General features: G+C 49.1%; 11 protein-coding genes and 1 long non-coding RNA gene across 20 annotated transcripts; 4 read left to right on the forward strand and 8 right to left on the reverse strand.

Annotated features, from left to right (window-relative positions):
• Positions 1 to 307: 307 nt before the first annotated feature.
• CLRN1 (clarin 1) lies at positions 308 to 4,673 on the reverse strand. The gene is made up of 3 exons (XM_027731086.2): positions 4,421 to 4,673; positions 1,668 to 1,847; positions 308 to 573 (listed from the first exon to the last, which is right to left on the reverse strand). The coding sequence occupies exons 1-3, from the start codon at positions 4,671 to 4,673 to the stop codon at positions 308 to 310; spliced, it is 699 nt and encodes a 232-aa protein (XP_027586887.1).
• A 2,245-nt stretch (positions 4,674 to 6,918) lies between these two features.
• On the forward strand, positions 6,919 to 107,894 carry MED12L (mediator complex subunit 12L). Of its 2 annotated transcripts, XM_039389954.1 has the most exons (45): positions 6,919 to 7,026; positions 11,638 to 11,742; positions 13,547 to 13,738; positions 14,316 to 14,475; positions 16,604 to 16,773; positions 17,452 to 17,562; positions 17,975 to 18,244; positions 19,219 to 19,368; positions 19,888 to 19,987; positions 20,162 to 20,298; positions 27,801 to 27,932; positions 28,996 to 29,122; positions 30,741 to 30,955; positions 31,278 to 31,382; positions 32,327 to 32,503; positions 77,987 to 78,134; positions 78,644 to 78,762; positions 79,586 to 79,729; positions 80,269 to 80,432; positions 80,853 to 80,984; positions 83,374 to 83,601; positions 85,053 to 85,194; positions 86,003 to 86,123; positions 87,083 to 87,184; positions 88,584 to 88,697; positions 90,326 to 90,525; positions 91,071 to 91,259; positions 92,132 to 92,206; positions 92,329 to 92,519; positions 92,844 to 93,005; positions 93,931 to 94,042; positions 95,203 to 95,292; positions 95,510 to 95,619; positions 96,090 to 96,225; positions 96,723 to 96,884; positions 97,839 to 98,201; positions 99,053 to 99,203; positions 100,618 to 100,835; positions 101,031 to 101,123; positions 102,029 to 102,118; positions 102,770 to 102,984; positions 104,474 to 104,612; positions 105,141 to 105,200; positions 106,638 to 106,719; positions 107,087 to 107,894. In XM_039389954.1, the coding sequence occupies exons 1-45, from the start codon at positions 6,928 to 6,930 to the stop codon at positions 107,155 to 107,157; spliced, it is 6,573 nt and encodes a 2,190-aa protein (XP_039245888.1). In that variant the 5' UTR covers positions 6,919 to 6,927; the 3' UTR covers positions 107,158 to 107,894. The 2 variants fall into 2 exon arrangements, with proteins under 2 accessions (XP_039245888.1, XP_039245890.1); XM_039389956.1 differs by lacking the exons at positions 100,618 to 100,835; positions 101,031 to 101,123; positions 102,029 to 102,118; ... (3 more) ...; positions 106,638 to 106,719; positions 107,087 to 107,894 and having other exon boundaries at positions 98,812 to 99,105.
• On the reverse strand, positions 33,971 to 37,003 carry GPR171 (G protein-coupled receptor 171). Its single transcript, XM_027731009.2, has 2 exons — positions 36,941 to 37,003; positions 33,971 to 35,598 (listed from the first exon to the last, which is right to left on the reverse strand). The coding sequence occupies exon 2, from the start codon at positions 35,548 to 35,550 to the stop codon at positions 34,345 to 34,347; it is 1,206 nt and encodes a 401-aa protein (XP_027586810.1). The 5' UTR covers positions 35,551 to 35,598; positions 36,941 to 37,003; the 3' UTR covers positions 33,971 to 34,344.
• P2RY14 (purinergic receptor P2Y14) lies at positions 39,755 to 46,859 on the reverse strand. Its single transcript, XM_027731064.2, has 3 exons — positions 46,500 to 46,859; positions 42,726 to 42,814; positions 39,755 to 41,923 (listed from the first exon to the last, which is right to left on the reverse strand). Exon 3 carries the CDS (start codon positions 41,911 to 41,913, stop codon positions 40,900 to 40,902), a length of 1,014 nt encoding a protein of 337 aa, XP_027586865.1. The 5' UTR covers positions 41,914 to 41,923; positions 42,726 to 42,814; positions 46,500 to 46,859; the 3' UTR covers positions 39,755 to 40,899.
• LOC113993133 (G-protein coupled receptor 87) lies at positions 55,566 to 57,159 on the reverse strand. The gene is made up of 2 exons (XM_027731040.2): positions 57,119 to 57,159; positions 55,566 to 56,596 (listed from the first exon to the last, which is right to left on the reverse strand). Exons 1-2 carry the CDS (start codon positions 57,150 to 57,152, stop codon positions 55,566 to 55,568), a joined length of 1,065 nt encoding a protein of 354 aa, XP_027586841.1. The 5' UTR covers positions 57,153 to 57,159.
• Positions 71,377 to 74,702, reverse strand: LOC113993111 (P2Y purinoceptor 13). Its single transcript, XM_027730997.2, has 3 exons — positions 73,820 to 74,702; positions 72,872 to 72,951; positions 71,377 to 72,563 (listed from the first exon to the last, which is right to left on the reverse strand). The coding sequence occupies exons 1-3, from the start codon at positions 74,168 to 74,170 to the stop codon at positions 71,519 to 71,521; spliced, it is 1,476 nt and encodes a 491-aa protein (XP_027586798.2). The 5' UTR covers positions 74,171 to 74,702; the 3' UTR covers positions 71,377 to 71,518.
• Positions 74,769 to 82,092, reverse strand: P2RY12 (purinergic receptor P2Y12). The gene is given in 4 exon segments (XM_027731053.2): positions 74,769 to 76,224; positions 76,227 to 76,521; positions 76,910 to 77,180; positions 81,977 to 82,092. Coding segments are annotated over 2 exon segments (1,014 nt in total). The 5' UTR covers positions 76,498 to 76,521; positions 76,910 to 77,180; positions 81,977 to 82,092; the 3' UTR covers positions 74,769 to 75,481.
• Positions 107,895 to 109,356: 1,462 nt separating the features above from the next.
• IGSF10 (immunoglobulin superfamily member 10) lies at positions 109,357 to 120,709 on the reverse strand. Its single transcript, XM_039389953.1, has 7 exons — positions 120,615 to 120,709; positions 120,130 to 120,376; positions 119,044 to 119,173; positions 118,375 to 118,765; positions 113,877 to 117,857; positions 112,388 to 113,288; positions 109,357 to 111,735 (listed from the first exon to the last, which is right to left on the reverse strand). Exons 2-7 carry the CDS (start codon positions 120,321 to 120,323, stop codon positions 109,827 to 109,829), a joined length of 7,506 nt encoding a protein of 2,501 aa, XP_039245887.1. The 5' UTR covers positions 120,324 to 120,376; positions 120,615 to 120,709; the 3' UTR covers positions 109,357 to 109,826.
• Positions 120,710 to 141,609: 20,900 nt separating this feature from the next.
• AADAC (arylacetamide deacetylase) lies at positions 141,610 to 149,644 on the forward strand. Its single transcript, XM_027731273.2, has 5 exons — positions 141,610 to 141,756; positions 145,758 to 145,980; positions 146,224 to 146,293; positions 146,631 to 146,802; positions 147,889 to 149,644. The coding sequence occupies exons 1-5, from the start codon at positions 141,619 to 141,621 to the stop codon at positions 148,495 to 148,497; spliced, it is 1,212 nt and encodes a 403-aa protein (XP_027587074.1). The 5' UTR covers positions 141,610 to 141,618; the 3' UTR covers positions 148,498 to 149,644.
• A 4,449-nt stretch (positions 149,645 to 154,093) lies between these two features.
• On the forward strand, positions 154,094 to 155,158 carry SUCNR1 (succinate receptor 1). Its single transcript, XM_027731300.2, has one exon. The coding sequence runs from the start codon at positions 154,094 to 154,096 to the stop codon at positions 155,156 to 155,158; it is 1,065 nt and encodes a 354-aa protein (XP_027587101.2).
• A 19,683-nt stretch (positions 155,159 to 174,841) lies between these two features.
• On the forward strand, positions 174,842 to 246,712 carry MBNL1 (muscleblind like splicing regulator 1). Of its 8 annotated transcripts, XM_027730894.2 has the most exons (11): positions 174,985 to 175,079; positions 190,264 to 191,139; positions 221,929 to 222,099; positions 224,052 to 224,252; positions 230,931 to 231,188; positions 232,186 to 232,239; positions 233,011 to 233,164; positions 238,402 to 238,437; positions 239,125 to 239,219; positions 242,243 to 242,317; positions 243,441 to 246,712. In XM_027730894.2, exons 2-10 carry the CDS (start codon positions 190,966 to 190,968, stop codon positions 242,297 to 242,299), a joined length of 1,200 nt encoding a protein of 399 aa, XP_027586695.1. In that variant the 5' UTR covers positions 174,985 to 175,079; positions 190,264 to 190,965; the 3' UTR covers positions 242,300 to 242,317; positions 243,441 to 246,712. The 8 variants fall into 8 exon arrangements, with proteins under 8 accessions (XP_027586686.1, XP_027586677.1, XP_039245858.1 ...); XM_027730900.2 differs by lacking the exon at positions 238,402 to 238,437; XM_027730908.2 differs by lacking the exon at positions 232,186 to 232,239.
• LOC113993089 lies at positions 186,941 to 189,759 on the reverse strand. Its single transcript, XR_003542503.2, has 2 exons — positions 188,582 to 189,759; positions 186,941 to 187,994 (listed from the first exon to the last, which is right to left on the reverse strand). It is a non-coding gene; the product is annotated as an uncharacterized LOC113993089 (long non-coding RNA).
• Positions 246,713 to 246,992: the final 280 nt, after the last annotated feature.

Genomic DNA, 246,992 nt, shown 5'->3' on the forward strand with positions numbered 1-246,992 from the left:
CTAGAGTGCCTGACTCTCACCTCTGCGACCCGGGTTCGATTCCCGGCCCCCTGGGCAGGTGGAGCTCGTCAGCCTTGATAGGCAATCCACCTAAGAGAAGGTCACTCTAAAACAAACCTACATCCTGGGGACCTCACTGCCACTGTCCAAGCTTTGCTCGGCCCCGGCAGATGAACCTCAGGACTAAAGGGTGGGCTCAGTTCAGCGCACGCTGTGTCTCACCTAAAAATCCACTGCGCAGGCTGGAAGGGTTAATGACCTTTCCCAAAAAAAATCTTCGCTCGCGAAGACTGGCCATTATTTATTATTAATACATCAGGTCAACTGCTCCTGTGATCCTCCCTGAATCTTTTGATTTTGAAAAGGGAAATTCAAACCCAGCAAATCGGATTAGCAGGGCATTGAGGAAGTGCACCAGGGAGCAAACCAGGATGGTCCAGAAGGAATTTGCAAACTGTTCACTGTGAGTCTTGAATGTAAAGGTTCTCTCCTTGAAATTAGCAATCTTCTCTGAAAGGTGATGGATCTTCACCTCCGAGGAGAAGAGAATCATGATGAGGCAACCACAGGAACCTGAAAGGGAGGGGAACATGCTCGTCACCTTGGCAACCCCTCAGTCATGCTCTGTGTGTGTGTGTCTGTGTGCCACAGCCAAAGACCACATGCAGAGTGTTCTTATGGCCACTGTAACTTAGCTTTAACAGGGATTATTTTTGGAATCCAAGCCAATGGCTATTGAAATTGGTAAGCTTTTCTAATTGAATTAGGCTCAGGACCAGCAATATTGAACAGGGCTGCTTTAGTGCCCCAAGCCAGCAAAATATCTGTGCTCGTGTTCAGCTTTAAGCCACTCATTGTCCTGTTGAGCATAACGGAGCTGTCTGCATGTCTAAAGATAAAGACATACCCAAGTCCTTTATTAAGTTATGATTGCAACATATAATACCTTGTAAAGTCAGGGTAAACCTACTTGTCAGCCAAGCCAGCAGCCTGGAGAGTGGGTGTTCCCCTCCCTGTGTGGCAGAGGGACAGGGATGCTCTGTTATCCCTGTGTGGCAGAGGGACAGGGATGCTCTGTTATCCCTGTGTGGCAGAGGGACAGGGATGCTCTGTTATCCCTGTGTGGCAGAGGGACAGGGATGCTCTGTTATCCCTGGTGGCAGTGGCTCTCAGAGACCACCCTCACAGCAAGCTGCTGCCAGCCCATCCCTCTCTGCTGCTCAGCCCTTCAGTCCTTGGCAAGGCCGTGCTGCTCTAAGGGGTGACCTCACTTACACTGTCAGGAACCCTCCTGTTGTGGGAGCAGTTGCACCACTGACATCTTTTGGTTGTTTTTCACCTGGTTCCTGGTTATGACTGTGTGTTGTGTCGGTGATGTAGCACCATCTCTGTGTCCTTGGGGCTTGTGCACCTTTCTGCAGCAGCTTGACTGTCCCCATCCTGCCACCTGCCCTTGGGGGGGTTTCCCCATTGTAGCTCTTAACTCTAATTTAGAGAACATGTGATTTTACACAGCAGAGTCCCTCGCCTTCCTGCCTGCCTTGACTTTGCTGGTTTAGAGTCAATGCAGCCACAGTCCTTAACCCTCCTATGTCAACAGATGGGTCACTGTGAGTAGCAAATTCAGAGCAGAGTCAGCCTGGCAGGACAGGGCTGCTGATACTCACAGGCAATGAAGCTCCAGAGGTACAGCCCGACAGGACCATGCAGTGTTTCGTAGGGGCTGCCAAAAGCATTGAACATGAAGAACCCTGCTCCCACCAGAGCAAAGATGATCAGTACTGTACAGAAGAGAATGACACTAACATGGATACTTGCAGGGATAATTTTGAGCAAATCTGGAAAAACTGGAAACAAAACAACAACATTATTATGTACATTAGACAAAGTTGTCTCTGAAATCAGGCTGGGGGGGTTCCTGCTGGTTTGTGGTAGTTGTTTTAATCCTGCTCTTCTAAATGCAACCAAAGAAGTTATTAACTAGAAACGGGTTTTCATGGATGTGTTGAGGCAGAAATATTCTGTGAAACTCAGAAGCAGAGACTGGTCAGGAAAGAAAGATCCAGGGGAAGCCTCTCCTCCCCTTCCTGGAGGTGGTATTTTGTCCTTAATGTGAACAGGATATTTTGGGGAAAAAGAGTGGGAATCCATATCTGTGGAGGCAGGTCTGCCTTGTGAGGTGGCCTGAAGGGCTCTCACTCCCCAGTATTATGGGCTTGGCCACCACCTCCTCTTTGGGGATGGGACAAAATAAATCCAGAAACAAACATCCCGTTTTCATTTATGCTTACAATGTCCCACGGAAGGATGTGACATTGGAAATGAATTTTTACTGTGATTATGAATGTACAAGTTCAGGAATAATTTATTTTAAATATTTTTATGCAGCTTTTTAGCTACTATTTCAAACTGTGATCCTGCTTGGCTAGGGCATAGGGGGATAGTCAGTCAGAGAGCACGAGAGAATGATTTTTAATCATTCCTGTTTGTTTGGCAACAAGTATTGTAGAAGGAACAGTGAAATACACTTTACTGCTCCTGATCCATGGAGGTAATAATGCCTCACATCAATTACTTCTCCTTGTAAAGCCTTTACCAGCAAACTGTTCCACAGCCGGAACCCCTCTGCTCTGGAGCCAGGCTGGGAGAGCTGGGGGGGTTCACCTGGAGAAGGCTCCAGGGAGACCTGAGAGCCCCTTCCGGGGCCTTCCTGTGCAGGTTTCCTACAAGGAATAGCATTAGTTCTGTGATACTACTGATGTTTGGGGAAAACACGCAGAACTGTGGATTTAATAATACAATTTTGTATTGTTTATTTTAAGAAAACAATTTATGGCATGGTATGGAATCCTTCCCATGGCACCTGCATGTAGAGCTGTTTGTCATTGAAATTTTATATGTGACATACCAGGAAAAATTAATTCTAGCAGCAATGTTGTCTTGAAAGGAAAACACTGTATGAACCTGTGTGTGGCAGCAACCTTTAGAAAATGAACTGCTGACCCAGAAACTGATGGGAATGAGCAGGAACAAATGGAGCAGAAGCTTTCCCCATCTGAACTGGGTTTGCTGGCAGAGCAAATTCATATTATAATTAAAAGAGATACAGTGGTCAGAGGGGAGCATTTAATGGGAACAAGCATGGAACTAAATCATTTAGCCTATTTTCTGATCTCCTCAGACATGCTTAAGTGCAGTGAGTGCATTTAGCTATGGCTATGTATTGTGTATGTTTGTCCTGCTTCCTGGAGTGCTCCTGCCGAGCTCCCGGAGCACTGATGCGATGGGATGGGGCTGCTCCAGCCCCAGGGAGTGGGATCAGCCTGTTGCACTGAGTGTTCTCTGAGGTGAAGGCTCCTGCCTCGGCTGCAGGTTGTCCCCTTCCAGCTGTCACTGAGTGAGCCCTGATGAGTGTCAGCTCCCGTGCTGCTGGTGGCTGGGCCAGCCCTGGGTCACAGCAGTCCCCCAATCCCTTGGGATTGGATAAACCTCTTTGAAAATTCACTCAGGGTGAAATGTCTGCATGCAGTGATGGCACACAAAGCGATTGAGGAGGAACTTCAGCTGTGTGAGCAGAGTAGTGATGGAATTTAGAGACAGCAAATCTTAACATAATATAAAATTAACTTGGTCACTGCTTTGGGAAACTGTTACGTAGTAAATAATTTCTGGTACCTAATCTGGTAGCCTTCCCTTGCATTCAATCACTGGCGTGAGCAATTTGCCAGTGCTGTTGTGGCAGAAGCTCATAAGCTGTCTGCTGTAGTAACTTCGGCTGACACATTGTGCACACAGCAATGGGCTGTTCCTTACCGCTTGTTCCACGTGCTGCTGGATACAAATGTCTCACTTGATCATTTTATTGATCTTATCCTTGAAGACAAATAGATTTTGAATGTAAAGCAAAGCCATTGCTAATGCTTTGACATTCTGCGTGTCAGGTACCCAGTCAGCCAGCCTCCCCCAGCCCTTCCAATTAGTGCCGCAGATTGAGAACTTCTGGGCTGCTTTGTTTCTCGAGAGCAGCCGGTGCCCCAGCTCGTTCATTAGATCCCTGCTGGTTTAGTTCATTCTTCTTGACAACACAGAGGGTGTAATGTTGACGCAGAAAAAGATGGCAGAGGTTAATTAAAACCCCAAAATATTCTTTCTTTCTAAAGTAACAGTATAAAATATTTTGAAATGTGGATATCTGTGTAACTGCAATGTAGATTCTTGAAGACATTAGCCAGGCTTTACTAGCATCAGAAAATAAGTTACTTGATTCTGAGGACCAGAGCACTGTAAGGGCAGCGTTGCTCTGGCACGTCCCGTGTTGCTGGGCTCGGTGTCCGAGCGAGGGGCCGTGCGGGGCAGCCCCGTCCCACCGCCCCGCTGTCAGCAGCGCGCTGTAAATAACCCAAACGCCATCGCTACTCACATGAGAACTGAAAGGGTCTCCCCCCGAGCCCGCACTGCCGCACACGCTGCCCGGAGAAGAGCCCGTACTGGATCTCGCCGATGAACTTGTGCAGCTCGGGGCCGGTGGCGTTGACGAGCAGCGCTCCCGTGGTGCAGAGGGTCGTGCCCCTCACCCAGAGCTGGGTGCCCACGGCCGCCGCCGTGCCCAGCGCGCAGGCGAGGCTCAGCACCCCGGCCGTGCAGAAGATCAGCCTCTTCTGCGGGGCTGGCATGGTGGCACCGGGCACCGCGGGGACGCGCCTGTGGCCGAGGCGGTGCCGAGCTCCTCAGCCGCGGTGCTGCAGAGCCCCGGGCACCCGGCCAGCCCTGCCCCGAGGGAGCCCCCGCGCCCGGCCAGCCCTGCCCTGAGAGCTGCAGCCTCCCCGGAGCCCCAGAGCCCAGCCACAGGCAGGCACTGACTGGAGAACGCTGTAAAGATTCTTTTTCCCCGTCCCCTTCCGTACAGCTTCGCGGAGAGTTTCAGTGCATCTCCTGTCACTTGATAGCGAGGGTTTAGGATGACTGATCTCTGTAATTTGATGAGTGCTCTGCTTGTCGCAGCCCCCGCGGGAGCGGGGGCTTCAGAGACAACTTCCCTGGTGCATCTGATTATCTGCTCTCCATAATGGAAGTTCTCAAAAGGTTTATTTTTCCAGGTTTTTTTCTAAAGCCAACTGTGCTGTTTTTTTTTTTGTGTGTGTTTTTTTTTTTTTTTTCTTCCCCCTCCTCTTTTGGGTATATTTCTCTTTTGCTGTTCCTGATGTATTACCCAGCCAGGAGGCCCCTCTGTAGTATCTGGTTGCTCTTCACACAAGCTAAATCATAGCATAACATAACCCATCCCTTGAAGTGTGGCTAACTTGGAGGCTTAGTGAGGGCCAGAGGCACTGTCTGCATCCATCTACTGACTGCCAGGGACTTCAGCAAACACAGGGTTTGGTTTTTTCTCAACCAGATCAACTTAGTGCTTTGTGTTTTTTGTTTTGTTCTTTTTTTTTTTTTTTTTAAGCTAATGCCTATTTAGAGGAATCAGACTTGTTAGTCCTTGCCTTTGCAAACACAGCTGCATGTGTGAAAGTAATTCAGTAACCAAAGATGTAGTAGAAGATGTGTTAACAAATATGAGACAGTGTAGGCCAGTACCATACTGGTATTGTATGACTATTGGTATTGTCTAGTTCAACCTCGGCTTTTAAAACGTGTGGTTTGCCTGTTCTTGTCTGTACTACATAAGCTCATTTGGAGAGTATGACTGTTAATTTTATTTAGACTTATTTGCAACCCACTGTCTAATCTTGTATTTCCAAAGAACCTTGTGTTTGTACTGTTTGGGAGATGTAGCACAAAGGGAGGATCTGGCACAAATACTAGGTAGAAAGGGGTAAAGTTCTCGTGCTTTCTTACTGTAAAGCTGATAGAGCAATGCACCCACCGCTCCAGCACCTGCGGAGAGGACAGCTCTGCTGAGCGGCGGGAAGGTGTTCTATGGAGCAGGGTCGGTCGCAGGCTGTAGTCGCGGCTGCAGCCCCGCCGGGAAGGTGGGCAGGTGTGGGACGTCCACTGACGCTGGAAAAGGGTGCCCTGACGCTTTCATGTTGTATTGCTTGTGTTTTGAAGATTCATTAATCAGAAACTGCACTTCTGTTGACATCGCGTCTCCTGCCCTGCTTGCCCCATCCGCTGGGATCAGTGGATCCACTCGGGTGGTACAGATGGGCCCCTGGGAGCATCCTTCGGGATGAGCAGCGTGCCCAGTGGCAGCTGGAAGGCCGGGGCCGGAGGGACTCAGCCAGGGCCAGCCGAGGCTGCAGCCCCCGGGGATGAGGTCACTGCTGCCGGAGCAGCACCGCGCGTCCCCACAGCCCTTCGGTAGCTCCGGGAGCGGGTCGGGATCCCTCAGCCCCCGGAACAGAGGGAGAATGCCCTAGCTCCTCCGCTCGGCCTCAGGGCGCTGAGGCTTCACCCGGGAAGTGGGGTCTCTGCTGCTCCCCCTCCCCGGCCGGGAGCTGCGGAGGGCGGCTCGGACTGGGACCGGGACCGGGCGCTGCTGCCGGGAGCCAGCGGCGGAACGTGCCCCCGGAGCGCGGGGACTGTGCGGGGCGGTGTGACGGGCGGGCGGTCGCCGCCTCGAGGAATGGGTTTCTCCGCTACAACGAAGATGCTAAAGATGGGGGAGGCGACAGGGTGCGGATGCCGCGTCCCTGCGGCTGCTCGGCCGCCCCGCTCCGCTCCCCGGGCGCTGCCCCAGCGCCTCGGCCCCGCCGGCCCGGGGGCAGCCGGGGGTCCCCCCGCAGCCGCCGAGCCCAGCCCAGCCCAGCCCCGGGGCGGTGGGGAGCGGCCCGGCCGGCACTTGGCGCGGGAGATGCGGAGCGGGTGGGCCGAGCCGCGCCGCCCCCGCCCGGCCCCGCAGCCCGCCCCCGGCGCGGGGTGAGCCGGGGGGCCGCCCACGCTGCTCCTGGCGCTCGGGGCCCGCGAACATGAGCGGTGATGGCCGCCTTCGGGCTCCTCAGCTATGAGCATCGCCCGCTCAAGCGCCCGCGCCTCGGGCCGCCCGACGTTTACCCGCAGGACCCGCGCCAGAAGGAGGTGAGACCGGCGGGACCCCCGGCCCGGCGCCTCCCCCCAAACTTTTGAGCGGCGCCTGCGGCCGCCGAGCCGCCGCTGACTTGCATTTTCTGCGGCGAGGCGGGGGCGGCCGCCCCGCTCACCGCCCCCGGTCCCCGCTCACCGCCCCCGGTCCCCGCTCACCGCCCCCGGTCCCCGCTCACCGCCCCCGGTCCCCGCATCGCTGCCGCGGCACCGGGCTCGCCTCTGGGGCGGCGGGGAGGGTGTCGGAGCCGTGGCAGTGAGGGGCACCTCTGGCCCGTGAGGGGTACCGGCATCTGCATGGGAGGCACCCTCTGCCCGTGAAGGGCATCCCTGGCCCGGAGGGAGGGGGGTGCTGGTGGCCAGAGCGAGCGTGGTCCTGCTGAGCTGCCCACCATGTGTCTGACCTAACAGCAGTGACCCACCGTCAGAGGAATAAAAGGGCTGGAGGGTGTTGGAGGTCGGGAAATGCATCTGAAAACAGGGTGGAGGTGAGTGGGGCTGTAGGTTGTCCTCTTCCATGAGGCTGTGGCTGTCCTGCTCATGGGTACCACAGCCAAACCCACGGAGACCTGCTGTCACTGGAGCTGGGGCAAGCGTGTAGCTCAGGTGGGTGCTGTGATGTGGCTTGCTGATCCAGCAAAGCCCCACAGGGCACTGTTCTCAGCTTGGCTTCCCAGTCTTGCTTCCCAGCCGCTTACCCTCCACAGGGGGGTGGAAGGAGCCTCTGGGAAGGTTTTGTGAGTGGGATGTCTCCCAGTAAAGTCAGTGGGTCTCTCTGAGATCGGCCTTGCGTGTTGTGTTGTGGCTTGTACGCAAAGCTGCGTGTGCAGGTACCCCTGACCTCTGGAGTCTCCTGTGCTGGTGTTCCTGGCTGCCTCGTCTCCCAGTGCATTTGGTACTCGTGGAAGTCGTTAGGCTGGCAGTGAGGATGAGCTCTGGTTAAATGGAGCAAGTACAGCAGGGCAGCCATGCAGCCCTCTTTGTGCTCCGCTCTCTCCCTGGTCTGTTGTCGTGTTGATGAAGCTTCCAGCATGGAGGCTAATTAGCGTAATTTGTTAGCGGTTTATGAGCATCATCATCTGGTTTACATAGGCTGGAGAGCGCTCATCAAAGCCACACTGTTGGTCAGGGCTGGCTGAGAGGGGCTTGGACAACAGGCAGTAGAAGATGTGGATTCAAGTCTGTTGCTGATCCTTGGAGACATACCTCAGTGTTTGTGACCTCTGGCACCTTTCTGTCTCATCACTCTTGTGCCACCATGCATCATACTTACAACCTTGATGGTAATAGTAACTGGAAATATTCCTCTAAGTGTAATTTCCTTGCGTGATCCTGGCCAGGCTTGCAGAACTGCATCTGGACTCAGCTATGACAATGTCTGGAGGTGAATTTTTAGCTCTGAACTGTTGAATATTTTTTGTCAGGTGGTGGATTGATTCTTGCAGACACGTTAATAAATATGCAGCCCATTACAATAAGAATGGAAGTGGCAAGTGCCCAAATGGTTAATATTTAAAATAGGTTTCATGGGTGCATTAATAAGCAGAAAATAACTGCAGTAGGCTTACTGTTGTTGGCCATGGTGGGATTGATTGAGATGTAGCTTGGGGGAAAGTCTTCATTGCACCTGTGTTGTTGAGTTCAATGTGGACTTCTTTTACTGTTCTATTCTGAAAGAATATTTTTGAGGTTGGGAAGAAAAGGCACATCTGTCAGAGATTCAGGTAGTGGTGGTATAACTCTGCACATTGTCTGTTTGCGCAGCTCAGATGTCAGAATGAACTGGCCAGTTCCCAGTTTTTCAGAACCTTGACACATCCTCAGCTCCCTGCCTTTATCTCAGTGGCCTGGTGCTGCAGTGAGCAAGTGTTACTGCAGACATGGGGAAGCAGGAGAATACTTCAGTTGAAAGAGCTTGTTCGTATTAATTAAAAGCAAATGAATATGGAATTATACAATCCAGAACACCCAACAATAACACCATGGTGCTCTGTTCTAACACTGTGCCCATTTCTTCTCATGTGGATCTGAGTGCACTGATGCAGCTGGCTGGGTAAGTGCCACAGGTGACCTCCTTGTAAGTGCCATAGGTGTCCTGCTCAGAGCTAAGGACCACGAGCAGGCTGCCATCAGGGTCTGCTGCTTGTGGAGCTGGCACTGCTCAGCTCCTGGGAACTTTGTCCTGAGCTTGTCGGGCTGCCCTTCTCTACAGATCCCATCTGTACGTGTTGTGTTCACACCAGGCTGTGTGTGGGGCTTGCATATCCCCCATAAAACAAGTAAAATTCTTTCTGAAAAAATTAATGCAAGTTGGGCCTGAATGTTCACTTGGCTGTTGAAAATTGCAGAAGGGTTTTAAGCCTTGACTGGGGGCACCTGGGGCCCTGCTTGACATTTGTAAAGGCAGCTCCTGGTCCGTGCAGGAGCCCGAGGAAGCAGTGTGTGTGACAGCAGCGTGTGGTGCTGCTGTGCCTCTGCTTAGCACAGGGCCAAGTCAAGTGTGCTTGACCCTCGTAGGATCAGTGTGTACAGCTGAGCTGTGCCAGTGTTCCTGCTGCTGTGCCAGGAGCTTCCCCTCTGCCATGAAACAGCCGTGGTCTGCAGAATGATCCTGAGCTGATACTGGAGCTGGTGCGAGTGAGATGTAACGAGAGCTCCTGCGAACACCCATTTTATCATTAATTTCTTTGTAAAGGTGTCTCTGTGCCTTGTGTTCGAAGGGGACTTGTCTTCATTTTCAGGTGATGCTTGGTTACACAGCTGTGCCATGCCCCAAGTTCTGCTGCTGAAGCAGTAGGGGAAACCTGAGCTGGTGACTGAGCCAGACAAACCAAACACTGATGTGTTTGTGTTGTCAACCCCTCACAACTTGTTCCCACAGTGGTGGTAGATGCAGCAGCACAACAGACTGTTCTTGGTTATTTTCAGCATAATGCTATCTAGACAGCTTGTTTGAAAGAGGAAGTTTAAAGATAACAGAATGAGGGTCAGCCCTGGAAATGGCACTAATAGTAACATATGTCTCCATCTGTTTGCCATTTACCTTTTATTTATTTGCTTATAATCTCTTTGATCACTTTCAGCTCTCCCTGAGTCTGTGTTTTCAGGGCTGGCTGGGGGATAGTGTGGGTGGAGGAGCGTTCCAGCAATTCTGGTTGATTTCATTTAAATTTAAGATGAGGTTTGCTAAGTTCAAAAATCCTGGAGAGCTTAGAGTTCTTCTAAATATGTTTCAATCTACTGTGTTGCTCTCAAACTTTGGAAAAATACTGAAAAGCATAATGCATGGCAAAGCATAAGAGAAGAAACCAAATGGAAGCTTCTGGGTCACTGTTTTTGGGGAGACATGTTGCCCAAAACTAGGAATAAAATCTTCTAGTAAAATGGTGATATTCTTAACTTTATTTTCTGTTCTTTGCTTGGTCTCAGCACAGTCAGTCTTTGCTTTTGTAGGTTATTTCACAGCCATCTCATGGGTTGTTCCAATAGCTCACTATTGGTGGAGCACCTGAGCTTGTGTAGGGTTCCTGTGGTTACTGCCTGTGGTGACAGGTAACTGCTTCCTTGGGGAGATCTGTGTCTTCTCTTCAGGGGGAGATCAAGAAAATCCAACAAGTTCCCATTCATCTGGTGTAGGAAAACCTCTGTCTGACAGGCAGGTAATCCTGAATTATTGAATAAATGGCACAGCCTCCATGGAAAAATATTAACTTTGGTGGAGGTATAGAGTGAAGACAGGGAAGGATGGGGCTCCCCGAGGAAGTCTGTGAAGACTTGGGTGTGTGTTTGTGCCTAATGCTGCTGATCCTACACCTGCCTGTTCTGTGTCCCTGCTGTGAACAGACCCAGCCAAGCCTGCTGAAGCATCAATCAGCAGCAAAACAAAGGGGAGTTGATAGTGTGGTAGGAGACTAGTAATGCTTCCACTGCAGAAGTAGCTCCAGAAGAAAAGGGTTTAGTTGCAGCAGGGGTGGATGTTCAGCTGACATTGCTTTAGCTACAGGTGATCTCGTTCCTATTTCAGTAGATGTTTTCAAATGGGGGTTATGGGTCCGCAAACCAGAATAGTAATGTTTTAAACATCAACAAAACAATGATACAAACCTGTTTTTGTGCTGGGGAATGGACTTGTGGATTCTGGGTGAAAGAAGGGGCACACAGCAGCGTTCTGCTGTGGAGTGACACAGCTGCTTCCCAGGGTATCTCAGGAGAGAAAGGTGTGCTGCTCTCCCACTGCTGCTCAGGGGGCTGTGGACTGGCACCACTTCCATGAGGAAGATTTCAGGCTGGATGCTGGGGGCTGCTCCAGGTTTTACAGAGGCTGCCAAGGTCTTGTTTCCTGGGCCCTTCTCCTGGGCAGAAATCTGTCAGCAAAACCAGCAGCACCCATGAAGTGATGGCCTCAAGCCTCACCTCAAGTGAGGTGAACACCCAAGGGGGACAGTGTGGCAGCAGTGGCATCACGTTCTCTTCACCAAAACCCTGGGAGTGTGCAGAGCATGATGTACCAGCAAATGCAAAACATTTCCTTATAAAAACATGCTTTTCAGAATAATGAGACTTCTTAAATTGTCGTTTCATCTTTTGCACTTCCACCACTCTTTGCAGGATGAGCTCACGGCAGTGAACGTAAAGCAAGGCTTCAGCAACCAGCCCACCTTCCCTGGAGATGAGCATGGGTCTGCCAGGAATATTGCCATCAACGCCTCAAAGGTAAGACAGGGCTTTGCAGTCTGGGGGCACTTGCTGAAACTGGAGCCAAGCTGGCAGTGGTGGTACCTGGGTCTTGAATGCTTGGCTTTCTAGTCAGAAATCTTGATATGAAAGTTAATTACACAATGAATATCAGAATGCTGAGCTGTGCTTCTGCTGCCTGCTGCCATCAGTCTTCACAGGAAAACATGGATGCCAAGGACAAAATGTAATAAGCACATTTCAATGCACAAGAGACATTAATTTTTGCTCTTATTCTTTTATTTGCTTGGCTTACAGAGACAGTAGTGACTCCTTCCCTGGAAGTCTCTGACAATTACACACCTTTAGCTCTGTCTTGTATCTGTTTCACAAGACTGTTTTCTGCCAGGAGAAACTGGTCACTGTGTTCCAGGTCTCTTGGAAATATAGACTAGAATTGTTTAGTGAAATTTAGCTTAGTTCTTTTTGAGAGTCAAAGAAGTGTGAGATACACAAGAGCAATAAAAATCACTAAAATATTAGTTACTATACTCCAAACTGAAAATAATAGCTGTTTAGAAAGAAACCGTCCCGTATTTCCTCTAGAGATCTGTCCAGATTTATGTACTTTTTTTTTTTTTTTTTCCCTTTTGGGAAAGCAGGAAGAAAGGGTTTGGAGGGAGAATGTAATCAAGAAACTTGTTTTCAGACAAAGTAATTTTCTGGTATTTGATTCTGAAAAATCTCTTAACTTTTTACAGCTTATTGGAAAACATGAAATTATGTATTTAGTGATGCTCTTTTAGTAGAAGAAGAGATGCAAGTAAATGACAGGGTTGCTGGCTTTGAAATTTTTAAGGTTTTCCTGTTACATTCTTCAGAGTCTTTTTTTTTTTTTTCCCTCAAATATTTACCTGCTGGCATTTTCTATCTTCTATATTAATTATTTTTGGTTTTACTATCAAATAGAACTGTTTGAAAAGTAGAACAGAAATTCACAAGAAAGTGCTTATAGGTCCTTGGATATTTAAGTGTACAATTACCAAAACAAGTTCAGTATCTCCCAGAAGCTTCCTGTATATTTTAAAATTACCCAGGTATGAATATATTTATTAGAAAATCAAGCATTTTATTCTGACTGACAGGCCTAAACATTCATTCATATTGTAGTCATTCTGAAAGTGAATAAGCTTACAATGGGAGTAAAACCTCTGGGTTTTTTTTCATGCTGTTTTGTGATTGAGAGTACTGGGAAAGCAAACCTTGCAAAGCTTTTCCTTGTGGAGGTGCTGAGTGGCAGTGGAGGTCTTTGGATAAAAGTTGGACACTTCTGAGCTTCCCTGAGTCTCTGAAGCTTTGCCTGCTGTAGCTGGTGATGGACAGACAGTGGATGTGGTTCCTGTGACAGTGTGGTTTGATCTAAATAGAAGTGAAAAGTGTGCATTTACCCACTTTGTGCTCTGGTAAAGGGCAGAAGGGCAGAAACGTGCTCTGAGAGTCCACTGACCCGGGGCCTGGATCCCAGGCACGTGTTGGCTGGAGGCACGTGGCTCTGGGCACGCAGGGACTGTCCCAAGGGGCAGCTCAGCCCTGGTGTCACTGAGCCCTGGGCCCTTTGGCTGGTTTTCTGACCTGCAGCCTCTCCAGTGACAATGCAGTTGTGTGCTTTGATCTCCTGAACCTGCCTTTGCTCCCTGCAGGGAGGCAAAGCGTGATCCCATCAGACTGCTGGCCTGCCCTGGAGTGAGCACTGCATCCCTTCAGCTGGAAATCCTCCTGCATTAATGTACAGTAGATACTTAATTACTGCCTTGTCACCTGTTTTGCTTTCCCACACCCCCAGATCGGCGCTGACTTCAGCAGCATCCTCGCAGAAAAGCTCAAACTGAACACTTTGCAGGACACGGGGAAGAAGAAACCCCAAGTAAATGCCAAAGACAACTACTGGCTGGTGACTGCTCGGTCCCAGAGTGCCATTCACAGCTGGTTCACAGATTTGGCAGGAAGCAAGCCCCTGACTCTCTTAGGAAAAAAGGTATCAGAATACTCCTTCCTCTGTTTCTTGGATATTAGATTGTGCTGAATTGGGCTGTAAGAACAGGGCAGTATTTTGGAATGTGCTGGAGGAGCTGCTGCTGTGCAGCATTTCCCCTCTCTGCAAGGAGGGGACCTGGGCAAGGGGAACTTCTGATCTAGCTGACATAAACTTCCTTTGAATAACTATTTCATCTCAGGCATGTTTATCTTACTGAACCCTTACACAAAGCCTTGCTATAGCTCTGTTCCTCAGAGGTTCTGAGGATCAGCTCACAGGATGGTTCCTGCACTTTGGATGTCAATGGCTCTCAGAGGTTTGCTTGTGGCCCTGTAGGCATCTCTGAGCAGGGGGAGGGTGCTCCTGATGAAGCCTGGGGTACTGTGGGGCAGTGTCTCTTTTTTGTGAATCCCTTAGTTGCCATGTGCCTGGACAGTGGGTGTTGTTGGTGCAGCGGGTTCCTGGGCTGAGGAGGTTTGCTGTTCTGGCTGTGCAGGGTTGAGCAGAGGAGGCCTGGGCTGATCTGCCAGCTGCTGTTGGACTGTGTGCTGTAACTTGCTGCCTGTTTTCCCTCCAGGTTCCTATTCTCAGTAAAAAAGAAGATGTTTTTGCTTACTTAGCAAAATACTCTGTGCCACTGCTGCGAGCAGCATGGCTGATCAAAATGACATGTGCCTACTATGCTGCTATTTCTGAAGCTAAAATCAAGAAACGCCAGGCCACTGACCCAAATATTGGTAAATAAACTTCTTTAATGTCTCCATGCATGATAACAGCTCCTCTTGTTTGTAGCTTTGGTATTACTGGGTGTCCAGAGAGGAATGTTTGTGGTGGGAACTGAAATAAAAATGCTTTTAAATCAGTTTCATTTAGAAATGTGTGTCAGAGTACAAAGAGCCATGGAGCATAACTACAGCTGTGTTGGCTGCTTCTGCTTCCAGCTGTTTGCTCCCAAAATGTCCAGGTGCAGCACCTGAGGAGCGTTAGCTGTGCTGTATTTCAGCACCCACACTGGTCACTGTGGGGCTGGCAGGAGTGGCACAGGCTGTGCAAGATAAATGTTGCCTGGGAAGGAACAGAACTGCTCATTTAGAAAGCCTGTAATGAAATGTGAATTTCAAAGCTTATTTATTAGAACACAGCTGGCAATGTATTTATTTTAAGTACCACCCTTAAGGGACACTGTCTGGCACCAAACCAGTGGGCCAGGCAGTGACCACCTTTAAGGTGTTCAGAGGTACTTCAACTATTATCAGAGTTGTAGTTTTACTCTCACAATTTGCACGCAATACCTACAACTCCTCTGCTGACGCGAATGAACATTTTCCTTCTTTGTCCTTGAAACGACTGTGTTTGGAACTGACCCTGTCAGTGCTGTTTAGCTGCATCTCTGCACTGCTGGGAGGAATGTCTGCTTCTTCCTGCTGACTCCTGATGGGAGGGGGGTAAGGACCAGGTGGGGGAAGCAAAGGCTGTCCATTCTGTTGTGATAAATCAATCTATACCTATTTAGCTCTGGTGGGAACAGCAGCTCTCTAAAGGGAATTTGTTTCCCGGGGAGGTTCCAGGTGGCTGTGTGTGTGTGTCTGGGGTTGGCAGCTGCTCCTGCCCTGGCACCTCCTCACAGCCAGCGGGGCCAGGAGGTGTCTGTGGGCTCAGGGGCTTTCCCAGCCTGTGTCCATCCTCTGTCCAAATTCCCTGTTCTGCAAAGGTTGTTGAGAACTTTGTGGGAAGTAGTTTGCTGTGTGTTACTGAGCAGCCTTTGGCAGTTCCCAGAGTATTTTATATCTGTGCCTCTGGTACCAGAAAGGTGGTTGCATTGTTTCCAACTCAGTGGCACAGAGACACTGGTAATTGCTTTTTGTATTTCAAATGAAATACATTTGAAGTAGTGGATTTGATTTTTTTTTTTCCTAGAAGCAAGTGAATGTTTAATGGAAATGTAGTTAAACTGCTCTGTGAAAACACTGAACCCCACTAGCTTTATCCAGAAATTCCAGTGGATTTGGGTAGAAAAGCTTCCAATGTATAGTCTGTATATGTTGACAGAGCTGCCAATTACAAATGTAAAAGGAAAAAAAAAGGAATGCACTAGCCAGAGTCTGAGGTGAGCAGTGAACAGTGAAAACAGTTGTGTTTGAGAGTGGTGGTTCCTGTTACTGACAGTCACCAGCCCCAGTTGTCAAAGCAACTGTGTTATGGAGGCAGAAAAGAGGCTGCTCTTGTGTAACCTTCTGCTCCTGATACACACAGCTCTGCCAGGGGGTTGTCTCTGAGATGTTCACAGATACCTTGGGTTGTTCCAGTTGCTGCTGAGAGAATTCCTTTGTTACGAGTCCTCTTTTCCTTTCTCACTGTGCTGTGCAGACCTGCTCTGTCCTGCTGCAGAAACTGCTTCTGAGTTGCTGCAGCCCCATCAGAGTGAAAACCTGGAAGAGTTGGCAGTTTGGTTATAGAAGGAATAGCTTTATATTCCACTGCTTGTGCAAAATCCCATTGAGTTTTATGTTGGCTCTATTTGGAGGGGAAGAGGGAGGGCAGTGAAGTTCCAGATGGAAGTAGTGCAGTATATTTGTTTCATCTATTTCCAGGCTGTTTTGTGGCTGAATGCTGAAACCTGATGAGACTGACAGGTGGTTCCCCAAAGGCCCCCCTGTGTCATGCAGGCTGCTTGCACACCTGAGAGCACCTGTGCTCTGAGGGCAGGGGCTCAGGGAGACAGCCTTGAATTCACCACAGGTGCAGCACTATGCACCTCGGGGGGAACATTTGTGATGACAAAGAGAGTGCAACTTTGCTTTGGGTCCCACTGTGAAAGGAACCTTTTATCACTTGGAGTGTTCTAATTGCAAGCTTATTTTGTAGAATGGACTCAAATTGTAACCAAATACCTCCGAGAGCAGCTGGCAAAGGTTGCTGAGTTCTATCATGGGACTTTGAGCCAAGGCAACGGCTCTGTTGTGATGCCTCCAGAGATGGAACAAGCCCTGAAGCACTGGGAATACAATGAAAAATTGTCATTTTATATGTTTCAGGTAATACTTTTAGGAGTGCGTGGATTTTTTTTTTTTTAAGGTTACTATTCTTGGAAAGTTCAATTTTAGGACTCAGTGGTAGCTTTTGTCATGAGTCTTGCATAAATTGTAAATGCTAATTCCTTTTAGAGATTTGCTGGTTGAAAAAGCTCTGATTTTTCTCAGTGTGCCTGATTGCAATTGCAGTAGTGCACTCAGTTATTCCCTCTTCTGTATTATCCCATCTTTTTAAGGGTGTTTTTAGTGGTTGTGGATCAGGCTGAGGCCGCTGTGGCACGAGGCCTTGGGTCTTGGAGTGGTGTCTGTCTGTGGGTTCCACGCAGTTCCAGCCCAGCAGAACTCTCTGGTTGTTTCTGCCCCAGCACAGAAGATGCAGGAGGGTTGCTGGGAGGGGGTTACCTGTTGGGGTTACCTGTTGGGGTTACCTGTCGGGGTTACCTGTCAGCTGCCTGCTGAGCTGGGGCTGTGCAGAGCAGGGGGCTGTACCCAGGTGCTGCCCTGCCTGTGGCACTGCCATGGGGGTGGTTGGCTCCGGGGCTGTAGCAGGTTGAGGGAATTGGTGTCTCTGTGCTGACAGGGGTAACGAGGGCTAAACCACAGTGAAATAAACTGTGGGATTACACCCCTGTGTGTTGAGTGCTCCCAGCTAACGTGATGTGTTATTGGAAATCCTTTAAGGAAGGAATGCTCGAGAGACACGAGTATTTGACGTGGATACTGGATGTTTTAGAAAAAGTCAGGCCCACGGATGATGATCTTCTGAAGCTGTTGTTGCCGCTGATGTTGCAGGTACATGCGTGTTTTAAAGCCAAAATCAATGTCAGCGTGATTCATACCTGTTCAATGGTTTTTAAATTTGTGGTGGTAAAATCTACTTAAACATTTTTACTTAGGACATTTGACAAAATATATTGAATGGTGCATGTTTGGAGTTTATAAACACCTTTAAGATGTTCGTGCTTTATAATCCTTGACTCGATTTGGCAGAAGGATTCTCTTACTGTGACTGGTCCTGGAGGGCAGATGGAATTTTTAAGAGACAGAAGTACAAATTTGCACATGACCTGCTCTTTTCTTTTATAACTTTTGGCGTCCTAAATATTGGAGGTGTTTCTTTCCAGTTTGTGCATGTCCACTGTTAGATTGTTAAGGAAAATGGATATATGGAGTGTAATAAACTGTGCATTTTTTTAAATTTCAGTATTCAGAAGAGTTTGTTCAGTCAGCTTACCTGTCCCGTCGCCTGGCTTATTTCTGTGCCAGACGCCTGTCCTTGTTGCTCAGTGATGGGCCCAGCCCTGTAGCTGCCCACTCCCCTCATCTGATCCCTGGACCAAGTACCCCTGCCCTGGCCGTGCCCAGCCCGAGCACCCCTGGCCCCGGGGTGGGGCTGGCACAGCTGCCCTGCTCCGACCTCCTGGCCTGCCCCCAGCACCGTGCCCTGGTGTATGGGCTCAGCTGTGTGCTGCAGGTAGGACAGTGCTCTGCTGCTCTTTGCTTTCAGGGGTGTAACCATTTTGCTTGTTGGAGAACACTGGGGTTTGAGTGGGACAAGGTGTGCTTGCTGTGGTTTGAAGTGTGCCTGTGCCCACTGAGGGGTGTGGGGGCAGCGGGATGGGGGGACTCTCTGCTGAGGTCCGATGGAGGAACCACCTGGAGAAGCTCGTGGAGCCAAATGTGTGTCTGCACCTCTGCTGAGGGAAGGAGCTGCTCCCCTGCCGGGGATGGCCAGGCCTTCCCTCTGGGATGGAGGGTTTCTGCTCTGTGCATCTCATCCTGTTCTTGTCACCTGTGAACCCACGTGGTCCTGCCACCCCCTGTGCCTGCTGAGCGTGGCTGGGCAGAGGCAGCACTGACTCCTGTGAGCTCTGACCTACGAGGAGGTCAGAGCTGCTTTCAGCCCGTCCCTTGGTGCCACTGCAGGCCACCGTGGCTGCAATGCCAAAGTAGTCTGTCTGGTAGTTCCAGGGTTTCTGTGTCAGCATTTCCACACACTGGAATCTGGACATTTCAATGACTCCTTCGTGCTTTAATTAAAATCAACTCTTAGTCAAGACTTTAATCTCTTAAATTTTAATTTTTCATTTAATTTTCTAGCTTCTTTCTGTAAGGTGAAGACCAAATGACTTATTTTTTTGTGAAGTCCCTTCATATTCCACAGAGAGGATCTGGCTGAAACTAACCTTTGTTGATGTTCTTTGATGGTGTTATGAAAGCAATACAAATGGGAATTGAACATGTGTATAATTAAGTAATTTTTTTAATAACAAAGGAGGAAAATAAAACAGTAGTTGAATTTCCTCAAATGTAGTTGTGCATAAGCCTGTCTTGTTTCTTTCACTGTAGCAGTTGGACCAAAAAGGATTCTGGACTCTTATTGTTGTTTTTGTCTATTACATGTGTTTAGAAAAAGGAATTACTTCTGTTTTGTACTATTGCTTGCAGACTGTAACTCTTTGTTGCCCAAGTGCCTTGGTGTGGAATTATTCCACAAATGAAAATAAGAACGTTAATCCAGGCTCACCTCTGGATTTACTTCAAGTCGCTCCATCCAGTTTACCTATGCCAGGTGGAAATTCGGCATTTAATCAGCAGGTAAGCTCTTTTTCTTGCCAGATTATTAAGGTCTGGTTTATATCCCAGCAATGATTTGTAGTCATTAGGACTGCAGCCAAGTTTGGATATTTCCATAGGCCTATTGTCAAGGCAAGTGCTGTGCTGATGTTTGATCTTCATTCTGGGACTGATTTTGGGAAAGTGTCAGGACTTTTATTTATGTTCCAATGTTTTCTGTTATTAAACTGAAATTATTTTAAGATGTAATATGAAAAATAAGAGAAAGCTTGATGTATTTTTTGGGAGATGTGACTTGAGACATGTTGAAAGTTAAGTTTTGCTGGGTGGAATGGAAGGAAGAGATGTTTTATTGTACAAGATGATTCTTAGCAGACAAGACGATTTGAAAAGAACCTTCTTCAGTTTGTTGTTCCCAAATGTAGGGGGTGTTGTGGGACACCGTAGGGTCCCTTGCCCCTGCTGAGAAGGCTGGCACAGGCATGACATGAACGTTGACCCTTCCCCCCAGCAGCTGATGAGGAGCTCTACTCATTGCAGGTTCGGGCAAAGGTTTATGAAGTGGAACAGCAGATAAAGCAGAGAGGCCGTGCTGTGGAGGTGAGGTGGTCGTTTGACAAGTGCCAAGAGTCAACTGCAGGTGAGAGAACTCCAAACAAGCGCTGGGAGCTTTAGGGTTTACGGATGTTCTTCCTTGGGTCTAATCCTGTTGCACTGTGATTAATCCCAGCAATAGATTGGCAGGTGAATGTAATGCCGTGTCTTCTAATGTGAACCTTTTTGTTTTCCCCTCCTCTCTGACTCCTGTCTCCAGGGGTGACCATCAGCCGGGTCCTGCACACCTTGGAAGTGTTGGATCGGCATTGTTTTGACAGGTCAGATTCCAGCAATTCCATGGAGACACTTTATCATAAGATCTTCTGGGCAAATCAGAGTAAGGATAACCAAGAGGTAATGGCTGCAATCTTCTCTCAGTTTGTAATCTATAAACCATTTTTATTTATGTGAATTGTGTGTGTGTATTTGATAGATATTTTGTTGGTATATTTTTTTTCTTTACAGCTGACAGTTGGTTTATTAGGAGACAACAGCTCTTTGCTGTTGTAATTGTATTCTTCAGTGTACTGCAAACCTCATTCAGGAGAAATGATCTAGACAGGTTTGTTTTTTTGGGTGATGCCAAGTAAAATTGCAGATCGCTTGATGACAACTTTTGCATATATTGTAGCAAGTGCTAACTTACTAGGTTATTAATATAGAAAAATATTCTAAAACTACATATTCTTGGGATTTTTGATATTTTTGCCCGTGCTCCTAAAACCATTTCCAGCGATCATGAAATTTAATCAGAAATCTTTAGCATTTTTAAATCCTTTTTGTGTGTGCACAGTGCAGATGATAATATTACTGGGTCTATGTATAATGTCAAACTCCTGAATTTCCTTGGGAAATGTTTTGGAAAAAGAAGAAATATCTGACTTCAATAATACACTGTTGGAGTAAAATTTGAAAGTGGGAAATACAAGTGGATCTGTCATAGCTGCTTATGTTAATACTTTAAAAATTTGAGTGCAGAGTGGCTTGTTTTGTGGCTCCACCTGTGTTTTGTTGGTGGCTGTGAGCTCAGCCATTGATGGTCAGGGTTCAGGACCCTCTTTGCACAGACATTCTGTGTCATAACTGCCAATCAGCACTTTAATGGCTTTACATTAAACAAACAGAATGTAGTGCTGGGGGAATGACAGCGCTGGAAGCATCTCCAGAGAGACACACCTGGCAACAAACTGGGGCTCAGAGCAGGTAGGAAGGAGTAGAACAGTTGCCAGAGTTTTCTTTGTGTTTCCAATACACTTTTCTGGTATTGAGAGAGAAATGGAGGAAGGAGAACTGTAACAGCAGGCAGGACAAGTCCCTAAAAGTTCTTAACCCTCGAATGCCCAGGTGCCATCAGGAGTTCAGCACACAGGTGTGCTGTGTTTTTGAACAGGTAGGGTGTGATATTCTCTATCCTTTGGGTGCTGGCTTTTTGTATTCATTTGCTTTTGGAGTTGAATGATGTGGTTCTGTGCTGTTGCAGGTGTATTTGTATCTTTTTTTTCATTCTTCCTGTCTGTATTCCAGAAGTTTTCCTGACTTCCAGCTACAATTGTAGTAATAGACTTTCTTAGTGTTTCAAAAGGCAGTGTTGATAGGGAGACTTCTGAAAGTTATTATTCTGTTCTCACTGCAGGTTGTCTGCCATTATTGCCTTTGTTTTATGGTACCTCATGATTTGAAGTTGGGTTGCCTTGAAAACATGCTGCTTTGGTTGCTAGAGAGCTCTTCAAGCCGTGCTCCCCAGTTTGGAGTACCAGACATTTTTATGAAGGTCTGTCCGGTTCATTTGCAGGGCATCCTCTGACTGCATCTTTATCACACTTTGCCCTGAGGGGAAGAATGCCGGGTGGGAATAAAGCACTGTTGGAGGTGAGGTCAGTGTTTGCACAGCAGGCACAAGAGATATAAGAGAGGGCAGAAGCAAAGAAGCTGCTGACTTCTTTCTGAGAGAAAACTTAGCTTTGAAAGTTTCAGCCTTACCTTACTGCGTTTGGAGCTGATAAGAAATTAGCCGTGCCCGTCCCGGCCCGGGGGCCGTGCCCGTCCCGGCCCGGGGGCCGTGCCCGTCCCGGCCCGGGGGCCGTGCCCGTCCCGGCCCGGGGGCCGTGCCCGTCCCGGCCCGGGGGCCGCCTGCCCGTCCCGCCCGGCCGCGCCCGTCCCGGCCCGGGGGCCGCGCCCGTCCCGGCCCGGGGGCCGCGCCCGTCCCGGCCCGGGGGCCGCGCCCGTCCCGGCCCGGGGGCCGCGCCCGTCCCGGACCGGGGGCCGCGCCCGTCCCGGACCGGGGGCCGCGCCCGTCCCGGACCGGGGGCCGCGCCCGTCCCGGACCGGGGGCCGTGCCCGTCCCGGACCGGGGGCCGTGCCCGTCCCGGACCGGGGGCCGTGCCCAGGCTGCCGAGCCGCTCCGTGGCCGCTGGATGTCGACGCTCGCCCGCACCCACCGCGCTCCGGTCTCGGCACTGCGGGGATGTCACCACGTGCAACGCTGTTTGTCTTTTTTTGCCTCTTTTTCCTTCCCAGTTAATAAGCTCCTGCTTTTCCTTGGCAGAAGAGGCCATAAGTCACGAAGCTGTGTACACTGTGTTTAGCTGGCACATCATGTAAGCCTAGAAGAATTTTGATTTTGTAAATAGCATGTCCATCACTAGGATGTCTGCCTACTGACATAATTGTTTAAAGCACAATGTTTTTTGAAGGACAGCTATCTGCTGCTCATGCTTTGCTGTGAACCCAGCCGGAACTTGTTTGGAACCTGTTTCCTGTCCATTTTTCCTGTTGGAGTGCAAAACCTTGTCCTGAAGGCTGCAAATGATGCCAGAGGCAACTGGCATCAGTGTATGAGGCTGGCACTCCAAGGCACTGGCACGTGCTGGAAGGGAGAGAAGGTGGCTTCTGCTACAAAATACTTGGGTTCTGACAGAGACTGAAAAAAGACACATGTTCTCTGGATGCTGTTTGCATACACAGTACTGATTCCTTTGAAATTGTTTTAATATAGAACTCGTGACTTCCAAGCCTCAGAGCAAAAGTAGGACTTGGGGGAAGGGGCTGAAATGAGGGAGGGTGGGTGGGTAGACAGGGTAGCTGCAAGGCCAGTTGTCCTGGGCCTGCAGGGGCAGGAGCTGCTTTTCATCCCATGGCAAGATGCAGAGGAATGGTGCTGAAGGCTGGAATCTGATAACATTAGTGAGAGAACATGAGAGAGCAGGACAGAAAAAAATGTGGAGTGAGGGGCTGAGCTGTGGCCATATGTTGGGTTTTGGTAGGACTGTAGGGCAGGTGGGTGGCAGGCATGGAACAGAGCTCAGGTTTTGGGCATGATGTGGCATGTGACAGAGGTGACACAGTGAAAGCTGTGTGAGAAAGTGGAGTGCTAAGCCCACGCTTTGAGCAGACCTGAAACAAACCCTCCATCCTTGACTTAGAGAGAGACCATGGAAGTGGGAGGAGAATCCAATGCTTTTCCAGTAACTTGAAGAGACTCAGCATGGAGGAGCACTGACTGCATTATTAAATGCTACATTACTCAGCAGTCTGTAAACAGGAGATAGGAATTGTGCTGCTGTTTCTCACTGACTGTCCCTGTGTCTCAGGAGTGATGGTTCCTGTGTAGTCCCATAGGAATATCTTCATCTGAGCCCTAATCATGGATCACACGTGGTTTAGTGGTGGACCTGGCAGTGCTGGGTTAATGGTTTAACCTGAGGATCTTAAAGGTCTTTCCCAACCTGAATGACTCTGTGTTTCTCTCCCAGCCTGGCTCTTGTGTGGCAGGTTTCTGTACAGGCACGGGGCTCTCATCACATTGTGTGCAACCCAAAACCCAGCACTTAGTGCAGCTGACAGATGCTCAGCTCTCTATCCATGAAGTTCCAAGTCATAATAGCAGTTTTTGTGTTGTTCTGGTGGGAAAGTCTGATGGCCCATAAAGATGTCACATCACAATGATTATGGGAAGAGTGGTGCTGCCTGGTGAGCGTGGCCATGTGCAGTGAGCAACGAAAGGACCTCTCATCTCTACTTCTCTTTGCTGACTTGTTTAGAATCTACGATGTGACATAAACCAGTAAATTCACTTTCATTTGAGATGGGATTGCAGAGAAAACTACTGACCTTTTTTCTGACCACAGGTATTTTCCATCTGACATTTCCTTGACTCAGCTCATCTCTTGTGCACAGCTGCAGAATGATTTTCACTGTGGTGGTTATTGTGGAGGTGTAAATGCAGTAAACAGTCTGTATTGCTACTATACAGCTTTAAATTGGAGTAAAAGTGTATTACACTTATCCAGACTTGGAGCACCCGGGAATCCTCTGCAGCCCCTCTGAGAGATGAGTCCCCTGAGGGCAGGAGTTGATTTGGGCAGAAACAAAATCTTTGGCAGGGTGAGCTGGAGGATGCAATAGTGACCTTGTGATGTCTGTGACAACTCGTCTGTGAGTCACTTACCTTCCTGGGGTTTAAACCCAGTCAACTTTCACCTGACATTTGAACTACCTGAATTTTATTATCTGTCATTGTCTGTCACAGATACCACTAAGGAAGGGAACTGAGAAAGGATTGGTTTTTTCACCTCCTTATTTGTTTTAGTTTGGAATGGTTGGTAAGACTTTTTAATTTGTCAGTCTCCTGTGTAGCAAAATACAATTTGTTTAGGTATAACTTGCAATACACCTCAACAGTTGGGGGCATACTTGGTAAATGCAACTTGGTACCAGGATTTTCTAGCCAGTGTGCAGTAGTGAATGGAGGGAAGGAGTGAGTGCTTGATTTTTAAGGCCTAATGTTGAATTTCTTGAAATCACTATGTAGAATCCTGAAACTCTATGGATATTTTTGCACTTGGGTTGCTTTTAAAGTTTAGGGCTCTATAGTTGTATTTAGGTCTTGCTTCTCATGTTGTCTTTGAAGTTCAGCTGAATTCTTATGATGCCAAGAGATGCTTTTCATTTTAGAATGAAAAACTCCTGTTTTGAATGCGGTTCTCACGAATGGAGCTTGTGACAAATGCAGAGAGTTGATATTTGTCTTTCTGAGATCACTTTGCTGGAAATGAAACAAACAAAATCCCCCACCCCGCTGTGGGAAAGAAGCTCTGGCAGGCCCTGGAGTCCCAGAGCTTGGATTTAACATTTGTGACTATGTGAGGGACCCAAATCTGAATGTGTTGGGCTGCACGACAGGAAAGAGAGACAAGATGAGCAAAATAATATCTGCAGAATGAGAGTTTGTTTTCCCAAGCACTGAGAAAATAGAGCACATTCTGAGTGGTCTTGTAATAGTTTTAATAACGAAATTAGCATTGGTTCAGTTGCTCGAATTGCTTAGTTACCTGTGTGGGTATTTTCATCCTTTATTATTTCAGTAGAGCCAACAACAGATTCTTGCTCATCTTAGTGTCTAAGGGAGTTAAAGTACAAAATCTCTCTGGAAGGGAAAAACTTATTCTGTGACCGAAATAACTGATGGGGTCCTTAAGAGGAACACAGCTTGCCTTTTGTGTTTATATGGGACCATTTCAAAGCAGGGGTTAATGTTTTGTTGAACATGGTCTCATCCTTGAGAGAAATGTGGAAGTTGTGCTCCAGTACCAGGGTTTCTCTTTGGGCTGGTGTCAGGGCTCCTCTGTACGTGCCTCTGTACTTGCCCACCTGCCTGATGCCCTGGGCCCTCCTGGGCTGCAGTCAGGGGTGGTTCATATCCCCTCTTTCACTCTGCACTGCTTGGGGCAGTGTGTTTAGTTGATTTTAAACCCCCAAACACTTGAGAACAGTTTATCCATAAGCAGTACACACTGAGAGCTCCGGTGTGGTGGGGATACGCAGATGTGTTTCCAAAGGGAATGAGCTGGCCTATCTCCAAACCCATCAGGAGCAGAAATGTTTAATACCATCCTTTTAATACTTTCTTTTGTTATTGTATAGCTTTTTTTAAAACATCCAAACCAAGGCTTTTCTATGTCACCCATCTTCTCCTCCAGTTATAAGCTGGTAGAAATGAGGCCTTTGGTTTTCTCTAAAAGGCTCTGACTGGGGCTTTCAAAAGCTTATGGCTATTTTGGATCATGGCTAAATGGCAAACGTTGGGAGTGAGTTATCTAAACTTCAAGTCTTACTTCAAAGGTGTGTGTGCTGCATGCTGTAGATAACTTCTCCCATTTGATGCCACCTCAAAGTGTTTTTGTCACATTCTACTTGTGGAAGGTTTGAGAATCTTGAGGAACAGTCTTGTCTGTGGGAGAGTTTCCTGCCACCCCAGAGCTGCAGTTCCTGTCTGCCCACACCTGCTCCAGCACCTTGTGTACTGGCTTTCCTACAAAATGTACTCATTAAGTAACATGTGAACTGATCTTTTTGTTTTCTTGCCCCTGAAATTTTTGGGGTAGAAATATGACCTTACTATGTGTCAAACCCAGAGCCTGGTTGCTCGATGCACTCTGTGTGACTGAGCACAGTGTCGGGAGGGAGGAGGCCCTGAGGTGCAGCTGTTGGGGCACAGGAAGCTGTGTGGGTCCACATTTTGTTAGTTCAAAAGCAAAATAACATATTTGATGGTCAGACCCCTCAGCTTTACCTGTCTCAGCTGCTGCAGGACCCTGTGCTCCAAGAGTCCAGTGTGTGGGAATGACTCTGGGGATGCCAACTTGCCCAACAAAAGTCTGCATCAGCTTAGATCAGACTCTTGGGTGTTCTGCATTGTCTTCAGAAATCTGTAGCACCTCCAGTTCTGTGGGTAGTTGAGTGCATCTCACCACAGCAGAGGTGACGTCACTGTGTTTCTGCATTTGGGTAAGAGAAAAGCCTTTCCCTCCTCCCTCTGCTCCCCCCCAGTCGGGTAGAATTTCTTGCTCGCCATTGAAACGTATTTACAGGAAACCTCTCTGACGTGTGTACACAGCAGAGCAGCCTTGTTCCACACACCCTTGTGTTCTGGTTTCCTGAGGACAGCTGGGACAGCTTTGAAGAAGGAACTTTACTTGTGGGTCTGTAATTCCCAATCACTTTGAGAAAAGTGTTCATTTTTTGAGGGTGCTGTGCTTGGCTCTGGCCCTCGTGATGGTCACTGCTCAGTGTAGCTTCCACTGACCCTGAGAGAAGAAGAAAAATCACAACTCTTTAATTTGCAGGTTGGTATGTTGAAGTGTTCAGAGATGGTGACCAGCTTGGGAGGGATGGGCAAGTTCAGCAGAGCCATCTCAGGAGCACACAAGGCAAAAATACTTCCAAAGTGTGGGTGGTTAGTGAGAACAGAGATGGGATGAGCACTCACACTGCATCCCATTGTCCTGAACAGATGGGATTCAAAAGACATATGCTGTTTCTTAAAAATGTCAGAAAGAAACAGAGCTTTTTGGGAATTTTTTGACCTTGGTTATCTGACAGATAACGCCTTTAGACGTGGGAGGATGTTTTGTTTTGTTTGTTGTAATGTGTCAGTGGGATGCAAGTCACAATCTGGAAACAGATGGAGGAGGTCTGGAGGAATTAAAATAAGGAGCACGTAAATCCCTTGTGGTTAGTGGGCTGGGAGGCTCTGTGGGTGCACTGCTCCTGTTCCTCTTGCTCACACAGCACATCACCCTTCTCTGGTTTTGTGAACTTGATGATAAAGTGAAATTTTGATTTGAGTATCAGCAGTGTGAAAACTGGGATTTCCTTATGTGTCATGTGAAAACACTGTGAGTGAAGCAAATGTGTGCAAATGACAGCAAGTGTGTGCCTCTGTCAGTAGGGAAGACCAAGCTGCAGCTCGTTTGGGTTTTCCTGCTGCAGAGCTCTGGCTGTGCAGGCTGTTTGCTCCGAGCTCAGCCTGGGGGCTGCGTGGGTGAGCTGCTTTCTGTCTGTTCTGCCCTGCACAGGTTGCCCCAAACGACGAGGCCGTGGTGATGCTGCTCTGTGAGTGGGCTGTGAGCTGTAAGAGGTCCGGGAAGCACAGGGCCATGGCTGTGGCCAAGCTTCTGGAGAAGAGGCAAGCAGAGATTGAGGGAGAAGTAAGTTGTTTCTACTTGTAGCGTAGTGTGACAGTTTGCTTAAAGAGTAAGGTGTTTCTGAGGAAACCTCACTTTAATCTCATCTTGTTACAAAAGGAGTGAGTTTGGAGCACTGTTAATCTCTTCATCAATTAATATTTTTAAAATTCTAGACAAATTTAGAATTAAAAAGCCTTCTATTTAAAGTAAGTAACTTCAGCCTGATTCAGAATGGTCTATGGTAGCTGACTTATGTCTCTTTGAAGTCTCTCACTTCTGTGAACTACTTGTCTGACTAAAGGGGTGCCACAGGAACTGGAGTCCCCTTTTAGAGGGCTGTGGGTCTGGCAGGTGGGACAAGGCCATCAGCTGGAGCAGGGCAGTGTGTCCCTGTGGTGTGTCCCTGTGCACACAGCTCTACGTCCCTGGCACTGCTGGGAGCCGCTGCCTTGGCCTCAGGGCAGGGCCAGCTGGGTCTGCACCACACGGGGAGATTTTCCTGGCAAAAAGGGTCCCCAGCAGTGGTGTGTGATTGTGGTGTGTGTGACTGTCAGCCGGGTGTGGGGGGAGCGCTGGCAGCTGCTGAGGACACACGGACAGGATGTGCAGAGAGACTTTCCCTTTGCAGAACCTCTTTGCTTTGTCTGCTCTCATCACAAACCAGAGACTGGGGGAAGGGACCTGCATTGTTCCTGCCTCACTGCACCCAAATCCACCTCAAGCAGAGGGGTTTGCTCTGCTCATTGTTCAGTTTGGAATTTACACAGGGGAGAACTTTCCTTTTGTGTTCACAGTGTCCTGGAAGTTCTGTATCTTGAATTTTTGGTTTTCTGTGACAGTCGTTGCAGCTGATGGAATATGTCTCAGGCGTTCCTTTCCACTCAGTAAATACAAAGTGATTAAATAAAACACCTTAGAAATAACCAAACTGGGTAATGAGAAAAGCCTGTTGTTCTAGAGCGAGTCTGGAGTTTGTGCCGAGGTAGGAAACAGGCACACGTGTGGTGGCCTCAGATGCAAATGGGGGGAATATTGTGTGCATTTGGGTGCAGAGACATGCTTTTCTGTTTATTTAACTGTGCAGAGATGTGGTGAATCTGAAGTCCTAGATGAAAAGGAATCTCTGTCTTCAGCCTCCTTGACAAGTTCCAGTCTTCCTGTTTTCCAGAATGTCCTGCTAAGGTTTTTGGATACACAAGCTCCCTCGTTATGTGAGTATGAACTAATTTATATTCCAAAGTAGGTCAGAAGCAACTGCTCTTCTGCCTGGCTGCTGAAGTTACTGGTTTACTGTAGGGGGTGTCTCAGTTTCTGTGATTATCAGCTCATGTGCACACTTTTTAAATCTCTTATCTTGTTTCTTTTAAATCTCCTTGATCCTTGTTATAGGATCCTTCTATGATTTTTGATTTATTTTTTTTTCCCCAAAAAGGAAAATTAACAGAAACTGTGTTTATTTCTGTTTAAGCTGTTTGAGATTTGGGGAAATTACTTGCACTCTGTGCATATTTAACACCAAACACTTGTCTCTTTCTGACACATCCATGCTCTAAGTGACTGACTTAGAAATGACACTCAAGTGTTGCAGCTGAAAGCTGTTGGCTGACAGATAGTGGATTGAAAAAAGGGTCTTTGTTCATTGAGGGCTGCTCCATGACATGTCTTGGTCTGATAAAACTGATAGCATAGCTTGTGTTTCTGGCACCTCCAGTACTGCTGGTTAGGCAGATTTTAAGAGGTTTGAAACACAGCACTGAAAACTCTCAATGTCCGAAAAAGGAGAAATTTCTTAAAATGTGTTTCAGACTCAGAGATATTGGCAGTGCTCTGCTTTCATGCCAGTGATGACCCTGGTTTTAATAAACCAACCAACTATTTGTGTTACTAAGCCTTGTGTTTCTGCTGTGCTTCCTTCAGATGTGGTATTGTTCTCCTTGGCCCAGGGAGCTCTGAAAGGCAGGGGAAGGAGCTGGGGATGTTTCCTGTGTTTGAAATGTCCTTTGGTGTTTTGGAACACTGGACAAGTTTTGTGTTGTGTTGGTTTTGCAGTGGTTGAGCTCCCGAGTCTCCAAAAACGAAAAGCACATACCGGTATATTTTGAGGAGGGCAGCTCACCTGGGCTCAGGTGTGTGTTTTGGGATGCTCCACCAGCCCCACGCCTCATTCCTGAGGGGTGTTGGGGGGAGCAGGACCTGGGGCTGCAGGGGGGGGTCAGACCCCACTGCTCCTGGGCACACTGACAGCTGCTGTGCTGCAGCCCAGTGAGGGTGGCTGAACACACTGTTACATGCTGGGCTAATTTGAACTCCAGAGCATAATTTGCTTTTAAATAAATGGTGATAATTCAGGTTTGGTAGTTCTTTTGCTGCCCAATAGATTTGGCATGATATAAAGCTATTTTCTGTAAACCACACTGTTGCAAACCTTTCTGTGATAAAGAACAAGTCAAATTAAACAGAGCTGTGACAAATGAAAACTTAGTGACAACATTTTATATGTTGTACTTCTCTAGGCTTTGCTTAGTCCTGACAAAATAACATGCATTTATTTTAATTATTGTTTTCCTGACGTGCATGAGCATCTCTAATAGATAAACTACACTACACTGTCAAGCTTTAATGAAAATACTGCCTTTATATCTTGGAGGCCTGGCATGCAGATCCCGAGTTCTCTGCAAATATTTTATAGGATTTTCTGCTATAAATGCAAAAGTGCTGTAGGTAAGACAGCACTTGGGAGGAAAGGCCAGCTGTTTGAACAGTTCAAACCCAAAGACTTATAAGCTGAAACTACAGTTTAACTTCTGTTTTTTTTTCTTGTTTGTGTAGCTGACCCAAGCAGTGACCATGAGAAGACAGAGTTTGTGAATTTGGTGCTGCTTTTCTCGGAATTCACTCGGCATGATGTTTTCTCCCACGATGCCTACATGTGCACTTTAATATCTCGTGGGGACCTGTCCATCACTGCAGCTCCCAGACCACGCTCCCCTAATGGGGAAGCTGTAGATGAACATTATTCAAAGGATCATGATGTGAAACTGGAGGTAATGCTTTGTGCTGTTCCCATGTTTGTTATTGTGTTTCATTAAATGTGGGTTCTCAGCGAAGCATTAGTATTTCAGGTGTGAGATACTGGGGGTCTTTGTGTCTCCTTGTCTCTTCCTCTTTGAGAAAGCTGAAAAGGATCCCTTAACTTCATTGCTGTGTGTAACTGTAAATATTGCTGATTTGGTGCAGATGTATCAAACTAGCAGCTGTCTGATGATCTGAATAACTTGGGACAAACTGAAAGACACAGTTCTTAAAGAGGCACAGTGCTTGAGTTTGCTGTGACTTATACTTGTGTTTCTCCCTGGCAATTATTAGGGTCATGGTATTGTGGAACATACGGGCATTGACTCAGGAACCACTGGTATTTTTGATGATGTAGAAAAGAGTGACTTTAAGGCAGATTTCGGTTCAGAATTTCCAGTAGGTTTGCCTTTGATTTTCTGCATGCCTGCGATGCCTTTGCTGCCCGTGGCTGCTGTTGTGTTGCCACTGAACATCCCTCCATGCCCCAGCACCACCCTGCTCCTTCCCTCGGCAGCTGATGGCCTTTGGCATTGTCTCTGTGTCTGTCAGTGCCTCACCTCTGTTCTCTGCATTCTGCTGCTGCTGCCCTGTGCTGCCCTGCTCGTCCTCCTGCAGGCACAGACACCCCTGCTCTCCCCCCTGCCCCATCCCCAGTGTGCTGAGCACTGTGTGTTACAGTGAGGATGAAGAAATGTGCAGAGCTCCCCACTTGTTTGACATCAAGGACCCTCACTGATGCCATCTGCTTCTCCAAGGATGGTTCTATGTTTTGGCTCTGTTTTCAAATCTGTTTCCCCCTCATTTTCCTTTCTGTTCTGCATGACTCTCGAATCTCCTGTTTCTTCCTTTGGATTTCCCCTTGTTTTGCATGGACTGCCTAGACTTATCACTTGCAGGATATTGGGACCCTGTTTCTGCCTGATAATTGTCATGTTGGTGGTTTCAAGCACATCCATGCCTACCTACAGTGTCTTGTCACCTCCCACTTCCCCTGTCCCATTATTTTCCCTCAGTTGTTGGAACAGCTCATTGTGGTTTCTGTGTCACAGCAACATGAGGAGTGTGCAGATTGCTCCAGATCAGAATGCTTTTTCCCTGACTGAATATCTCTAGGTTAAAACTTGTCTAATAACCACAGAGATGTGCACAGGGATATAATATGTACGTTTATCTTAAATCTCAGGCTTGAATGCAACTGCCTTGCTTTGTCTGTCTTTGAAAAACCTCAGATATTTGACAAGTAGCTGCAAGCAAGAGCAAATCCTGTCTTTGTCTGCAGCTGCTGGATTTCAGAAGCTGGAGGTTACACTTACCTTACACCTTTGCTTTACATGTCTCAGATCTCTTCTCCGATGCCTGGGGAGTCTCGTCAGAGTGTGACCCCTTCCTTCGAGGGAAGGATCTCAGTCCCGAGCGACAAGTCAGCCAAGAGGGAGAGGCTGAGAGAGCTGATTGTGCCATCCAACTATCACCTCCTTCGGCACCTGCAGTACGCCACACACTTCCCCATCCCCCTGGTGAGTGACCAGTGACCTTCCCCATGCCCCTGGTGAGTGACCAGTGACCTTCCCCATCCCCTGGTGAGTGACCAGTGACCTTCCCCATCCCCCTGGTGAGTGACCAGTGACCTTCCCCATGCCCCTGGTGAGTGACCAGTGACCTTCCCCATGCCCCTGGTGAGTGACCAGTGACCTTCCCCATCCCCCTGGTGAGTGACCAGTGACCTTCCCCATCCCCCTGGTGAGTGACCAGTGACCTTCCCCATCCCCCTGGTGAGTGACCAGTGACCTTCCCCATCCCCCTGGTGAGTGACCAGTGACCTTCCCCATCCCCTGGTGAGTGACCAGTGACCTTCCCCATCCCCTGGTGAGTGACCAGTGACCTTCCCCATCCCCCGGTGAGTCACCTGTGCTCGTGTGTCGTGGTGCTGCCTGATGGGACGGCAGAGCATTTCCAGGGAGGGAGTGTGGTGGTCACTGGGGTGCAGGGACAGGCACCACAGTAGCCCACCATGACCCGGGCTCTAACAAAAGCTTGCTAAATAGAATGTTTTGGGCTGGAGTTGGGCAGATGGATGAACACCGAAATATCTGAAAGAAGTAGCTCTGAACTGTGTGACAGGAGATGTCTCTTCTTCCTGCCCACTTGGTGCTGCTTCCAGCGTGGATTTTTGGTTGCTGCTGCTGTGCTTGTCTGTAGGCTCATGAGAACTGGAGGAAGCCCCATGAGTAACACTCTAGATCCCAGCCCTCATGCAGATGGGTTCTCATGTTTTCCCCTGTGCTGGAAAAAGGCCCCAGACACTGAACAGGCCTCAAACTGGACTGTACCTACTTAAGAGTTATTATTATATTTAAACAATGACAACTTTTTAACAATATCAAGTCCTTTCAGTCCATGAAGCTTCATGTGAGAGTATCATGTGATAATTCCAGTTTTCTTTCCTTTAAATTTCTTAGCCCATAAAGTTTGGGTTGTGATTTATTGCAGGAGAATTGTTATGAAAATACTGAATGAACCATTTTGAATGCTTGCTTTGAGCAAAATACGAATCATGGGTTTTTTTGCTCAAGGATTAGGAAAAAGATAACTTGGTTTTGTTTCTGAAATAGTTTTGATTTGCAGATGGAGCTAATCTAAGTAGCTGGATTTTGCCAGTGCAAATTGATTTTTAAATTTTGATTATTGATTATTGTGCATATGCATAAGTTTTGGAAGTAAATATATATCAGAATATTAATAAACTTAGCTGCTGTTTTATAAATTTTTATGAACTGAAAACAAGCAAAAAGAACAAGCTGGATACTTATACTCTATCTTTGTTTTAAAACTTGCTAGAATTTTCTATAATAACATGTTAGGTTTTTTCCTATTCACTGAAGCAGCAGCAAGGAGAGGCAATGGAACTTGTTAAGAATAAGAAATTTATGTATAAAAACTGCAGGTATGATATAGGCAGATACAATAATTTTTAATCAGTGCAGTTTAAAATCCCTGTCTGGAGTAAATAATGCCCTCTGAAATGCTTTTGGGTTAATCATGTGTGTGAAAAAAACTTTGCAGCTGAAGAACTTCCGTTCAGTAATTTCTTCACTTTATTGCACCAAGTCATTTAATATAGTAAATACACAATATTTAACTTAGAAAAGGTGAGTTCAGGTGTTTGCCATAAATAATTCTGAAGTATGTTTGAGTCTGAACACGTATTGTTACACGTTGCTGATCCCTGGTGGGTCACCACTGCTCACTGAGCAGAGTGGAAGGCATCGCTGAAGGCTCTGTGAGCTCAGACCCCCTGTGTGAGTGTGGAACACAGCCATGGGCATTTATTGATCAAGTATTTTCCTTCTGCTCGGGCTCACGAATCGTCAGGAGCGTCGTTACCCGCGGTGTCTGCGCGCACAGTCACCCAACAGCTGTCACTGCTGCAGGTGGGCTCACTCTGTGCCCGTGTTTGAGAGCTGGGGAGGTGTACCTGCTGTTCACTGCTGCAGGTGGGCTCACTCTGTGCCCGTGTTTGAGAGCTGGGAAGGTGTACCTGCTGTTCACTGCTGCAGGTGGGCTCACTCTGTGCCCGTGTTTGAGAGCTGGGGAGGTGTACCTGCTGTTCACTGCTGTGCTGCAGCTCCACGTCTGTGAGCGCCTTTGTTTGCTTGGGGGCTGCAAACGCCTCTGTGAACTTCAGCCGGAAGGATTTGGAAAGGTGGTAATAGAGAATGGGGTCAAAGCAGAGGTTTGAGACTGCAAACAGCAGGGTGGACTCCTTGGCTTTGAAGAGGGCCCGCCTGAGGGGGCAGCTGGCCGTGGTGTCCCTCTGGCTCAGCGTGTAGGGGATGCGCACGGCGTGGTAGGGCACGAAGCAGAGCAGGTACCCGGCCGTCACCAGCAGGATGTGGGTCAGTGCCTTCCTCACGCTGCCGTAGCTCTCGCTGTACTTGTGGCGGTACAGTTGTCTGACGACGAGGAAATTGGAGATCAGGATCACGGCTGAGAAATTCAGGAATATCGCTGTGCATATGAAATTAGTGAACACGTGCCAGTCTCTCCCAAACTTCGTTTTGAAGTCGATGCATCCTGCGCCGGGTCTTTCCTCGATGTGTTGTATGGGAATAGCCATGTTAGGCACGGTTATGAGGAGAATCATGAGCCACACGACCACGGACAGCGTCTTGGCAAACCCCGGCTCCTGGATGCGGTAGATCTTAGAGCTGTGCATCAGCTGCAGGCAGCGATCCATGCTCACAAATCCCAAAAATATGATTGATAAATACATGTTCAGATAGATGAAACAGGCTGTAACTTGGCAGTGGAATATTCTCAGATTCCAGGATGCAATTCCTAGGTCAACAATAATCTTCATTGGCAAAGTCAAAGTTAACAGGAAATCTGCAGTGAGGAGGTTGATTAAGTAGATGCTCATAGGCTTGTGTTTCTGATGCTTCTGTGTGAATGCCCACAGTGCAAAAAAGCTTCCAATAATTCCCATAAGAAAAATCAAGTAGTAAAAATAGGTAAAAGGTTCCATGTCTTCATAGATATGGCATTCTGAAATATTGCTTGACATTGTAAACTCCTGTGTGAGTTGGCTTTGCTGACTCGAGGTATCAAGGACCTACGAAAAGAACCGAGAGGACATCAATGACATCTGCCTTTCCTAAGAGACAGTTGTCATTCTCTTAGAATTTTGCTTGATTAATTTCAAGGAAAAATGCAATTAGGAAGAAATATTTTTCTCGCTCTTCATGCTGCTTCCCAGATACTCAGGAGGGCTTTGTTCTCATGTTGGAAGACTTAGGAATATATTAGGATTTGTTCCTGAGCCTTCTGAGCAGCTTTTCCACTAGAGCAGCCTTTCTGGGAAGGTTTGGTTCGACACTTGCCCTCAGCCAAGGTGCCAGAGAAAAAGGTTTGAATCTATTTAAGCATCTAGTTAATAATGCTAAAACTTCATAACTTTTTTTTTTTAAGGATTGAAACTATGCCTATAAAAAAGTAATCTTTGTACCAGCCTTGTTCTATAAAAATGTGTTGGGAGTTCTGAGTGAGTGCACTGGCAGACCAATATGGGTATGTCTAATGGGTGAGCAAACGGTTCTGATCAGTCCTGAGGTTTGCACACTGCTCTCTCTTCCCACTTGAACAAATTAATTGTATGTTTTTATGAAACTTTTAGGAAAAGCACATTTTGAAAGAAGCAGATAATAAGTAATGTTGCTCACTACCTTTGTAGGCTTCACTAGAAATTAAAGGGAAGAAAAGGAAAAAATATTGGTCCTATTTCAACTAAATATATGACTCCATGACTGAGGGGCTTGTTTGATTGCTCCACTGCAGGCTGCTGCACAGAATGGCTGTGGGAAAAGCTGTTCCTTCGAATTTCTTGGAATGAAAACCAATACATTTATGTCTTGAGTAGCATCAGAATGCAACAATTCTATTTCTTTATATTGTTTCTAATTTTAATACACAATATAAGAGAGCTACTGCAACTGCACGTATGATTTCTGCTGTAAAATATGTATGCAAAATTTGTAAAGCAAAATGACTGCAGATACTCCAGTGGTTTGAAAGGGGGAGGAAGCAGTTTACTCCTTGCAGTTGGCTTTCTGCAGGCCTCTGCTGTGCTGAGCGCAGGTACCCGGGTGGGACGGAGCGTGGGGTGTGGTGAGGTGAGGGCAGGCGGTGCTGGGCTCGCTGCTCCCCGGGCACTGGAGGTCCTGCCCTGCCCTCGGTGCAGCCCGGCTCGTCCCGTCCCGTGCGGGGCGAGGAGCCCCGCGGGGCTGCTGGAGCGGAGCCCCCGCGGGCACAGCGCGGCTCTGCCCGGGGACGCTGGCACCGCAGCCGGGCTGGTTCGCTGAGCCCGAGCCCGACCCCCGCGCGTGTGGCACAGCCGGCTCTCTGACTGTACATCCACGGCATCGAGACAGGCTGAAACAGAGAGCGAACCCACGTACCTGTCCCTGTGGCCTGGGCTCTCCTGGGCATCGGTCTGCGAAGGTCTGATGTGTCGCAGCGACTGCTCCCCCAGCCCGCTGGTGTGACCTTCTCCTCCGGCTGCCTCTGCGGGGATCTGAAACGTGGCTGTGGTTTTTAAATGAGGCGACTGACGCAGTTAACCCCAGAGTTCAAATGGCTAAATCACGTGGAAGTTACCGAAGGAGTGGGACAGAAAGACGTAAGTGCTCACGAACAGCCCAGGGCCCTCTCTTTCCTGTTGCTGGGGAGGGGCAGGCGAGGGCTGTGCCCGACACCCACCCTGCTGCCCACGGGCACTGAGGGGTGGGAATGCCGGCTCAGGCGTGGTGCTGGGCCAGATTCACAGGTCTGTGTGATTCCCATTAAGCTTTTGTGGAGGGCAGATGGTCAGAGGTGTTTGATCTGTAGGTGCCAGGGACGGGAGCTGTCCGGGCTGGAGGCTGGAGCTGTGACCTGGCTGACCCCTGTGGGCACTGCCCTGTGCAGTGTGTCCTGCTGCTTTCAGGCCTGAAGGTTTAAATGTTTATCATGTGTTTACATATGAAAGGGTCATGAGACGTGTGGTTAGGTCACCCTCAGTGTGTGGACTTTCTTGTGTGGTTCCCAAAAGTTCATCTGCTCAGTCCCAGATCCCTGACCTGGGGCTGTGAGTGTGTGACATCAGTGGCTGTTTCTTTGCTTTTGTTTTTATAAATCTGAAACCCTGTTGCACCTTGCCCCCCTTCCCCCATATATTTTACATTTAAAATCTATCTGGAATCAGGATTTTGCAATGTAGTCGGTCCTTGCTCATTGTGATATACCTGCATGAAATTCCAGGTTTTGGGAATCTCACAAGCGTTTGCTTTAGAGTTCCACTCTAATTTCTGGATTTTAAGGCATGTAGGGATTCTGCTGATCTCAATTAACATTCTAAACCTTTGGACATTTACCAAGCACCATTAAAAATAAAAATGACACATTAGGGAAATAGGGGAAATATTTTTATTTATTTTTGGTATGCCATGGGAAAAGGTCTGACACCATGCTGGGGGTGAGGGACTGACAGCGACACTGAAACTCTAACTGGTGGCACTTGGTTGTGGTTGAGAATCCACAGGAATTTACAGACCCCGTACCAGAGCTTTGGGAAGGAACAGATGAAGAATGTCTGGTTTTATGTTTAGTCATAAGCTGAAAGTTCAGACCATATTTGTCAAAATGTTTGCAAAACGTCGTGATCCGGCATGATCCCATGTCCAGTTGTGAGCAAACATGGGCTCATTTTATGGTGTTCTGCTTATGCAAAGCTGATCTCGCCATACTTGTAGGGTTTTTTTTAAACCCAAACTGCAGCACTGTCAGTTGTTTCTGTCTCTGTGTCTTTGTTGTTCTCCCCTTTTCAGCAGTCAGTTTACAACTCAGGAAACTTCCAGGTCTAAACAGACGAAGTATGTGATAGTTGGGTAAACGTTTAGAGTGAAATGGTCTGCCCTTTCTGCAGAGGTGTTTTAGGAGGAGAACAGATGTGAATATGAGTTACTTGGGTGTGTGAGGAGCTGGCTTGGGGTGTCTGAGGCATGATGTGCTGGGAAAGATGTGAAAGGATTAATTTACCCAGTGCTGAAAAAAATTGGCTTCAGTTCATCCAGCGAAGTGAGGAGCAAGGCTGGGGAGATGGAGCAGGGGCTTGGTTTGACACTGGTGTTATTTGGGACTTGTCACTCACAGGGTGGGTTTGTAGCAGGAGCAGGGGCACAGGAGCATTTCTTGACTAGTGAAGCTCTTGGAGGAGGAGTTTTTCAGAGTGAATTATATGTAGCATTCCTTTGAACAAGGGTGTTGATCACCACCCTTTCCCTGGTGCCTGCATGTAGGTTCTTGTTGTTCTAATATCAGTGATCTGCTGGGGTGAGGAAGCAATATAAATAATGTTTTCAAAGCTTGCAAAGCAATTAAAAAGTTATTCAAATATATATTGGGGAAGAGTTTTCATCTGCCTATGCCAGTGATCTTTCGCAGCCACAATTATGTAGATTTACGTAGGCAAATAAATACCAAGCCCTGCCATGCAGGGAACTGAATGTTTTTGCCATAAATGACAAAAGATCTTCCACAAAGCACCAGATTCCCTTTCCCAGCAGGTTGGCTCCCTTGTTTAGAGGGCAGAGCCTTCAGAGTCTGTTTAATGGAGTTGGGGAGCTCTGAAAGAACCACATAAATAATCTTTTATGTGTTTTCTTAACAAACACAACCAGAACACAGCCTTGTCCTGTAGTCCCTGTGGGCAGGTTTGGGCTGGGGACCCCCAGCCCCTACAGTCCAGTGAACACCCAGGGTGCTGGTCCTCCCTGGGACAGCTGGGACTGCTCTCCAGGCAAGTGAGAAACACGTGGAGGTGGATTTGCTTCACAAAGGTGTGTGTGAACCCAGCAGAGGTGTCCAGACCTTTAGCTGGAATACAGTCCTGTGGGATGGTGGAATCCTGCTGCTGCAGACCAGTGGTCTCGGGCCAAGAGAAGTTACCCCTGGTCTTGGAGAAGGTGCAAGGACCAGATGTTTGAAAATTTTTCACTCTTATCTGTTAGGACTAAAATGAAACAGTGACAGAAGGGTGAAGCACATGTTATTTCTCTTCCTGTAGTTTCTTTGTTAAGTAAAATGAAAGCATTCAGCCTCCAGAGCTGCTGCCTGAAAGCTTTAGTGGAGACTTTATGCCCTGGTGGGTTTTCCCTGTACGATGATAAAATCAATTAAAAAAAAAAAAAGCCGCACTGAAAAATACAATTATAAAAGATATTATATTTGTACAGAGCAGATTGGTGGCTTTCAGCTGTTACCTTGGTACAGACAGAAATGCTTTATCACTGTGTCAAAAGCATGGGAAAACCAACAAACCATTCTTTCTGGATTTAAATGCACCTGGATTTTCTAGACAGCGGTACCTGTGTGTTCACAGACAGCTCTGTGATGTTCTTGCCTCTTCCTGCACCAGCAGAGTTTCTGCAGTTTGGTGTGGATGTGTTTGTGTTCATGTTAGTTCAGGGAAGTCCTGAGGAAGACCGTGCAGTGTAACTGTGCTCCTTACTTTATAGAAGGATCCTCTTGAAACCCTTGCTTAGATTGAACATCACATCTTATAGAAATATTCTGACATTTTTTGCCCAAGGGTGACAAATAGTTATGTTTAGTTCTTAATTTTATAGAATATGTCCCTTAAGAAAACTTCTATATGTTTATATGTGTATATATATAACCAAAGATATTTCAGGCTTTGTATGTATCTGTGAGGATTTGCTGTGTGGTTTTTTGATTTTTCTTTTTAAATTTATTTTTTTATTTGTTATCTTCCCCCCCCCACAGTTGTTGGCATAGAATCCTTCCTTAAGCTGTGCATTGCCACCAACCCTTTGCTCTGTGACCCAGGAGATACACGAGTGAGATTCCCAGCACAGTCTGGGTCCCCTTGGTTGGGCTGGTGGAGGCCAAGTCTGAGAGACTCGTGCTGACCATCCTCGTGCTGCCTCCGAGGGCTCTGCCTGCTCGAGGGGGAGTGTTGGGTGTTCCCAGGGCTGTCAGGCTGCTCTGGTGGTTGTCGTGTGTCGTGCCTGGCTTTGTGAGAAACAGCAGAAAATTGGTTTGGTTTTGGGTCTTTTGGATGATCATTTCAGAGACCTATGGCCTGGAGCTCCAGAACATGCCATTCCAGGTGCTCCTCTCTCTGTTTTGAAGATCCGGGTGGGTTGTGTCAGATCCTAATGCAATCACAGCGTCAGTGAAACAGCACATAGTCAATACATTGGTACATGCAATAATGGTTATATACAGAGAAAGAGCACTTGGTGTTTTGTGTTGAAACCTCTTTTGTTTGTTGCTGGTTCTCATCTGTTGTGTTTCTTTGGGACATTTGCATTCGTGAATGACTTCCTGAAACGTGCACGGTTGTACAGACCTGAAACTACAAGATGTTTATACTTTCCCGGAGTGTATTTGATCTTCTGGATTTAGAAATTTCAACCTCACTCGAAGCTTTCAGCTTGAGATGCAGTTTTTGATACAGCTTTTCTTTAAAGGGGAGGCAGAGGAAGAAATAAATAATGGGGTCAAGGCAGATGTTCGCAGCAGACAGCACCAGAGTGAACTCCTTGGCATAGTACAGTGATTTTTGGGACTGGCAGGTGAACTGGGAGCTGGTCTGGCTCAGGGTGTATGGGGTCCTGCAGAGGTGGTAGGGCACAAAGCAAATGACAAACACAAACATGATGCTGAATATATTCCGGCTGGTTTTTCTCTTGGCCGTGTCTGAGCTCCTTCGGAATTTTTTGTAAGAGCTGTATATTTTTTTGGATATAGCAGTGTAAAATATGATTAGCAGAATAAAAACAACCCAGAAAATCCCTGTGCAAATATAAGTTGTTGCTGTGTGCCACTGTCTGCCAAGCTCACTTTTAAGACCTATACATTTTCTGGAATAATTGTCTTTAGTGATTTCATTAGTTAAAATCATATTTGGAAATGATATAAGCATTAACGACAGCCATATGATTATAGAGACCACCTTGCTGTAGTTCACTGTGTGAACAAAGGAGGTGAACAAAGGTTTTACAATTTTGTAGTATCTGTCAAAGCCTATGAGGCCGAAAAAGGTGATCCCAATGTACATGTTCATGTAGAACACGACTGCAGAGTATCTGCACACAAACAGGTTGAGCTCCGGAGGTGCAATCTCTGAATCAGCCAGGATTTTGAAAGGAAATGTCAGGCTCATGAGGAGATCAGCCACGGCGATGTTTTTGAGATAGACAATAAAACTCTTTGTGCTGGAAACGTGCAGGAAGACCCAGCCTGCCAGGGCGTTCAGCGAGAGCCCCGTGAGGAAGATGAAGGAGTAGAGCAGTGGAATGACTGTCGTAGTCACTGCTGTGCGGGGGCTGCAGTTGTTTCCCGAGGAGTTTGTGCTGGTGTTGAACATCCTACAGTTCCTAGAAGCAGAGAAACAGTATCTCAGTAGGACAGAGTGATGCTGAGCTTTCTGTTAGTTACTGTAAGTTTTCTACTCTTGCTTCCAAACAAACGTGGCCTGCCTCTCAGAAATGACCACGTTCCCACACCACGGCTCCCAGCAGTGGGGCAGAGTATTTTTCCAAGTGGTGCCATTTCACCCACTGTCTGGTGATGTTCAAGGGCATGCATGCTGCTTTGAACAGAGGGTCCATTTGCTTCTCTGTTTGACTTTAACCCATTGCCTTCCAGCCCTGGGCTGCCTCTTTCCTGGGCATGAGTCCAATTTGGGATGATACTGCTGAAATTAGAAGGACCTCCTGAAAAGGCACCAATAGCAAATGGCACTTTTTATTTAAATAGTAACACACTGTGTTTAAAAATTATTCTTTCTGCTGTGTCCCTGTTCTTTTCCTCTTGCCAGACTGTCTCAGCAGGATCCTCTCTCTGCATGTGGTGTGTTTAGAACTTGTTCCTGCTCTGTAGGGTTTTCTAAAGTGAGGAACCCACAGGTGGGTCTTTCTGTGCTTGGATTTGGAAGCAGATACTTAATGAACTTCCTAAGCCATTTAATATGTTTTGTGCTGAGATTATTTCAGAACCGTGTCATTAGAGATGTGGATATGAAGTCTTTGTAAAGTCTGTTGTGTCTGTGCAGCATGGAGGACACCCCAGGCAAATTTAACATTTGATACCAGCACATTTAGCAATGTCTGTTGTTGAGAGGCAGCCACAGTCCCAGCCAGACTCTGCGCATCTTTCCGTATCATTGCAAGTCCTTACCTTTTCTGCCTTGCCTGCTGTGGAGCTTTGCTAAGGGTCTAGAGCACTGTCCATTCTTGGGCACGGGGCCTCTGCTCTCGCTGTGAGTCCTGTAGGAGAGACAGGAAGATAGTCTTTTATTGTGACACAGGACAGTGTGACCCCACGGTGCTGAGGGGCTCCTGCAGTGCAACACTTGCTTAGACCACCTCAGAATCAGCACTCAGCCAAGGCTTCAGACCTGTCAGGACGTGGGAACTGTTGGGGGCAGAGCCATGGAGCTCATGAGGTTGAGGTCATGCCCAACCTCAGCCCTCACTGCATGGGTAAGGCTGGAGGCCCCTGTGGCCCCTGCTGTGCATTGCAACAGTTAGGTTCATGATCAGTGTTACCTGCTCTCTTTGTCACCTCGTCACACACTTGGCTCTTTCTGGAAGGCCTTGTGCTGCTGCTGTGAGTGGTTCAGGGGGGCAGGGAGCACTCTCCCATCACTGGCCTGTCCCCGTTAGCCCACAGGGTGGCTCCTGTGGCTGCTGCTGGTGTGAGGCAGAGGGCACACATTAATGCCAGCTTTTGGGACGGGTGTCACAAACAGCCTTTTGTACTCGAGCAGCAGTTCTTGGCCCAGAACACCTGGGCCAGCATGAAGTGTATTGATTTGTGTAAATAATGTCGACTCGTTGTGCGAACCAGCAAACTTGATTCACTGGATGAACAAGATTGATTTGGTAAAATATAGAAAAGCTTTGAACTTCCTCAGCTTGCAAATGGTGTTGTCTTGGCAAAACACACAAAAAGGGAAGTCGCATAAACCATTAGAAGTGCTCAGTCCCCTCTGAGGTCAGACTCTTGCACTGTCCCCTGACTGTCCCCAGTAGCATTAAGGCAATTCTTGAACTTGGCTGTCAATTTTCAAAGTTCATGGCTGATTTACTGAATGTGAGAATAATCTTTACAAGTCGTGTTTCTTTTATTTTCCCTGAATTTACCAAAGATTCTGTAGTACCAAGTGCACATCTGAGCTATTTATGGAAATGAATGCAGCTGCTTGATAAATAAATAAGCAATACAATTACTGGGTCAGGAACTGGTGACAGTGGTGAATGTCACCAGAAATCTTTTTTGAACTGCGAAATGGAGTTAATCAGGGCAGATGATCGTGCCTGATGGTACCTCTGAAGTTAGGAGGAAGCTAGAGATGGAGGAAGCACAACACACACCGCAGCTATTGCAAATTGTGCTGAGTGTGCTAAAAGAAGAACCTTGGTTTAAGATTTTCTCTCTAGTGTGGTGGGAATGTCGGTACTGGGCAAACTTGCAGTGCTGGCCATGCTGGTGCAATCCAGTGAGAAAGCTGCTGTGGGTCTCCCTGGGGGTCTCAGAAGGGGCAAGGCTCAGGAGCACAGGCAGGGCCAGGGAGCTGTGCTGTGGGTGCTGTGCCCGCTCCCACGTGCCTGGCTGGGTGTCTGGGGCTGGCTGAGGGGAACCCTCTCCCCCAGGCACTGGGACACTTCTCAGTCTGTGCTTGCTCAGGGCTGCTCTGACCCTTCTCTGCATCCCCACAGAGGAGCCCTGCCTGGCAGCCTGTGGGGCGGGTGCCAGGTGGAGCCGCTCAGTTTGTCACAGAATGTAGTGGAGGGAAATGAGATGAAGAGTGGAATTAGGATGACGAAGGATGAATTAGGATGAAGAAATAAAGTCATGTTCCCACTGCAGGAAGCAGTAAGGCAGTAACTACACTGGCACCAGACGTGGTGCTGGTGCTCCCTTTCTGCATGGCTCTGGGGAGGGGGGTCAGTCAGTGCAGTGTAACCTCTGCAGTGTCTCAGTTCCTCACTGCTGTGCCTTCCAGACCCCTCGGGGCTGGTGTGTAAGGACAGAGGGCCGAGCGAGCCGTGTCTCTCCTCAGCTGCTCCTCGGGGTGCTGGTGAGGACCGTGTCCCCTCTGACAGCAGCTGAGAATGGATGTGTGTCCTGGGAATGTCACTGTGGCTGTGGCCCTGCGAGCCTGGTGACACTGTGGGTGTGTCCTGTCTGCAGCTGCAGTTAGTAAGGGGAAGAGCAGAAGTGTGAACAACTCTATACACATTAACAGATCACTTTGAATCCAAAAAGGCAAAATCCAGGATGCTGTAGTGAGGAGGCAGCAGTCGGTGACCATTGGCTGGATCATAGGGGATGTTCTCCTGGCATGTGTTCTGAAGGACGTGGCAGGAGAGCCAGCAGGTGCACAGAGCAGATCAGCAGGTGCACAGAGCAGTGTGTGCAGGTACAAGGAGCAGTGTGTACAGGTGCACGGAGCAGTGCAGATCTACAGGTGCACAGAGCAGTGTGTGCAGGTAGATGCAGCAGTGCAGATCTACAGGTAGATGCAGCAGTGTGTGCAGGTACATGCAGCAGTGCAGATCTACAGGTACATGCAGCAGTGTGTGCAGGTACATGCAGCAGTGTGTGCAGGTACATGCAGCAGTGTGTCCAGCTGCGCAGAGCAGTGCAGATAAGGGGGTGTATTTCCTGTTAAAGCTCTCAAGGGCAGCGCGGGCTCCTTTGGCCACAGCGTCTGGACACCTCAAGGGCAGAGTTGTATTTCTGTCTTGCAAAACCCACCAGTAATTGTTTCATTTCTCCTTACTGTCTAGCAGTCCCTGTGCTCTCTTGAAATCTGAAATTCAACAGCTTCATTTTTCTGATAAGCTAAATTTTTCATTCCCTTTTTGTTTCTGATTTTTAGACGAGGGTCTGCATTATTCTGACCCCATAAGCTTTTAGCATTAAAAGGTTACACTGTGAAGTCTCTGTGCAAACCCTGATACTCACATGGAAACTCGGACAATGCTTTGAGCTCTTTGCATATAGTATCATTTTCAGATCTAGCTTAAATATTAATTTTTTTTTTAATTAAGCCTCAAAATTTCCCCACGGAGATCCTTCCCATCTCCAAATTACCATGTCGGAGTGGTGGATACGAGGGGAAATGTTAGGATCAGATAAAAACAGTTGAAGAACTGAAATATAATGACAAAAAGATTGCAATGAAAAGAAGAATAATAACCAAGAGAGATAACCAATAATAACCAAGAAAAACAAGTGGTGGGTCAGCTGTCCTGGCAGTGCCCACCCCAGCTCCTTATGCCCCTCTGTGCTGGCAGGGCATGAGAAGCAGGAAAGTCCTTGACTTGGTGCAAGCCCTGCTCAGCAACAGCTAAACCATCAGGATTGTTCTCATCCCAAACCCAAACACGGCTGTGTACCAGCTACTGGGAGAAAATTCACTCTTCCCTAGCTAAAATCAGGGCGCTAGGTCAATAAAACATTTTAATAATCAGTAATTTTGTTGTCCTAAAACTAGATTTTTAAAAGTAGTAAAATGTGTTTCAGATAAAGAAATTGTTCCCTTTAATATTCTATTTTAATGGTAAAATTTGTCATTTAAATATTTTACTTTAAATTCTATTTCTGATGTTTTAAACTATGAGTTTTATATAGTTACATTTCCTCAGTCGTAAATTAAAACAAAAGTAGTTGCTAAGAAAAGATATTTTTCTTAAGACAGAGAAGAGGAATCCTTGCCTGTGTGTCCTCCATCTGTGCTGGCTCAGCCTCACAGGTGTGGAGCAGTTTCTGTATAGGTTTCTGTAGTTAGTTACAGCTGCTGCTTTGTGCTCTGAGTTGTGAGTGGTTTGCAGAAAGTATGGATGTTCACCTTATTTGCCAATGTAAAAGATAAAATCTCAGTGGCAGTTAACTGAGAACGTTGGCGGGGGCAGGAGCAGGTGATGGAAGGCAGCGTCTCACCTGGACAGAAGTGCGGGATGGCGCCTGTGGTTCCTCCTCAGCTGCGACACACGGACAGACGGACAGGACGAGCCCTTCGCAGCTGCCCCGGCAGGAAGAAGGGCCGGGAAGCTGCAGCCTGGGAATGTCAGGTCCCGGTCCCGGTCCCGGTCCCGGCCCCGTGCGCGCTCCCGGCGGAGGCTGTGCCGGGATCGGCGCTCCCGCCGCGGGGGGATTTGGGGCAGATCGGCGCTCCTCGCCCGGGCGGGGGATTTCGGAGCAGGAAGGGGAAGGGCTGGGGGGCCGTGCCCTGCCCTGCCCAGCTGGTGCCGGGCTCCGGGAGCTGCCGCTGCCCGGGCCGGTCCGGGACAGGGACGCTGAGCGGCGGCCGGGAGGGACACGAGTGCAGCTGGCACAGACAGCAGTGAGCGTCCCAACTGCACGGCTGCAGTTTGCTTTTCCTAAACTGTTCCCAGGGCTGGCTGCGACCTTTCCTGTGACGCATCCTGCCCCGGCACTGCTGCTCCGTGCATGGGAGGGCTCTGAACTGGAGCCACGGGCTTGCGTGGTGCCTGCCCAGGGCGTGCTCAGACTGGGAGATGGATTCTGGGGATACCTGATGGGTCTTTGGTGTTTGGCTGCTTTTTTTCCTCTTCTTCTTTTTTTTTTTTTTTTTTTTTTTTTTGGTCCTGTTCTTTTCTTTTAATCCTACTCACCTGCCTGGCTTCCTCCTTTTCTATTCCTCCCATAGGTTTACTGGCAGGCTTTGAAATCAAGCACAGAATTAGTGAAAATGCGTGGTAATAGAAAAGCTAATATCTTTGTGGATGTGGGAAAGGAGTATATTCTGAGAGGGAGCTGAGGTTGGGGGAGAGAAATTGAAATTTAACTGTTTATTTTAAAATAAATGAAATATGTAAATTGTGTATCTTAGAGCTGATAAACATCTAGTGCATGACTTGAGCTCTGCTTGACAGTGTGTTACCCAAACCCTCCAGTAAATATACAATTCCTCATGGGCATTCCTTTTGTGAGGATTTATCTGTATACAAGGAGGGCCCAAAGGCACAAAGAAATGAATGTACCTTCTGTGACGTGCTGATGTCGTGTGAAGTCCTTTCCTCGGGGCCAGTGCGTGTCAGCCTGAGCCTCCAGTTCCTTCCTTCCCCCCAATTTCATTGAATCTCTCTCAGTGCAATAGGGGATATCTTGAGAGGTAAAACTGTCTGTATATTTTTGTGAGCACTCTTGCCCCTCTCTCATTTCTGAGACTCCTAACTCGAGCTGTAGTGGTCGGTTCATGGCTTTGGGGTGATGGATTTGGTTGTTGGTTTATGGATCAGGCAGGACAGTGCACGAGGCTTCTCAGGTCTTCCCCAGAAGGCACCAATCAGCCAAATTTTCCATCTCTTTCTGTCCACCCCATGGTCATTTCTTGAAGTGAGGACAGGAGGAATAGGTCAGATAAGGCTTTGGCTTTAAAAACCTTTGGCCCTCTGAGACAGAGTTTGTAACTAATTCTAAAAAAACCCAAAACTTTGACTTTTTTTTTTTTTTTTTTCATTTCTGTGCTTCCTCTCCCCAGAAGCAGCAGCAGAAGCCTCAATATCCCTTTTGGGACCAGGGTCAGCTTTGAGAGTGTGACCTACAACAAACTTTTTCCAACAGCTCCCTCATCTAAGCCTAAAATTAAAATAAGCAATGTTCCATTTGTGTCCAGATGGAATCCTTGCAGGAGAGGAAGAGAAGTGCAGTTTGGCCAAGACAACTGAGTTTGAAAGAGGAATATGAAATAAAGGGTAAGAGGAACTTCTGGCAAAGCAGAATTGTCCCCCAACCTTGATGGAATCTCTCCCTCCCATGGGCACTTCTGTTGAAGGAGGTCATTGTTCAGAGATTAAGTGAAAGAGAAATTTGGAGAAAATAACTGAAACATTCAGAAGTTCTTCCCATTATTTCAAGTGTTTGAGAATTTAGCAAAGAGCTGAATATGCTTTTTTGCTGATTCATCAGAAAAATCATGACTTGACCCTGCAGCCAACACTTTGGGTCAAACTGCCAACCTCTGTGTGATGGAAGTGGCCTTTGCTATGGTCTAATATGGTAAATGTGTCACTGCAGGGCTGGCCTCTGCTGGGGTGACGTCCATGTGTGGTACATCTTTGGGGTTTGATTGCCTGTTTATTGTTCCCTGTTTGAAAAACTGGATTTGAATGGGAAGTCTGACTCGGAAAATTCCACCTGGCTTAAAAGAGGTTCTCAGTGGTCTCTGATACCCAGTTCCTTTCCCGGGGTTTTAGATCAGATTCTGAGTTGCTCTTGTGCCACCTAGAAATGGGACTGGGAAGTTGTAAAGTAGATAAATCAGTTTGGATCGTAGCGGTTTGGATGTTTTCTATGCCTCCCCCTGCTGCACTCTCTGCCCAGGAAACACCAGAGAATGCTCCGAGACAGAAAGTGTGGCCTCTTGTTCTTGTCAGCCCTGGTAACCTGTGTGGCTGGGCTGGCTGCTCCTCTGAGCCGAGCGTGGGACAGCTCGGGCACATCCCTGCTGCCTCTGCTTGGCTTTGTGCTGGAGCCCTGGCAGTGAGCACTGCCGGGGGTGAGCGCTCCCGGGGCTGCTGGATGGGAGCCCTGCTGGGGCTGGGGGTGTGGGAATGTTTAACAAACTGTCCCATTGTGCTGACTTTGTTCCTCTGAGGAAAACACCACCAGTGCCGTATTTATGGCTTCTTTAGAATGTGATGTCACTCATTTACACTGAGTAACTTGGATCGATGTCAGCATGTGCTGCAGTGGATTTCCAGCAGTTGCTTTCCAGGGGCTCAGGTTTGTGCTGGGAAGGCTGGCTGGCTTTCCAGGGGCTCAGGTTTGTGCTGGGAAGGCTGGCTGGCTTTCCAGGGGCGCAGCAAACACCAGAGCCGACGCTCCAGGGAAATCTCACACCCCTTCTCCGCGCGCCTTCCTGTCAGTCCTGGTTGCTGTGCCTGGTCCCGTGACTTCCAGAACAATTCCCACTGATGTTTTGTGAGATGTTTTTAGAACAATTTTTGTTTGGCTCTGCTTATGTAATGGTGTTGCCTGCCCAGGATGAAGGGTCGGGGCAGCTGCTGGGCACAGCCTGCCCCTGAGCAGAAGGGTACGTTCCTTCTTCCTAGAGGGGAAATTTCTTTAGGTTAAAGTCAGAAGTTGGTATTTAGTTCTGGCACAGTCCAGCATTGTTTTCTGTGCTTTGCAAAACATTTTTGGAGTGTGGAACCCAGACTATTTTGAAATAAATGGAGTTGGGGTCTCTGAATGGGCCATGGGACCCTGCTGATTAGGCTTGCAGCAACTCTTTAACTCACCAACTTCATTGCCCAGGAGGAAATACAGATAATGGTGTTTGCTTTGAATGGTGTGTGAAGAACACAACTTTGCGTGTGTTAATGCATTGAGGTAGAGGAGGAAAAGCTTGAAATGCACCTTTCCATGTTAAATGTCCGGGGCTGTAAACAGCCATCCCTTGCCCGGCCTGATGGGGATGTTGCCTGTCTCCCTCACGCTGTGCTTTCATCTGACATATTATTTTTCAATTTTTGTTATAGCTTGGTTTTTCTCATGACAATCCTTTTACTTGAAACACAACCCAAATACAAATGAAACAAAACACTTCATGTATTCTCAAACTGGATACCTGATTTCAACAGCGCATGGTCTGGACAGACTGTTGGCAGTGGAGTTGATCAAAAGTTGCGTGTGTGTGAGTAGTTTATACTTTAGATGTTCATCCTTTATATTTTGAAATTCTGTTGTTGTAGGATTTCCTATAGTATGGCTGTGCTTTTTGGTTTAAAATGGCATTCTTGGTTGAAACTTTTTCAGAATTGTTGAACTAAACCCAAGTGTGTCAGAGTGCTGCCTGCAGTGAGGAAGGGAAGCGTGCACTCTGAGCAGCGTGGGGAGCCCCAGAGGAAGGGGCAGTGCAGCGTTTGCCAGTGTAAGCTGCTGTCCTGTGATGGATTAAACATTGCAGCACAGATAATTTTTTGCAGTGAGAAATAAGCAGTTGTCCAGGGCAGAGGATTAAGAGCTTAAGGGGCGGGTGGGGCTCCTCAGCTCTGTGTACAGCTTCACCCTGCTGGAATGGCTCTGGCCACCAGGGCAAACCGTGGGCTCGCTCTGTTATACAAACATGGGTTTTTTCCAAAATGCCAGCCAAACTGAGTGTTTAAGGATCTAAAGATACTGCTGCTGTTTCTAAAGGTTTAGAAAGCAAGCAGTGAGGGGGGTTGCCAGAAGACCCTGTTCTGTACCATGTACTTTTGGTGGCTTAAGAACAAACTGATAACACATTTTACCTTCAGCCATACAAGTCTGCTTCTTCCTCCAAAATCCAAAATTCCCTTCTGCTGGTTGTTTTAGTAAGAGAAGCTTTTTAATGCTTTGTCTGAGCTCAGGGCCTATGAAACAAATCCTTTTGTATGGTCCTGCTGCTGGACTGCTGTCCCAGAGCCTGAGAGGGAGAACACTGCCAGTGTGTCAGAGCATGTCTGGTGACAAAAGGGTTGGGGGTGATGTGGTTCTTCACACGTGGGGTGGCAGCTCTGCAGCCTTTGCTGGCAGGAGTGGGGCTGACAGGTTCTGGCACAGCCAGGTGTGAGTGATACCTGTGCCCGGGGGTGTTACCTGGGCCGTTGGCAGACCTGCTAACAGAGCTGGCAGTGCTTCCAGCCCTGCTGAACGGGAAATCACACAGATCCTATTGGGTTGGTGGCCAAGCTTTGGGAAAAGCAGGATGAACAAGGCAAATATTTTACTAGGATAATCCCCCTAGAAGGCTGGCTAATTACAAAAGTATTGCAGGACTTCTGGTTGGGGTTTTTACCCTGCCAAACCTGCCAGCAAAGCTTTTCTGCTCAGTTTTGTTTGGCTGATGAGTGGATGTCTGTGCATCCTTGTGGAACAGCCTTCTGGTGCCTTACAAGGATCTGTCTGGAACTCACTCACCAGGCCTGTATCTGTGTTCAGATGGCACCGCTGCCGCTCCTGGCGCAGACGTTCTGCCGTATGGGGGCATGAGGTGCAGCAGGGTGCTGAGGGATGAGGCTGTGCTGGCCTGGGTTAGAGAGTGCTTCATGTGGGATTTGATCAAGTAATTTACCTAGCCTTTCCTGCAGCTGTTCCTCTTGTCTTTCAGCCACAGACAGTAGTATTTCTAGTCGCTCATTTTGATTTAGAAGAATATCTATATAATTTTTCAATTTCTCCCATGTCTCTTTCTTGAAAGGCAATGATGTTTTAACTACCTCATTTGTGACTTCAGAGTCTGATATTCTACATCTGTAACCTTTTCAGGAAATGGAGAACTTCTGATTTCCTTTTACTCACAAGATAAACAAGCTCCCAAAACTGCACAGATAACTCCTTTATGTTTTCTTCTTTCTATTTTCAGCTGATTTATACACTGTTCTATTTGCTCTAATATATTTGTTCTCATCCTTCCAACATTTCTGGACCTGTTTTATCCCTTCCTGGGTCGGTGCACACTTGTATCTCTGCAATAATTTATCCATGGCAATCCTGCAACTGTCAGTTTAATGCTGCAAGAACAAAACTAGGTGTGACACCAGGTGGATGAATGGTCTGTGAACTGCAGGTCTGGTCACATTCAAAAGAGCCACTCGAGGTCACCAATAGCACAGGTTACTGAATGCAACATATACAGTTCTTTTACATTGCTGGTGATAAATACATTAACTGCAGAGTAGCTCTGTAGAACACTATCAACACAATTGCAATCACAAGTTTAATAGCACAGGTTTAATATCTGGCAGCACTTACTGAGCAGTGTCTCTCCTGGGGAGGGTGAGGAGGACAGACTCAGAGAACTGTCCCAGCAATTTCCTGTCCAATTCTCATCCCCCAGTCAGGTGCAAAACTGGGGTTCTTTTTGTACCTTATTAACTACTACTGTGCAAAGTGCTGTGGGTGGGATTGTGGTCCAATCTTCTGTTCCTTGTGGGTGCATTGTACAGAATATATTTAGGTGAGCGGTGGACTCAGTTTGTACAGAGCATTTCTGGGTAACACAAGCCACAAGACCTCCATCCTGTTGTCATGTTTGCACCATGGGCTCTGTCACATATTGAGTTCTGCACTGGCTTCCCTGTTTGATGCTTCCAACACCAGTGCCTGGCTGGGTGAGCCTGTTGTGCCCACGCTGGTTATGGTTCCCTCTGCTTGATCCATCAGGAGAGCCTGGTCAGCACCACTGTTTTTTTTTAGAACTTTGGGTGGGTTTAATTTCCTTTTTTAGGATTCCTGTGAAGCTGCACTGGTGGAAAGCCACAGGAAATGTCATTGCTAGAGAAACCTCAGAAGTAGAGGGTATAATGTATGTAGTGACAAAAGTCCTGCACCAATTGAGGAGAGGAGCTGGCTCTGAGTACGAGTTCAAATCACACTTCTACCACAATAACCCCCTGACATGGAGAGTTCTGCCTGGGCTATTCAATCAGTGTATGCGAAATATAATTAAATTTGATTTACAAACACTGTAATGCCAAGTTTACCGAATGAAAAAATCCCAAGTGTCCATGAATTGCTTAGTTGTTCAAGAATTGCTCTTTACATTCTTATGTCAGATCTGCTGTTGTGCTTCCAGCCAGAAAACTGTGTTTCCTGTTAAAAATGGTACTCTGGGACTGCACAGCCACAGTTCACATCTGTGTCTGCCCTGATGTGGCTCTGAAATGACAGTGTAGGCTGGGGCCCGAGACTTTCCCTACAAGCTTCCTTGTACCTTTTTCTTTCAAGATGGACTTTTAAGGACCAAAATTCCATGTCAAATCTGGACAAATTAAATATAGTTATCTGGTATTTGGGGATTGGGATGTTGTTGCATAATTCATTTTTAGCCCTGGGAAAATATTTCACAAACCGCATCTTCAAAGAGCTGTTGTGTGTGTGAGTGTGTGCACAAACCAGTGATGGGGGATTATCACAGATACACCACGTCCAGATAAAGTAAACTGCTTTTGGGGTGATTTTACAGTGAAGGGTTGTCTGCATACAAGTTGTCAGGCTGCAGAGCCCAGGCTGGTCCTGGCTGGCCTGTGTGCTGGGAGCGTGTGGCCGAGTCTTCCCTTCCCAGATTTCATATGGATGCCCCACTCCTGGGACCACACTTCCCAGAAACTACCCATTGCTTTATCCCTTTAGTCCCCTGGAAAGGGGGGACCGTTCTTCAGGCTGTTCTTTGAAGGGCATGGCCCCAACACCCGAGTGTGGTTGCTTTGTGTAATAGATTTTTTTGGTGCAAAGTTCTTATGAGGAATCAGCAGTACTGTCTCTCCTAGGAGGAAATCCTGTGTAAATCCATCCTTTAGCTAAAAAAATCAGTGTGTAGTGGGAAAGGTGGTGTGTGTGCATCCTGTCAGGAGGGTACACAGCCGCTGGAGGGATGTGGGTGCCCATCTGGTGGTGTTTTTGCAGCCATCCCTGCGCTGCACCATCAGCTCCACGCTGTGCCAGGGTGGATCCTGGACCCTGCATGCCTGTTCTCCACCTCCTCACCTGCCCTTAGTGTCCCTGGCGAGGGACACACAGGGATTTTTCTGCTGAAGTGGCTCTTTGGGCTTTGCTGGTATTGTGTGGGAATTCCACCATCGACCTGGGAAAAGGTCACTGTGAATTTAACACAGGAATTATCAGGCACAGCTTAACAAACCATAAACCCTTGGTGCTTTACAGCTGTAAAAGGGAGACCAGAAGAACTTGGTCTTGATTTACTTTAACCATATAAGACCTAAGAGGAAAGTCTTTGGTTAGGAATGTCTGTGTACAGACATTCAGTATCATTCCATTCAATTTGGTGCTTGCGAGAATTTAAACTATGAAACCCAGTCCCCAGAATGGTTCTCTTAATATGTTTGTATGTGCATGGACCCCTTAGGGTACTAAATGGCAGATTTGGTCCCAGAACTAGTCTTTGAGGGTGTGTGTGAACAGTTTTCTGCAGAGCTGATTAGGAAACAGGGTTTATCTGTGGTATTTTAGCCATTTAAAGTATTTTTATTTAAAGTAGGATAAATATCCAAAATATCCTGTCTTCCTTTCCAGAAATGTTCTCCCCTGGACAATGTAAGTAGTTTTATAATACTTTCATTAATCCAAATATTATCATACTTACATTTCAGCTTTTTAATTATTCATAAAACAAAATCTAAACCTAAACTAGCATTGTAAAAAAAAAAAAAAAAAAAAAAAAAGGAAGAAAGAATCCTTGTTTCAGCAGAAAACTTCATCAAAGATGTTCTCGTGCAGAATTTAATCTTGTTATTTGAGTGCTTCATTTTCAGGGTTTTCTTGTCAAACACTTTTTTCCTGTATTGAAGGAAAGTCCTTATCTGTGTAAGGCACTGGCTGATGGACTGTTGCCATCTCCTGCCTGTGCAGCTGCACTACAGCCCAGGGCTGGCTGTGAGCATGGATTGCTCAGGGCACCTGCCTGTTCCTGCCAACCTGCCTTTTTTAAGTTGGTTATTTTTTGTCTGATCAGCTTTTGATCTAAAGAAGTCTGATTAGTCCCCGATGAGTCCAGGACAAAATGATGTGTGTGAATGTTGTTGGGTTCAGAGGGTTCACACCCTGGGTGAGGTGCTGCCACGCTGCTGTTTGGGCAGCCTGAGCCTCACCCTGTGCCAGGCACAGCGAGGGACCCCCAGGGCCTGTGCCACCTCCTCCCCTCCCCTTCACCTGCCACCATCCACCGGACCCTGGGGGTGCTGACCCCTCCTGTTGGATCCTGCTCTGAGGCCAGAGTGTGTCCATCCTGGCTGGAGCCTCCTGCAGCTCTGGGTTATTTTCTAAGCTGAGGCAGCCTTAGGTTGGCCTTTAAACCAACCAACCAACCTACCAAAACAGCCCCAAACCTTCCTGGAGTGAGCCTGATCCCTGTGGGGATGGGATTTGAGATGGATGTTGGTGAGCTGAACATGTCTGCACATTCCTTAATGAGCTTCCATGGTCAGATACTCAAAGAGACATTTTATTTACACGATGTACAAACAATCTCACAAGTGAGCAGAGTCTCTGTGGGTGCCCTCAGACATCAGTGTATTCGTGGTAGATGCGCACCTCTGATCTCCTGACGCTCTGCAGGGACCTGATGCTCTCGCTCCTGGTTCTCATGTTGGATTTCCTGAACAGCCTTCGTGAGAACGACCGGCACATGAAAAAGTAAATGATTGGATCCAGACAGACATTGCATGCGGACAGGAACAGTGTCATTTCCTTACAATAATACAAAATTTTATGGGCAGAGTCATCTAAAATTTTGTCCAGGTGACTAAAAGTAAAGGGTATTCGGCACAAATGATAGGGCAGAAAGCAGGTGAAAAACACAGCCACGACAACCCTTATGCTCTGGTTGTGCTTCCGCTTTCGGCTGGACGAGCTGATGAACTGCTTGCTGGATTTGTAAATGTACCTGGATATGGCAATGTAACACCCTATCAGCACTATCAGCACCACCACGAACATGCAGGTGTTGATGTAGATGACAGCCGAGTGCCACTTGACCCCCAGGGGAGACTTCAGCTTCAGGCAGTCGTCGATGTTCCTCCTGGTGGGGTAGCCGTTGGTGAGGATGAGGTTGGGCAGTGCCAGGAAGGCCATCACCACCCACACGCAGGCCGACAGGATCTTGGTGAAGGTGATGCTGTACATCCTGGAGTCTCCAAAGGGCTTCACCACCTTCAGGTAGCGGTCGATGCTGATGAGCCCCAGGAAGACGATGGTGGTGTACATGTTGGCGTAGAACAGCACCGTGGTGTAGCGGCACAGGAAGGAGTTGAAGTGCCACGGTCCCAGCTGCGAGTCCTGGATGATCTTGAACGGGAACGTCAGTGTCATGAGCAGGTCTGCAACCACGATGTTTTTGAGGTAAAATATAAAACTGGTTTTATTTCTGATGTGGAAGAAGATCCACACTGCTAGGCCGTTCAGCAGGAGGCTGGCCAGGAAGATGACAAGGTAGAGCACGGGCAGGACGATGGTGGTGAACTCGTCGTGTGTGGAGTTCCCAGGGGAGCTGGTGTTGGGCGAGGTGCTGTTGTCTGGGCTGAGGTGATCGTCTGGGGGAAGGAGGGAAAACAAGTTTAAAGCTTTTTCTGGTGCTTTACAAACAGGGCCGTTTTAAAACCGTCCTCTTTAAAACGGGCTCTCTCTGGGCAGTCCGGAGGCTGCTCGGGTGAACCATGAATCAAAACTGCAGGTTGTCAGCTCTTGGCTTTCCTGACAGCATGCAACTTGTGAGCTGAGATGATGTTTGTCAGGAGACAGGGCTCTGGAAAGACTCCTCAGGTTTATCAAAATGCTCATTTAAAACTTAGTTTACTTAAATGTATTTAAAAATCACAGTCTCTGGGGGATTCTAATATTTCTTGTGTAAATGTTTGAGAAAAATTTCAGACTTACAAACTCTGTCATAAAATGACAGTACATTTTGTTTCATGTTGTTTATGCTCTGACCTTGTCTGGTGAGGCAAACCAGGCTGGCCCGTGCTGAAATGACTTATTTCTTTCAAATGTTGGTAGGAACTGACAGTAACAGGGTAAACACTTCTCAATCACTTATATTTCCATCGTTATTTTACCTGGCAGTTTTCCATAGGACAAATTGTACCCCATCCTTTGTGCTGCTGTAGGTTTTCAGCGGAAATGCTCTTCAGGAGTCCCACTGGCAGCTGTGGATCCAGGATGCGGCAGGGCCTGTGCCAGGATGATGTTCTGGGGAAAAAAAATTCAAATTAAAACAGAAGAGCCCACCTTCCCCTCCCTGGCAGGGAGAGGAACTTTCTGAAAGGAGCTTCCTCTGGAATTCCCAGTGAGGAGCTGAGGCACGTTGAGGGCCAATCTCTAGGTACTGCACAGGGTTCTGCTGTCAGGGTCTTGATCGCCCCATCCCCACTCATTTCAGTGATGAATGCCAAAGAGTGGAATTCTTTTTAAATTTATCATCTCTCGATTCTTGAAGGAAAAAGCTGCACCCATAATTATGAGATAAATGTGTATAACTTCCTAATGTATCCCCCAGGTTGGGGTGGAAATGGCAAGTTGCTGTTCCTTTCTCATGATTTGAATAAAGCACATCAGAACCCAGCACATGGGAGACACTCAAACCTGCAGAACCTCACCTATGCCATGATGGCATCACAGTGTTTGACATTGTTCAAAGGGATTTTGCCAATACCTGTTTGTAAGGCTGTGCTCCAGACTGGGCTTTCTTTTACCAGTATGCAAATGCAGTAATTTTTCTGTGCTTCACTTTCTGCTTACAAGTTTTGATAGGAAAACTGGCAAAACAGTTCAGATCTCAGCAATTCCACCAGACCTGACTGCTCCCTTGGGAATGTGGAGATGATAGGATTCCTGCAGCCCTCTTGCAGATCTGAACCTGTTTTTAGGTGCCATCCCCACGCAGAACCTTGCTGTGTGTCACTAGATGGCACCAAAGCAAGTCACTGAGTATGGAAGCATCAGTAAAAACTTTAATTCCGATATTTTAACCTTTTTATCAGTCTGGCTTCTTGCCTGGCACTGTTGGCTCTGACAGTAACGCTACTTGTCAGGGGTGTTGTAGGTATTTTGTTTTCTGCGGGTCTGAGCAGCAGTTACCCGTCATGTTTTGCTGTTGTTGAGGATTTGCAGCTCTCCTTTCTGCCCAGGAGGCAGAGATCAAAAGAATACATGATTTTGTGAGAAGATGCATATCTAACTCCTTATGCAAATAAGGTACTTACTTCCCTGCTTTTCAGAGTTCCTTTTAAGTCTGCATAATTCCTGGTCCCTGGAAAACTCCTTGTTCTCAGGCTCTTCAGGCAAGTGCTATCCTAAATCCTCAGTCCAGAGAGGTCAGTGAAGCCTTGGATGAGTTGCCTGGGATTGAGGGAGAGCAAGTGGTGGCTCCTGTGTCCCCCGTGCTGCAATCCTGGGAAATGCTCCAGGATTCGATGGAGCTGCGTATGGATCTGTGTGGAATGGACTGCTCATCTTCTGGTGTTATCTGGTCCCAAAGGGTTTTGCTCTAAATCCTATTAAAAAGGGCTCCTTTTTTTTTTTCCACCTTTGCATCTGTTCTTGTAGGTGGATGTTGTCACTGAGACTGTAAAAATCCAACATCAGGTGGTATCAGTGGATGCCTCTTCCTGCACAGGCAGCCCTGACACTCTCCAGAAGTTCTGTCTCTTGTTTTACATGAGAAAACAGGTGACTGTGTTCTGGTGCTGGTGGAAAGCTCCCTGCTGCAGAGATCTCTGCAGAGAGGCAGCCCCTGCAGCCCCCTGCCCTCGTGGCACCCGTGATGCTGCTGCAGTTTGGAGCTTTAAAGGCTTCCCCAAACAGGTCTGTGCAGAGCTGCAGGGCAGCACTGGCACCGTGCTCCTGCTGCACAGACCGGTCGTGTGACAGAAGGGGGGATGCACAGTGATGATCCTGCTCAGACTCACCTGTCCAAAGGTGTTTCCATAGTTTCCTGTCTCAGTCTGTGGGGCTGGGGTTGCTGTGGTGGGCAGAGCACTGGGAGCAGTGTGGCTTTGTTACAGACGTGCTGGGGTAGGTCAGCAAGGCTTGTCTGAGTCAGAGCTGGTGTATCCCTGTCCTTGGGTTCTTTCTGGTGAATACCACTACATTGCAGACTCCAGGAGAGGAACAAAGTTATCCTATATAGAGAATTCCCTGTTTTTCATATATTCTCTTGCAACAGGAGTTGAAGACTGTCTTGTCTTTAAAGAGCATTGTAGGTATTTTGTAATTGCTCACTGACTGTGTATTCTGATAGTGGATTTTTTTACTTTTTGGAATGTGGTATTTCCATGTTCGACAGGGCTGGCTTTCCTCTCCTCGTCCGGTTCTCTGGATACTTTTCTCACCAATTTCACCTGAAGCAGCTGTCTCAGTCTGCTATACAAATGTATTCTGCTTGGATGGCTTTGAAGATGCACTAGAAGCTGCTCCTTTTCTCAAGTAGCTTTGTAAACCAGCATATATTTTACTTCTTGTAACTCCTGCACTTGGTTGGTGGTTGATGAGGTCATCTCTTGCTGCTGATGTGAACAGACTGGTTTATGTACATGACTGTAACCTCAGAGGAGAAATGAAATAACAGGCTGCATAGCAGACTTCAGTGTCAGGTGGGCAGGGAATGACTATAAAGTTTTTCTAGTGACTAAGGCTTGAAGTTGCCTCCCTGTTTAAAGAAATTGTATATCCTCAAATCTAATTGCTCATTCTTCATCTTATTTACAACTATTTAAAATCAGAAAACTCTCTTTACAACCTAGACCAGCTATTCTAGGTCATGGAGCTGCAGAGTCTTAAGTGATGGTTTTTATTTGAACACATAACTTGTTGATATGTGGCTTCTCGCCAGTCCCTCTGCATTCATCACCATAAGGTTGGGTAAATGACAGGGTTAATGCAGCACAGACATGTGAGGCAGATATTAAATCTGCTGTTGGCTGGCTGCAGTCACGTTCTTTTCTGTTGCCTGTCAGAAACAAATCATGGAGTTACTTGTAAAGATTTAGGGGAAAAAAGCATCGGTGCAGCTGCAGGGTAAGAGCCCATGTCCATGAAGCTGCTGCAGGGAGAGACACGGAGCCTGTGTCACTGCTCTCTGTGTCAGCCTGCTCCTGTCCTACATCCCCTGAGCCCACTCCTGTCCTGCATCCCCTGATCAAGCCTTCATGCTGTGTTTTCCTTTGCCTGTGTCTGCTCACCCTCCTCAGTGCTTTCCCTTGTTCACTACAAGCCCAGTAACTAGGGCACTGCCACCTTTCCCTTCCTCGGAGGCCTCTGTCAGAAATGGTCCATCTCCTTTTTGGTAAAGGTGTATGTTAATGTGCTGGTAATGCACGGTGGAATAACCTGAAATTCCTGTTGGAATTGCTACTTACATCAGTGAGTTACACCTCTTGCTCTCTCATGCTTTGCACACTGCATTGGTTTTGGCATTTTTGCAGCCAGCACATCCCGGTCCTTGGCTCTGCCTGGGATGGGGTGGGAGCTCCTGGGTGCCCACTGAGTGCCCACTCCTGTGTGCCCACTGCTCCTGGCTGAGCCCTGGGGTGCCCAACCCCGTGTGCCAGACCCAGCTGGCTGGACCTGTCCCTGCTCCCTTCTGCTGTGGACAGGGTGCCACAGCCCTGAGGGCTTTGTGCCCTTGGCCCTGCTGTCCCAGTCCCTGGGGCAAGGCAGGGGGGTGTGCAGCTGGCATGGGCTGGATCCCTGGGCCAGGAATGCTGCTGTGCTCAATGGCTGCATTGCAGAGGCTGAGAGGAAAGGACTGGTGTGTAGCTGTCTCCTGCTGTGCCTTACGGTGCCCATCTGCTCAGTCATAGCCAGAAACAGGAACCTGCCTCTGCTTAGAAAGCTGCTCGTCTGCTCCAGCATCTGGCATAAAACCCCCTTCTGGGCTTTCAGGTTCCTCCTTAAACTTCCCCTAATTTCCAGCCTCCTCTCACGTCTCAGAGCAGCACAGTGTCCTGCCCTGGCCCGGCTGCAGTGCTACTGGCTTCCCTCTGCTGGAGCAGTTTCCTGTGTCTCCAGGATCCCATCCTGTGCCTGCCCTGTCCCATCCATTTGTCTTCAGAAGGAGATAGGTGAGGCTTCAGGTGGTGGTCAGGCTGCTCCCTGAACCCTGAGCTGACATCCGTGTTGGAATGCACGTGGGAGCACTGTCCCTCTGCTCCCCCACACTGGGACATGCTGCTGATGGGACACCATCCCCACGCTCACTGTGCCCAAGAGAAGGGTCACTGGAACCTGCAGAGCCCCCAGATACGGGCTCTGACTGACGGGGGGGTCGGTGTTCCTCGCTCCTCTGGCTGTGACAGCTGCAGTGCCCCGGGAGGCTCCGGTGCCTGGGCTGGCTGTACCTGCTGTCAGAGCAAAGAGCTGACTGTGCTCACTCCTGCTGTGCCTCAGTGTCCTCCCGTGCTGTACTGGAATCTCACAGCCTGTTTGTGCCTGTGACTCGTTGTGCAGGTGCAGGAATGGCTGCACTGGGGGAGCACAACTTGAGCTGCACTCCATAATACCATCTAATGTGCAAAATTCTCATTTTGGGGGAATGTGCACTTACGGTAATATGATTTCCTCACTTTAAAAAAAATAATTTAGACAAATCTAATTTTCTCAAAGCCAATTTTGGAATACCTTATCCAAATGTAACCATCAATTTTTTTCTCATTTCAACTGCATCATTACAGCCTATATTATCCCCTCTGTTGGGGATACTGCCTGAGCTATCAAGTTCTTACTTTCTTCTGTCTTTTGAACACATCAAAAGTTCAAGGATTGTATTACATTGAATCAGATTTTCTATGCAGAGGTTACAAAATCTAGTAACTGTTGTTAATTGTTACCATAAGACTGTTCTTTAAGCTTCTTGCAGACCCTAAAGCTGCATGAATTCCCCTTCCTCTGGCACAGGCACCGTGGTTCCCAGATGATGCTGCAGGAATGCTCCCCAGTCCCTTGCTGCATTAATGACCAGCCCATGCACTGTTTGTGGCCCCAAAGCAGCAGGGACCATCAGCAGTGCCCTGGGTCAGCTCAGGTGTGCTGGCCCTTTGCTGGCCAAGGTCCTGTGGCAGGAGGGGCTCTGAGGGGGCCCAGCCCCTCACTGCCACCGCTGAAGGGCTGTGGAAGGAGTGCTGTAGTGCCAAAGCACAGCTCCACAGCTCCCATGGGCTGCAGTGGCTTTTGCATGAGGAGTTAGGAGAGATCTGCCAACAGAAGTGGTGTCACCGGGGCAGCAGGTGAGTGGATGCTCTCAGTGCAAGAGGAGCTGGGTTGCAATTGCTGGCTGCTCTTTTTGCTCTTTTTCTTTAAAAAAAAAAAGAGAACACAAAGCAGTGGTTGGCAGAGCTGGGATAATGAATGTTTTCTCAGTAAGGCAGTCTCTAATTAGCAAGGAGGAAAGGATTATCTCTGGAATGTTTCCTTCGCTTCTTTCTAGAAGATGCTGCTGCCATTTTTTTCTGGTTGCACAAAACCTGCTGGCAGTGGGAGCTGTGCTGTAGCCCTGTACAGATGTGCTGTAGCCCTGTACAGCTGTGCTGCAGGGAGGCTTTCCTTGAACCCCCATCAAGAATGTGCCACGTGAGATGCAGTTCCTGTGTGCGCCCTCAGTGGGGTCAGGTATAGGTGGGGGTCCCAAAGCTCCTGTGCAGGTGAGCAGGTGGGTCCTTGGTGGTGCCAACTGCCAGTGCCACGTGCCACTCCTGCTTCACTCTGCAGCCCACCAGCAGGGCCATGGCTCACTGGGGTGCCAGGCTCGATTTGTTGGAGCTTTTTGCTGAAAATATCAGCTTTTAGGTTTGATTATTGGTATTATGCAATGAAAAACATTAAGTGAAAAATCTCACAATGACACTTTTAAAAGAGTCAAGATGTTGTCTGAGGCACAAAGACAGAAATGCAGGTGTGTGATTGGTAGCATTGCACCTTCATCCTTTGGAGCTCTGGCTGTTGTGCATTGATCAGGTCCCTCAGGGGACCCTGTGAGAAAGTATCTCGGGAAATCATAATAACTGTTGGTATGTGCATGTAGCCAGTGCCATTTAAACCTTTCAGTAATTCCAGTCTCACTTTAAGGCATTTTACTTGGCATTGAAGCAATTGTTTTTTATATGCAATCCTAATTCACATCACAGAAGGACCAAAAAATCCCGATCTGCTGTTGTCAGCCTTTTACTTGTGCTCGGGTATATCCTGCTGTGGCACAATCGACTGTGTGAGCTACTTGCAGCAGCACCACTGCTTGAAAGAGGAAGGAAAAGGACATGGGGATTTTGGGGTACATCTGGGAGAAGTTCTGCCTGGTGCAACCCTGGTTTTTCATGCATAGCCCAGAGAGTTCCTCCACTCTGCTGTTCTCGGAATGAACAGGCTGCCAGTCCCAGGCAGGGCATCGGGTCCTGGCAGTGAGAGCTGCTGCTCCTCCTCCCACCCAGCTCTGGCTGCTCTTGGCTCCTTGTACAGCAGCAGTGGCTGCTGCAGTGAAGTGATAGAAGTCCAATTTGTATTGCTCAGCATCAGTTGTCCCTTTGGTATGTCACTGACATTTCCCTGAGGAAAATCCAGATGCAGTGGTTGCTGCAGAACCTTGTGAGAGATTCATTGTTGGTCAGGTGCGGAACTCAGCTCCTGATAATCGACAGCATGATGTTTTAATTTTATTTTTTTTAAGATGTTATGGTGTTTTTTATTTTGGAAAGGTCTGAGACCAATGAAAAGCAGGAATTAATCTTGCCTCCTTCCTCTAATGCTTTCCTGGCAGCCCTGGGTTTGGTGTCTGCTGCAGCCTGGGTTCCTGCAGAGCTGACAGCTCTTGACGTGTGTCAGGTGCACATTCACTTAGTTCCAAACTGTTAGTAAATACTGCACAGTTCAAGTTTAAGGCTACAGTCGTATGGCAGGGACCTCAGCTGGCATCTCCTGGTGCTCAGGAGGTTCTTTGTGAACTTTGCTGTCTGAAGGTGAGCAAGGGACTTGTCATAAAATGAGAAGGAGTGTCCTCCATCAGTGGTTCCCGGTCTGTCCCATGCAGGGCTCTGTGCTGAGGGCAGTGGGAAGGAGCACGTGGCCTCTGAAGGGCTGTTTGGTGTCAGATGTGCTCTGGAGGGTGCCTTGCCGCCCCTGTCCCGCTGCTCAATCCCTGTCTGGTCTCCCTGGCTCAGCCATGGATCCAGGGGACTCCCGACGCCCCAGTGCCCCGGAGCTCTGGAGCTGCTGGCACGGGTGTGTGCTGGTGCAGGATGGGCTGTGGGGTGCAGGTGCTGGGCGAGCTGGTCTCCCTGCTCCCTCCCTGCCCTGGAGGGGCCCCGGCAGCCTGGGAGGGAGCAGAGGGTGAGACACTGGGCTGAGCTGGGACGAGCAGCCCTCGGTGGGGAGGGAGGAGGGACTGATGGCTGATGCTGCTGAAAATTTGCTGCCTTTTTCTCCCACCTCCCTAATGCAAACAGATGGTTTCTGTATCTGAGGTCCCCACACACCCTTTGGCCTCTCTCCTCTCTCCTCCCTCCTGCAAGAGCTGGGGTTGTCCCAGGTTCTTCCAGCCCCCTCCCCGTGGAGTGGGGAGGCACGAGAGGGTCTGTGAGGTGCCCCAGGGCTGTGGCCCACCCACAGAGGGAGGTGAGGAGAAGGTTCTCATAACTGGAGAAGCACTGCCGGCTTCCGTGTGTCTGGGGCTGGTGCCTGAGACTGAATTAGTAACACCAGCCAGAGGTTACCTGAGTTTCCTGGTTTCCCTTTTTAAAGATTGCAGAATCTACTTTAAAAAGATGGAAAAAAGTGTGAAATGCTCCCAGTTTACAGATGGAGCACACGTAAGGACAGGGCAGGTGGCTGCAGGCCCTGTAAGTGCACATACAACTCATTTTTTAACACAAACCCTCAAGTTGTGCTGCTCTGTAACCAAGAACAACCTTTTCAATCTGAACTCTCCTTAAAAGACAAAGGTTTTTGCAAGCACCTTAGATATTTCCCAAGCTGCGAGACTCACCAGATCTATAGTCTGTAAGTTGCTCATTCGGAGCTATGTGGTTTTTCCAGTGAACCTGACAAGTTTTAACATGACCTGAGCAAACTATGAAGGAAGAGAACCCTTATTCTGTTAATATAGTGAAAAGAACTCAAGTTTGCTTTCCTGTACTGCAAGAGGTGAAAAGGAATATGGTACAAACCCTTTTATAGCAAATTCAGATCTTGTAGTTACTTAATCTTACTTTATGTGAGTTAAGCTCTGCCAGGAAGCGAGTTACTGAAACCATGGACCCGCCTCACTTTGAGTCGTATCTTAGAAGGAAAGATTTAGTAGAACCCCATTTTTTTGCCACTGGGAATAAGGTAACAAGTACCATGTACAGAATGAATAAAAGGTTGATAAAGTCGTGCTATTTTGAGAACTTTTCATACTTTTAATTGATCCGATATTCAGTATATGGTTCCAAGTCTGGTTTTCAGCAACTGCATCTTAATTCCTGTTGTCTTTTCACTCAAGGGTGGTTAAGAGCAAGTAGAGTCACTGAACAATTTATCGAACGCTTTCCGACGGTCAGAGCTCACTTACCTGTCACCATCATTGCCTTTGGCTTGTCTGGGAGCTGCATCCCGAAAACGCCTCAGATTCCTCCAAAACGCATCTCGAAACTACAGCAGGCAGGAGAGTATTTCCCGGGAGAAGGTAGCTGAACAAACCATGTCTGGCAGTAAGATTTTTGGCTTCCGATGGCGCTTTTTTGTGATACCTGATCAGAGAGTCAAAATTCCCCTGGCCAGGAGCAACTGGAGCGACTGGCTTTCTCATTCCCGGGAATGACTCACATGCCAGGGTAGGAGAGCGCGCTCCCGCTCACTTCCTGGCTCCAGAGCAGCTGGGGCGCCCGGGACACAGACGGTGATTCACCTGGAGGTGGGTTCGTGCTGGGAAGGCAGAGCCCGGGCGCGGGAGACGCCGGGAGCCTGCAGTGGTGTTCTGTGCTGCCCGGGCTGCCCTGCCTCTGCCCTCCGGGGCAGGCAGGGGCTGCGGGGGGAGTGGATTGAACGTGATCCTGAAAAATCTGGGGCTGGATAGATGCAAATATTTGCTAATCGAGATTATCATATCAGTTATTAATTTGACTGTATTTAGACATCTTTGTGCTCTGAACAGATCCTCTCTTCTAAACAGCGTGTAGATCAAAGCAGAATGCTACGCCTGTCACTCAGTGTTGCAGCTGAAATGACTGGAGTGTGTTTCCTGCTGTGATGATCCTCAGGACTGACCAAGCCCACTGCCTCTCACAGCACTGCCTTCAGTGGTCCTGGCTCTACACACGATCAGGCTATTTAGTGCCTTAAGAGCATTGAAACAATCATGGGACAAAATTGGGGCAGTTCTGTTGGGACACAATTCTGCTTTGTGTCAGTGGAGGATCAAGTGGGTAATTTTGTATTTCTGTCACCTTCTTTAAAAGAAAGCAAATACCTATCTCCCTTGTTAAAAATTATGAGAAAACAAAAAATAATATCAGTGCTCTGAGAGCAGTGGCTGCCGAGGCCCTCTTCTGTGTGTCTTGTCTGCACTTCTCCAGACACATTTCTCTTATTTCCCCCCCGAAGATCTGAGGGACTGAGCCCCCAGCCCCTCTCTGCTGACACTGGACACCCCTCGGTGCCCCATCACTGCACGGAGCCTGCGAGGGGCCGAGTGAGCAGGACCTCCCCTGCAGTGGTGAGCAGCTTCCTCTGGCCTGTGTCCAGGGAACCCTGTGCTAAATCCCAGGTTTCTACAGTGGGCAGACTGTAACATTCCCTCTTGCCTCAGCACCTCTCCCTTGAATCAGGCACAGTCACTGATCACAGGAGGCTTCTGGCACAGCTTGCCTTTGCAGACTGGCTTTTGCAAGGCAAAGCAGACCATGCAGATGAAGTTGTAGGAACACGGGTCCACTCTGTTATGTTTTCAGCTTTATTACCACAAGCTGCCAAACTCATCCCAGGAGCTGGATATTCTGACATTAGGGGATGGTCCCTGTTGCAGGCATCCCCTGAGGATGGAGGAGGCTTCCTCTGTGGTCAGGAAGAGGAGACTTTTCCTCTCTCAGACCTTGCATGTGACTGTGTAGGACCGTGTGTGCCAGCTTCCATTTCAGCTGCTTTTGGCTGTCCCTTGTGCTTCAGGGTTTGGCAGGTGCTTCTATTTTGTTCCCCTTCCAGCTGCTTGTTGGAGATACGGGAGCAAAAGTCAGAGGGTATGTAGGGGGTTTGTACCCTCCTGGAACAACCTGCTACACACTTGCCTTGTGCTGTGCGTGAGACCGTGTGCTCTGGAGCGAGCGCTGGGCTGTGGAGCACAATTCCTGCATCCTGGTGGGGGGCACAGTTTGGCCTTGGTGTGGTGTGGCTGCTCCTGTGTCCTGAGGCCTGTGAGCTGTGATCCAGACACAGCACAACAGCACATGATGGCTACATTCATGTTGTCGTTCTTCAGGCACTTGCCGGTGCTGGTGGTCCCTCAGGCTGGGCTCTAAGAACCAGCACAGCAGGATGTGCTATGGAGGAGGGAAGAAGTTGGAAGTGAGAACTGAAAGGTTTAAAAAATATAACTTAATCTCTTACAGAGACCGAGTGTTTATGAGCCAGCACTCTGGGAATGAAGTGCACACACCAAAGCTGGTGTGTGAGTAGTGGTCAAATAACAAATAAAATCTACACCAGAATGGGGTTTTGGCTTGTTTGATTTTTGAATGTTGTGCAATGACACATTAATTTGTCTTTAAAATCCCTGTATTTTGGTGCCTCAGCAAAACTCGATGGGTTAGAACCCAGTGCCCTGGCATCCCCAGGCAGGCTCCAGCGCAGACGTGTTGTTGGCTGCTCCCAGGCTGGAGCAGGTCAGGACGAGCTGACACACGAAACGGGGGGAGTTTGTCGTAAAAACGGCGCGGGAGAAACGCGAAGCTCTGATGTAAAGAAAAGCTGAAGGTAACCTGTAACTTCACTATTGTTCACATTATTTAAAGGCTGGATGTCCCTTGTTGTGTTCTGGTGATTAGAGAGCAACTCTCAGATTTCATAAGAACCTGAACAACGTTATTACAACAATTACTGTGTTGCTTCATTCTAAAACTCCTTCACTGCCATATTTAGCAATACAAACTGCAGGGTTATGTTAAAGCAGATTCACCACCTGGGTAATGCACAGGACAGGCTGTTTCTGTTTTTTAAGCAGAAAAGTGGCAGCAGGGCCAGAGCTTGCGACACGGGGAGGATTCTCCAGCATTACACGTGCAGATGTGAAGGTGCTTTTGTCAGGGGAAGTGTCCTGGAAGAGCTGATACTTCTCCTTTCCTGTAGTGGATTACTGCAGTCACTGTGTGATGACTGTCACTAACAGGGAAGGAAGGAGGAAAGGAGCTAATTCAGAACTGACTTTAAAAGCTCAGTCCTTTTTCTCTCGCTCCTCAAGTTCCTCACAGCCTGAAGTTCCCAGCCTTGGCTGTCTGATTCCAGCTGTAGGCTCAAGCCTGTCCCGGTGCCTTCGGTCCTCCCGTGCTGGCTCTGTGCATGTGCTTTCAGATGGGTCATGCCTTGACTGCTCAGCTTGGCTTCCCAGCTCTGATTCAGGATGCAAATTGTTTGTTTGCATTTCTAATTAAAGCACTGCTGTGTGCTATGAGAGCTTTCTCAGTACTCAGGTTGTAGGCTGGGGGGATATGTATTGCTGTGCTGAGGGTCAGGACACGGATGAAGAGCTGAGTTTGTCTTTGGGCACTCAGGAATTACTGTGCTGTCCCATCGAGGAGAGGCGGGCTGAGGCCTCGATGGTGTGTGTGTTAGGCAAGGGTATAAAATACTTCCCTTATGTGAAACACAAGTAAAGTGCAAAATACAAAGAAATTTATGTAAGCCCTTGTGTACCCAAATAAGTGATTTCCTACCAAACTTGACTTCTGAGTGCCCTGTAGCTTTCCTTTCAGCACCTGAATGACCTGTAGAGGTGTTAAGGATAAGTGTCAGTAGTTTCTGTGTGAATCCTGGCCCATGGGAGCCTGGGACAAGGGTCATCTCTCCGAACAGGTTGAAGGCCTGGTGCCAGTTTCCAGTTTCTAGGTTGTCTGGAGTGAGGGCAAGCCATGCAAGGGAACATTTGGCTGTGGGAAGGGCGAGCCCTGCTGCTGCCTCCTGGTGTGATGGGCTGGAGTGAGCACAGGTACGGTGGGAATGGTGTGTTTGCTGTCCTGTACAGCTGCTGTATCACTGAACACAAGGGTTTCTCTTGGGTCAGCTCCAGCCTCTTCTAGTTGGGTTGGGAGAAAAATCAGATTTGGAGAAATGGTGACTGTTGTATTGAGTACACTGGTAAACTTTGCTGAATTCTATAAATCTCTTGGCTGCACTGAAGGAATCTGGGGAGCCCAATGAAGCAGTTCTGTGGCATGCTGCTGTACTCCCTCCCTGTGCTCTGGGGCTCCTGGTTCCAAGGGAGGTCTGTTCTCTAAACATGTCTCCCTTTGGATCAGGTGTAAAACATAAAAACATAAAACTGAGTATTTCTTTGAGCCTTAAAAAGCAGAGACCTAAACTGTGAGGCATTTTAACTGTTGTGATTTTTACTCCATCTGGAGGCAGGGATCTAAAAATTTGCAGAAAAACATGCAAAATCCCAAGTCTTAGAATTCAGGGCCTTTTCCCCCCCTAAGTAGATCAACAGGTGTCCTGTCCTTGCAGTCACCTTCTATTCTCTGCTACAGTTTGGTAACTTTGGCTCCCTTTTACCTACCTAAGAAACAGCAGCTGAAAAACAGATGATTAAGACTCCTCAGAAACCTTTGGCACACCCCTTATTTACGGAGCAACTCAGCCCATTTTGAGGTCACACCCACCCCGCTCACAGGCTCTCAGCACAGAGCTGGGGGAGCTGCCAGTGTGTGTGTGCACGGCATTAGATGGGCATCAATCACAAGCAGTAGAAATCAGAAAATAAAAGAAATTTCCACACTGGAATAAGTTTTCTTACTTCACCATTTTCTTCTTTTCTCCCTGCCACACTGCTCGGTTTTCCACTGTAAATGCAGAGCTGGATGTCAGTGCTGGGAGTGCTGGGGACCTGTGTGTTGCCTGTGCCAGTGGGATTCAGGGGGAAGAAGGAGGACTGAGCTGCAGAGGTTTGTCCTGGCTTCTCCCCTCACACATCCAAGGTTCAGGAGCACAGATGTCAGTGGGCACCTGCCTGGTGGAAGGTCACATCTGTTTTACAGACCCCTTCTCCCGGTGTTTAGCCCCTCTGTTCATTTCCACACTGTGTCGATAGGCCGAGAGGAACATCTCCGGCCTCCTGTATATTCCTTTAAGCAGTTGCTAAAGTGATGACTATTTCAGCAGCTAAGAATTCAATGTATTTACTTTTCCTAAAGGAGCAAAGTTAGTTCTGTTAACACTGTATGTGTGTGGGGAGAGAGGAATTAATTCCTGAATAGCATTTAATCCCAAGAGCAAGACAATGGCTGAGATAACACTGATTTATGGGGAAATTCATAACCAACTGGAAGCTGACTGGGGATTAGTTCAGTTTCCAGCTATAAAAGGGTGTTACAGCTGTGGATGGTATGTAACACGCCTGGTAGAGGAGATGTAGTGGGTAGAAGTTGCTAAATAAGACATACATCTCCCTGTGTGGCAGAGGCTGGGGAACCCCAAAGGCAGATGTAATTAATGCACAGTAATCTAAAACAGCTTTGAAAAAAGCAGGCTGTATGGAGCAACCTGCTGGATTGGATTAGGCTGCTGTAAATAATGAATTTCTAAAAATAGCAGTGAAGTGGTGATCAAAGTGTCTGGCACGTGTGAGAGAGCACAAAGCTGTCAGGAGAGCTGGAGGAGAAGGGGTGATTGGGGATAAGTGACATGGCTGCTCTGCTTTGGAGAGTTGGAACCAGTAAGTGGTTGGTGTATATTTCATGTCTTAAAATAGTGCCATAAGTTCCAGGATTTTGGGTTAGAAAGTAGTTTCTCTCCAGTCACAGCCTGTGTGGGATAGCCAAGGAGGAGCTCTGTGAGTGGTGCAGTGAGCCGGGTGGAGAGGGTCAGGCAGTGTTCCTTGCTCCCTTCTCTTGCTCTGTTGTTGGGACTGGGAAGGGTAAATGTGCCACCAAGGGGGACATCTCTGAGTGTTCCCCTCTGGTGAGTGGTAGGGTGGGGGTGAGCACCAGCAGCTCTGGGGTGCCCTTTGTGGGGATGCAGTCCTGGGTGCTCTACTGGCCTGGATGAGGAGTGTGCCCTGGGTGTTGCCAACACTGTCCTCCACCACAGTGCTGCTGGGAGCAGAGGGAAGAGCTTTTTGCCCACTGAGGCTGACCAGTGAGTGTACATAGAAAACCCATTTTGCTGTTTTTATTAAGTATTAATATTACAGTGCAGCCACCCTTTTGTTTTCTCCAGCAGAGGTAAACCAAAACTATTTTCCAAGTTCTCTATGAGCACGCAGAGTAGAGTGTGCAGCTTCAGAATCAAGACTCGGTAGGAGACACTTGTGTGTCCAGTTCAGTTTTTGGGTTTCTATAAAATGCTCTCCGACGGGTCTTTACTCTCCTGCATAACACCTTCTCCACGAAGGGCTTGCACAGGACCATGTAGATCAGGGGGTCCATGCAGACGTTGGTGGCCGCCAGCCACAGTGTGCTCTCTTTGGCCACGAAGAGCTGCTTCTGCAGGGCACAGTCCACGTGGGCAGTTGTTTGGCTCAGAGTGTAGGGGACCCTGCTGAAGTGGAAGGGGGCAAAGCACAAGAAGAACACGGTAAAAATGATGAATACTTTCCCCTTGATCCGTTTTTCCCTTTTGTTGTCTTTCTTCTGCGTTTTTATGTATGACTCATATACCTTTTTGGTGATAATTATATAAAATAGCAACATGAGGATGAGGACAGTCCAGAAGATGAACTGACAGATATAGCTGACGGCTTCATGCCACTTGAGTCCGAGGTAGCTCTTCAAGGAGGCACACTTCCTCACGGACTGGGGCGTCGCTGTCTTGTTGGATAAGATTGTGTTGGGCAGAGAGAGAACAAGGAAGAAGAGCCAGACCAGACCTGTGAGGATCTTTGCTGAGGTCGGGTTTTGCACCCAGAACTTCCCAAAAGGTCTCACAATCTTGAGAAATCTGTCAAAAGCAATGAGCCCGAGTAGCACTATGCTAATGTACATGGTGTCATAGAACACGACGGCTGAGAAGCGACAGACAAAGGCTTTGAGCTGCCACGGTCCCAGGCCAGAGTCTGTCAGGATCTTCAGAGGAAGCATCAGGGTCATTATAAGATCTGAAACTAAGATATTTTTCAAGTAGACGATGAAGGTTGATGTGCTTGGAATGTGGCAGAAAGCCCAGCAAGCCAGGCTGTTCAGTGTGAGTCCCAGGAGGAAGACGAGCGTGTACAGCGCTGGGAAGAGCAGGCGGGTGACGCTGGTGTCGCGCTGGCACGGGGGGGAGGAGGGAGCTCCGCTGGTGTAACCCACAGTGCTCGTGTTGGCAGGGTCTCCCATCGCTGGAAATAGACTTGATGAAAAGGAGAGAGAAAGCACAAAACATAACTTTCTGCGTTTAATGTTACGTGCTCCTTACGGGGATGGCAGGTTTGCACGAACAAACAAAAAACCCGAGCGTGCGTTACACAGACTGGCCAATTTCTCCTGTGGTTCATAGAAAATCTGAATCTTTGCCCAAGTTTAGGTTGTTTACAAACTAACATCCACTGAAAAGTTAAAATGGTACATACTCATAGCATTTCCGAGGTCAGATGCACACTGGTGGTTATCAGCCCCGAGCACCCCATCACGCCCCGAATGCTCCGGCCGTGCCGGTACCTGAGCAAACCTGCAGCAGCTGTTGCAGAGGCCTCCGTGGCTGTCCCCGGATCATCCACTGTTCCTCCGCCAACAGAAGCCTTGAGCAAAGTATTAAAAAAGGGGAAATGAGTAGAAAGAAGAGATCTTTTTCTGGTGGTGTGGTGTGTGGTTTCCTTCCTCATTTTCATGTGTCACCAAGTTAGTTAATCATGCTTTCTCTCTTCCCTTTGCTCTGCATGAGAAAGCACACTGCCTTCTCCTAAACTGGTAAAGGAAGCGTGACTCCATCCCTCAAGACAGACACATTTCTGGGTTTGTGTGTATGCAGGACAGACCTGCTGCTCCTGCTCTGGGTATTCTGATTTGGCTCCTTTAGAGATGTGGGATGAACAAACGCAGAGTATTTCCTGACAGTTTTCCAGGATAATCCTCAAATGTAGCTCCAAGTTGTTGTTTGTGTGTGTGTTCTGGATGGCACTGGTTGTTGTTAATGCGTGACCAGAGTCTGCTCAGAGCCACTTTACAGTGGGTACTCTGTAAATAAACCAGTAAAACTGGTTTATTTTGGTCTGTGTAGCCAGATGATGCCTATGCTGGTTACAGCCACTTTCTGGTCCTGGCAGGAGGTACTGCTGCATGCAAGGCTGTGGATTGATGATGTGTTTGTTAGGTGTAATGCTGGAGTTTGGTGCATTTCTCTGTGAACAGAGCTGTTTGTGCAAGTCTGTTCCTGCCCACTGATGTGACAGCTCTGGCTCTGTGCTCGCTGCAGTGTGGGAAGTGCCTCATGGTCAAGCTGTCCCTTTGGGGCAGGCATGGATGGATTCACCAGATGCTTGGGCTCCAGCTGTGACAGGGAGTCTGTGCATCAGTACCTGATACACTTTGGCTAATGTGGGGGCTGGTGTCAGTGTTAAATGGCTGGGGAGGCTGAAGAGCCTTGAGGATGGCTGGGATGAAGCTCACCCTTGCCACTGCCATCAGTGTGATGTGTCCCTGGCTGCCCAGCCCACCTCCTGTTTGCCCATCAGTGACGGTGTGAAGGTGACACAGTCCACTGCAATGCTCCAGGACTGATGTCCAGTGCAGTGCCTTCTGTGTTTTCTTCCAAAGTGAGCTCTTGATGCTGTTCCCAGCTGTCAAAGGCAGCAGGTACCAGGTACCTCTGTGTGGGTCACAGTGTCTGTGGTGTCTGTTCTCTGAACAGCTCATCAGACCAGGGGAGGCAGCTGCCAGGTAATTGCCACTCTGCCCCTGGGTGTAGGTACAGTAAATATGTGCAATGAGTGCTGGGTGGGAGTGGGGCTTCTGGCACATCCCTCCTGGGCACTAGTGGGAACTGGTTGGCCTGGGGGCCTGGGGGCTGCTGTGGGAGCACATTCCAGGGTGACTGAGCACTGTTTCCAGGGAAATCCTGGTGCTCTGTGCCCTGCAGTGGAACCCAGTTACTGATATTGTGTCAGCTGGGGCAGGGACCAGCATCAGCAGGGCACAAAAGGGTTGGTGGAAGGTTTAACTCATCCTGAGGTTATTAGAGATGCTCAGTGTGGCAGTGAGTGAGCTGCCTTTTAACTTTGGAAATTGGGGTTCAGTGGCAGAAGTGCCCTGGCAGGCAGGGACACGTCCTGGGAAGGGTGGACAGGCGATGGCTTGGGCAGGCCTGAGCTCTGGTGTGGTGGTGACACACTGATTAATTACAGCTGTTTGCAGTGCTGATAAATGAACCACAATTTATTCCAATAGCCCACGGGCTATTTCATGTGTGGTTGTTGTGATACCTGCAGATGTCATGTACCTGAAAATACTTCCCTGGGTTTTTTTCCAAGTTTTCCAATTGCAAAAGGGGAAATGGTTTAATATTTTGTATAGTGCAAAAAGTCTTTGCATATTTTCTAATATAATATATCATTCTCTGTAAAAGTGTACAGTTTTGTTTATTTATGTAGTAAGGGGAAGAATTTGAGGATATAAGTCATATTAAGATAAGCCTGATTATGAAATAATTTCCTCTGACATACAACTATTACAACTATTGGTTATTGGTCAATGGATTAGGAATTGCAAGCACAGAATGAGAAAAGCACAGTGTTATTCTGTTACCAAAAACCTGCACAGACAAATGGCCCCTCTACATCTGGCCTAGGTTTGTTTGTCCGCCAGTTGTGTACCAGGTGACAGCTCCCTGTATTGAAAAATTACATTTAGTGTGGATTTTAGCTGCATTTCCCAGATCTTGTGTTGTCATGGACTTTGCTCTGACCCAAATTTATCTATTTCTGCAAAATCTTGGCAGTTTGTGATCTCATCTGTAGCATTTCATGATTCTCTTTGAAGTTTTCCTCACAGTTCTACCTTTAAGTTCAAGCTACTTCCCTACAGTTCTGACAGGCATGGTGATTGGGGTCACAGGAGGTCCTTTTTGGCAAGGATGGAGGTTGGGGAGACTCCTCTGTTATTCAAGCTTTCTGTTTCTGCAGCCAGTGGTGGTGGTCCCGGGGTGCTCCCGCTTCATCTGCAGGACAATTTCTAAAGAGGTCAGTGAAGCTCTAGATACTCTCCACAGGACTTGTGCTCCTTCCCCCCCCGATGAGGTGGAAGGCCAGGAAGGGGCGTGGGGACCCCTGAGCTCTAGACGGGCGTCTCGTCCGTGTCGTCCCCTTCGTTCTGCTCCTGGGTCCGTGTCCCGAGCCCCGGCAGCGCCGTGTGCCTGCGCAGAGTGCCCAGCAAGGACTTCCTGAAGGACTTGCAAAGGAAAAAGTATATGAATGGGTCCAGGCAGGCATTGAGGGATGTCAGCCACAGCGTGGTCTCCTTCAGGTAGAACAGGGTGTTCTGAGCAGAGCAGTTAAACACGTCTCTTGTTTGGCTCAAGGTGTAGGGGATTCTGGTGAAGTGGAATGGCACAAAACAAATAAAGAACACAGCGATGATGATGAAAACCTTCAGATTGACAGTCTTTTTGGATGCCTTCCCTGTGCATCTTGTCCTTTTATAGGATTTGTAGAGTTCCTTGCTGATGAGGATGTAGCATACCACTATGACTGCTAAATTAACCCAGAAGATGAGCTGGCAAATGTAGTTTACACTTTCGTGCCAGATTAAGCCAAACTCAGATTTGAGGAGAGCACACTTCCTCACGTTCTTGGGTGTTCTCTTCTTGTTAGTTAAAATCATGTTGGGTAACGAAAGAGCAAACATAGATACCCAGATTGCTGTGGAAAGGACCTTGGCAGCCAAAAGGCTCCGTGGAGTTGATGTTCTGAATGGTGAAGTGGCTTTCTGATAGCGATCAATAGTTATCAGACCAAGAAATAAAATGCTGATGTACATGGTGAAGTAGAACACAACCTGGGTGACCTGGCACACGAACCCAGGACCCACGACACCAGCTTTGCATCACTGAGGATTTTGAATGGAAAAGTCAAGATCATGAGAAAGTCAGAAATGACAGTGTTCTTGAGGAAGATGATGAAATTGGATTTACTGGATATTTTGAAGAAGATCCACATTGCCAGGCCGTTCATGGTGATGCCCACCAGGAATAGAAATGTGTACAGCAAAGGGAAGATGACTTGGCTGATCCTGCTGTCGCTGGTACAGTTGCTGTAGTTCCTGGGGGAGCTGAAGTGGGTTGTGGCTTTCATTTGCACTCTGATGTCCCCCCTTCCCTGGAGAAACAAACAGAAAAGAGTGAAATTGTGAACCTCGTCAGTCTGCTTCTAATTTTGTGTTGGGAACAAGTGCATGCAGCCAGTGGGGCCCGAGCTGGGCTGGGGTGACTCTCAGGTGTAGTGATGCAGTTATTTACATGACTATTGTTGTCTGAGCTCTGCCTGTGTAAAACAGGCACTGGAGGAGTTGATGTGCTGTCAGCTCATGCTCAAATCCCTGACATCTGTCTTACAGAGCCACAAAGTTTTATTTCTCCCTCTAAGATAGAAAAAACTGGCTTTTGCTCTGAAGCATGTAACAGGTTCAGCTGCCAAGTGCAATCCCAACAGAACAAGTACTCCCTGAGCATGGACATGTTCTCCCCCCAGAGCCAAGGGAAGTTACCGTGGGCCAAGGGAAGTTCCAGAAGTGGTGGAATTCAGGTGTTCCCTGCCGTGGAAACTGTAAGGGAGGGTCCTTGGCAGTCCTTCCAGCTCTTCAGCGTGGGAGTGGGCAGCAGTGTTCCTGTGGGATCCCTCGGAGCTGGGAGAGGCAGGAGGAGCAGCTGAGCATCCCAATCCTGAGGCTTAGGCTTTCCTCTGGCTGTGAACTGGTTTCTCAGCCAGTGACAATGGCAGATTCCAACAGGTGCACTCAGAGCTTCTGCTTCTGCTTTCTATAGAAGAGAAAGAGAAATAAATAGAAATTTAAAAAATAATTAGTGATTTACTTCCTGCCTTTGTCTGGCTTCCAGAGACTATTTATAAAGAGAGTGGGTATTTGTCAGATTGTGCAACTTTTCTGAGCATAGAGCTGCACTCCTGTCTGCCCCTTTCAGCCTTGTGATTCTTTAGAGTTACTTTTGTACACAGCCTTGTTTTTTAAAACCTTTGAAGTATTTGAAAGAAGTAGTGATTGATTGCTTTGGAAGAGGTTATCACCAAAGGAAATATTTATATCTTATGTAACTTGCAGAGCAGTGCTTCGAGTTTGCAAGTTACATACAGTAACATCAACATTATATGATATATACATTTTGTTGAAAGGCCACTAACAACGAAATAAACTAGACATATTTCAATTTCTTTGGGATGTGCAAGACAGAATTTTAGGACTTGGACTGCATTTTTTTTCTCAGTGGATTTGTACATAGTAAGTGTCACACAATTTCTAAACGTCTGTCTTCCATTTACTGATCTGCTGTGGAATATTGATCCAGGGGACAGTGTGGAGGGTCATCCCCTGGTTCTGTCCTTGTAGATACACACAGAATTCATAACGTCCGATTGAAGTTCCCCCTCTGTGTTTTTACCCCACTCTTCAGTGATCCCTTCTGGCACTGTTTGTCCCTCCTGACAGCCACAGGAGATGTGTTTGTGTTGGAGTCAGTTGTTGTTTCCTGCAGCCTGGGCCGCCCAGGCCGATGACAGGGATGCAGGTGATGGCAGGGACAGGCAGAGAGCCTTCACTTGCTCTTTTCAGGATGAGTCCTCCAGCCACGAGTGTAACCAGCGCATGATTCTCCTCTATGGCGTGGGTAAGGAGCGGGATGACGCGAGGCACCAGCTGAAGAAGATCACCAAAGACATCCTCAAAATCCTGAACAAGAAGAGCACTACAGAAATGGGTGGTAAATGCTCTAAGGCTGCTGTTCAGTCGCCTGTAGTGACCATTGTCTGGAGACATGCACGTTATCCCGTAATTTGGCTTCCCTCCCCTTGGCAGTCCCTGGGGGGTGCTGAGCAGAGCCCCATGGCCCCACAGTGCTTTGGGATGACCAAGGGCTGCCACCACTAGAAATCCCTGTTTTCCATTGTAGCAATTGGCTGCAAACACTTGTGTTGGGCTAAAGCCTGGAATGTGAGTGATCCATGTTCTCACCCTCCTGGTAACAGCGTGTGGCTGTTTTCAGCTTCTCTGGGGTGTCACCTCTGTGCACTGGGATAACCCCGTGGCAGCTCTGACACTGTTTTGTGCTGTTGTGGATCATTATAATGGAAAACTGGAGCTAATAGGGTTTGTATAGTCATGAGTAAAACTTATTAAGGGTTTTATTGTCTTTTAAATCAGTACCAATGGAAAACTGCCAGGGCTCCATTAAATATAAAATGACTGAAATAACCTTTTATATCTGTTCAGTGGGGGACGAAGGGCAGAAGGCCCGGAAGACCAAACCAGAGGCGTTTCCAACCCTGGAGACTGTGTTCACAAAACTACAGCAGCTGTCCTATTTTGATCAACATCAGGTGACATCCCAGGTACTTCCCTTGTGTCAAATTGTGACCTTTTAGCTCTGCTGCAGGGATGTCAAATGGGAAAGAAATCCTGGTTTTTATGAGCATTTTGTATGTATACAAAATAACCTGGTCTAGTGGAAGGTGTCCCTGCCCGTGGCAGAGAGGTGGAATGAGTTGAGCTTTATGGTCCCTTTCAACCCAAATCATTCTGTGATGATGTGATAATTTGTTCTGAAGGACAAGCTTGGTTTTCCTGCTTTGTGTTAGGACTCATAAGTGTGCAAGTGTGTCAGCACAGTTTCATCATTTTGTATGTGTTACTGGTTTTAAGTATGTTCTAATACCAGAGGCTAATATGTGAAACAAATAAAAGAGGTAAATGTTTGACACTTAATTTATAAGACATCTTTTGGTCTGGTCTTTTGAATAAATTTATTACAAGTTTGGTTTATGTGTTTCATTAATGAACTGAAAACCAGTTGAATATTTCAATCAGCTGAAATAAATCACAGTGCAGCAAGATGCGAAGAAAAAGGATTTTTCTGCTTCTTTGAAGCAAACTGCCTCCAGAACAGAAATCAGTGCTGTAGCTGTTGGGAACAGTTTGAGACCCAGCTGTGAAGCAGCAGAACAACCTTTTGTGTGCTGTGAGGTTTGGAAAGGAAGGGCACTGTGCCTGGCTCAGGGACAGGGAGTGACAGGGGTGCTTGTGCCCGGTGTGTGAGTGCTTTTACCTGCACAGTGCTGGCACTCACTGTTGCCACTTGCACAGCAGGATTTTCGGAGTGCTGGTGTACCTGAGGAGCCCTCAGTCACATCTGACTTCCAGAGTTCCCTTTCCCAGATCTCCAGCAATGTCCTCGAGCAGATCACCAGCTTTGCCTCGGGAACGTCGTACCACCTGCCCTTGGCTCACCACATCCAGCTCATCTTCGACCTCATGGAGCCAGCACTGAACATCAACGGACTGATAGACTTCGCGGTGCAGGTGAGCAGAGTTCATCTGGGGAGGTCCTGGGAGGACAAAGCTGTGGTCCATGCTCTGGGAAGCCAGAAAACCCCCAAGAGCTGGACTGCAAATTCCCTCCGTGTGCTCGTGGCTGTTCCAGTTTCCTGCCCTCTCAGAGTGCCGGACACTTCTCCTTCTGCTGTGCTGTGACCGTTGTGGAGAATCAATGGATGCATTTTATTTTTAAATCTTTCAAAATTAACAAAATTCTGGATTGTTTTAGAACAAAGGATTTTAGGATGGGCTTTGCTGTTTCGGACTAAACCACTGTGTCACCCAGTAACGCACCGGGGTGCCTGAAATGCCGTGGATTTCCAAAGAGCTCTTCTGAGGGATGTTTTTTATACTTCAAGCATTTATTTTGCTCCCTCTTCCCCTTGTTCTGTAGTGAGTAAAGAACTGCATTTTTGTTCACCTCACAGTTTTTCCTTAATGTATTTTTTTTTTTTTTTTGCTCCTGTTTTACGTGTTTAACTGGGAAATTACTTTCAGTTTGCTGCTCTTGTGTGTGTTCCCAGCTGCTGAACGAGCTGAGCGTGGTGGAGGCCGAGCTGCTGCTGAAGTCGTCCAGCCTGGCCGGGAGCTACACGCCGGGGCTGTGTGTGTGCATCGTGGCCGTGCTGCGGCGGCACCACGCCTGCCTCCTCCTCAGCTCCGAGCAGACCGCCCAGGTCTTCGAAGGGTCGGTGGCACACACGCCTTCTCAAAGAGGGATTTTGTTCTCTCTTAAGCAAGGAAAGCATTTTGGTTTGGGTGGTTGGAGCAGGTGTTGCAGTGCTGCTGAAGGGCCGTGGGTGAGCTCAGGTGAGCGGGGTGGAGGGCTCAGCTCTGCAGCCTGCACCCACTGCCAGGGGCTGCTGGGATCCTCAGCCCTTGTAGCCTTGGACAAGGGGGTTGTGCCTTCTGATTTCCTGCCCATTTGCCCCGCTCTGCCCTGGGCTCCACAAGTGCCTCTGCCACAGGTGACACCAAATGTCACACGAGCCCCATCGGGCTGTAGATGAAGGTCTGTCGTGTCCCCAGCTGACAGTGGGGTTTATCTGATCTGTGACACATTTGTCAGGTGTGTTGGAACAAACTTGGGATGCTTTTGCGTTTGCAGGTTGTGTGGGGTAGTAAAGCACGTCGTGAATCCCTCTGAGTGTTCCTCCCCAGAACGGTGCATTTTAGCTTACCTGTACGACCTGTACGTGTCCTGCAGCCACCTGAGAAGCAAGTTTGGAGACCTGTTCAGGTGGGTGGTGAAGGGATTGTTCTCACCCCTGCCCACAGACTGATGTGGGCTGCTGTGGTTTCCCTCTGCTTTCCATCCCCTGGAAATCGCCGCTGCCTTTGCAGCTTTAGCTTCACTGATGCAGGTCCTGTGTCCGTGTTTGAGTTTGTGGAGTTTCATGCTTGAATGTTCAGTTTCTTGATTTTTAAATTTAAAAAACATTAGGTTTCCATAAACTGTGTTTTTGGCTTTTACTTTTTAAAGGGGGAGTGGAAACCTTTCAGATGTAAATCCACATCTTGTGAGACTCACAAACCACCTCAGCTGCTGTTTCCCCTCCTGGTTTGTGTACCTGGTTTGGGTTTGCAGAGTTCAGATTTGTGGTTTCATTTCATAGGGAGCAGGAAAGGTGTTCTCAGTAATAATCTTAATATTTTAATAGGTTTACAGATACGTGGGAACAGTAGCATTTAATATGAGAAACGTAATGAAAAAGAAATAAGAAATATAGAAGAACTACAGAAATATCTTAGCTAGCTCTATGTTCATTTTCCCACTTAAAACCTGAAGTTTTAGTAACACAATAAAATTAGCATTTCTATTCATACTAACCTACAGTAGCAAATCAAAATAGCATCTAGCAATATATAGATATACAAGGTATTAAATCATATATTAAATATGTGATACACAGCGCTTGTTTTGAAACACCCTTTTTTGGACAAATGGACTTAGAAATTCCTGAAAACTGTTAATAGAATTTATGTATACGTTTTTAAACAGCTGTGTGTAAGGTAATAGCATTACATTAATTTGATTATTGATTTCCTTGCTTCAGTTGAAACACCCAACTCAGCTGGATGTTCACAGTAACATTTTAAGCTCCTTTTTCACCTGCTGTAAGCCCAGCTCACTCAGGCAATTTGAAGCAATGATAAATTACAATTCAGAATTATGATAAATTACAATTCACATTCACAATGATAAATTACAGTTCACATTTAGAGACTCACCCCCTGTGCATTGCTGTGCTCTGGTCTCCTCTTCAGTGTCTCCTGAGTGGGTGTCAGTGAGGGCACAGCATGTTTGGTTTTGTGTGCTTGGAACAGTTACTAATCTTCCCTAAACTTCCTTTTTTTTAAGTATTCTTTTAACTTTTTTTTTTTTTTTTAAATCTTATCTCCTGACCACTCCCCCAGCACTGCCTGTGGTGCAAGTGCTGTCTCAGAGGCTGCTTTGCTCTGGTGCTCAGTGCTGGTTGGGTTTGGGCCTCCCTTTCTGTGGCCATGGGGTGGCTGTAGGGGAGTGTTGGGGTGTCAGGGCCAGCCCTGTGCCCGTTAGCACCTGGTGGCTTTGGTGGCAGCTGTTTGTGTTCCACGCACTGGATTTCTGTCTCTGCTGCTGTGCTGGCTGTCAGAGCAGAGGGTTAATGTCAGGCACTGCCCTTCTTCTAATTAATTACCCCACTAATGGCCTCGGGCAGGCAGTGACAGGGTCCCAGGGCAGCGACAGGGGGTCCCAGGGCTGCAGGGGCTGCACAGTCACAGGGTGCTGCCCTCCCAGCCCCTGGCCAGACACACTGGTGCTGCTCCCTCAGCTCCCAGCTGCCTTCCAGGCTGCCCAGTGTTTCCTCTCTCTTTTCATCCTGGGGCTGGTGGAGTCCTAAAAAACTCCAAAATTTTCTCGTATTTTAAGTTAATTTAAATTAAGAGATTCTTTTCAGTAATGGGCTAATCTTCCCAGTTGGGCTAATTAGTGAAGTTTGTCCATGTGGTATAAAACCCCATCCTGGAGAGAAACACTCCTTAGAACGTTTTGGGTGTGAAATTTGCATTCCTCACTGACACATTTTTTCCCCTGAAGAAAACTGCTTCACATAGAGGTGTTCATGGCCTGGAACAGTTCTTGCCCTTTTGTCTAATTATTAATGTCAAAATATGACCTCTAATATCTTTTCTCTATTTACTGGTTTCCAAATGCTGTCTGTTATGTCACATTATTATCAAATGTAGTTTTTAACTGAGATAAATGTTCTCATTTTGCCTTAATGAATTTCCCCTGCCCCACTGCACCTCCCATGGGAATGGGAGAGCGATGTTGGGAGGTGTGGTTATACTCCCTGTAGGGCCATCTGATGCCCCAGGAAGAAGCTGCTGGGGAGGAGGACATTGGGCCTTACCCAGCTGCTCACAGTGTCCAAGAAGGGATTTGGAAACTCAGGACTTTATTTGTAGGAAAACTTGAATGAAATTTATGTATCAGCCTTGTTATCTGGTAGATGCTCCTTATCCAAAATGAGTTTGCAAATGTGCCTGGAGTGGTAACCCAGCCAGGACTTTCTCATCCCACGTGGTGTGTCCAGCACACTCCTGCAAGGTGCCTTTGGCACCTCTCTGTTTTTGGTCCTCAGTAGTGCCTGTTCCAAGGTGAAGCAGACGATCTACAGCAACATCCAGCCCTCAAACTCCAACTTGCTGTGGGACCCAGAGTTCATGCTGGATTTCCTTGAGAATCCCTCTGCTCTCAGCATTAACTACTCGATGCTGGGCAAGATCCTGAGCGACAACGCAGGGAACCGCTACAGCTTCGTGTGCAACGCGCTGCTGAGCGTCTGCATGGGCCACCAGGACCCAGGCAGGTGAGGCCATGGGCCACCAGGACCCGGGCAGGTGAGGCCATGGGCCACCAGGACCCGGGCAGGTGAGGCCATGGGCCACCAGGACCCGGGCAGGTGAGGCCATGGGCCACCAGGACCCGGGCAGGTGAGGCCATGGGCCACCAGGACCTGGCCAGTTGAGGCCATGGGCCACCAGGACCCGGGCAGGTGAGGCTGTGCTGGGGCGGGACACAGCCAGCTCACAGAGTGGGGATGAGGTTTCCTTTCCTTTCACCTTTTTGCTTGGTGTCTTTTTTTTTTTTTTTCCCAGTTGTTTTCATTTTCATTCCTGTTGCTGAAAATGTGTTGTGTAATTTCCTCCGAGTTCCTTGGTTCAATCAGTCTGCATAGTTTAGCAGAAGGGAGGAAGGAGCAGCAGGCACTCGCTGTCAGACAGTCAGGGAGGGTTTTGTACCAGCAGTTGAGCTGTTCCAGAATGAACAGGTCAGCACAATCTCTGCTCACTAGAAGTCTGCATTAGGTCGTTGCCTCCTTCTGGTACAATTGGTGTTTCATTTATTAAGTGTGTAATTCATAAATTATGGATTTTGTCTTCATAGGCAAGACATAGGTTTTTGAAAGGTCTGTTTTTTAAGTATTAAGAGTTTTATTGGGAGAATGGCTTCAAACTGCCAAAGAGTAAGTTTATATTGGATGTGAGGAAGAAATTGTTCCCTGTGAGGGTGGGGAGGCCCTGGCACAGGTTGCCCAGAGAAACTGTGGCTGCCCCATCCCTGGGAGTGTCCAAGGCCAGGTTGGACAGGGCTTGGAGCAACCTGGGATAGTGGAAGGTGTCCCTGCCCATGGCAGGGGGTGGGACTCGGTGATTTTTAAGGTCTCTTCCAACCCAAAGCAGTCTGTGATTCTCTGGAGTGTGGGCCATCCTTGGCAGGGCAGAGCAGCTGAGAGGAAGCAGTTTTGTAAGAGCACGAAAGGGAACATCTAAATGCGGCCAAACAAGTTTCACTGTGGAACAGAGAGAAAATAACTTGCACTGGGATGAGTCAACTCTTCTGTGTTTCTTAAGCTGTTACATAACCCTGAATCATGCCCCAAATCCCATGTTACACAGTATGGGATCTGTGAAGTAAAATTCATTGGTGCCAGTTGATTTTGTGACTTGTTTCCCTGCTGATGGTGGTGCTGCCTGGCAGGGGGGAGAGCTCCTGCAGTGACCTGTCACGGTGACCTGGGGCTGGGGAGAGGTGCCCCACACACCCCTGTCCCTGACACTGCTGCAGGAGAGGTTTCTGCCAGGCTGGCCAGCACAGGGTAACCCTGGGGTGTATGTACAGTAGCCTAATCACATCAGGACATAAATCCCCACCTGAAGTAAGGAAACAGCAGTTCTGCCAAGCACTGCTCTGCTTTGACCCAAGTATTTGCTGTGTACAAAATCCGTGGGCTCTGTGTGAGTGTTTCCCTCCTTCCAGGATCAATGACATAGGGAACCTGTGTGCAGAGCTGACGTCGTGCTGCACCCTGCTCAGCTCGGAGTGGCTGGGGGTGCTGAAGGCTCTGTGCTGCTCCTCAAACCATGTCTGGGGCTTCAACGATCTGCTCTGCAGCGTGGATGTAAGTTCGGTATCTTCTGAATGCCTGTGACACCCATTTACCCCCCGTTTCCTTAGAGGGGTGGTGAGGCTTTGGTTCCACACAAAATGCAGAGAACAAATTCAATCTTGTATCCATTTGACTTTTCAAGGCTTTTCATGAGGTTTCTGACTGATTTTTATTCCTTCCTGCATCTTCAGAGTTAACGTAAATTCGAGCAGTGCTTAGAGTTTTGTCTTTGTAAGTGTGTTCTGTTCTCTATGGGGGATGATGCAGAGTGCCAGAGTGACTCCCCAGCAGGAGCAGGCGTGGCCATGTGCTTTTCCTAAGATGCTGATGGATGTGGAAATAACTGTCTCTGTTTTAAGGACCCTGTTTTGGTGTTGGCTCCTTGATTGTAGAATGGGTGATACTGCTATGGTCAGCAGGATTACAGTGACTGATGTGATCCAGTACTTGATTCCATATATTTACCCTCAGTTTGGGGGCATTTGCCTTTGGGAGCATGCTAAAGCTGTGTCCATAGGGACCTTCCTCTCTTGAAGCCAAGGAAGGAGTCTTGATGTTACCTAGTTTTATTGAGTGCTAAAATTTTCTCCAATTTTTATAAGACTAGAGTTTTTTATTTCAGAATTTTGATATTTTAGTATTTGATATTGGTGTTTGTTAAAATTCAGTTAAAAGCCATATTTGCCCTAAGATGTTTGGGAAATGCATTAAAAATGCTCCTGTATAACCACTTTATGTTTATTGTATGAATGAATCCCTCAGTACTCGTGGCAGGGGTGTGTGCCCTGCTGTGTGAGGCCTGGCAGTGTTTCCCTGGCAGGTGAGTGACCTGTCGTTCCACGACTCCCTGGCCACGTTCGTGTCCATCCTGATCGCCCGGCAGTGCCTCTCCCTGGAGGATGTCATCCAGCACGTTGCACTGCCTTCCCTCCTGGCAGCTGGTAAGGGAACACCAAGAGAAGAATTTAAGGTGAAAACCTTGAGACTTCCTAAGCAGTCTGCAGGGGTGGGACGAGCAGCGTGCTGTGCCTGCAGTGCCAGTGCCATGTCCTGCAGTGCCAGTGCTGTGTCCTGTGGTGCCAGTGCCATGTCCTGCAGTGCCAGTGCCATGTCCTGCAGTGCCAGTGCTGTGTCCTGTGGTGCCAGTGCCATGTCCTGCAGTGCCCAGTGCTGTGTCCTGCAGTGCCCAGTGCTGTGTCCTGCAGTGCCAGTGCTGTGTCCTGTGGTGCCAGTGCTGTGTCCTGTGGTGCCAGTGCCATGTCCTGCAGTGCCAGTGCTGTGTCCTGTGGTGCCAGTGCTGTGTCCTGCAGTGCCCAGTGCTGTGCCTGCAGTGCCAGTGCTGTGTCCTGTGGTGCCAGTGCCATGTCCTGCAGTGCCCAGTGCTGTGTCCTGCAGTGCCCAGTGCTGTGCCTGCAGTGCCAGTGCTGTGTCCTGTGGCTCCCAGGGAGCGGTGCCAGTGGAGGGCAGAGGCTGGGAGGGCGAGGTCAGAGCTGCTGGCAGGGCACTGCCCCCCTGTCCCAGTGTGTGCAGCCTCACCTGCTCCTTGCTGCTCCACACTGTGCTCCAGGTCCTGCCACACCTGTGCTGTACCTGGGGTCTTCTTTGTTGGCCATTTCAGACATTTCTTTTCACTTTCTCCTTGGATTTGTGTTTCTTCTTGCTGCTTTAACTGTCAAAAGCCATTACAACCATATATTCTTTTCTGCCATTAATTATGTCTCTTGCTTACAAAAATTCCTGCCATTCTTTCCTGATTTTTAATGACTCAAGACCATAAATGCTTATTCCTGTTGATGAAATCATTGTATTTCCATCTAAAATGATGGAACATTCCCAGACCTGCTGCTGGGACTTGTGAGGTCCTGGGCAGATCCTCATGTCCATGTCCCATCTTCCACAGCCTGTGGGGATCTGGATGCTGAGCCTGGGGCCAGGATGACCTGCCGGCTGCTCCTGCACCTCTTCAGGACACCCCAGGTGTGCCTCTTTGCCCAGGAGACAGGTGAGTTGTCTGCTGCTTGGTCCTTCCATTGCAGAGTGAACCCAGAATTGGTTTTTGATGGCTGCAGATTTTGTGGGTGAAAATATCCATAGTGGAAGTTCAAAATTGCACATTTCACTGGTGAGGAGTCGATAGCAACAGTTCTTACTGGTTTGGGAAATGGTTTGGATGCAGGTAAAACTATAGGATTTTGCTGAAACTTATTCATTATCAACACCTGGCAGTGGTGAAGAATGGCAGTGACAGAGGTACTAATGGGGATACACATTGTGCTGTTTGGGAGCTTAGCGTGGAAATAGCAAGTAAATATGATTTCAAATGGGGTATAATAAAGCATCTTGTCCAACAGAAGGTACACGAGAAAATTAGTTCTCAGGATATGTGAAGGTGGTTCTCTTTTCTTTTTAAATGTGACTATTTTCAGGTCTGATGTGTGTGTGTTTGCCACAGAGCAAAAGAGGAAGGAAAAAGGCAAGGAAAAAGCACCTAACAATTAAATGCATATGAGCCTGGTGATAACCTGTGTTATATATGCATGACTTCTAATATTTGGGCAAATTTGATAACAAGATTTGATAACAATTATATCCATGGGAAAAAGAAATTGAAAGAAAAGTCAGCTCTTAAACGGTGTCAAATTCTTCCATCTAAAAGTAATAGTAATTTCTTTTCTGACATAAATTAATGAGCTTTTTTGCATATTTGAGAAAAACAGGCAAGAGCTGTGAGAAATACTGACTGGGAACAGACAGACGTGGCTTCCCTAGAAATAGAAGTAGATTTGAATGGATAGGAATAATCATGACTGAACCATAGGAAGTAACACAAAGAGACCACGTTACAGACCGTCCTTACACCTGGCTCAGTTAACTGCCTCACAGAGGTGATGGATTCATCCTTCCCCTCATCCCTCCCTGCCTTGCAGTCTGTGCCTCTCCTCCTTCAGGTTGCACAAAGCACTCACTGACTTCTGCAGGCTGCAGAGCTGCAGAGTTGAGTGTAACTGCAACAGGCATGGACAGCACTGAATTCTGCCTCATTTGTCACACAGATGAGGTGAGGGAAGTAATTTCCTAAATCTGTGAAGTCAAAACCAAAATAGGCTTCAGTGTCTCATTGTGGTTAAATTCACTGTTCCCATGGACACAGTGAACCAGCAGGCTTCTTTTTCTGTTTCAATGCCCATAGCTTATTTTGATATGAATCCATCGTAACCACATATCCCAGCTGAATTAATGACTTACCTGCTGGGCTGCACTTTCAATTTCAGAAGATTTCAGTTCTTCATTCAGTTCTTGTACTTCTGTAGCTGTTCTAGCTGAGGAGGATTTCACACAAAGGAAATGTTAGTTAGTAAATAACACCCATTTTCTACAAAAATCTGCTCTTCTCTCCGTAGGGAAATTATTTCCTGGAATTCGCTCTTCCTGTGACCGTCACCTCTTGGCCGCTGCTCACAACAGCATCGAAGTGGGAGCTGTGTTTGCAGTTTTGAAAGCAATTCTGATGCTTGGTAAGAGTGTGCAGTCCTGTGTGATGTGTTTGTGCCAGTGTTTGGGTGGAAAACAGCTTGTGCTAGTTCCCTTCCCTGGGAATGCTCCTGGGGAGGGAAAACCCTGAGGACAAGGGAAGAATGTGGCTGCTGCTCCTGCTCCTGCAGCATGTGGGGAGTGCAGACTCCAGGTTAAAGGCAGATTTTTCCCTGGTGAGTCAGCCCCAGCAGAGAGGCTTTGAGCAGATGTGACTATTTCAGATGTTTACCCCGACCTCTGCCACTGAGTCCCAGGACATTCAAACTCAGGAGAGTCCCTCTCACATATAGAGAGGAAAAAGGATCTCAGATAAGTTTTCCCACATTTTTCTGTGTTTTACCACAAATCCCATGTGTCTGCCATTGTGGAAGTTGTAAAAGCATCACCCTGAGCAGCTCTCCATGAAGGGTGAGTGTTGTTTTCCAGACAAGTATCTACCTCAGAACTTTGGTTTGGCTCCAGTTCAGCTGAAGTTCCTGTGACCTCTGGGGAGATGTATTTTTGGAGCTCAGTAAATGTCTGGTTAAACAAGCAAGATGTTCCAGCCGTGGCTGTGCCCACAGGGTGTCCCTCCAGCCAGAGTGCCACTGTGACAGTCTGTTGGCCAGTGTCTCAGAACCTTCAAACCCCCTGTGACCCCTAATAATGTGACTGTACTGGGGAAGGATGTTACAGGCAGAGCTAGCTGGGATAGACTGGTGGATTGGAGAGAGAGATTGAAAAATGTTTATGGCCATTATCTATGTACTCTTGCTGTTTATTCAGAGTGCTGAGATTTAGGATTTTTCTTCATTAACTGTGTGTGGTATGAACACTTGTGGTTTTGTCTCTGCAGAGACATGGTTTGGTTTGGTGCAAGGGAGTACAAGGGAAGGTTTAGGTACATTGTGCATTTACTGCAGCACTTCTCCTCCTATAGACTCAAACTATTCTATTTGGAGAGGTCTGTTGTTGGCACCCTGCATTAATAAATTAAAAATTGTACTTGCTTTGTTGAGGAAAAACATCAGATAAATGGTAGCTGTTGCAGTTCTGTGCTGAGGAAGCTGTTCCAGTTTTATCAGAGCTTTCTGGGATGGCTTTAGCTTCATGTGACCTTGGTTCCACTCTCTTTACTGTATTATTTGCCTGCCAGATTCTTCCCTCTCATCCTTCCTGAATAGAGATGTGGGCTCATGGAAAGGTTGAGGGGTCACTCAATGGCTGAGGGGCCCTGGGTCAGACTTGTCTCTTGATCTACAGAATATTAATAAATCAAAATAAGAGATAGGACTTGGAAAAGGGGCATCTGAGAAGACCTAATAACTCAACTCTTCCTTACCTGCCAAAGCAATTCCTTTCACTCACCTTTTCCTTTCGAGCACATGGTGGCTACAGTTGTGTTTGATTTGTATAAATCCTTTCCTACTTCCAAAATACCCATTAAAAAGATGCTTTGCAACATGAAGCCAGAGGACAGTACTTTGGTGATGTTCAGAGTCAGCCAGTGCTGCCCTTTTGGATGTGATGGCCTCACTGCTGCTCAGCTCCCGGTGCCCCAAAGGCCTCTGTCCCTGGGGTGAGGGTGTGGGGCTGGGGCGGGAGTTCACCCTGTGCTTCTGCTGGACAGGTGATGCAGAAATTGGGAACAACAATGTCAGCTCCTTGAAGAGTGAAGAGTTTCATGTGAGAGGCTTCTTAGATGAGCTCAATGAGGAGGAAATCTGGGGTTCCTCTCAAGCTTTGAAATCCTGCAGAAAAACTGTTTCCATGGAAACTGCCAGTCTGAGCGAGTACGCGAGATACGTGCTCAGAACCATCTGCCAGCAGGTAAAGCCCCAAAACTGCTCCTCCATCCTCATTTGGGGAAAGAGCTTTGTTTATTTGAAAAGTGTAACATCTATTTTGGTGCAAAATTAGTGTTGGAGTATGTCAGCATTTGTGTTCTGTTGGAGTTTCCTGATGTGGACAATTTATGCGTGGAGTAGTGAGTTACTTGGGTTAAAAAATGCTTTAGTTAGTTGCTAACATCCCCCTGCACTCTCAGAACTGAGGCGTTTTTCCTACCTCGATCTCAAGTACTTTGGGAAGACAGAAGGACCGCTCTATCAACCTTCTGCTTAAAGGGCTTTTACAGTAGCATTTGTGTTATTGCAAAGTTGCTCTCAAAGTACAGAAGAAATTAATTTTGGAAAACCTGTTAACAGTCTTAGACGGGTGGTTCTGAGTGACAGAAGACATTGCTAATCTCACATGTGGCATGAGCCATAGTTCAGTGCAAGTTTTGCATATGAAACAATCACTTTTCTGTTCAGCTTACCAAAAGTTAGTATTGCCTTGAAACTCTGCTGAATCTGTCCTTTGACTCCTTACAGGAGTGGGTCGGAGAGCACTGTTTGAAAGAACCTGAGAGGCTGTGCACTGACAAAGATCTTATTTTGGATCCCGTTCTCTCAAACAGACAAGCACAGAAACTCCTTCAGCTTATCTGTTATCCTCATGGCATTAAGGAGTGCCCCGAGGGTGACAACCCTCAGCGGCAGCACATCAAGCGCATCCTTCAGGTGAGGGGCTGGGGCAGTGCCAGCAGCACCACCCAGGGACACTCATTTGCAGCTGCTGGTGCAGCCAAGTATTAGATTATTCTTTAAAGGTTCTGGGTGCTCAGGACCTGCAGTCTCTGTAGGGAAGGTTTGTGGTGTGACTCAGGGTGTCTCGTTCCCTCTGATCCCGAGTCAGGCAGGAGCAGCACACCCGTCACCGCCGCTCCAGGACTTGGGAGCCGCTCTCAGGGCTGCTCAGGAGGAGGTTCCTGCTGTCCCAGGGGGGCTCTGGGACAGTACTGGCCTGACAGTCACTCCTGCTCCATTGGAAAGGCTCAAGCTGACCATGTCTTCACATTCAGCTGCATTAGGGACAATTCATTTCCTAAACTGCAAAATGGATTTTCTGTGAATAGCCCTGTGAAAAATCAAGTCTGCAATATCTGGACCAGGACAAATAAGGGTCAATGTCCTCCAAAAAAAAATCATGTCTAGATGGCCTCATGCTAAATTCAGACCTATCCACTTGGATGGCAATGCCAAGGATTGGTGGAATTACCAATGAAAGAGAGAACTACGTTTTCTGTATTTACATTTAACTAAATTCAGATTTTGCAGAGAATGAGATTCTTATTCAGAAAGGCTGTGAGGGTAAAAGTACTGAGGAATGGTGTTAGCTGAAAGGTGTGGAAGTGCATGTTCTTTAATGCTCTGATGTTTTGGTGTGTCATTAGAGTATTAGAAAGATCAGTGATTGTGATGATCTGCCTATAAGATGAGACTTCTGCACGTGATGTGTTCGAGTATGAGATTCATTCCTTCAGACCTGTAAAATGTTGACTTTATGTTAATATTATTAACAATTAGCATGTGTGATGTTAATTCTCCCCTAGAACTTAGACCAGTGGACGCTGCGGCAGTCGTGGCTGGAGCTGCAGCTGATGATCAAACAGTGCACGAAGGAGCCCGTGAGTATTGGTTTTCAAACTTCCTTATCTAAATATTTAATGCAAAAAAGTATGTTAAATTTTAAGGTAGTCCATGAGCGAACATGCCATGAATGTGCTAGTGTACTTGTGTTTCACTGTAGGGTTCTGGGGCTGTGGCTGAAATGAACAGCTTGTTGGATAATATCGCAAAGGCCACAATAGAGGTGTTTCAGCAATCCGCTGAGCTAAACAATAACTCTTCTAACTCTGGTATAGGCCTCTTCAGTCCAAACTCTGTTGGAAATGCTGACACGAGTAATACAAGACAGAATGGTAAAAAGACATTCCTAAGGTATTTTTTGTAGCACCTTTTTAATTCTTCTAGCCAACATGATGCTTAACTGTGTGTAGATTGCCTAGACTGTGTTGTACTTGAACCAGGAATGCACAGAAACAGTTGTCTGAAGGTTCCTTCTATTTACTTTTGTTTGACAATAAATGTAGTTTCTATTCTTGAAATTTCTGCACACCAGAAATTGTGACTGCTCAGTCCTCACTAGTTACCCCAGATGTACCGTGCCACTGCTTTATTGAAGCAGTTCAGTCTTGTAACAGTTCATAGTGGCTGCAAAACTGCCTGCATATTTTGACTGAAATAAGTTTGTTCTGCTCCTAGTTCCTCTGAGAGGCGAGGAGTGTGGCTGGTGGCTCCCCTGATTGCCAAACTGCCCACCTCGGTTCAAGGTAGGGTCTTGAAAGCTGCAGGAGAGGAGCTGGAGAAAGGGCAGCATTTGGGGTCATCTTCTAAGAAGGAAAGAGATAGACAGAAACAAAAAAGGTATGACCTTGGGGAACCCCTGCAGACAGAGCTAAACCGTGTTTGTGAGGGAGGAGTTTACTGGGGACTCAAAATTTTGTCAACTCCAAGGGTTCAGGCGTCAGTTGGGCTGAAGGAATACCATTGGTTCCAAAAGAGGACATGTAGAAGCTTTGTAACCCATCTGCCAGGGGCTGTGCTGCAGCTCAGTGATGGGAAATGTTAGGGATGTAAAGCAACAGGTAGAGCACTTGTTGTCTCTTCCCTCATGTGGCATTAGGCCTCTTTGCTTGCATTAAGATCACACCATTGTCACTTCACTTGCTTCCTGTTGGGAATTGAGCTTAAGCTCATCTCTAACTTGCCAAAACATGTGAGAATTTTGACTAAATGGTTATTGATTTTCCTTCAGTAAAACATTCTTCCATGGTGCCTGTAATGTTTTTGCACTTCCTTGAAGTTATGCTACAAGTTCCACTGAATTAAGCCCACATTGGAATTTTAGACCAATTCAGGCAGCTCTTGTTCTAATCAGAGCTCCTAGGGGAAACTTCCTCGGGGTTCACTTCAGACCAGTAGCATGGATTAGAAACTTTCGCTGCCTTATCTCTGTTAAAATGTTGTCCCTGGTTAATCAGAGTAGTCTTAAATAACCTGCCCTGTTCTTGAGTCAGGCCTTCAGGTGTGTGGGCAGTTCTTGGTCACTCAGGGCCCCCTGAGCCGGGGGTCTCAGTAACAACATGTGTATCTGGGCTGGCTGGGGCTCTGCCTTCCTGGGGCATGCTCTTTAGTTCCTCTGGCAAGACTTTATTGACTAAAATAGAAGCAGACATAGATGCAGCAGTGCCACTTCAGGGAAGAAAGCGTAGACAAAACAGGAAGGGAGCGAGATGGGAAGTATCAAAATAACTTCACTAATGCAGTGCTGTGTTTGCTTCTCCTAAAGCATGTCCCTGCTGAGCCAGCAGCCTTTCCTGTCACTGGTACTCACTTGCCTTAAGGGACAGGATGAGCAACGGGAAGGGCTTCTCACATCCCTGCAGAATCAAGTTACTCAGGTAAAACAAGCACAGAACCATGAGCACCTTTGTTAGGGGTGTGTGTGTCAGCAGTTTTATGTGTATATGATGGTGTAAAACTGGGAAAATTATAGTGCAGTGGTGTGCCAAAAGGAGCAGTCCAAGGAGGGGAGAGTGGGGAGGTGTTTGTTACTTTTTTGAATGTGAATACATCTTTTTTTTTTCTAAATTTATTACAGAGAAATACAATGAACTGGAGTCTGATTTCAGTTCTTTCCAGGAAAAACAATAAAGGAGTTAGTCCTGAGAGGAACAATCTTCCCAGTCCCTATCTTGATCCTAAAGAGTTTTTATAAGTTTGAAGGTGTCCTTTTTGGGAAAACCCGTCACCTTCTCCAGCTGATACAGACTGAGCTTTCATAGTTTAAAAAACACTGTTCCTGGTCCCAGCCTGGCCACTGCCTGCAGCTCTGCTTTGGGTTTCTTGTGCTTACTCACAGCCTCTGCTCATCCTGCTCCAGAGTTCCTGCTTCCACCCAGCTCACACTCCAGCCTCCAGCAGCAACTTCAGGCTGCCTTTGACCTGAACATGTCCCGTGCCCAGAGCAGTGGGTCACATCTCCTTTCTCTGACTTCAGTTTCTGTGACCTGCTGTGACAGTGAGAATTGGTACCTGTATGACTTTTTTTCCCATATTGCCCCTTGGCTCAGGTCAGGCTACAACACAGGTCCACATCCTGGGGAAATTCATTCCTTTGATGGTTTTTCCCCCTCAGTTTCTGCTGCTTGGGCTTTCCTTTCACTGTGAGGGTTCTCCTCTGAAATGCAGCTGGTCCTTGGGCTTCTGGTTGTTTCTCATCCAGAGATCCCACTGAGAAGCTGCATCCAGTGCAAGAGATCTCTTGACTTACCTGTGGTGAAATAGGCTGTTTCAAACAATATTGTTAAAAAATGCATATCAAAGCTGATTTTTTTTTTTTTGCTGCAACAGGAAGATGCTGTCACACCACTGACAGCAGATCATCAGCTCCTTTACAAATTAACTTTTTCCTCCCACCACTTTGTTAAATCTGCTCAAAGCCTTAAACAGGCAAGAGGATAAAAAGGTCTTTTATGATTCCTGATGGATAATGGTCACAAATACTTAAAGGGAGAACATTACAGGAGGAAAGCAACCTTAATCCAATCCTTTTTCTTAGATCCTCAGTAACTGGAGGGAGGAGCGGTACCAGGACGATGTCAAAGCCAGGCAGATGATGCACGAAGCCCTGCAGCTGCGCCTCAACCTGGTAACAAAAACTCCTGGTTATCCTGATGTTATGAAAAGATGCAGCAGCTACTCTGGAGGAGGTGGTAAGGAGCAAGGAGCTCCAGAGTATCCAGCATCCGGGGGGATGAGGCAGCTGTTTATTCCTAAGGGATCCGTGCACCAGAGGAAGCCAAGGGAGCCAGGGGGAGCTGCTCTGAGCCATGCAGAGCCTTGCTGCCTGCTCTGTTGTTTTGCAGGTGGGTGGCATGTTTGACACAGTGCAGAGGAGCACCCAGTGGACCACAGACTGGGCCCTTCTGCTCCTCCAGATCATCACCTCAGGGACTGTGGATCTGCAGACCAACAAGTATGTCTGCACTGTTCAAACAGCTAATTTGTGTCCTTAGGCCTTTAAGTTTAGGTTGCATGTGGGTTATTGTTACAGTTTTTTATCCTGTTACTGCTTGAGTGGGATTTAGGGCTCTGTGCTGGCCTGGGGTAGGGGTACCTCCATTTGGGAAAGCCTTGGAGGTGCCATTCACACCCTTCCTTACCTATCCCATGCCTGAGTGCTCCCCTGAGTCTGTAATTCCTGATGCCTCTGTTGGCAGTCTGTGCTGTCTGTGGCTCTGAGCTGGGGTTTAGGATGAGATTTGTGTCCACCTCATGTGTACAGTGGGGCTCAGGAATGTGAGCTCAAGGGTGTGTGTGTATACAGAAAGCCCTGAGAAACCCAGCCTGGCCAAGAGCTTCCTCTGCGGCCTCTGCCATGAATATCTGTGCCTGGATCTCCTGGCAGTTGTGGTTCCTCAGGGTAACACTTGCTTTTGCTCCCAGGGAATTGTTCACGACTGTGCTGGACATGCTGGGGGTCCTCATCAATGGGACACTCGCCTTGGACCTGTCCAGTGCCTCCCAAGGAGGGCCTGAGGAGAACAAAAGGGCTTACATGAATTTAGTGAAGAAATTAAAAGTAAGGGTCATGTCTCATTTTCAACATTTCCTTTGAACTGCTTTCTGCCCTCATCTTTTAATCATGTCATTTCTAGTGTCTGGAAAGGCCTCTTGGAAACACAGGAGAGACTAAAACATACCTAGTCATAAAAAGGAGAAAAAAAAGAAAATACAAATACAGGAGTGTGGAGGTGGGAAGATACTTCTAGGATTTTCTTCATATTCAATTAAAATTGGGGACTCTGCAAGACACTCAGTTGCTTTTATTTACGTTTGAGATACTAATTTTGTTTTATGTATTTTCTACACTGTGTTTAAACAAGAGATGAAAAGAAAACTTACATTCTTTAAACAAAGAGAAAACCCAAAAAAAACCCCTTGCAAAGCCACTTGCTTAAATTTAATAAAAGTACAAGGAAATGATTCATGCAGAAACTGGACATTTGTAATAGTGAAAGCAGTGCCACGTTCTCTGCTGTCCCCTGTGTCTGGCTGACGGGTGTGTTTGTTCCCCAGAAGGAGCTGGGGGACAGGAGGTCCGAGAGCATCGACAGGGTCCGGCAGCTGCTGCCGCTGCCCCGGCTGACGTGTGACATCGTGGCCTGTGAGCCCACGGGGTCCCTCATCGACACCAAGGGCAACAAGGTCGCGGGCTTTGACTCCATTGACAAGAAACAGGCAAGAGCAAACGTTGGTCTCGGCCTCCCTTTCCCTGGGTTCGGAAGCGCAGGAATTCCGCGGAGCAGGCACAGCCTGTGCAGTGCGGGTGTTCCTGGGCAGGGTGGTGAAGGCTGGGAGACACCCTCCCAGTCCCCCAGCAGTGTGGGCCCTTACACAGATGGGCTTTCCGTGGGCAGTGCTGCCAGCACTGAGGAACACTGGGCTTGTCAAATAACCCCTTTGAAAAGAGTTGCAGGTGACAGGGTGTTCGGTATCAGATGCAATTCTGTTCCAGATATTTCAGCCTGGAGAAGAGAAGGCTCCAGGAAGACCTTACAGCCCCTTCCAGTGCCTAAAGGAGCTCCAAGAGGGTGGGAGAGGGACTTTGGACAGGGGCCTGGAGTTGCCAGGACAAGGGGGAACGGTTTCCCACTGACAGGGAGATAGATAGGATATTGGGAAGGAATTCTTCCCTGTGAGAGTGATGAGGCATTGGCACAGGTTGACCAGAGAAGCTGTGGGTGACATGTCCATGGATAATTTTTTTAAAGTGAATTTATGTAAAAGAGAAGGATAGAGCTTAGGATAGAGCTCTTAATTCTACAGACTTGGCAGGCAGGTTTTGGTGACATAGTGCTTAGGCTTCCTGCCCTTATTCAAATATGTAAACTTTTAGCAAGAGTATTCTCAGATCAGCAGATTTTTGATAGATATTTGACTTTTCCTCCAAAATATCATAGATGGAACTTGAGATTTTTAGCATGGCTATAAGCAAATGCTCCTATAAAAATATAATTGCTTTCCTCTAATGGCAGCCTTGGACAGAGGTTAAAATCCCACTCATGTGCATTTGGTGCATTTTGTGGAGGGAAAACATCCTTACTGGATTTTTCTGACTCAATCAATCATGTACGAAAGCAAGTCTATTGTTCAATTTTCTCAAATCTTGATTTCCCTTTGCTTCTGAAACAGGGGCTTCAGGTGTCATCCAAACAAAAGGTGTCCCCTTGGGATTTATTTGAAGGTCACAAAAACCCTGCCCCTCTCTCCTGGGCATGGTTTGGGACTGTTCATGTGGACAGGAAGGTGATCAAATACGAGGAGCAGCAGCACCTGCTGCTGTACCACACACACCCCAAACCCAAACCACGCAGCTACTACCTCGAGCCCTTGCCCCTTCCTCCAGAGGAGGAGGAGGAAGAGCCCACCACACCTGCATCTCAGGAACCAGAAAGAAAGCTGGGAGAGCTCTTGGACCAGGGAAAACACGCCACGGATGACGAGAAGAGGGCAAAGGGCAGGAAGCGGAAGTCAAAGTTGAGCTCCAGGGCTGAGGTGAGTGGTTGGTGCCACACAGAACCTGAAACGCCTCCCCAGAGCAGCTGGTGTGGTGTGGTTCTGCCTTTGGAAATGGTTCTGCACCCGGAGGAGTCAGTCCCAGTGAAGGGAGGGAATGGAGATGGCCAGGAGGAGATCAAACTTGTTGGTTTAAACCCAGGTCCTGCTCAAATGGAAACCAATTTGGAAAAGGCTCTTTCACACAGATAAACTGTTCTACTGTGCAGTTTGGTCTGGTTTCTGAGATACTTTCCTTTTTATTGTACTGGGGTTTGAGTAGTGAGTTCCTAAGCTGAAGAACCACTTAGAACAAGGGTTTGAAAACATGTCTGGCACCACCTGAATGATAATAATTAATAATAACAATAATAATAATAATGATGATGATGATGATGATGTATGTTTCCAGCAGCAGAGTTCTGTGTGGTTGCAGCCTCTCCACACTGCTGCCAGTGTGGCCATCCCTGGTGTGGATGTGCTGGTATTCCCTCAGCATCCAGCTGGTTTGTCCAAGTGTTGTGGTTTGAGTAGCTGTAATTTCAAGATAATTTTCTGGCCTTTTTGATGTTTCAGTGAAGTTCTTGCTGTTACTTATATCCTGGTACAGTGAGCTGTCCTTGTGCTCCACCTGACCATAGCCTGCAGAAGGTACCTGCTAATCAGCACCCCTGGCTGGGGTGTGCCTGGAGCTGTCCGTGGGAATCACCAGACTTCATCTTGTTTTGACATCACTGCCCATGACAAAGGAACTGTCTCTGTCCTTCAATAATTCAGTAGGAAAATCAGCATTATTTATGAGTTAGTAAGGGGTGAGTGTCAGTAACATTGCCCTTTGTGTGTGTTTTAAGGACTGTCCCCAGCCCAGCCTGTACAGAGTGCCTCCCTCCTGCTCCCTGCCGCCGATGGCTCACGCAGCCCCCCCGGCCCTGTGGGGGTACAGCCTGGGGGGGCCCCCCCTGCAGCCCGGCTCCTTCCTGCAGGGCCAGCCCCTGGCTCCAGGTATGGGCGGCTCCGAGGGCACAGCCCTGCGGGTGGCCTGGGACAAACCCCGCTTGGGGCACGTTCTGCTTCTCCCTCTCTCCGGTTCTCCCTCTCTCTGGTTCTCCCTCTCTCCGGTTCTCCCTCTCTCTGGTTCTCCCTCTCTCCGGTTCTCCCTCTCTCCGGTTCTCCCTCTCTCTGGTTCTCCCTCTCTCCGGTTCTCCCGCTGTCTGGTTCTCCCTCTGTCTGGTTCTCCCTCTCTCTGGTTCTCCCTCTCTCTGGTTCTCCCTCTCTCTGGTTCTCCCTCTGTCTGGTTCTCCCTCTCTCCGGTTCTCCCTCTCTCCGGTTCTCCCGCTGTCTGGTTCTCCCTCTGTCTGGTTCTCCCTCTCTCCGGTTCTCCCTCTCTCCGGTTCTCCCTCTCTCTGGCACGGGCTGTGCCGCCGGTGCCGTTTGGGTGATTCCTTCAGCAACTGAGGTTCTCGAAGGGCTTTGCTGCCCTCAGTTGTAGCTCTGTCTCTGTGAAGGTGTTGAACTTCCCGGGCACATGAGCCACAAGGAGTTCCTGTGGGGGCAGTGTAAGAGAGCTGGTGGGGTGACACAAGAGAGGGACGGCTGAAAGGACAAAAGTCCTGTGGGTTATTTTCTTTTTTGATTAATACCAAGAGCCGTGGTGGCTAATTTACCATCTGCTAGATATGGGCTCACATTTTTTTCCAGCATTTCTGATATGTGCTTAATTTTGCATAGGATTGTCTTGTTTCTTCCAGTTAGAGTTACAGTTTTATAAGGATTTACTGGCTCCAGAGGGCAGCAGTTTGTTATGATTTGAGAAACACTATCAAGACTTCTCCAAAATTATGCAGGAGAAGTTAACAATTTTTTTTTCCAGTTATAAATGTTAAATATTTTTTTTCTGAAGCTCCAAATACAACTACTCTGTATTTTAACTGTTTAAAAGTCTTCAGAATATACCAGAAAGTGGCTAAAAAGTTTAAGGAAATGCTGCTTTTGAGAACAAATGTGTAAGATCACCTTTGTAAGTCTGATGGAAAGATACATGATTTTTATCAAATAGCAGAGAGTGCATAAATTGCTACCATCTCATTATAAAATTAGCTTGACATATTAAGCTGTTCATATCATGCTTTGGATCTGACATGCAACTTTTGTTCAGTGGTAATAGTGAGATGTTTTGTGTGGCATAGAACATACAGCAGCCCATAGGCTTTGTACTTTTCATTCTCATTTGCAAGTGACAGTCTTCAATTACTTTTCCCATTAAATTTTCAGGCCAGAAATGTGGTTTGGTCCAGACTTTGCCTTTGCAGAGATGTGTTTATCATGGCTGTGTAGAGCTGCTGGATTAGCAGTGCTCTGTACCAGCGATGCTCTTAGGGAAGGCAGAGGATACAGTCGTGTTTTGGGTGGTTTTCAGGTGGTTCCGGGGTGGACTCAACAGGCTCCTTTATACCAGTGAACACGAAGCAAGCTCTGTCCAACATGCTGCAGTGGCGCTCGGGCTCCGGGATGCAGCCGCCCTCGGTCCCTGGGATCCCACCCCAGCAGCAGCTGCTCCAGAGGAAACTCCTGCAGGGAGAGCAGCAGCAGCAGCAGCTCCTGTGGCAGCAGGTGCAGGCACGGGCTCTCCAGCAGGTTTGTCCAAGCCCTCGGTCTGAGGAGCAGCACACTGGGTTTGCCCCTGTTGGGCTGTGTGCCCTGCCTGGCTTACAGGGGGGAGCCAGCTCACGGTTACAGCAGTTCCCCAAATATTAGTCTAGCAGGGCCAACTGCTTTAAATGTCATTTGATGTCTTAGTCCCTTTATTTTTCCTGTGTTCCATAAACTCAGGGTTTGCTCCTGCCCCTTGATGCTGCCCTTGTTCCCTGTTGTGTCACCGAGGCTCTCAGAGGATCACAGGCACCAGGTGCCACCAAGCTGCCAGTGAGTGCACAGTGAGTGCCCAGGGAGCCCAGCAGAGCTGTGCCTGTCCCTGTGTGCACACAGGTGCCTGTGTTGCCCAGGAATATCTGTATTGCTGCAGGGTACAGGGGCTGGGTGCCAGACCACACACAGCTCTTGTGCAGTGCCCCTGGGAGCCTGAGCTGGTTCTCACTGTGGTTACAGACAGGCTGATTTGAGACTGATGGTGTAAGCACAGGCAGTTGGGGTTTGGATCCTAAAGAACCAGCACTGTGTGTGCAGTAGCTGGTGGTAAATCCAATAACTTTGTCTTTACTCCCAAGCCTTTCTGTATCCTTTCTTACCCCACTGCAGTATATAGTACCTTGCCCTTTTGCTGTCTTGCCTCCAAACTCTGTGCCGTGCCCTCTTTGCTCAAAATAGTTCATAATTTCAGCAATATCCTTGTCATTCTGCCAGCTGTCTCTGTTTTGTTACAGCTTCTCATTATCCTTCTCATCTCTCTCTGATTTCCTGCTGTGATCCATGCAAAGGCCTCTGAAGTGCTTAAATTGCAGCTGAGTGACAATAGTTTTATTGGAAAAATTACTGCCAGCTTGAAATCCCTGGCAGCGGTGGGGACAGTTCTGTAGAATCCATCTAGAGGGACTCTGCTCTTTAGACCTGTACTCTTGGAAACGAATAGTTGTGGTGCGAGGTCTTCGACAATATGACTTGTTAAAAATCGTTGAGTATTCTGTATAGAATGAGTGGTGTCTGTGCAGGGTGAGGGGTCCTCTCCACATTTAGAGTTCTTGCACTGAGCAGCGGTGCTGTCCTGAAGGAAATGGTCGTCACTCCATGATTCTTTAGGGCACAACTTGGTGGGGTTTGTGTCCAGAGCCAGACTTGTTCAAGGGGTTGTATCTGGTGGTTGTGTCTTGCAGGGGCAGCCGATGGACCAAGCTGCAGTTTTCGCTCCGCAGGCTCGACCCCCGTCCCAGCTCCCGCAGTACCCGGGGCTGCAACAGGCACAGGTACTGCCTCATCCCGGGAGCCCCTGCATGGGAATGCTGATAAACAGGGCACCCTTCCCCAGCCTGCTCCCTGTGCCTGGGGTGTGCCTCTGCCTGTGGCTGGGGGCACCAGCGAGGCCTCCTCCTGGGATGCTCATGGCCTCCACGTCTGGTAGCTCATGAACGTTTTTGGCGTGACCACTTCCCAGTTTTTCCTGATGTTGTTGCTGGGAATAAGCATATTTCAGTGTTAAGCTGGAAATCTGGCCAGTTTTTGGTGAGATGATAGCAGTAACTCTATTATGTCATGGTTATTCTGGTACTTGGGATTTTGGGGGGATATGAGGAAAATAGAGATGGAGTTTTGGAGCAGAGCCCTGTTCCTGCTCAGCACCTCTTGGGAAGGCAGCACAGTGGGGGTTCCAACCTGCACATATGGCCGTGTGTGACAGTGAGTGACCACGTGTGGCCGCGTGTCAGCTGCCTGAACCCGCAGACAGAGGGGGGTCCCACCAGCGTGGGGGACAGGTGGGTCGGTGTGTGGGGACAGCACTGCAGCTCTCGCTGAGTTGCCTCTGGATCTCCGGGCTCCGGCTCCTCGGCGAGGCCGCCTCTCCTGCAGCTGGGCCGTTCCCCCCGGCCCGGTGCAGTCACTCGTGTCGTTCTCTGCAGAGCCTTCCCCACGGATACACCCTGTTCGGCAGCGCGGTGCCGGCGCAGCAGCAGCAGCAGCAGCAGCCCGCTGTGGGGCTGTCCCCCGCTGTGGGGCTGTCCCCCGCTGTGGGGCTGTCCCCCGGCTGCCCCGCGCCGATGGAGCTGCGGCAGGACCAGCACCCCGCGTACCTCCCGCAGCAGCCGCGCACCCACGGCCCCGCTGGAGCCCCGCGGTGAGCGGGAACCCGGGAACAGGGTGGGGAGAGCCGGGGTTAGAGTAAAGTCTGTTAATAACAGAATCATAGAATGGGTTGGGTTGGAAGGGACCTTAAAGACCATCCAGTTCCAATCCCTGCAGTGGCAGGGATGCCTTCCACTACACCAGGTTCCTCAGGTTGCTCATTGACCAAAATGAGGTTAACACCACATCTAATTAGCAATACAGATGCCTTTCTCTCCAATTTCCCTGTGATTTTCCCTCATTTAACTTTGATTTCAAGTTGATCTTGGCACATCTTTTAGTCCAGCTGTCCTGTGTGGTTGTAGAATATAGAAATTCATTTAAAAACGGCTGTTGGATGCTATTTCCCTACACACACAGATCTGGAATCCATATTATGCAAACACGTATATGGTATTAAAAAATCAATATTCTAGGTTTGCCAAAGAGTCTGTAGTCAAGAAAGCACAAGACCAACCTGGTAATTCAACTAGAAAGAGGCAAATGAATTTTGCTAAGCCTGAGTAGATGGGATTGCCTTCAGTTGAGAAGCACAGCTGAGTGGCAGTGCCTATGAGAAACAGGAAAAATTCATTGGTAAAGAAATGTGACCAAACAGAAGGCAAGTGAAGCAGGAAAGAAATCTGTCAAAGGGAGTGTCATGGAGCTGGCAGAGTGGAGAACTGGAGTTTCCAATGACAGCCTTGATTCAGATTTCTTTTCTAACAGCCTGGTGCAGTCCAACTAACAGTCCAGCTATGTTGTCATAAGCAGAATATGGATTTGTCCTGTATGGAGCTGTGCAATTCTCCCTCAACCCCTGGTTTAGTTTAATGAAATCAATGTTTCAGGAGCTGTGAACCTTATTGTATATTCTGCAATAATCACTGATTCCTTAACTTCTTCTAAATTCTTGCAAGTTTAAGAGTATTCCCAGCTTTGAGCATGCTTGCATGTCTTCAAAAAGTTTGGCCTTGGCTCAGTTGACAGCCTTGTGTGCAAACCTCCAGGGTGCCTTGTGTTAGGAATGAAGCTGCTGGCCTGGATTGCCTTGTCTGTGCTGAGCTAACCAGCTAAGCTAAATTGATCACATAGTTAACATCTTTCAGTATTCTAGAAAAGGACTATTAATTTCAGGGTTTTCCAGTATTTTAGAAAGTAAAAAGTGCACTTGTGATAGCTCATTTTCAATTATGGTGATGGAACACTGAGATGTTTTGGGCTGGAAAATATTTTAGTCTTTATGTGGAATTGCTTGGGATGTAGAAACTCATCACTGTTCCTAGACAAGCAAGAGCTGAATGCTTGGGTCTGTTCCTGTTCAGGGGAAGGTGTTATTGCCTCTGTCAGTTACTGGGCAATAGTATGGCACGGTTTATTGTGCAATGTATAATGGAACGGCTTTGAAATCCATGGAAGTCTGATGTCGCAGCTACAGTCGAGTTCTCCCAGACCATTGTGCTCTGTAAATGAAGTTTAATCTGTCATTTTTTCCCCACCAGACTGAACCATCAGCCTTTGCAAACGGGTTCCCTGGTTGGAGGGGGACTGGACGGTGCCTCGGCCGTGGGGCCACACCCTGGGCTGGGCACGGGGCAGCCGCTGGAGCCGGGCAGGCAGAGGCAGCAGCGGCTCTTCCAGGTGAGGGCTGGGCTGTGCTGAGGCTGGGGCTGTGACAGAGCAGGGGCTGTGACAGAGCAGGGGCTGTGACAGAGCAGGGGCTGTGACAGAGTAGAGGGTGTGAGCATCACTGTGTCAGTCAGAGCGTTACACACTCACTCGCACAGGTCTTCGAGTCTGAAACTCCAGAGCCTGGTGCTACAAACCCCACCTGCCTTTCCCTGAGTGCAGTCATTCATTGTTTACTTTTGGGACTTCCCGAAGGGAGCTCTGGACATACGTGTAAACCTCTGTACTTGGATTTTCTGGATTAGGGAATACCCCTGGAGAAGGTAGCTTTGAGAATGGCCTGGCTGGATGTGCTGGGCAGAGGTGGTGGTTGTGCACTCCCTGTCTGGCCTTACAATGTCACTGGTGTTAAACCAAAGGGCCTCTCGCAGGTCTGGCCCATCTCCTCTGTTCTGGTTTGGTGATATTTTTTAATTTGGAGGCGAGTCCCCGAGGCAGTGTGGGCCATGTCCCCGTTGTTCAGTGCCCACCTTCTCTCAGGTGCAGCAGCAGCAGCAGCTGGCTATTGGACTCCAGCCCCTGCAGGCACAGCAGCCGCTGGTGAGCAGAGTGTTCGGGGTGTTTGGGGGGGTGTGGGGAGGGACAGGGTGGGCTCTGTCACTTGTGCACGAGGAAGCCTTCCCTTGGCCACGTGAGGTGCTGATGGTTGGCACTGCCCCTCGTGCTCGTGCCGTGTTTGTGGAGCAGCCCCGTGCCCTGGCAGCTCCACCACGGCTGAGCTCCGGCCCCTGCCATGTCCCATCACAGGTGCCTGTTCCCACCTTGGATTTTTGGGATGTACTGCTAACAGGCTAGGGGAAAAATGGGGTTTATTTTTTGAAGATACTTTTAAATTATATAGTTAGTCATAAACCAGAGCTGCATGAAGACAGCTGAACAAACTGAATTACTTTTGAGACACAACTTTCTGCTTGATTGGAGCCCTTGATAGTTTAGGGAATGATTTGACCCAATCACCATCACTACCAAGTAATTTTTCTGGACACATCCACTGAATTTACAATCTCATTATGCTTGTTCCCTTTATTTCCACAGTTTTTCCAAACATATTTAAGGTAGGTGAGGATAACTAGAAAAGTAGAAAAAATACAGTAATGGTGAAATTGCAGCCTCCAAGTTTAAAAGCATTAATCTTAGATAATTTTCATCCATTTTTGAGTTTTTCTTAGTAGGTTTTATATCTTGAACAAACTGCTGGGAGAGTGTCACAGCAATGGGCACCTGCTCAGCACAGGCTCCTCTGCCAACATCTGCACAGCAGAAGGTGCTGTGGGTTGGGTTTGTGTTCCCAAAAACCTCAGTGTGGTGGCTAATACCTTTGACTAACCTAGCACTTACTATGGCCTGGTAGCCAGGAGATTACACAACATATTTTAAGTGAAGGATTTGGTTTCAGAAAAGGAAAAGATGCTGAAGTCTTGTAAAATGCTGAAACTGCCTTCAGTAAGCACAAGGTTTTGCTGAGCAAAGCTCGGGCGGTTTCTGCAGCGCCCACAGAGTTATTAAGGTATGGGATTACTCAAATTTTATTCAGCACCTCAGGTTTCCAAACTGCATCATGTATCCCTGTGCAGAAGAATCACTTAATTAAAATTAGAAGCGTGTGCATTTGCACTAGACCTAATGAGAAAAACAAAAATTGGGATTTCAGAGGCAGACCTGTTGAGCTGAGAGACCTGAGGGTGAGTCAGAGATGGGTGATAGAGGCTGGGTTTGGGGTGCTCATCACATTGTGCCTAATGCCATGGCCACGGCCAGTGAGGGCTCCCCAAAACCTTCTCTTCCCCAGGCTGAACAGTGTGAGATTTCAGGGCAGGCAGAGAACAGATGTTCTGTGAGCTCTGAGGTGCTCCCCGTGTCCTTGCTGTGCTGTTAAACCCCAGCCAGCACACCCACCTGACCAGCCCAGCACCCTGTGGTTCCTGCCGTGGCAGGGGCACCGTGTGGGTCCCTTCACCTTGGCTGTTCCCGTTGCAGTTCCCGAGGCCGGGCCTGCAGCAGACCCCGCAGCAGCAGCAGACGGCGGCGCTGGTCCGGCAGCTGCAGAAGCAGCTCTGCAGTAAGTGTGTGCACAGACTGTGGAAATGTGTGTTTGAACACAAAATTGTCTTTCTGGAGATCTCCTGCCTATTTACCTGCTGCCAGATGTACACGGAGGTCGTTCACCCGCTGGCAGTGGGTACCTGTGCCCGTCCTGGCGTGACACCAAAGCCCTGGGTTTGGGGCAGCCCATGGGGTGGTCCTGTCACCCCCAGCACAGGACTGGGGCTGGGCCCCTCACCCTCCGCAGGAAAGGTCCCTGGGGCAGTGAGTGCCTCTGGCCTCAGGGGAGGAGGGGTGTGCAGCCTGTTTTTTGCCACCGCTGCAGCAAATACAGGTGTTTTTCCGTATTTTGGTACAGTCACCCCCTTTGCTTCCTCCACCAGGTAACCAGCCACAGCAAGGTTACCCCACTTCTGACCGTGGTTGGGGGGGACCCAGGGGACCTTTGCACTGAGGAACAGGACTCTGGAAATTCAATGTGCTGCTTGTGGTTAGACAGCAGACTTGAGCTCTCTTCTTATCTCCATTATTATTTTTTGTGCTGCAGCTGATGTGAATATGTAACAAGGTGGGTTTGGGGTTATTTTTGCATTTAACTAGATTTCAATGTATGGACTTGTGGGCCTATTTGAAGAATGTTATCGCAGATTTTATGAATTTGGTGCTTTTTAGGTCCTGTTACTTTTAAAGAGGACAAAGAATGCTGGATTTATTTATTTATTTGTGGGGAAAACCTTTTTTTCTTGCAAAAAAAAAAAAAAAAAAAGAACTGCACTGGACCAAACTACTGAACTGAAAGGCACTTCAGATTTTGGCATAGAAGTTAATTTGTTCATTAAAATGTTCACCTCTTTCTTTTTTGGTAGAACAAGCATCAGTTCAAATCGTGTTTATTTGACTGTGATTTTCACATGCACTTTATAAAGTTCTTTGTTTAAAGTACCAATTCCTCTTGCTCTTATTGTGGTAAGAAGGTGCTGAAGTGGGTTTATTGCTTGTATTAGAACTTCTTAAAGTTTATATTAAAAGCCACAATGTCACATTAATAAACCTTCTGGAAGTTACTGTTCTCATCTGGGGTCTGTCATCCGAAGCTCTCAGGGGACGGTCCCAGGGGTGACGGGGACTGAGTGCTCCAGGGGGGCTTTGCTCCATTCCTGTGAGTCCTGGTGGGGCCTGGTGGGAGGTGACCCCCCGTGTCTCCCCCATGCCAGCAGGGACTGGTCCCATCCCAGCCCTCCCAGTGTGAGTGTGGCAGAGCCCCCGAGTCCTTCCTGCAGGTTCAGCTGCCCTGGAGCCAACAGCCTTTGGATGATCCTCCTTTCCCTGGAGGAGTTGTTCTGTCACCTGTGTCAGTACCAGCGGGGCACGGCAGGAATTCCCAACCCCAGGTGGGAATCGATGGCTGGCACGAGGCATTGCATCATCGGTGAGTACAAATGCACAGGCAAATTATCAACCAAAATCACCACAAACAAATCATTGTTATTCAAACCTGTGCAAACAGATCATAACTTTGCCCATACTGGAGGTGAAAGACCAGAATAAATTTATTATTACTTTATGTCATTTAGGAACTATTCTATATGATTGGGTTTTTTTAATGCATTCGTTTTGAAAGTGGAACTTGAAGGGCATTTAAAATACTCTGGGAATATTTTTTCCCTATTTTTCACTAACTCAGTTTGCTTAACTGACCATACAAGGAGGCTATGGATGGTGTCATAGCCAGGTGTTGTGTGGGGAGGGGGAAGGCTGCACCTCACACGCTTCAGAGGGCCTGGGCCAGCACAGCCAGCTAATGATGCATAGTATATCTATATCTATATCTTGTATACATCATATATATGTAATATAAGAATAACTCACTACACGGAAATCTGTAGGTTTTGATTGGCTTTTACAACAGTTGAGTCTCATTCATGTAGAAGTTACTTCTGTCCATTTTTTTAAAGGATATTTACTGCTCTTTTTAGTAGCTTAAGCTATTACAGAGATTAACTGTTGAGATTCACGTCATCCAACCCCTCTGTGGCCACCAATCCATCAGTGCTGTGGAAGGAGGGAACAAGGGAATACTGACTCTGTGTGGCTGATGTCAGGGATGGATTCACTGAACCCTTTGTGCCCTGACCACACATAGATTCCCAAATTTAAGAGGGGAATCTGTGTGTGTATTTTGAGCCCTCTGTCCTGCATTAATGTATTTCTTAGGAAGAAAATAAGAAACTCTGAGCCTTAGTTACAGGCTTAAATATTTTAAAAATTGATTTGAGCAGTCCACTCTGTGATTGGTCAGTGTGAAATGGGCAGGTAACCATTTCCTACCATCACAAAGGGATTTTCCCATCAGGTACAGAAGTTCCTTTTTAGGCCTATGTGGCTGCTGAACTGAGGAATCACAATTCTAAACTGAGTCACAAATTCAAGCAATTGTTTTCTAGTGAGAAACTTTAAAAAAACGCTTTTGTGGCAATAAGAAAATGATGACGAGCTGCAGTGGTTCTACACCTAGTCTGTGTGCAATGGCTTAGCAGTGCTGAGCAGAGCTCCCTCTCTTGTTCCACACTGAGTGCAAAGCTGGCCTGTGTCATACCACAGCTCTGCAGAAAAGACTGTGGCAAGCAGAGCTATCCTGTTAAAAATACTTCACTATTTGTTTCACCATGAAATATTTATTTAAAAAATATACTAAATATTAAAACACATTAAGAAGGTAATCTGCATCCCAATAAACCTGCTCTTTAGTTCCCAGATGTTCTTGCTCTCTATGATCTGTGCTTATGACAATTATACCGGGTGGGCAGTACTGAAAAAGTCTGTCCATACAGGAGCTCTCTGTGTACATTTCCAGAAAGTAAATTGTGTTTGATAGTCTATGTTTGCTGGCAGAGTTTGCTTTAATTTAAATCCCTTGAACATGGAGAGAAGCAATGCTAGCTAACAATGCTAGAGCTAATTTTCCCCTTCCTCTCTCCTTTTGCCCAGTCACTGCAGACTGAACACTGTAAATGTTTTCCAGGCACTCGGTGCCTCTGGATGCCTTTGATTAAACTCATTCCAAGGATGACCTCAGTCCAGCTGCAGCCCGTGTTCACCATCATTCCTGCTGCACGTCTGACTTCAGATGACGTGGACGTATGTTACTGCGAAGTCACTGCCAAGGGGGTTCCTGGCCGTGCACTTGTACATGCCGGAATTGGAGGGTCGGGGATTCTGGAGGAACAAAGTCCCCGTGGGGTGCAGCAGCTCACCCCCAGCCCCTCGGCCCTGGTGAGCTGTGGAGAGCGTGGAGCGGTCAGGTAACTCCCAGGTGATGTCCGGTTTGGGTATCCCCAGGGCGGTGCAGTGGAGCTGCAGGGCCGCCCCCGGCACGGTGTGCAGGGCGGGCGGGGGCCTGCCCGTGATGCGCGGGGCGTGGGCGGCCACGGCCACGGCCACGCTCACGGAGGAGTCGCCGGCGTCGTTGCGGGCCCTGCACACGTAAGTGCCCCCGTCGTGGGCGCCGGCCGCCCGGATGACCAGGGTGCCGTTCTCCAGCAGCAGGAACCTCCCGCTGACCTGCGGCCGGTCCAGCACGCGGCCCCCCGGCAGCGTCCACATGGTGCTGGGCCTGGGGCTCCCCTCGGCCAGGCAGTGAAGGGACAGCGGCTCCCCGCTGACGCCCTTCACCAGCCCCACCGGGTGGGTGAGGATATTGGGCTTCTGGGCAACCTCCAGGACGATCAGCTTTTCAATATAGCCAACCTGGTTCCGGGCAGCACAGCGGTACCGCCCGGCTTGGTCTCTCCTGGGACTGTAGATGGTCAGGGTCCCATTGCTTCCTGTGAGAAACTGGGACGTGCTGATGCTGCTGGAAAACCATGTGCCATTGGGCAGCATCCAGCTTATGTCTGGGGGAGGGTTTCCATCCACAGAACAGTTCAGTGTGATAGTTTTCCCAGGTTTTGCTATTATTTTTTCGTTGAATGGGTTTTTGAACACTGGTCGCCGTAGCATTTCTGTGACCTCCAGCTGCACCACCAGCACACTCTCTCCCGCGTCGTTACGTGCCACACAGATAAAATCCCCCGTGTCCGAAGGCCTGATATTCCGAATCTCAAGTGTCCCATTTTTGTGCACCACGATCCTGCTCCCATAATACGGGGCTGTTAGGAAAATGTTGTCAGGCATGACCCACATAATCTGAGGGGCAGGTGTCCCCTCTGCCCGGCAGTCAATGTGTTTCTTTGAGTGCCTCACTGCTGTTACCTTCATGATTGTTTTGTTCCTGTATAAGCCGTTTATGATGGGGGGTTTACCAGCCACATCCAGCTTATACAGTTTGGTGTCATCCCCACCAGGGTTCCGAGCCACACACATGTACTCCCCAGCATCCAGCAGTTTGACGTGGCTGATGGAGAGAGAGCCGTTGGTGTGCAGGGAGTGTCTGCCTGTGGATGAGGAGATCATCTCACTGGAAGGCAGCAACCAGAATATCTGTGGCCTGGGATCTCCAGCAGCTTCACAGTCCAGCAGTGCTGTGTGTCCAGCTGACACTGTAACATATGTCTTGTAATTGTGCTTTATCTGAGGGGCTGCCACGATGACTGTGACACGGATCTTCATCTCATCCCTCCCCAGAGTGTTTTGGGCATAGCAGGTGTAATCTCCTCCTTCTGTCACCCCAGCTTTGTTGAGGTACAGAGTCCCATTGTCAAAGAGGACGTACCTGCGGGACCTGTGCCCGCTGTCATCCGCCAGCATCGCATTGTTGACCAACGTTCCATCTGGCAGACCCCAAGATATTTCTGGCGTGGGCGACCCTGAGGCCTTGCAGTCCACTCTGAAATCCTTGCCGTATGGCACCAGTTTCTTGAAGTGCTGCTTGTGGTCAATCTTGGCAGGTTTCATTGTGATGCTGACTTTCATCAGGATCAGATCATCCCCAAGTCTGTTTCTTGCGACACACAGATAATCACCTGCATCCTTTTCAGTGACTGCTTCAATAGCCAGGGATCCGTTGGGGTAGACATGGATCCGACTTCCCATTCTGTTGTGGGGGGAGAGAGAGGAAAAGAATTATGGAACCAAGTGCTGGGGGTGAATACTGAGCACTGGAAGGGATTGAAGGTGTCAACAGCACAATAGGACACAGAGGTTCTCTCCAAAGGCACTGTGCCCACACCACCTGCCTGCCCACTGGGTCCTAACGTGATGTCATTGTCACTTCTGGTGTTACATGGATTTTTGCATGTTAACTCTGCTGGGAACACCCTGAGCTGGGACTGTCTCCCAAAGCAAAGGTGAAGTGTTACTGTGGGAGGGGGTGGGGGGAGACCCCCAAAGGTAGACTTATCAGAGGCTACAGAAGCCTCTTCCTCCTGAGCCCTACTTTGCAAATCTGGTACATAAAACTTCTCCTCTAAACTGGCAACAGTCAGCCAGGGCATGATAACAGCAGTTCCCTTAATTCAAATATGACTTATATTTGATTTGGGGAGACCTCACCCACTTATGGCAATTGATACGATCTGTTACTAGACATATAACAACAAGCCATTAGCACAGATATTTTCACCGCTGCTGGATGTTTGAAAATTAATTTAGTTCACAGTGCTTTAGTGCTGCAACACACTCTTACATGACCACCAGAGGAGACAGTATTTGAAGTTCCAAAGAGGTGGGAAAAAAAAGACTCGTACCTGTGCCACTGGTCCACCACAGCCTTGGAGGGCAACCTCCACATGATCCTGGGCTTGGGCTCCCCGGTTGCTGTGCAGTTCAGAAGCAACTTATCTCCATAATTCAAGTGAGTCAGTTCTTGAGAGGTGATGGCTATCTTTGGAAGCGTGTCCCTGTGCTCCACCACGAGGCTGACCACCCTCCTGTCCGAGCCGCTGGAGCTCGTGGCTATGCACTCGTAGTTCCCGCCGTCGGAAGGGCCGATGCTGCCGAGGTGGAGGGTGCCATTGGAGAACAGGAACAGCCTCGTGTGTACCAACTGCAGAGGCTTCACTGCTGTGCCATCAGGGAGGACCCAGTGGACAGTGGGCTGAGGGTTCCCTTGCACTGTGCAAGGGAATTTCAGGCTTTCCCCCATCTTTCCTTCCATGCTTTGTCTCTTCTCCTCCAGAATGGTGGGAGGGGCCACAACGACCTGCAGCCTCAGAGCCAGCGTGTCGGTGCCCGCGGGGTTTTTGGCCAGGCAGGTGTAGAGGCCCCTGTCGTACACGGTGACTTCCCGGATGACCAAAGTGCCGTCTGCTTCCACGTGAGCTTTGTCATGTCCTGCGGAGGAGCTGGAGAGGTGGGTGTTATTCGCCAGCACCCAGGAGATGGTGGGAGGGGGCCTGCCCTCGGCCTTGCACGACACCGTCACGGTGTTGCCGGCGTGCGCGGTGAGGAGCCGGTGGCGGGTGCCGGCGATGCGGGGCGGGTAGGCCACCACCGACAGGGTGAGCAGGAGCCGTGCCGTGCCCAGCGCGTTGGCCGCGGTGCACAGGTACTGCCCGCGGTCCCCCAGGCCCACCTGGGGGATGGACAGCGTCCCGTTGGCAAACACCACCCACCTGCCGGCACCGCCGCGCCCCGGAGCGTCGGGCCCTGCAGAAAAGGGGACAGTGGTGACGTGTCAGAACCTTCCTCTAGTTTAATCTTCTAGTTTAATTCAGTCCATGAATACCTGTTCCCTGCCCTGGTCTGCATTGCCCTAATAACCAAGACAATAGTGATAAGACAGAGAAAATCAGAGTATTTTGCATATGGAGTGACAAAGCTGAGTCCCCAGCAGAGACAAAGTTTGGATAAAAGAGATGGGGCTTTGCGATCCAAACCCGGCACAGCTGTAACTGGATTTGAGGGTTTGTTACCACAGATTTTTCTTTTCATTTGTCTCACTGTTCTGGAATAGCAGGTAACACACAACAAATATTGAAATCTTACCACAACAAGCACAGAATTCTAGTTAAATATAGATTATTTTTTTTATCCTTTCCCTAGAGAATTATTCCAGAATCAGCACTCAGACACTCCAGCAAGTGTTGGATCTCTGTCACTGTTTCCAAGTTCGCTGTTCACTGGTATTCTATAGTGCTTTAAAATGAAACAGTGTTTGAGTTTGGCACACAGAACAGCTGTCAAATTTTAGGACTCTAGTGGAATGTAAATTCTATAGAGGTTTATCGAGCTCACCTGACGATATCTTGGTCCAGTGTATTGCTGGGCGGGGGTTCCCAGTAGCTTCACAAGGAATAAAAGCGTCAGAATTGGCCAGCACAGTGAAAGCAGCCAATTTCCCTCCAACTATTCTGGGCTTTGCAAAATGGTTTGTGCTTGCAGAGCCCAAGACGATGGGACTGGGGGTGGTGGTGGTGGTTTCTTGATCTTGTCTCCATTCAGACCAGCCTCTGGCAGAGCTGTCCTTGTCCCTTCCCCACGGAGCTACTGTCTGTGATGACTTTGGTGTGGTCAGTGTCCCGACAGTCAGCGTGTTGCCCCTCTCTGTGCCTTTGGTACGTGGCTTGGGCCAGAACTGGACATGCTCCCATGGAGGCAGGTGGGCTCTCACAGTAGGTGCAGGTGGCACAGCTGCCATCGGGGCTGGCAGAGGGGTGGGATGCTGAGTGCTGGGAATGATGATGTCTGTGAGTGCAGCAGGAGCACTTGACACAGTTCTTGCTGGGAATGTGGGCTGTGCTGCCTGGTTTTCCTGGCTAACTGTCTCCTCCATTTTCAGGTGGAATTCTCCTCCTGCCATGGCAGTGGCTCTGATGTGCTGAGCAGGTGCTGCCCCTGATGTGGCACTGGCTGCAGCAGGTTGGGCACTTGCAGCACCAGGAGGCTCATCCAGCCATGGTGGGGTTTGGAGAGCTGTGGTGGAGGTGTGGGCAGGGCTGACGGGTGGTGCTGTGGCCAGCTGGGTGTTCCTTGTTGTGACTGGTGTGGTTTGGAGTGCCGTGGTGGGGCTGTGAGCAGTCGGACTGGTGGGCAGTGACGTGGCCAGCTGGGAGTTCCTCTGTGTGACCGGGGTCACCAGGGTCTGTGTGGCTGCTGTGGGTACGTGCTGAGGTGGCTCTGGGGTGTCAGAGATCCACAGTGCTGGTGTTTCGGTTACAGCGACGGCGCTGACGCTCCCAGGGAGAGGTTTTGCAGGTGTAAGACTCGGAGACACAGCTGGTGATGTACCTGCTGTCACCACGGGGGTGGCTGTGCTCACGGGGGGGGTGGCTGCAGTGCTGTGGGCTGCAGCCACACGCTGCAGGGCAGATGTTTTAGGGGGCTTCTTCCTCCTCTGACCTCTCCTTCCTCCCACTCTGAATATTTTACTTTTGGTGACTCTAGTGTCAGATCGAGGAGTAATAACAGATGTGACTGTTGGCTTCAAACCCAACAGTTTGGTAGGGTTGCAAGTAGTAGCAGTGCCCTTTGTAGTGACAGACATGGCTGTGGTAGCAGCTTTTTGCCTTGCACTATGTTCGTTTTCCTCTTCCTTGAGGAACAATGTGTTTTGAGGGGTACCCATTTGCTCCAATGGCAAATTCATGGTGGAGGGGGAGGACAGGGGGGCTTCTGGGCTAAATGAGTTGATGGAGCTGCTTAAATTATTTAAGGTTGGTACATTTGATACATATTTCATATTCAGTTGAACACCTGCAGCCACAGCTGTATTTCCTCTGGCAGACCCTGCCCTCCCAAAATTGTATCGGTGCTCTTTCATGCTTGGGATACGTCCTGGTCTCACAATCTGTCTCCGACCAGAAATTTTCCTTCGTCTTCCATACTGCTGCTGGAGCTGGGGTGTGTGAGTTGGAACGTCCTGGATAACCCAAGTTGGCTGATGAGTAGTGATAGTTGAGGCCACTGCTGGCCTAGGGGTTCCTCCTTTCTGAGCAGCATGAGAATAAATGGGACCAAGCTCAGGGCTTGGTGCACTGACTGTCACCACAGGGACCCGGTGGTCTGTTTTGGTGGAAACCTTTTCAATAGACTGAGTAAAAACATGTATCTTGTCAATTGTGTTTTGGGGAACTACAGCCTTACTGGTGTCTGTAGCTTCTGTCGTGGGTGCAGATTTTAGATGCTGGTTATTACCCTGCCCAGAATACACCAGCCTTTGCCCAGCAGGGAAGACTGTGGATGTTCCACTTGCTCCACTTGATACGGTTGATTGTTTCACACCATTTGCTGATATTTGACTCAAATCAGATCTTTCCCATGAGTCTGTAGGTTTTGGATATGTTTGTGGCCTTCTGCTGCCAGGTGACACAGACTGTGGAAGAGGAGAAGGTAGAGGAGTTACTGCCTCTGTGACCAGGAGGGAGGTTTTCCTGGCAGGAGTGTGACTCACAGTGCCCCCAGGCCCTGCAGTGATCACACGTTCCATTGGTCTCCCCAGAGCAGGTACTGGGGCTCTCTCTGTTACTGGCATCATGAATTCTTCTTCTGGAGATCCGAGATCACCAGAGGTCTCCTCCTCATCCCCAGGTACCTCTGAGAACTTTTGGACTTGAATGGGTGGTTCTGTTGCAACTTCTCCTCGTTTGTCTGTCAGTGTTGAGTTTCTCTTAGTTTTCTCCCACAAGGCTGCCCAGCGCTGTGGATCAACTCTCCTGCCTGAGGAAACAAACTGTCTCCTGTGCCCTCTGAGCCGCCTGAGCCTGCCTGTTCTGTCCCTGTAGGGCCTGTGAGGCATTTTCCCGTGGCTGTTCCTTTGACGTGCGCTCTGTGTGCCCCGGCTGCCGGATGGTGATGCAGCGGATTTCGGATGAGCTGTCAGGGTGGTTGGAGTGGCTGAGGGATGTGTCTGTGCTGCAGCAGAGCCCAGCAGTGCATTGCCAGAGCCGTCACCCTCTTCCCACTCTCCCACAGCTCCAAGCCTTTTCTTTGGAGCGGTTTCATCCCGTTTCACTAGCACTTGGAAAACCAGAAGGTCGACACCGTACTGGTTGGCTGCAATGCATCGGAAGTACCCTCCATCTCGCTCTGTCACCCCTTGTACTCTCAAGGTGCCATTGCCGAAAATATGTTTGTTTCCTACAGACTGACGAAGAACTGTGAGCTCAGGCAACACCCAGGTAATGGCAGCGTCGGGAGCAGCCGTGGCTGTGCAGGGCAGGTGCAGTGTGCTGCCCACAGCTGCCAACAGCTGGGCTCCGTTTACGCTGTCGTGTTCCACGTGAGGATCCACCACCGTGATTCTGAACGTCAGAGCATCGGCATCGTTGCTGTTGGAGCCGATGCAGTGGTAGAGCCCCGTGTCAAACACGTCAGCCGTGCGCAAGGTCAGTGTTCCGGCCCTGAGGACGATGATTCTCCCGTCCTCGCTGATGTGAGGAGCTCGCACTCTGCTCCCATCGGCCAATATCCACTCCACGGCAGGAGCTGGCTCCCCAGCTGCCTGGCACCCCAGTTCCACGGTCCCCCCGACGAGCACAGTGTGCTCTCTTTGGGTGCTGTTGTCCCTGTAGATGATGGCCCAGTTGTTGCTGCCCTGGTTGCTGTCAGCACTGGGCACACTGACCCGGGCACGGGTGGAGTAGTGGATGTGCAGCGTGCTGAGCGTGGTCGCTGTCCTGTCCAGCTGCAGTGCCACCACGCTCTGCATCAGCCAGGCTGGCTCAGCTCTCAGGTCAGCCTCAATACTGGTGAAAAGTTCATCTTTTTCAGTGTAGACCTGTTTATATTTGTAACTAATAAAAGGCACATCAGTTGCCCGGACAGTCCGCTCCAATGTCAAGGGAGAATTGCTGTACAGTGCCAGGATGCTCCACAGCTGCTGGATGTGTCCGTGATCGATGCCACACACCAGGAATGCCGAGAACGAGGTTCGGAGCACTGTGCTGCTGCCATCTTGGTCAAATGAGATGGGAGACATTTCTTTAGGTTTTTGGACATTGCAGACCACGTTGCCTCGATTTCCTGCTTGGTCAGTCATGTTCAAAACCACGGATCCTATTGGAGCTATGAAGTCCTTGGGAGACACGGAACCGAAATCCCCATCGTCTGGCACTGTGAGGTTTCTGGATTTCAGGGAGTCGTGTATGACTGGCTTATTGCAGGTGACAGATGCAGAAGGAAGATCCATTAAGCTCTTCCCATTATGATTTCTGGGACTAGCACAGACTGGGCATTGCTGGGCACCAGAACTTCTGTCTTTTCTACACTTTATAACATCTGAAGAGAAGAAAAGTGGAGTCAGCTTCTGTGCTACAAGTTTTAGTATTAAAAATTACATACAGGTACTAACAAGTGGTTCTTTTGAATAAAATAAAAGCAAATCTTAAAGTAACATATGAATGGCAGCAGCAGAGATAGTCCTCGAGTCCCTTGAATTCCTTATCTCCTTTTTGAAGAATTAAGTGCAAAGTGGCACTTGTTCTTGCCAGTTCCATAAAAGTTAGCTTCATTGTTCCCTGTGGATTCTCCTGGTGCACAGAATCTTTGGACTGTCCAAGGAGAGCATTCCATTAAGGAAAGCTGCACTTGGGAATTTGTTAAGGCCACTAGATACATTTAATCTGGGAAGCTGAGTGGTATTTATCTCTTTATTCTGATTACACACACCTACAAAAATCCTGTCTTCCAGTCTTTTCTGGTAGCATAAATAAATTAATAAAAGACAAATACTTGTATCAGCAAGAAAAAGAGGCTACAGCAGGATTAAGGAGCATAAACAAGGCCTTGAGCTCACCTGGTCTCTCCTGTGCCCACTCTGTGAAGCCCTGCAGGCTGCAATCACAGGACCAGGGGTTTCCATGCAGGTAAATGCTCTCGAGCTCGGACATGTAGGAAAACATTTCTTGTGGAAGTGAAGTCAGCATATTGTCAGACAAAGAGATGTGCTTCAGGAAGGATATTTTGAATATTTGGCTATAGTGGAAGGTGACAAAAGTGTCTGGATGCAACTGCTGAAGTAAATTTCCATCCAGGTGGACCAACCTCAGGGAAGTGAGTCCATAGAAAACATTGGGATTTACAAATTCAATTTGGTTGTGGTCCATATGCAGCCGTGCCAAGCTCTTCAGGCCATAAAACACACCCTGCTGAAGCACCCTGACCTTGTTGTAACTCATTTTTAAGACCTGTTGATGCAAAAGTAGAAAATGCATAATATTAAACCATGTTATAAGAACTCTAACAAATGCTGCTGATCTTTACACTGTACCTGAGTGCCCACCTGGGAAGGAAAGACCTTTCCCATTAGGTTACTGGATCTTGAAGGCCCTCAACTTTCATATGGACAGGATAAGAAACAGGAAAAGGAAATGCTGCAGCCAGTTACTGTGGGGTTGTTTACCTCTATCTCTGAAAGTTGTTTTAAGTGGTAACAAAATTTAACGTTGGCTCATTTAGTTCTCACCTGTAGTGACCGTAAATCACTGAACACCCTCTCAGGGATCACACTGATCTCATTGCTGTGCAGCATCAGTAACTCCAGTTTCTCCAGGCCAGCGAAGTCTGTAGGGCTCAGTTTTCTCAGGCTGTTGTAGCTGTAACAGATGGCTTTAGTCAGCCACACTTCACACCTTTTAAAAGCAACCAACCCGAAAGAAAAGAACCACTCTTTGGGAACGGCTGAAGGTAGGCAGCACTTCTGCTTGCCAAGACAAAATTCTAAGTCATGCCTTCGTGTTGGCACAAAACATGGTCACTTTTCCAGGGCAGCATTCTGACGCCTGAATTCCCATGGACGGGGAGAGTAACAGCGAGCACGAAACACATCTGTTTGTCTGACAGCGTGTTGACTTCCCTACTACCTCCGTGAAAAATTCCTTTTAGATTTTCTGCAGACACATCTGGATGATTCAGACATTATGTGTATTAAGAGGGATACCCGGACCAGTCAAATATTGCTGATGGGTCTCATCGTTTGATTTATGACAGAGGACACTTGCTGGAAACTGCAGGAAGGGACTGGATGAGCCTGGGCATGTTCCATCCCCTGCTCCTTTAACCATGCATGGAACAGAACCCTCGTGGAGGCTGACATGGCCAGACAAGTGCGACTTCCCACGAACCCAGGAGATGAAAGCACAGACACTAACGTTGTGGGACATTCTCAACTCACAGCACAGTCTCTGCTGAAGATTTTAATACATGTACTCTTTTTTACCGAATTCTCTCTGTTTCAGACTCCTCGGTTCCACATTACAGATGCAATTTTTTCAGGTAATACAAAGGAATTCATTTAAGTTGAAAACTTTCTGAAGTTCTCACCTTCCCTGTGCTAGATCCCCCGAATTTCCCCTTAGTGTGGGTGGTCTCAGGCTTCGCTAGCTGTGACTGCAGCCACTGCTGAGTGCTGCAGACAGAACATTAAGCTCTACAGACTTATTTATTGCTTTGGTTAATTTTTAGCTCTAAATCTGGAAACTCTTAATTATTGCTCCGCAAAGTGTTGAAAGCTAACCGGTCAGAACGGTAAAAGCCCCGCTGTCCCACCTACCCCAGGTTGATGCGCTGCACGTCCGGGGGGATGCGCGGGGGGACGGCGCTGAAGTAGCGGAAGGTGCAGTGGAGCTCGGCGGGGCCGTGGCAGGCGCAGGGCCGGGGACAGGCGCTGATGACGGGCAGGGTGGCCAGGCAGGCGGCCAGCAGGGTCCCCAGCCAGCGGGCCCGTTCCCTGCGCGGGGCCTCCATCCCGAGGGGATCCTACGCTGTCATCCCCAACAGCAGCGGCGGGCGCGCGGTTCCTGCAGGGGAACAGAACACAAAGGCATTTATAGCGACGGCCGAGCGAGCTGCTCGGGTTTACGCCATAAGCACAAGCTTTAACTTTTAACTTTTAACTTGAAAGAAAAAACGACCCACGACGCAGCCCCCCAAACTCTCGGGTTTCCCCTCAGCGATGTCACGACCCAAAGCGTTGTCATTTGACAGCTGCCCCACGGTGCCCCCGTCCGGCGCCGTGTGCCGGTAGTTGCCGCTCACAGGGAAAGCTGGAATTCCGCGGGGATTTGCAGGAGCTGCCGCCGGTGCCCGCGGTGCGTCCCAGCTGCGCGCCCCGTCCCGCCTGTGCGGAGCGTTCCCGGCTCCGCCGGCGGCTCATCCCCAGGAGGCGTCTCCACACGTCAGCTCCTTCCCTGCCAGGAACCGTTCCAAGCAAAATTAACTCCCTTCGCAGCCCCCGCCCAACCCCGCGCCGCTTCCCCGGGGCCGGGACCGGCCGTGCCCCCCGCGCCGGGAGCGCCCGCCTGGACCGCGGCTGCTGCGGGCAGGGGACACCCCCGCCACCCGCTCCCCCTGCCGGGGGGCTCTGCCTGCCTGCCCGGGCCCCCGCAGCCCGCCCCGCCCGCCGTGACCCGCTCCCCCCGCCCCGGTACGGCCGCTCCGCCGGGGGCTCTCGGGTGCCTCGGCGACAGCGACCCGCAGCCCCGCCAGCCCTCGCAGACAACGAGCGTTTGCCGTCGGGGGAACTTCGTGCGTGACCCCTCCAAAAAGCGGCCGATGACACCCTCAGTTCGCTTTTGGAGGGACAATTTCTCTCCCCTTGCAGACCGAGTCCGTCAGCACCTCAGCTCCTGTTCGGCTGAACGGTGCCTGTAACAGCCTCGACTGACGGCGTGTTTCTGCTGAAATGTGTCATTGTAGGGCAAACCAAATCTGTTCGACTCGAGATGTCATGGTAAGATAAAACTTCAAAGATAAGATAAAGCCTCAAATATATCTTTTAAAAGTTCTAAAACTGTTCAGACAAACCCAAAATCAAAGGCAAGCTGTGGGAGTTCAGGAAGCTGGCGGGAATGGGATGTTCTGTGTAAGCCAGCTAGAACTTTACTCATGGTGTTCGCTGGCTGATGTTTGTTATCATCTCAGGAGTTGGCTCTGTGCAACACGGATCATCTCACTTTGATTCAGCATGGGAGCTTGTGCCAAAAAACACTCACCTGCTTGTGCAACTGGCACTTTGGGTCTCAGAAAAAACACCACCACCTCAACTGAGCCCTGCACTAAATCCCAAGGTGGCATTTTTAGGTGCTACCCTGAGATCAGGGAGCTCACTCTGAATTTTGTTCCCCTGAGTGATAGAAAGGGCGGGCAGGTCAATCCTTAGGTGCATTTTCTCCATCCTAATTACAGTCTGAAAGGCAAAGCATCAAGTGCTTTCGTTTTTTTCTACTGGAAAGGCTTAATGATTTGTACTAGCCTCAATAATTTGTGGTAGAAACAGGACTGAAGTTTCTTCTGAGGATGTTTTACAAAAACACATACCTGAAAATCTGCATTAAAGTTAAAAAATATTTTAAAATATTTTAAATGTACAATGGACCTTGCCAATGTTTTAAGAACAGAGAACGAAGGGAGCTTTTTGTTAAGTAGAACTATACTTTGGCAAGAAAGCGTGACTGAGTGTGAGCTCAGAAGTGCTGTGAAGAGGAAAGCTGAGTGAAGGAAGTGCTCGTGAAGTGGATCTGCACAGCAAAGTGTACATACCAAAACTGGGGCACAAGTTCAGGTCATTTTTCAAGTTTCTAACGTACCTCTCTGCGGTATGACCTGGCTTTGTCCGAGCCAGGAGGGAGGGCAGCCAGTGCTCCACAGCTCATCCCTGTGGTCTGTGAGCTCCTGGAAGCACGTGCAGGTCACAGGGGGCAGGTCAGTAGGAGCCTGTGCAGGAGAGCATCAACACCTGAGGCAGCACCAGGGAACAACCCGGCTCTGCCCAGCCTTGGATCAGGGTGTCACTGTGACACTGGTTTCAAATTCAGTACTGAGATCCATTATCCAGATCCTTTATCCAGGCAAAGCTCCCCAGGCCCCAGCACTGAGCACTGTCCGTGTGTCACATCCTCCAACATCCCCCACAGCTCGGGGCTGTTCCCTCAGGAACACCACAGCTCAGGTCCCCCAGACTTCCCAAGCACACACTAACCTGCCTGTCAGAGCCCTCACGGGGGCTCTTGGTTTAATTTGCAGTTTCTTTGTTTGCTTTTAATGAGTGTTTTCTTTTTTCCTTCCTCAGCATGAACAAATCAGTGGAAAATGACTCGAACTTCAGGGAATAAAGTCACAGAAAGCAAATGATGTATGGGAGGAACGGTTCCTTATTTTTTCTTGGAAAATAGGAATAGCCTCACTTTTCAGGCAGGGATTCTGCATCTCTAATGGGCAGCCCTGTTCATTATTCTGGTATTAATAATGATGGTGGTACTCCTGGGGCAGCAGCAGAGCCCAGCACAGGGAATCTGGATGTGGTTCGTGCCCATCAGGGGCTGTTGTGGGAGGCTCTGGATCTTCAGGTGTGTTACCAGTTTCCTTCAAGTAAATTGTGGTAGGGCTGATCCACAGAGTTGGAATCTTGAAAGAAATATCCTTTATTTAGAGTAGTCAATAGAAATGTCATTAATGGAGCAGAACACAACTTTGGAGAACACCACCCTGATGCGTTTCATGCATCAGTGTCAGCGAAAAGGGTTTTTTACACAATGCTAATCTGAATTAGGTACCTGAATAATGTACCTGGGTTTTGTTGGATGACTTGCTTTTTAGTTTCTTCTTCCATTGCAGACATTGCCTTTTCCCTCCCAAATCACACTGTTCCCTTGTCAGACTGATCCAACTCTTTCCCAGACCAGCACTGCAGGTGCCTCTGTTCCTGCCACACAGCATTCCCACTCTCCTCATGCTCTCTCTTCTCTGTGTTGTGCCAGTTCTCCTTAAAGGCCCTTTGCAAAATGTTTTCATGTTTTTCTTTTCCTTCACAGCTTCTTGCTGGTCAAATTCTTTCAATGCCTCGGTGGGTTGCTGGACGCCTTGAAAAGGATGACATGACCCTCCAAGTGCCTTATTGGGAATTTTCAAAATAACACACTTAGGTACAACTCTCCTGTGGCTCAAGGTCACAGCCAGACACTTTAGTTCCATTGTAATGAGCTGGACAAGCTCCCAGCAAAGCAGTGATCGACCCTGGAATCATGGTCAGTATTTGGAGCTGCCAATGAATTTGGGCAAATACTCATCTGGGGACGGTCAGCCCTGCCTGTGTGCACAGTGCAGTGAATGCCACACTCCGGGAAACCAAGCAGTACCTCAGAGGAATACACGTGAAGAGGACTGGGCCATGGCTGCCTTCTGTCCCCTCCTGTCCTCTCCTGTCCCCAGCAGTGCCTGCAGCCACAGAGCTCTGTGCTTCGGATTCCTTCTGTCCTCCCAGGACTCCCACTGACTGATGGGAACCTCAGCTGGGCTGGAGGCAATCCATCTTTCCTGGGTGGGATGGGCTGCTGTTCATGTCCACGCTGGGTTGGGAGGGCCAGGAACCCCCACTGGCTGCTGCTTTTGAACTCCATCCAGCCCAGATGACCTGGGACACTGTAAATCAGCACAGCATGGGCAGCCACAGCAAGAGCTCCTGCTTGGTGCGTTTCACACAGCCATGCAGACCACAGACTATTTACATGAGAAAGGTCTGTATTTTCTTTCTTGGAAAGCTGTGATACTGCTGATTTTTCTTTCACCTGGGCAGTTGTTAGAGGTAGACATGAAGGGAGGGGTTGTCTGGCACTCCAGTTTAGAGGACAAGCCCGTTTAACACTCGGTGTGCCTGGGGAAGATCTGCTCTCCTCATTACTGGAGCAGATCCTCAACCAGAGTAATTCTGTGTTTGATCTGCAGTGCCATGCCCCGTCAGTGGTCCCTGTGCTCTCAGTAAGATCTGTGCTCTGCTGTCAGACCCCCTCCCAGGCAGAGACAGTCACCTGCAAATCCACTCCAGCAGCAGCTGAACCGGAACACAGACACTGCTGCTAAAGCACTTGTGCAGGTGCAGGCTGGGGGTTTTCATCTTAAACATCAGCTGGAGTGTTTTCTCATGGTTGGAATTGCAAAAGCAGCACCAAACCAGATTTTGTAAGTCTTTGTCTTGCTCTCTGTAGGTGTATTGTGAGGATTCTTAATTGGGCACACCCGTGTTTCTTGATGGCCACTACACACCACGGATTTACATCCATAGGGTACAGGCAGCAAGTTTACAGACCTATTGTCCCCATAACCTACAGGTTTGGTGCAGTGGTTAGAGGGAAGTGTTCTGCAGTTCGTTAACAAGAACCTGAACACCTCCCAGCCAGCTGAAAACAAACCAAAGCATGATCCTTGCCATGGATAATTTTTGTTTGTGATGGAATAAGAATTTTTCATTTCCTGAAGGTGGCCCTGCACACTGGCCTTTAATTGAGCTTTTAAGTAGTTGAAAAAAACAAACAAACAGAACCCCCCACCGAAACAACCAACCCCTACCCTCACCCAAAGAAGCCAACAGATAGCTCTGGGTAAGGAAAAAAAGGCATGGCTGTTTATTCCCAAGCTATGGGTGAGAGTGTATTTCTGAATTACATTTTATTTCCTAATTACAATTAAATAAACCATTTTTAATCAGAGTGGTTTAGCTTTGCAGATCTCAGCTACAGCCTCTCCCCTGCCCACCTGACTGGTGCTGCTCTTCAGCCCCTCTGATCAGCCAGAGACCTGCACTGTTGTCAGGTGTGAGAAGGGCAAGGCTGATGCCAGGACACAAACCCCAGGGACTATTTAAGGCAGAGAGAGGGGCAGACCTTGTTTGGCAAGGCCAGGTGTTCTCTGCTCTGTCCCACTCCCTGTTTTGAGGCTCGTGACTGAAGACTGGCAGTTACAGGATGTGAGAAGCCTCATGAAGGCAGGAATTCCTATATGAGTTCAGGTATAGGAATTCCTATAAGTCAAAGGTCAAGACTGAAAAATGAGAGGTTTTCTGGGTTGAAATGTCGGGAGGAGCCTGTTCTGCAGGTAAGGAAGCCTGAATGCTGCTCTGGGATGTTCTTGTTCACAGCAGAGGGAGTAAGAACCTTTTTAGCTGTTACACATTATTTTACTTGCTGACCTTGCCAGGTGGGTCACATAAAATCAGAACTATGTTTTCCTGTGTAAATTTAACTTGCATTAAAAGGCTTTTCTGCTATAGTTGTGCCAGAGAACATGTAAAAAATGTGGATTCTGGGGCTATGTGTGTGAAATGAAAAGATGCTGGGTTTGTGGAGAGCTGGCATCAGTAAGGTGATGAAGGCAGAGGGGGTGGTCACGTGCTGGGACCTTTTAAAACCTTTGGCTCTAAACGATGGAATAATTTCCCTCTGAAATAGCATGTGAAGAGTTGTTTGGGAGGAGAAGGCATGTGAAAGTGTGGTATGGATTAAAAAGTGAAAAGTGAAGAGCCTAAACTTGTATTGTCTCCTTTTTCTCCATTTGTTTGTTCAGCAGAGTAATTCTCAACCTCCTTCAAGTGTAGAATACCTAATTAAAACTACTTTTAAAAATTCTAATTCTCCTACTTGAGATCATTATGTTATAGCTGGGTAATGATCTCCCAGTGTCTCATCTGCTACTTTTGTCTCAATAACACTGTCTTGTGGCTTCTTTGATGGCTCACAGGGACTGCTGTGTGGCTGTTGGCTTTCAGAAGCCACGGTCATGGCTGTGTGCTGAGAAAAAATTAAATGCTCACTGACTGCCCTGCTTTGAGCTCTGATGTGGATGTGGTGTGGTTTGACATTTAAAACATGTTGTGGTGTCATTTAATAGATTTAATGTGTTTATTGTGTGTTCTGATTTAAAGTGCATCACCCCAGGGAAAATCAAGGTCTCATCCAAACATCCCCAGATGAGGTTTCTGAAGTCTGTGTTGGTTAATTATGTTCCAGCATTGAGTAATAGTGTGCAGTTTCTTTCTCTGTGTCCTACAAACTAGTTGTCCAGGTCATGTTTAACCTCATACTTGTGCAGGAAAGTATTTGAACTCTTATACAAAGCAACGTGGCTCTGCAATTAAAAAAAAATGATGGTTTTGTTTTTAACTGTAATGGTAAAAATGTCTGAAGTCTGACGAAGTGTTTAAAGAAGTTCAGTGTAACACTGTGACACAATTTGAATACCTCATGTCTTGGGGAGCAGTGACCTGGGTAACATGAAGGGGGATGTACAGGAGCATCTGCTACTGAACTAGAATGACCATCTCTGGAATTCCCAGTAAACCCAGCAAAGGTGCTGGGTAAAGGTCTGTGCTATTGACTTGCTGATTACAAGGAAAGTGGAAATTTTGAATTAATTATGTGACTAAAAGTATTTCTAGAACACTTTGAGCTTTATCTTGGGGTGGCTCTGAGCTATGGATGTATGGGCAACAGCACAGGTCCAGCTCCCTTGGCCCAGAAGCTCCTACAAACTTGTTTTTACCAGTGAAGTGAATTCTCCTCCAATTCTGTGACTCCAAAGTCCAATCTGACACATCCAATCAAGTTTACAGACTTATATTTGTAGTAGCATTTCTTTACCTGGGCAGCCCTTTGGTGGTGGTTGCTGCTCTAAGGCAGGGGTGGAGCAGGGCCTGGCCCCACACGGGGGGTTAGTCTGTCAGCTCTAACCCTGCTGGGGCTCTGGGGGCTGGCACCACGGCTGGGGGATTACTGGGATACGAGGGAGAGGGGAAGGAAATGCCATCACTGCACCAGCTGTTCTGGCATAACCTGCTGGTCCTGAGCTGGATGGATGGGGCCAGGCACTCGTCAGCACTGCTGGGTGGACAAAAGATTTCTGTGTGGGGTACATGTAAGGCAAGAAGGGGCTGGTGGAGAGCAGAGTGTTTCCTTTCTGGTTCCCTAAGGGACTGCTCTCGTGTTCTGTTTGGTTTGGAATGTGCTGTGTGTTTCAGACCTCACTGTTGGTCTGTGTGGGACATCAGTTGGTTTGAAAATGTCCTTTCCATTACTGAACGTAACAGACTCTCCAAGGCTAAATGCTGCAAACTACTCCAAAACACCATTTTCATCCATAAAACCTCCTATAGAATATCCAACTGCTGTGCTGAAAGGCAAGAAATCTGATGCTTTCGTACAGACCAAAATACAATAAACCTCCCTTTATTTTCTCCACGTCTTACTCCAGTTTCTCGTCTCCCTGCTGCTATTGGCATAACCCTTAATGCAAATTCCATCCTTTTGGGGGCACGGGGGAGGGCACTGTGCTGGGACAGACCCTGATGCCCCGCTGGGGGAGCCCCTTGCTCCTCACCTGCAGCCCCTGCCCGGCATTTCCAGGGCAGGAGGTGCTGCAGGGTCCCCTGGGACACCTGGGCAAGCAGGGATCCTCTGCTTGCAGTCAGGCACTGGGATTCGGCATTCCTTGCATTCAGCCCAGCATAATCTGGTTTTATTTATTCATTTTCTGTGAGGGATGTGGGATAGAGAGGGAACTTGGAAGCAACTCGACAGCCACTAAAATAAATGTTCTTTTCTGTTTATTCCTTGGCTTCCATCTGGAAATTAAATGTGCTGCGTTAGGAATCTCAAACTTTGACTGTCTTACTGAGTCCTTAATTGAATACAGGTCAAAACCAAAAGCATGACTAACTTTTGTTGTTGCATTGGGCAAAACCACTGACTTTAGAGAGGCTATAGGTAAATACATCACTGCTGTACAAATAACCTTTACTTTGGTTAGGACATTGGCAATGGCTCTGGTTTTGAATGGCTGAAACAAGTACCTGGAAATAATCAGATCAATAAAGATTTTAATGTTGGTCTTGGGTAAAACTACAGTAGGTTGTAAATGCAGGCTGAGAGCTTTCTACTTAAACCTGGTAAGTCTCTGCTAAAAGCTGGTAATTCTTTTCCCTTACCACAAAAGTTAGCTTAATGCTGCAATTTTTATATGAAGAAAATTGTTGAATCAAGCTGAAAGGAATGCGTCCTTAATTCTTTCAGCAGTTCTTGAGCTCCATGCTCAGCAGCTCTGTTCACAAACCCCAGTGATGTTGTTCTTATTTCTGCAACAACCTTTGCCTTATTTTCCTGCTTTCCAGCATTTTTGGGGATAAAGAGAAAATGCCTCTTTTCTCAATGCTGTCTCAGGGCTGATGGTACTTGTCTAAAATATGTGCACAAATGATTTCCTGAGGAAGCTCAGCTCTGTAACACGATGTAACCTGGGCTTGTGCTGTAGTTATGAGCTGGAAACCTGTGGCCAAAAGCTGGTCTTGATCAAAGTCCAGCTGCTGGTTTGTCCTGCCGAGCTGTCCCTGCAGCCCTGAGCCAGAGGGGACTTGTGAAATTAAATAGCTTTTAAAGCTCTGCCAACATATTAATAAAACCTTGTTTATGTACAAAGCACTTGGAAAAATAACTCTGTAAACACTGGATTTATTTGGAGTAAATGTTGTACTTAATCACAGAAGATTTTCATCTGAATTTGTGAACATTTTGCACATTTTTTCCTTTGTTTCATAGCAGAGAATCAGGCGCTGGTTACCCCATTGGAAGGAATGAGTGGGGGGTTTTAAAGCAGCTCCATGTCACTCCTCCTCTTTTCTCTGTGCTCTAACTTGCACTTACATGCAGGTTGTACACAGTGGTGCATCCTTGTAGCAGCCTCAAAGCAGTGCTGACCTTTTTTCTCCTTCAGGGAGAGGAGGCTGTGTCCCTCAGAGCAGCCCAGGAAGGGAATTTTCCTAGTCAGTGTTTATAGATGAATAACTCAAAGCTGTACCCAGGGAAAGTGATTGGTTTTCCAGCATTTGAACTAAAGTAGCCTTTCCTTTTCTTGAAAATACCTTCAGAATTCCTTTTTCGCTGAAAGGAAAGAATGAAAAAGAACAACTTGGCTTCCTTCCTTTTTTAAAAGACTCAGTTATTCTGAATCCTTCCTGGAAAAACATTTTCTGATGCTGACATTAGCCAAGATCAGAGAGTCACTGTCTGTGAGTACTTAGCAGTAAATTCACATGCTCTTGGCTCCTGGTTGGTTTTATCTCCTGTGTGTGTAACAGAAAGCCTCTGGCTTTGTTCTGGTTTTGCTGACAACGTGAGGTCCGAAGTGACTTCACCAAAAGGATGTTATAGTCGTGGGATTAAAATGTGTGTTGGGCAAAACTGGCAGCTTCTGTGCACCACTGACCCTGTGCTGGCACGATGCATAACTGAAAATAACATTTTATTCCAGTGTGGGTCCTGTGTCAGTCCTGGAGAGGTAGCAAGTGTCTGTGGGGTTCCCACTGGGAGTTGCAGTGCCGGGGTTGCCCTGTGGGTCCTGGAGCAGCTGCTGCTGCCTTGGGTGAGCTTTGCCCATGGAGTGCCAGCCCCGAGGGGATGGTGGGTCCCTTTCCCGTGTCTGTGTGTGCTCGTGGTGGCTGCATGTTTGAACATCCCACCAGTGTCTTACCAGGAACATCTCTGGGCTGCTGGTGCTGCTTTCCAAGCAATGGAAACACCTCCTGGGGCAGTGAATGAAGCACTGACTGTGGTGGAAACCTGCAGCAACCCATGACTGACAGTGCCTGTGCCAGGCTCTGAGCCCCGGCTGCCTCCAGGGCAGGCAGGTTCTGCATGGGCTGCTCTGACCCAGGAGGGGCACCCTCTTCACTCTGATCCCTCTCTGATATTAAAAGAATAAGAAACATCTGACAGAGAGGCCATGTAGCTCAAATCTTTTAAACGCAGGTCCTTTGGAGCGAGTGGTGTACAAACAGAGATCTGGAGTTTTCCTGTTGAAACCTCTGACACTTGCCTTGTGCTGAGCCTCTGCTCCACCTGGCATTCTTCTATGGGTGGTCTCATGTTGGCTTTTCCCTTCCCCCTTCTAATATTGGTTCAACTCTAAACCAAAGTAGTAGTGCCACAGGGCTTCCTCTGCTCCTGCTGGAGAGTTTCCCCTTGTGACTACATGTAGGAAATACCTGGTTGGTTGTGTATGAGCTGGATTTAATTTCTAGGTCATGGTGAGCAGGGATGAGGGACCAAATTTTGATCCAGTGATGACATGGGTAAACTCCCACTGATTTCCAAGGATTGAATTGGCTGTAGAGGGCGGAATCTTGCAAGTCCAAGTGCCTCTGACAAACACATTTGGCTCACTCTCTGCCAGCACTCCATTATTTTTTTCCCCAATTCAGATGTTTATGTGAGTGCTTGTTGGCTTGAGAGGCTGAATGTGTCTGGGTATATTTGAGGGTATAAATGACATTGAACATATCTAGAAAATGCCATCAGCTCTACTCAGCTGGAAGAGCCTTATAAAGATCTTGTACCCTTGTCTCAGAGTTCTGCTCCTCTGGTTTCCCCTGGCTGGGAGGATGCAGGTTTCTTGTATGAGTTCCCACAGTTGCCACCTCACAGCCCCCAAGGGCTTAACCCTACTGACCTCACATCCCAGGTGAGCCTGAAATGGCAGTGGGTTTTTTTTTTTTCATGGCACTTAAATTTATGGTGGGCAGAAATGCTCTGAGACTAAACCTCCTGTTATGTCATATGGATGAATGATTTTTTGAAGCAAGAGGAGTACAAATATTAGTGGCACATGTCTGTAATAAGCAGTGCAACCCAAATTTGGGGACAGAACCACCCCTGAAGGTCCTGCAGTGCAGTACTGAGACAGTGGGATTTGTTTATCCTGATACTGAGAAAAGCAGCTGTTGTGGTTTAAGCCCCGGCCAAAACCAGCACAGCAGTGTGTGTGCAACAGTTTTTACAATTTTATTCCATGTATTAAAAAGACAATAAAATATTTCTGTGCAGCTCTGAGAGGAGCACCCACCTCAGGGAAACGTGCTTTCAGCAGCAGGAGTATAGGAATGACACATGGTGGAAAACATAAAACCAAACATAAACACCTTCCATAGACCAGGGAGCTCAAGGAACTGCCTGAACGTGCAAATGTCTGGTGTTGTGTGTGACTGCCAGAACAGCCTCTGAAACGGGACACACAAATACAAGGGGGTTTGCATTGAAAGCTCCACAAGTCTCTTTCTGCAGATCATGTGTGGTCAGCAATGCTGGTGCCCTGCAGAGGGAGTTTTACCTTCATTATGGGAACGTTTAACCTGCATTTCCTCTCTGACGTGGCTCAACAAGGGGATGTGGAAGTTTCTGCTGTTGTTCTGGATGGACACACTGTTCTTTGCTATTTTCCTATTCACCAGTGTTATGAGCTGTAGTTGTGTTAACACCAAAACACTGCATGGAAGCAGAAGCCAGCGGGGAGTGCAGGAACACTGGACGTGACGTGCTCTCACACTTGTCAAGCCACTGCACTGAGCAGTGGGACCTCAGTGAGGCTTCCTCCTCTCTGCTTTCCCAGACATCTAATGCTATCCTGTTTCTCAGGGTCTTTTCCAGCCTGAAGGATTCCATGTGCATGTGGTGGAAGCCCCTTGACCATGACCACGGGCGTGTTACTGGCCCAGTGCTGGCACCGGAGCAAGTGTGAGGCACGAGCTGAGGAGGGGATGGTGGGGATGAGCATCAGGTGTCCTCTGCATGGGGATCTCTGAGGGGTCTGTCCACATCCCACTGCCCTCTCCTTGCACTGCAGAGAAGGACAGCCCACAACATCCCATGATGTTTTCCCTCCTGAGCTGGTGGAAAGGAACAGAAGGAGGGAGCCTCATCCACCTGCACAGACAGGTTGTGTTTAAATTGTTTGTGGGTGCCATTAGGAGGCTGTGTTACATTTCTGGCTGTAGTTTTTGAAATAACTCTTATTGCAAGACCAAGACAAGCCAGGGAGCCTGAGTGACATGTCAGCTGATGGGCTCGTTCCCAGAGATGTAGTTTCCCTGGCTTGGATGGCTGACTGGGAGCTCGCTCTCAGTTCTGATTTCTGCTGAAAATCTGGCAAAGGGCAGTGCTGACCTTGCAGAAGCATTCAGTCCTGCAGGGGATAAGCAAAGGGTCAGACACCCAGGACCTGGCTCCCTTGGTCTGAGGAAGAAGCTGAGACCATTTTCCTCCCCCTGTGGGACCCAGGGACCGTGCCGGGTCCCTGTCTGGGGGGAGGTGAGGCTCCTCTCCCAGAGAAACCCCCTGCCCTGGCTCAGGTCCCCTCCTGGACACCAGGAGGCTGCTGTGGGTGGGCAGTGGGGCCAGGCTGTGCCCGGGGCCGCTGTGCTGAGGGGCCACTCAGCTCCTGGACGTGCTGCCAGAGCTCTGTGGGCTCCTCGTCAGCTCTGGCTTGTGAGGACCACTGGGATAAACCGGCTCCAACAGCTAAAGCTGGAATTTGTTTCTAGCCAGAAAGAATTCAGTCCATGGAAAAACCGTAAAAGTTTCTGGTTGTGGCAGGATTACAGCAGGGCTGACAGTGAAAGTTCCTGTTTGGAGCAGGATTACAGCAGAAATGAAGTTTCTCAGGAACTCAGATTTTCCACTCAAATACACGCTGATAATTATATATTTGCCTCTTTGTGGCTTGAAGTCAGACTCCTCCTGAAGTTGATTTTTCTGTTTTGTAGAAGCTAAATCTTCTGTAATTTATAATTTTATCATTTTAAAGACATACTTTTCCTTGTAAAATTGCATTTTATTAGAGCTCACAGAACAGCAGACCAAGGTATTTTTACTTCAGAATTTGGTGTATTGTCTGTGTCACTCAGAATTACTCTGTTTGATTCAAACCTGGCAGCTGTGTGTCACTGCCAAGGGGTGAGCCTCCTCCTCTCCATGAACTGTGGCACAGGTACATGGTTCACCCTGGGGACGTGTTTGCTGGCTGCTGTGGAAGCTGGATGAGGTCCCAGACTAACACACTTAGTGCAGGCCTCCCAGAATCCCTTTTTTCCCAGGATCTAGCAGCTGCCTGTCTTCCCTGTGCCCTGCTGCCTGGGTGGTCACAAGCTCCTGCTCCCTCAGCATCCCGGGAGCACAGGGGGGCAGTTGTGGTTGTGGCTTCATTACATGTCCCGAGGAGCTTCCTGAGGCCACCAGCCTGTGATGGGCTGGGGCAAGAAACCCTGGTTGCTGGTCACTGGCATTACTTAAGTAGGGTCTGTGTTTTTTTAACCTGACACCATTTGTGCTCTGAGACTGTTTCTGTGAAGTTTTTGGTAAAACCTTTTGTCCAGTCCTTGGTGAAATCCCAGCAGAAATCTGTCTTGTTAATAATCTGATTGTCCTCCTCAGCTCTGTTGGTTATTGGCAAATGCTGTGGATTCTCTTGCAGCTTTTTAATGTTTTTACGCATGAGAAAACGGTGGGATGCACTTCCCAAAGTGCTTTCATAAGTGATAGGGCCACAAGGTGAGACCTGCCAGGGAATCTGCAGGCACTGACACTCAGGTTTGCCTTTGTCACTCGGTCTGTGCAAAGCAATGAGTCAGTTCCCAGCCCTTCCTTCACGTTCCCACAGGCAAAACCCAGTCTTGGAAATGATTTAATATTTAGAGAAGTAGTTTGAGAGTTATTTGCTTAGCTTGCACTACTATTATTAAAGTCAGAGGTTTTGAAAGGTTTTAGTGAGTTATAATTACAGATGGTTTTCACTTCTAAACACCTGAGGGGAGCACAGGGACTGGCTCTGTGCAATGGGGAGACCTCAGCCACAGCAGGGAGGAGCCTTGGGGACTTGGGTGCTTTGCAATTGCAAATCCCCTGCAGTGGCTTCAGAATCACAGAATCAATCCCTGAGGTTGGAAAAGCCCCCCCAGACCATCAAGTCCACCTCGTGCCCCATCCCCACCTTGTCCCCCAGCCCAGAGCACTGAGTGCCACAGCCAGGCCTTCCTTGGGCACCTCCAGGGGTGGGGACTCCAAACCTCCCTGGGCAGCCCCTTCCAGTGTCTAACAACCCATCCAGTGAGGAAATTCTTCCTGATGTCCAACCTGAACCTCCCTGGCACAGCTGGAGGCCATTTCCTCTGGTCCTGTTGCCGGTAGTCTGGGAGAAGAGGATGACCCTCACCTTGTGACACCCTCCTGTCAGGCAGAAATTTCAGCTTCAACTTGAAAAAATTGAGTCTTGCTGGAGGCTTAGCAGGATCCTGCAGCAGCACTGCAACCTGCTGGGCACTGCAGGTGCTTTAAAGCTTGATAAAAGTCTCTGTAATGAACCTTCAGTTAATAAACACTAACAATCAGTTACTGCAAATCCATGTCCTTAATGCTTATTAAAAGTATTTGGCACTGCAACACTTCTCAGAATTACTGTGAGGCCAAACCCCATGTATCCATTCTAAGCACTCACTGAGAGCAAGGAACAAAGTGCCCACTGAACACAGGTGTATCACTCACCTGTCTCTGGTGGGCAGTGTGTATTGACATGACTCTGCTTTCACAAAGGGTTTTCCCCCAGTAGTGTCTACTGAGGTCACACATTTTCTGCTTTGGTTTTAAATGGTTTGAATTTTAACATCAACTAAATACTTTCTGCAATGTTTTCTTCTAGTTTTCATACAGCTTTGGTGGATTGATAGATGGAGCTACTGTAAATGGTCCTGCCTTGAATCCTCACTCTTAGACCTTCTGTGGTGAGATTGTTCTGGGAGAGATTTCTGTTGGCTCAGCTCTGAGCAGTCAGAAGTGATCTACAATCCCAAATGCCTCACAGGGTGTTTTGAGAAAACACATGGGTGGTATCTGGTATGACCATAGACGCTGAGCTCTGCTGAGGAGCTGTTCAGAACCATTCTGTGTCCCCTCATCCATTAACGTTCCTTGCTCATCTCAGGGTGATGAGTGACCATCAGATGGTTGATTTGAGCAGCCAATATTCTGTGGTGATTGCAGCTTACTCAAACCTCTGTGGCCTGGACTTTCCTGAGATTTCCAGTGCTCCTCAGCTCCAGCCTGGCTGCACATGCTGGTTCAGGATGTCTGGGTCTGGCTGAGAATGGATGTGAGAAACAGATGGGGGAGGGCAGAATATGTCCCCAAATTAGGACATTGGGAGTTCAAGTTTTCAGTTTTGTGCTTCATTTTAGCTGAATGACCGATTTTATTTGTCATAACTAGAATGTTAGTGTGAGGTTTGCTTTAAAATCGCTTTTATTGGGAAATAAACTTTCACTACGATGATCTTTGGAAACAAGATGAAACCTCCAAGTTTGCCAGTTCTGTGACTACGTCACACATGTGAGACCTGTGGGACATGCAACTACTGCTCAAACTCTGGTGCTTTTGAGTGTAACTGTGACTGAAGGTTGGCAGCAGCCAGCAGTGACAGCTCCATAGCACTGAGCTGGTGCTAAACCAGCCCCCACGGGCAGGGAAACATCCCGGGATCCCCCAGGGCCGCTCCACCATCCTATAATGGTGATGTTATTTCTGAGCATTAGCACAGAATGGACCTTGTGTTGGCACAAATGGGATGTGACCCATGTTTCTTCAGAATATGAAGATCTTCCAGAGATTATTAAGATGATTTTACCCCCTTTTGAGTGGCATAACTTACCCTGGCTGAGTCCCCACTCTTCCAGTGGAAACAGAGAGTTTAAATCCCTCCATCCAGCACTGCTGGAGGGATGGCTCCAGGGGATGGATAATTGGGAGCACAATGTTTTTAGCTTGCTTTAACCTCTCTATTACAAATACAAATGCCGAGCATTTGTGGCACTTTGGCCAAACCTTCTCTTGCATAAAGAAATGTCTCTGGGGTCTTTTGTGTTGGTGTTTCCAGCAGCTGGTGAGAATTTACCCCTGGTTGTTTTCCCTTCCCTCTCCTATTCACAAAAGGAACAAATTAAGAAAGTCGAGATTTTCTGCTTACAAAATGAAAGAAAAAACTTTATAGACATGAGGTCTGGGCAGCAGTTTGGGCTTTGTTTTGTGCAGCAGGACTTGCTTATGCAAGGGACAGCCTTTGGCAGGGCCCTGTGGAGAGGTGGGCACAGGGCACCTCCTGCAGCACTGGGAGAAACAGCTTTGGGGAGAAATGGGATTAAAAATACATGGGGGGGAAACATGAATTACACCTTCATGAGAGGCAAATTGTTTCCCAAAAATCCACACCTTACCTAAGACACTGGACTTGTTCAGCACAAGTCATGTAATGAATTTTAGGCTGAGAAATACTATCTAACAAAGTAATATCTGCAAAAGATATTTTTAAAACATTTTCTTTGCTGGTCTCTTCAATTTAACAGTTCCCAGCCTGATCTGAAGTGCAGTTAGCTGTGATCAGGGTAGGCAACATGTGACAAAGCTGACAAACACTGGGGTCAGATCTGTGGTATTGCAAAATGTGCTGCCTACAAACATTCTTGTGAAGATAAAATGGGAAATAAAAAATGGGCAGTAAAATGGGGAAAAGGATGTCCAGAGCCAAGGCTCAGGAACTGATGCTTTCAACGTGTATTGTTTATGTTCCATTTTATTTAATGTCTTTGTTTATGAATCAAGTTGTAATTTGAAGAACAGACCCTGTGCTTTCTCTTGGTCCCTGTGCAGTACTCCAGCTCAGCTGGAGAAGCTGTGAGCCTCTGGTTTGGATAACATCTCTCCTGTTCCTCATCCTTTACAAACCCAGTGACTCTGCAATCCCAAAGCATTGCTGATTTCAGAATTAAGCTTTACACGTGTTTCTGCTGCATACATGTGTACATTCACAAAGTCAGAGGCATGTTTGAGTAAACAAATCCAAACCCTCTCATGCTGCAAACATTTCCCAAATGTCTCTTCCTCCTCATGGTCTCTCAGGCGGTCAATCCCCTTCCCAGGTGGCTGCCTTGGGCTTCCATTTTATCAGAATTGCTTCAATTTTGTGTAAGATTCCTGCTGATTGTCTACAAGGTCCCTTCTCTGCCAGTCTCTGTTCCCCTGGGACGGCAAATCTAACTCCAGCAATCTGCTGCTGGATCCTGAATTCAGGAATTGTGCTTATTGTAAAAATGGGAAACTGTGTGAGAACTAGAACTGCGTGAACATTGAGAAGCTGGGAATGAGAGGTGTGAGCTGGATGGAATTCTCGTTATAAGTCTGGGTTTCTTAAATTATTTTGACCTCTGAAACTTAAGGTAGGACAGGAATCAGTGGAGGTGGTTGGGAGCGTGGGTAGATCCTGATTCTCTGTGTGCTCAGTGAGGGGGTTTCTGTCCTGATCTGCCTCCAGAGCAGTCGCTGTGTTGGTTCAGAGTGAGAGGCTCTGGTGCACCCAGCAAGCAGCTCTGCTCCTCTGAGCCTGTTGCTTCACTTGGGAGAGGAACAGTAAAGAGCAAAACTGTTGCTGCCTTCCTGCCAAACAGTAGAAAGTCGTATGTTTTGAAAGCATCAAGGCAGAACACTGACTTATTTCACATCTCCTCTTATCCTGATGATAATGTGCTATTCAGACTGAGTTGGGAGATGTTTTATTGCCTACTTTAATGCCTTCATGAAACCATCTTGTTTCTGGAGCTGCTGCTTTGTCACGTGTTCAGAAATACTGCATGTGCTAAACTTCAGCTTATTTAAGCTTCAGAGAATTGCTTTTCTCTGTTCAGGGTATGAATGTATTGTCAAATAAGACATTTGTTTCCATTTATACAACTTGCAATTTGGTAATAAGCAACAGATGGAAAAGAAGTATCCAAATTCTCTTGTATAAAATGTCTTATGGATTTCGTTTTGTAAAAGCAGGCCAGTTCCAAGTCCTGCAAATGCCATTAAAAAGTACACACAGTAATAATGAAGAAAGAGAACAGAAATACCTGAAACTTAGTGAAGTGATATGAAATGTAGTACTGGCTTCTGAATATCAACCCAAAAGCTGTTTCAGGGTTCAAGGGGTGTTCTCAGCTGGTCTGACTGTACTGACCAGTCGGTGGGTGTTCATCAGAGGGCAGAATAAGTAATTTTTGCTTTTTACTACAAAGTTGTAACTTGACTGACCAAAGGCAAATGTGGACAACATTCAGTGGCAGCAGTGCTGTGCTGTGGCCTTTCCTCTGTTCTTGAGGTGACAGTCACAGCCTGTCCCTGTCCTCCCTGGAGGGAAGGACGGACAGAACTGGTGTTCCTGTTCCTCATGAGGTTTTGAGGGCCCTCGGGTACCCTGGTTTGGTGGAATGGAAACCGTCTGCAGGGCTGCACTGCCTCCCTGTGGCTTCTCCCTTCATTCCCAAAATACTGTATTGGAATGAAATCGTGCCTATGGAGTGAGGCCACCCTGGCAGCCCGGGGGGGCTGTCACTGCCAGGGGCAGCCCGGGGGGGCTGTCACTGCCAGGGGTCTGGGGGCTTTTCCTACCTGAATGATTCTGTGACAGACAAGGCAAGGGCTGGGAATGCTGTGATATTACAGCAAGTGGAACTGCAATAGAGGTGTAAGAGAGCTGCAGAGGGATTGTTGATACAAACAGATGTAAATTGTAAACCCTGATTAGTGTCACAACCAAGATGTAAGGTTATAAGCTCACATATTTCTCCTTTCCAAACCACACCTTGAAAACTCAATCTGATATTTTTAGCCCAGCTGACTTATTCAGGTGGCAGGTCAGCACTTGAGCAAGTCCCTGCCAATGTCTCCATGGCTGAGCACTATGTGGTGACAGGCAATCCCAGCCCTGACTGTCCTGACATGGAGCACAGGGCTCAGGAGGTGCTGGCTCTGGGCAGGGTGACGTGCTGGCCGCTCTTCTTCCCATTGCAGTTTTAAACTTGGCTTTAGTCTGCTTAACTTTGCGTTAATTTTTTTCTGAAATGCCAGTAGCTTGGAATAGATGGAAATGCAGAAGTTGGCAAGGAGGGCATGCTGCATGGCTCTTGGTATGCTGTGAGGAGGAAGAGCAGAAAAATGGGGTTTCATCATCATCATATAATCATAGAATGGTTTGGGCTGGAGGGGATCGTAGAGATTATTTCATTCCAACCCCCTGCTATGGGCAGGGACAACTTCTGCTAGACCAGGTTGCTCCAAGCCCTGTTCAACCTTATTTAACAAAATTAAATAAAGAGGGAAAAGACTAAACCAAGTGTTTGTTTGCTTTAGAAAGTTCTGAGCAGTGGGATAGTAGATGCTATGCAGCAAACCAGCAGTGGTGGGTGCTGGTGCTGGCTCTGGAGAGCGCTGGCAGTGTGGAGGCTGGTGCTGGGTGTGGCACTGAGGGTGATCTCTGCATGGCACTGAGCTGGAGTTTAATGATCACGTGTTTCATTTGACACCCCATCCCTTGTCTGAGGGGGGTCTTGTGCTGTCCCAGCTGGCCCCTTTGACTGAAAGAGATCTAATAAAATTGGCATCAGGGCATTCCCATATTACATGTGATGCTTTAGGGTTCCCTTGGGTAAATGGTGAGTTTAGTTTATGATTCCCTTTATCTGGGAGTGCTGTGGGTTAGGGAAGGCTGCTGGGGCAGTTCACTGGAGGGCAGAGGGCTGGATCTACCAGCAGATGAGATGTTGGTCTCTGAAGGCTAAGCACTGTGAGCTCCTGCCTAAGCTGAAGGTGACCTCAGGGCAGGGACAGAGCAGAGCCCAGGCTGCCACTGCACAGCTGTGCTTCTAGCTTGAGACCAGCATGGAAAGAGAGGGGGAACCTTCCTTAAGTGCAACAAAATAAAGCACCAGTTTTGTGGTGGTTCCAGGTCTGGCCATGTCTTCCCCTGCCCTGTTTTCCCATGCCAGAGCAGTGGTCACACAGAGCAGCTGTCCCGGGAGCTCCTGCCACTGCTGGTGAGGGGCAGGGCAGGAGAGGGCTTTGTCCTCCATTCCCCATCACCAAGCTGTGCCTTCTCTTCCTGTGTGACCTGAAATCTGGTTCCTTTACCTGCGTTTTACCTCAGAGCCCCCGAGAAAAGGTCTGAGCTGTGCAAAAAAGGAGATGGGTTTGCTGGTCTGTGTCCAGCCCTGCGTGTACACAGGAGTCTGCTGCTGGAACCCAGGCACTGTGCCAGGCTGGGCTCACCTGTCCCTCTCCCCAGCACCTGGTGTGGCCTCCAGGGCAGGTGAAGTGACCACAGAGCCATGTTCTCTTGGTTTTGCTGGAGTGGGTCAAGAACATTGTGTTTAACCAGCTGCTGTGCTGCAGAAGGACTGAGGAGGGAGCACAGGGTGTCTTGTCCTGACTGAGGAGGAGAGCACAGATGGAGTTTAAAAACACTTGAATAGTTTGGAGGTACCCAGAGCTTAAAGCAAATGTCTGAAAGTTTGACTAAGGTCTGCTTCTCCTCTGTGTTTGGGCTGGTGGCACATGGTTCATCTTGAAGCCTTCTGTGATGTTTTGTGCTCTGCTCCCCCAGTGGATGCTCCAGCCCCACGGGCTGCTCAGTGTGAGGGCACGGGGATGTGGTGCTTCACTGTTGGTAGAACTTCAGCAAAAGAAATAACTCAAATTTTAAACTGAAAAGGTAAACCCCCTCAATTATCTCTAAAGCAGGGTTCCTGGGGCTGCAGCTGTTCTGTTCACCCCCCTCGTGCGTGTGCCTGCAGTTGTGGTGTTTCCTTGGTGAAATTATTACCTGTTTGAATTGACTCCTCCCCATCCACCCTCTGCAGAAGTGGCGGCCTCTGGGAGATGCGTAGAAATCTCTTAATGCTGAGAACAGTGGCAATTAAATCTGATCTGTCAAATATTAGCCAGAAGCCCTGCCCTGTAAAAGATTGTTTTATCTGCCAACCCTACTATTGCACAAGGGGCTGGTGTGTTGTGTGTGCCAAAGGTGCCTTTGCCAGGGCAGGAGGTGCCGGCTCCTGCCTGAGGAGTGGCAGTGGGTCAGCTGCTGCCATGGGCTGATCCCACCAGGCATCCCTGTGAGCCGGGCTCTTGGCGAGCCGCTGCCCCGGGGGGCATAGCTGTGCCCGGGGCTCTGGTTGAGCTGCTGCCCTCCAGAGTGGCTCCTGAATGTCCAAGCCATGTGTTTAGATCTGTGTGTCACCGTGTGCAGCTCACAGCCACATCCTGCTCCTCGTTTCTCACAGCTCTCCCCTGCAGAGTCCTGGGGCTGGCCGCTGCCGCCAAGGGCAGGGACGGGTGCTGAGTGTGCAGCCTCGCTGCTTAATCCGGGCTGGGCACGCCAGCTCGGTCACTCGCAGGGCTGCACGCCTGGCTGGGGAAACATGTTTTCTTGGGAGCCACAAAGGGGAGTAACCTCTGCCCCGTGTGATCCGACGAGAAATCACTCCCTGGCCGGGACTCAAACAAAACACGGGATTAACTTTGCCCTGCGCTGACTCGTGGCCGCTCGCAGTCGGTGAGAGCTGCTCTCCCCAGCCCCAGCGGTGCCCGCAGCCATGGGGGCCAAGCTGCTCTGCCTCTGCCTCCTGCCAGCCCTGCTCGCCTACTACATCTACATCCCCCTGCCCGCGGAGCTGGCACAGCCCTGGAGAGTGATGGTCCTCTGTGCCCCCTTCAGGGCCGTGGGGCACCTGGTGAGTGGGGAGGGCTGGGGAGCAGGGGGGGTTCTCGTGGAGACACGGCAGTACATAGGTGCCATACTGCATATGTTGAATGGCTATGGTGGTATACTCAGTGAAGGACTGCATTAAACTTACTGCAACTATGATAGACCTAAGAATAGAAAAGATTTAATTGTGCAATCTTGAGAAAAGGCCATTTGGAGTAACTGGAATATGATGTTGGGTGTGACCACAGCCTGACAAGCACAGATGAGTTTCTTTTGCTTCACAGTCCTGTGTGGCTGAAGCACTACTGCTCGAATCATTCTGCTTCTCAGCCCCTGTGTACTGAGATCCCTCAGCAGTGTTGGGTGTCAGGGGAGGGAAAACTAGAGCTGCTCCTAAATACTATTGATTTTTGTGGTTTCATGGAAATCTACTGACAGAATGAGCCTAAAAACTACACCAAAGTAATTATAGGGGAGATAGTGCTAGAGCATGTAGAGATTAAGCCATGTGTACATAAAAATAAAACTTCTTTTAATACCACTGTGATCTTGCCTATGTAAAAATGGTCTCTAGCTCCTGAGTGCAGAGCTGTGTGTTACAGCCTTTCACAGGTGCTGGTGTTACAGCCTGGCTGCAGTTCTAGGCCAGTATTTACTGCCAGCATGGTCTGTGTGTCCCTCTGTGCTATTTTAACATGTACGACATCCCTGGTTTCTGCTTCACTTCAGGCACGTTACAGACCCTTCCAGCACGTGGAAGTGGTCTGTGAAGCTGCACATCGTGTGTAAATAACGGTGCTGGAGCTCCCACCTCTGAGGTGCAGTAACTGGGAGCTGGTTTGAACCCAGGCTGTCCTTGCTGTACAATGTGGCTGCAGCAGCGTGACTGAAACCTAAAAACAAGGTCAAAGATGAAGGTTTGGGGGGAGGAAGAGGGCTGAATGTTGCAAACATCTTCCTGGGTGGCTACAAATGTTGTGAGGCTGCTTTTCTTTTTGCACAATAAAATCTGTTAAAAGAGGGGTCTAAGGAGCCAGGAGAGAAGCTGCTGGGTTTGCTGGGGGGATGCTGCTGGAAGGCTGGGCTGCTGCAGCCACCAGCACCCGGGCTGTTGGCTCCAAAGGGCACTAGTTTGGTTTTGCCTTTTCTGTCACTCCAGTTGCAATATAGTGGGTGTGATTCTCAGAAGTCCTTGAGAGACACTGCATTTAGGATTTTCTAGTGGAGACAAGGGTACACAGCTTTTTGGGATGTCTCCTAAACATCACTCTGGAGTGTACCTAAAAGCCACTGATGTCCAGAGCTGTGAGGCAGCCCTTGTCAGCAGGGGAGACTTTATTAGGGTTGTCCAGCCAGCAGGGGTGAGGGATGAGGGGTTTTTTGGTGTGTATCATGGACTCTTTGCTGCCCTCTCTCTTTTTTTCTTTTTTTTTTTTTTTTTTTTTTTGGGGGGGGGGGTGAGGTGGTGGGAGATTTAAAAGGGTGGGAAAGAATCTGTAGTCTGCACTGTTGACGTGCTGTGTTGCTGCTTCCTCTCCCAAATCTCCTGCTGGAGGGGGCCTGCAAGGAGGGTCCGTGCCTAGGGAGCTCATTGCCTGTGCACCCCAGGCCCGCTGGCTGGGTCAGACTGTCACCCTTGGCACAGCAGTGCCAGTGCAGTGCTGTCTGTGTGCTGGTGGATCAGGTGTTGTCACTGGCACACGGAGCTGGCGTCTCTGGAGCTGCTGTCCCAGCTGCCTGGGAAGCCTGAGCCCGTTCCCCACAGTGCTTACAGGGCAGTGACTCGTGGTCACTCGTGGTAGGTCTGCAGAGGGGACCCTGCTTTAGTCTTTGAGTTTGAACACAGGGAGCAAACTGCTGCCCTCGAGCACTCCTGAGCAGCAGAGTCCTCTCTGAGCTCACAAAAGGATGTGTCAAGAGCACCACGAAGTGGCAAATCTCCCTCCCCTGTGCTGTGGTGGGTTCTGGGGAGCCCCCAGCCCAGCAGCCCCGCCGGGGTGTGCCCAGCCCGCCCCTCTGTGCCGGTCCCACTGCAGCAGGGAGGCTGGGAATGGCTCCCATTGCCTGTCCACGTCCCATGGCCCTGTGCTGCCGAGCTGGGGGACAGCCTCCAACAATGCACCAACCACTTGCTTTGGTGCTTGAGCAGAAAATGCTTCAGGTGTTTTAGGAAGTGCTCCATGGCCTCGGTTGAAACGTGAAGAAAGTATAAAGTGCAACTCAATGTCTTTGCTGTGGTTCTGTGACGTCCTCCCAAAGCTCCCTCCTTCCTTGGCCCCACTCCTCAGAAGCACTGAAACCCAGACTCAAGCCTTTTCCAGCCCCACTCACAAACTGCTTGTGTCCCTGCAGGCTGATGGGGAGCTTCTCTGGAGAGTGTCCCATCTAGAGCATCACCCCTTGGGATAACTGAACTGCTGAAAGTCGTGAGGGTGCTCCACCTGCCCAGGCACAGTCAGGCTCCCCTCCTCCTCCTCCATATATTTGGGAGTTTTGTTCTTTCTGCCCTGCTCCTTTATGGAAGAGGGAGGAAGTGACTGTGGAAAATGCATGAGGATCCCAAACCCCAAAGTGGTTGGTTTTGCTGTTAACCTGTGACACCCTGTAATCTCACACTGGGACAATGAGGATTTTCATATGACAGCATGATTTCCTTTCATTTCCATAGGATAATGGCCTGGAAACCACAGGCAGCAGCTCAGTGGTTTTCTACAATGCAAATTGTCCAGTTGTGGAAAACACAACTGCTAGTGCTGAAAATCCTCAGTGCTGGGGCTCAGGGAATTCCTTTCACCATGGGGGTTTCACAAGCTCAGTGGAATCACAGCAGGGCTCACTTTGACAGATAGATTTGTTTTTTCAAGACACTAATCCTGGGGGAAAAGGCAACAGTTGAGAAATATTTACATAAACTATGTAAATGTTGTGGCTAAAACTGCAGTTCTGGCACACACGTGTTTGTTTTTGTGGAGCTGAAGGCAAGGACCTGTGTTTCCCTTTGTGGTGTGCCAGGGACTGCCCACTCATCTCCATCCCAATTCCAACTCACTGGGATTGGCAGGGCTCCTCCTGGCACCACCTGCTCTCTCCTTCAGAGAGAGGTGACTGGTAAAATGTGGTGACAATGGCTGTCACGTACTGTAAGGGCTGAGCTCTGTGCTCTTGGAAAAAAAATACAGCAAGCAAACCAAAGACTGTCTGACTTACACCATCAAAGTCTGAATGCTAGAGCTTACACCTGTCAGCAGGTGATCTCGTACAGTGGGGGGGCTTCACATTCTTCCTGAGGAGAATAAAGCATCTCTTGGAAGACAAAAATCCAACAGTCTGCACCAGGCTCGGCTGTTTTATTTCTTTTTAAACTCAAACCTGCTCTGAGTTTCATCTGTTTCCACCTTCAGATAACGTGTAAAAACTTGGCTTTGTTACTTAACTGTTTCTGTTGTGATGTGATGAGGCAGGGAGGAGGCTGGGGTGGAAAGTGAGTCGTGTCATGTCACCTGGGGCAGTGGTGGAGGAGCCGGGCTACTGGTTCTGACAGTGGCACAGTGGCCGTGGGTGGCTCTGTGCAGTGTGATCCCTGTGCCACTCCCACGCCATGCTGGTGCCAGTAGTGCCATTCCCACGCCATGCTGGTGCCTGTGGCAGGCACAGGAGCTGTGGGTGGCTGTTGGTGGCTCTCTGTGGCACGATCCCTGTGCTGGTGGGTCTCTGAGCTGGTCAGTGTGCTGTGGAGGTGACCCACATAAACACTGAGCACGAGTCTGAGGGCAGGTACAAAGCAGCAGCCCCGGTGCCAGCGCTGGGCTCTGCCCCAGCTGGGCAGCAGTGACACAGAGTGAGCGACCGGCACCGAGTGCTCCTTTCAGTGCCAAGCTCCCATCAGAGGGACACACCCGGGCCTGTTGTTGTCGTGACCTACACAGCAACTTCACGGGCTTGCACAGGGCATCGAGTGCCTTCATGGAGAGTTAATCTGCGAGTAACTGAGGCTGCACTGAAAGCACTGTTTGCCCTTGTCTTTAGTCCGCGGTGCTGGATCTGCTGGGGCTGATGCACTACATGGAGGGCATGAGGCTGATCACAGCTATGGAGACCGTCATGGTCGCATCCGATGAAAACGTCACTGTGACAGACACCGAGTTCAACAACGTCCCCGTCCTCCTGTACCTGCCCAAGAGGGCACCTGACGGGCTGAGGAGGGCCATGGTCTACTTCCACGGTGGGGGGTGGTGCCTGGGAGACGCAGGTAAGTGCTTTTCCCTTGGTGCCAGGGGTCTGTGGAAGATCTCAACAGCCCGTGTCAAGCGCTGCCTTTTGTTTTTTGGGACTTACCACAGGGGAGGGTCAGGGAACTGGTGTGTCAAGAGTTAAAAGCAGGTGGAGGTTTGGGAAAGTCACCTGAAAGCTTCTGCCAAGAGGAGCATCAGGCTGTGTGTGTGCCCGTTCTCACAAGTACTGGGGTGTATTCCAGTGACTTGTTTCATTTCAGGCATGAAATCCTACGATCACATCTCACGGCGAACTTCAAACGAGCTGGATGCTGTCGTGGTGTCAGTCAAGTAAGAGAGTCTCCTTCCAGATGGGATGAGGGTTTGGAATAAATTAATTTGTTTCAATTAATATAATTTTGCAATACCTCTGTCTTTGGTCATGTGTCTTCCTGCTGGCTATAAGCACTTGTGAACCGAGGCCACCAGGGTGGCAGTGGTGAACTGTGGTTGGTGGCTCTTTTGGCTTTATGAAGACGGGGGGTACTGGAATACTGGACTGTCCTGAATAGACTGTTCCCACTTCTCTGGGCGCAGAAATAACAAACGTGCCCCAGCTCAGGCAGACATCAGTGAGCCCTTCCCTTTGTTAACAGCGGGGACTGACGCACCTCTCTTGCCTCCACAGCTACAGGCTGGCCCCTGAGCACCGTTTCCCAGTGCCCTTTGACGACGTGTACTCAGCGACCAAGTTCTTCCTGCAGAGCAGTGTCCTGGCCCAGTACGGGGTGGACCCTGCGCGGGTCTGTGTCGCAGGGGACAGCGCTGGGGGCAACCTGGCTGCGGCTGTGGCACAACAGGTACGACTAAAGCCTGGGCTGCAAGCTCAGAATAGTTATTTTTGTCATTTCACGGCCGCTAACAAGCACCTCAGCTCAAAGCACGTGCAGCTCTCGTGGTCTGTGCACACAGGACGTCCCACAGCCCACGGGAGCCAATGTGCCTGAGCCACTCAAGGGCAGCAGAGGAGCTTTGGTGTCATCCAGACCTTTATACCCTAAATAAGGCTCTCTGCCCTCTAATTGGGGCATACATCATGCTAACCTTAAGCACATATTGACTGGTCTAGGTATGGTGTTTGAAAAGGGAATTTTAACAATTTGGCTCATAAAGATGTAAATAGCAGGGTAAAAAATCTCAACCAAACAAAAAACCAGCACTAAGTGTTCCAGTGTCTGATCACACAGTTCAGTGCCTTTTGCACTTCTCACTCAAGATTATTAAAAAAAAGCCAACATCATGTTGTTGCTCTCTTGAGAACTTGTTTGGATTGTAATGGATCTCACTGGGAACACTGGTGAATTTGCTGTGGATGCTGAAGGCAGAAGATGAGGGAGAAAATGGAAGATTTATTAGTGAAGAGGGGAAAAGAATGACATATAAGAAATGTTAGTGTTCAATTCATCACATTTTATTTGTCACATCTCTAAAATGCACAGAATTGCAGTTGCTTGAGTTGTAACACCTCAGGGCTGAAAACCAACCAGTGGATAAGCTCCAAATTGTGGGAAATTATTAAAGGAGATTCAGAAATGTGAAATTTTCATGATATAAGAACAGAAAATTTCTGCAGTTATAGAAAAAACATTGGTTACTACTTCAGAAAGCATTAAAGCCTCCAAAAGAGTATTTCCCAAATATCGTTATCCTTCAACATAAGAAATAAAATGAAATTGTATTTGATGTTTGTGAATTTTTAGCACAGCACATTGTTTTAGGTGACCCACCTATGGATTCAGAATTTCTTTACTCTATCCTGGTTTTATCGATTTTATTTTGCTCATGTTGTGAAATGAGTGTCTTATTTCCTTACTTCAGATCTTTTGTCAGTGTGGGAGAGCCAGCGCTTTCACTGACTCTTTGAAATTATCTGTTTTCTTCTACAGCTGTTGGAGGACCCTGAAGTCAAAACAAAGCTCAAAGCCCAAGTTTTGCTCTACCCTGCCCTGCAGGCCCTGGACCTGGATCTGCCGTCCTACCGAGACAACGCCAACAAGCCCCTCCTGTCCAGGTCGCTCATGATCAGGTTCTGGAGCGAGTATTTCACGTCAGACCCCTCTCTGAGGGAGGCGATGGCCTCCAACAGGCACGTCCCCGCTGAGGCGGGACACCTGCTGCAGTTTGTGAACTGGAGCCGGCTGCTGCCCGCGGGGATGCGCCAGGGGCACGCGTACGCGGCCCCCACGCCGGGCAGCGCGGCGCTGGCACGGCGGTACCCCGGCTTCCTGGACCCGCGGGCGGCCCCGCTGCTGGGCAGCGATGCCCGGCTGCGCCAGCTGCCCCCCACCTACATCCTGACGTGCGAGCACGACGTGCTGCGGGACGATGGTGCCATGTACGCGCAGCGGCTCCGCAACGCCGGCGTCAGCGTCACCCACGACCACGCGCGGGACGCCTTCCACGGGGCCCTCCTGTTCATCTCCTGGCCCTACGAGCTGGCCGTGGGGCACCGGCTCTTCGACAGATACGTGCAGTGGTTGAAGGAGAACCTCTGAGCCCCCCACGTCTGCCCGGCGTGGCCGAGGGCACGGGGCTGTGCCAGCTCTCGGCCCTGTGAGCCACGGCCAAGGTGCTCTGCAATGCTCTGCAGTGCTGGGACCGGAGCGTTTCCGTCGTCTCTGACAGGAAATCAGTCTGATTCTGATCTGAGCATTCTTCCAGTGCTGTCTGAGCCTCAAACCTGCCGGGACTGCCCTGGGCTTCCCCTCCTGGCCCTGCAGCCTCTGGCACTTGGTGTCTTGTCTCTGTTGCCGCTTCTTTCTTCCTATCACAACACCTTCATACCACAGGCATGTGCCAGTGGGCCAGGTCACTGTGGGCACATGGGAGGCACTTGGTGGCTGCTTTCTCCCTGTCCCTCACGGCTCTTCTTTCCCATGGGATGTGCCAGCAAGGCCCTGCTGCTGCCAGGGGTGATGGGATGAATGGGGGCACCAGGGCCAGGTGCCAGGCAGCTGGTGGGACCCACCCATCGCAGGCAGTGGCTGGGCTGGGGCTGCTGTCCCTACCCAGCAAGGCTCCAGGGAAACCCAGTGGGATGGCCAAAAAATTGTGCAAGTGTTTTGGGGTATGGGGGGGAGATTGTTAAATTTTTTTTTAAAAAGCACCTGTCTTGCTCATACTCACTTTCTTTAATCCTTGAACTAGCAGGAAATAGTGCAACAAACCAGCACTGGATTTTCATCAGGAAAAGGGAAGCTGTGAAGGTCCCAGCCTTACAATAGCACTGCTGCATGGTCCATGCTCTCCTTATCTGATAGGTCATGTACTATGTGTTCTAATTGTCCTTAAACTTGTTTGGTAGTTTTTACATATGATTTTTTTAAAGTAAAATTAGCTTAGTAGCTTTATAGGTTTGAAAGAGTTCAGCTTTCTGTGTGGAACAAATAACCTGTGTGTAAATGTTTTGTGTGCTAAATATAAACCTTAAAACTTTGAAACATGAATACGGGGGTTGGCTGTTGGTTTAAGATAATCAAACCATGGCCATGTACTTTGTGTATCCTGCTTTTCTTTTGCATAAAAGATACTGAATCTTCAGTGATTCTGGGTTATTTTTCCTGAGTGTGTGCTGCCTGTTCAGTTGGAATGTGGATGGGATGACTGCTGTGCTTTTCATCTTTTTTAAGCTGAGTATAAAAATTAAACTAGTCTTTGATTACAATGCAATGTGCTTTGTCACTCAAGTGTCCCATTTATCAGGAAGCAATAGCAGGTGTGCTGGAGCCAAAGGGTGGCTGCTGCAGAGAGCCCAGGGCAAACTCTGGGAGATGTTTTATTTCTGCTGCTACTGTTAATGTGAGTATTGGTGATGTTGGGGTGGGGCTGTTGAGGAGGGAAGCAGCAGGGGTTGAGTAGGTCTCCCTTTGCACACCCTCTGGACGTGCTCGTGCTCGTGTGCTCACTCCCAGTGTGTTTGGAAGGTATTTCTTGGGTGTCTCTGCAGCACTGCCAGCACATCCCACGCTCATCCATGGAATGGGCTCCTGCCTGCTGGCAGCAGGAATCTCCACTGGAGCTCTATTTCTCTCACACTTGAAAACAATTAACAGCCTCTTAGTATTCCTGAGGAAGTCTGGCTGTGGGGTTTTGCTAAGTAACACCTTTGGTCTGACTTTCTATACAGTGTTAGGGTCATGTCCACAAGAATATTGCCTGGGGTGGGCATTTCTGGGATGTAAATGCTAATGGGATGGGCCCAGTTGGGGTTTCCAGATATATGGCAGACAAAGCCTTGCTTGAGAGACTGTTTAGAGAAGATGTTTGTGTTGGAGGAGACATGCCCATGAGGCATCCCTCAGCAGGCTGCTCTGCTGTCTCCCAGACTGCCTTGGGTAAGTTGGCTTTGCCTCCCTCCAGGGGTGCTGGACCCGCCTGTGCAGCCCAGCTGGAGCAGACCTGGGGTGCCCTCCCTGGCCACGCTGTTCCCTCTGTTGTGCTCAGGCAGTGGCTGCATCAGGGACACGGGAGCACTCAATGCCCGCCTGTGAGGCAGAAGGAAAATTTATGTTCTAAACAACAATGCCAGCCAAAAATTGCCAACCTCCCGCTCCGTGTTTTTTATAGGACTGTCTTGGAACCAGAGGTAAATGTCTTTTAAGTATCAGCACCTAACTATGGACTCATGATTGATTGGACTGTATGTGGGTTTTTTAGATTCCTAAAATAGACTTTTGGGGCTGGAGCTGCCTGGTGTGGCACAAAATGAGACAGTGAAAACTGCACCATCGGCATCACTGGCAGGAGAGGCTGGAGCTGCAGTAAGCAACTCATTTATCTACACCAGAAAACAGGACAAATCACCCCAAGGGAAGGCTTTGGTCTGTCTCCCAGCAGAGGCTGAGGTGGGATTTGGTGTTTGACAGTCAGGGACTAAGCTCAGCCTTGCCATCCTCTGTGAGCTCACAGCCCCACACAGAGCTCACAGAGGAGCAGACCCACTCTCAGAGATCAAACCCTCCAAGGATGCCCAAGCACAGGCAGGCTGGTCACAGAGTCTCCAGCTCCCCTGTCACCTGTACAAAACATGGTGCAGGGGCAGGTGTATGAAGAGAATGAATTCACACTCGTGAGTGGAAGAAAAAATAAATCATTCCCAAAGCACCTGCAGCAGTCAGGGCTTCATCAGTATCCATTGCTTAAGAGCCCTTAACTTTTTTAAGTACTACACTGGTTTAAAAACAGACAAACAAACCAACCAACAACCGCCGAGAAACAGAACCTGACAGTCCTTTTGGTCTTCAGTGTTTTTGGAGCTGCTGGTTGGGTTGTTCCCTGTGGGGAAATGCAGGGAACTCCTGCTGGTGTGCTCAGCCCGGCCGCTGGGCCCGTTAAGGGGCCCCAGTGCTGCCGTTACAAGTTACCCCATTGAGCTGTTGGGTTCTGTTCTGGTTCCTCATGCTGAGGTTGGCTCAGCCCCCGCTGAACCCTTCCCAGCAGGACAGCACATTTGCAGCCTGCTGTGCCAGGAGCAGTGCCTGGAGCTGCCAGCATGGCCCATGGCACCAGGTAGGGAGCACTGGGCACAGACCTCTCTGGCAACCTCTGCTGAGACCCCCAGACCGGGTGTTCCTTAGGGACAGGGCTGTCTGAAGGCAATGGAATTAGAGGTGCCAGCTCATGTGACTGGGAGAGCCTCAGAATAACCAAGGGTTAGAAACCTGTGCTCAGAAACACAGTGAGCCGATGCAACAGCCACAGAGCTGTAAATCTGGCACAAATGTAACCCTATGGAAAGGACATTAAGGAGCATTTCTCGCTCCCCGCCAGTTCTCTGAGGTGTTACTGCAGTGAGAAGGAAGAAACGCTCCATTTATTCAGCCCCACTTTATCCTTCAGTGCAACAGCAGTTGCCTGAATGGACAATATATTTAAAAGCTGGTAAATTAGAAGCCAGGGTTGGCTTTTTAAATTGGAATTTTAAATCAGCTTTAAATCAGTGTTGGGATTTTAAATGAGCTTCTGTAATGCTTAAATATGAGCTGATCTGTTGGCCTTATCTGCATAGAAAATATCTCCTAATAGGGTTAATGTTTGCTAACAGTGAAATACATCACAATAAAGGGGAAGGGGGAAAAAAGGGTAGAGAAGCTGTGGCTTCCCCATCCCTGGAGGTGTTCAAGGCTAGGTTGGATGGGGCTTGGAGCAACCTGGTTTAGTAGGAGGTGTCCCTGCCTGTGGTAGGGAGTGGAACGAGATAGTTCAGGAGCATCAATCACCATGGAGCTGGGTCATTCTGCACTATCAGTATTTATTATATTTTCATCTTTACCAATAATTTCTATCTCACAATGCTGAATGAAGCAGCGAGCTTTGGAGTGGTGATGTGTTGCTGTATGAAAACTAAGTGCTCTTCTTTAGTGTTGTAATAGAATTAAATGTATTGTTTAATTGGTTTGCGAGCTGTGGGAAGTCGCTGAGCTGCGGCAGCTGCTGTGTCGGTCTCTGGGTGCAGTAGGAGAGGCTGCTCCAGGGCTGAAGGTGACTGCGTGTGAGCAGGAACGAGCCGCCAGCTCTGCCCTCCTGCAGCCCCCGGGCACTCCCAGGGCAGGGGGTGGGGAGCAGTGCCCTCTCCCTCCGCACGCCTCCATCCGCCCCGGGCAGTTTCCCAGCGGATCCCTGTGAGGTGGAAGTGCTATTTGCAGCTCCCTCGGCGCACATCGAGCAGCCCCACCCTCCCAGTGCCCCCTGTGCTGCTCAGCCACACAGCTCCTGCCTCCGCCTTGACTCATTAATGATTAAATCCTGCTCGCACTCGGCGGGACGGCAGCGGGGCTGCACCCCTGGATCCTGGAGCCCGGCGGGGAGGCAGCACCCACAGCCCTGGCGATGGTAAGGGTCTGGTGCTGGGGAGCCTCTTCTGTTCCTCTGAGCGAACCTTTAACTGCCTTACCTGCTTACCTTAACATTGATCCGTCAGCCTTTTCCTAACAACTGCCTAAATCGATGTATCTGTCAATACAGGAACTTGTAAATTAGTATTGATATTTGGAGTGCTCATGTCCGTGCTGTGCTTTCCAGATTTAAAACCTCACTCAGGTATTGAGTTTCTCCTCAGGAGCGGAGCAGCCAGGGCTCGGTGGGTGCTGCAGCTGAGGTGACTGAGCAGAGTGAGCACTCCGTAGCATTTCTGTCCCCTGCGGGGCACAGAGGAAGTGTAGAGACTTGCTGGAGGTAACTTTATTAAGTTTTGGGTATGCTGTGCTTTGTTCTGCCTCATGATCTACCTTTAAAATAAAATATGGTGCTTTGAGGGCAGAGACCTTTGAACAGGTTGTGGACACCAGAACACCTTTGAAAATGCTTAACCTTAGCTTGAGTTCAGTTTTGATCTATATCCCGGTTTCTAGCATTTTGTTTTCCCTGCTTTCTAATTGTTTGCTGACACTTTACTTTCAGCTTTCACTGAAAGCTGTGTCCTGCAGCTCCCTGCAGTGCGGGCTTTGCTGAGGAGGAAGCGGGGTGAGCACTTGAGATCCTGCTCTCTTTCCTTCCCTGTCCTGAAAGGATTTTTTTAACCAACCTTTAGAAAGAAAGCAAGCAAAATTTGTCATCAGGCAAGCTCATGCATGGTGCAGCTCCTAGAAAGCTTTGGCAGAGTGCACAGGAGAGACACTCCATCCTCCGTGCCTTTCTGGTACCCAGTTACCAGCAAAACTGTGCAAAGCACACGACTAATGGTTCTGTTAATTTAATAAACACATCTCTCCTGGCTTCCTTATGAATTCCGAGTAGTGTTGTCAGTGTGTCTGCACTGCTGCTAATGAGCTCATCCTTCATAAGCCTTGACAGAGAACTTCTGCTTTGGTGATGAGTGAGGGCTCATGGGGCCGGCGTTGGGTAATGGGGGCAGAGGACTTCCAGCAAGGGCACTGACAGGGCACTGACAGGCTGGCTTCACTTTCCTGGCTGCTGGCTTTGGCCGAGCAGCAGCTGGCACGTCGTGGCAGGTGCCTTCAGGTGCTGCTCTTACTTCAAACTCCTCACACAGATCTTTGCTCAGGCAAGTTTTTATCTTGCTCCATAACACTGGTCAGTGGCTGAAAGTGTAAATTCCATGTGTGAGAGACATTCTTTCAGGTCAAATAACCCATGAAGGCTGGAATGAAACTGGAGGATGTATTCACCAATTACAGCAACAATATAAACATGGAAATGTTCTTTTATTCATTTTTTTGTGGTTTTTTTTTCCTTTTAACTTTCCAGGCTGTGAATGAGACCAGTGACTGCTTGCTGACAAACAGAGTCCTAGAAAAGTATTATCTCTCCACCATGTATACCCTTGAGTTCATTTTAGGCTTCATTGGAAACACCATTGTGGTGTTTGGCTATATCTTCTGCCTGAAAAAATGGAAAAGTGGCAACATCTACCTGTTCAATTTATCCCTATCAGATTTGTTATTTCTCTGTACTCTGCCAGTATTGGTGAACAGCTACTCCCACGATCAGTGGGCAAAGCAGGACATCCTGTGCCACAGCAACAGATTCCTGCTGCATGCCAACCTGTACAGCAGCATCCTCTTCCTCACTGCTGTCAGCGTTGACCGGTACATGCTCATAAAACACCCCTTCAGGGACCACGTCCTTCAGCAGAGGAGAACGGCTGTCCTGGTGTCCATTGCCATCTGGGTTGGGGTGATCCTGGAGCTGCTGCCACTGGTGCATTTCCTGGAGCCTCTGACACCTGCCAATAATTACAAGTGTCTTGATTATGCGAGCTCTGGAGACCCCGCAGAAAACCTCATCTATAGCATGTTCCTGACTGTCTTCGGGTTCCTCATCCCTCTCTTGATCATGTGCTGCTTCTACGTGAAGATGGTTCGGTTTCTTAAAAACAGGAGTGAGCAACTCAGCTCTCCCCTGACCCTCGAGAAGCCTCTCACCCTCGTGGTCCTCACCGTGGTGATCTTCTCCCTGCTCTTCACTCCCTACCACGTCATGCGCAACGTCCGCCTCGCTTCCCGAATCCCGGCCCTGAACGTCCCCGAGTGCACGCAGGGCATCATCAGCACCATTTACGTCATCACGAGACCCCTTGCCTTTCTGAATAGTGCCATTAATCCTGTTTTCTATTTCCTCATGGGTGACCACTTCAGAGAGATGCTGATGGCCAAAACAAGGCAGCTCTTGCACAGGCTGACGGTCACCAGGTGGTGAGTAAGGAAGGAGAGCCCCTGGTAGTGGGAGACGGCAGGGAGGGAACTCCCTAGGGAGAACAATCAGTCATGTGCCATTTTTTTTAGATAACCTTATTTATGCTATAGAATAAGTGTGAGCTGATTGTGTTCCTGGAAATGCACCTGTTACCTTATTGTACAGGAGACCTGCTGCTGAGCTGCCTCCAGCAGACCAGGAGAGGTGCTCACTCCCAGCAGTACAGGAGGACCCTGCTCTCAGAGCACAATACCCCCCAGCACATCAATATTGTAAACAAAAGACCATCAAGTCAGCTCTTGGAGGGAAAAACACACTGCTCTCAAATAACTGCTTTGTGAGCCATGATGTGATGCTGGGCTGGAGCGAGGATGGGCTAAAACGAATGTGTCTTTGTACTCAGCAGGACAGCCAGGCAAGCTCACAGGGCCATTCTCACAGTCACTCAGCAGAGTATGGAGCTACCTAACTTTAATGTAGTTGTCTATAAGTGCCAGCAGAATGTATGGCCTGAGGCAGAATTTGGACCTTAGAGTTCCGACTTCATTAGCAGTTCTGCTAATGAACCAGGAGCTAACAAGGAGCCAGTCCCTGCCTGACATCCCTGTGGGATCGATTGGCAGCACAGCTTATTCTCCAATGGACTGTCCCACGTTCAGATGGAAAGGGGGAAGAGATCAATGGAATAATGACCCTGTAGGAGTTTGGGCTGGAGAAGGAGCTGCCTGGAGGGAGTGGGGACAGGGTGTAGGCAGCCCCCTTCCCTGCCTGCATCCCTGCAGGAGATGAGGAGCCCCCAGCCCTGCCTGGGGACTCGCTGCTCCACAGCACAGGGAACAGGACACCCGCTGGGTCCCATCCAGGTCACCCTGGGTTCAGCTCTCTCTGCTGTGTCGATCATCTTCAACTGCTTCACTGTGCCAGAGATAGCAGCCCCAGATAATAAACCCTGCATCCTGCTTAAAAAAATAGAAAAAGTCTCCTTTGTGTTGTTTCACTTTATTTGCTGATCTCTGGAGTGTCCCTGAAGCCTCACCCTCTGCCTTGGTCCATGTCACACGGTCCTGTGCCTCGGCACGGTCCTGTCACAGCGTCACCAGAGCAGGGGCTGGTTCCCAGCAGCAGTGCTGTGCCTGCCAGGGGGGTCACTCTGGGCTCTTGGCAGCAATCCAGAAGAAACAGTTTTGCTTTTGGTTCTTTTTGCACAGAAACAGCCATGCAGAAGCTCAAGTTACTTTGTCAGTTTAGTCATCCCGCTCGAGGCTGGGTTTGCTGGAACAGGAGGCACTACCAGCCCAACAGCATCCAGGTGTCACTGCCCTGGCCTTGCCTGGGTCCTGCTCTGCTGTCCTGCCCAACGAGTCTAGTCCAAGCCCTGAGGCAGGGGCTGGAGCCACGGGCACACTGGCTGCCACTGCCCTCTCCAGAGATGTGTCTGTACAGCACGTGGCATCCCATGCCTGGGTATCTATGGCCAGGAGGTGATTTCTCTTCATAAACAATGTGTAGTGACAGTTCTGGTGCATTAATATGCTCAATTAGTTGTTTTGCTGTGTCCACAGAGGTGAGCAGAGTCATCTGCTCCGAGTGGCTGAGTCACTAAGGATACCTGCCTGTGTACACACCAGCGTGGCATGTACCCACACAGCTGTTCCCCGTTGGCTGGGTACCCACAGATAATCATCTCCAAATATATGCTCCTTCTGTCAACATATACCAAAGATCCATCATCAGAAAGGTGCAAAGTCAGGCCTGGTGCCTGTGCCCCTGGGAGCCCAGCACTGCTGAGCAGAGCTCCCAGCACTCCATCACCTGGTTCCCTGACAGAGATGCTGTTATTGCCCCAGCACCTGCATGAGTCACATCACAGCACCTTCTCTTTAGCTGGGGAGCTCCAGAGAGACCTGCTGGCCTCTGATCTCTCCCCCTCTGAGGCAGCCCTGCTTTGTACCTTTGGTTTAGTGGCAGTCTCTAAAGTCTCCATGACCTCCATTTCCCCAAACTTATGGGTGAAATTTCTGGTCATTACACAGTTTACTGTGGCTTTGCTGGTCTTGCAATTAAAAATGTGATCAAATAGAATAAAAAACTCTATGTTGAGTTCCACATGCATGCTCCTGTCTGATTAATTCTTCTATTCCTGAGTAGTACACGAAAGAATTTGAATTAAGAAAGCCCCAAAACACAATCTGTTTCACCTGAGCTAAGCTAAGCAGGTCTGAGCTGGGTGCAGGTGTGGGTGTGGGTGATGGGCTGTGGGTGCAGGTCTCCCCTGGGCAGAGCCGTGCTTGGACTCTGGACACCAGCACAGCTGGACACGTGCTCTGGGCTTTGGTTCGGGGCCAGCCAGGATTTTTTTGGTTTCATTTTGTTTTGTCTTCCCTTATTTTGGGTGGGGACTGGAAATGCCTCCAGAACAGGAATTCAGCTGTGAGTCAGCCTGAAAATAGTCCAAGTATGTTTTAGTGGCAGTAAGTGATCTAAAAATAACTGTTCCTGGGACGAGCCGTGGGGAGGGCGAGGGGCCGCTCTGCCCTCGGCTCTGCCCTCGGCTCTGCCCGGCCCAGCAGCCACTTTCCTGGGAAACACAGGGCCAGGACACTGGGCTGCTTTCAGCCATCGCTTTGGGCTCCTGACAAGTCAGTCTGAGAGGGAGATATGTTCTCCAGCAGATGCCTGGTCGGAGGGGATGGAGCTGCGGGAACCTGCCTTTGGAGGGAAATGGCAACGAGCGCCACACCCACTGGGAAACACATGGATCTGCTTTTTTATTCATTCCAAACCCAGGAAAACCTCAGCTCGTCTGCAGCTCGGAATGTGTAAAACGTCCTGCAGGGTTTTTCCTGACATTTAGAGGGTATTTCCAGGATTTGCCTTTGTTCCCATCCCCTCTTGCCCTGCCGCTGCCTCGGTGGTGCTGCTCTGGGCACAGGCTCCTTGGCCCCCAGCTCTCCACAGTGCTCTGTGCCACAGCAGCTCCCGCTCTGCATTATTTTAAAAATGATGTCTAAGATCTCTCCAGCAGAGCAGGAGTGCCCACAGGGCCGTGGGTTCAGCACTGTGCTGTGCCAGGACTGGCTGCCTGTTCAGCCCTGGACATCTGGGGTGAGCTGACACCCTCTGAGTCCCACTGGTGTGTCCGACCGTGTCACTGGCACGTGGCAATTCAAAGTGTAACTGCTGATGTTGGCAGCAATGGAGACATTAATTTAGCTAACTTCTGCTTGGTTTCAATTTGGGTTCTACTTCCTAAAATTATTTAAGCTCAATAATCTTCCTGGAACCCAGGAGGAACTTTACACTCTGGGAAGTCTCTGTGCCAGCCCAACACTCCCCTTTGGCTGGTGAAGTGTTGTCACCCAAGCAGCCCCCCAAGGTCTGTGGGCAGCACCTGAGGTGGGCAGCACCACACACTTCAACAAATGTACTTTTACATGTCTGTTCAACGCAGCTTTTGGATCAGCAGCGTCAGGGTCTGAGCTGAGCACAGGAACACCTGAGGGCAGGGCATTGCAGGTGACTGATTGCAGGGCAAGGTGCCTGTTAGACTCATCTCCCTCTCAGCTTTCCATGTCTTACCATGATGTTGACCTGCATAAAAGTGGAACATTTAACTCCTGCTCTGTCCGTTCCTGTGCTCTTGCCTCACTTCCTGACATAGTCACATAAAAATCCCAGGATGAAAGGTCTCATGAATAACCTTTCAGCTGAAATAATTGAGTAATTTGATAAATAAAGCAATCTAACAGCTTGCCTGCTGACTTCTGAAATAAACTGTGTGCTCTCAGCTGCTGCAAGGCTCAGTCTTAGCAATTCTGTCTCCTTCCCAGAGAGCTGCTCTGTTTGGTGAGTGCTGTTCAGGAACAGACACAGCCCACCTGTTGTTGGCTTGATTCCTTCTTTCTGATGGGAAAGGTGAGGACTGAACCTGGCACAGCCCAGCTTTCCAAACCCCCCGAGGAAACCTCCCGAGGGAGCTGCTGACCTGCCCAGCTGGGTGATGCAGTGCTGGGCAGGGCTGAGGGGCTGGGGCAGCTGGCAGTGCTGATGAGCCAGAGGAGGGGATGGATACCACCTGCCCCAGGAGCTCCATCAGAGAGGGTGTGAGACCCAGAGGGGCTAAACAGGAGCCGTGGTACTGTTTCCTTACCTGCACAAGGATCCCAGTCCTGTGCTGCCTGCAGGATGTGGGTGGGAGCACCCACAGTGCTGTGCCACAGGGGCATGAGGAAGGACCCAACCCAACAGGTAAGAATGAGCTGACAGTTCTCAAATGTCTTTTTTCTACCTAAATAAATTACAGCAGAAGAAATTACTGCTGAACGTGGCATTTCTTGGGAAAGCCTGTTTAGATTATTTGCTGGAGACAGAGCTCGTGTGAGCGCTGTGTGGGTGTTGGGCTGTGGTGGGACAGTCAGATGGAATCAGGAGTTACTGTAGAGAAACAAAGTGACCCAGTTTGGTTTATCTGGCAGCGGAAATGTGTGTTTAGTGTTTGTGCAGCAACGTGAGGGGGAACTGGTCTATGCTGAGGCTCTCTGTGACACGAGCAGGAGGGCTGTGGAACGTGGCACATGGAAGCAGGGTTGGCACACGGGGCCTGTGGCTTCTGTGGATGGAGCAGAGGGGCAACGTGCAAAAACCAGAAATATCCCCTGCAAATGGAAGTTCAAAGAGCAGATGTAAGCCAAGGCATCAGCCAGGAGCTGCACACGAGGGCTCTGCAGGGATACACATGTCCTTGGCTGGTCTGGGAAATGGCTCGGGATGTGTGAATCATTCCAACGTGCTCTCTCCATCCTTGGAATGGTAGCTTTAGAAATCATTTGGACTTCCTCTTCTTCCTTTAAACAAACAGTCCCCAAGTCTCCTTTCCCCTGGTCAGCCCATGGAGAGTCTTAAAATGAATGTAGCTTTACCTAATAGACCTTGGGCTGCTCACGTCTGCTTTGTTATTGAGCAGCTCCCGGCACTTGAGTTTGCCATTCTCCTAATGAAATACAGCTCCTGGGATGCCTGGTTGTGTTTCCCTGGCAGGTTTACTAGCGGAAATCCTTCTCCTGCAGGAGCACAATGGCTGGGGGCTCTCCAGGGCGAGCAGCAGCCAGGGAAAACAAATATGGTCCTGCTAGAGCACATTTCTACAGAGGCCTGAATTTAAAAACTTTGTATATGAGGTTCAATTACTAGAGTTTTATATCTAGCAATATATTTTTGAGTGAAGAGAAAGTACTTTATCATCCTAACATTATTTTTCTTTATGGTGTGTGGAGAAATTCTGTTTTCTCTGTACTTCAACCCAATATTTCTGCAGGGAATGGTTTAGCTATCAACTGCCCTAAGCAACACTGGCTTGTCTGAGGTTTGTGTGTATAGTTCTGTCACAGGTAAATAACCTTTTCCTGACCTGGGAGCAATTTATTTTCAGTTCCTATTTGCTTTTCAGCGTTTTTATCTTATTTCCTTTTAATTAGTTGTTCTGCATTTCGGGGCAGTCATTATGAAATGGTGGTGCTTCATGCTGCTTGTTTTGCTTCACGTAGAGAAGTGTCACAAGATGCTTTAGATGGCTTGATTTCCATAAAATCCCTTTGGGTCCAGGGTTTGGTTGTGTTTCAGGATGAGTGCTGTGACCCCCCAGGTGCCAGCCCCTGTCCTTGCCCTCCCCCAGGACCAGTGCCCTCCTTCATCCTCCTCTGGAGCAGGGAGCTGCAGCTCCTGGGCAGATGCTCTCTGCTCTGCTTTGATCTCTGTTGTTTCCTAGAGGGATTTCAGTAGTATCCTCAAAGGAGCCTGAAATGACTTTTCCTGTTCCCATCAGAGGTTAATTCAGCCTTTGTTTTCTCCTGCCTGCAACACCTTTGGGCTGAGTGTTTGCTACAACTTGGCAAGGGAAGAAATAACATCAGAATTGACCTTTCACCAAAATAAATAGAGAGGAATTAATGTTTAGTTACAATTATCCTGTTCTCATTAACAGTTCCTCTGCTCACTGTGACATATGAGGTTCCAAGGGGCTTGGTGTGACTTTTGATATATTTGTGAAAGCAGCTTTTCAGGCTCTGCTGCCTGTGTGAGGAAGAACAAGCCTGCTCACCTCCTAAAATGCTTTTCAGACTGCTCTGTGTAACACCCAGTATTGCTCTACACAAGACAAAAATAAAAATAATCAGACTGAAATGCTTCCTCTTAGCTACTTTATTCCTATTTTGAATTATATCAGAGAAATCAGCTTTTTTTCCTGAAAGCTGCTGCCTGTCATTACAGTGATTCTGTTGTACTAATATCATCAAACAGAAGTTTCTCCAACGATATTTCTTAGCATGAAGGGCTTAATTTTGATTCCTTGGGCTGCTTAAATCTTATTTTAAAGAAGGTTTCTTCTTCATGCCTGTAACAGGCAGCCTATAAATCTGTTTAATGCACTCACTGTCTGGATGTGCCACTACTTATTTATTTTTCTGTCCTGTAGTAGTATCTTTAATATTTTTCCTTATATCCATTTCAAAAACAGGCAGTACATAGGACAGTGCCTCTTTCCCTAAAAAAAAAACAATTAAAATATGACCTAATAACCAATTCCCAGCAATCTGATTTTTATGACGTGCAGCTATTGTCATTACTTAACTATAAAGAGAACAACTTTAAATATTGAGTTAGAGAACCCAGCTGCTGTTTAGGGAATGAGCTGATCGTTAACCTTGGCTCTGGGGGTATTGCCCTGTGCCCCAGTATGCCCTTTGCTCCAACTGGTCTGTACTGGGCGAGCACTGCTCTGATCTTCTCTCAGTGGCATGGCAGGATGTGGAAGGGCTGTGCTCTCCTGGAATACAGCCAGGGGTCTGGATGAACAGGATGGATGCTTCTGTGAACAGTTGAGTTGTAGAAAAGCAGATCGTGGAACTCAGTTTGTGTCAGGGTGAAGTGGGTGGTGTGTTCTGTCTGTCCCCCGTCTGTCCCCCGTCTGTCCCCCGTCTGTCCCCCGTCTGTCCCCCGTCTGTCCCCCGTCTGTCCCCTGGGTTTGTGCTCGTTGCTGCACTTGGGTTACCTGATGGGGTCTGTCAGCCTGTTTGTGACTACAGAAAAACCTCTGAAATTGTCTTTTTTTGGCATGGTCTTGGTGAGAGCAAGACAGAACCAGTACTTTTGTTGTCTTCCACTTTTTTTTAATCTGATAACTTTTACTTTGTGTGTGAAAGGATGATGGGGCTGATGCATCTGGACGGGGGCTGTTGACCAGAGAAGTTGTTCTAATGAAGTAATGTGGCCTCTCATGTTGTGAACCCAATGCCCCCCCCCAAATACTTTGTCTGTTTTGGTTAATTCCTCAGGCTGGGAAAATATGTGCTATAAAAATGCTTATTTGAAGGATGTCTCACAGCAGATGAAAGTAGGTCTCAACTAGACCCATGGGAATTAGCAGTATCTTGTAAAGAAATTGAGGACTGTGGTTTGCTGAAGAGACTGAAGGATATATTGGTTTGAGTGTTCCAATTTGCAAGGTTGGAGGAAAACTTTAGGTATCACTTCAACAAAGTGATAAAAAAGTGATGTCCTCTCCCAGGCAGGGCCCTGAAGGGTCTCAGCTGTCCCACGCTGCCTTTGGCACCACAAGGATTGCACTTTGCTGTTGGAAACAGCCCAAGGGACCGACTGGCAGGGCTGTGCCCACGCAGCCGGCTGGGACCAGTGGTGGGACAGCCCGGGGGTCCCGCTCCCTGTCCCCGTGCAGGGCTGAGCAGGGACAGGGACACTGGGCAGGGCGTTCGCTGCTGCACTCGGCCGGCAGCGGGAGGATTTATGGCTCTGGTCGCTGCTGGAGAGGCTTGGTGGTGTTGTGGCAGAGCCACTGGCTGTCCTTTGCCCCGACGCCTCTTCCTGCCGTGCTCCCACTGCCCCCGCGTGTCCCCGCTCCGTCAGGGCCCAGCCCTGGCACTGCCCCCTCCCAGCGGGGCCGGCCCGCAGCCGCCTTAGAAGGACTGGAACAGCCTTTCCCTCTTGGCACACGGGGCTGGCGCTCTGAGAGGGGAGCGGCAGAAGGGCTGTGACACCAACACCGGTGTGCAGAAATGTAGGATGCTGTCAGGCTGGAGCTGGGCACTGCTGGCGCCAGAGCTCTCTAAAACATGGGGGAAAACAGCGTTCCTGGCATTTGGCTAAAAATGCGGGGGCACAGAAAGTCATGTCTGCCCTGTTCCTTATACTGTAGTATTGCAGTGTATGTGTAAGCCAAGCTGCAACAACCCTCCGTGGTCACATCCAAATGAAATCAGACATTGAAATGCAATTTTAACGTCCCTCATTGGCAGGAGGGAACTGCTGCTCCCTGTACCTGCCTGTCCATCTGTGGCAGTGCTGGCCGTGTGACTGTGTTGTACAGTGTGGGACTGTAGGGAAGGCTGTGCATTATTTCACCATACAGGGGAGGCTGTGCTTTGTTTCAGAGCTGCTCTGCCTCTCCCAGTGCTGAAGCCAACCAGCAGCATGAACAGCTCTCAGCATTTCAGCAGGACTCCAGCTTATACTGCTCTGCCAGACCATGTTGATCAGCTGATGCTGCTGTAACAAATGTCAGACAAAAATGATTGTTGTCCTTTAGAGCATGATCCTTTATAAACATGTCCATGCCTGGAATTGCTGTGTTCTGTATGAAGGCAGACTCGCCTTCTGCTTCCACTTGTGCCCCTTGGCAGTTCTGCAGCAGAATTCCTTGAAACATGGCTGCTTTGGATCAGATACACAAAACCTCCAGAAGCAAAGGGAATACTTTGATAAAACACCAAAACTCCAGAGCTTTCACCCAGAGCAGCGTTTCTGGCTCCTGTGCACACAGCAGCAGCTGTGCTTTCAGTTAAATATTGAGAGTAACTAATAAGTAGTTGGCTATGGTCTTTCCATGAAGAATTCCTTTGTTTCCAAATGTGGCTGTGAACTCTTTGATGCCTCTGTCATATGGGCAATGCCCCTCACAGACCCCACAGCTCAGATTTGAAATAATAGATTTGGAGATGAAGTCCTAGTGCCTGAGGTTCTGGCTGTAGGGGATGGTTGGATCTGATGCCCGTGTGCTGAGGGTGGCAGGAGATGTGGGTCCAGCACCCACTGGCACTCCTGCTCCGGGAGGGGAACTCCTTCCTCCGCCAGCTGCTGCCAGCATCGCAGGCACTGCGGTACCGGCGAGCTCCAGAGCCTGGGGAGCCTCACCCAGGAGATATGGGAGAGAAATGAGCACCATTTCCAGGAGTTAATATTTAATTTGGCTGCCTTGGTGCAGGCAGGAATGTGGCATTTCTTTGTGGAAGCCGAGGGAGGCTGTGAAGGGCAGGGAAGGAGCTGAGTTCTACTGGCTCTTTGCTGGGCACTGGGATGATAACAGGGAGGACTGAAAAAGAAAATTAAAGTCCTAGGCCTGAAAATCTGCAAACTTCTTAAAAATATCTTTTATACCTGGATACACTTAGTAAAAAAAAGAGACACAAAGAATACAGCAGGAAAGGCCTTTCAAAGCATCAGTTGTTTGGCATCTACCTTCTGAAGGGGAAAACCAAAAAGCAAGTATCAGTTGTTTTACCTGGTGCATTTTGCATTCACACATGGCTTTCACTTTTGGGAATTACATGTTTTACTTCTTTGAGCCAGCTCCCTCCTCCTTTATGTTTGGACTTTTCCAACCTAAGTAATCCTGTATGGGATGGAGCTCAGGGATGCTGTGATGCTCCCACTCCTGCCCAGTGCCAGCTGGGCCAGTGTGCCCATAGGAGAGGCGTGCCTGCAGTTACACAGTCCCTCACAGGAAATAGGAAAGATGCCTAAACAACACAGGAAGGGACAAAAGGGTCTTTTGCAATCCCAGTTTGTTATTACAAATCACACTGGGGTTTAATGTAAAAGCATGAGGATCCTGGTCCTGGTCCCATATCAGGGAAGAGACTTTTTTCCAACCTGGATCTTTGATATCCAGCAGAAAGGCAAAGCTATTATCTCCAACACTGGGATGAAAATAAAGAGTGAGGACACTTTATCTCTTAATGAGGGAGAGATTGCCCATGTTTCCCACATTTCCTCTAATTCAGATAATTTTTTACAGGTTAATCAAAGGCTCCTCAATCTTTGCAAACCAAATGAAATGCTGCTGCCCCTGAAAACTTTTACAGTCATCATTTTTCAAAACAGAGACAAAGATATGACCAAAATTTGGAAAAATAATGAAAAACACAGAGCCAGGTGATCAGTCAGACACTGCCACCTTTAAGGAGAAAGTCTTAAAGCCACTGATACACCCCGAACAGAAACCCCTTCACTAGCACTGGCACTGCCCTGCTGCTCCAGTGGCACGAGCCCTGGTGCAGAGCCCTGCCCTCGGGCTGGCAGAGCCGGCAGCAGACACGAGCACAGTCCTCTGCAGAGATCTCCCCGCAGGGTCCCGGCGCTGCTCACACTCGCAGGGAGAGGAAGCCCTTTGCTCAGCGCTCTCGGTGTTTGTGCTGTGCCATCTCCACCGCAGCCGGTCCCACGCGGGCTGTGAGCTCAGCCCGGGGACATTCCAGCGCGGGCGGGAGGGGCAGGCGGGGACACTGCCCCGTCCCGGCTGCCCTCCTCCCACCCGGCCCCCGGGGGACGGCATTTGGGCTGAGAGAGGAAAGCCTTTCCCAAGGAACTCATTATTTTAATAACTGCAGCCTGAGAAAGACCTGAGGCTTTGGGCAACTCTTCAGGAGTGAAAACAATTAAAAAGGAAAAAAGCCAGACAGAGTGTTGTCATGTGTTCCACCACCACGACTTGCCCTGCGCAGGCTGGGACTGACACTTCAGCTCCATGCAGAACCAACACAGCAAAGCAAACTATGGCCTGAGCAAAACTGTGCCAACAAGTTTGTCTGTGATCAGTAATTAATGAGCAGTTTTACTCATTCATGGGAGCGTGAAGACTTCCCCAGCTGAGTGTCTGACAGCACAGGGAAGGCACACGGGCCCTGCTCTCAGCATTATAGATGTGTATTCATGCCACATGAAAGGGGGTGTTTGCTCTGGTGCTGTGCCCAGCAGTGCCAGGGCTGTACCACACAGGAGAAAGTCTCTGTCATTTCAGCTGTGATTTTCAGACCAGACCAGGACCCTTCTCCAGGGGTGCCTCTGTTCTGACTGAGCCCTTGAGGGACGTGGGGTTCCTGCACGGGGGGGCTGACACCCGTGGGAACTCTTATCTGTTGTATCTCTGTGGGTGAAATTTCTATATTCTATAGAATATATTCTATACTAGAAATGGATATTTCTTAGGACCTTGTTCCAAAGTCCCAGTAAAATTAAGTCAGTGTATATAATTTACACTCTGCAATTGATTTTGTTATTTATTAGTGATTGAAATGAGAACTCAAGGTTTGTTGTCTTCACCACAGGGCAGTTTTTGCAGTGGCCTTGGTGAGGGAGCCATGCAGACAGAGACCTGCTCCCGCCACTTTGGTGCTGGTGCTGTGGCTGGGCTGGGGCTGTGCCAGGCCAGGGTTGGCTGGTATGTGCCACGAGACAGGCAGAGGCTCATGGAAGTTCCCTTAACTCCTGCAATATCCTGCAGAGTGGGATGGTGAACCCACCAGTGCTCTGATGCAAGGCAGGAGTGGAGGAGGACACTGGTGGAGAGGCAGAAAGACGTGACAGGAAATCCTGTCCATGGCCACACTGGCTCTGCCTGCAGAGTCTCCCGGCAGTGCTTCCAGGCTGCCTTTCCCGTGTGTTGCACCTCCAGCACACCCTGGGCAGTGCAGGGACCAGCTCCCGAGAGGCAGCTCCATGCCCTGCAGGAACCAGCCCTCCTGCTCCGGAGCGGGAGCCAGACAGCATTGCTGCAGAGGGAGCCAGATACATTGCTGCTGCAGCAGTGCCAGGGCTCCCCTGCCACCCACGCAGCCCTGCCCTGGGCCATGCCCACCACGGGCACTGCCAGGCTCGAGCTGCTCCTCAGGTTTTGCCAAGGCTGGCATGACCAATGAAGCTGAGGGGCCACAGCTTTCCCCCTGTGTTGGGTGAGAGATGTTTGCAGTCAGCTCTGAGCACAGCACAGCTTGGGGTGGAAGGGCTGCTGGCCCTGGAAGCCTGGAGATGACGGCACCATGGCAGAAATAGCAAAACTGGGTCTGAAAGGGCCTGGCTGGGGAGGCTGGCCGTGCTGTGGGTGCCGTTATCTGTGGCTCACAGCAGGAAGGAGCCCCGGGGGCACCTCCCCAGCCATTGCCCCATTTCCAGGGACTGCAGGCAATGGCCGTGTCAGCGGCCTGAACCTGTTTCTCCCACCAGATGCCAGCGGGCAGATTAATGGGTTGCAGCAGAGATGTCTTCAACCGGGGCGTTCCAAACCTCATGTCTGTGCCCCAGCCGTGAGCTCAGGCACTGAGCTGTGCTGTGGCTCCGTGAGCTCAGGCACTGAGCTGTGCTGTGGCTCCGTGAGCTCAGGCACTGAGCTGTGCTGTGGCTCCAGCCGTGGCTGCCATGCAAAAGCACTTCCTCTGGCACGTCCTTTCCTATTCGCTGAAAGTAAATTTTTGCCTCTTTAAGAAACTGTATATGCAAACCCCAGCCCGTGGCCATGGTTACCACCGTACGTAGGGCTCACTCACCCTTGGCCCTACAGGTTTGGTGTCGTTCTCTGGTCTGTCACCGCTTCCCCCTCGCCAGGCCGCCGTCCCATGGTCGCAGCGAGCGGCACGTTGTAATTGGCCCCGTGGCACCGGGAGGCGGTGGCTGTGCCGGCAGCGCTGCCGGCGCCCCACGCACTGCACAGGAGCCCCAGGTGGGGACTGAGCCTCTGGCCCAGCGCGTGGCCCTCGCCAGCCCCGCAGATCACAGCGGCACAGGGTGGCTGTCGCTGGGTGACGGTGAGTTGTTTGCAGAGTTGGGTGGTTTTATTGCCGTGTTTCGTTGCGCTGCCTTCGCATGTGGGTCTCGCTATCCTGAGCTACGGAAGTTTAAATAATATGTTGGAGAAATTGATACTAAATATAAGATTTTGCCAGGCAAAGTTTGAGTAAGAAAACTCCGCCGTTTGAAATAGCGCTAAAGGAGTCGCAGTCAGACCCTACCAGAGACCTTTGGTGGCACATGCCGGGGGTGCAGAGAGACCCCCGTGGTGTGGAGCTGCACCCTGAGTGAGCACTAACGGCTCTCAGGGACACATGGGGACAAACATGGCGCGGGAGCCGCTGCCATGGCGCCGGCGGGTGCATCTTCTCTTTTCTGCTGCTTTGGGTACAGTTTTGTCAGTTGATCTCCTGCGGGGCTTACTGTGCTGGGAAACCAGAGAGAAAGGTTTTCACGTGCTCAGAGGAGCCCCGTGAGCTGGTTTAACATCTGTTCTTTTCTCTTGGTGGAGACAGGGCTGGCTGAGGCGCTGCCCCGCTTTGGGTGCGTTTCCCAATGGGGTCGAGTGCCGCTCCGCTCCTCCGCAGGGTCCCACCAGCCCTGGGCAAGGCGGGTGGGTGCCCATCCCTGCAGCATCGTTCCTCAGCCCCGCTGCACTCCCTGGGGGGTTGTTGGTTAAGCCCATGGGAAATTAAAACGACATTAATCCTCTGAGAGTGAACTCTTGGCTCCCTACCGTGAAATCCACTGCTGCCAGAGTTCCTTGACTAAACACAATGTGGGCTCACACACAGCAGCCACCAGGAGCAGCCACACGGAGCAGTGGGGGCTGGGGGGCTCCAGCATGACCTGCAGAGCAGGAAAGGAATTGCCTTTGCAGAAAGTGCAAAAGCCATAATGCATACCATATTTGTTGGGAATTTGCTGTGTGGATTTTGCTCATTTAGGTCCTTGTGGACTAGGAGAGATTATAAGCATTTTATTACTTTTAACCAAAACGTTATCACCTAATAGTTGCAGGAGGCTTTAAAATGAAAGGAGAACACAGTGGAAGGGGCCCAGTCAGAAATTCGTGCGTTATCTTTACAAAAATGCACATGCAGATGATATCAGTCAAACAGAGAAAAAATGTCCTCTGTCCCCGTGGGGAGCGCTGGCCGTGTGTGCCGGCAGCAGCCACGGAAGCGGGTCCGGAAGGAGCAGGGAGGCAGCACTGGAGCTCGTGTCAGACCTTTTTGGGGAACTTGAGCTTCACCAGTGCTGCACAAATAAGGGCATCAGGAAGCAAGCAGCTTCTCCAGGGTGTTCAGCCTGGGTTCAAAGTAATGCATGTGTCTGCCTTTAATAAAAGCTGGGGGGAGGAAAATCAGAGTCCAGGTTTATTTTGTGACTGTTTTATGGCAGCTATTTGGTGAGATAAAATGAAGACACAGGACATACTTGGTGCTTGGTGGATTTGCACTGTGGTTTCTGTCTGTGTGTGTGAGAGGCCAGGTACAGAGCAGCTCATGCCCCTTGTGGGTGGGAGTTCTGCAGTGAGGAAGCACTTTTACTGCCCCTGAGGTACAGCTGTGAAGAGGATGCCCACAGCCATCGTCTCGTTGGACTTGGGGCACATTGGTGTCCCACTGCTGTGCCATGGGGCCCTGCCAGCCCAGGCTGGGTCACTGCTGGCCCTGCTGCTGCCTCGCTGGGTTCAGAGGGAAGGGCCGGCACCTTGGCACCATTTTTGGAGTCAGGCTCTTGCCACACTTGCACCAGGGCTGTGCTGGCTCAGCCAGGAGAGTTCCTCTTTCTCGCTCCAGTTGCAATAGCGCACGGGGACTCTAAACCATAAAATGTCTCTCAAAAGACTTTCTCTGCACACAATGTTTCTCTTTGCCCTTGAGTCCTGATTTACACCTTTTGGTTTGAGTGACGCACAAGTGTGCAATGACAAGTTTCTTTATCTTTCTCTGCTGTAAGATAACTATTCTGTCGTGGTGTTTGATTGTTGTTGGTATTGTATGATGATCTGGGAGACTCCTGGATCTGAGATTTCCTTAAGGTTTCCTCTTTACCCTGCCCTGCCCAGACATCTTGTTATGACAGAGTTCGTGCTTAACATCCGCGCCCTAGGGTTTGAACCCCTGTAACCTGCACAAACCGATGTGAATGGAATGCATTGACTTCTCAGGATATAGTGAGAAATGCCTTCCCAGGTGCCCAGGAGATAAACCCAGCACTAAGGCAGACTGGAGCTGTGCCTTGTCTCAGAGGGGGATGTCTGAGTGGGGATCCCAGCAGGCACCAGCTCTCAAGGCAGTGCTGGCAGCAGCAGCTCCCTGTGGAGTTGGCAGGGTCATTGGCAGGGCTGTCCCACTGCAGCACCCAACCCAATGGGAGGTCATTCCCACGGGAAAATGAAATTAAATAAACCTAATTAGCAGTGCAACCAAACGCTGGCCATGGAGCTCGGCCCTGTGAGCAGGGGTGGAGGGTGTGGTGGGAGCTGCCCTTCCAGCCGTGCCAGCGGGGCACCCACACCGGCCACGCTGCCGATGCCAGGCAGGACCAGGGGCACGCTTTAGGTACTGGCTGTTTTTTTAGCTCTGTGTATAGGAAAGATCACTTGTGCAGATGGTGACGTGCTATTAACTGCCCTGTGGACATTATTTAAGAAGAGTTTGGGCAGTATGGAGTTTTTACAGAAACTTTGTGACTGCAACAAGTGCTTTGAAAATGCCCAGGGCTCGCGGAGGAAACAGCCTCGAGAGTTCTTTGTGCTCCAACAGGAACAGGAAGGGCACGAATGGCTCAGTACAATATTCAGTCCCAGAGCCCATCGGGGCTGTGCAGCCAGGGCTGCATTATCTGAGGGCGCATCTGCACTGCCTGCACAGTGCACAAGCCAGGAGAGGCAGGCAAATAGCAAAATATGATGGGATGCCAGTTGTCATGGATTTTGTTCTGATCTGGATTAAACTTAATTGAAACACAGGTGTAAGACCATGGCATTTCTCTGAAAGAAAACCAAATGTTTCTTTGTCCTTTCAGTCTCCAGTTTCTTGAAAAAAAAAGCCAGTAAAGCTAACCAGCAGGTATCAGACAGTTCTCGGGGTCAGTGAGGTGCCTGCATTCCCTCGGGCATGCGGCACACCGGATGCTCCAGAGGCTCTGAGGAGGGATGCCCATTTAACCCATTTTGTTTCCAAAGTGGTGCCTGCTCTGTTGCAGGGGGGATTAGAGCACACAAAAAGCAAAGTTAATTATATCTACACCAGGCTGTGTAATAGAACAAAAAGCCTCACGAGGAAGCAGCTGGAGTTCAGATCTCTAGAGCAGGTAACATCATTTAGCTCCCAAATGGAGTGAGGAATTATTCATTATCACTTCATCTCACAAAACGTAACCCCCACTATGGATCGGGGAAAAGGCAAATTTAAAAGCAGATTTCTTCCAGTCTCCATGCCTAATAGATTTCAAAGCAAACAGCAAAGTGGTTTGGTTTAATCTGTAATGGATTGAAGGATGTGGCAGATGTAATTCTGAGTGATCATTTGACATTTCAGAAGGCAACAAAAGCTCAGTACCTACATATGAATAAAAGCAGCATTCAGTTGGAGTAGAGATGCCACTTTAGTTCTGATTTTTTTTCATTTGTGAGGTAAAAATAAACATATTCTGGAGCAACTGGGTATGGGCAATAAGGAATGCTCAGACTTGTAAACACAAATTACAAGATTTGGGGTGGGGAAAAAGACAAGCATGAGAGGGAAAAGATGGAAAGACAAAGTTTTCACAGGCCTACAACCCCCAGAGGTTTTTGGTAGAAATAGTTGGAACAAGGTGTCTGTGTTGATGGACATGTTTAACACAACCTGATACTGGAGATAAACCCTTTGTCTTTTTCCTTGTCTTTTTCCTTGTCTTCTCTGACGTTGATGTGCCTTGTGGTTTACTCGGAGCCTCCTGTTCCTGTTGGCTGGGGACGGAACAGCCCAGTTTAAAAAAACAAGTAGCATGAGAGCCCCAGTCTGTAGCAACAGAGGGAGGCTGGAATTCAACCGCAGCTGAAAATGGGGACCTGTCTGGGGGAAGGAGGGAGGGAGGGAGGGAGTCTGTGTGTTTATTTTCTGGCAACAGGGCACCACTGCACGACCACAGCCTGTCACAGCATCCAGCCCCAAGGGCTGCCATGGCCACTGTGTTCCTGGGGAGAGACGGTGCTGTGCTATTAACACTGAAACAGTAAAGGAGAGAGGCATGGGAATTCAGAGTAACCTCACCAAGGAGTGTCAGGTGTTATGGACAGAGGTGTTTGTTGTGTCTGGTGTTTCCCCACAGGAGAGAGCAGTGGGGCACACACATGGAGCATGGCATCAGCCCCTCGGTGAAGTGCCCATGCTGGGCTGGGACACTGGCCTGAGCTGTGAAAGGGAAATCAGACCAAATTTGAAAACTTAACAATGGAAAAGCCTTTTATAGTTTTTGTGCTTTGATTTCTAAGGTGTGTGGTACCCACGGTACCCAGCTCTTTGCAGCAGCCCTCAAAGCCCTTCCCTCGCCATGCACCGCAGTCCCTGTCTGTGGAGGGCTGATGTGAAACAGCTGCAGGACTTATGGACAAAAGCAACCCCTTACAGACATTATGATGTTGTTTTGCATGCTGTAGGTTATGCTGGCAGCGAGCTTGTGTGGAACATTTGATGGCTCTTAATTTTCATGACCAAAGTGAGGAGAACGTTCTTTGGAGGTGGAGCTCTAAGTGTGTGACGTGTGTTTTATAATGCTTCCCAAACCCCAGAGCAGTTCAAGCCTCTGTGGAAGCTCCCTGTGGTACCTGTCATTCCTGCAGAGGGGCAGCAACGCTGGTCAGCTGGGAACCTGCTGCTGAGAGACCCGCAGGGAGGGGGCTGAGCACCCACCTGGGTTTTGATGCCCGCCAAGCTGCTTGGGCAGAGCCTGTGCCCAGGGCAGGAAGGGTTTTCCCTGTCTTGGCTAACTGGGACCGTTAAATTTAGCAACCAGGAGGAACAGAAACTGCTGGAACGCTTGCCATGAGGCAACAGTGCTCCGAACTGCTCCCTCCAGAAGAAAACAGAAATCGAAACTAAAACCTTAAGGGAAAAGAGAATAATTGAGGGTTTTTTGAAAGCACATGTGTATATGCAGTTAGACGTACCCAGTTGTTCATACAATATAATCCTCTGGAAGAAAATATTAAGCGAAATGTCTCCTGGAATCATCACAAATATTTGTAGGGTTTGGGTGTCGGTTTGGCTCAGGCCTGACTGCCACTTTGATAGCAAGGCACAAAGTCAGAGAATCCTGTTGTGGACTTTATTAAAATGGTAACGTAGAGAGAACTGAAAAACACAGTTTTCAAAGGCATAGAACACTTTTATGGCAAATGGCACAAAAATAAAAGAAAAAGGATGAACAATGTAGTAGGTTATTGTGAGCCTGGGGAGGGACTAGGCTGCTGCTGTAACAGAGAAGTGAGATCAGAGTAAACCTGGCAGGGCCAGGGGAACAAAGATCTGAAAGAGGGACAACAGAAGATCACTTCATCTGTTCCCTTGCCCCAGGCAGGGTTGAGTGTACCTGAATGCTCCTCCAGACAAGTGCCTGACCTTGATTTAGTACCTTGTCATCCTTTTCCCCCCCTCTCAGTCCAGCCTGACTCTCTCTCCCTGCAGTTTAAGACCATCTCCCTCACTGACATAAATTCAGGGATGGTCGTTCCCTGCTCTTTATAGTGCCCTTAAATCTCGGATCATCATTGGTCTGCTTCCTTCACTCTTGGCACTGCTTCCAGCTCTTTCCATGCTTTCATTCCCACCACTCTCCCTGGAGCTCTTGTCCCACATCCCGGTGGGCTGACAGTGGTGGGACCAGACTCCGCATGTCCCCCCATGCCCCCACACATCCCCCTGCCTGGCAGCCTGCCTGCCCCTCTGCGTGTTTAGGTGTGTGTACCTCTCTTTTTTTGTCCTGTAGGTGCAGAGAACAATATATAACTGTCAAGATTATAATCACTTTTTATAGGAAGTGAAATCAGGCAGATTCTTCCTTGGTCTTCTCCATTAGTTCCTTTCACCTTGGTAAGTCACGCTTTCAAATCTCACGTTATTTTTTGCCCTCCCTTGGGATACTTCCAGTTTATGTCTTTCCTGTGGTGTGGTTTGGTGAGCTTCCTTCACAGGTGGCCCTGGGTGTGAGTGTCCTGTCGGGGACACATCCACACGTGTCTGGCTCATCTGTACTATTGTGGCTCCTCTCTTGCACTCTGCCATCGGTGTCACCGGCACGGCAGGACCGACACCCGCCCCGTGACCCCGGGCAGAGCCGACCTGCGGCCTGGGTGATGGGCCCGCTGCTCTCCGACGGACAGGGTCCCACCGGAGCCCGGGGGGGCTCAGAGCAGCCTCGGGGCGGGTGTGGGGTGTCCGGGGAGCCCCATCCCGGGCCCCGCAGCAGCCGGGCCGGGCTCCTGGGACACACCGGCAAACCCGACCGCTCTGCAATGGGCTCGACTCGCCAAGATGAAGGAAGGGCGGAGGCGGGAGGAAAGCACGGCGCTCCTGCCGGCCCCGGGAAGCAGATCCCAGGAGGATCGCCTCCCCAGGGACGGCGTTCGGGGGGCGATGGGTGTCGTGCGGGCCCCGCCGGGCCCGGGCAGCGCCGCGGGCCGCCCCTGCCGCCGCTGTGCCGGCCGGAGGCGGCGGGGCCGGGCACGTGTGCGGGCCCGGGCGCGGTGACTCATGAGGCGCCGGCCGCCCGCCGCGGGGAGGATGAGGGAGGGCGGCCCCGGGGGAGGGCAGCCCGCCGCGCCGCCGCCCCGCTCCGCGCCCTGCCCTCGCCGCCGGAGCGCGGAGCCGCCGCGGCACCAGGTGAGCGGGGCCGGGCCGCGCTCCCCGGGCCCGGGGCCGGGCGGCGCTTCCGGGCGGGGCGGGGGCGGCGGCGGAAGCGGGGCCGGGGCCGGCGCGGGGAGCCCGGGCCGCTGCTCCGCCCGCCGCGCCGGCGGCACCGTCAGCATGAGCCGCTGAGCCGGGCGGGCCGCGCCGGCAGGGCCCGCCGGCAGGCCCGGGTGAGTGCGGGGCGGGGGCGCGGCCGCGGCGGGCCCGGGGCGGGCGGCGGCTCGCGGGGAACGGGGGGTGCCCCTCTCGGCGGCCCGGGGGCCGGGACCCACCTCCGCCGGGGGCCCGGGGCGCGGCCCCGCCGCCCTTCCCCGGGGACAGACCCGGCGGGGCTCCCCCCGCGTGTCCCCGCCGGGGCCCGGCCCCTCCGGCCGCGGGGCGAGCGGCGGTGCCGCCGCGCTCGGGAGCGCCGGGCCGGGCCCGGGGGCTCGGCGGGGCTCGGCCGGGGTCGGGGCTGCCGCAAACCGCCCGATGCCGAGGCGTCTCCAGCAGGCGGGGGCCGAGGGGCCGCGGTGCGGGCGCAGCTCTCGGGCATCGCCCTGTGCGCGCTCCCCGCACGGCCCGGCCCGGGAGCGGCCGCAGGGTCGGGCCGCGGGGCACGGAGCGCTTCGCTTTCTGCTCGGGGAAGTTCTTGAATCCAGAACTTTGTTTTGCAGCTGCGAGCAAGTCGGTATGTTAAGACGTTGGTATAGCGGAAGAGAAAAACGCAGGGATGTCTGTGTAAAATGGTTGTCTTGGGAAAATATGTGATTGTTTCTTTTAGGAAGGAGTGATTTCTATTGGTGATTTTTTGAGGCGGGGAATATATACCCCAAAGCACAGCAGCAGCAGCAGCAGGAGACGGGTAACGGAGACTGTGAACCACAGGAGAGCAGGTTTAGGGAAGGGTTGTAACAAGGAAGAGAGGAATGGGAGTAATGAATAGTAACAGAGAATAACTAACTGGGTACGTTGCCTTGAAAAAGAGATCTAATGAAACGACAACACATTCCAAAGTGACAAGGAAATGATTTGCATGATGAATAATTAACCGATGGCACTTGTTGCTGCTGGGGAAGTTTGGGGCGAGAGCCTGAGGACGGATTGCAGGCTCCTGCCAAGCTGCCTCTGTGTGGCACTGACCCTGGGCAGGCCTGCTGGCATAAAACAGTATTATGACAATGTAAAGTAGCTAAAAGAGGAAGAAATTAAAGGCTTGCCTCCCTCCCCCCCCTCCCCGGCTGGCTGCAGTGACGACAGGATTGCTGTATGTGGAAGCTGAGCTCGACGGTTGCACCATGTGCTTTTGGGATTGAAATTTTGTGAGGCCTGTGTCTCTCTGCTTTCCCCAGCTCATGCTCGATCAGGTGCAGACTGGAACACTGTAAAATGGAGTTGGACTGCCCTGGGTTTAAAGGCCTGGATTTAAAAACTCAGGGCTGCTGAGCTGGAAAACTGCTCCAGACTTAGTTAAAGGCTGTTTAGTAAAAGGCTGTTTAAATGGAAAAGCAGTGGTGATGACTGAACAGTTCAAGTTTCACAGTCTCCAGAGGTGAGAAAATTTGGAAAACGTATTGCTCTGTATGTTGTATGTCTGAATTAAAGGCAGTTGTAGAGTCTGCCTGGTTTGTGTGACTCGTAAAAGTTCGGGATAGTGCAGTTGTTAGTTACTCAGGCTACTGAGGAAAGATATACAGGAGCAGAATTCTTGGACTGATACATGAGAGCGAAAGTGCCGAGGTGTGTCTGCTGTCTTGTTTCCTTAAAGCCATCATTGGATTAAATTTGTTCTGAATGGCAGCAAAGGGCCGGGTCCAGGGATGCTTTGTGGTACTGTGGGGCACTTGAATCAGTGGATGAAATTGGGGCATTATGTGAGCAACCTCTGTAATTCAGTCAGCAGCTGTGCCAAGGCTGCCTTCCCTGCCTTTGTGATTTCTGTTCATTTTCCCACTGAATCCTCCTCTGTGCTCACTGTCTCAGGAGTGTTGGGAAGCACAGCTGTGCCACATGCCACACAAGCACAAGCTCCATGTTTTTTGGGCTGAAAGCTGTGCTGTAAACATGGGAAATGGCCAGTTTGGATGGATCCCACAGTTGCCTCCAGCTTGGTCCTGCCTGGGCAGGTGCCTGACCATCTCCACCCTCGGGGCAGGAGGTGTTAGAGGTTTAGATCTGGTGGATTAGCAAGGTAATGGATAGTGTCTGTCTGTAGGAGTATCAGTGAAGCAGTTTAATTAGTGGAAACGGAGAATTTTAATTTAAAATTTGTCTGGTATATTATTATCTAATAGTGGGAGTAATCATAATTGAGAAGTCTTTACTGAAAGGGTTTTCTGTTGGCAGTCAGGCCAGGGAGTTGTTCTTTGGCTTCCTTGCTGTGGTTGGTGTGCAGAGGCCGGGGGTTGGGGGAGGCTCCGTGAGGGGCTCTGTGGTGTGCTGGGGGGGCACGTGAAAAATTCCAGGGTTTTGGCTGATGTTACTATAGACTGGAAATGCTCTTGGTTCATTTTGCTTTGGGAAGTTCAACAGTATAATCAGAAATAAATGTGTGAATGAAGTTGCTTCAAGCCTTAAATGTAGACATTCCTCTTCAGTTTTGGAGCAAGGTTGATTTTGTCCTGTATTGCTCCACCTCCTGAATTGTACTTCTCTGTTGCTTTACTCAGTCTCAGGTGCTATTCATCATCTTCTGGTGTTACTAGGTAATAATTCCTGAGTTATCTATATTCCGCTTCCTATAGCGAGGCCAAGGATTGAATAAACTAACATTTTTAGGCACTTCTGTGACAAATACCACACGTGGATGAGCATTTGAAAGTAGCAGGTGCTGCAGTTGCTTTCTTTTAAAGCCTGTTTTGCATGGAGGTTTCTGGTTTTTGTCCAGTTTGTGTGTCTTGGGAGCACTGGGAATGCTGCTTTCCAAAACTTTATCAGCAGGGAGGATCTTACTGAGGAGAATCTGTAATGCACTCACTGCAGTCTGTGTCTGAGGGGTCCGTGGAGGGCAGTAAATGCCCCATTCCGTGGTCCTGGTGCGATGTCCCAGCTCTGTTGTGCTGCATCCCTGCATCAGGTGCTGCTTTGACTTCCCTGACCTTGGAGGCTGTGTGTGTTGGAAACCTGGACTATAACCGTGCAGTACTGGAGGTGGTGATGGATCCCAGCAGGTAGCTGAGGCACACCTTGGCAGCTGGGAGGGCTTGGCTGCCCGGAGAGGACACACCAGGGAAGCCACGGGGTTTCGGCCTCACTGGCCAGGAGGGCTTCTGTGGCCACAGGAAAGTTCTTACACGTGCGGTGGAGATGGAGATCTCATGGCCAGTTCAGGTTAAAGCATAGGCTTCCCACTCTGTTTTTATTTCTTTTAGGTACTTGTTTTATTCTGCTGCTTCACCCTCCATGGGGAGGTGGTAGTGACACAGGGATGCCTGTAATTAGGGGGATGAGCCTTAGCACCTCTGGATGCCCAAACAGGGGATGATTCCTGCTCAGGAACCAGTGGATAATCCTTGCCTTATGCAAATTTTCCATGGGACTGCTGTAAGGTGATTTTGCTGTTAGCAAAGACCAGCTTGCTAAGGTGAAACTGCAGAAAATGTTCTGTTCCCTTTTGTTGTCGTATTTTTATTATTTATGTCCATGCCAAGGATGACTTCTGCAACTATGAGTATTTATCAACAAATTCCTGCTACTACTCCTGTCCAGAAGGAGGGGAGAGGGCAGGATCTGACAGGGTTGGATTGCTTCCCTGGGGACTCCTACGCTTCAGTCTGCCCTGCTGTGCCCAGTCCCGTGCAGGCAGAGGCTCCAGGGCTGTCCTTCCCCTGCATGAGTGGTGGTCTGTTTGTGTGCCTTAGGGATTAGAGCAGTTGCCTATGATTATTATTTTTTAATTTTGTTTTATTTACAATTATATACTGTAAACTTAGTTTCCCAAGTAAGGCAGCAAAGTAAACAACATTTTCTTCCTCCTACCCCGTGGTTATTTACCAAGAGGATAAACATGTGAGTGTGTTTGATTGCTGCCCTCAGTTACATTTGGAGCCCACCCTGTCATGAATATGTACAATTGTCATTCCATTAGTGTCAATTAGCAAGGAAAGAGAAGGGACCGTTAAAACCTTGTCACAGTTGTGATGAAACATCCCAAGATAAGAAAATACAAAGTTAATTTGCAGAGGTGAGAGGTGAAGGCTTTGCATATGTCATTCCATAGCAGGGTGTGGTTCCTGTCAGGATGCTGGAGCCCACTCTTCCTTCAGCAGTCTGTGTAGGGGGAATGGGAATATCTTAGTGCTTTGCTCGAAGAATAAAACCAGTGACAGGTATTGGTTTACCCTGATCTGTGCATTCAGAACCAGCAGTAAGTTCTTCTGTTCTCTCTCTCTAAGCCAGGTGCATGACCTGTGTTAGCCCAGCCCAGGGCACAGGCCAGCTCAGCCCCCGGATCGGTCTGTCCTTCCGCAGCCCCACTGCCTCCTGGAGCTGCTCTGATCTGAGCACTGCTGTCAGAGCTGTGACTCCTGTGTGCTCCTGGGACCTTTGCTTTGGGCAAATAGGCCAAATATTTATTTTCACGGAAAAATATTTTGGGACATAAATACGCAAGCTGTGTATGGGTGGCAGAGTGGGGTGAATTTCAGCACGATAGAAAGCCATAAGTACTAGATGAGTTAAAATATGTCCAGCCCTTTGGCGTTTTGGGCAGCGAGTTCCCGCCCAGCGGCGCGGTTACCCTGCCTGGGTCAGACTGCTTGTACCATCCTGCTGTGAACGTACAGGTGGCAGTTCCACCGGCTGCAGAGTGCCCAGGTTCTCCTGTGGCAGGCGTATCTTGCTGGCCGCCCGGGGCAGGCTGCTCTCGGAAAAGGAATTTCTTTTCCCTTATGTAACTTGTCGGTAGCGTTACATCCAGAGTCGGCTCTTGCAGAAGTGCGTCAGCCTCGCTTGCAGTGGCACAGAAAAAACTTACCAGAGCGTGCACTGAATTCCCCCCTTATCTCCTTATAGCACATTTTATGTATCTTGTAGTGAGATGTTTTGTTTCTACGGTTTCAGCCTTCGTGTTCCAGAAGATTAATAGACTTAGCAGCCCTGTTTGCTCAGCTTAGCAGCGATAACAATGTAATAAGTCATGAGACGGTCGCAGATCATCTGGCAAGGCAAAATATGCCTTGGACTTGAGCTTGGAGCAGGTATTATTTGCAGAGAAAAGTGAAATGTTGAAAGCATTATAAATAGCGTGTCCTGACTGGGGCGGCTGTGGGCTCAGGTCTGCAGAGCCTGCACGGGAGGCAGCTGATGGCATCTGCATTCCCCCTCCGGACGGCCCAGGGAGCGAAGGCAGCGTTTGTACCCTACATGGCTGGTATTTAATGCGGCACGTACGGAGCCCTGGCTGAGCTCAGGCACAGGCTGGAGGAGCAGAGAGCAGTGCTGGGCCCCGAGCTCCCAGATCCTCCTGCAGCAGCTCCACACATTCCTGCTGTGCTGCTGGCTCTGGTGTGAGCGAGTCCAACTGCGAGCAGTGAGTAAGGACTTGGGAACCCAGGGCATTTTTGGGCTCTGGGCCCAATCCCGCTTCCAAAGCAGTTAATGGGAATATTTTCCTTCTAAAAAAGGGAGAGAGATCAGAGCTGCCCAGCTCAGTCCTGCAAGGCCCTCGGCGCTCCTCTCTGGGTTGTGGGTAACCCCAGGCTCCCCCATTGCCCTGGGTGGGGATGGACTGTGGGTGGGTGGCTGAAGCCCCCCGTGGGGGACGGGAGCGCTCTGAGGCCGCTGGAGCTGTGGCATTGCAGTGACATTATCTGTGCTGCAGTGACACCACACTCATGGAGATAAGCTTTGCCTGTGAATGTAAGTAAAGTGCTGCAGGAGCACGTGGAGTTTGCTGCGTTATTTGGGTCTAGACGTGCCCGAGGTCCGGAGCCTTTAGAGCCGGCGCTCCCCGGGCACCCTGCAGGAGCGTGCATGCTCCGGAGCTGCTCCAGGCACATGTGTCAGGTTTTCCGAGCAGGTTGCCAAGCTGAAGGCAGAAGGCAGCAGGCATCAGGCCTAGATTGGCCATAGAAAGTGCGTGTCTGGGTGCGCAGGCGCCGGGAGCCGCTGCTCCAGCTGCTGCCGAGTCCGCTGGGCTGTGCTGGCTGTGCTGGGCCACCCGCCCTTCCTCTTCCTCGCCAGTCCCAAGGGCTGCTGCTTGCCGGCTATTTTGGTGCTGCCTGTGCCATCTGGCTTCCATGGGAGGAAGGTCCCGTCAGCTGCATGTACTGATAAACACAGCGGGGATTTCTTGGGAGAAGTATACTCTCTGTTTTTTCTTCTGTGAATCTCTGAATCTTGGAATAAAACCCAAACTAAAATGTTTATTCCAGTGTTTGGAAGAGTTTATTAGTGCCTGGGTAGCATTCTTGACTTTGTATCAGTGGAGTCCGTTATTCTTTACCCATAATTTTATATGGGAATCCTTTTGTGCTCCATATTAGGCACAACTTCAGTGGACTTCGAGCCTTCTTTCAAGCAGTGAAAAATCAAAGGTAGTGAGTCTGTGATCGTGATAATGTAATTATGTGTTTTTCAGCTTTTTGATGTGTAGCAGTTAAAAACATTTTTCTGGGAATGCCAGCATTTGCTGCCGTGCTGGAGCTTTGCAGGCTGCTGGGAAGGAAGTCCCTGGGCAGATATCTTGTTTGCTGCTTATCAGCATTTTATTGAGCTCCTGTATTTATGTGCAAATATATTCCATAAATAAATCTTTAATGATGTGATTTTTGTTGTGAAAAGTAGACGCAGCGCTCTGTTCGATTCTTCTAATTAAATACAGCTAATGGTGGAACTGAAATACAAGAATTTGAACTTCTTTCGCTTGTTTTTCTGCATGACTGACAAAATTAATGCTTTGGGTTTGTTTGTTTTGTTTTCTACAACTTCTAAGCATTTTGTCTTTAATAACTATTTTTTAAAAAGTGCTTTTTCCTAACCCTTTTCAGAAGCTATTTTCCAAATATTCCATGTTTTTTTTGTGTAAGAGTAGAGATTTAAACTTTCATAATTGGTGGTTTTCAATGGCTTTTAGAGGGAAGAGAGAAAATACAAGGAAAACTGTAATCTTTTGAGCTTTCCCCAAAACTCCTTCACTGTGTATTCAATTTGGGTAGCTTGTATAGGTATGTTAGAGGAAAAGGGGACACACTGAGGAGAACCCAAGTAGAGGATAGAGAGGAGTCTTCCATGTGAGAAATTCCATGGCACAGTGTTAAGGGCCCCACTGCTGTCCCTGACACGAGCAGTCCAGCTCAGAAGTCCCTTCCTAACCCACCCCCATGTGTCGTGGCAGCTCTCCTGGCTGAGAGCTTGTGCAGCAAAACCTGTTCCAAACAGGGGCCATTAGTGGGTTGTTTCTCGTGGTTGTTGTTAGCTATATAAATATCATGATTCAAGATGAACAAACAACAATATACTAAAGCAAAATACTGATTAAAAATTGTCTCAAAGACATTTTCCACTTCTTTCCTAAAATAAAACATAGTCATGCAGTTTTTATTATTTTTATTACTTCTCTTTAATACCAGTGACTAATTTGGAGCTTTTCCTTGGTATCTGAAGGCACATGTATTTATTTAGCTTGGGTGAGATTGGTCACGATGCAGAATTAATCACATCAATAAGTGCTTCTGTGCTGCTGAGCACTGTCTGTGTAGGGATATCTGTTAAGTCAAAGAAAGCAGTCTCCTAAACTGGATTAGTTTTACTGTGTATGGAAGAATCATTTTGCTTTTGTATTACTGCACGACAGTGATCTTGGATACCTCAGATGGTGGCAGAGCAGAGAGAGTTAAAAACTCTCTGGGATTTAGATTCTTATGTAACTAATGAAAAGAAATTATATAGATTTGTTGTATTTTCTGAAAAGTTGTACAAGTTTTTATCCTGGGAGGATATGATTGATAAACATAAATTAAATGTAAGGTCAAAATGTATAAAAAAATAGAAAATCTCTGGGATCTGAGATTCAGGGAGGAACAGCCAGCTGTGAACGTGGTCTCTGTGTCTCCTGTCCCTCAGCAGACACTGCAGTGGGTTCCAGCACCATCCTTGCTTTGTGGTTCATGTTGTCAGTGACCAAGTTGGGCAGTGCTGTCCTCTCACTGAGCTGGCAGTGCCTCCCTGCTCTGGGTGTCCCCAGCACGGCAGTGCTGCCACTGTGGGACCCTGGGGTGGCCTTGGAGACGTGGGTCCCCCGGGTGCTGCCTGGTCTTGCTGCAGAGCCAGGGTGCTGGTTTGCCGCTCGCCGCAGCATTCCTTCAGTCCAGACTGTCAGTGACCCCGCTTTCCCCATTCCCACCACATTTTCTGGTCCTTGGAGAGAAGCAAGTGCTTGTCCCTGTGTTGCCAGAGCTCACCATGGCTGAGCTGAGGTGCCCAGGCCATTGGACGATGAGCTCTAACGGCTGCTGAAGCGGAACTCGGTGTAACAAGTTCCTCCTCAGCTGCACTCACATCCCTTTTTGGTTGCCCTCAAGTCAGATGCAAGGTGAAGCACTCCAGGTAATTCCCAAAAAAATGCTGGGCCTGGCTGGACAGTGCCTGTTACGCAGCAGACAGTGAGCAGGAAGGTGCCCCCACGGAATTGTGCCAAGGACTCCCCATCAGCCCCCATGTGTCACTCCCTGTGTGACAGCACAGGGCCAGCAGGGCCCTGTCACCAGGAGTGGGATGACACACCAGCTCAGAGCAGGTGACATGAATGGCCTGTTCCGTTCCTGGTAATTAGGTTCAGATTTAATCTCGCCAAGTAATTGGATGTGTGCAGGGATGTGGTGGCTGCATCCAGACTCCTGACTTGAAATTATCCTCCTAACAAAGCAATTGGCATGTTACTGGGCAAGAACTTTGAAATCTAGAGTTTGGTGTCGGGGGTGAATTTGGGAGAGGGGGCCCAGACAGGGGTGGGTTGGTGAGGCCAAGTGCATGAGCTTGTTGGCTGGAGCAAGTGCTCCTAGTAATGAATGAATGATAGTGTCAGTATTGCCCTGTGTGTGCCCTGCTCCACCAGCAGCTCGCTGCAATGGTCTCTCAGGACTTCTTTTCCCCACTGCTCTATCCAGCCATTTCTGGGAAAGGAAAAGCCACCTTTTGCAACCAAGGCCATGTGGCAGCTGCATTAGGAAGGGAAGTGAAACCCCATTTATCTGATTGTAAAAGGTGGGTACCTGAGTAGTAATAAGGTGCATTGTGATATTCATGAAGTGTGTTTTCCCTTCTGGTACAGGAGGTGTTTAAGCATTGGGTCTGCAAGAAGCTGGGGGGGTGTCTGCTGCACCTCTCACCAGTGAGAGCTCCTCTGGGTCACTTCTCCTTCACTTCATTGGCACAACGGAATTTGCTGGCAGAAGGAAGCAGTTGCTTCCCTTGCTGAGTCATGGACATGGATTTTTTTTTTCTGTGGTTAAGGTTATCATGGATGATGCCAATAATCATGTTTGATATAAATGCATACACACATGTACAGTTAGAAATCAGCTGTCACTGTGGGAGTGTTTCCTCTTTGCTACTGTTATAGGCACCTCCCAGCTCTGAATCTCTCCTGTGGGATTCACCCTGGGGTTTGCCACATGGCTGTTCTTGAGGAGAACACCCGACACCCGCTCCCACTGAAACAGGCTGGGAGATGAGGGTGAGGGTCACACCCCTGCACAGGAGGGAGTAGGGAAGGTTTTACAAGTCTGTGCTGCCCCGGGGGGATGGTGGTGTTGGGGGGCCTGATCCTGGTCTGACCCCACTGCCGTGGGTCATCTCGCTGCTCTCCTGCCTCGCTTGGCTTGTGTACATTTGCAGTTAATCAAACAAAATGTGCAAGAGTCCGATTAATAAATAGCTTGTAGTTTTTGGAAGAGTGCATAGTTGTTTTGTTAGAGCCTCTCAAATGTCTTTGTATAGAAACAACATATTTAAAATTACTATTAATTAGAACAAGCATGTAAGACTGATTTTAATAAAAGAGCTCTTGTTTTTTTCTGTTCAGTTTGTTACTTCTCAGAATTTTAACTTGCATCACTAGATTGCTGTTATTTTTAAAGATAAACAACTTCTTTTTAGACTTGCTTGGGAAATTTCACTTCTTAAACAGTTGAAATCCCCCTATGCCAGGGTAATAGAGAACTTCCCATTTCTACAATACATCATGTGGATGTTATGATAAAGGAATTACAGTGTGGATACGTTTTTATTACCAGAAACAGTATTTGCAAGTTCGGTGGTGGGGATGGGTATGTGAACGCTTTGTAATACACAAATTTGATGGAAAATGGGTTAAAGGCAGAGTAATCCATCCCTGTTTTGTGTCCCTGGCTTGAAGTTGCAAGAGCAGAATGACAGCTCATGTGCCATGTCCTTGTCCGAGACAGGCACTGGCCTGTCCCTGCTCTCGTTCATAAATACACGTCCAGCTAAGGCTGTCAGACTGTAAATTCTGCCTGTCCCTCAAGTCCCAAAGTTTGTAAAGGAGACTGATATATGCCCCAGGTCATTAAAAAGAGAAATCAACAGGCATATTTCTTGACTTTAAAGATTTTTAAAATTGCAGCAATGGTGGCTAATCCGTAACCGTCTGCTCCTTAAAGAAAAGAGGGTTTATGGAATTTGCAGTATAACTTTCTGACTTGAAAATAGCATTACTGTAATCTAAAGTAAGAGAGGATTGGGCTGGGGGATTTGTATATCAGTGCCAGTGCACTGCTGGTGGGAACTTGTTTGTGGTTTGATTAGGGACAGAAATCTTGGAGCAGTACCTGATTCCTGCACATGCCTGGGGCACGTAGTGTGCAACATGTGGCCTCTTTTTCATTATTTATGCCGTTTTCATGAACTGAGTGCACTTGGGTGTGTTAAATTCAGATGGAATGTCACAGTTAGGTGGTTCTGCTAAAACAGTTCCAGAAACTGTGAAATAGACTCAGATAAAACCATGTCTGACGGGGATGTGCCAGAGGAGCCACTGAAGTCAGTGGGAGGTTGCACCAGGCGAGTCTGTCAGAGCTAAAACAGTACAGAAAAAACCTTTAAAACACTACTACTACTACTACTACTACTAAAACTATGTATATCATGCAAAATATCTGGGTCACAGAAGCAGTGTTGGCAGTTTTTTACAAATCCAGTGTGGGACTCAGTAATTCAGAGCTAACGTGTGCTTGTAGTGTTAGCAGGCTCTGAGTCCCAAGCTGCTGGGCTGGGGAACTGTGGAATCCATCTCAGGGTACAGCACCTGGGCAGTCCTGCTCCAGAGCTGGCTGCTCTCTGCCCTGCCTTTGCACTCTGTTTGTTCCAGGTATATGTGAAAGTCCCAAATTGAGAGAGGGGTCGTTTAGCTTTTCCATGCTGTCCTATGGGAGCAGTGGGTGCAGCTCCTGTGGGGCTACAGTACAAGACAATTGGGTTGTTCAGCTGTAGTTTACTAAAGAGTATTTTTCTTTACCCAATCCTATACTATTACGTGGCCAAGATGTTCATTAGCTCATTGTTTCAGCTTAATTTTGTGACAGCACTATAATTATATCCCTCAGTTGTGCTGAGGAGTAATTGCTGTATCTCTTCCAAATTTTATGTTGAGATATGTTATTGGTAAACTTTGAGTTTGGCAGAGGTGTTTTGAAAATACTATAAGGCAGTCAGTAATTTTGTGTTCCTTGATTTAAAAGACAGACATTTGGCAATTTCAAGCTTTGGGACTGCCCTGTCAGTGTAAATAGAATATTGATTTTATTCCATTTCCTATCTCATTAGAGTCATTGTCATGAGGATGAATTCACGTTGTGTAATTATCTGTTCTTGCTGACAGTTCTCATGTCATTGAGACTGGTGTTTTCAGCTTCCACTTTCTCTGAGCATAAAAATAGCATTCTTCCCTGCCATCTTCTCTTTCAGTTTTGGGCTTTTTGCCTGCCCAGCTCTATACATCTTTTTTTGAGAGACGTGTGTGAATTGAGATAGAGAAAACAGTGATGTCCAGCAAACCCAGTGACAGGAAGAGTGAAAACAATGGCTCTTTAAGAACAATTCCCAGTGCAGGGAGACACTTTATTTTTGTGTCAAAGACTGTAACGAGGAGGAAAAATGTATCATTAACCTGGCTGTACAACATTTCTTTATAGCAATAATGGGAAGTAATAGGACTCTCTTCTGTGTTAGTTTTACTTTCTTGGGCATTTCCAGATAACCTTTCCATTGATTTGTGAGGCTGTTTCTTAATCATTTTCATTGACCCAGCTCAGCAGACAACTGAGTCATCTCTGTTATCCTCTTAAGGAATGACTTCTCCGTGTTATTTCTCTCTTCTGTTTTTTCTGAGAATCACTTTTAAAATTTGCTTTCAACATTTTTAGCTTCATTTTCCTTGTATTCCCAATAATCAGTAAAGTCAAGGTCATGCTTTGGCCAAACCAATGTTGCAACATTCCCAAAACAAGTAGCAAATCCTTCCAAATTTCAGAAGTTGAACTTCAAAACCCACCTGTGGATTAAGAAAAGCCTTTAGTACTGACTGGCCTACTAGGTGAGGTCTAGAAACTCTGCCCCTACATCAGTTTTAATGAAATAAAAAATAAAAAGTTCAGCTCAATCCTTTTCCTGCCTGTCCCTATGGTTCTCCCTCTGGATTTGCTACAGTCCTTCTCAGCTTATTAAAGACAGCCCAGAGGAGACATCCCATGTGTCACCTGGGTTTTGCAGACAGTGTATCATGTAGCATTTGAAGCTTCTTGGGGACTCCTTAGTGACTTGGAATACCACAAGGGAATTTCAAAGTGAGGGAAAATAGTTTATGGAGATAAAAAATTATAATTCCATGCTAACATCTTCCTTTATTTAGTGGAGATATTGAAGGTAAACCTCTGGTCCACAGTTTTTCTTTATTTCTGCTCGAAGACTATTTTTAAAGCTGACATTTCTAGCTGTTTTCAGGTAGATAACAAATTCTGACAAAACACTTTTTCTTCAAGTAACTGTGCAGACAAAATATACATTTAGTATTTCTTCACGTTCTGAAGATTTACCTTCGAGGCATTACAGCTCCTGGGAGTAACACTTGTCTTCTTGTGGCTGGCAGCCTGAAAAAGGAAAATTCAGCTTGGGTTAGTGCAGTCACAGGTATGTCACTGAGCTCAGCAGGAGCAGGATTTCCCTCTGAGTCAAGGGCTGTCCAGCTCCTAGCAGAGAACTTATTACAAACCCAGGACTGAAACATGGTTTGGGGAGTTTTACCAGGGATATTTCTCCTGTGAGTACGTGTGAGCACAAAAGGTAGTTTTCATCTGTTCTCAATTTGTGTGCTGCCTTTATGCTCTCTTTCATTCCTCGTTAGGGGTGACTACTTGTGTAATGAGAGTGAAATTAAATGTCTTGTTTGGAAAGCGTGGCCTTTAACTTGCATTGGCTTCTGCGTGTAAAATACATCAATTGCTGCTCTGACTCTCTTGGTGTTTGGAAAAATCAATGCTTGGTATGGATTGGGTACCAAAGTGATGAACAGGAGAAAACCCTGCTTAGAGCTGTTCCACAGCTTTGTTGTAGAGCTCTTCCTGGCAGCACCCTGTTCTGAGGGTCTCACAGGCAATAAACACTCGTCACAAAATAACACTCAGAAGTTGTTTTGTGCAGCACAGGAGTGATGGTGGGATGTGGATCCAGCTCTCACCTGTGGAGTTGCAGTGCACCTTGACTGGAGGCTGGGGGATGTGTTCAGGCTCCCAAAAGCTCTCTGATGTGCTGGCAGTCCTGCACGGGGCAGCTGGGGTGCCCTGTGGGCCTGCTGGACCCGCTGGCACGAGGCCCTGGGCAGAGCAGCGTGTTCTGGGCTTTCAGATCTCTTGGTGCTAATCTGTCATGGCTGGGAGTGTGGCACTGGTGGGAGAGCCAAACTCGTTTGCCTGGGGCACTTGTTAGGGAATAAGTTTTCAAGACCTGAGTCTTCAATATCCCAAGCACCGACGAGTGATGACTACTGGCACAGGATGACCCTGACTTGGGAGTTTTGGGCAGTTGAAGCAATTGAGTATCTGTGTTTACCATGAAGACAGTTGTTAACTTGTGCTTGTAAGTAATTATGCACAATTGTTTGTCTCTTGCTAGCAGGGATTAAAAATGTGGCATGATTACAAGTGTCCTGGCAAGGAACCCACGGTGCCTGTTGTAATCTCATTAGCTCTGTTAGGTGTGCTTTCCTTCCCCTGTGGTTGTTCTGATCACTCGGTCCCTGGAAAAAGACTCTTTGTAGGTTTTTCTCATTGGTTTGCATCCATGCGGACAGCATCGCCTCCCGGGGTGTGTTCGTGGTGACTGTGGCAGTGACCTGCTCTGGGGCTGGTGGGAAGTAGGAAGATGATGAAGCAGTGTCTTTAGAAAGACGGGGACGGGAACAACCTTCCCCCAAAGGCAGGCAGGAGGATGCTGTTGGGGTTGCAGTGCCGACAAGAGAATTCCCGTTGTTGTTGTCCGTCAGCACGTCCCGGGCCGTGCCACCAGGGCCCCTCTGCTCCGTCCTCTGGGCTGCTCCTCGGAGATCCTCAGGCGGGGACAGGAGCCGCAGGTGCCTATTCTAGAGCTGTATTTGCAGGTGGCACCAGGCTTTTCCCTTATCACTTCTGTGGCAGAGCCGGGCATCTTCCCTGGCACGGCGGGGCAGGTCTGCCCCGCGCCCGGGGTTCTGCGGCGGCCGATGTTCATCGCGGGGCCGCAGCTCGCCCTCTCCGGGGGAGCCGGGGCAGGGCCGGGCGGGCGGCGCGTTCCCTCGGGGTGTCGGGGAGCGCGGTGCCGGTGTCCGTGTCCGAGCGGGCGGTCAGCGGTGTGGCGGGTCTGTCGGCCCGCGAGGGCCGTGCGGCGGCCAGGGCCGCGCCGGGCCCCGGGCGGGGCGGGGCCGGGGCCGCTCCCGCGCCGCCCCCGCGTTCCGCACGCCGGTACCGCCGGGCCGCGCGCGCGTCCCCCGGAGAGCTCCGGCGGGCGGGGGGGCGGCGCCGGGCCCGAGCGCTGCGAGAGTGGGCGGGCGCTCCCGGCGGTGCCGGCCCCGCTCCCGGCCCCGCTCCCGGCCCCGCTCCCGGCCCCGCTCCCGGCCCCGCACCGGCCCCGCCGGGCCGCGCGCGCGTCCCCCCGCGGGCGCGCTCGGGGCAGCGCGGCCGGCGTCTGACAGGCGCGACCTTTCATAAGACGGCCCCCGCCATTGGCTCCCTGCCCGCGGTGTCGCTGCAAGGCTCGCCGCGATTGGCCGCGGGCGGAGCGGCCGCCGGCCCCGCGCGGGGACGCGGCCCCGCCGCCGGGACTGCCCTGCGCGGGGCGCGGCTCGCGGGGCGCCCGCCGCCCCTAACGTGTCTCCTCTCTCCACAGGTTGGTACTAAGAAGTGCCTTTCCTGACGTCGCTGCTGCTTGGGACCGCTTCTAGAGCAGCCGCTGCTTTTGCCTTGCTTGCTGCCAGCTAGACTGCGACGACAGCGCTCCGCCGCTGCCAGCCCCGCGCCGCCGGGAGGAGGGTCCGGCGCTGCCCCCCCGCCGCCGCCGCACTGTGCACTAAAGTGTGCCCCGAAGGTCAGAGCTCTGCCGCCCGACAGCCGCGGAGAGGAGGAGAAAAACCCCAGCCCAAAGCCAGTGTCGGTCGTTGCTCTAAACTGCTGCATCTGTCTATGCCAAACTAATCGATCCCGATCGCACCGCAGAGCCCGCTGCCATCGCTGCCTGGAGGCACCTGCCAGCCGCCGGCCCGGGAGCCCTCGGGAAGCGCTGCCAGAGCCGCCGCGGCCCCACGCCCGCACTCAGGATGGGCTGCTGAGCGCGGGGCTCGTCCTGGCCACGCTCCCGGAGGCGCACCTGGCTGGCAGTCCCGGCCTGCCCGGCCCAGGAGCGGGCTCGCTCCCCGAACTCTGGTGACACAGCTCGTCCTCGGGATTGCAGCCACCCAGTTTTACACGTACTTGTTTTAACATAGGGAGCGGGGGAAAACTGTGTTCTGGAGGTGGCACTTTCGTCATTTCCAGTTTATCAGTTCAGCTCCTCGTTTTTATTGGAAATTTTAACTACCTGTAAAATCTAAAGATGGCTGTTAGTGTCACGCCGATCCGGGACACAAAATGGCTAACGCTGGAAGTGTGTAGGGAGTTCCAAAGGGGGACTTGCTCGAGACCAGACACGGAATGTAAATTTGCACACCCATCGAAAAGCTGCCAAGTTGAGAACGGACGTGTAATCGCCTGCTTTGACTCATTGAAAGTGAGTAAATGTTACATTATTTTCAAGGATATGTAGTTAATGAAAGAAGCAGTTGTAGCCAGAGGAGCCCTGCAGCCGAACGGGAGCGCGTGCTGGCTGCCGGCAGTGGGGTGTTCTGCTGCTTTTATTTTATTGATGCCTGTCGGTTTGTTTTGCTGTTTTCCTCAGGGGAAGGATAGAGGGAATGAAGGGAAAATACGCCTGGCAGGGCTGAAATCCTCTGGTATGGCTACAGGGTCTCATTTTTTGCCTCCAAATTATTCCCTGCCTGTACCTGGAATAGAGGGCACTTCACATAGAAACAGCAAAGTCACTGTAAGGATTCTTTGTTTTTAATAGCACAAACCACGTAAGCAATATGAGGATTTGTTTCCATCTCGTAACTACCAGCGGGTCGTTGGTGTCTCTGGACAGCTGATGGTGAACCTTAGAAGAGTGTTTTCCTCCCTGGGTTATTTGGGTGTCCGTGAGCACCCTGCTTGCCTTTCTGTGGTTGGCACTGCTGTGGTTATCCCATCTTTTTCCTAAATGCACTTGCTTAAGGGAGGGACAGCACTTAGCAGAAGGCAAGGTGCCTCTGGATGTGCAAGCAGGGCAGGAGCAGAGAGGGTTTGCAGGAGACATATCCAAGCTAGGTGCTGTAAATGTATGACTGTTGTTTCACTGTAGCTGTAGTTCCAGTGATGGGTGTCAAATGTGTGGGTCCCATTGCCTTCCCTTAGTTTTTCATGAATTAAATAAACTATGTAAAATACTCATCCCACAAACAGTACAGAATTAATTCAGTAGAGTCATGAAAAAATCAGAAGTTAGGAAGCAGAGATCTGTCTGTCAGTTTTTTCTCCAGTGTAATTTTCTCTTGCTGGGCCCAGCTCCTGGGAAGTGGAGTGAGTGTGTGGAGCTGGCTGCTGGCAGAGACGTGCTTGGGGAGGGAGTTGTAGCTGTAGCAGCTACTGCAGGTCGTGCACAGCCAGGCCCCGGCGCAGCCAGCAGGAAGTGGGTTACAGTGGGTTTGTGTCAATCCTGCAACATCCCGAGCTTGAAAACGTGTCTTGTCTCAGATCGGGTAGAGGGTAAAGCTTTACAGTGCTCTTGGGCCTGAAATACCCACCCCATCACCCCCAGCCGTGATTTAACTTGCAGAAATGGAAATGGTTTTGTTTCTGTGTTGTTAAAATTTGTTTTAAAGTTACGGTAATTAAAATGCATGCAGGGGTTTTAATTTTAAAATGTCAAAATAAGATGTTTTTATGCATTAGACAAGTGTGGGAGGTAGGAGCGGAGCCAGTGCTGGCGGGGAGTCCCAGCCCCGCGGTGTCACCTCAGTGCTGCCAGAACGCAGGCCTGGCCTTGGAGCCTCCAGCCTGTCCCTGCGTGAGGGACTGAGAGCGCCAGGATGGGTTTGCTGGTGAAGCAGCACCTGCAGTGTCCCCTGGTTCCCAGCAACGTGTCCGGCCACAGCAGCCTGACCCTGCTGGCCTTGTGCTTCTCAGGGTGAGGATCCAGCCAAAAGGGTGGGAACCAGCCACCAGAGTGAACTGGACATGAATCTCCTTTGCCGTAGGACGCATCACCCAGGTTTGTTGCATGCCAGCATCCCCTGCTCAGACTTCTGGCATTGTTGGAAGTGCCTTAAGATCTCCCTCAGTGCTGGCTGGGGAGGCCGGCGGTGCTGGAGCCGGGCAGCAGTGTGGGCTGGTGTCTGTATGAGAGGGGACGAACCAGGCTGGCCAGGCTTCCCCAGCCCCGGTGGCACGGCTGGCCCTTCTGCTGCCGGCATCAGGGCTCTTTGCTTCCTTTTTTAATGCAGGAGCTAACGATGACCTTTGCCAAGCGCTGCAAGGTCCGCGGGTGATAACCGTAGTTAGCTTACAGCCTTACTGCAGATCCTGGAGGAGAGGAGCCTGCTGCTGCCCCGGGGAGTCAGTGCAGGGACCGAGCTGGGAGCTGGGAAAGAATCTGCTGTTTAAAAATACTCTGCTGACCAGAGCTGTTTACTTGTGCTCCTGCTGAAAGGTTGGCCTGTGGCAGAGCTGCTGTGTGCTGGAGAGGCTCCCGGGGCTCGGGCGATCCCCTCGCCGCAGCCGGGGCGCGGGGCAGGGGAGCTGCTCCTGATGGGCCGGCGTGGGCCCGGCGTGGGCCTGGCACCCCTGGCTGCCAGCGGCTGCCCTGGGCTGGGCTGGGTGGTTAAGGAGCTGTATCATGTACGAGAATACCTGGGGTAAACAGAAGAGGGAATATCTTCCTTCTGGGAATTCCCAGTCCCCATTGCTGAAGCCATTGCTCGATTTTGGGTTTGTGTCAGCTCTGGCTCAGTTTTGGTGTGTGCTGAGCTGAACAGCACTAGTCACTGTGTTACCTTGTCTGCAATATCCCAAACTTTAGATGTTCTATAAAAACAATTTAGGGAAATGCTGCACCAGCTCCATCTAGACCCTGTAAGGTCGGTCAGTAGTTTAGCACAGAGAAAAAAAGATTTTTGATTAGGACATTCAAAAATAATTTTTAATTTTTCAATAATTCAATATGTAATATCTCTACTCTTTACTAAAATACCAGTACACTGAAAAATTTACATTAATGTTAAAGTACTTGATTTCTTATTAAATGTATATAATATTAGTATTAGTTAAACAGCTATTCTTACATTAACTCTTGCAGGTAAACATATATTTAGCCACTGAATTATTTTTTTCACAAACTAAGAATGCATCTTGGCAGGGGGCTGCAATGAGATGGCCTTTAAGGGCCCTTCCAGCCCAAACCAGTCTGTGATGCTGTGTTCTGTCACTGGTATCACTCCCAAGATCTGGTGTGAGTGTGCTGTGTGAGAGCTGACGTCAGGCAGGTGTGAGCGCTGCAGAGCTGCAGCCCCTGGAACAGAATCTCCATTCTCTGGAGCTGGAGATGCCCATGTGCTCTGCTATATTTAGAACATAAACAGACACAGCAGATACTGGGAGGGGACCCTGTGCAGTGGCAGTGCCCTTCACCTCTGGCCTCTGCCCAGATGTCCTGTGTGGGCGCAGAGCGGGGGACGGAGGGGACAGAGCGCATGGAGCACGCAGCCACCGCGGGCAAACGCCACTGCCGTGCCCTGCCCTGCCTGGAGGAGGCAAAAATAGGTGCCAGAACTGGAACTTTAGGTTTGGGTAAGGCACTTCTTTTTCTTTTTTCATTATTTCTCCCCCTCCCTGTGAAGTGAATGCACAAACTCTGCGCAGGGCTCAGCAGGGAGAGGGGTGTTGACTCCCGGGGTTCTGCCCCGCACTGTGTGAGGAGCGGTGGCACTGCAGCCTTGGGCTCTGGACACTGTCACTTGTTGGGAAACAACACATCCTGCTGGCATACCTGGCAGCTCCTTCTTACCTGTGAGGGGGAACAAGCAGCTGCTGGTGTGTGTTAATTGGGAGTGTGGGGAGGAGGAGGCAGCCAGGCCTGTGGCTGGAGCCTCCGAGGTGCTGCAGGAGGAGGTCAGGGCCGGGACAGCCCCAGCGGGATGTTGTCTGCTGCCTAATTAGTGCTGATGAAACCTGCAAGGCTGGCCTAGGGGAGTGCACAAATCAAGATGAACTTGTGTGGGGTAATCTGGCCCTTAGATATTAGGAGGATAATTTTAAACCAAGAATGATTATGTAGTGTATTCAAATTGTGCGCTGGAGCGGCTGAGTCAGCTCCAGCTCTGACTCTGCCTTGTTTAAATGCCGTAGGATTTTTTCCCTAAATTTGGATGCCTAAAAGCCTATCAGACTGTCTACAGCAAAAATAAGCACTCGAGTTCCTAAATCAGGAAGCTGGTTTGCAACAGAAATTTGATTTTTAGTGTAATTTTGAAACACTTTCTTCATTTTTATTTTTTTTTTGCTTGGAAAAATAAGCCTAAGGAGAACTCATTTTGAAATTACGTTAGCCTCGTCAGATGTTCCGATAGATGAGTCATCTGCGTTTCCTGAAAGCTGAGATAAAGATGTCTGAACAATGGGGAGATAGATGTCAAATGCAAATCTTGTGGGAGGCTGCAGATGCAGAGGACACCCCAGTGCGGGGCTGCCCTGCTCTGCTGCCCTGTGCTGGGGGAGTGTGACACGGGGAGTGTGACACAGGGAGGGCTCAGCATGGCTCCACCTGGGCTTTCTGCGGCGTGGGAGCTGTTGTGGCCCAAAACCTGCTGGTTTTTCAGTGGACATGGTGAATGGAGTCGCACACCTCCCTTTGGAGTGAACATTCACCACAGACTCTGCAGCTTCCAAATCAATTTTTGCTCTCTCGAGTTACTCTCCGGCTAAGGCAGCTCCTTCATGCTTAAGCTGGGTGTCCCAGTGAAGTGTAAAAGCTTTTTCCTACTCTCCCTTCAACAGCTGAAAAGTCTTGAACTTACACATTTCTCTGCTTCTGGAAACTAGGAGTGCAAGTCTCTTCACTGATGATGTCTGAGCTTGAAGCTGTGGTGCTTTGTGTCTAAGATCCACCAGTACTTGTTATGATAGTATTTTATCTTCCAGTGTAGAAGTATTTATTTTTTAAAAATGAAACTCCTGAATTCTGTAGAAGTGGCTACCACCTTTTACCAAGAAGCCTTAAAAATATATAAATGAATTATTGTTAAAATTGGTGAGCACCTTATTTCTTCCGCCTCAGAGATGTAATTGTTAATTGTTCAAGTCTCTCTACTTCATCACTGCTTCAAAAACTATTCATTCTTTGACTTGCTGTTCCTCTTTGCGTGACACTTTCGTAAGGGTGTAGAATAAAAACCTTATTTCTTTTAAAATGAAGAAAAGAAAATCCCAGTAAATGTATCTGACTAGTAATGTGAACATGGCAGATCATGGCTCTGATTCTTCTTTAATTAAGGCAGAAGGAAAAACCCAGAACACTTGAGCAGGTGACTCTAGGTGAGTTTTACCTGTGTGGTCTCTGGAGCGTGAGGCAGGGACAGGGTTCCGGGCGCAGAGGTGAGCTGAGGCTCGGGCTGGGAGGCAGATGGACACATGGCTGATTCCAAGGAAGCTCGTAAAGCAGTAACCCTTGGCAAAAAATGAAAACATAAACAGTGTTCAAATTCCTAAGGTCTGATTTGCCATTTTTCTCCTCTCCAGCCTGTGTGTTTGCCAACAGGCTGAGCTCCAGAAGAGGAAGCGAAGGGAAAGTGGCAAATACGTAGGGAAAATGGGGCAATTGTTAGGCTGAGTGGCAAATAGTCCATTAACAAACCAAACAATCCAAAGCACGTGTGTCCCTCTCTGAGAAGATAAATGGTGTTTTGAAATCTTATCAGATCCTTGGACAAAAGAGTTACGGCTCATTTTACAGCTTCAGCTCTGCCTCGGCAGGAAGAAATTAAATAAAAATTAAAACATTGCTCTGCAGCATTTGCACTAATTTTTTAGAGGCTGTATGTAATAGAAACCAGCATGGGCTTCTGTTACAGTCTGGAACTCTGCTGGGCATAGTCAGAATCAGTAAAATTCTGAACTAGTTTGCAAGGGAAATGTAAAAGGGCATAAAATAAGGAAGCCTCGTGTCTAGAACATTCAGTCATTTGCCCAAGTCTTAACTGTGTGGTCAGGAGCAGCCTGTGAGGCCTCTCTCCTTCCCAGGATGACCCCAAGTCTCTGTTTTTCCAAGTACAGACGCCTTGTTGCCAAGGCTCTCTGAAATTTGTTGGAAGCAACAAATTACATTGAAGACCAAATGATCACATCTGGTTTTTGACTTTGGAATTGTGCTGGTGTTTCTTCCTTGGGACGGCAGAGCCTCGTTAGCCCAACTGGATGTCATTTAGGAACTGCTGCCGCTGGTGTTGCTTGGGAGTCTGTGCTTCCCATCGGGAGCAGCTGCTGTGTCCGAGCATGGCCCATGCCTGAGAAGGAGCCTCTTCTCCAGGGCACTGGCCAAAGTCACGGTGAGTCCTCAGCCCTCCTACCAATTCAATCAGGTCCAGACAACCCTGTTAAGAGAGAGAAGCAGCATCATTTTGGGGCTGGTCAGTAACAGGCACCTCCTCAATCCTCTCTGTTTGCTTGTGCTTCCTTTTGTTCCACGCTGGCCCTGCCTGAGCTCATGTGAGGGCTGGGGGTCCAGCCTGTTTCTCCATCCAGGGCTGCACAGCAGCACTCAAGTCAGAAATAACGAGAGCTGCTTTTATCCTGATCCAGAGTTCTGTCTTGTCCCTCATTTCATGGTGCCACTAGGAGGATTACTGCTGTTGAAGTGAGATTTAAGTCAACAGTGAATTGTCAGGTCCTGAAATACAGGATTATGCAAGTAAGAAAACTGTCTTAGGGTTCATGTTTGAATTTATTGAGATACTTATGACTTATCCTCTTTATTAGGGAACATCTGAGGATTTAACTGATGCAGAACATGTGTTGAGGTAGTTGAAAGCAAGTGCAACGTTTTGATCAAATAGAGGAAAATACATCTGATGAAGTGTTTTTTTAAAGAAGAGGAATAAATCCAGCATAGTGATGCTGGGGGACTTCACCCTGGCACTGGCAAGCTGCTTCCCCAGACTGCATTTTTGTTATACCACACTCACTGCATAAACTTCCCAAATCCTTGGAGATCCTGCGAAGTCCTCTGGCTGCCCAGCAGTGGGATGGTGGGTGTGTTGGTGCTGCTCCACGGGAGGGTGCCCATAGTGCCGAGTTTGCTGCAGCAGGACAGGGGCAGGGGCCGGCTGGGGAGGTGGGTTTGGATCCAGCTTCATCTCAGAGCATTTCAAGTCCCGTCAAGTTCCTGGAAAGACACTCTTCGACTCCAGAGTTCTCTGGACCGTTCCTAACTTGGCGAAATACTACAGAGTTAGCAAAAAGAGAGACAGTGCTGCTTGAGGAGAGGAGCAGTTTGGGGAGCAAAGAAAGCTCATTACTTTTTGCTGGTGTGATTTCAGTGAATTCACGTGGGATAATTCCAGGCTTAAATAGAGACATAAATAGTTGTGAGATGGAGATTTAAATTTGAAAAAGAGGAATGACAGAGTGTGGCAATTGTCCTTCATGTATGTGCACTCTGCTGCTCCTGCTGTGCTGGCTGCAGGGGAGGGCACGTGTCCATGTGTGCCCAAGGGAGCAGGAAGCAGCTGGTGTAGAGTGGGGACTGGGAGGCTGGGAAAGGTGGGTGGCTCTGAGGCCACCTCTGTTGGGGGACATTCCTGTGGGACCAGGAGGAGCAAACACTCCATTGAACCCAAGGTGGAACGTGGCAGTTTGATGGGGCAGGTCATGGGGTCAGTGGTATCCCCTGGGAGCAGGTCATTTGTTTGGGGACACAGTGAAACCCCCCACAGTCCAGGAGCAGCCAGCAAACCCCAGGTAGCTGCAGGTGTAGTTGGTAACCACCACTTCACAGGAGTAAAGCTCATTGTTTTCTGCTCTTATTAAGTTGTTCCTGTCTCCTGGCCATGGATGGAGTTGCTGTCCAAGGGAAGTACCCACCTGCTGAAATTTGGGAACATCAGGAGCCCTGTGGCATTTGAGCCCCTAGCAGTGTTAATGCTCCTTCAATATCCAGCTTTTCCAGTGTTGTTTTCCCTTTCCCTGTCCTTTCTCTAGGTGTTTTAAAAACATTCTCAGTGTTGAAAGCAGAAACACAAGCTGGTCATAAATATCACTGGGGTAAGATTGATTTATGTGTGCTGGAAAGGACCCTGTGGAATAACCATGTGTGGAAGCGTGCAAGCGAGCAGGCAGAGTCCCAGGGTGAGTGTGTGACAGTGGTCACACTCTGGGAGCACAGACCGATAATGGCAGAAGGGAATTTCTTTATCCTGACAGGATTCAGTCTAAAACCCTGTGCAGTTTCAGTGCTGGTCTTTGATACTGGGCAAGGGGGCGGTTGCACGTTTTTTGTTTGAGAGCATCTTTCCAGCCTTGGCTAGCCCAGGGAGAGGTTTTCATTCCTCAGGAGCCTGGCAGGTTTTTAGGTGTGCAGGAGCCAGCACAGCAGTGTCAGGAACACCGTTTTTCTTCATTTGTTCTGTCATATCGGAACAAGAGTGTGCACATTTAACTGAAGTCTTTTGAAAAGAACAGGCAGAATGAAATGTTTTCTGGGGCCTTGGGACTCCTTATAAACATTGCTGAAGCAAATGCTAGGAGGGAGAAAAGTGTTCAGCTGGTCGGTGTCTTTGAGCAGAATTGGCCCGTCTGTGCAGCAGCTCAGAGCACGTTGTGCCACTGCAGACAGGGAGAGCTGGAGCGGGATGGGCTGCTGGCTCTGCTGTCCCTTCCCATTTCTTACAGTGGAATCGGGGTTTAGAGCCAGCTGTAGATGGGAAATTGTGCCTGGAATTCAACTTTCTGGTGGTAGGGTGTGTTCAGAAGATCATCTGCATCGACATCCTCTTGCTTGTCCGTGCCCTGGTAAAAGAAAATCTTCCCTGCTGTGAGCTGAGTCAGGAGATAGCTGGGGTGTTTGCAGTGACTGTAACCAAATACAAATGCAGGCCAGCTGGAAGAGCCCCCGACTGGGCACACTGAAGGGTTAAAGAGTTCACACTCACTAGACACACCTCAGAGGAAACAGAAGAGTCAGTTCCTTGTATCCCTTACCTCGTTACTTACTCTAGTTGTTGCCTGAACACTGCAGCTGCACCTCGTGTCTGTGGGGCACAGGGAGATGCTTCCCTTGCACAAGGGAATGTGTGGGTGATGGATGGATGGATGATGGATATATGTGGCAGCTTTAATTCCAAGTAAAGTACCTTACAATGCAAAGTTCTTGTTGACAGTGGAGCACAAGGAATTTTTTCATTGAAAAAAACCCCATTAGTGATTTAAATATTTCCTGGTGATGCTGGGGGGTTTGTGGTGGGGTTGGTTGGTCAGGGGAACCCCTCACCAAGCCAGGCATTTGTTGCACAGAAGTGACTGTGTGTGGAGCTGCAGCTGGCAAGATAGACCTGCAGCACAGTGTGAGCTCACTGCAGCCAGGCCCGGGCAGTTTGGTCTTTTCCTGTAGCTGGACTGAACAGGAGGAAGTAAGGGATTTTTAGAACAGTAACACCATGCAGTGTTGGTTAAAACTGGCTTTTTTGGAAATGATTATAAACTTTTTAGAGCAGGAGTTAAAGGAGTCTCCAGACCTCAAAGTCAGCTCAGTTTTTTGTTGCAATGAAAGTAAAACTACTGCCCTTTCCTAATGGCACCAGCAAAGGTCAGGGCGGTGTAGGGTTGGACAGTCATTTAAAACATGGCCGGGAGAAGTGTTTAGAAGTGTTTAAACTCCTTTCCCCCCAGTAACTTATTTGTAGCAGGTTATTTGCATGTTGCATTTTGTGTTCAGAAAACACTCGTGGTTATCATTTTATGGACGTGCAGGCAGAGCAGTGAGCACACGGGGTCATATCTGCTCTCACCTGCCAAAGGCTGGAATACACAGGGCAGTGTTGGCGCTGAGAGGAGACAGGTTTGCAAGGAAGCTCAGGGAACTCTTTGGGAAAAATAACCTAAAGGCATAGCAAATGTGTGAATGTTGGTGAGAAATTAACTTTTCTGCATGCGATTGTTAAATAAGCAACAAGTCAACTCAAATGTGTGTTAAATAGAAGGGGATTGATGGGCTAAGCAAGGACCCTTTTCCAGAAGTCCTGGAGAGGCACCCAAAGGTAGCAGAAAGGTCCCAGGGGAGGTACCCATGGGTGAGGGGCACATTCAGAGCACACAGAGATGGAGATACCAGAGGAAAGTGAGAAAAGAAGGCAGCCAGAGGGAAAGAGGTGGTGATGACCACGGGAGTTCCTCAGCACACCAAAGTAAAATGTGTAAGGAGGTGATTAAGTCTCTAACTAGAAGAGAAGGCAGGAGAGAGAAAGAAATTAAAGGGAGAGACAGAGAAGAGACAAAAGGCACGAGGTTGAAGAGGTCAGGTGCTGTTACACCACGTGGAAGATGGCACAGAAGAGAGGGCTGTGTTTGAACAGAGCAGACGGGAGCTGGGGGAAGCAAAAGGAGAACCCAGGAGATGGGAGAACCCAGAGCTCAGGCAGTGCCCCAGGGATGCAGTGTGCAGACAGGCTCCCAGATTCCTCCTTGAGAAAAGGTGTTGGTTCCCAGTTTCTGCCAGCTCTTTGCAATAGGTTTTTTGCACCTAGTTCCAAGTGTGGCTACTGGTGTGATTAAATATGTCTGAAAACTAATACTTGTTGATGGGTTTATTTTGTTTTACTATGGAGGAAAGCACAAATAGTTTTGCCTTGTTTGAGTCCTTTAGCATTTAGCTTCATTAAGTCAGGCACTGAAAATTGGGAGAGGAAAGTGAGGTCTCCTCTTCATGTTTCAGGCCACTGGCTGAAGACACTTTTAATGTCTGTAACAATGTGAAATATTTTTACACAGTGTTTGTCCACATTTATGGTTTAGATATTTCTGATGATTTTAGATACCTGAGTGGTTAGACACTGATAAAAAAGTAGCTACAGTGGAAGGTTAAAGTTACTTGTTATACTTGTGAACTAAGTGTTTTACTCTGGGCTGTACATCTGTGCGTGTACACACTATAGACTGTGTATATGCTCATTGTGTACTGTATATATGTGTCTGTATGTGTATGAACAGCCCAGATTAGTGGCATGTGCAAGGTTCCCTGAAGGCAGGTGATGGTCAGGAGGTGTAAACTTCCAGAGCCTTATTGTTCTGGGGGCTTGGGGTGTGCAGGAGGCCCCGTGTCTCTCGAATCCTTGCCCTTGCTGTGCATTATTCCAGCAATTGCAGCCACTGGTGCTGGGTGGCTCCTCCAGGTTTTTTTCGGGCTGTGTGTTTTGTGTGTTGACTTTAGGTTTGTACGTAAGAAGGAGCCTTCAGCACCTGCAAAGACCTTTTGTGAATTAAGAAATTCTTTTGTGCTTAAACAAATTGAAAATATGTTTTGCTAAAAATACACCCATATTTAAGATTTAAGATTTGGAAAGCATTTCTGGATTTTACTGTTGTCTGGAGTACAGCCACAGGTCAGTTGTCCAGCACCATCCATAGCTGTTACATTCTTTTCTCTCTGTTCTGTTTAAATGACAAATAATTAAGTGTTACCGAGTGACTGCTCAAATTCTGTTTTGATCACCTGACAAATTACTCAGTTCAGCTTCTGCTCCTTAATGTTGTGTAAAAGCTGTCTGAGCCCTGGGAGCTGCGGAAGGCAGGCATTCCCAGTGGTGATGGGGCTGTGGAAGGCAGGCATTCCCAGTGGTGATGGGGCTGTGGAAGGCAGGCATTCCCAGTGGTGATGGGGCTGTGGAAGGCAGGCATTCCCAGTGGTGATGGGGCTGTGGAAGGCAGGCATTCCCAGAGGCTGTGGTGCCGTGGAAGAGCAGGACCGGCTGTTGGGAACAGTGCATCTCCAGCTCCCCTGAAACCCCTTGCTGGGGCTCTGAGGGCTTGGCCATAGTGGTGAGCAAAGCTCTCACCTTGAACACGTTTCTTTGTAGGGACATTGTGGGGTAGAAAGTTCTCATTTGCTATTGTACTACTTTCCTGTTTTACTGTGTTTAGAGCCAGTCTGGTCTCACATTAAAAAAAAAGTCAGGGGAAAGAGGGGAATTTAATAGTGGTTTTATTTCCTTTTAATACTCAGAAATAAGTTGTTTCCTCTCGTAGATCTGTGTGAAATATATTAAAAGAGAATTTGGGTTTTTGAAGAGCAAGCACCTGTAAGGCAGCCTTGCAACCCAGCCTTGAGGCTGATGCTCTCATCTCTGGGGCTTTGGTTCTGCCTCACACATGCTGAACCTGGGGAAAAAGTGCTTCTGCAATGAGATCATGACACGCCAGTCCTCCCTCTGAATGTTCCTGTTTGTTTCATCAGCTCGGTTGGCTCCCACACATGGAAAGTTTTTCATTTCCCACCAGCTATGTGGCTGAACACTTCAAGCGAGAGCGTTTGAGTCTTCAGGTCATGGGCGTGTGTTTGAGCTCACACACGCTCAGATAATATCTGCAGAGGTGGCATTTCCTTCTCCTCGGCCTGGATGGGAAGGGTAGAAGGGTAGTGTTGAAACGTCTTACAACAGGCTTAAACTGCCAGTGACAGAAATCACAGAGTCAGTAGGGTTGGACAAGGTGTCCAAGACCATCGAGTCCAACCCGTGACTGATCCTCATCTTGTCAACCAGACCAGAGCACTGAGTGCCACATCCAGTCATTCCTTGGACACCTCCAGGGATGGAGATGGGGACTCCACCACTCCACCCTTCCAGTACCTGACCACCCTTTCTGGGAAGAAATTCTTCCTGAAAGTGCTGCTTCCTACAGAAAGATTGCTTCTGTAAAACAGATATTACCCCCCTTTCCTTTTCACTGTTGGGTTTGGGCTTTTGTACCTTCCTTGTGGGATGGGCCCCCTGCCTGGCCGTGGGGTGGCTGCCGGGATGGAGCAGGGAGCTGAGCTTCCCTCCAGAGGAGCTGCCGCTGTCTGCACAGCTCGGCTTTGGGACGGGACAGGGCAGCTGTCAGTGCCCGTGTGAAAATAAACAATCAAAGGGAGTTCTGACTGCAGAGCAGTGTTCTGGCAAGTTTTGTGATTATTTAACTTTACAAAAATAAATCCTGCCACCTGGGTTTCCCACTAGTCCATGTGCACTGACCTACTCTGTTCACGGCTGGTGGATCTGCACCTCTGTGTTCCTGCAGAGCCCAGGTGCTCTGTGAGGGCTTACAGACACTGAAAAACAGCTTCTGCTGTTTATGTGTTCTTTCTGCTCCTCTAATGTCATTGTCACATATTTCATAAGCTTTTCTGAGCTTTTTTCCTCAGTATGTGACTGAGAGGGTTGAGCTTTTCAAGGCTTTGACACTGGATATTCACCCTGCAGCTGTGTTTCTGAGCACACACCAGGCTCTCACCGGGTCCTTGTCCCTAGACACTGGTCTCTGCTCTCTGTGTGTATTTGCTTAACAAAGAGTTGCATTTTTAAAAATAAAGCCTATACAGAGGCTTTAATGGAGAGGGGGTAGAGAGCTCCTGAGACCAAGTGATGTTTTCTTGTAACCTTAACTATATTTGCACTGTGCTGGTGCAGACAGTGCAGATAGATACTGTCTTTATTTGCACACTGCCTTACAGGGGATCTTTTGTTCTGTCCTTTTATTGTCATTTTGTTTCATGTGGAAAGTGAGTGAGGCCAAGCCTCTGGGGCAGAAGGTAGCAGAGGTGCAGAGTGTGTGATTGCAGCAGCACTGCCTGTTAGCGACGCTTAAATGAGCGCAACGCACCTGTCAGGCAGCTTTCCTTGTGAAATATTGATCTGCAGTATCAGTGTTAGGAGGCCTGGAAAGCACTTAGTGCAGGAAATTGTTCCTGAGCTGTATGAGAAAAAACCTGTGAGCGATACAGGGCCTGTTGAGCCCAGCATCCTGCCTTCCCCCCTCAGGAGCGCAGCACAGAGCTGAGCGAGGAATTCAGCACCAGTACAGGTCAACACTTCCAGCGATGGTCAGTGCTTCTGTGTCCTGGTATTAATGATTACTGGATCATGTCATGGGTGTGGTGGTGCTGGGGGTGGACGCTGACCTGAGAGCACGGAGCTGGACACTGGGCTGAGCCCGTGCCTCGGGGCTGTGCTGTTACTCGTGGGCCAGACAAGGCCAGGGGCCACCCCAAATCAGAAATTAAACCAAGTGCTCGTGCTCCGTGTGCCCCCTTGCAGCCCTGGCATCCCTGCTGTGCCCTGGCATCCCTGCTGTGCCCATGCCTGCTCGCTTCAGCGAGGTACTGTGTCCTTCCCTGCCTGCCAGCTGGGATGTCTCCGCTCCTTGGTTTGCCATGGAGCTGCTACAGCACCTCAGGGTTGGGTTTGTTTTGGGTTGGACTTTTTTAAGGAAACAGGGCAGGTGTGTCCCGAAGCCGACAGTGGAGCAGTGCTCCCTGTGAGGCCCCACGTGCCGCCCCAGCAGGGCCTCCAGCCATACCCCAGGTCCTGGGTTTGCTCCTGCAGTTCCTGCAGGGACGGGAAGGGTGTTTATTTGCTTAGGAAGCTTTTACTGTGCCTCAGCACACACTTGCAAGGTAAAACAAACCTGATGTGTCAGCCTTTGTTTGCCCATGACACTTTCCCTTTCCTATACTTGCTTGCTTTAATTTGCTCTTTGTTAAGGACTTTTAACTCTCCCTTTGCCTCCCGATATCAAATATATCAACTTTTTTGGTATCTTTTTTTGCCACTGAAGTCTGAATTGCTTATAGACAGACCCTCATTGTAGGAATTTTTGAACCATAAACTTTTTAAAGTTTTCTTATTTCTCTGCTGCTGAACCCTTTGTTATTTATATCCTTTTTTCCCCTCATTTGCCTAAGCAGTAAACAACTTTATTAATCAAGCTTGCCTTCAGTTTGCCATGGTTTGGTGAGTTTCTTTATCTAGCCTCTAATTATTTTAAATTTGTCTTTTCTCTTGCTACGTATTCCTCTCTGAATGATGTAGTAGAATCTTGGGTTTGTGTTTTTCTAGTGCCTTTGCTAACACCCAGCACTGTTACTCCTCATCAGTGATCGGGGCAGACCGTATTTCAAGGGTAGTGGGCACTTTCCAGTGTGGAAGATCACCATCAGAGAAACCTGATCTCCCTTTCAACTTTCCTCCCCACTCCTGAGGCTTCTGCAAAGTGCCTTTATGGTCTGAATACAGTATGGCTTGAGAGCCACCAGGAACATGCTAATTCCATGAGCAGCAGAATGTTCTGCAGGGTGTTGCTGTGGTGGGACAGCCCATGGTCTGCCCCTGGGGCCTGTGCTCGGCCGTGGTTCAGGCACTGCCACACAGACACTGCCACCTCCTGCAGTGGCTTTGAATGAGAATGCTGATTGTTCAAAATTAGCTGCATCCTTAAATTCTGGCTGCTGTATTTCAGCTCTCCTTACCTCCCCTGGTGATTTCTGCAGCCCAGGCTGAGCAGTTAGGGTGCTCTGTGCTGAGAAAGGTGGAGGAGGAGCCGGAGATGTGGGTTAACTGGGTCATCAGCTCGAGTCAGGAGCTGGAGGAGCCTCTGCAGGATCCTGCTGTATTTGTGAAGAGTTTGCTGCAGTGGGGCACCCAGGCAGGACAGTCTCCTCCTCCTCTGGTGGGTCCAGTGCCCACGGCAGCATGTCCCATGCCTGCCCTGCCTTCCCATCCCGGCACTCCGGCCGCTCCGCTCCCTCCGCCCCACTCAACGCTTCGCTTTTTTTGTCCAGAAGTGACTAAACTTCCTGTTATTCCACTCTGTCAGTTTTTCCCCAATCCTGCTGTCCTGTTGAGCAATATTTACTTGCCAGCAGCTTCCTCTGCCTCTGTCCTGCTCCATCATGTTCCCACTTACAACTCACCAGCCACACTTTGGTATTCCCAGCCCTTAGGGATGTTTGCATTCACTTAGTTGGACTTGTATCCACCAAAACCAGGTGGATAAAGAGTAGTGAACCCTGGAAGAGTGTTAACTGAATACTTTGGGAATGCACTGTGGACCATGTTGGGTCTGTGGAGGGAGAGCTGCACTTTGGTTCTCAGTGTGAGCAGTGGTGTGGGTGCAGCCAGGGCAGCATCGCAGCGTTGCCCTCAGCTGTCCTGAGCTGACAGATGCTGCTTGTACACATGGAGGAGTGGTTTCTGCCTCATTGGAACTGCAGGCACGCTTTGATTAAGCAGTGCTTTCCTCCAGATGATTAGAAATCAAAGGAGGAGGTTTTCCCTCTGGAGCTCTGTTCGGGAGCCTGGAGGCACTGGCTGATTCTGTGGGGAGGTGTAGGATGGCTCTCCTCAGGTGCTGGGCATAGCTGGCAGGGTGGGCAGTGGCTGAGTGCACACTCCGAGTCCAAGAACCTCTCCCAGCCCACACTGAGCCCTCTGCACCGAGATGGGACAGCTGGGCAGGACAGGGATGTCCCTGATCCGGCACCTTGCAGGGCTCGTGCACCCAGCCCTCACCACGTGCCTTGCTGGGACCAGTGACAGCACATGGCCACGGTTACCCGGCACTGCCGGTGTAAAAATAACACCTCAGGAGGAATAAACAAGTTATTTTTGTGTATTAGGGGTGGCCATGCAGAGCTGACTCAGGGCCTTGCTTTGCACTGCCACCAAGGGCTTACTCGGACATCCCAAGCATTTAGAACAGCTTGAGGTGCTTCCCTTGCTTTTGGGAAGGTGGGATGGGACCGGTGGGGTGTGGGAGGTGTCAGTGCCCCGGGAGGGGCAGTGCTGCTGTGTCACAGAGGAGTGGGCTGCCCAGTGCCAGGTCTGGGGGTCCCACAGCAACACAGGCGGGTCCTGCCAGAGCCGCTGCTGGCTCAGGTGGTGCTTGTGCCCAGGAACCATTAATTACATGGCATTTCAACGAACTGCGTGGGAAACATTCTCTGGAAGTGAACAGGGACAGAGCTGGTAGGACATGAGTAGTAACCAGCAGAGATTGGGTGTGAAAACTGACACAGAATGGAACACAGGTTTTCATCTGTAGAATTAAACCACTCGTCACCCCTAGGCTACAGCAGGGCTGACTCTGCCAGGGAGAGCAACTCTTTTGTTTTACTTTTTTATGGCAGTGTACCGCTGTAACAAATCTTAATTTTAATTGTTTTAATTTGCATGTGCTGAATTCTGTCAGTGACTGAATTCCAGGGCACAGTACCACTCCTGTCAGGCTCTGTGTGTGATGCTGATGAGCAGTGACCGTGTACAGAGCTCTCCTCATTTCTGGGGGCTTCCTCCCTATTCACTTGTAGAGGCTTTCTCCTACGAGGCTTTAGGTGTACCATGAGTGCTTGTACCAGAGCCTGTGTTTTAGATTCAGTGCTATGTCTGTTTTGCTTGCACAGATACCTCATCTGCACTGGCCATGCTCTCTCCATGGCCAGGAAGAGCCCTCTGCAGCGCTGTGCTGCTGCTGGCTTACCTGTCAAAATCTTCTCTTTTATCCCCTGCCCTTTTTTGGGCAATGACACTGATTTTGATGGTTCTCCAAAGCTTTGCTCACCTCTCTGATGAGCATGTCTTTCCACCACCAGATAGAGCTGGCCTCCAGGTCTCTTAAAAACGTGACTTATTGCATGTCCCTCCTGTCTCAGGACTTACTTGCCGACAAATTTCGTATGTACTCTCTCTATTCCACCAAATCCTCTGCTCTTGAAACACCTTTGCTTCAACACCCAGTAGCCAGCAAGATGAGCAAGAAGAACAACCCTGTGGCAGATGCATAACTTATTTACTTTTCTTTATCAGGTGTCCCTGAGAGTTGTGTGCATACAAGTGAGCCTTTTCCCCGTTTCCTTTTGCAGTGCATTACCATTCCTTTACATAAAACTTACTCTTATATATGATTTCTAGTAATCATATAGTCTAACTTGAGGACAAGGATTTCCCCCTTTGGTAGGATATGCAGTTCAGGTGGTATGTTTGCATGTGTCTGCACGTGCAGAAAAAAAGGCCAGAGCTAATGATTCTACTTACGTGATAGTCGTGACGCAGTTGAGAGGAAAAGGAGAAGAGCTGTGTTTGTTCTGTCTTGCACATTTAAGGAAAGATGCAAGGCTAGCTTTCTGTCGGCCTAGTCTTTATCTTTAGTGATTGTTCTTTGATTTTCACTTCAAACCAGACGGAATTAGCTTTAAAAGAAAAAATTCAAAAGAACAGGAATATTTAATTGCCAGCCAACAGAAATAGAGAGTAAATGTGTGGGACTTTGGGGTGCCCTGTGGTGGGATGTGGTGGTGCCTGGCAGGGACACGTGGCAGTGCCCTTTGTGGGGGGAGTGTGGCAGTGCCCTGGAGTGGGTGGCAGCAGCTTCAGGGGCTGTTGCTGATCTGGGGGTGCCTTTGGGCGTGAGGCCCGAGTGTTGACCTTACTCATAGGTGTGTGTGGCCAGGGTCATTAATTCCTCTGAGCTGCTGACTAAGTCATGCAGAGTCTCGCTGCTGTGGATTCCTTGTTTGGTTGCCGTGGCTCCTGTGTTCAGTGCTGTAATGTGAGGCTGTGGGAAGGGTTGTAGCTGTGTGCTCGCAGCCCAGGAGGGGTGACACGTGTGTGGATCTGGGTTTCCTGCTGACCCTGGGGCAGCTGGCATTGCCCTGGGCTGGTGCACGGTGCTCACTAATTACTGCTTCATTAGAGCAGGAGCACTCACAGCAGCTCCTGCCAGCCCCGGCCCCACAGCTATAAAGTCATCACACAGTGACACTTCTCTGCTCCAGTGGGGTGTGCAGGCCAGCTGCTCCCTCGGGATTCCTGCTCCCGTTAGGAACAGTCACATTAAATCCTGCTTTGTCACGGGTGTGTCCCTGCCACCACGGGTGCCTTCCTGTGGGCTCTGGCAGTCCCTGCCCGCCGGTCCAGGGGCTGCCCTGACTGCACAGGGGCTGGACATTGATTGGGAAGGTGTTTGTAGGAAATCACTGTCCTGTCAGAAGCAGAAGCCATTGGCTTCACTGAGTTCCCTCTTGTGGAAAATAGGTGGAATTTTTTCTTAGACGTTAAAGATTTCCTGACCTTTTTTTTTTCAGCTTTTATTAGTTTCTAAAGTTCTTGTTGGACAGGGACAGTCCATTCGCTTTACTCAGGTGTGTTTGTGGGTTTGTTGTTTCGGTGGTGGCAGCCGTGAGATAAACACAAACCTTCATGGTTCCAGCTGTGGGTCACCCATGCTGGTACTGTGGGATCTCAGGGCTGCATGTGGCACCCCATGCTGCTGCTCTGAGGGACTCCATGTCCACCTTTTGTCCTCTGTGATGGATGTTAGTGGTCCATCAGCCCCAACATCCTCATGCACCTCAGAGCTGAACCTCCCGTGGAAATTAATCTGCAGGCTTAGTGTTTTGTGGTGCAGTGACATCAGACTGAAGCGCCCTGGGGCTCGGTGCCCTCGGGGTGGTGTGCACCCTGCCTCCTGCAGTGCCTGTCCTGTGGGCCTGTGCCTGCTATTTCAGTCTCTCCTTTTCTTTATTACTGAGTAGATTGAATGGCCTTAATTTAATGATCATGTAAACAAACTGTACAGAAAGGGCCAGAAGTGTTGAGTTTTTGGTTGCCAGAGGCAGAACTTGCTGTCAGCTGCCAAAGGCAGCGTGTCCTCAGCTGTGGCACCCTGTGCCTTGGTGGCACCCACAGGGCTCCCCTGCTGCTGTGAAAGGCTCTTGGTTCTCTGATGCCCAAGGCCTCTGTCCCAGTCCCCTGACAGCTGTCCCTGTCCCCTCCACAGCCACTGCTGTGGGTTATTGTGGCAGTGCCAGGGCTGTGTGATAATTAGGTGGAAAGGTTTGGATGTGATCAGAGCAGTATGTTTCCATCTAAGGCAGTTTATGGTGATGTAAAATGTCTCCTACACCTGTGGGGTCAGGGACCAGGAGCTGTTTGCATTCCTGAAAATCAGGTCACTTCTCCGTACTCCTTTCAGGGATTCACGGGAGGGCCATGCCCTGCAGGCTGTGGGTTTTCCACCAAGCCAAAGGCGCCAGGTTTATTTTGTCAGATGCCAGCCAGCTCTTCCAGAACCCCACGGAGCAGCAGGGCATGTGGCTCGGCAGAGATTTTAGTGTGGCACTGATGAAAGAGAGTCAAGATCTTTTCTCATGCTGCTACTTCAAACTTGTGATCCTTGGTGAATTCTTGGGTAAAGTTTTTAGTGCTGAGAAAGCAGCTGTTCACTTTTCCAGGAAAAAACAGCCATTGCTTCCCACAGTGCTTCTAACCCCTTTTGTACCTGTGCACAGGTGGGTCAGAGCCCCACTCTTGGTGTTCACCTGGGGAAGATTCACTGTTTGCTTCCCACATTCCAGGGAAAGTGGCATGTCAGAGCAGAGATGAATTTGAAATCATTTCTCCAGGCTTTGGTATTGATTCCCATAACAGTTCCCATTTGAGTGACTGACCTTGGTTTCAGGGAAATGTTTTATTTATCTATAAGAAGTACAGATCCTGGCAAATTTCTTCTTTAGGAAGAAATTTCTTCTTCAGGCAGAAATTGTTCCCTGTGAGGGTGGGGAGGCCCTGGCACAGGTTGCCCAGAGAAGCTGTGGCTGCCCCTGGATCCCTGGAAGTGTCCAAGGCTGTGTTGGACAGGACTTGGAGCAACCTGGGATAGTGGAAGGTGTCCCTGTCCATGGCAGGGGTAGAACTGAATGATCTTTAAGGTCCCTTCCAGCTCAAACTAGTCTCTAATTCTGTGATTCTATGAAATTTCCTGTTCTGTCCTTTCCCTCTCAGAGCGCTTTCTTTCACCTGTGCTCAGTTGTAAACTGAAATCCTATTTTGAAATAAGGTTTAATAAACTTTCCATATTTCAGTCAGAATTTATCATTTAGCTTGAATAAGATAATATTTTGGCAATTATTTTGCCCACTAATGATGTTAGGTAACTTTTAGTCAAATTTAGGAATAGTTTCAGTCAATAAAATATGTGCCTGACAAACGTATTCTAATTGTATTTAAAACAGCATATCAGGATGCTGTATTTGCTAAAAGCAAGGGGAAAATACAACAGAAAGAATAGCAAGAAAATAGAGAAAGGTATAATTCTTAAACCCTGTCAATAAAACCCCCAAACATGGATATGTTGGTTTTTCAGGATACGATTCCAGCAGTGATTTCCAATGTCTGGGGTGTGGGGCTGCAGTTCTCAGTAATGCTTTTAGAGCAGCCTCTCTCCCATAAAACTCCAGATATAAATACTGACAGGCACTGACCTTCAGCCTGCTGGAGGAGGCTGTGGGTGTGCTGTTGGACACAGGGAGCAGTTTATCGCCGTGACGTTGATTTCTGTGTTATTCAGCACTGCCCTCAGCCAGAGCCACTGCCAGCGCTGGCAGCGCCCGCCTGCTGACGGCTCACATTGCAGTCCCTGTCCTCACCTCACCTGGGGCCTCAGCCTCTGCAGCCAAGGTGTTCATTGGGAGGGAGGTGGATCAGACACCTGCCGAGATTCAAACGTGCCAGTTGTCAAACCCAGCCCTGCGAGGGTGCCCTGGCAGGAGGTTTCAGGAGCAATGAAACACCACCACTGCAAAAATGCACGGTGAAAGTCATGGGTGTTGGGGGGGTAACAGTGCATCACTTCAGAGATTGCTTCTCTTTCCTGCTCTCCCTCCTGGTCCTTGCCCTGGAGCTTACCTCAGGTGCTTGTGCACATCTGGAAGGGGTCACTCTGTCCCTGGTTCCATCCAGCTGCAGGCAGGGGATGCTGGTCCTGTCGGAAGGGCCAGGTGCCCTGTGTGAGAGGGCAGGCGGGGGATGCTGTGGCCATGGGCATCACTGGGAGCTAAAGGCAGCGTTCGGGGGTGCCCGGGCTGGGGGTCCCTGGCAGTGGGTGCCCCCGGCGGGCTCGGTCCTGGGCTCTGTGCAGAAGGATTGGCACAGCGATGGTACCTTGTCCATCTCATGCTGCTTGTTTGCTTTGCCTGTCCTGTATGTTCCAGGGAAAATGTATTGTGAAGGTGCTGTATAGTGCTCTTTGTTGTGCCTGTGCTATTTGGGGAAGAGCTTTATAACTGGAGCAGCAGAGTGGCACCACTCCTGCCGGGCTGTCCCACCCCATGTCCCACCGGTGGCCAGATCCCACTCACTGCCTCAGCTACCCTCTGTTTGAGGAGGCAGCAGCAGGGGATGGCAGTTTCTCTCTTGAAATGACAAAAGGAAGGTTTTATTTTTAAACTACAGCAATTCAGTTTAGGAATAGCAGCACTAATGGTGCACTAATGTGCATCCATGCTTGGGTGAGGACACCAGTGACCCAGCACAGGTCGCCCGCCACCACCTCCCTGCACCAGGCAGGAGAGACTGAAAATGCCAGTGTGCTGCAAAACCAAATGAAAACAGTTACATCTGGGGTATTTTACCTGTGCAGATATCTACCTTAGAACCTAGGTTAAATAACTAAGAAGACTCTGCTTGACCCAGTGGGGCAGTGAAGCACATACCCTGGGTGGCAGTGATGGGCACAGTGGGAATGGCCCTGCAGCCAGCCAGGGCAGGTTCCAAAACAATTTTAAACTACATGAACTGTGTAGAAAGTGCATGATAACACACACGGTGCCCTCCTTTATATGGGATTCCCTTTTTAAATATGCCATAAATAGCACTGACCTGTTCTAGCAGCTCTACTGAACAAGGGCTTTTTGTTTGCTCCCCCACTTTGGATGCAGCATTTGACAACGTGCCGGTTTTCTCTCATACCACCAAATACACTGAAACAAATTATAAGCCTGAAAATATTATTCAATATTTATTATGCTGCAGCTCACCCATTAAACAGTTGCAGTGGGACCTGATGGACCTTCAGCTCACTGCTCATTCCAGTCATCCCTTGGAGCTGCTGAGAGCCTGAGAGCGGTGGCGGGAGGCAGAGGGGCTGTTTCAGCTGGAGTCACTGGCAGGGGTTGCAGCTGTGAGCAGCAGTGAGGGTCGCTGTGATCCCGGTTCCTGCTCAGCTCCGTGCTGCTCCGGCTGCTCTGCTCAGCACTGCACCGGGACACAGGGCAAATCTCCCTGTATTTTACTTCATCCTTCTTCTCTTAAAATGGGAGTTACTACACGCTTGAGTAAGGATCATACGGATTACCAGGGATTGCTCTAAAAGGATTTGGTGGCACTGGAGTTCAGGGAGCAGCTGAAGTTCGTAATGCCAGTGTGACCCACGTGCTACCCCTCAGGGGTACGTACCCCCTTTGTGGGGGGTCTGCTTTTCCTGTTCCACCCTGGAAAAACATAATTCCCTCGTCCTGGCTGAAGGCAGGTGGGGATGTTACCTGGGAGGAAGTCTAGTGTTGGTCTAGTCAGTCTGCTGAGTTTGTGTGTCCTGGGAGTGTCAGTATAACTACTGATGGATTGATACATACCAAGTGTGTATACAGACGTGTGGATATACAAATATTTGTAATAATACCATGATCAGTCCCAAATTGTATTAAATATTTTATTATAACTTTTAAATTTTTATAAATATGAATAAAAGTGTATATAAATTGAAAGGGACATAAACAAATATTTGTATTTCCATAGGCTCCTGTTGCATTTGCCAATGGCTGTTAGGAAATGAAGATTCAGGTGGTTTGGGGGAGTCCCAGCAGCCACCTTACCCTGGGTCACAGAGTGACCTGTGCAGGACAGGCGCTTGGTAACACTGCTGTGGGTGCAAAGCAAAGTGTCACAGTGTGAATGTCCCCCTCCACATCCCCATTCCCATCCCTGTCCCCATCCACATCTCTGTCCCCCTGGGCTGGTGCTGTGGATCATTCTGTGCTGCCTCAGAGGAGGAGGGACCCACATGCTGCAGGAGCAGTGGGAAGGGTTTTGCTGCTGTGCTGGAGTCTTTCTTTCTGGTTTTGGGCTGGCAGTCTGCTTGCTCTGTTTGCTTTTTTCTTTTTTTCTAAACCCTGTTGGATTTCATGGCAATAGGACAGCTCCCATAGGAGTGCCATTAGCTGTGTGAGCCAAATGATCAATTAGAGGGGTTGAGGCTTTTCTGTACAATAATCACACGCAGAGATGTCATTAAGTGGTCACTTTGGTGTGTTTTGATATGAAAAGGTTCACTTAGAAAAGCGAACACTGTGTGCTGCTGTTGGTGTTCCTGTGCACAGCTCAGCCCTGGAGGGGGCTGAGGGGGCTTCACAGGGGAGGTGCCCTCACCTCCTTCCCCTGGAGGGTGTTTGCCACCAGCAGGCCTTCTCCTTGCACCTGGAAGTTTTCTGGGAGTATCCAAGCCCTCAGCAGCTCCTTGGCAGGCTGTTGGGCTGTGAGCTGGAGGTGCCACAGGGCCCAGCAGGCACAGGTGGGCAGTCTGAGAGTGGATTCTCAGCAAGCACTGCTTGCAGCACTGGGTTTGCCCATGAACGGGGCAAACGGGTTATGTGTGGGAGAGGCACCCACAGTGCCACAGCACCAGGGTGGCTGGCTGTGCACCAGGGTGGTGGCAGAGCTGGGCTGCAGTGACCCTCCATCGGTGGGTGTTGAGCTGGGTCTCCAAACAGGCTGTGCCTCGACCTTGTGTGGGGCCTCAGCACTTGCTGCCCTTCCTCTGGACCACTGTCTGGCTTAGGGACTGCAGTCTGTGTGCTTCAAGGCAGTAAAATAGGTCCTGTAACTCTTTTTTGTTTAATACTAAGAAAGTTTCTCTGAATATGTGCTTGGTAAACCAGCCATGATACAAAGTGCCTGCAAACAGTTTATTTTTAAAAAGGAAGCCATAGCTTACGGGGAGTTAAATGTTTTCCTGTAAAACACATGGGCATCAGGATAAATAGTTTTACCATTTACAGGCAATACTCGATGGTACGTAACAGCCATCCCAGCCATCCTCCTGCTCGGGGTCTAACGTGCTGGGTCGGGAGGAATTCGCACTCCCTAACAGAGGGGGGTGTTTGCATGTTTGTTTTGGATCAGAAGTATTCCGTGTGTTGCAGCTGCGCTGTTGAGCCTTGGCTGATGGTTCTCAGGCTGTGGCTCAGGCTGTGTGAGTCGGCTACAGGCAGAGCCCGTGGCTGAGGGAACACTGGCAGAGTGGCCTCGGCTCCGGCGGTGACCAGTCGGTACCACGGCACAGTCAGAACACCTTAAAGTGTTTGAAGTGACTGTAAATTACATCAGTCGTTAATAACTGTTAAATAGTGGGGATTTGGCTCTGTTGCGGGCAGAGGAAGCTCCTGGTGCCATCGTGGGCATCCCTCTTTGCTCTCCTGCATCTCAAGCCCTGTTGCTAAGCAACAGTTTTTAATTGGAGAATTAATTTGGCTCTAGGACATCCTGAGCGTCAATTTAAGAAATTTAACAAATTTAAATGGAAAAGTTGTTGCATCAGCATGGTCTAGATGATCAGCACCCAGTGGTGTCCACACTGCTCCTAGCTCCATGCCCCTCCTCGAGCTGTGCCAGCAGGGAGTGTGGCTCTGCCTGCAGTGATGGGGTCAGCACTGGAACCTGGGGGAGAGCCAAGGGTTTATTCCAGGGGCCCCAGGGAGAGCCAGGGGTTATTCCAGTGATGTCTCTGCATACAGTGAGCAGCACATTCCTGCTCTCAGCTCTCATCCTGTGGACTTCTATGGAGATGCTTTCATGGTGTGGTGTTGGTGGATTGATGGGAACCAAGAAGCTTTCCCGTTGTACTTTGAGCAGCAGTTCGTGTAGAACCACGCGCGGAGCGGTGCCGCCAGTGCTCGGGGTGTCGGGTTGTGCTACCGCAGCGCTATAAAAATAGCATAAATAAACAGACCCAGCGGGCTGGCGCAGCTCGGTGTGAGACTTTCCCAGAGCAGCTGCATTTCTGACAGCTGCCCATGCGGGTGTGTGACCCACGGGGGCGCGAGGGCCGGGCGGGGATACCTGACCCAGCAGCACAGGAGCTCCGTGTGGAGCTGGGCAGGTTGCCCCGGCTGGCGTGGGGTCAGTGCCGGGGACAGGCAGTGAGTGGCACACACGGGCCTGCTGGCTGTGAGCGTTTGTGCTGGTTTGTGCTGCCACAGGGGGATGACCTCAAGCAGTGACGCTGAGCTCTGTGTGCGCTCCGGCATTTGTCAGTGACAGCAGGAACTGGGATACTCTGTCTGTACAAAATCCTCCTGTATCTCTGCTTTCACTGAACCTGATCTGATGTTTGGTGACTCTCCCCAAACCTCCAGCCTCTCATGCAGAGGATGGCCCCCATAGGAGCTGTGGGCTGCATCCCAGCAGTGTGGGTGTGTGATCCCCAGCACACTGCGAGCAGGACAGGGCACTTAGCACTGCCCAGCACCGCCCAGCACCACCCTGCCACGCTGACGGGGTCGGGACCATGCGTGTCCCCACAGCCATGTGCACCCCGTCACAGCCCAAACCCATCCAGGTGTTAGGGGCAATGCTGACACCAGTGACATGGTACCTTACTGCCAGCAGTGTCCCTGGACAAGTAACCCTGCTGTGGGGAACCCCAGCCCGAGGCTCAGCAGGTCCTAGAGGCAGATGTGGCTCTCTGTGGGAGAGGAGGGATCGGGTTGGGTCACACTGGGTGACAGCCTGCAGGGTCTTCTCTGCCTTCTGCACCCCAAGAGGACTCTGGCTCAGGGTTTCTGAGGACAGGCCATCCTGGCTCTGGCAGTGCCCCTGTACGGGGCAGCCAGGGCTCCCTCTGGTCCCTACCCTGGCACCCCAGGTCCTGATGGGTCATGCCTGGAGGATTAATGACCTTGCAAGAGCAGTTTGATAATTAGACTTGATTTGTTGCATCACCAGGCTGTGCTTTCCAGGAAAGTTTTAGGCTGGAGCAAAGTGCACCAGAGTAGTGAGTTTGCTGCTCTTCTGCTGCATGGTAGATCTTTCTGAAAAAGTGTTGGGAAATAATTATTTTGAATTTGAATTGGTTCAAAGTTTAGGTGGTTACTGAAACCCATGGATGTTTGCAAGCTCTTAAAACAGCTTTGAAGTCAGGGACCTGCCTTTAAGGCCTCGGTGCAGACACCTGCACTGTGCCAGTGGAGTGTGCATGAGGTGGGGTTCATGTGTACCCCACTACAGCAGAGGCAGAACCAGCGGCACCGTGACCGCTGCAGCGGGAGAAGGAGCTTGCTGTGTCAGAAGGGACTCCCCAGAAAGCTTTTCCTTTATTAAATATGCCATCAGGGGGTTTTCTGGAAGGAGATTACTATCAGAGAGGAAGAATTGCTGTTGTATCTCTAACATTTTGTGTGGGATGTGAAAAACGGGGTGTGCTGTGCTTTGCAGAAGGCGGGTGTTGTGGAGACGAGCCTGGTGGTGACTGCACAGAAATGGGCTCACTGTGCTCTGGTCTGACACAGTCAGGTGTAACCTCACAATCCAACAAGCTTGTCAGGATCCAAGTCTTGTAGAAATACCCTGTATTTTCAGAATGCAGAATTCTGGGGAGTGGTTTTTCCAAGGTGACACTACCGGGTTTCTTTTCGGTCTTGAGTTCGGCATGTTTTCCACAGTTCTGAAAGTATTCACATGAAATGCCTATGGTTTGTGGGGAATAAAACCACATTGCATAGCTGGGGGATGCTTCTGGTCTGTGGGAAGGTGCCTGGGGTCACGTACATGTTCCTGCTCCCCTGAGGGCAAGGGGAAAAGTCCTCCCGAACTGAGTCCTGATCACCAGACTGTGCTGAGCCCTGCGCTGCACCTGACGGGGTGTCACAGAAGGCTAAACATGCCAAGGTCAGGCACATCCCAATCCCACAGTCCAGTGGATGGCTCTTCATTTTTAGCAATGAAAGTGAATTGTACAGAGGGGGAAATAAATTCGTGTATTAAACACCAAGAAAAAATGGAGGGTCATAATGAGGTGAGAATATTTACTGCTGCAAGGAGAGCAGAGGCAAACGTGTGCTTGCCCCGTGTTTCAGTAGGAATTCCAAGTGCAGCAGCTGCTGCAGACACGGTGCTGTGTGGCTGTTGGAGGGGCTGGCACTGGGCTGGGCCGGGCGCGCTGCCTGACGCTGCTCATCCCAGAGTGGAGCAAACATCATGTGAGAGAGCCGGGAACGCCGGGCTGGCCCTCTGCCCCTCACTCTGCTTGTCTTGAGGGACCAGAGGCCTGCGGGGCCTCTGCTGAGGAGTGTGCTGGGGAGCCTCAGGAGCATTTCTAGTAAGTTTTAGTCCAGCAGGACCGTGGTAAAACCCCCCCGGTGTTCTGGTGCAGCCCATCGGGACACTGCAGCGTGAAACTGCCGCCTCTGCATATGCTCACGGATGGGATTCTTTTTGTGAGGACTGAAAGGGGGTTCAGAAAAGGTTCAGAGAGATGAAAATCTGCCTTGAACTCTCTTGACTGCAGTTACTGGGATCCAGTAACAAGGTAATTAAGAACTGCTTGCCCGCAGGGTCGAGGGGATGAATGCTGCCCGTGTTCTGGGCAGATCTGGGACAGGGGTTTGCAGCCTGCTGTGGTTTCCAACTCCTGGGCGCTCTGTGGGCCATTTGTAAAGGTCCATGGAATAAAAGTAAAACAAGAAACCCTGTTCCCAAACAGACAAGTCTGCATTTCTTTTGGGGAATTTGCTAAGATATGCAAATTTTAAAAGACTGAAGGTTAAAGGTGCCTTGGGCACCAAAGCCACACGCAAACAAAGAGGATGTAAATGTTTTGATAGTAGCTGGTGATAACAAAGCACGAGCAGTTTACCTGGGGATGTGGTATATTCTTGTAGTCTTTAACTCAGAGTAAATTGTTTTCCTTGAGAACCAGCTCCTAAGTGGATAGAAATGATGGCCTCGATGGGGAAGCAGCAGCAGGACTCTTTGTTTCCCGGGAGCCAGAGGACATTGCATTAGATCTCGAGAATGGTTTTTTATGGCTTTTAAAGCATTTGAGTGTATGAAGTACATTAAGTGGTGGGGATGTACAACATGTACTGCCAGGCTTTGGATCCCATCCAGAGAGCTGTGGGGCAGCCTAAACCCCAGCACTGAAACGAGGACATTGAGTTTAATCTGCATTTTGGAATCAGGCTTGTTAACTGCTCCTCTCTGATTCCAGCAACACATGTTGTAGTTCCATGTTACTCGTTTAGCAGTAATTAGCTCTGATTTTTACACTGTGCTCACGTAAGATCTCATTTCCGGGGCAGCTGTTAAATGTGTCAGTCTGCCCCGTGTTACTGAGGAGTAGCAACACCTAACATGGGGTTAGTGTTGAGAGAATTGATTTAAATGAAGCTGTTCCAAAGTGCAGGCCTTTACCTGCCGTTCACACAGTGTTGAAGTGCTCTGGGGGGCCTGGGGGTGCTGAAATGAGTGGGGTTAGCTGTTAAAGGAGAGAATTGGGGGTCATTTTTCCCCAAAGCACCCCTCGAGCTGAGAGCTGCCTTCCCTGAGTGAAGGCTGCCGGGTGACAGCTGGGAGATGTCCCAGGCATCGTTGGGCCATCCGGCCCAGGCTGTGCTGGCCCTTGGGCAGGTCTGGCCACTGCCCCAGGGTATCAGGTGCCAGCTTTGGTCCCTGTAGACAGGGATGGGGCCGCCCTCTGGGGCTGGGGGTGTCTAGGGAGCACCCACGGCTGGAGCAGCCAGCAGCAGATGAGCATTTCCAGGCGTGTACAGGTGTATTTACACAGGTATAAACCCTGCTTCAGTTAACAGGGACTAAAACTCTCACTGCGTGAGCACTGATCCCTGTGGCCACCACTTCTGCTAATGCATTGTCGCTGTTTGTTACTGGAGTATCCAAATCCTTGTTTGCTTTAGGAAGCTCCTTTCCCCTGGAACAATATTTCCTCAGGCAGCACATGTTTTTTTCCCTGTCTTATCTGCAGTACAGTTGTTGGCTTTTTGGTATTCTCTGACCCCTGTCTTGATTGCTTTCCAACACTTGGGGATGTTATTAGGAAGATTTTCTTGCAAGTGACTTCAGTGGTACTCTCCAAGCATCACCTCTGCTGAGGACAGCACACAGTGCCCTCAATCCCAGCCCACAGGAGCCCCATCCTGGGCTCTGTCAGGGAACAGCTTGGGGGAGCCCCCCAGCTCCTGCCACAAACAAGAGTGATGTCCCCCTCCCCTGCTGCCCCACAGGGGGGTTTCTGGGTGTCAGTGCACATGATCAGGGCATGTGGACCTTCTGGTCCACCAACACCCACGCAGTCATTGTCTCCAGATCTCTCTAAGTGCTCTCCATAATTGTGGTGTGTTGCCTGAAGACAGACACAAAACTTGGCATATTTTTCTTTTATCGGGTCTGTCTTCCTGTGCAGGGATCACTCAGATGGCAGCTGAATAACTATGAAAATGAGTGTTAAGAAGGTTGCAGTGCCAGAGGAGAGATGGACTGGGAGAGAGGCAGCAGCAAACCTGTTATCCCAGCCTTTAGGGCAGACAAAAATCATCCTACAAATTAGATTTCTGGCAGATCGTTTAACAAGGATAAATTTTAACTTTCTGAGCAAAATTGCAGCATAAGGTCAAACTGTATTGAATCAATTTTTTCCCTGATAAGAACGATTTCTTACTCAAATTAAGTCTGTCTTTTGCCTTGTCATTGTTCTTGTTTGGATTTATTTCAAAGATGAATGAGTAAAGGAAAAAAATGTAATTTAAGGAATCTGGTTGGGTGGTTGTTTTGGTTTTTTTTCCGAAAATAATTCAATTGTCCTTTTAAATTGTGGGGTTTTTCTTAATTTTTATTGTTGCCATCCCTTTAGTAAAAGCATGTGCTTGGTGTTAAAAACTTTAAAGAACAATTAGTTTGTAAAACTTCTGAATTAATGAACTTGCATTTTCTGAAGGTTCCTGTCATGTGGCATCACAACTCCGTGCTATGAGAGAAGGGGAGGTGCAGTGGGGTCTGGGTGTGCATCGTGCGCGGGGTTGTTGTTGTTTGTTTCTGGATATCAATGGTTGTCACACTGCTGAACATCCTTTCATCCTGGTTAAACTGGTGCATGAAATTTGTTGTTTACAACATCTGAATTTCGTGAAAAATTTAGAAACAAGGCAGTTCTGGTTTTCCTGTTTGGTTTACACATCACAACAAAAACGCATCCTGTGGAGGAGGTTTCCCTCAAAGATGCTGCATCCCGGGTCTAGTGAAGTGCAGTGGTGCTGATTTCTCTCATGGAGCAGGAATGTGTCCCCACAGAGGAGGGACGTGCTCTGCTTTCAGAACAACTCCTATTTGCTCACCTTCAGGAACGTTAAAAAGAAACAGCATGTTTCAGAGTTGTGCTGCAGAAATCCATGGCTCAGAAAAGCAGAGGAAGCAGCAGATAAAGGGACTGTGAAGTGGCTCTGGGCAGTGCGTGACAGCCCTTTCCCCTGGCCGGCAGCCTGGGCTGTGTTTGCTTTAGCCAATGACATAAGGAACAAAGATGCACCCACAGCTTCTAATCCAACTCTGTCGATTCTCTTCAGGGTCGGTGTTCGAGGGAAAACTGCAAATATCTTCACCCACCACCACACTTAAAAACGCAGCTGGAGATCAACGGCCGCAATAACCTGATCCAGCAGAAGAACATGGCCATGCTGGCCCAGCAGATGCAGCTCGCCAATGCCATGATGCCCGGAGCCCCTCTGCAGCCCGTGGTACGTGTCTGGGGCTCCCACCAGGGAGGATGGGGCCTGGGCTGAGGGCAGGCGGCACAGGCTGGCACACTGAGATCCCACAAAGGTCAGGAACGGGTGGAGAAATCAACTGCAGAGAAGTGCCAGTCTGTGTGTCTGTGCTGTGCCATTCCACCTTGCCTGAAGTAATATTGTTAAATCATTTTGTTAATCTTTGGTTAATGTAATTCATTTTTTGCAACTTATTTCTTAAAGTTTACAACGTGAGTGATCTGCGTAGGATTTTCATTTTCTTTGCAATTTCATGTGCTCTAGGAAACTCTTGGCTTTGAGAAGATGCCCACTGGATGTTTTCCCTTCACTCAGGGGAACCTTCCCAGGGAATTGCTTCCTGGAATTAGACTTTGGTTTAGGGGGAGCTGGGCTCTGCTAGACTATGAGCAGGGGAAGTGTGCATGTCCTGCCTTGCACCTGTACAGCACATCACAATGTACCTGTGAGCTTCAGAATAGTGTGAAGTGGCTCTGATAACATATGCTGTTACTCTGCAGTGGTTGAAAGGCTGCAGGATGTTTATATTGGTATAAAATGAGCTCAATAGAAAATAAATGGGATAGTCTTTTATTTACTGTACAGCGAGTGTATTGGGCTGAAATCAAACACTGATATCTCTTAAGTTACACACTAGCAAACTGGTTCGTAGTTCTATTTTTAGTGTTCATTATTACCTAGCTGATAACACAGTAATGAAAAGTTCAGTTAATTAATAGTGTTTATAAGACTGCTATTTCATTTCCTGTAAACTCTGCCTGTTTGTTTTTCGTTCACATGGATGAAAATCCAGAAGTGTCACAGACATTATCACCATTTACACAACTCTCAGTCTACTTTCTCCAGTAATCCCTTCATGTTTTTGTCCAGTGCTTCCAATGGCCCTTGCTTCCAAACAGATCAGTCATTTCCTCAGGAATACAAAAACATGCTGCATTCTGTGCTGTCTGCCTTAAGTTGATATGAAACAGAGAAAGAGTCGTGTTAACTCTGTAGTTGTTTTTCCCTCTAAAAATTAGTTTGGAAGAAAAACCTAAATGCCTTGAGTAACTGCTTTATTTAGATAATGAAAGATAAACAGTCCTGGCTGAATTTATTTGGCAGTTACACTGTGTGTTCGAGGGCAGGAGGGTTATTTAATCCCTGCTGCAGTCTAGCAGCTCTGTTGTTGGGTTTCACGACATTATTTGGGCTCTACACCCAATTATCTTCACACCATAGCACAGCCCACAAGGGCACCAGTCTCTTTTCTGAAAACATGCAAACAAACTAAAGAAAATTGTGTTTGCATATGCTGTCTCCCTCTGGTTTAGTGTTTTAGCCTGACTAAAGCACCTCCCTGATGCAGTGAGTGTCTGAGTATCTGCATGGCCAGCCTGTTGACTTCTGGGAAAAGAATGGATCGTGGTTGGCTGCTCTTGTTCCTGTATGAAACCTCTGCAATTCCTGAGCCAGCTCTGGCTGCCACCAGGGTCAGAGAGGCTTTGCCTGTGCCTGAAGATGATTGTGGCTGATGCTGTGCTGGGGCTTTCAGATGCCTTTTGCCCCAGAGCGGGCACTTGTGCCCGCTGTGGTCGTGTTTCCCCGGCAGTCCCAGACTGCCCCTGACCCCACAGAGTGTTCATTATGGCATTGCTGGAGTGTGGATCCTGTGGGAGTTTGCTCCAGGAGCTGCCACGTGCTGTGGGCATGCAGGGAAGCTGGAGCAGGAGAAGCAGCAAGGCTGGCAGAGATGCCCGTCCCCGTGGTCTCGCTCTTTTGTGACATCTGCACAGATGTTCCCCATATCCCTCAAACATGACAAATGCTTCTTTCCCATTAGTAGCAGAGACCTTGTTCTGCTCAAGGGGTGGCCAAAAAGGTATGGTGACAGCACGATAAGTGCAGATATTAAGTGTCTGTCCCCTTGTCTCTGCCCACAGCCAATGTTTTCCGTGGCACCGAGCTTAGCCACCAACGCGTCAGCCGCCTTCAACCCCTACCTGGGGCCTGTGTCCCCCGGCCTGGTCCCTGCAGAGATCCTGCCCACGGCCCCCATGCTGGTGACAGGGAACCCCGGGGTGCCAGTTCCTGCCGCTGCCGCCGCTGCTGCCCAGAAGCTGATGAGGACAGACAGGCTGGAGGTAGGAGCCACTTGGTGTAACTTTCACAAGTGTATCATGTATTATGTCTCCTAGATATGAAATATTCTTCTTGTGAAAGCAAATAATGCGGGTTTCACTTGGGCTGATAATGTGGTATCTTGGTGATGGGTGTGAACAAGGAGTGACTGAGTGATTGTACAGTAAGTTCATGCTGCTGTTCTGCTTCTGACCCTCCCTTGCAGAAAGAAATGGAAATATTCAGGAATGACCATGGCAGCAGAAAGAGTGCAATGAAACTGGGTTAAGTGTGTGCCCAGGAGGTGTTAATGTGGTGGGGGCAAAGCTTCAGCTGCCTGGGTGCAGGATGACTTTCAGCCTCTCTTGCTTTGGCTTTGGGCAGATGGTGCCCACACTCCCCCGCCGGCCTCCTGTGCCTGCTTATCATCCTCGCTACAACCCTGATGAGTGTCGGTGCTCTCGAGCTGGTGCTCTCCCTTGCTCTGAATCTTTCTTATCTGAAAGGCCTGACAGTGTTTTCGGCACCTTATCGGTGCTGCGTGGGCAGTGAGCCAGTGACTGCTGCCGTCTGCTGTGTGCTTGGGGCACAGCCCGTGAGCACAGCCCATGGGCACAGCCTGGGAGCACAGCACAGACCACAGCCTGGGGGCACAGTGGGGGCACAGCTTGGGGGCACAGCCTGTGAGCACAGCCTGGGAGCACAGCACAGCACAGCCCACAGCCTGGAGCACAGCCTGGGAGCACAGCCCAGCACAGCCTGGGAGCACAGCCCGTGAGCACAGCCTGGGGGCACAGCACAGATCACAGCCTGGGAGCACAGCCCGTGAGCACAGCCTGGGGGCACAGCCCGTGAGCACAGCCTGGGGGCACAGCCCGTGAGCACAGCCTGGGGGCACAGCACAGATCACAGCCTGGGGGCACAGCCCATGAGCACAGCCCGTGGGCACAGCCTGGGAGCACAGCACAGATCATAGCCTGTGGGTACAGCTTGGGAGCACAGCTGTGAGCACAGATCGCAGCCCACAGACACAGCCTGAGAGCACAGCCATGAGCACAGATCACAGCCTGTGGGCACAGCCATGAGCATAAATCACAGCCTGAGAGTACAGCCCGTGGGCACAGCCTGAGAGCACAGCCATGAGCATAGGTTACAGCCCTCCAGCACAGCCTGCAAACACAGCCTGCAGGCACAGCATGGGTGTAGGTCACAGCCTGTGGGTACAGCCCGTGGGCACAGCCTGAGAGCGCAGCCACGAGGATCGATCACAGCCTGTGTGTGGGTGCTGGCAGCCCCAGTCAGGTCTGGTGGTTAAGAGGTGGCGATGGGAGGGCAGAGCAGTGGGGCTGACCCGCTGTCACCCCGTGTGTGTGCTGGACAGGGTGTGTGGGGGCAGGTGGCCCCTGTGAGAGGCCGCTCTCCCCGTGCTCAGCTGCTGCTGCTCTCCCTCCCAGCGCCGGGTCTGGGCCCTGAGCTCGGGGGCACAACGGGAGGAGTGAGAATGGTCTCTGTTTTATGCAGCCAGCTGTATTTGTAATGCTTTTCTTTCTGCCTGTATGTCTTCATTAACAGGGATTAACTCTCCTTACAAGGGAAATTAATTCCTTTTCCCTGGTTGCATCTGACTGATGAGCGGCAGCTCAGAAGCGGTGAGCTGGGAGGAGTGTGGAGGGTCATCTGGCAGCCAGTGTTTCCTGCTGCCGCTGTCACTATTCTCAGACTCACATCACCACAGGTTCCCCTCCTGTGGGATCACATCATTTCCCTTTTTAGAGATGTTTTCCCAGGGGAAGCATTCCCCAAAGCACGCTCAGGTTACAGGGAGGCAGCCACTCCGAGCTGGCACACGGGTGGCTGGTTGGAATCACCCAGGGATGTTTTTCCCTTGAGGACTCTGTTTCATGATGGATACCTGCCAGAGGTGGATTAAAACCAAAATACAATTAGATAAATTCATAAATAAATCACACTGGATTTGGAAATGAGTATGGAGAGGAGGATGCCAGTGGCAGGAGCCCTTTGAGTTGCAGTGCCAAGGGTGGCTGCTGTGTTTGATTGTGCTTCCAGCTGTGTGGTGGCCATGGGCTGGTCAGTGCTGTGGGGACACGAGGGCTCAGAAGTGTCCTGGTCATTGGTGTACCCTATGTCCCCAAGCGCTGGCTGTGCCCATGACCAGGGAAGCAGGTGCATCCATGGGAGCCTGAGGGGAGATGTGCAGGGGCACTCCTTCATGTGGTGCCTCCAGGGCAGCCCTGGTGCTGGCTGAGACTTTGACCACAGTGCACGGGGAGCTACTGAAGCTTGGGACTTCAGCGTGCAGGATCTGGCCCTCCAGATGCTGCTCTTGATATGGCTGTTCAGAGGAGTGATGCACTGCTGAGTCAGTCCTCTGCACAAGAGGGAGCTGTGAGAGTAGCACTGTCACAGAACACCCAGGGGCACAATCTGCAGTAAAAACCATTTTTGTCAATTAGTAAAACTTTAAAAAGTTTTTAAAAAGGCTGAGTGGTTTTGCTTTGAACTTGTACAGAAAGGAGGAGATGGTCAAGTTGCAAACCCCTGAAAACAAGGGCTGAGGCTTGGAGGAGCATCTCTGTGTCACCTGTGCTGGTGCAGCTGCAGGTGTCTCCGTGGGCTCCGCTTGCAGCCGAGCAGGCCCTCACTCCTCAGCCATATTCCTGCACGGATGAACATTCCAGCTCCCCAGCAGCCTTCTGTGCTGTGATTGCATCTGTCTCGTCTCTGCCCCTGGGGGATGTCCTTGTCGTTGTCCTTGTCCTTGTAGTAGGGCTGTTCCAGCCCTGCCATCCTGTCATGGCCCTCACCTGGGCTCTGCTCTGGTCACTGCACCACGTAGATCACTTTAAAGAAATCCAGCTGCTTCTACCCTTTAAGCTGTTTGAGCTTTGCTTTCTGTGTTCACTGGAGTCAAGAGCACATCCAGGTTGACCCACAGACTCTGTGGTCCACACTGCACTGCTGGCTTACAAAATCCCTCTCTGCTGGGAGAAGGGGATGTATGTTCCTGTTTTTTCCTTCTGCAAATGAGTTTAAACAGTGAAATGTGTAGATGAGAAGATAATTTGCAAGTGCATTCCAGTGTAGTGGTCATTTGATCTGGAGTATCCAAATTTAGTATCCAAACACTAAACAAGCACATCACTTTTATAAACAGCAAAACATTTGAATGTGCTTTATAAGTTACAGAAATACAGAACGGATTTTGGAGATGCTGCATGGTCTGGCTGTTACTTCCCAGAGGACCCAACAGTGTGTCTACCTGCTCTTCCAGGGATCTGCTGCTGTGGCACTGGCATTTGTTATGGCATGATCAGAGCTTTATAAGGCTCTGCTCACTATCCCTTGGAATGAACTGTCCTGGAGAAAAATAACCACGATGATGTTAGCATCTAATCCTGGAGTATGATTGGTTCTGCTTAGAATTTTAAATATTTATTTTGAAGAGCGATGTGTGCTGGCAGGAATTAAGTCAGCACATGTTCTGTGGTGCCGAGTCAGGCTGTTCCACAGCTGAGAGCTCTCGGTGGGTACACCTGGGGTTTGAAGGGAGGCAGGCAGACACCACAGCTCTGCTGGGCAGCGTGCCGTGTCTCCTGAATTAATGGGAATCTCGGTGAGATAAGGCTGGTGAATGCTGCTAGCAGCAGGATTGCTGTCATCTGTATTCCATCCAACATGCAGATGTTTGGGTGTCCAGTGCATCCGGCCGCTCCCGTAAGGAACCGGCACTCAGGGTGGAAATGTCGTGGCTTGAGGCTTTTCCACAGCTTTCCTACTCCCTTGCCAGAAATGTCATGAACAAAGTATGGTTCTTCAGTGAACTAGAAAAGAAGGAGGAAGGACAGGGAATTGAGAGAGAAAGGAATTGCCTAACGCTTTATCAAAACTGGCTGTTTCCATTGTAACGCCATCATAGTCTATTAGAAGTGTTCCTCAGTCAAGAATGACCACAGCCAAGCTGCTGTCTCCTGCTTGCTTCTTATATGCCATCTTTTGCCAGAAAGAAGCAACTTAGAAGTTCTTGGAGCTGTGAGCTCTGGGTGATCAGGGCTGTGACTCAGCGGGGCTGTGTGTTCAAGTGCTCAGAGTGTCCTGGATGCCAGCACACCCACTTTGGTGGGGTCTCTTGGGTGCAGAGGAGGGGCTGGGAGGTGGGACATGCTTGGAAGGCTGTCTGTGTCCCTCCATCCATACCCTGCCCAGCACTGGGGTGAGCAGTGAAGGACTCTGCCATGGCTGGGGCGTGGCTGTGTCCCCGCCGGGGATGGCACCTCCAGTCCCAGCAGGGCCATCAAAGCAAACTCAGCCCAAAACCCGAGCAAGGCAAGGGAATTAAAGTGAGTCAGTGACACTGCAGCTCTAACTCAGCATTTTGCAGGAGGCTGGAGTATCTGTGCCTTTTCTGTTTATGTTTCCTAACGTACTGAGTTGAAAATTACAGTACTAATTACAGGGCTATTAATAAATAACTAATAAAAGCTCTCCAGATCTGAAAGACCAGACAGCACATCGTGCTTTTGTGCCTCTCTGTACTCAAGCAGATGAATGATATACTGCAGCGTGCCCATGGCAAAAAATAACCCCATTTCAATGCTTACTTTTAAATAAGCAAGAATTGGAAATGTTCTGGGTTCTTACCTCACAGTGGCTAAAAAGCCATTGCTGGTCACACTGGTTAGAAGGAGCAGCAGTTCAGGGTTGTGCCTGGCTGCTGTGAGCCCTCATCCCAAGGTCTGTTCGGGAGCACTGAGGGAGCTGTTCTTTGCCTTAGTGCAGCAACTGTGCTACAGCTCTGAAAACTTGCCCTGGACATACCAAGATTATCTCTACCTGCTTATTTCAGCATTCTGGTCATTCCCTTTTGATTTTTAACCAAGATAAAAGTAGCTCTTCTGTGGATGAGTTCTCTCTCTCTCTCTGTATATAGGTACTTTATATATATACACTCATATATGAATTTGTGTATATAATTTCTGTGTTATTAATGAAGTAGTTCTTGCTTACATGTGGAGTGGTTTTGAGACCTCTGTTTAGTGGATCACTAGTACAAAACAAGGAGCAAAGACAGCTGTCTTTGTTCATCCTTTTCTTCATCTTCAGAGGAAGAGGGTTCAGTTTACTCTTAGACTGCAAACAAATGATCAGAGGAAATTATCTGTTTTTGTCTGTGTGGGAGGCCCGTGTTTGGGTAGAGGACACTGGTTCCTGACCCAGAAAGTGTTCCTAGGTGATGAAAGAGAACCTCCTTCCCCAGTCCTCCCTGTGCCACGCTGGCTGGCACAGTGGTCTGTGTGGGACTGGACCAGGAAAGGGGTCTGACTGTAGGATTACCTGGCAGGCAGGCGGTTATTTTCCAGCTGAGAAATTTGCCTGAGCTGTTCCCCGTGTGCTGCAGAATCTGTTCTGTGAACAATGGGCAGGAGGGGCTGGGTCTGCTGTGAATACATACCTAGAATCTGTCACCATGTGGAAAAAGCCTGTAAATAGGGTTGTGCAGGAATGACTCTGGACAAATGGATGTTTCCTGTGGTCAGGTTCACACGTGTCAGTTCATAAGTGCAGAGGATGGGCAGGAGGCACTGGCAGCACAGGGGTTAAACAGCAGCCAGAGCATCGGCATGGAGGGAAACCAAAGCACCACCAAATTTGGGTTGTTGCAGGGATCGGAGCCAAGGTTCTTGAGGAAATACTGATGGTCCGAGCTCATGGGCACCCACCTTGAACAGGAAATTCCATCTAGTGTAGTTGTTTTATTTTTATACCGACCCGTTTGCTTTTGTCCCTTTGTTTCCTGTGGCCTTTGGAAAACTGGAATGCCAAGTGCGTTTATTGGTGGTTTGGGGAGAACGGACCATGACGAGAGCCCATGTCTGTCAAACACGGGGTTTGCATGGCATGTGGGAAGGGGGCCTGTGTTTGTCACGCTGGTGGCAGTTTGTGTCTGCAGTGCTGGGGTGGCCAGGGGTCCAGGGGGTCTGTGGGGACTCGGGGCCGGCTGGAGCCCACGTGGCACAGTGGGGATGCTGTGGGGGGCTGCCAGCCAAGAGGCTTCCTTGCTGCAGTGTCTGATCCCTCCAGCTTCCACTGGCTGCTGGCATGTGACAGCAGGACCGATGCCTGCTGGGGGGGTGGCCGTGCCACCACCATGGGCTGTGGATTGCCCTCTCCTGGCAGGCGCTTGGATCGCTTGGATCGTGAGGGCACACGGACAGGGAGCAGCTCCCTGGGGGCAGCCCCGTATCCGCCCTCCCAGCACTTGTGACCACTCACCTTAATGAGCACCTGGAATGTGGTGACTCAGCACTCCCAGGTCCCAGTGGAGTGTGGCTGAGCACCTTGGGGTGCTTGGGTGGTCCCCAAGAGCAACCACAGCACATTTCTTCAGGAAACAGAAACAGCCCTGTGGGCAGTTAAACAGGAGCCAAAATGACACCTGCTGAGTGCTTGGCTCTGATCCTGGTGGGGTTTGATGCTCTTTAGCATCAGAAGAGGCTGTAGAGAAGCCAGTGTCTGCTGCCAGGTCCCCAGTCCCACCGTCCCACCACCACTGTGCCCCACCTGGGGCCGGGCCCCATCCTTGTGGTGCTCTCACAGGCGTTTGCAAACCCCTGCTCCACTCCAAACCGTACCTGCAGCACACAGCACCCAAACTAAGGGTCTTTCTTTTCCTGGTGTCACAGGTATGTCGAGAGTACCAGCGTGGGAACTGCAACAGGGGAGAGAATGACTGCCGGTTCGCTCACCCCGCCGACAGCGCCATGATCGACACCAACGACAACACGGTCACCGTCTGCATGGATTACATCAAAGGGAGATGCTCACGGGAAAAGTGCAAATATTTTCACCCTCCTGCACACCTGCAAGCCAAGATCAAGGCTGCCCAGTACCAGGTTAACCAAGCTGCAGCTGCCCAGGCAGCAGCAACTGCAGCTGCCATGGTAAGTGTGGGAAAACCTCTGGATGTAGATGTACATTGAGGAGAGGTGCCAGTGGATGTGTGTCTGTCCTTGCTGAGGGGGGGTGTGCTCGGGGACCCTGGTCACTACACGGTGCAATGAGCTTTCTCAGCATGTGGTGCCAGATCTGTTCTGAAGTAGTTCCAGACCGTTGAGGTGTTTGACTAATTTTGCCTGCTGATGTACAGAGTACCTGTATGTACCTGTGTGTGTTCATACACGTGTGTGTCTGTACCTGTGGGCTACATGTATATCTGGTTGGCTGTGTATCTGTGTGTGAGCAGATGTGTATCTCTCTAGCTGCACAGATAGATAAACCCTTATTTAGTTCCTGTAAGTCCGTGTTTGTAGAGTTGTAGTTTGAAGTGGATCTGACCATGTTACTGCTGTTCCCATCCTGTGTCCCCCGAGGGCTGGCGGCAGCTCCCGCGGGCACAGGCCCCGTAGCTGTAGCAGCCAGGTCTGGACCCACTCAGGAGGTGGTTTCCTGGCAAGGCGAGGGTAGCACTGAGGGGGGCTGTGGTGGTGGAGGGTCCCGCCAGTGCTGAGCCCGTGGGGGTGTGGGAAGCAGGGCACGGCGGGCACGGCCGGAGCAGCGGGGCCGGTGGGGCGAGGCGGTGGCCGCGGGCTCCCAGCAGGGCTCCCAGCGGGGCTCCCGGTGGCCGGTGCGGGGAGCCCCGTTCCCGGTTCTGCGCAGCCCTGAGCGCCCCGCGGGCACCTCCCTGCTGCGGGCACCTCCCTGCTGCGGGCACCTCCCTGCTGCCCCGCTGCCCTGCCCGCCGGGGGCCGCCCGCCGGCCCCCCGTGCATGCCTAGTCTTGTTACCGTTGTACACGGCATCCGGTGATTTGTTTTTATTTGTTTTTTCTCACCTCCCCAATGCACTGCTGCCCCCATGACGCACCTCTGCTTGCTGTTTATGTTAATGCGCTTGACCCCACTGGCCATTGCCATCATGTGCTCGCTGCCTGCTAATTAAGACTCAGTCGGCTGTCAAATCACTGAAGCGACCCCTCGAGGCAACCTTTGACCTGGTACTATGACCTTTCACCTTTTAGCTTGGCATGTAGCTGTATCGTAGAGTCGAGTTTGGGGTTAATGTGTAGAAATGGAACATCCCGGTTTCCCTCCCCACGTCCCCGGCAAAGGGCGTGTGGGCGGCCGGGCCGGGCACCCTCCCTGCAGCCCCCGCCGCCCCCGCGCCCCGCCGGCCCCCTCCCGTGCCCGTCCCTGCCCTCCCGCCCCGTCCCCCCGTCCCTCCCCGGGTGCCGGCGCAGGGCGCGTTGGCATGGCTTGGTGGCGCGGAGGCGGCCGGGTGCCGGCATGCGGCGCGTGCTCTGCATGCCCGGGCAGCGCTGGGGCCCGGGGAGTGGGTTGGCACCACGGCCCCGCCGTCTGCCCCGGACGGTGACTATTAACATGGCTTTACGTGTATCCTCATGGAGCTAGCAGTGCTGCTTCCCCGAGAGCCTCGCTCCTGACCCGGCCCGAAGCTTTCCCGTAGGGCGGTGCTCAGGCCGGTCCCGCCGTCCCTGTGTCACTGTAATGGCAGGCAAACGGTGCTCCCTGGAAAGCTGTTCCCTCGCCTTTTATTTGGTAGTTCAGTCTGCTATGCTGCTTGCTTGCTCATGGAGAAACATGGTGCTGCCTGGTTATTTTGCCTTCTACTGATTTTTCTTTTTTTCCTTTTTTCTCTCTCCTTTTCTTCTCCCTCCCTCCCATCCTCCTCCACACCCCACCCACCCCCTTTTGGTTTTTTTTCTTTTTGTTACCGGACTTTATTTTTATACCCATCCACCATTCAGGGAATTCCTCAAGCTGTACTTCCCCCCTTACCAAAGAGGCCTGCGCTTGAAAAAACCAATGGTGCCACCGCAGTCTTTAACACTGGTATCTTCCAGTACCAGCAAGCTCTTGCCAACATGCAGTTACAGCAGCATACAGCCTTTCTCCCACCAGGTAAGTGCTGCTCGGCTGCCTTTTTCCGGGGAGGGAGAAGGGGGAGTTCTGGAAAAAAACACAGTAGGAAGTAGTTGTTTGTTGCTGGTGGCAAATGCAGTGTGTGCTGGAGGCCACTGGTGATGGGCACAGGCATCCCCTCCAGCCCGTGGGCAGTGGAGGTGCTGGCTGTGGGAACACTGGCTTCTCTCTGCTCCTCGCAGAAGCTGGGTGGGTGTTTTCCAGTCTAACATAAAAATCAGCATCATGCTCTGTCACCTCGAATCAGAATTTGAAATCTCTCTCCTTTCTCTTTCCCTGGATTAACTCCTCTTCTTTACATATCCCTGAACTGTTGTGATTCCTTCTCTTCACTGTAAGACCTCTTGGCCTTCATGTGCTTGGCAGCAGTGGGTCTGAGTCACACACTCCAAGGTGTTGGCTCTCATGAGGTGCAGTGGTCACAGAAGGCACAGGCAGTCTCACAGCTGGGAGAATCACGAACCTACACAAGAAATCACGGTTTGGGCCTCCAGTGCCTCAGGGCCAGTCTTGGGCTGAGCAGAACCAAGTGCTCAGCCAGGAGCGATCAGATCTGACTTGTCCTGGTGTAAGAGCTGAAGAGTTGATGCCTGTACTATTGTACCAAGCAGAAATCCCTTCAGAGGACAAGTGATGGGACTTAAATTTGAAATATATGCTTTGGTTCTGCAAACGGCACTTCACGAGAAATGATCTCCAGTATGTCCTGGCAGTTTCTGCCCTTAGTAACTCAGCTGAGGTAGTTTGTTACACATGAACCCCCACTAAAGCAGCACCTTGTTCCAGGAGCTGTGCAGGGCCCAGCTGATAGATCTGTACTCAGAAATGGGAAGAGGTCTGTGAGGACAGCCCTTCATAATGCAGACTGGGGAGGAAATACAGCCTTCACCTAAAAAATTGAAAGGTTTTATCCTAAATATTTTTGGGAAGTATGTTCCCAGGAGTTCAGTATAATGCCCTTTACCATTTTCTTGATCGGCATACAGCCAACATGTGTACTTTAAATGGCACAGAAACCAGTTTCTTCATGTAGAACATTTTAATAACTTATTTAGGTTCCAAAAGTGCGTTGCACCACTGAAATGTATCACTAAAAGCTTGTTGCAAAGCCGGATTGAGTCAGCTGTAGGTCAGAGCTCTGGCACACATACTAAAATCCATATAAAAATGCCTATGTGATCATAGAATCATTGAATGCTTTGGATTGGGAAGAACCTTAAAGACCACCTCATTCCAACCCCCTGCCATGGGCAGGAACACCTTCCACTAGAGCAGGTTGCTCAGAGCCCCATCCAGGAAGATTCACAGCCCTTGCTGTACATATTAAACAATTCACAGATTTCTTTTGGCACAGCATAACCAGTGGAGTCAGTAAACTGCAATTTCCCAGCTTCCATTAAAGCAACTTGGGCCTGGATGGTTTCTGGAAGTGCTGGAGATGCCTTGAATCACATCCTTTGAAGTTGGGAGCTGGGGTTTTGGTTTACCTGTGTCAGACCCCATTTGCACCTCATCATCAACTGGGATCTTTCCCAGCTCTTCCACACAGGCTACCTCAGCTCTTCCTTCACATGTCCACACTGAAACCTCCAGGAGCTTGACAGTAGTTCTTGATACTTCATTAGAGCTTTCCTGACCACTGAAGTTTAGTATATGTTACACAAGCAAAGTAAAGGAGTTTTTAGCATGAGCTACTATAAATTGTCTTTTTATATTTTTCAGATAGCGGCAGTTTGAGCTTTCCAGTAATCCAGTACTTTCCCAAAAGCTTGAAAAATGTCTTTGCCACCTTGCCCTTTATAGCTTTTCCCACTTCAAGTAAACTGGGATCAGTTCCTGTTCAGGCACAGTCACCTGGAAATAAAGTTTCTCCATCAGTCCTTACGAAGCGACGGAGAGCACAGAATGCAGGTGCCCTCAGCTCTGTGGCCACGGAGCAGGGGCAGGTCAGCTCAGTGGGATCTGAATTAAAGTGACATTTTTCAGGTTCAGACACCCAAGGTGTAAGTGCTCATTTGTGTTCTTAGTTGCTTCAGCTGCAGGGTGTGAAGTGCAGGAGGGCTCCAGGGCAGGACCCACACAGGGTGGGTGTGCACGGGGTTGGTCCTCTGGGGGGGATCTGGGCAGGACCCTCCTGTGCAGGGCACTTCACTCCTCATGTTCTTCACTCATGTTCCAGACAACTTTAGATACCTCTTGAATTTTAAGGCATCATTCTGGCTGCCTGTGTGCCAGGATGTGAGACACATCAAGGGATCATCCATGCCAGAGGTTGGACGCTGCGCTCCAGCACACCCTAATCAATTAAATGCCCTTAGACACTCATCTCACCTCTCTCTCCTAAAGCTCCCTCTTCCACAGCTCTCCTCTTGAGGGGGAAACCTTGGCTGCCAGAATCTGTCCCCAGGCTGAGAGGGGAGTTTAAAGGCATTGCAAGAAAGAACTGGGAACACTTGTGGTGCTGAAATAAGTGGAGTTAGTCTGCCAAGTGAGGAGGCTCTGCATGACTTAGTGATGTTCACAGCGTGTTTTGGTATTTGTGTCCTGGCTGCTGACTTGGGACACCCTGGCAGACGGGTGAGCCTCTCGCTGTGAACGTGCAGAGCTCCAGGTCCTTGTGCTCACCTTCCCCTACTCCGTGTCCTGCAGTGACTGGAGCTGGCTGGGGCATGCCTGGCCCTGCAGAGAGAGCTCCTGTGGGCAGCTGGGTCACACCCTGCCCTGGTGCTCATGGCCATCCTGTGGCTGAGCTCCCTGTCCCCTCAGGTGTGCGAGTACAGCTATTCTGCCCCGTGTGTGTCACCAGGGTGACCAGAGTGTCTTTGAGAAATGAGTTCCTCCAAAGGAAGGGGTGGGGTTGGCAGGATGCTCCCAGGAGCTGATATCCTGGTGCAGCTGGCAGCTGAACCCCAGGGCCAGTGTGGAAAGGCTTCAACCACCTCTGCCATCATGTTAGCCCATCGTGTATTCCTTTAGTTACTGCAGCTTCAACCCCAGAGACTCCCTTGCTCCTGGCTGGGACTCAGTGCCCAGAGGCTTTCCTAAAGCACCTTCCTCCCTGGGTCTGCTGGGCCTCTGCAGAACCACTGTTCTCCTACTAAATGTTAGGGAAGGAAAGGTCAGGCACCACTGCTCACCTCCGTGGGAGTGCTTATCCTCTTTGGGGTGTTGTTTTTAGTTAGGCTTTAGTAGATTGGGCAGAAGAAGTAGGCTGAGGGGAATAGTATGAGGGACAGAAGAGAAAAATATACTTAAAACACCAGTAAACCTAGAATATTTATAAAAATAGTTTTATTGCACTGCAGAAATAATCTGGTTGTGAAGTTATGGTCAGTTAACACATCCTCAAATTAAAATTCTGCCTTGTGCTGAACAGCCAGGGAACATTGAAACAGCACATTCATTATTCATGTGTTCTCATTAGGCAGTCAAAGGTTCTGAAGTCAAGATGAATATTAAGGTCATAGCAAAAATTATTTTTATTATTGGTAAGAGGGTCATACAGCATTATGTCTGTATTTGGGAGTTATCCCACCCCAGTGAGTGTTCTCCTTTCTGCCTCATGTTCATTTGCTTCAGTTCCCTTTCAAACTGTGCGTCCTGTTCATAATGTTAATGATGATAACAGACCGAAACTTGGAGCTGAAAAGCTTTCCAGGGATATTTTAGAGTCATTATAAAGATCCAGTTCATCTGTAGCATGTAGATGTAATTATGTAGGGAACAAGGTACTACTCCAGCTCTAATGGAGGATGTACAGCCATGTAAACAGGGCACTTCTGCAGAGGCAGAACTCGGAGGCTCTTCTCTGTAACCTCATTAACACCGCAGAGATGCCATAAGAGGGACTGAGAAAGCAGTTTTGCTTACTGTTTGTACTTTATAGCCAAGTTCTGCTCCATTTTTTAATCTTGCAAGCTATCCTATTGGTTTCAGCTGTGATCTGTGCCTGTGGAGGTCAGGAGAGCTGCCCTGCCGTTACCATCTCTTTGCAAATGTTCTCGATCTCTTCCATGACACAGAAATAGAGGAGTAATTAGGAAACACAATTATGGCCTTTCCTTTGTAGCCTCACTGACACAGAATAACCTGCCCCAGCAGTAATTAAACTGACTGACTTCTTCCCTGCATAGTCAAAGCTGCTGAGGTTGTGCAAAGCCCCTGCAGTGTTTGGCACCCGCTGGAGCCATTTCCTGTCCCCTGCTATGGTCACGGGGTGTCACAGAGGCAGCATTGCCCTGGAAGTCTGCTAGGATATGTTTCCATTCCCACTGCAATCTTGTTCCCGGATTTCAGAGTTTATTTCAGTTTCTGCTGTGTCAAGCATCATTAGTAGTGTTAATAAATGTTAAATAAAAAAGTAAATAATTTATTAAAAATGGATATTCTGAAAGATCAGTTTATATTTATCATCTTGGAAGCAGAAATAGAAAATTGTGACATCAGTCTGGTGGAAGGCATTTCGCTGTGTAAAGTAAAAAGAATTACAAACTTGGTGATACTTAAAAATGATACCAGAATGTTCCTAAAAGTATCCTCCTGCTCCTGGCGCTCTGGTTGCAGGGCAGAACTCTCCAGGTGCTGTCACTGTATTGTTGTGTAGCCTGAAAGGAGTTGCAGGTTGTGAGCTCAGACACCAGCAGCTTAAAATCCATCCCATGCCACAGAACAAAACGCTGAGCAGGTGATCTGAGGTGTCCCCGTGAGCTGTGCAGGGACTGTGAGTGTTCAGTCCTGCCCTGAGCCGTGCTGAGCAGACAGGGCAGAGGACAGTCGGGGTCCCTGTGCTGCTCTGGTGGCTCACGGGCAGGGGCACGGCAGAGCCCCCACCCACAGGCAGCTGGGACTGTGGAGTGTCTCCTTTAGTCTGAGGAGCCCAGGGAAGGACCAGGACAAGGCTGAGTCAAAGGGCACAGGGATTTCAGGAGTTGTGAGTTAAAGCTGAGGAGGTGTTTCCCGGCTGTCCAGACCCTCCGTGGTGCTCCAGGGGCCAGCAGGGTCCCCACACCCCGACCCACCCTGTCCCCGAGGCCTCCCTCTAACGGATCACTGTGCTACTGTATGGTTTGATTGTGCTGACAGTTACGTGCCACTGTGCCCATAATAACAATTTTTCTTCTTTGTTCAAATGAAATTTCTAATTACACGTGTGATGGGTTGTTTTAATTCTTTTCCCTTTCCAAATCCACCTTCCTGTTGCAATGCATGATGAGCAGGCTCAATATTGTGCATGACACCCGCTACAAGTGTTGGTAGGTGCCAGCTTTGTTTCTTGATTATCTTAAACCTGTGGTGCAGCTCACAGACCCTCAAAATCCACTGCTAGATGTAACGTAGAGCCCTTGTGCCAGTCCATCTCCCCGAGCCTCTTGCACTAACACCTGTCAATTAAATGCGATTGTTTTATTTAATTGACATGGACACAGAGATGTTAATTTTGTACAGCAGTTTTTAATTGCACACTGTTCCTTGGTGGATTTTGACTGGACTATGAGTTCCAGTGTTTAGAAACTATCTTGTGTTAACTAAAGACTGTATCTTACCATAGCCACGTAGCCGTATTCTGTCCTTGAACAAGATTAATTTCTGTTTGCAGTAAATATTTGGGTTGAATTTTTAAAAGACAAAACTTTGTAAATATAAGGGCATTGAAAAACTCTCCTGTTGATTTTCATATTGAAATGGTTAAGCTTGTTTGTGTCGATTTTCTTGATTTGATGGTAACAAGCATTTTCCCCTTTTTTTCTCTTTCATCTCCCTCCCCTCCCTCCCGGAATGTTGTCCTGCTTTGCACTGTGGTTGCATGTCACGCGCTGGCAATGATGTCTCGGGCTTTTTGCTGTGGTAAACCATGCTCAATGACCCTCCCACGTGTCGCTCTGGTCCCCATACTGCTACACTCTTCTGTATGTTTGCTTATTTGATTTTCCTTCCGAAAGTTCCCATGGTGCACGGTGCTACGCCAGCCACTGTGTCTGCAGCAACAACATCTGCCACAAGTGTTCCCTTCGCTGCAACAGCCACAGCCAACCAGGTTTGCTAATTTACAGCTTTGTTCCTTACAGACAACTCGAAATCGGTGCTTTAATGAGCATGGGGGTTTGGATCTGACCTCTTGTTGGCCTACACATTCTCTCAGAGAGCTGCAGCACAGCTTAATCAGCCTTTAGCCATGCTCCAGAGGTGCTGCAGTTCCATTTCTGATGCTAAAAATAATTGATAATAGAGTTTCTGACTCAGTCTTAACATTTATGGGCCATGCTGCTTATTTCTGCTCTCAGGGATGTAAAAGGCAAGGGATAATACACGAGCCCACGATTTATTTCTGTTTCTGTGGAGCTGACGGCTCCTTTCAGTGCAGCACTCAGGGAAAGCCAGGGGAGCCTTTGTGCAGAGGGGCTGCAGGTTCTTACAGTCTGAGTTTAGCAGTCCAAACATGTTCTGACTCTCCTCTTCCAAGAGCAAAACAAAGCCATGTGAGCATGGGCCACACAGAAACTTCTTTGAAATCTTTGTTTCAGCTTGTGATTCTCTTGGGAATGGCCCACTGCTGTGGGCAGAGCTCAGTTAGGAAAATGCCCATTAGAGTCTGGGTTTATTTCTAAGTAGCCACCCCAAGCATTGCCACGTTTGGGTGTATTTCAGGAATATAAGAGTAATGCTTTACCACATAAATGATTACAAATCTCCCAGGAAAGCCAGAACTGATGCTCTAAAGATGAGTTCCAGGGCCAGAGGAGCAGCTGGAGCTGCACCTGAGCACAGGGTGCTGTCAGAAGAGCAGATTTATGTACAACATCTGGCTGAAAGTGCAACAATAAAAACATTTTAAAGATCCTCTTGTTCCTCTTCTAAAAGCAAATTATTTTTTGAGATTTACTAGGCAGTTAGAGTTGCCCACGTCAGTTCTGGTCCAGTATGGGGGTCTTGCTCCCAGCTCTGGTATCACATGTGTGCCCCTTAGGAAAGGGAACTCGAGGTTGTCCTCAGCGCTGTGCAGGTGTGGTTCTGTGTGTGGGGTGAGCTCTGGGGTCAGTGTCAGTGTAAGGCAGGCTCAGCTGACGTGCTCAGCTCCCTGGCTCAGTACAGACGACACCTCTGCCACCTCCCAGAGCCCCGGCAGGCTGGGGGTGCCCTCTGTGCCTGGGCAGGATGGTGCTGTGGGCACCCCGTGCTGCAGAGTGAAGCCCAGGGTCTTTGGCTTCGAGCCTTTGCACCTTTACCTGTCGAGCACTACCATTTTGTGCTGCCCCAGCTGTACGTTCCTCGTTAACCTGTCTGCTTCCTCATCTCTCAAAAATACAATTCCCAAATGACACCCTTGCAGTGATACCTAGGTGTGCACATCCCGAGCCTCCAAAGGGACCTGGATATTGTACAATTCCCAAAACCACCCAGGTTAGTCTGCTCATGCAGTCATGCTTAGGTAGCACGGTGTTCTCTTGAGAAACGTTTGCTGAATGACCAGGTCACTCAGGGCTTTAAACTTAGCCTAAGCATTTGTGTTTTGAAAAGCTAGTTCATAGGTGGGGCTACCTCTGCATATGTGCCACCTCAGCAAGCAAACACCTGTATGCCCAAAGTCTCTTCATATTACAGTTTATTGCACCAGACAGTTAATTTCAGTGTGTCTCGTATCCTGTGTGTGTCCCGGGAGTTACGAGAAGGAGCCAAGCCCCAGAAAACCAGCATTATTTTTGAGTCATCTCTGTGTTAGTAGCCATGCACTTTCCCAGATAGATCACAGGGCAGCTTTCTGTTGTAGAATCCGACCATTTCATGCCTTTCCTCCCCGGAGCCTCATAACACACTTAGTGCAGTTCTGCAGCCAAACCTCCATATATACATATATACCCATATATGTATATACCATGTGAGCAATGCTGAAGGTATTTAATGCCACCTGATGCCATGTGCCTGCATGCCAAAGGCTAAAGATCTGGCCCTTCATCTTCCCGGACTGGTGTTGAAGGCCCTTGGTCTGTTCCGACAGCACTGTCCCTGATGCTTCTCCAGTTGGGTGCCACAGCCTGTCCTGCAGCAGTAGGAAAACATGGTATGAGAAGCTTCATTCTGCTCCAAGCCCATTTCTGTGGAGTTGGCCATGCTGTGGATGTGTGAGCTGCCAGGGGAGGAGAGGGCACACGGGCGGGAAAACAACAGCAGGACCTGCCAATGAGTTAGCGGAGAAGAAACACTCCCATTCCCTTTCCTGGACGGATTCACAGGCCAGCCTTGGTGCCCATCAGGAAAAAGGATCTTCCCAAGTGCCACAGCCGTTTGGGATCGTGCAAATCCATTTTGTGCCCTGCACCCCAGCACGTGTCCCTGTGCCCGGGCACGTTTGCTCTCCCTGTGTGCTGCAGGGCTGCTCACCCCGGGCTGGGGGTGCACTGTCACCTGTTATTGGCTCTGCTGGCAGTTGTCCCCAGTTGTAATTGCAGTTTTTTAAATGGGAAGCTGAGCTGATGGGCACTTGAGGAGAGCCACGTGCCGAGTCCTGTCAAGGCAGCAGAACATTTTGGGAATTGTTTCACTGCTCAGGGAGGCTCCGTGTGCCGGCTGCTCCGCACGGCGGCCGTGGGCAGGACGGGCAGCCCTTCTCCACAGGGCATCTTCACCAGCCATGAAAATCTAGCTCAGGGCATCGTAGGTTTGGCATTCAAAACCCAGGACAGTGGAAGCGGTGAACACTTCACAAAATCAGCCTGAAATGAGGCCATCATTGGAGACACTGAAAGCACAGAATTTTGTGTAGGCCAACAAAAAGGGCTATTTTCAATTACTGCACTGCATGACTTGTAGATGTTAACTTCTCTTATTTCCTGAACAACCAATAATACTTATTTATATTTGTCCAGTAGTACTTAACCTAATGTTTCCAGTTGTAAGGTGCTATTGTAGCACTTCAGTTGACTTTAACTTATAGTTACAACATAAAATCCACCAACTCACAGCTGATCCTCCCCTTCCCAAAGTGATATTCTGTAGCAAATGCTGTACCTCTGGGTGGGCTCCTTGCATGTGTAACTCACTGTTTACATTTTTTACCTGTAGATACCCATAATATCTGCCGAACATCTGACTAGCCACAAGTATGTTACACAGATGTAGACATTTGGTCATCAAACAGTAAGTTCCCAATGTGTTGTTGCTATATTTTTTCTTACCTTTATATTTGTAATTTGCTGCTTTCAGGGACAGAATGTTTTTATTTTCTTTCTAAGGTAGCCATTAAGATATGGGGGCAGAGGCTCTGACCTCTGCTGAGGGGCTGTTCCTCTCTGAGGGGAGATCCACAGGTAGCAGTGGCCACGTCAGGTGTTGGTTTGTACCTGCCCACGCAGCAAAACGGGAGTTCTCGTTTGTATTTTATCTGTGTGGCCCCAGCACTGACCTGAGCCAAGGGGCAGCTCTTGGAGGGGGAGGTGGTTCCATCAAGTTCTCGTTAGAAAGAACGGATTTTAAATCTCAAAATTTGGAAACCCGGCATTGCCTGGGTTTGGAAACTCCTGTTTCTCCTGTTGTCGTGAGACCCCCTCCAGCTATCCCCTCCCTTTCTGCCATGTTTTTACTGAACATCTCGGCCATAATGGAATTATTTCTGAGGGTGAGGATTCACCCATTAGCCACAGTGGGTTTGTAATAACAACTATTTGTTTCAGCTGAGCATAAATGTTGTTAAATGGCTGGAGTGACACAGGGGGGGTGGGATGGGATGGAATGGGATGCCTCCCATCCATGGCCTAAACTTGCTGCCGGAGTCCCTTCAAAACAGCTGGGTCCAGGCTGTGCCTGTTCTGGAGACCATCCTGAGGTGGAGGAGGAGTTGCCTCTGGAGGTGTCTCCTGCGCCAGGCCACAGAGACCAGAGAAACAGCTGCACTAGATGGGCACTGAAGGGAGAAAAATTCCCTTGGGAACATAGGGCCTGGATTTCTAAGGATGTTTTGTGCTTCTGAGATCCTGATTGGGCTCCTGGGTTTTACAGGGACAGCTCCCAGGGCCAAGGCCTGGGGTGTGTGGAATGGTGCCCCAGATCCCGATCCCATGGCCAGGGATCAGCGGGTGGGGCCCCTCTGTCCCCGCAGAGCTGGGGTGCCCTGTGTGCCCCCCCTGCCCCAGGGGTGTCCTGCGGGGACCGGGGGCTTCCCACGCTCGGGGCACAGCTCCCCCTGCCCGGGTGAGGTCGGGGCTGGTGTGGTCTGACACAGTCCTGGCCGTGCTGAGAACACTTTCTGCTCTTCCCTTCCCAGCTCGTAGCCGAGGCGAAGAGGCCGGATTTGGGAGGGAAGAGGCCGAGCTCATTAGCCATAGTGTATGTAAATACTGTCCAGCAGCACTGGGAACCCCTCAGCAGTGACATCACACATTGCATGTTAGCGAGACGAAGCGAGACCGTGGGACTCCACTGCACACTGTTGCCTATATACTTTGTACATTGAATTGATATTTGTGCTGAGGTGATCTTATTGTCTAAAACCTGCAGCATCATCCGTCTTTCCCGGCACGGAGCGTGCGGGGGGTCGATGCATCCGGGGCCTGTTCCCCACAATCACGGACGTCACCCCGGAAAGACTGACGATGCTGTCACCAGAAATCTATTATGTATTGGTACGTCTGTAGACCAAGATATAATTTTTTAAAGTAAGTTTATTTCTTTCAAGGTTTACAAATAACAAAGGTGCACCTTGTATTTAAAATTGCCATTATAGACGAGAGCGTGCATGCACAGTAATTTTTGTTTAAGAGTAATATTTTTAATGTAATAGATTGTAAGAAGTGGGAAGAGAGGAATCTGACAGAGATGAATGTGCCAAGCAAAACCACAACTGTGTATATTTTAAAGCACATCAATGGCTTTAAGTACCACGTTGTTAAGGATTCTCATGAAGTGCCATAGACTGTACATCCATCAGAGTATTATTTCCGCAGTGTTATTTTCAGAACCACATTTTCACTGACTTGATGAGTACTGATCAGTCAAAGGGCACCATTCTGTTTCAAACCAAAGCTGTCTCAGAAATGGCCAACTGCTCCTCACAGCCAGTGGGCAGCACCAGAGAGATGCTCCAGCTGTGCATAACCCTTATGGACAATATTATCTATAAATTCTCCTAAGTATGTCATATTTATGCATATTTACTGTATAGCGTGAGCTGCGAAAGGGAAAAGCCATTTCTGAGACACAGTAACAAATGTTTGAGGAACTTCTTTTGCTCTATTTATAGCCTCTGTCTCAAGTCACAAGGACTATAAATGTTTTGCAGAGATGGGTTTCACTTTAATTCATCAAGTCCCGCGGCAGCGGCGACTCTAAACAAAGACGCAGAAGCACTGAGCAGATGCATGACAAACCAAAATAGGACAAATGAGATGTTAATTAGCGTAGAAATTGGGTGGGTTAATACTCGGGTGAGTTTTATATGTGATTTTTTTTGTTCAGATTAACTGCTTATAGCCTTAGAAAGCCTTTACAAAATAAAAACAAACAAATAGATGTGCATTCAAGTTTTAAGAATGGATTCATCCAAAGGAATTCCTTTTTGTGGTTTGGATGTTGCAGCCAGTAAAGGATATTTTTGCTCTGTTCAGCCAGGGGCTGCCTGGGGCCAGGCCCCGGGCGGGCAGGGAGGGAGAGGCGCGGGTTCGGTTGTAGAACTCGCCATACTCCGAGTTTACTGCGAGTTTTTATGCTTGAGAGAGATGCTTTATAGATAAGAATGATGTGTTGATTTTCCTGATTGTACTGTACATCTATTAAAGCCTTAGATTATTACATTACGGGTTAAAACCCATACCAATGTAATTTCAATCGTGTTAAGAAAGTATAGGTGACTTCACATGTTATTGTAGTGACTTACCATAGAGAATTTACTTATTTTTTCTTGTTAAAAGTATAGTTTTTATTTCTTACATTTATTAGCTCGTTTTCATTTTCTATTACCAGTTGATACCATTTCAGTTTATAGAATTTTGTTTTACTAGAGTTTACTGATGACTTTTTCAAAATACAAAAAAAAAAGGTAGTTTTCTTCATAACATACTCAGTTTGGAATTTACATGTAGTGTCTTATGAGTATTCGTATTACTGTTAACTAAATGATTTCTATTTTACTGATCTAATATGACAATGTAAGAATGTCAGTCATTGTTAGTTCTTGTCTAGTTTTCATTAAAAGAACAAAGATCTTTTATATGGATATCTTATAATTATATAATCATTGCTAAGTAAGAAGTTATGTTGTTGCTATGGCAACAATCCTGGCAGACAATTGAGTAATATTTTGATGATTTATTTTGTTTGTAATTAGTTATTATGAGAAAAAAAAAATCTAGTTCCTAGATATTAGAAGAAAATTTATTTTCTACTGTATCCATTTCAAATGTTAAAATATTGTTTAAATATTTTTTGAAATCCCTGAATATCAGGCCTTGTTATAAATAAGCTGCATAATCAATAGATCAAGGGACTTTTTGTTGATAATCCAAATACTCAAAGTTTACGTAACAAGAATTCTAGTGTGTGTGTGCAAACTCTTGAGGGTTGATTATGCTGCAGTTGGGGACGTCGAGAGCGAAGGTTGACTTTTTGCACTTCTGTATATAGTCAAAAAAGAGAGAAACCTGTATAATAGTAAGATCTTATTTTGAATAAAAATGTCTATAATTACAAGGAGTTTTGTTAAGGCTAAATAAAATGACAGGCTGAACAAAATTGCTTGCAAAAGTGGCACAGAGTTAGCACTCCATCCCCCTTCCAAAAAGTTGCTTTGCTTTATGTGGACAGCTTGTAGTTTGCCAGGATTTTTTCAGCTGGAAAGATCTGCCATCCTTCCGAGATCTCATGACTGACAGAAGCTCCACTGGGTCAAATCTGCCTGAAAATCATTAAGAAAAAAAAAAGGAAAAAAAAAAAAAAGCAAAAAAAAGCAGGTACTTCAGCCCATCCAGGGAATCATGGCTCAGATATTCCGTACATTATTCAAAATCTACTGCATGTTTAAAGTATCAAAATATATTAAAGATATATGCTATTCAAACCAGTTTCTGACAATTTCAGTGGTTTCTTGTTCACAAAAAAGATTCTTCAAAACAAATACTGTCGTTCACAGAGTTCAACCACGGACAGGCAAACGGAACAGCACCCGTAGCTGTAGGGGTAGGGGGTTATTTTCTCGCTGTAGTGGTCCTGTTCTTTTAGCAGGTGAAAAACAACCTGGGAGTTCTTCCCGTTTTCTTGGAAAACGTTCCAGGAAGCCGGTCATCCTGTGTATGCCAAAGCTGGGAGGAGGCGGAGGGGCCGGGCTGCCCGTCTGGAGCTCGGGGGTGACGGACTGACAGCCCCGGCTCCCCTGCGGGAAGGACGGACGCGGGTTTGCTCCTACGTAACCACAGACTTACTTTCGCTTGTAGTTGCTCCTGTTACGTACTCTGTCCTGGGCTGCAATTTGGGTTTATGCTTATTTTATTATTACTGCTATAGTTGACCTTGCTGTATGGAAAAAATAAAGTGAAATTGCCCTAATGAAAGTTCTCTTTCTTAATTACCTTTTCCTCCCTCGGGTCCAGGGTGGCCCCGCGGGGCCGTGCAGGCTGGAGCGGTGTCTGTGCGCTGGTGTGACTCGAGGGACAGGAGCTACCTGGGCAAAACCTGGTCTGCCGGGCCTGGGGCTTTTCTTCACCAGCACAGGTTCCATCCGCGGGGTGTGTATTAAAATGCCGACTATTGGGGATATTGCTGTTAGATCCAGAGGCTGAATACAAAGCACTGGGATGCCCTGGATCAGCCCCAGCTGTCCTTACCC

This window comes from Pipra filicauda, unplaced genomic scaffold (genome assembly GCF_003945595.2).
Source record: "Pipra filicauda isolate LSUMZ 115617 unplaced genomic scaffold, ASM394559v2 scaffold78_size3787270_pilon, whole genome shotgun sequence".
In the NCBI taxonomy this organism is placed as follows: domain Eukaryota; kingdom Metazoa; phylum Chordata; class Aves; order Passeriformes; family Pipridae; genus Pipra; species Pipra filicauda.

Coding starts and splice junctions, on each gene's coding strand:
- CLRN1 (XM_027731086.2), bottom strand. CDS start 4,673: ATGCCAGCCCCGCAGAAGAGGCTGATCTTCTGCACGGCCGGGGTGCTG. Junction 1,848..4,420: donor GAGACCCTTTCAGTTCTCAT/GTGAGTAGCGAT, acceptor TTTTGTTTCCAG/TTTTTCCAGATTTGCTCAAA. Junction 574..1,667: donor CCTCTGGAGCTTCATTGCCT/GTGAGTATCAGC, acceptor CCTCCCTTTCAG/GTTCCTGTGGTTGCCTCATC.
- MED12L (XM_039389954.1), top strand. CDS start 6,928: ATGGCCGCCTTCGGGCTCCTCAGCTATGAGCATCGCCCGCTCAAGCGC. Junction 102,985..104,473: donor GGCCCCGCTGGAGCCCCGCG/GTGAGCGGGAAC, acceptor TTTCCCCACCAG/ACTGAACCATCAGCCTTTGC. Junction 105,201..106,637: donor TGCAGGCACAGCAGCCGCTG/GTGAGCAGAGTG, acceptor TTCCCGTTGCAG/TTCCCGAGGCCGGGCCTGCA.
- GPR171 (XM_027731009.2), bottom strand. CDS start 35,550: ATGTCAAGCAATATTTCAGAATGCCATATCTATGAAGACATGGAACCT.
- P2RY14 (XM_027731064.2), bottom strand. CDS start 41,913: ATGTTCAACACCAGCACAAACTCCTCGGGAAACAACTGCAGCCCCCGC.
- LOC113993133 (XM_027731040.2), bottom strand. CDS start 57,152: ATGGGGTACAATTTGTCCTATGGAAAACTGCCAG. Junction 56,597..57,118: donor GTCCTATGGAAAACTGCCAG/GTAAAATAACGA, acceptor TCCTTCCCCCAG/ACGATCACCTCAGCCCAGAC.
- LOC113993111 (XM_027730997.2), bottom strand. CDS start 74,170: ATGTGCCAGAAGCCCCACTCCCACCCAGCACTCATTGCACATATTTAC. Junction 72,952..73,819: donor CACTGATGGCAGTGGCAAGG/GTGAGCTTCATC, acceptor ACTTTGCTCAAG/GCTTCTGTTGGCGGAGGAAC. Junction 72,564..72,871: donor GCTGCTGCAGGTTTGCTCAG/GTACCGGCACGG, acceptor CTTTTCATCAAG/TCTATTTCCAGCGATGGGAG.
- IGSF10 (XM_039389953.1), bottom strand. CDS start 120,323: ATGGAGGCCCCGCGCAGGGAACGGGCCCGCTGGCTGGGGACCCTGCTG. Junction 118,766..119,043: donor GTGATTTACGGTCACTACAG/GTGAGAACTAAA, acceptor TTGCATCAACAG/GTCTTAAAAATGAGTTACAA. Junction 117,858..118,374: donor GTGGGCACAGGAGAGACCAG/GTGAGCTCAAGG, acceptor TCTTCTCTTCAG/ATGTTATAAAGTGTAGAAAA.
- AADAC (XM_027731273.2), top strand. CDS start 141,619: ATGGGGGCCAAGCTGCTCTGCCTCTGCCTCCTGCCAGCCCTGCTCGCC. Junction 141,757..145,757: donor TCAGGGCCGTGGGGCACCTG/GTGAGTGGGGAG, acceptor CCTTGTCTTTAG/TCCGCGGTGCTGGATCTGCT. Junction 145,981..146,223: donor GTGGTGCCTGGGAGACGCAG/GTAAGTGCTTTT, acceptor GTTTCATTTCAG/GCATGAAATCCTACGATCAC.
- SUCNR1 (XM_027731300.2), top strand. CDS start 154,094: ATGAAGGCTGGAATGAAACTGGAGGATGTATTCACCAATTACAGCAAC.
- MBNL1 (XM_027730885.2), top strand. CDS start 190,966: ATGGCTGTTAGTGTCACGCCGATCCGGGACACAAAATGGCTAACGCTG. Junction 231,189..232,185: donor CAGCAACTGCAGCTGCCATG/GTAAGTGTGGGA, acceptor CTGCTAATTAAG/ACTCAGTCGGCTGTCAAATC. Junction 232,240..233,010: donor TCGAGGCAACCTTTGACCTG/GTACTATGACCT, acceptor TCCACCATTCAG/GGAATTCCTCAAGCTGTACT.